Source organism: Pelobates fuscus, chromosome 8, assembly GCF_036172605.1.
Source record: "Pelobates fuscus isolate aPelFus1 chromosome 8, aPelFus1.pri, whole genome shotgun sequence".
Classification (NCBI taxonomy): Eukaryota; Metazoa; Chordata; class Amphibia; order Anura; family Pelobatidae; genus Pelobates; species Pelobates fuscus.
The window spans coordinates 77,148,934-77,437,291 of record NC_086324.1 but is presented as its reverse complement, the minus strand read 5'-3'; the positions used below and the strand labels follow the sequence as shown (position 1 = coordinate 77,437,291).

Genomic DNA, 288,358 nt, shown 5'->3' with positions numbered 1-288,358 from the left:
ATTTCTGACAGTTATTTTATTCAAGCCTCGGTAATCGATACAAGGTCTCAGCGTGCCATCCTTCTTCTTAATGAAAAAGAACCCAGCCCCGGCCGGAGAAGAAGACCTCCTGATGAATCCCTTTTCTAAATTCTCCCGAATATACTCCTCTAGAACCGAGTTTTCCTGAACAGACAAAGGATATACATGGCCCCTCGGAGGCATAGTGCCGGGTAGCAGCTTAATCTTACAGTCAAATGACCTGTGTGGAGGCAAAGAATCGGCATTCTTCTTGTCAAACACTGCCCTTAAGTCTAGGTAAAGGTCTGGTATTTGTCTTTCTGTGGACTGAGTAGGATTCTCCGGTATGTTAATATTAGCTAATGGAGAAACCTTGCACAAACACCGATCCTGGCAGCCCTGGCCCCACGAGAGTATCTCTCCTAACTCCCAATCGATAATAGGGTTATGTTTTTTCAACCATGGGTACCCCAGAACTATGGGAACGGAAGGAGACGAAATGAGCAGAAGAGATAAATTCTCCACGTGTAAGATACCAACATTTAAATCAATGGGTACGGTCTCACGAAAGATAACAGGGTCTAGTAGTGGTCTACCATCTATGGCCTCAACGGCCAAAGGTGTCTCCCTTAGCTGGGATGGAAAATTGTTTTTACTAGCAAAGGCTTGGTCGATAAAATTCTCAGCAGCACCGGAATCTATCAATGCCATAGCCCTTACTACTTCCTTCCCCCAGGTTAAGGAAACTGGTAGCAGAAGCCTGTGATCCTTATAATTAGGAGTAGAGGACAAAATAGAAACACCCAAGGCCTGTCCTCTAGAGGGACTTAGGTGCGAGCGTTTCCCGGGCGGTTAGAACAGTTCGAGAGTAAATGACCCTTGGCTCCACAATACATACACAAACCCTCTCTTCTCCTGTGCTGTCTTTCCTCCTCAGAGAGGCGGGTATACCCTATCTGCATAGGTTCAGTAAGCAAAGATATCGTGGAGTCAGGACTTGGAAAAGCAGGAGCTAACCTAAAAGAAGGTCTCTGGTTCCTCTCTCGAGTGTTCTGTCTCTCTCTTAGACGTTCATCTATACGAGAGATGAACGAAATTAAATCCTCTAAATTCACAGGGAGTTCTCTGGTAGCAACCTCATCAAGGATTACATCAGATAGGCCATTCAAAAATACATCCATATACGCCTGCTCATTCCACTTGATTTCTGCCGCCAGAGACCTGAACTCTAGTGCATAATCCACCAGTGTTCGGTTCTCCTGTCTCAGGCGCAACAGTAATCTGGCTGCATTAACCTTTCTACCTGGAGGGTCAAATGTTCTTCTAAAAGCAGCTACAAATGCGTTATAGTTATAAACTAATGGGTTATCGTTCTCCCATAGTGGGTTGGCCCATCTCAGAGCTTTCTCAATGAGTAGGGTGATAATAAATCCTACTTTTGCCCTATCTGTAGGATAAGAGCGAGGTTGCAATTCAAAGTGGATACTAATTTGGTTTAAAAAACCACGACACTTCTCAGGAGCCCCACCATAGCGTACTGGGGGGGTAATGCGAGAAGAAGCACCCACTGTGGTTACCTCTAGACCTGAACAGACAGGAGACACAGGGGTATTACGTATCTCCTCTGGTGGGTTATTGGCACAAGCTAATAGAGCCTGTAGCGCAAGCGCCATCTGATCCATTCTGTGATCCATGGCTTCAAACCTAGGATCAGGAGCAGCCAGCTGACTGTTTGTACTTGCAGGATCCATTGGCCCTGTCGTAATGTCAGGATCGGGACAGGGATCCAACACGCAGAGTACAAACAGTAGCCAGATACGTATACCGGACCTTAGAATGGCCGGACTAACGTAAGTAGTACAGTATAGAATGGTCAAAGACAAGCCGTGGTCGAGGGTAACAGAAGACAGGTAAGCGAGAGACAAGCCGAATCAAGGGTAACAGAGAAAAGCAGAGTAAGGTAAACAAGCCGGGTCAAAACCAAAAGGGATAATAGAATACGCAAGCACTGAGTGACTAGAACAAGCTAGAACCACAACAGGGCAATGAGCTAATGAAAGAAGCTCTGTTAAATACCCTGTTCAGAGCAGTAACCACGCCTCCAAGGCGTCCTGATTGGTCCTGCAGCCATTGACTGACAGGTTGTTCCGGGGGAGTGTCCTGATGACTACTTCCTGCCTAGATGCTGTAAAAGGCAGTCACTCCCTCGCGGCCGGCCTAGCATGACCGGATAGACCGCGGGGAAGGGAGCCATCAGACCGTCTTGATGGAGGAACAGCTAAGTCTCTACCTCTTTCGGACTGTAGACTGGTGCACCTGCCCAGGATCAGAGCCGGTGCAAGGATTTTTGCCGCCCTAGACAAAATATAAATTTGCCGCCCCCCCCCCATGTGACATCACAATGCCCCACCCATATGATCTGCCATATGAACTAACGCCAGTGCTGCACACAGTGTGTGTTTACATTAAAAAGCCTGCAGGGACCAGCTATAGACACCAGAACCACTTCATTAAGCTATAGTGTCCCTTTAATGTGAGGTAAATTATAGATTAGTGTCACTAATAATATACTAGATTGCCTACTTACAATTAGATGAGGATGATGATGGGCTGCAGTTTGGCTCCACTGGTCTGGTGTAGAACAGGACCTCTGGAGGCTGTTTGCAACTGTGGTCACAAAATTCAACGTTCTGGGAGAATTGGAAGCAGCTCCATTTTTTGGGGGCCTCTTACACAGCTCAAGGTCTGAGCCGCAGTGCCTGACGGTGAGTATGCCCATAAGGCCCACTCATAAGTCCACTTATATGTTCCACCCACTTATGTGTTATCTAATATGTGTGCTTATGGTATGTAGTGTATAGGGATACCAGTTTGTGCAGGTGATGCAGTGTGTTTGTGTGTAGTGGAAGCAGTGTGTATTTGTGTATAAGGGATGTATTATGTGTTTATGGTTGTGTGTGAGGGATGCATTGTGGGAATCTGTGTTTGTATGCATAAGGGATGCAAGGTGTGTGTCTGTATGTGTGTGCATTGAGTGTAAGAGATGCATTGTGTTTCTGTGTGTATGTAAGAAAAACAGTGTGTGTGTTTGCATGTGTGTGTAAGGGTTTGCATTGTATGTTTCTGTGTATGTGTGCAAATTATGCATTGTCTTTGTGTGTAAGGGTTGCATTGTGTGTGTGTGTGTAATGGATGCATTGTGTGTTTCTCTGTGTGTAAGGGAAGCATGTTCAGTTTATGTGTATGTATAGAGATGCATTGTGTGTTTCTGTGTATGTATAGGGATGCATTGTGTGTTTCTGTGTATGTATAGGGGTGCATTGTGTGTTTCTGTGTATGTATAGGGATGCATTGTGTGTGTGTGTGTGTGTGCGCGTAGTGTTAAAGAGCTCCATGTCTTGCCCCCTGTCCTATAGAGCTATCCCTTCTGTCCCTTAGAGCTCTCCCCTGCCCCTTAGTGGTCTCTCCTCTCCCCCACCCTCCCCTAGCGGTCTCTTCTCACACTCACCCACCCTCCCTGTGCTCTTCTCATCCCCCCTCCACCCTCCCTGTGTTCTTATCACTCCTCCCTCTGTGTGTTCTCACCCCCCCTGTGTTCTTCTTACCCCCCTCCTCCCTGTGTTCTTCTTACTCCCCCCCTTGTTCTTCTTACCCCCTTCTTCTTATTACTCCCCCCTTCTTCTTACCCCCCTTCTGCTTCTTAACCCTCCTACTTCTTATTACCCCCTATTCTTCTTCTTACCCCCTCCTTCTTCATCTTACCCCTTCCTTCTTCTTCTTACCCCATTCTTCTTCTTACCCCCTTCTTCTTCTTACCCCCTTCTTCTTACCCCCCTTCTTCTTACCCCCCTTCTTCTTACCCCCTTCTTCTTCTTACTCCCCCCTCTTCTACTTACTCCCTCCTCTTCTTCTTACTCCCCCTTCTTCTTCTTACCCCCTCTTCTTCTTACCCCTTCTTCTAATTACTCCCCACTCTTGTTCTTACTCCCCCTCTTTTTACTCCCCCCTTCTTCTTACTCTCCCCCCTCCCCTCTTCTTACTCTCCCCCTAACCTCTTCTTACTCTCCCCCCTCCCCTCTTCTTACTCTCCCCCCCCTTTCTTACTCCCCCCCTCCCCTCTTCTTACTCTCCCCCTCCCCTCTTCTTACTCTCCCCCCTCCCCTCTTTTTACTCTCCCCCCTCCCCTCTTTTTACTCTCCCCCTCCCTTCTTCTTACTCTCCCCCCTCCCCTCTTCTTACTCTCACCCCCTCCCCTCTTTTTACTCTCCCCCCTCTCCTCTTTTTACTCTCCCCCCTCCCCTCTTTTTACTCTCCCCCTCCCCTCTTTTTACCATCCCCCCTTCCCCTCTTTTTACTCTCCCCCCCTTCCCCTCTTCTTACTCTCTCCCCCCCCTTCTTCTTACCCCCTCCCCTGTAGGTGGCCGAGCTGCACTCCAGTCCGCGGTCCTCGCCGGAGTGATAGGAAGGTGCTCAGTGTGCACCTTCCTGTCAGTCCGGCCGGGTACAGGAAACAGAAACTCCTGTTCCGCGTGGAACAGGAGTTTCTGTTTCCTGTACCCGGCTGGACTGACAGGAAGTGCACACTCAGTGTGCACCTTCCCATCACTCCGGACGGGACCGCGGACCGGAGTGCAGCTCGGCCACCTACAGGGGAGGGGAGGGAGGGAAAAGCAGCTGCAGCCGTCTGAGCGCTCTTTACAGAGCGCTCGGCGGCTGCAGCATTTAAAGGGCCGGCCCGCCGCGGCCGGTCCTAAAATAATTTCGGGTGGCCTGGGGGGCAATTGCCTCCCTGCCCCCCGGCCCAGCCCGCCCCTGGACAGAGGCATCCTGCCTGGTTTTAAGTGAGGACCTTGGGAAACGTTTAGGCAGGTGGGAGTCAGTACGGTTTAAGTCCTGTTTACGGCCGGTCTATTTGGTTTAATGGCTATGGACGTATGGGTTTGTGTTTGGGGCTATGCCTTGTCGCTAATTACTTTCATTTCAGATTTGGTGACATGGTTGGTGGGTCACTCTTACATCTAAGGGGCGCAGAAGGGAGACGCGGTTCGGGTCAAGCGCAACTAGGCTTTCCTTTGGAATTGGTGGAGCTGGAGTGGTTTTGGTTTTCGGGGGTTTTGGTGGCAAGGCATTAGTGGAAAAAAATTTCCGGAAGGTAACAAGGGGTACTGTCCAGGACATTCAGGTAATCCGCGAGGGTGGGAAGGATATCGGCATGGTCCCGGAAAAGGAATTGATCAGGTGGAGGCAGAGGGTGGTGGCGCGGTCCGAGATGGTTCCTCGGTTACATTTTAGACATACTAGGTACCCGGCCGTGGTGGCTCGGTGTCAAGGACGAATTAATAAAAAATTGATATCGGTATTTATCGGATGTGGGGGCGCTGTAACTGTGAGACACAACGAATTGGGAGGCAAGCTCCCTGGGTACTCCAGGGGGGATGGGGTACGTTTTCAGATGTAAGGTGTGATCTGTTTAAATTGGGCCTTCAGGAAGGCATTCAACAGGTCTTATTCCGGTGTGGTGGGGGTTGCTCAGGAGCTTTAGGTGTCCAGTCCTGAGCTGTGGCGGGGAATGGCCTGGTTAAATCTGAGGGTAGATGGAGGAGAAAGTGGGCATCCTGAGGTTTAGTGTGGATTGGGCAGTGTTGCACGTGGTTGGTAGGTTCGAGCCCGTCGGTGGCTCCGAACCTGGGGGTGAGGTGGTATCTTGGTACACCCTACACTGGAACTGGTGGGTAGCGGTGTCTTGGTAAACCCCTACAATGGATATGGTAGGTAGCGTTGTCTCGGTACACCCCTACAATTTAACCTGGTGGATATGTGGTCATATTGGGTGGCCAGTTTCTGTATTAACATGTTATTTAGATTATCTATTGTTATTATTGTGGGGTCATTGCTAGGGGTATGTTATGTAAATGGGGGGATGTTAACTTTAAAAAGATTTGTTGGCAATGACCCCATTTGTTATTCCTTAATTATTTTATTAATAATTTAATAAAGCTGTGGACTAATTATTTCCAACAGTATAACCTGTGTTCGTGTTTTAATGGGGGTTTGGGTAAGGTTAGAGCATATGCCGGCAAATCCTACTGTGCGCCTGTCAAGTGGCTGTTCAGGTCAGCTTTTGAACTTCGTTGGTGAGGTTGTTCACCAGGTTTTTTGTGTCTTGCATCTTGCTGTTTTTCTCTCTTCAACTTCATCAAGTTGTTTGTGGATGGCTCCCATATTGACCTGAGCTTCTTGGAGGTCAGACTTACATACTTTTCTTAGGTCCAGCAGCAGCCATTTTATGTCCCCTTTTGTTGATGGGGAAGAGTCTTCTTCTGATTCAGAATCATGGTTTATTAGAGGCAATTGACTCTTCATCCTCATTAGATTCCTCTGAGGTCTGAGCCTCAATTTGCAACTCGGGCACCATCTTGGATGTCCCATGCTCCACAGGCCTTTCAATGAGTGATTGATATCGGGTATGCTGTAGCTTTCTGGGCATCGGGACTTTTAATTTTTTTGCCCCATACTGTCGTCTGGGGGGGTAAGATATAAGAATATGCATTGTCCATGTTTTAATCGCAGCAATTGCAGATTAGTCGCGGGCCTGAGCTGGAACTCCGCTGGACGCATATGATCTCTTTTGGCCACACCTCCCAAATTGTTGTTTTCTTATTGTACATAGATAAATCACTAAAATACTGTATTCTTGAGATGTTAACAAAGCACCATTAAAGCAAAATGAGTTCTGTATTATTTGTGCTGTCACGCAAGTACCTTATTATGCTTTCTTTTATTTTTTTTACTTATTTTTTTTTTTAATATAAGCATCTTACAACAATAAAGGTAAGAATGAAATAACCTTGTTTTCCATACATTTTTTTGTTTATTTGTTTTCCAATGTTGCTGTGATGATGCTTTTATTATACAGCAGTCTTCCAGGGGCTGATTTGGAGTAATGAGAAGTTATTTTTTTTGGGGGGGGGAAAGAACCTCCAAGGTTGTGCATTTGATTGAAGGCAATAATTGCACAGTGGATCATATGTCTCCCTTTCAAAATGTTATTAGTGAATTAGTTCACTATTAACCTTGAAAGTTTTGTTTTATAAGCATAAATGTGTCAGATTGATAGCTTTAAAAGACGATTTTAAAGAGTTTTCTCCCTCTTTTTAATAAACAATAAAGTGGTCAGTTTACATTTATGTTGTAAATCCAATACAGCTGCTGATTGTGATATATCTATATATTGAATAGATAGATCGATCTGTTTCCCTCACCCTCACTTTGACTGGCAAAGACATAATCAACGCATATTTAAAAAAAAAATGAAAATGAATGTGACAAAATTATCTTGCTTATTTAGAACATTATTTTGTCTTTAGATTGCTGTTTGGGAAGACCTAACATAATATAGAATAAAAAAAAATGCAAGATTTTGCAGGTTGTATGGTATCTGTTAATTTGAAATAGTTCAGGCACATAAAAGATACAGCACAAGACATTTCATGTTGATACTTAAAAAATTTAAAATTAAATGACTAACTTTAGTCCATGTAATTATATTTGTATGCTTTGCAGGAATGTTTACAACTTGGCTGAGTGCAATGCATTTTCAAATAAATATTTGTATTATTTTTCATAGTTTATTTAAATTCTTTCTGAATGATATCTGTGCATGTGTATACAGGAGTACTAAATCGTTTAACAAAGAAATAAAAAAATAAATTAAAAGTGAATGCAACAGAGAACCTTCTTTGTCAAAATTCTAAATATGGCTATCATTGTAAATTGAGTAAAGAAATATCAAGCATTGCTAAAATACAAACTGTGATCTATCTGAAGATTTAATAAAAGCGTCAGGGTTATTATGCAGATAAAAGGTTAGTCTTGCTCAGCAGAATGAGATAGAATTATTTGGTTACCAAGGGTTACCTTGACCTTTAACAAGAGCTATTGTGTATCTGTCAATTAATAGTATATTGAGGTGGCTATTAACTATAACCACATTGTGCTATATTGCTGAAGGCTGTTGCTTTATTTGAAAGACCGGATACCATATACCTGTCAAATGTTATATTTTGTTATAATTAAAAAATATATATTCCCTTAGTAAATCTTTTTGTGCTAAAAGCAATTGCTTGGCCATATTTCAGACTGGATACAATAATTATAAGATGAAGGTTTACGTGTTCCTTGAAAGGGAGTGGGTGGGTAGGCGGAGATGGGATTCTTAATCAAGCTTTGTAAATGTCCTGTGACATATATTAAATTTGCTAGGGAAGAGAATTATTAACCACTAAAATCCTGGTCTGCTGAAACAGTGCGATTACACAATTATTTTATCTTGGCTTGTGGTAACAAAATTGTAAGAAATAGCCTTTTTTGTAAAATGTTACATTGCTTATTCTACGATAAGATTAAGTAACTGACATGATTAATTTATAATGTCTGAGTGTGTCTTTGTCCTGATGTATGTGCTGGGTTGTTGTATTTTTGTTAGTTTTTTTTTATATTTGTGTGTGTTTTTTGGTTTGGGTTCATATATGAATTTGTGTCTCTCTGTGTTTGTGTGTATGTGCACGTCAATGTATGCACCTTTTCATGTATGTGTGTTTTTGCATGTATGAGTGTCTACATGTGTATGAGTGTCTACATGTGAGTGAGTATCTTTTGATGTATTTGTACTAGTAATTGATAGGTGTGTGTATGTGGCTACCTATGTATTTTTTTTATAAAATGTGTGTGTGAGTTTCTGTTGTGTGTGTTGCTTGTGAGTGACTTGTACAACTAATTAGATATGTTTTGTGTTATTGGTAATTAGATAAGTGTTAGTGGCAAATTATGTATGTGTAGATATGGCTTATACATTGCTTGTGCTAGTTTGGGTATCTATATGGCAAATAAGTGTATGGTGATGTGATTTCAGGAGGTGGGGGTAAAAAAATGTATTCTTGGATCCTGGCAATAAGTCTTGCGCCAATACTGACTATATGGATGAAGCGAAAGATGAAATTATTCAGGAATGTTCATTTGTGGCCCGGTTAAGATTTTAATTAAAGAATGTAATTATTACTATGTGCGCAGGTAGAAAATAAAACTAAAGAACTGAGGCAAATGGTTAATATCTCAATTGTTTTAGATAAGATTAACATGGCAGACAAGTTACCGTAAAACAGACTCATTAAAGAAACAAGTGACACTTAAAGGGAAACTATAGTGCCAGGAAAACAAAGTTATTTTCCTAGCACTATAGCTCCCTATAGTGCCCCCCTCCCCACATGGTGCAAAAAGGGTTAAACTCTTCTGTTACTTACCTGGAACGAATTCGGGCTCCATCTCCACTACTCCCCCGCCTATGTCAGCTAGCTGGGGAGACCTAACGCGCTGAGCAGCAATGGCCACGCTCGCATTAGTATTTCTCCCATAGGAAAACATGTATAATGCTTTCCTATGGAGTTGATGCTGGATGTCCTGGTGCATAGCGTATAGTAGTTAAAGTCCTCACGAGGAAGTGCCTCTAGTGGCTGTGTGACTTACACTAAAGGCATACAAACAAATGTAAATATTTCTGTTTCTCTATGGCAATGCTTTCATTGTCAACCTTCAAGGATAACATCTAGGGTCGAAGACCCCTGAATTATTATGCAATGGTTTTGGTGCTGCAGATGTCCCTTTAATTTGGAAAGCTGGAACCATTTGTTTCTTTGAAGTGGTAGTCCACTTCAGCGATAGCAATATCAAACAAAAATGAAATGTTTGTGAGGCACATTGCACCATGATTCTGCATTTTTGATTTGTAATAAAAATTGGATGCGATACATGGTAAAACAGAAATACAATAGGAAAGAAATTAAAAAAAAAAAACATTTTCCCTACTAACCTACAAAATAGCTTTGTCATGTATTCCAGATGATCCATAAACTTACAAAAGAAAAAGCCCTATAATAAATGCTGCCTCACCAATATTTCACCAGATAAGTATGAAATCTGAACACAGGTTGCAAATGATATAAATACATTTTACATCCATAAATTTAGCTCACATAAATCCAAGATGAGTGTGCAGATTTTGTTGTATTGCACGTGTACATGAAAAGCATTCTTAAGGGGAGAATGAATAGAGTAAAGGAATAGGTGGTCCCTTCTAGAATCCTAAAGTTCCAGAGCTTCCTCAAGCTAAAATCCCATGCTTATGCTATATATAAGCAATATTCTTTTAACAATATGATAATCCTGTTAATATGTTGTATCTGTTTCCAACCAGGCCTGGATTATTACATGGTAACATTTGTATTTTTGTTCTGCACGTTTAAAGGTCCTTTGTTTAACTGACTTAATTTGGCCTCTACAGCAAGGCAGCCAAGGACCTCATGCACTACAGAACCTGTTTCCAGGTAACAAGAATTTCTCCATAGTGCAGGAAATTCTGCGTCTTAATCTGAAGGGGCTTTGAGTTGTCTGCAGCCATGTCTATATGGCAACCCTAGGTTCATGTTTCGTGTATGTATCTGACCTTGATTGCAAACACAAAAACACAAAACAGAGGCACAAAGACATACAACCTAGTTTATAACATACAAAGAGGAGGAAAATACTTTAAAAACAAAAGAAACAAAAAAACAAAGCAGGACTCCTATGAAGCTAGATCCAAACAAACAACAGAATCCCCAACGAACAAACACACAAAGGATAACCCAGACAAGAAACAAGAAAGAAGAGACAAAGCAAAAAGAGAAACAGAGAGAAATGCTGGAAAACCAAACAATTGCCTTCATCAAAGCTCTTACGTTTCTTATGTTAACCCCCACATAGAATGCCACTGCTAGCAGAATATCCGAAGGCAGCTCCAGCTTCTTAAAGGCAGATGTGTATTTAATTTGTGCATTTATGAGTCATTTAGTCATTCCCTAACGAGTGAGAATGCATTTCCATCCTCCGCTCCCTGCTGTTTTGTGTTCTATAAATACCGCACTAGTTAAAATAAATGGAGCAGGTAGGAGCCGAGAATGGCTTGTTTGGCTTTTTGGCGCACACTCTATTTATTTTTATTGTAATAATCCTCATGTGACTTTATTTTATGAACTATTCTGTTATCCCTACACTGCAGAGTCGGGGAAGTAAAACATGGAAGACTCTTAACCAGTTATTGTCAGTGAACTGGCGAAATATTTTGATAGAATGGAGTTGGCCAGTCTGCTCTTCTAACTGGGTAAAATTTAAAATTTTGCACAAATAAATTATTTTATCCATAACTTTTATAAAACCTCACTTGAACCCTTTACATTTTTCTTTTCACAGGTTCAGACTAACCCCTTAAAGACCAATGACAATCTATGTTGGAACAGCAATCTTCCCTTTAAGGATTCTATTCAAAAATGGGAATATCTCCTTTATTTAATAACTATGTGACTTTATAGAGCTACCAAGGTTGAATAAGCATGACATTCTATACTGGAATAAAATCTTCAGTGTGTAGCCTTTAGTACATATGAGTAAGGGGTATTCCCAGCTAAAATTATACAGATCCGTTTTTGAATTCTGTTTGACTCTTACACAGTAGAAAAGGTTGCGGTAGACTTTGAAAACACCACATAATATGACTTAACTTTTTCATTGCCAAATTCTTTTCATTTAATAAAATAAAAAATAAATAGAATGACTTCCACTTGAAGTATGTGATGCAATCAAAGGACATAGGGAGGGCATTATGATGTTTTGAAATTTAATTTGAATTAACTTTCCTTTCCCAACAATTTATATTCTAGTGCATATCATGCAGTTTTATTCCACACAATACTACAGTATTCTGATGATTTACCGAATGTACAGTTGTACCGTACATTCAGTAAATCATCAGAACTCAAATGCACGGCCTATCTTCTTCTAGATGTTTTCCTGATACTCAAAAGCTCCTTGCAGCAAAAGTACTTTTCAACAAAGGGTTAACTTAGAGTTTTCTAGGGCGATGCCATGTGTGTAGTGATATTTTACGGTTGTTTCTTTAGGGACATTTGACTTGTGATGAGTTAAGGTTAATTTGTGTGCATTATTAGGTGGCATTTAACGGATGCTAGATTCAGCAACGAGCATTTAATGCATGCTTTTTTCACTATAGATAAATACACTGCTCAAAAAAATAAAGGGAACACAAAAATAACACATCATATATCTGAATGAATTAAATATTCTTCTGAAATACTTTGTTCTTTACATAGTTGAATGTGCTGACAACAAAATCACATAAAAATAAAAAAATGGAAATCAAATTTTTCTCATCTCGGTACCTAATGGCAGTCAGGCTACCTCTGGCGAGCACATGGAGGGCTGTGCGGCCCCCGCAAAGAAATGCCACCCCACACCATTACTGACCCACTGCCAAACTGGTCATGCTGGAGGATGTTGCAGGCAGCAGAACGTTCTCCACGGCGTCTCCAGACTCTGTCACGTATGTCACATGTGCTCAGTGTGAACCTGCTTTCATCTGTGAAGAGCACAGGGCGCCAGTGGCGAATTTGCCATTCTTGGTGTTCTCTGGCAAATGCCAAACGTCCTGCACGGTGTTGGGCAGTAAGCACAACCCCCACCTGTGGACGTCGGGCCAGGTAATTTTGCAGGGCTCTGGCAGTGCTCCGCCTGTTCCTCCTTGCACAAAGGGGTATGTAGCGGTCCTGCTGCTGGGTTGTTGCCCTCCTACGGCCTCCTCCACGTCTCCTGATGTATTGGCCTTTCACAGCAAACCTTCTTGCCACAGCTTGCATTGATGGGCCCTCCTGGATGAGCTGCACTACCTGAGCCACTTGTGTGGGTTGTAGACTCTGTCTCATGCTACCACTAGAGTGAAAGCACCGCCAGCATTCAAAAGTGACCAAAACATCAGCCAGGAAGCATAGGAACTGAGAAGTGGTCTGTGGTCACCACCTGCAGAACCACTCCTTTATTGGGGGTGTCTTGCTAATTGCCTATAATTTCCACTTGTTGTCTATCTCATTTGCACAACAGCATGTGAAATTGATTGTCACTCAGTGTTGCTTCCTAAGTGGACAGTTTGATTTCACAGAAGTGTGATTGACTTGGAGTTACATTGTGTTGTTTAAGTGTTCATTTTATTTTTTTGAGCAGTGTACATCTTGGCAACCAATTGATGTTTATACTGTGAGTTGGGGAGACTTAACAGGTGTTGGAGAATCGGAATATTGCAGGTGGTTTAATTGGTGGAAATTGGTTTCCCCAAAGGGTTTGTTCGCTAAATGCAAAATATAGTCAAATAAGTTATGAATTGCTAAACTGAGACTATCCAGTCCTACAAGCCAGGGATGGGTTAAACCAGAGCCTAGATTTTTCGATTAAGTGCGAATAGTCATTCAGGAGGCTGAACAGATCTTTATTGCTCATTATGGCACACAATTCTCAGATAAATACAGTGCACCATCATATCTCCTACTCAGAAACAAGGGGAAGCTTCTCGTGCATTAAATGTCTCTCATCTAAACTGTACGTGATCGTTATATCTTACTCTTCATTTAAGTCTCTTAGATTCACTATTCTTTTTTTAATTTTATATAGCTTTAATATTTTTTTAATAGCATTTTTTTTATTTGCATCTATATTCTTGGTCCAAAGAGGTATACATACAAGAAAAATAAGTTAAAGATTCCCTCTTTTCTTTCATTTTGTCGATCTGCCTGATGATCTATATCTATCTTTTAAATAAATAGCAATATTATCATGTATTGCATTTAGTTGTTTATTTACAAATCTCATGACTGAACCTGCAAATACTCAAAGATCAATATCTGAACAGTAACAACATATTAGCAAAACACATCATCGTATGTCATTGCTATCAGCGCCCCTAATATAATTTATAAAGTACCAGCTGAAAATGGACACATTGTTAGGATCTTTTTTTTTTTTTTTTAATTCTTTATTTTTGTTGTGCATATTTTTGGTAACATCCAGCATAATACTCTGCTGCGCCCCAACAGCTGCAGCGAAGTTTGATCAACATAAAACATTTGCTTGGTTGAAACATACATAACATTGCTTATCTTGCACTTTTTATTTGTTTAACCCCTTAAGGACCAAACTTCTGGAATAAAAGGGAATCATGACATGTCACACATGTTATGTTTCCTTAAGGGGTTAAGCGTGTGTGAGTTAGTGTCTCATAGATGGGTTGTAGAAGTACTTAGTAGTGTGCGTGTAATTTGTGCTTGGTTGGTTGTTAATTTGGATTTATATTAGAGATGTGTCAGGTCAGGCTGTTCAGTGTGATGTCGTCCTATTGTCCTATGTAGGGGGATAAACTAGCCCGCCCGCCATAGGTGGTACCCCTTACCGTGGGAGGGGGGGGGGGGGAGAGCTGGCCGGTGTGGAGCCATTCACCTGCTCTGTGGCGCCTGGTTCCCATGTGTTGTAAGTGAAGGGGTGGTAGGTTCTCTGTGGGTGGTTGTCGTGTGTGTGGTGCGTTAACATTCTGTTGATAACTAATTATAAACGGTTTATAAATAGTTCTGGTATAGCTCTTAGCGGCTTAGGGTCAAAATATCAAAATATTTCGCCAGTTCACTGACAATAACTGGTTAAGAGTCTTCCATGTTTTACTTCTGCGATTGTGCAGTGTAGGGATAACAGAATAGTTCATAAAATAAAGTCACATGAGGATTATTACAATAAAAATAAATAGAGTGTGCGCCAAAAAGCCAAACAAGCCATTCTCGGCTCCTACCTGCTCCATTTATTTTAACTAGTGCGGTTTTTCTTAGGGTTTCAAGTCCCCGGATCAGTAGCCGATTTGGCGGCAGGAACAAATGGTGCGGCTCGGGAGGGGTTCCAACTCTGGATGTTCGCCCATCTGTCTTCATGTGTGTCGAGGGGTGGTAGGCCCAGCGCTGTGAGGAGGGTCGGGGCCTCTGTCATCGATGATAGTTTATGTATTGTCCCTTTGTGGTTCACCACTAGTAGCCTGGGGGACATCCACCTATACTTGATGCCGGCTGATCTTAGCTGGCTTGTGAGGTGCTGCAGAGATCTCCGCCATTGTAAGGTGGACCTCGTGAGGTCCTGATAGAAGGTGAGGCTGGCGCCTTCAAAGATAAGCGGTGTCTTGCCTTGCAATGCTGACCAGATGGAGATTTTGTCGTGGGAGTGTGAGCATCGTACTATGGCGTCCTGTACCGCCGTCGCTGGGGCTCTGCTGGATTTAGGCAGGCGGTAGGTCCCCTCCAGGGTGACTCTTTTGGCCTGTGCTGCCGGCAGAATGGTGGCCACCAAGCGTCTCACATAGTGGGGGAGTTCTTCTGGGGTCACCGTGTCCGGTATTCCCCTTATCTTTAGATGGCTTCTCCTTGACCTGTCGTCCAGTGTGGCTAGGTGTATGGAGAGCGAGTGTTGCGAGGTTTCTAGGTGTTGGATGGCTTCGTGTACGGTTTTCATACCTTGTTTTAGGTCAGCAATGTCTCCCTCTGTTGTTTTCACTCTATCATTAACTCTCTGTACATCTGCCTTCATAGCTGTCACATCAGCCGCCAGCAAGTTTTTGATTTCCCCCACCAGGTTTTGGAAGTCCTGCTGGGTGACTGGGGCTGATCCATCTCCTGCAGCCTGTGTGGTATCCCCAGTGTGAGGCTGGACGGGCTGTGAAGGGCTCTCTGGAGATTGCGCGGCTTTGCTGTTCCCATACGGTGCCATTTTAGGTGGAGGTTGCCTCTGGATCATGTGTTCTATGTTCTGCGCCTCTGTTCTGTGCAGTTGATTTGTGGGGTCTGTGTCCCATCTCAGCGGAAGTTGCGGTCTGCTGTGCCGGCCACTCTCCGGACCCACCTGGCGGTGTGAAGGCGCCAAATAGAGCCGCCAGGTCCAGGCTTTGGTTGGTGGGGCGTCTTGGCCGCCTGAAAAAACAGCATGTGGTGTGACCGGATCTCGCCCTCGCAGCTGACAGGTAGGGCACCCATGTGTGTTGGTGATTTGGGGTGATTTTAGGGGTTTTTCGCCGATGTATGTCGGAGCTGCTGTGACTTGCGTCCGCTCCCGTTAAGGGCGCAGGCTCCGCCCACCGTTAGGATCTATTTTGATGTAGAACTTGCTATGTTTTCGTTTAAAATCCTGGGCAAATCAGCTAATCAATGCTACCAGTTATAAGGTAAGATTAACATGCTGCATTATCTGCAAGAGCAATTTGTCATCAATTTGTCACGAAAAGTACATCTAAAAGTCCAATTGATGATATTTGTCCAGTATGTCATTGTTATGAAGAACGAGAGCCCCTTACTATGCAATATATCTATGAACTTTTAAAGGTATTCAGTCACTTTTTCTTGCAGTCTGTCATCTTTCGGTGTTTTAAACCACATTCACATTGTTTGCCTCATGCTTCTATTTTCTCTGTCTTGAAATATTCAGTTCAGTACCTGGGCCTGGGGAATAGATGACATACTTTCTACATGTACATGCTAACATTGCACTCCTTGTGCAGTTATAAGCACTCTCTGCCTGACTGACATATAGCAAGAATTATGCACTTAATCCATCAGGATGGCAGATTATGCTAGATAGGATCAATTAACATGAATATAATGGATATCAGCCACTAGAAGCATATGATTAACCCTACAAATGATAGGAAAACCAACTTGTGCAGTTCTTTAAGACTAACAATGTTAAAAATGCTATCATTTACTAGCCTTAATCTTTTTAGCTCCATAATCCTATATTGTACATGTCTATAATGTTCTTATCTGTTTAATCCTTTTCCCTACCTACCTAATCTTCTTATCTATATTGAATCTAGCCTGTATCTGCTATTTATTGATTTCAACATAAAGCATCTATGAGCCTTGCTACAGTTTCCAAGTACATAATGTATTCTCCTGCAATATGTATCTCTGGTGTCTGCCCGCGGATACATTAATTACTGGTTTGCGATGGTTACTAATGAGCTGGATGGAGTGTTACAGAGGGTGTTGGGTTAATGAGAGAGGTAGTTGTTCACAGTTATTCAACAGTGAATTTGAGGAGAGTCATTGAATGCAGTTGTATAAGAAAATATGCTTGATTTGAAAGAATGACACTGCTGTGGTCTAATGGTGTTTTTTTTAACAAAATCATTAAATAATGCAAGTAGCTTTATTGGTTTTGGAAAAAATGAATCACATCATTGGCTGTGACAATTTTCAATGGATCCACATATAAAGGTTACATTTAAATTTGTTGGATAATCTTTTGATTTAGCAGATGACATCAGATGTGCTGGAATAAGGAGCTAATTCTGAGGAGAAGACCTCATTGTTCTTATGAACCTTGGGCTTTTATGCTACTGCCAGGTCATAACCCTCTCAGCATTACATATGAATTATTAGTTTACTTAACTGGGAGGGCACCAGGACACTCATGACTGTAGTGATTATGGTGTTTGTATTTATTTATTTTTAAATGTATTTGCTCACCCCATGTTGATTAAACAGAATATCCACAGCTTACTAAAATGGAAATAATGAACCAAGCTTTCAGATTTGTTTCGCCACAAGAGTAGGTTCTGGGATTCTTAGCCTTGAATGTGTACCTCATGGGAATCTTTTGACAGGACAAGTAGGTTAGTGGCATTGGTAGCAAACAGGTACTGTTATCACTATTTGCCTGGTAAGAGGTTGGTAATGCGGGCATATGACTGTATTTTATTATAAAAGATCAAGAGGTTTATTGTAAACATATGGTTTACTGAAAATATTTAAACATGTCATATCTACCAGACCTTCAGGCATTCAATACCATACTGAGCAGTTCAAATGGTTCTCTTCAGTTGGGGACCTTATTCATTATATATCCTACTGATCAAACTGAATGATTATCTTAGCCTATATTTCTACATCACACACATTATACACTATGTAGCAAAGCATATTGTTTACTTTCCTTGGGATGTTCAATACCGTACTAGGCCTATTTAAAAGGTAAGGAGTTGTAATAGTACGCAGAATAGTGATGTCAGAATTTGCTGTAATTGAGGGGATCTGGGTACAAAATAATAAGCTAAAAGACTGAGTGAATTATAAATGCCTCTACAACGGAAAATTTACATAATTGTCCCTTGAGTGTGGAATGTCTTTTTACATTAAAGGACCACTATAGTGCCAGGAAAACAAACTCGTTTTCCTGGCACTATAGTGCCCTGAGGGTGCCCCCACCCTCATGGCCCCCCTCCCGCCGGGCTGAAGTTGGAGGAAGGGTTTAAACACTTACCTTTCTCCAGCGCCGGGCTCCCTCAGCACTAGGGACTCTCCTCCTCCTTTGGACGTCATCGACTGAATGCGCATGCGCGGCAAGAGTACCGCGCGCGCATTCAGTCAGTCCATAGGAAAGCATTTCTCAATGCTAAGTTTGGGAGCAGGGTAAATGTTAGGGATATAACTAGTTATTATTTAATTCTGAGATCTGGTTTTGGGTCTTTTTACATACTCCCAATATTTTTGGATAATTTGTTGTTTGTTTTTTGATATATATTCTGTGTTCTTCCCCTTTTTTATATCAATTTTCATGGTGGTTTAACTATAATGTATGAAATTATATTATTTTTTATTTTTATTTTTATTTTTATTTTTCAATCAGACACTTATATACATAGTTATTATGAAATAGATAGTTTTTATATACTTAGGTATTATGAAATAAAAAGTTTTTCTTTCAACATGTTATTGTTGTTAATGAAAAAAAATCTTTCATGGATCCAGTCCAGGGTTTACCCTTCACTTAGGTCAATTCGGTTATGCCCGGGCTATTTAACCCCTTAAGGACAAAAGTTTTGGACTGTAATATAATAGCATTCAGTTTCTTTCACTAATGTGCGTTTCAGGGCCTGCCCAGTGCCACCTCTCACTCACTGGTGGCACAATAGCTTGCATTTAACCTCCCTGGCGGTATGATTATGTCAGGAATTTTGTACCAAAAGCGGTACCATTTTTTTGCATTTGAATTACCCGCCCAGTTCCGCCCCCATGTCAGGCATCTCAATCAAATTTTAATTAATCAAATCACATAATTACGTTAAAAGATTATTTAAATATACATGTAGAATTTTAATATATATGCATTTATAGGTATTTAAATTCTACGTGTATACTAATGTAATCTTTTATGTAATTATATGTATTTATCTATATATATATATTTGCGCTTATTTGTATTTTATATATATATATAGATATATATAGAATGTCATTCTAAGTGTATTTTGTTACCGATATATATATTAATAACAAAATACAGTTAGAATGAAATTACATATGCATATATAATTTATATAAAATTTTGTTTCAATATTTTATTTATTTATTTTATTATTTTATTTATATATTATTTTAATTATACGTATTTATATATAATATATATATATGTACATCTATTATATATATAATATATATACATATTATATATATATATATATATATAAAAATATATTTAATTTATTTTTACACTTGTCTTTTTTTATTTTTTTTATACTTCCCACCAGCAGGGGGACTGTCTGATATTTCAAACAGTCCCCCTGCTGGCAGATCCACAGCCAGCTATAGAGGGCCATGTGATCGCTCTTTGAAAGCGATCACATGGCCCCCGGGGGCCTGATTTGCCGTGGGAGGGCTGCCTGGGCTGTGAGGCAGTCCTCCCGAAGCGGATCGCGGCGGAGGTAAGTAAATCTTATCTACCCCGAGCGTGACTCGGGGTTACCGCTTCTGGCAGCGAAAATTAACCCCGAGTCACGCTCGGGAATACCGCTAGGGAGGTTAAAAAAAACAACTGTAATATAAAAGCAGTCAGTTTCCTTCACTAGTGTGCGTTTCAGGGCCTGCCCAGTGCCACCACTCACTCACTGGTGTCACAATAGCTTGCATTTAAAAAAAAAACAAAAAACTTTTTTGACTGTAATATAATAGCAGTCAGTTCCCTTCACTAGTGTGCGTTTCAAGGCCTGCCAGGTCACAGTGTCACACCAGTGCAACTCATATCTGGTGTAACAGTAGTGTACATTTTAAAAATCAATACATTTTTGACTGTAATAGATTGAATAGCAGTTAGTTGTCTGCAAGCGTGTGTGTCAGGCCTACAGCGTCTACTCTGCCAACTTCTGCCACTGCACAGTGCCACTCATATCTGTTGTCATAGTAGCTTGCACACATAGTACCACTAATCGAAAAGAAAATGACAGGCAGAGGCAGGCCACTCCGCAGGGGCCATCATGGTCGTGGTGCTGTGATTCCCTTTGGCCCTAGAATAATACCCAGTGTTCAGAGGCCACGTACCCTGAACTGGAAAAGTTCTGAGGACATAGTTGACTGGCTAACACAGGACACCCAATCTTCTATAGCTTCCGCTCGGAACCTTGACGCACCATCCTCCTCCAGCTTAGCTTCGGACACCTCAAGTTACCACTCTCCCGCCTGCCGCCACCACCAACACTAGCACCACAGCCGCTTCACTTGGTATGTCGGAGGAGTTATTTACACATCAGTTGGAAGAAATGAGTGATGCGCAAGCATTATTGCCAGAGGATGTAGATAACAGGGATATGTCTCAGTCAGGCAGCATTACACACATGGACGTACGGTGTGATGATGATGATGTTGTACCTGCTGCTGCTTCCTTTTCTGAGTTGTCAGATACAAGTGAAGCGGTTGATGAGGACGATGCGTCCGTGGATGTCACGTGGGTGCCCGCTAGAACAGAAGAAGAACAGGGGGAAAGTTCAGATGGGGAGACAGAGAGGAGGAGGAGGAGACGAGTTGGAAGCAGGGGGAGGTAGTCGCAAGGAGTCAGACAGCATGCATCGGCACCCGGGGTCAGCCAGACAGCACGCCAATCAACGCATGCTGTTGACACCACCAGAATGCCATCATTGCAGAGCTCAGCAGTGTGGCATTTGTTTTGTGTGTCTGCCTCTGACAACAGCGATGCCATTTGCAACCTGTGCCAAAAGAAACTGAGTCGTGGGAAGTCCAACACCCACCTAGGTACAACTACTTTGCGAAGGCACATGATCGCACATCACAAATGCCTATGGGATCAACACATGATCCCGCCACTCCGTCTTTCGCCTTGACCAGTTCCTGCTCATCTGCCCACAGTCAGGTGTCTGTCAAGGACATGTTTGAGCGTAAGAAGCCAATGTCAGAAAGTCACCCCCTTGACCGGCGTCTGACAGCTGGCTTGTCTGAACTATTAGCCCGCCAGCTTTTACCATACAAGCTGGTGGAGTCTGAGGCGTTCAAAAAATTTGTAGCTATTGGGACACCGCTGTGTAAGGTACCCGGATGAAATTTATTTTCACAAAAGGCAATCCCCAACCTGTACTCGATTGTGCAAAAGGAAGTAATGGCATGTCTGGCACACAGTGTTGGGGTAAGGGTCCATCTGACCACTGATACCTGGTCTGCAAAGCATGGTCAGGGCAGGTATATCACCTACACTGCGCATTGGGTAAACCTGCTGACGGCTGCCAAGCATGAAATGCGTGGCTCTGCACAGGAGTTGGTGACACCGCCACGACTTGCAGGTAGGCCCGCTGCCACCTCCTCTACTCCTCCTACTCCATCCTCTTCCTTCCATAACCTCCTCGGCTGAGTCCTCTTCTGCTGCTGCGTCTTGCTCCACATCATCGGCACCCCCCCAGCTCCCCAGGTACTATTCCACATCCCGGATACAGCAGTGTCACGCCGTCTTGGGGTTGACTTGCCTGAAAGCAGAAAGTCACACCGGACCAGCACTCCTGTCCGCCCTGAATGCACAGGTGGATCAGTGGCTGACTCCGCACCAACTGGAGATCGGCAAAGTGGTTTGTGACAACGGAAGAAATTTGTTGGTGGCATTGAATTTGGGCAAGTTGACACATGTGCCGTGCATGGCACATGTGTGTAATCTGATCGTACAATGCTTTGTGCTTAAGTACCCAGGCTTACAGGACGTCCTGAAGCAGGCCAGGAAGGTGTGTGGCCATTTCAGGTGTTCCTACACGGCCATGGCGCACTTTTCAGATATCCAGCGCCGAAACAACATGCCAGTGAGGCGCTTGATTTGCGACAGCCCGACACGTTGGAATTCAACACTCCTAATGTTCGACCGCCTGCTCCAACAAGAAAAAGCTGTTAACGAGTATTTGTATGACCGGGGTGCGAGGACAGCCTCTGCGGAGCTGGGATTTTTTTTGCCACGTTACTGGACGCTCATGCGCAATGCCTGTAGGCTCATGCGTCCTTTTGAGGAGGTGACAAACCTAGTCAATCGCACCGAAGGCACCATCAGCGACATCATACCATTTGTTTTCTTCCTGGAGCGTACCCTGCGAAGAGTGCTGGATCAGGCCGTAGATGAGCGTGAAGAGGAAGAGTTGTGGTCACCATCACCACCAGAAACAGCCTTATCAGCATCGCTTGCTGGACCTGCGGCAACGCTGGAAGAGGATTGTGAGGAAGAGGAGTCAGAGGAGGAATGTGGCTTTGAGGAGGAGGAGGAAGACCAACCACAACAGGCATCCCAGGGTGCTCGTTGTCACCTATCTGGTACCCGTGGTGTTGTACGTGGCTGGGGGGAAGAACATACCTTCAGTGAGATCACTGAGGACGAGGAACGGGACATGAGTAGCTCGGCATCCGACCTTGTGCAAATGGGGTCTTTCATGCTGTCGTGCCTGTTGAGGGATCCTTGTATAAAAAGGCTGAAGGAGAATGACCTGTACTGGGTGTCCACGCTACTAGACCCCCGGTATAAGCAGAAAGTGCCTGAAATCTTACCGAATTACTGCAAGTCGGAAAGGATGCAGCAGTTTCAAAATCAATTAAAAAGTATGCTTTACACAGCGTATAAGGGTGATGTCACAGCACAACAGGAATCTAACAGGGGAAGAGGTGAAAGTAATCCTCCTCCTCCCACAACCACGCCCGGCAAGGACAGGATGCTTTACAGACATGTTGTTGATGGAGGACATGCGGAGCTTTTTAAGTCCTACGCATCGCCACAGCCCTTCGGGGTCCACCCTCAGAGAACTATTCGACCGACAGGTTGCAGACTACCTCGCCTTAACTGCAGATATCGACACTCTGAGGAGCGATTAACCCCTTGACTACTGGGTGTGCAGGCTTGACCTGTGGCCTGAGCTATCCCAATTTGCGATAGAACTTCTGGCCTGCCCCGCTTCAAGTGTCCTGTCAGAAAGGACCTTCAGTGCAGCAGGAGGTATTGTCACTGAGAAGAGAAGTCGCCTAGGTCAAAAAAGTCTAGATTACCTCACCTTTATTAAGATGAATGAGGGATGGATCCTGAAGGGACTGACAGTGGGCGATACATTCGACTAAAAAAGGCCTGATGAGGGGGACGTAACAGGGTGTCGCGGCTGCCGGCCCACCGTGTGATATTTAAATCCCTAGCTCACCCCAGTACCTTGCCCTGTCGTGGTTTCCTGTTCCTGGTTTCCTGAGAGTGCTTTATCATTGTGAATCTGATTTCCTGGTATCCTTATCTTGGCTTTTCCCTGGTTATCCTGACTTGGCTTGTGTAAACGGTATTGTGTATTTTCTGGCTTCCTTGTCCTCGGCTTTCCCTGTGACCATTCTCTGTCTCTAGCGTATTAGTCCGGCCATTCTAAGGTCCGGTTTACGCTCTGTCCTTTTATTTTCCTTTTTTTGCCTATGTATATGTTTATGGACTGTTTGCGGTTGTTTGCGGTGCGTTAAACGGGGAGTTTGGTCTGTCACTGTGAAGTGGGCGTAACCCTTACACTACCTGATCGATACAACATCATACCTGATGTTTTAAAGCACATTATTGCAAACAATTTAGGAATGTTAGGTGATTTATGCCCTTTATGGATTAAAACCAGACTCTGCATCAACTATGTAATTTTTCATGGGAGTTTTGCCATGGATCCCCCTCCGGCATGCCACAGTCCAGGTGTTAGTCCCCTTGAAACGACTTTTCCATCACTATTGTGGCCAGAAAGAGTCCCTGTGGGTTTTAAAATTCACCTGCCCATTGAAGTCTATGGCGGTTCGCCGGGTTCGCCCGTTCGCGAACATTTGCAGAAGTTCGCGTTCGCCGTTCGCGAACCGAAAATTTAATGTTCGCGACATCACTATAGCCTATGCATTTATATATATATAATATTACCCGTCCTAAACAAAAACCTCCAGTGGTCTCTGTGTCCTCTCGTGGTTCTCATCCTGTCTCTCCCAATGTCCATTCAGTGTCTCCTTTTCTAAAACCACTTTCTCCCCTCATCCTGTCTTTCTCAGTCCCCTTTTGTTTTCTCTTTATAATTTTCTTGGAAAACTTATTCATTATTTTGGATTCTACTACCACCTGTATGCTGATGTCACACAGATATATTTCTCCTCCCATAATCTCTCCCCCGCTGTCCTTGAACAAGTCATCAATTGCCTCTCTGCCGTCTCTGATTGGCAGTCCTCCCACTTTCTAAAACTCAGTATCTCTAAAACTGAGCTTCTTATCTTTCCTCCTCAATACCAATCCTCCTCTTTCACTCTCCCTGCAAATTGATGGTACTTACATCAGCTTGTCCTTGCAAGCTCACTGTCTTAATGTTAGCTTTGCTTCTGACATCACTTTTATGCCTCATGTCCAGTCTGTTGCTTAATCCTGCTAATTCTACCTTTGCCCACATATGCCCCTTACTATAGCAAGATTCTTCTAAAAAGCTTGTCCATACACTTGTAATTTCTTGCACTGATTACTGTAATTCTCTTAGAATTGGTCTCCCCAGAATCATGAAAACTTATTTAGTGCTTAAGTATAGCTATATAGACAGATACTAATGGTGTCTGTCTGTCTTGAGAATTAGCATGCACGCCTCAAGTGAGAATTTGTAATTTGTAAAATGCATATTTTGCATTGAGCTGCTGAACTGGATGCCAATCCTGAAGGCCATTCACCTGACAGCTCTCAGCCAATGATTGCATTTCATAGAAATATGCCCAGAATTCACATTAGAGTTCCATGCCGGAGTCTGATGACACTGCGGAACGCTGCACATACAGACTCCATGCACCATGACCACTTGAAATCACTGACGTAGTCATTGTGCTTGGAGTTACACTTCAAAGTAAATCATATTCAAGGAATACTCCACAAATATAAAGCATTTCAGCAGGCTGAAGAGCTCTATGTACACGGAGTATCCCATTTAAAAGACAATTCATAAAAGTGCTGATTTCTCAGAAATCAGCACTTTTATAATTACATTAAGAAACACCTCCCCGGCTGTGTCCTGAATTTTTGCTACTTCCTTCTGTCTAACTGCCATGTGATAGCGCTGTGATCACGCAGTCTCTTTGTCAGTCTCAGCCAATCCTATGGAAAAGCACTGTGATTGGATCAGGCTACCACTTCTGGTGATGTCAGCAGACTGCTTGTTTTTTGAGGCAAACAGCATGCAGAGTTACAGCTCCAGACTTGAATACAAGTAAGATGTTGCTATATTTAGGGAGGCATGAGGGGACCAGGGTGGCTAGATGGTGGGTTTAACCCTATAGGGTCAGGAATACATGTTTGTGTTCCTGACCTTATAGGGCTCCTTTAAGTTACAATATAAAAGCATGTAAAAAACAAACAAACAAACAAAAAAAAAACATTTTTTAAAATAGTTACTCTGGATTGTTCTAACTTTTCTAACATCTTTTTCTTTTCCGTCCCTCCATTCCAGGTGCCCTTTTGGAAGTGACCATAAGAAAGCATAAATTGAGGAGAGTCTCTGGAACCAGTTTAGGCAGTAAGCTTTGCATTGAGCATGTCAATCTCGCATGTTAAAATAAGCATAGTGTCCACCAATATTGGGGTACTTTGGCGTAGTGGTGGGCTTAACACAATATGGCCATATGGTGTAACTAAATCCCCATATTTTTTTGCTAAGATTGATGATTTTAAGAAGCTTGAAAGATTTGAAACATGTATTTATTTGTGCACTGTTTCCTTAATTTGTATTTTGTATATATTTTGATATTTACAGTAGTGCCACTACTAAAAAATACATGCTGAATGTGCTCCACACAAGTGCATTTTTTCCAACATACATAGCTCATATTAGTTATTGAATCTTGTGTCCTCACTTACTAAGAACTATGTCACATTGTCAAAAAATTGTAGCCCGTTGTAAATCTTGAGTTTTTAATATGTATATATTGGCAGAACTTTAAAGCCTGGTATTTGAGTCCCTCACTGGCTCTTTATATTGGGATTCACTTCAGATAGAAGGTGTATAAATACACTGTAAACATTATTTTTCTTTATACCATTTCTGTTAAGGAATGCAAGGCATACTACAAATTCAGCATTTGACATTTTACTACATGACAAAAAATAATAAGATGCTTTTTCAAATGAGCACAACAAGAATAAACATTCATATTGATTTGGTCATGATTCGTAGGACAAGTGCTTCCCTAAATACTGCTTTAGTAGCCATTTGAAGAAAAGTAGGAAGATTACTCATGAAACAATAAACTGTGTTGTCAGTGAAGCTCAGAACAGTATTTCTTCATCTCCATGTCTGATTGGAATTAAGTGTTAAATTAAAATAATTGCAAAAAAACAAGCAAAGCAAAAAACGTGTAAAAATAGTAACTTATAGAAAATGTTTAAGGCACAAATGGATTTAGGGCAGGTATCCCAGGTATCACAGAAATGTTATGCTTTGTGCTTTGTCTGTGCCTGGAATAAATTGGATAATATTAAAAAATATATATTTTAGGTGGAACACACGTCTGTCTGATGATTCTATAACGAAAAACTGGTCACGTGATGTTGTGTTACTTGCCACTAGTAACGGGTGAAGCACGTGGTGACTATATAAACAAAGCTTTAAAGGCCACCCAAGGACCAGCTGGAAGAAGGATGGGAACATCCTATTAAGAGTCCCTCTGCACTACCCATAAGAGCCCTATGTTAATTTGGCTCTAGGCTTGTGAATACTCGATATCCACAATATCTCTACGTTATCTATATTGACTATATTGCACTGTTATTTTATAATGTTATTTTGTTTTTCCTTTATAGAATCATCAGACGTGTGTTTCACCTATTGTATGTATTTTTTTTTTTATTCTTTAAAGTGGTATAAGGGGTCACCACTCAGGTGGTTTGTAGCTGATATTGCTACCACACAGACTCATTCACTGTATATTTCACCTTTCACTATTGGATAACATTTAACCCTAAACCTTTAATACAAATTTAAGAGAAATGAAGCATTACATAATAAAAAATGTTAACACATGTTTTAAATGTTGTAGTCATGGGTGTAATTTGCAGAAAATTGACAATTTTGCGTTAAATTTTTTCAGAATAATCATTAAAATAATGAATAATTTTTGAAAATACATTTATTTTGTAGAATAGATAATGTGTATTGTATTCTGGAAATAAGAGCGTCTTGCTTTACATATTTAAATGTATTAACATGTATTTATTACTTCTACATCCCCATTGCCTAAGGCAAACACAATGAGATACATAATAATGAATATGACACACAGCTGTAGTTCTCCGAACCTGTCTCTTTGTAGAGTGAAGGTATGACATATATGAATAATGAGGGCTCAGAGAGGTAGTGATTTTAAGACAGGATGTAACCATGATGCTCTCTCTCATGTGTAGTACAGATAGGTCTATGAAAATGAATAATACAGCTTAACTGTGCATTGAATACATATTTCACGCACGTGGTGTACAATCTGTGGTGTCAGTCCCTTCCTGTTCTCCTATGGCACAGGGCAAAATAATTGCTTTTTGGAGTGATTCATTTTCTCTTCTTGTCATTCAGTTGTTGGCATAGAAGTCCATGCTGACAGTATAGAGAAATTTATGGTGGGGGAGGGACCTAAATCTAAAATAAAAAAATAAATTTCTATGCATAGGCATGTGTACGAGGTGTGTTGAAGGTGCCCAGGCACACCCTGATCCACACACCAAGCAGACCAGTACTGTACCTCATTTATTTGTACTAACATGGTGTTGATTCATTTTTATTGGTGCCATTTGTATTATTTAATGTTGCAGATGGCCCATAGTGATACAGCCCCCCACAACACATTGCTGCTGCTTACCATTGGTGGTGTAGTGCAGCATTATAGATAGAATACCTGTTTGTCTGCTTTCCGAAATCTTTATTTACTGAGCAGATCTAGGAAGTGGGCGGAGGGGACAACATATCCCCTCGACTTTTCACTATAGCCCTTTAAACCCTACCACTACGACCCCTAAATCCCCCACTGAGCCCCTATCATCCCACCGCAACTCTAACTCCACCCTCCCAACCACTATGGGCTAGTGGGGAGTAGGGGCTGATGTGTGGGGTAGGAGCAGACCCAACCCCCAATGAAACCACTATCCCCCTGCCCACAGCTTCTAATCCCCCACTATAGCCCCTATCTACACGCTAGGGGGTAGTGGGAGTTGCAAGCTGAAGTTTGGGGTAAAGGGCTGTAGTGGGGGGGATAGAGGCTGTAGTTAGGGCACCCATGGCACACTGCACAGAGCTCAACATCACAAAATCTTTTATTTCAGTGTTTTGCTCTTCCTCTTCCTCTACAACTCACACTCAGTGGTGTATTTTGGTTTTGTGCTACCCTAGGCATGACTAAACTCTGGCTGCTCCCCACCCCTTCCTTTCAAGGCCACACCTCTTCTTGTTTAAGACCAACATGCACTTCAACTGACAGACACACGCCCTCACTGACATAGACTCATTGACAGATACACAGTCATTGGCGCACACACACTGTTTAACACACACACTTTCAATGGCAGACTCACACTCTCAGATACACATACACTGACACACTGTCAGGAACCAGGAACCAGACAGAGACAGAAGTAGATGCAAACACACCTTTATTAATAAATAACTAATAAATAACAAAAGCAAAGTCCAGGAATCAAGCAGGGGTCAGTCACCAGAGCGGGTAGTCAGGCAAGCCAGGATCAGGAGCACGGAGAGCAGCGGAGTCAGGAACAAGGCCGGAGTCAGGAACCAGGAGCAAACAGGAAACACAGGAACAAGGAGACTTCTGGGAAACAGGAAACCACGCAAGGGCAAGGAGGTTCTGGGCTTAGCTGCTTAAATAGGCAGAACTGATTAGCAGCAGGGTTGATTACTACTCACAGGTGAGTAACCGTGGCAACAAGCAGAAGCAGCTCATAGTAATTGCAGCTGAAAACTCAATCACTGAAACAGAAAGGGTTGCTGTTTAAAACAGCAAAGAAACCCTGACACACACTCACTGACAGACACACATCCTCACTGATTTGACACACTCTGACAGACACACACACATTCACTGACATACACACACAAATTCATTGCCAGACACTGACAGACACACACACTCACTGACAAACACACACATTCACAGACAGACACAGACTTGCAGACAGGCACACTCACTGACAGACACACGCACACACTGACAAACACACACACATTCACTGACACATTTTCTCATTTACTCACAAATTATTATAGGCAGGCTGCTGGGAGGGTTGTTAGAGTTGCTGGGTGGGTGGGTGGGTGGGTGGGCGGGTGGACTGTCAGTGGAAGCAGCAAGGAAACTGTAAACTTGTTGCTCTGCTCCCTTGCGTGCTGCTTAGTGTTGCTAGGGCTGAAGTGACATCATATTCAGGCTCCTGTCATCACTGTAGGGCTCCCTTGCCGCCCAGTTAGAATACACATGGCCGTCTGCCTTGGGAGGTCTGCCAGTCATCCAGCTCCAAGGCTAACATGACCTCTACTGAGCATTTCGGAAAGTGCCTCCCAAGGCAAATGCCTTGTCAGCTTCACAGAAAATACAGTGCTGCTTTCACTCTCACCCCCATCCTCTCATCACTACCACCTTCCTCCACCTGCTATCTCTCCAACCTATGCCTTCTTCTCTGCAACCTCCTATCACACCCAACCATTCCTTCCATTCCCACTCCCATCATTCCCACACCTAACATTATTTCCCTATTGTATCTCTACCATCCCAGCTTTCCCAGTCAATCACAGCAAACTCATCTGCCCATACACACATTGCCCTTACAGCTATCCACATGCAGCAACACACATCACACACAGCAATAGTATTCACTTAAAGCTACCAACACACATCACACACAGCAATACTATTTACTCACACAAATCCACTCATCACTCTCACCTACCCACACATCACTCATTGCCACACACATTACCACCCAAACATATTATATCACATATTACTCTCATATACTCACACACAGCCACACATGACACACTAAACAACACTTACAGCCATCCCATACCTACACAAAACAAAGTAACCTCTCACACACATCTTTCTATAAATATTCTCGGGTGCACACCCTAATGAACTGTGCTGCACACGCCTATCTTTCAATGCAATATAGTATACACATGAACTTTAGTCATGTATTTCCAAGAAAATCTCCAGGAACAAATACATTGGCAAAAATCTAATCTGCCTACGCACAAATAAGAAAAGAGAAGGTTAAGTAATATATGCTTGGAAATAGCTGTGTTAAATATAACTGAGTGTAACAGTAATGATTGGAAAGATTTTTAGTGTTGTCATATAGATGAGTAAGATGCAGTAAGTAAAAGCAGTCCATATCTACATTTATAGACCAAAAAGAATCACTTCGTCCAGGACAGCTCTCCACTTAAATGGTTACTCCAGTGATTAGAAGTGGTCAAGGAGTCTGTATGTGCACCTATTCACTATAAAATGTTGCACATATAGCGTTTAACCCCTCTACTGCCAGACATGTAACTCCACCTTTGGTAGCGTCACTGGGGTGCCACTAGCCAGCCTTAAACCCTTGTTAATGCTGTTACATGCCTCGCAACCTCCCCGATTTTGACTGGACAGTCACGATTTTTGGGTCCTGTCCCGTCTTGGTTGCCTGCTGTCTTAGTTTTGTGTATACCAGGGCAGTGGTGTACCTACCATTGTCGCAGGGGTCGCAGCTGCGACCGGGCCCGTCACTCCAGGGGGCCCAGCCACAGGTGGGATCCCTGCAACCGTGGGCCAGTCGGGAGGTACAGTCACTTCACTTGTAAGGAGCCCAGGCCACCTGAGGGTCCCGCGAGCCCGAGCCCCTTACAAGCTCACAAACCCGGTCAGAGAGATCTTTTGGTCTCCCTCCCTGGGTCTTTGCAGATTTTGCACAGCGGGAAGGGGAGGAGGCTCATTGCCTTCAAATCCGCGCTGAGTCCCATTTTTCTGAGCATTGCCGCGGTAACCACAGCAACACTCGATTCCACGTGGTGCTGGGACTCGCGGGAAGAGCCTTCACCCGGCAGAGGTGAAGGCAGAGAGCCTCTGCAGCACCACCGGACCACCAGGGAATATGCTGCCCCCTCCCTGGATACTGGTAGGAAATAAGGAGGGTGAGATATACTAAATCAATTTAAAAAAAATTACATTAACAAAATACATTTGAATAAAGATGCTCCCTTTTTAAGCCCCCACAGCCCCTATCCTGCACAGCAAACACTCTCACACATAATGCATCCCTATACACACACACAAAGTGCATATTCCTACACACACACACACAGTTCATATTTCTACACACACACACAGTGCATCCCTACACACACACACTATGCATCCCTACACGCGCACACACACACACACACACTGCATCCCTACACAAACACACAATATGCATCCCAACACACACACACACACACAATGCATCCCTACACACACACACATTGCATCGCTACATACACACACAATATGCATCCCTACACACACACACATATGCACACACAATGCTTCCCTTACACACACAGAAACAGACACTACTTAATTTAAAGTAGTGGGGAGAGAATGACACACATGGACTGGCTGGGACGGGGGGAATGACACACATACGGGGCTGGGGTGGAGCGAAAGACACACATGGGGGGCTGGGGCAGTGTCAGGATCGGGACAGGGATCCAACACGCAGAGTACAAACAGTAGCCAGATACGTATACCGGACCTTAGAATGGCCGGACTAACGTAAGTAGTACAGTATAGAATGGTCAAAGACAAGCCGAGGTCGAGGGTAACAGAAGACAGCTAAGCGAGAGACAAGCCGAATCAAGGGTAACAGAGATAAGCAGAGTAAGGTAAACAAGCCGGGTCAAAACCAAAAGGGATAATAGAAAACACAAGCACTGAGTGACTAGAACAAGCTAGAACCACGACAGGGCAATGAGCTAATGAAAGAAGCTCTGTTAAATACCCTGTTCAGAGCAGTAACCACGCCTCCAAGGCGTCCTGATTGGTCCTGCAGCCATTGACTGACAGGTTGTTCCGGGGGAGTGTCCTGATGACTACTTCCTGCCTAGATGCTGTAAAAGGCAGTCACTCCCTCGCGGCCGGCCTAGCATGACCGGATAGACCGCGGGGAAGGGAGCCATCAGACCGTCTGGATGGAGGAACAGCTAAGTCTCTACCTCTTTCGAAGGTAGAGACCACAGGTACCCTGACACTACCCCCCCTCTCAGATACGCCCACCGGGCGGAATGAACCGGGACGAGATGGGAAGCGAGAGTGATACGCCCTGCGGAGACGGGGAGCATGAACATCCTCCTGAGGTACCCAACTCCTCTCCTCAGGACCCTATCCCTTCCAATCAACCAGATATTGTACTCTCCCCCGGGAGATTCGAGAATCAATAATAGAGTTAACCTCATACTCCTCCTGACCCTCCACCTGAACGGGGCGAGGAGGGGCTATTGTGGAGGAAAATCTGTTACATATGAGTGGTTTCAGCAATGAAACGTGAAACGAGTTCGGGATGCGTAAGGTATTAGGAAGAGCTAAACGATACGCAACTGGATTGATACGGGTCAGCACCCTGTAGGGTCCAATATAACGAGGAGCGAACTTCATGGAGGGCACTTTTAAACGGATGTTCCTCGTGCTCAACCATACCCTATCACCTGGAACAAAGACCGGAGCCGCCCTTCTACGTTTATCAGCGTGTTTCTTGACCAACATAGAGTTGTGCACAAGGATTTGTCGAGTTTGATCCCACAACTTCCTCAAATTGGCAACATGAACATCAACCGACGGCACCCCCTGGGAAGGGGAATCCGAAGGAAGAATAGACGGATGAAAACCATAATTCATGAAGAAGGGGCTTGAATGAGTAGAATCGCAAACGAGATTGTTGTGTGCAAACTCCGCCCAAGGAATCAAACCGACCCAATCATCCTGGTGTTCAGAAACAAAGCATCGTAAATATTGTTCAATTTTCTGGTTGGTACGTTCAGCAGCTCCGTTAGACTGAGGATGATAGGCAGAAGAAAAGTTTAATTTAATACCAAGTTGAGAGCAGAAGGACCTCCAAAAGCGGGAAACAAATTGGGAGCCTCTGTCCGATACAATTTCAGAGGGTATCCCATGTAGGCGAAAAATCTCCTTAGCGAATATCTCTGCCAATTCGGGAGAAGACGGGAGTTTAGGCAGGGGAATGAAGTGTGCCATCTTAGTAAACCTGTCAACCACGGTGAGGATAACAGTCTGTCTTTTAGAGATGGGTAGATCGACAATAAAGTCCATGGCCAAACAGGACCATGGTTTTTCTGGAACCTCCAAGGGTTGCAGGAATCCACATGGAAGCGTATGGGGTTGTTTGGTTTTAGTACAAACTTCACATGCAGCGATGAACTCCTCAATATCCCTCCGTAAAGCAGGCCACCAGAAGTCCTTAGAGATCAACGCGTAAGTTTTGCGAATACCAGGATGTCCCGCCATCTTGCTATTATGTAAACACTGTAAAAGTTCCAGTTGAAGAGCAGGAGGAACGAAATGACGGCCCGCAGGAGTCTGTTTAGGTGCTAGATGTTGCAACTTAATGATCTCGGCCAGTAATGGAGAATGAATCCTGAGATTCGTATTAGCAATGATATTGCATTTCGGAGCTATAGAAGAAAGAACTGGTTCAGGTACAGTAGAAGGTTCATATTGGCGAGATAATGCATCGGCTTTAGAGTTTTTAGAACCAGGTCTGTAAGTCAGTACATAATTGAAGTGAGTCAGGAATAAGGACCAACGAGCTTGTCTAGAGGATAAGCGCTTAGCCTCCCCAATATAGGACAAGTTTTTGTGGTCCGTCAAAATCGTAATAGGGTGTAGGGTCCCCTCCAACAAATGTCTCCACTCCTTTAAGGCTTTAATGACTGCTAACAGTTCCCTTTCCCCGATGTCATATCTGCTCTCAGGCCCAGAAAATTTCTTAGAGAAGAAACCACAAGGGTGTAACGGTTTATCCACCCCTAACCTTTGAGACAGAACAGCCCCAACTGCTGTCTCAGAGGCATCGACCTCGAGCAAGAAAGGCAGAGTCGTATCAGGATGGACTAGAATGGGAGCCGAGGCAAAAAGTTCCTTGAGAGTCTTGAAAGCACCCAGAGCTTCCTTAGACCAGAACTTAGTATCAGCCCCTTGTTTGGTCATATTGGTAATAGGCGCAATGATAGAGGAGTATCCTTTAATGAAGCGCCTATAGTAGTTGGAAAAACCAATAAACCTTTGGATAGCCTTGAGTCCTTTGGGCAAGGGCCAGTCTAAAATAGATTGAAGTTTTACAGGATCCATTTTAAAACCCTCCCCAGAAATCACGTATCCAAGAAAGTCTACCTGAGACTGATCAAAACTGCACTTCAATTTGCAATATAGACCATGTTGCAGCAGCTTGTGTAATACCTTTCTGACCTGTCTATGGTGAGTCTCAATCTCCTTAGAGTGTATTAGTATGTCGTCCAGGTAAACAATAACACAATCATGCTGAAACTCCCTAAGTACCTCATTAATCAAATTTTGAAATACTGCAGGAGCATTGCATAGTCCAAATGGCATAACAGTGTATTCGTAATGGCCATACCGGGTATTGAATGCAGTCATCCACTCGTGACCTTGCTGGATTCTCACCAAATTGTAAGCCCCTCTGAGATCTAACTTGGTGAAGATTTTGGAGCCCTTAAGACGATCAAATAACTCGGTAATCAGTGGGATAGGATAGGCATTTCTGACAGTTATTTTATTCAAGCCTCGGTAATCGATACCGGTAATCGATATCGAAGGTCTCAGCGTGCCATCCTTCTTCTTAATGAAAAAGAACCCAGCCCCGGCCGGAGAAGAAGACCTCCTGATGAATCCCTTTTCTAAATTCTCCCGAATATACTCCTCTAGAACCGAGTTTTCCTGAACAGACAAAGGATATACATGGCCCCTCGGAGGCATAGTGCCGGGTAGCAGCTTAATCTTACAGTCAAATGACCTGTGTGGAGGCAAAGAATCGGCATTCTTCTTGTCAAACACTGCCCTTAAGTCTAGGTAAAGGTCTGGTATTTGTCTTTCTGTGGACTGAGTAGGATTCTCCGGTATGTTAATATTAGCTAATGGAGAAACCTTGCACAAACACCGATCCTGGCAGCCCTGGCCCCACGAGAGTATCTCTCCTAACTCCCAATCGATAATAGGGTTATGTTTTTTCAACCATGGGTACCCCAGAACTATGGGAACGGAAGGAGACGAAATGAGCAGAAGAGATAAATTCTCCACGTGTAGGATACCCACATTTAAATTAATGGGTATGGTCTCACGAAAGATAACAGGGTCTAGTAGTGGTCTACCATCTATGGCCTCAACGGCCAAGGGTGTCTCCCTTAGCTGGGATGGGAAATTGTTCTTACTAGCAAAGGCTTGGTCGATAAAATTCTCAGCAGCACCGGAATCTATCAATGCCATAGCCCTTACTACTTCCTTCCCCCAAGTTAAGGAAACTGGTAGCAGAAGCCTGTGATCTTTATAATCAGGAGTAGAGGACAAAATAGAAACACCCAAGGCCTGTCCTCTAGAGAGACTTAGGTGCGAGCGTTTCCCGGGCGGTTAGAACAGTTCGAGAGTAAATGACCCTTGGCTCCACAATACATACACAAACCCTCTCTTCTCCTGTACTGTCTTTCCTCCTCAGAGAGGCGGGTATACCCTATCTGCATAGGTTCAGTAAGCAAAGATATCGTGGAGTCAGGACTTGGAACAGCGGGAGCTAACCTAAAAGAAGGTCTCTGGTTCCTCTCTCGAGTGTTCTGTCTCTCTCTTAGACGTTCATCTATACGAGAGATGAACGAAATTAAATCCTCTAAATTCTCAGGGAGTTCTCTGGTAGCAACCTCATCAAGGATTACATCAGATAGGCCATTCAAAAATACATCCATATACGCCTGCTCATTCCACTTGATTTCTGCCGCCAGAGACCTGAACTCTAGTGCATAATCCACCAGTGTTTGGTTCTCCTGTCTCAGGCGCAACAGTAATCTGGCTGCATTAACCTTTCTACCTGGAGGGTCAAATGTTCTTCTAAAAGCAGCTACAAATGCGTTATAGTTATAAACTAATGGATTATCGTTCTCCCATAGTGGGTTGGCCCATCTCAGAGCTTTCTCAATGAGTAGGGTGATAATAAATCCTACTTTTGCCCTATCTGTAGGATAAGAGCGAGGTTGCAATTCAAAGTGGATACTAATTTGGTTTAAAAAACCACGACACTTCTCAGGAGCCCCACCATAGCGTACTGGGGGGGTAATGTGAGAAGAAGCACCCACTGTGGCTACCTCTAGACCTGAACCGACAGGAGAAACAGGGGTATTACGTATCTCCTCTGGTGGGTTATTGGCACAAGCTAATAGAGCCTGTAGCGCAAGCGCCATCTGATCCATTCTGTGATCCATGGCTTCAAACCTAGGATCAGGAGCAGCCAGCTGACTGTTTGTACTTGCAGGATCCATTGGCCCTGTCGTAATGTCAGGATCGGGACAGGGATCCAACACGCAGAGTACAAACAGTAGCCAGATACGTATACCGGACCTTAGAATGGCCGGACTAACGTAAGTAGTACAGTATAGAATGGTCAAAGACAAGCCGAGGTCGAGGGTAACAGAAGACAGGTAAGCGAGAGACAAGCCGAATCAAGGGTAACAGAGATAAGCAGAGTAAGGTAAACAAGCCGGGTCAAAACCAAAAGGGATAATAGAAAACACAAGCACTGAGTGACTAGAACAAGCTAGAACCACGACAGGGCAATGAACTAATGAAAGAAGCTCTGTTAAATACCCTGTTCAGAGCAGTAACCACGCCTCCAAGGCGTCCTGATTGGTCCTGCAGCCATTGACTGACAGGTTGTTCCGGGGGAGTGTCCTGATGACTACTTCCTGCCTAGATGCTGTAAAAGGCAGTCACTCCCTCGCGGCCGGCCTAGCATGACCGGATAGACCGCGGGGAAGGGAGCCATCAGACCGTCTGGATGGAGGAACAGCTAAGTCTCTACCTCTTTCGAAGGTAGAGACCACAGGTACCCTGACAGGCAGAGGGAATGACACACATGGAGGGGCTGGGACGGAGGCAATGATACACTTGGGGGGGTTGGAGGTTATGAGATGCATGGAGAGGCTGGGGGGGATGAGATGCATAGAGGGGCTGGGGGGGTGAGACGCATAGAAGGGCTGGAGAGATGAGATGCATGGATCCCCTTGCATAGCATTTAACCAGAACTTATGGCATCTTAAAAGGTTTGTGGCACGTCAAACACCCTGTAACAATAATCAATGTTTGTTAATACATGATCATTATTTCAGAAATCGGAGACATAGTTTTCAAAGTGCTGGGGTATTTTTCTCTTATAGAGTAAGTGTACTCTGATCATTCATTGTCTATTCTCTCCTTACTCCTTATGATTACTCCTTTACAGATCTGGGTCTACTCAGAGTACTCTACTTTAGCATTATTAGTTTTTGGTAGAGATGGCATATTTGTCTCTTCGTGGCAATCCTCTTCATCATTCAATAGATTAGTTTGAGTTGGTGATAAAATATCCAACAATCTCTTTCACATTTTGAATCTAACTTCTTTTTATCATACGTATATGCAAAATATTCGGATCTAAAAATCATCATTTTAGAACGGGTAGCAGAGCTATTAACTAAAGTGAGAATTCAAAGGGAATTTTAAATTTAAGGCAAGAGTACCTGAATGGAAAGCATAGGTGACTATGTGCTATATCAACACTGGGTGGCAGAGCTGGAAGACAAAATTCCACCCAGGGCCGGACTGGGGATACGAAGCAGCCCTGGAAAAAAATCTATGCCAGCCCCATAAGTCATTGTGCTATGTAGGGTGTATATATGTGTGTGTATATATATATATATATATATATATATATATATATATAGAGAGAGAGAGAGAGAGAGAGAGAGAGAGAGGAAAAAGAGTCCTTGCACACAAGCTAAATATTAACAAAAGGTGCTTTGCCGGGTGCCAGCCAAGGTTCAATTATCCAGGAAAAAACAATACATGTAGCTGCACTCACGGTTGGAGATTAAAATCTTCAATGCTTTATTTCTTTCATTAAAAAATAGATCGACGTTTCAGTCCAGCTTGTGGACTTTCCGCAGGATCAAGACACGTGTCTTGATCCGGAGGAAAGTCCACAAGCTGGACTGAAACGTCGATCTATTTTTTAATGAAAGAAATAAAGCATTGAAGATTTTAATCTCCAACCGTGAGTGCAGCTACATGTATTGTTTTTTCATATATATATATATATATATATGTGCAATTGAAATATTTGGCTGCACTCTCGGATTTCCTTAAAACGTAACTTTTATTGAAATATTTAAGAGAAGATCAACGTTTCATCCCCTCTTGTGGACTTTCATCAGGATCATGATGAAAGTCCACAAGAGGGACTGAAACGTTGATCTTCTCTTAAATATTTCAATAAAAGTTACGTTTTAAGGAAATCTGAGAGTGCAGCCAACTGTTTCAATTGCCTGGATACTGGAGCCCTGGTAATGCACCCGGTCACGCAACTTTGAAGCCTGAGTGCAAGGTACAACAGCTTTTATATATATTGATACATTTCTTCTTCTAATTCCAAATATTAGTTCTTTCAGGGTAATTAAATTATACAGTAAAGCATACGCACATGCAGACACAGACAATCTTACTGATGCACACAAATAGGCTCATTGACAGACAATCTAAATGACACACACAGACAAGGTTACTGGCACACACACAAATTTAGTACAGACAAACTCTGAAAAACACACAAAAGCTTACTACAGACAAACTCACTGATGCGCACACACTCTCCCTACAGACAAGCCCATTGACACACACATGCTCCCTACAGAAGAGCTCACTAACACACAGATTCACTACAGACAAGCTCACTGACACACACAAACTCACTAGCAGGCGCGCACACACAGAGGCTCCCTTACTAGCAGATGCGCGCGCACACACACACACACACACAGATGCTCACTCGCTCACTCACTAACAGATGCGCACACACACAAAAGCAGACAGTCACTGACACCGAGGCAAACATCTACACATACAGAGACAGGCAGACAGTCACTGACACCGAGGCAAACATCCACACATACAGAGACAGGCAGACAGTCACTGACACTGAGGCAAACATCCACACATACAGAGACAGGTAGACCGTCACACGCACGCAGACAGTCACACACAGACAGTCACACACACACACAGGCAGACAGTCCCACACACACAGGCAGTCCCACACAGACAGTCACACACACACGCAGACAGTCACACACACACGCAGACAGTCACACACACGCAGGCAGTCACACACACAGGCAGACAGTCACACACACACGCAGACAGTCACACACACGCAGGCAGTCACACACACAGGCAGACAGTCACACACACACAGGCAGACAGTCGCACACACACAGGCAGACAATTGCACACACACAGGCAGACAGTCGCACACACACAGGCAGACAATCACACACAGACAGTCACATACACGCAGACAGTCAGACACACGCAGACAGTCAGACACACGCAGATACACACACAGGCAGTCTCACACAGACAGTCACACATACAGTCACACACACAGACAGTCAGACACACGCAGACACACACACAGGCAGTCTCACACAGACAGTCACACATACAGTCACACACACAGACAGTCAGACACACGCAGACAGTCAGACACAGACAGTCACACACACACAGGCAGACAATCACACACAGACAGTCACATACACGCAGACAGTTAGACACACGCAGACAGTCAGACACACGCAGACACACACACACAGACAGTCTCACACAGGCAGTCTCACACACACTCACACACACAGGCAGCCAGTCACACACACACACACACAGTCACACACAGTCACACACACAGTCACACACACACACACTCACACACACACACACACACACACACACAGTCACACACACAGACACACACACACACAGTCACACACAGTCACACACACACAGACAGTCACACACAGACACACTGACCTGCTTCTTACCTCCACATCCCTTGGAGCTCCTTAAGGCTGGTTGTTGGGGAAGCAGGGACTCCTTCCTGCTTCCCATGCTGCAGTCAGCCAGGCCCCGCCGCACAGTAAGCTCCGCCCCTGCCGCACGCTAAGCCCCGCCCCGACGCGTGCTAGCTCCGCCCCAGCCGCAATTTTTTTTTTTTTAAATGATCCCGGCCGGCCATGTGTGAGGTGTGCCGGCCGCCTTGCTCCCCCTGCTCCCATGGGGTCCTCTGCGTCCGCACAGCTCACACATAGCCGGCCGGGATCACAGGAACCTGAGCAGGATGATTAGGGCTATTAGTCCAGCCCCAGGTGCCGCGGCCCACCAGGAAATTTCCCGGTATCCCGGTGGGCCAGTCCGGCCCTGGATCCACCTCTATTTACAGAGCGCCTTGGTGCTGTGCACCCACCCAGGTTTGGCTCTGGTTAGCTCATTGTGTGTCAGGGTACCTGTTGTCTCTACCTCAGAGGAGGTGAGATACTTAGACGTTCATCCTCTCAGAGGGGTTGACTCACTCGTTCCTCGCAGTTCTCTCGGCCGTTTACACGCCGGCCGCGAGGGACCCGCTTCCTTTTATGACGCGGCGCTCAGTAGCTGACGTCATGACGACAATCCGTTCCGACCTGTCAATCAAGTCCCGACCACGAATCAGGACTCGTCGGGGGCGTGATTACCTATCTAGAACCAGGGTATAAAGTAGGGCTTTATGCATTTGTTCATTGCCCTGTCGTGGTTTTAGCTTGTCTAGTCACTCAGTGCTCTTGTTATCTATTTGTCTCTTTGGTTTTGACCCGGCTTGTTTGTTCTACCCTGCTTACCTCTATTACCCTTTGACTCGGCTTGTCTCTCGCTTATCTGCTCTCTCGTTCCCTCGACCTCGGCTTGTCTCTAGACCATTCTTTGCTTACTCCTTACGTTAGTCCGGCCATTCTAAGGTCCGGTATACGTACATACCTCCTGTTTGTACTTTGCGTGTTGGATCCCTGTCCCGATCCTGACATTACGACAGGGACAATGGATCCTGCAGGTACAAACACTCAGGTTGGTTCTTCCAACTCTAGATTTGAGGCCATGGATCATAGAATGGATCAGATGGCTCTAGCGCTGCAGGCTTTATTATCTCGTTGTAATAATCAACCAGAAGAGATGCGTACTACATCCATCTCCCCTGTAAGTTCAGGTCTAGAGGTAGCCACGGTAGGTGCTTCTTCCCGTATTACTCCTCCTGTACGTTATGGTGGCTCTCCGGATAAGTGTCGTGGTTTTTTAAACCAGATAGGTATTCATTTCGAATTACAACCCCGCTCCTACCCTACAGATAGGGCGAAGGTTGGATTCATTATCACACTACTCATTGATAAGGCTCTGAGATGGGCCAATCCATTGTGGGAGAATGATAACCCGTTAGTCTATAATTATAATGCCTTTGTCGCTGCTTTTAGAAGAACTTTTGACCCTCCAGGTAGAAAGGTCAATGCAGCTAGATTATTGTTGCGCCTTAGACAAGATAACCAAACCCTTGTGGATTATGCACTAGAGTTCAGGTCCTTGGCGGCAGAAGTTAAGTGGAATGAACAGGCTTATATAGACGTATTTTTAAACGGATTATCAGATGAAATTCTAGACGAGGTTGCTACAAGAGAGCTTCCTGAAAATTTGGAGGATTTAATTTCTTTAATTTCTCGTATTGATGAACGTTTAAGAGAGAGGCAGAACACTCGAGATAGAACCCGTAGACCTTCCTTTAAACTAGCTCCCTCATTTCAAAGTCCTGTATCCACAACCTCAGCTTTTCCAGAACCTATGCAGATAGGCAATACTCGCCTCTCAGAAGAAGAGAGACAGTACAGGAGAAGGGAGGGGTTGTGTATGTATTGTGGAGTAAGAGGGCACCTACGCCTAAATTGTCCTAATCGCCCGGGAAACGCTCGCACCTAAGTTTCTCTAGAGGACAGGCCTTGGGTGTTTCTATTTTGTCTTTTATACATAATTATAAAGATCACAGGCTTCTGCTACCTGTTTCTTTAGCTTGGGAGAAGGGAGTACTAAAAACTATGGCGTTGGTAGATTCCGGAGCTGCTGAGAGCTTTATTGACCAAGTTTTTGTTACTAAACACTCTATTCCATCCCAGCTAAGGGATACACCCTTGGCCGTTGAGGCCATAGATGGTAGACCATTATCTGAACCTGTTATTTTTCGGGAGACCATACCTGTTAACTTAACTGTTGGTATCCTACACGATGAAGGTATATCTCTTATGCTTATTTCGTCCCCTTCTGTTCCTATAGTCCTGGGGTATCCGTGGTTAAAGAAACATAACCCTATTATTGATTGGGAACTAGGGGAGATAGTCTCATGGGGTCAGGGTTGCCAGAGCAGGTGCTTACAGAAAGTCTCACCGGTTTGCGTAGTTAACACACCGGCTAATTCTACCCAGTCTACAGACGTACAAATACCGCCTCTGTACCTGGATTTAAAGGCAGTCTTTGACAAAAAGAATGCTGACACTTTACCTCCACACAGGCCCTTTGACTGCAAGATCAGACTCCTGCCTGGGACCATGCCTCCGAGGGGTACGGTATACCCTTTATCCACTAAGGAGAACTTAGTCTTAGAGGAGTATATTCGTGAGAACCTAGACAAAGGATTCATTAGGAGATCCTCCTCTCCTGCCGGGGCCGGTTTTTTTTTTGTGAATAAGAAGGATGGTACGTTAAGGCCTTGCATTGATTATCGAGGCTTGAATAAAATAACGATTAGAAATGCCTACCCGATTCCTTTGATTACTGAGCTCTTTGATCGTCTAAAAGGCTCCAAGATTTTCACCAAGTTAGATCTCAGAGGGGCGTATAACTTGGTGAGAATTCAGCAGGGAGACGAGTGGAAAACAGCGTTCAATACCCGATATGGGCACTATGAGTACACGGTAATGCCTTTTGGGCTCTGTAATGCACCAGCAGTATTTCAGGACCTGATCAATGAAGTTCTTAGGGAATTTCAACAGGATTGCGTTATTGTATATTTGGATGATATACTAATACACTCTAGAGAAATTGAGACCCACCACAGACAAGTCAGAAGGGTGTTGCGCAAACTTCTACAACATGGGTTGTACTGCAAATTAGAGAAATGTAGTTTTGACCAATCTCAGATAAACTTTCTTGGTTACGTGATTTCTGGGGACGGGTTTAAAATGGATCCGGATAAACTCCAGTCTATTTTAGATTGGCCATTACCCAGGGGTCTCAAAGCCATTCAGAGGTTTATTGGATTCTCCAATTATTATAGGCGTTTCATTAAAGGATACTCTTCTATTATTGCTCCTATTACCAATATGACCAGACAGGGGGCTGACACTAAGACTTGGTCTACTGAAGCTCTCGTTGCTTTCAAGACACTCAAGGAACTTTTTGCTTCTGCACCAATTTTAGTTCACCCTGATACGACTTTGCCTTTTCTACTCGAGGTAGACGCCTCAGAGACAGGTCTAGGCGCTATCTTGTCTCAAAGGTTAGGTGTGGATAAACCGTTACATCCATGTGGTTTTTTTTCCAAGAAATTATCTGGGCCTGAAAGCAGATATGACATTGGTGACAGGGAACTACTAGCGGTCATCATGGCTTTAAAGGAGTGGAGACATTTATTGGAAGGGACCTTGCATCCTGTTACTATTTTGACGGATCACAAGAACTTGTCCTATATTGGGGAGGCCAAGCGCTTGTCTGCCAGGCAAGCTCGTTGGTCCTTGTTCCTCACTCATTTCAATTACGTGCTCACTTATAGACCTGGTTCTAAGAACTCTAAAGCCGATGCTTTGTCTCGCCAACATGAACCTTCTACTATATCTGAGGCGGTTTTGTCTTCTATAGTTCCCAAGTGCAATATTATCGCCAACACGAGTCTCAGGATTCATTCTCCGTTGCTTGCCGAGATCATGAAGTTACAGCATCTGGCTCCTAGACAGGGTCCTGGGGCAAGGTATTTCGTTCCTCCTGAACTTCAACTGGAACTGTTACAGTGCTTTCACAACAGTAAGGTGGCTGGGCATCCTGGCATTCGCAAGACGTGTGCCTTGATTTCCAAAGACTTCTGGTGGCCTTCACTACGTAAGGATATTAGGGATTTCGTCGGAGCATGTGAGGTCTGTATGAAGACTAAACAACCTAATACGCTTCCATGTGGGCTTTTGCATCCCTTGGAAATTCCCGAGAGACCGTGGTCCTGTCTGGCTATGGACTTCATTGTCGATTTGCCTGTTTCTAAAAAACAGACTGTTATCCTCACGGTGGTTGACAGGTTTACTAAGATGGCTCATTTCGTGCCCTTACCTAAACTGCCATCTTCTCCCGAATTGGCTGAGATATTCGCGAGAGAGATTTTTCGTTTACATGGGATACCCTCCGAAATTGTTTCTGATAGAGGTTCCCAATTTGTTTCCCGTTTTTGGAAATCCTTCTGTTCTCAACTGGGCATCAAATTGAATTTCTCTTCTGCCTATCATCCCCAGTCTAACGGAGCTGCTGAACGCACCAACCAAAAGATTGAACAATATTTGCGTTGTTTTGTTTCCGAACACCAGGACGATTGGGTCGGTCTGATTCCTTGGGCGGAGTTTGCACACAACAATCTCGTTTGTGATTCTACTCGTTCTAGCCCCTTTTTCATGAATTATGGCTTTCATCCTTCCATTCTTCCCTCGGTTTCTCCTTCCCAAGGGGTACCGTCGGTTGATGTTCATGTTGCCAATTTGAGGAAGTTGTGGGATCAAACTCGACAAATTCTCCTGCATAATTCCGCGTTGTTCAAGAAACACGCTGATAAGCGTAGAAGGGCGGCTCCGGTTTTTGTTCCAGGTGATAGGGTATGGCTGAGTACCAGAAACATTCGCTTGAAGGTTCCTTCTATGAAATTCGCCCCTCGTTACATTGGCCCTTACAGGGTTCTGACTCGAATTAACCCAGTTGCGTATCGTCTGGCCCTTCCATCTGCCTTACGCATTCCTAACTCCTTTCATGTTTCCTTGTTGAAGCCTCTAGTATGTAACAAGTTTTCCTCCACTGTATCCTCTCCTCGCGCTGTTCAGGTTGAGGGTCAGGAGGAGTATGAGATCAACTCCATCCTCGATTCTCGAATCTCTCGGGGGAGGTTACAATATCTTGTTGACTGGAAGGGATATGGTCCTGAGGAGAGGACTTGGGTACCTCAGGAGGATGTGCATGCTCCTCGCCTCCGCAGGGCTTTTCACTCTCGTTTTCCATCTCGCCCCGGTTCCTTCCGCCCGGTGGGCGTTTCTGAGAGGGGGGGTACTGTCAGGGTACCTGTTGTCTCTACCTCAGAGGAGGTGAGATACTTAGACGTTCATCCTCTCAGAGGGGTTGACTCACTCGTTCCTCGCAGTTCTCTCGGCCGTTTACACGCCGGCCGCGAGGGACCCGCTTCCTTTTATGACGCGGCGCTCAGTAGCCGACGTCATGACGACAATCCGTTCCAACCTGTCAATCAAGTCCCGACCACGAATCAGGACTCGTCGGGGGCGTGATTACCTATCTAGAACCAGGGTATAAAGTAGGGCTTTATGCATTTGTTCATTGCCCTGTCGTGGTTTTAGCTTGTCTAGTCACTCAGTGCTCTTGTTATCTATTTGTCTCTTTGGTTTTGACCCGGCTTGTTTGTTCTACCCTGCTTACCTCTATTACCCTTTGACTCGGCTTGTCTCTCGCTTATCTGCTCTCTCATTCCCTCGACCTCGGCTTGTCTCTAGACCATTCTTTGCTTACTCCTTACGTTAGTCCGGCCATTCTAAGGTCCGGTATACGTACATACCTCCTGTTTGTACTTTGCGTGTTGGATCCCTGTCCCGATCCTGACATTGTGCAAGCAAACTATTTGGGGCTTTCCCTTACCTGCACAATAATCTCTCAATATTCAAAGTGCCTTTCTTCCATCATTGACTGTCTCCCTCATAATTAAATACAAATAGAGTAAGGAGCACAGCCTTAAATGTTTATATGAAAAAAAAAAATCTTTATTGAATGGGTACACACTATTAGAATGTCTCTTTAAATATAAAACAAAAAAATAAAAAGTCATAAAGCAACTACCAGAGAAAATTTCAGGATATCTAAAAACGCCATATGCGTAACATAGAAATGACAAGAATATACGTAACATAGACAAGTAAATAAGATACTAATATCTTGTCGAAACATTGGGGGCTTTTTGATTGACTCTGTCCCTGCTTCTCACTAGGTCTGGTATGCTTTTTGTATTTTTTCTGTATGTTGTATTTTTGGGGGTTTGGATTGTATTAGTATCTTATTTACTTATGTAAGTGAGCACCCAATACTTACTTATAGAGCTCCATTTAGGGGCTACTTTATAGTAAACAGTTGAGTGTGCCTACCTTGCTTTATTTTTTTTACTCCCTCATAATTAAAGACAGACCTTTATCATCCTCATTCTTACGCTTATCTTCACCCTCATTATCAATATCATCAGGTTCACTCAGGATAGTTTCTTAGAGCGTCATCAAAGACAGATGTTCCAACAACTTTGCCTCCCATAACTAGTAGTTCTTCTCATCTTGTTCAAAGCAAATCCTGATCTGCCGGTTTCCAGCATCCCTTCCGAGCCCATAGCCTGTTGCCTTCTCCATACTGAGGCTAGGATAACTGGGCAAGTGCACACAATGAAGGAGGAAGAACCACACACCAAATAAGCTCTTCACAGGGAGGAGGCGGTGCAACAACTTTATTGTACCATGGATATGAACACTATTGAGAGCACCTGAGGAGTATGTCTCAACACTATTGATAAGTAGGTGGGCGTTACAGCAGTTTTCTTTGTACTCGTGATATATTAAACCAACGGTTGTCACACTTTGGCTGTTTTAATTCAGCTATTCGCAAACAACATATTTGGTTATTTCAACCGAACGTGCACTGCTATTTGGCTGCAATTTGGATGACTTTTAAAATTAGCTAAATCATCACGTAATATAGGTGATTCGACTATATAGAAACAACTGAATTGCAGCTGAAATGCAACCTAATTGGTTTAATTTGGTTGCAATTCCACTGATACAGAACAGAGGAAGTTTTCTAATCATAAATCATTCTAATGCTACCCAAACACTCCCCTCCCCCCACTTCCCCATAACATTGTAAGAATAGGCCAACCCTAACCCAACCCCTCCCCCCCGCAACCCAAACCTGTCTCTTACATTAGTGAAATAGTATTTTTTTTGTGGCAGCACAACTAATGAGATTAATGCGATGGCTGAGATTTTCTAATAGAGCTCTAGTCCTGCTGAGGTTGGGCAGATCTCAATAAAAGGAGATTACTATGTGAATCTATCTTTTTAATGTAAATCAGAATGATGCATAGATTAATAAAGGTAGGTTTTGAAAGACAGCCACACACAGCCACACACAGGGGTTCTGACACAAATAGATTTGATAATTGAAATACAGATGCTGTGTGCATCCAATGCTTCTCTAGGAAACGCATTGGATTGGCAGATTGCTGCAATGGCCTTAATGCTTCTCTTTGAAATAAAGGTCAGTTTATGTAAATACCAAAGAAAAAAAGTTACCTGCGCTCTTCCCAAATCCCCATGCATATTTAAACAAATGGACGTTTAGTTTCTCCAATGGCCATGAGAGTTTAGACCATCTGCCACGTCAAGGCAAAACTCTCAGGTGGGTCCTACACTAACCTTTTACCTTGCTTCCTTGAGCTTCTAGCAAGCTGCAGTCATGGTAATAATGTTCCCTGATGACAGTGGCCTCTTTCAGCAGGATAATGCACCCTGCCACACTGCAAAAAAATGTTCAAGAATGGTTTGAGAAACATGACAAAAAGTTTAAGGTGTTGTCTTGACCTGCAAATTCCACAGATCTTAATCCAATCCAATTAAGCATCTGTGGGATGCGCTGGAATTCTGATCCATGTAGACCCTGACTCACAACTTGCAGGACTTAAAGGATCTGCTGCTAATGTCTTGGTACCAGATACAATAGGACACATTCAGGGGTCCATGCATTGACGCATCAGAGCTGTTTTGGCAGCACAAGGGCTCCTACACAGTATCAGGTGGTTTTAATGTTGTTGTTGATCAATATATATATTTGCCTTTATTTGCTCTAATATTTGTCAATGATATGACTGTCACGGTTCTCGCCGCGACATCCAGTCTGCCAGATGAGGTCAACCCAGGAGTGCCCAGCAGGGGATTTGAACCCTGGACTTTGGCTTCATGAATCTTGCTCTTTTACCACTGTGCTATCCAGCCATTCATAGTATTGCCGTAATAGGTGTCCTTGCCTTGTTCTAGCACTGGGAGCTGAACTTACCCGTGGCTACTCTAGCACACCTGTATGCCATATTAATTGGCTGGATATAAAAGCCTGTCACACCCTGGGAGGGGTGTCAGTTCATTGACTCTGGTTCCCTTGTTTGGTTACTGTTTCTCCGTACCTGCGTTCCAGTGTTTCCTGTCTAATTCCGGCATCTGACCTTGGCTTTCCTCCTGGACTACTCTGATCTCTGTCTTCCCTGATTTTGGCTTCCCTTGACTACACTTCTGCTAATCCCTACTGTACAGCGTCTTGGAGCACTTTTCCAGGAAAGCCCCCGTGCACAGACTCACAGGCCAGGTGGCGTCTTACCTGGTCACCCTGGTCTGTGTCTACTTTGCAAGGGTGAGCGTATAACTCTGTGAGCTGGATTCCCGATCAGGTAAGACTCATTACAATGACAGAGTCATATTAGCAATACTTAATTGGATTTTCTACTTGTCAGATTGAAAGCAGTTAAAGAAAATCCTGAATGTTACACATTTAAGTCCATATAATAAGCTTGCCAGTTTTATTCCTTTTTATCTCATTAGTAGATTCAGTTTTTCAATCTGTGGGTGGCTCCGTAAAACTGTCTAGAAACAGATGTACTTACATATTTACATATCTCTAAAGCTGTTTATTTGCTTTTTTAATGACTATTAATTTCTTTCTAGTCCATTTGCTTATCTTTGGTTATGTTTTGTTTTTGTAGAATATAATATATATAAATTCAGAACGTGTTAATGTTGTTGCAGCCTTATGCTACAATTATCTTACTCAAATCAATTTGTGGACATAGAAACATCTCAAGTATGTCCCTGAGAAATGGGATGCATTGGAGGTAAATTTTAAATGTCATAGCAAGGGGTCTGAATACATATGTTAATGTGATATTTCAAGTTTTTCTTTTTAATAAATTTGCAACGTTTTCAAAAATCTGTTTTTTGTTTTGTCAATATGCAGTACTGAATGATTAAAGGGACTCTTCTGTGACAGGAAAACATATCCATTTTCCTGGCACTGTAGGACCCTGCAGTGCCCCTCTCCCTCCCACACCCCATCCCATTTTGTTGAAGGGGTTAAAACCCCTTCAGTGACTTACCTGAATCCAGCGCCGATGTCCCTCGGCGCTGGGTCAGGCTCCGCCCATGCTCCTCCCCCGCCGACGTCAGCCAGTGGGGGAGACCTAACGCACAAGTGCTGTAATGGACGCGTGCGCAATAGACCTCCTCATAGAAAAGCATTATTCAATGCTTTCCTATGGGGATTCCGGCGATGCTGGAGGTCGTCCAGCGTGAGTACGTCCAGCATCGTTTAAAACACTTTTTGTATTTAGAACACGGAAGTCCCTCTAGTGGCTGCCTCTAGTCTACTGGCCAACAGCATCCTGAGCTTGGCATAAATACGTCTAATGATGCGCTTGCTCCATGCTTTCTAAGGACTGTCCGGTAGCACTCGTATGTCAACTTGTCTCCTTACCTTCTTACAGACAGAAGCTCCTGGTATACAGTCTGAGACAGAGAAAAGGTGGATGTAGTGAGTGTAGAAGAAAGGGAGCATGCCACAGTGTTAGAGAGACCAAAGTCAGCATTACCTTAACTAATTTAATTTTAGCTAGTCCACACAAGTTTTGTTTCCATATATCCCTCTTAAGTTTCCATACTTAAGCAAGAGTATGTGCATAACTAATTATGAATGTGTGACATCACATGATGTAAATCACAAGGAGTGATAGAGAAAATTCTGTGAAATCACCAAAAAACTACTTAGTTTGATTCTGCTGTATAGATGAATTGCTCCCAGTGTCTCCTTGTCACCTAGTGTCCCCTAGTGTCTGTGTCCCCATGTCTCCCAGTGTCCCCATGTCTCCCAGTGTCCCCATGTCTCCCAGGGACACTGGGAGACATGGGGACACTGGGAGACATGGGGACACTGGGAGACATGGGGACACTGGGGGACACTGGGAGACATGGGGACACTGGGAGACATGGGGACACTGGGAGACATGGGGACACTGGGAGACATGGGGAGACATGGGGACACTGAGACACTAGGGACACTGGGAGACATGAGGACACTGAGACACCAGGGACACTGGCTGGTAAACATGGGGACACTGAGACACTTGGAGATATTGTGTCCCTAGTGTCTGTGTCCCCATTTCTACCAGTGTCCCCAAGTGTCTGTGTCCCCATGTGTGCCTGTTTCCCCGTGGGTCTGTGTCCCCGTGTCCCCTAGTGTTTCAGTGTCCCCATGTGTGTGTGTCCATGTCTCAGTGTCCCTGTGTCTCCAAGTGTTCCCAAGTGTCTCAGTGTCTCCAGAGATCTCCATGTGTCCCCATGTCTCTTAGTGTCCCCTAGTGTCTCCGTGTCCCCATGTCTCCCTACAGCCTTTACCCTATCCCTTACTTCTCTGAGCTGCAGGCTGGGAGCTGGTGTCTGGACTCTCTGTGCTGTTTCCCCGCGGATCAGTGAGTAGAGTGATGCAGGCATATGCTGTAACCTCCTATCCCTGCCTCTCTCCACACACACAGCGACCCCTACTGGCCGGTAATGGTATCGCAGAGTAATCTCTGTTTATATGAGAAACATACCGGCATTTTTATTTCCGGTATTACTGCAATATCCGCACCGGAAAGGCAGCCTCAAATAAATACCAGCCAGGTGAACAACCCTAAGAGTAGTGTGTAAAAAAAACAAGTTTTACACCACTGTAATATGTTCTTATAATTTATGAGCGGTTAAGATTTCAATATTGTGTGTATTCACAAGAGGTTTTCACACAGAAAACCCCACATTCACAGCTATTGTGTAAAATATATATATATATTTTTATTTATTCAAAGGCTCTTATGACATCAACACTCGCATTTGTGAAACCTTAAATAGTGTTTTTTGAGACATTTACTGTTTTATGTAAGTAGCTATTACAGCTTAAATTAAATAATGATAATTAGACTAGTGCATTCGGTTATGATTTTGTCCAATCAGCTATCCGTCTGAATTGTTTTATCTTTAAAGGACATGCAGACCTAAAACAGCAGACAACTAGTGTGACGGCTGAACGTGTTGGATGGCTTTGGGATTCAAGGTTCCGTTCCTGGTGCCAAAAAAAGGTAGTTGGAATACAGAGGAAGATGATTTATTATTATTATTTTTTTTTTGTAAGAAAGGGGAAAAAAGCAGCTTTGTTTGCCAAGATGGTCAAAAGGTCTGCCCGGTGATGAGTGCTGCTTTCCTGTTCAATCAAGAGGTGGAAAAAAAAGGATGATTGGTACTGCCACTAAATGATTTTATACACAAACCAAGTGGGAAGTGACCAATAGAGGGGGAAAAAAATGCAATAAAGAAATCAATGCTTCCAAGCAGGATTCTTCAAGAAGACAATTTAACTTCAGCTATGGAGGGAGACAAGCCAGCAGATGTAAATTATTAACTTTGTTTTGGCTGTTTGGGAGTGTCTTGGGTTATTTATCTGCGTGTGAGACTAGCAAGGTTTAGGCTGCTCTGTCTACCTAGCTACTGCCAGTTTCACTTACAACAAAATTTTGAGTGAGATAAAGCCTGGGTCATTGGTCGTAGTGTGAGACTGGTTAGGTTACTTCTCTGTCTAGATACTGCCAGTGACACAGTGCCACTTAAACAAACTAGATTTTTAGATAGATTCATCTTGTTTGAAGATAGTTTAGTGGATCACTGTGTGAGATGAGTGGTTTGGTTACTGCAGTGCCTAGCCACTGCCACTTACACCAAGTTGAATTCACTGATTTTGAGTTTAACAGGCAACTTTTTTGTTTGTACAAAATAAAACTTATTTTTTTGGGGGGGGATGTGGGGCAATATGTAGTGTACTCTGTAATATAAAAAGATATGCAAAGAGGAACTGTACTGACAATTTCAGGAGCAGAGGAGACTGCTCACTTATTTGACACCATTGATGGAATGTCACAGAAGTCCGGATGTTGTATTTCACAAAAAAGCGCCAGGAGCAAAAGTAATAAGACTAATACAGTAAAAACCGAATAGTTAAAATAACTTTCATTGTGACAAGGATAAAAAGAAACAAAAAGATCCACGACATGTTTTTCCATATACAAGGGCTTTCTAAGTGGAAAAACAAGATACCTGGCCAAGTGCAGTTTTATAGGGGAAGCACAGTTGAAAATTGTGGTAAAATGACTTCATGGTCACTTTATTGCATAACCAGTTTGGTACAACCTAAAATGTACTATCAACAAGTAATAGCTGACTAGAACATGGGGAATGTATTTATACTTAATGGAGAAGGTGCATTGATATAGATTGAGGCAGATTTAATAGCAAGATATGTAAAAAATAGTCACGTCAAGTGATGTGCCTCAAAATGGTGCATCACATGGCAAATACCTGGGTGCTAGAAAATGGGCAAAGAGCAAGTACAAAATAAAGGAAGAGGTATATCTGGTCTCAATGCTGAAAAAGACCAATACTAATAAACCAGAGAATGTTCCAAGAAAGCTGGGAGTCCATTGGCGTCTCAGACCACTTAGCGGTAACATCGGTAGATGTGGGGGCCATCTTTGAAAAGGGTAAAATGAGAGCAGCCAGCAATTGGATTCCAATAACTTAAAACAAATGGGTCGTTGTAAGTACCAAAGTGCTTGGATAGGGGATGATTTGGGTAACTTTTGTTAATATGTTGACAATGTTCAGCAATGACACCTTTTAGTAATTCCTCCATATTGAAATCCTCATGGGCATTCTAACAGGTATATGACATTTTTTTACATTACATGCTTTTTTATGAGTTTTCTTAGTCTTATTGGAAGTGACGTTTGAAGTTTTTTTTAGCACTAGAATCAGTAGATTTACATACAAGAAGCATATTTCATTAGTTAAAATACTTTTGCTATTACATTTTTTAAGAAACATTTTGTAAGGTATGTTTTGAGGTTTGGAGCTCTTCTAAATGTTATCTTTGGTTTACTCTGCCTGATATATTTAAAAACAAATGCCCTGTTTTAGTATGTGCCATTGTTTATTTATGATTGTCTTTTTATTTTATTTTCATTGTTCTTTTTTACTTGTTTCTTAATATTTTTTTTTATCTAAAAACATGCATTTTAAAACAATAGACTGTTTATTAACATCTACCATTATTGAATAATTCCTCTTGAGATGTAAAAGTTAGATTTTTTGGACCATAGTGCCAACTAGATTGGTCTATGACTGAGTTTGTGTGGATTTTTTTTTTTTTAAGTGCTAGTGTTGATTTTTTGATCCTGTTTAAAAATCTGTAGGTCTAGGAAGTTTATTTCATTTTTACTATACTCGTAGGTTACAATAATGCCATTATCATTAGTATTCAGATGTGAAAGAAAGTATTCAAGTGACTCAACTGGGTCATTCCAGATAATGAATAAGTTGTCTATATATATGTCTATCTATATCTATATCTATATCTATATCTATATCTATATCTATATCTATATCAGACTCGGTTCTTGTTCCAAACATGTTCACCCCAAATGGTATTGGGAAAATCTGCCATAAAAAGGTTGGCATAGCTTGGTGCGACCCTAATCCCTATAGTCGTTCCTTACTTTTGCAAAGAAAAAAAGTATAAGAACCAAAAACAGTAATTTGTTAAATAACACCAATGCCTTCAATTATATAATTAATTTGTATTTCTGGGATATTTGCTTCTTGTATTAATATTTTCTTTATAGCTTCACAATCCTTATGGTGGGGAATAATAGTGTAAAGCGATTGGATGTTGAAGGTAACTAAAATATAATCAGGGTCCCATGTGAGACTTTCCAAATGCTGGAGCAAGGACAATCTTTTTTTTTTTTTTATTTGTAGCAAAGGCTGTAACATGATGTCCAAGTATTCTGAGTATTCTTCTAATGGACCATATCTAAAATTAGATGGGTAAAATTTAAGGCCAGTGCTTACTACGGAAACATTTGTTGCATCAGGGTTCGGGTTGTTAGGGCTTGTGACTTTCTTAGGGCTAATAGAGCTAGAGTCCTTGCTTGCAAAGAATCTCTTTAATCCGGCTTTTCCAACAAACGTATTGATGTCTAGAAAGATTTGGAAAGGTTTCGAAAGGGTCAGTAGAGGCATACTCTAAGCCCTTGTTAAGGACTGCTATTTGGGTTAAGGTGAGTATCTTTTGAGATAAATAAAAAACAGTGAGACCGGAGAAGACAGGAAGCAGGATATTATTTTCTCTAGCAGCTAATGTGCACTCACCTCCTGCATCTACTTTACCTTGTCAAGGTTCATCTTCATCTGCTTTTGAATCACCTCATCCACCGGAGACAGTTGTGACATCAGCTGGCACAAGTAGCTTAACCAGTGTCATTTATACCATCACCACTACCAGTACCAGCAACCAAATGCTAGTGTTGTGTCTGCTTCCACTGCCCCTGATGCAAATCCATCCCTATCTTAAGCAATTGCAATGTGAAGGGTTGAGCCTAATATATTGCACAAAGCAAAGTTTGGGATCACTTTGAAGGCCTCTAACAAGGCTAACTTGCAAAATGCAAACTGTGCCCCAAGGAAGTGAGTAGGGATGAGTGAAGGGTCATCTAACTAGTACTGATATTAAGTAGCATCTGCAAAGATACTACAAGTTTGTATTAGTGAGGGAAGAAGCAGAAAGAGAAGGTATAAGGGCAGCAGGTCCATTGGTACTGTATCCAGGGCCAGATTAACATGGAATACAGCTACAGGCCCAAGGAAAAGGTCCATTGATTTAATAAAAAAAAAAAAAAAAAACTTTTAATATATATATATATTTTTTTACACATTACTGTTCGGGTTGCCACCTATTTATTTGAGGCTGCCTGGCCGGTGCTGATATTTCAGTAATGCCGGCAGTACAAATGCCAGTATTTTTCTCAGTATAAACAGATTACTCTGCAATAGTAGATCTCCCTGACAGCCACTAGAGGCGCTTCCGCAATTTACATTAGTAGATCACACTTATTTGATGCTGGACGTCCTCACGGAACTCCTGTGTCAAAAAAGATTCCCATTGGAAACCATTGAGTAATACTCTCCTATGGGGCGGTTTTGAATGCGCGCGCGCCTCTGGCCGCACATGAGCATTCGGCTCCACTCGGGAGCTGACGTCGATTGGGGGAGGAGAGGTCACCAGTGCTGAAGGAGCCCAGCGCTGAATTAAGGTAAGCAAATAAATGGTTAACAAACCATTTATTCGCCACGGAACGGGGCCCTAGTCATATTTGTATTCCTAACGCTATAGTGTTCCTTTAAATTTATCCTGTTTTAGCTCTCCTTTTTTTTTTTTTTTCAAATGTCTGTCATTGTAGTGGTTTAGCCATGTCTGTTTGAGTCTTGCAGTGTGGCTACACCTGCTATTTCTGCAGTCTGTGTGTATGGGTCAGTCTGAGTGTATGTGTGTGTGTGTGTGTATGGGTCAATTTGTCTATGTGGGGTGAATCAGTCTGTGTGTGTATGGGTCAGTCTGTGTGGGGGTCAGTCTGTGTTTGTATAGCTGTCAGTCTGTGTGTGGGGGTGGAGGGGTTTAGTCTTTGTGTGCAGGGTCAGTTTGTGTGTATAGATCAGTCTGTGTGGGGTGGGTTAGTCTGTGTGTGTGTATGGGTGTGTGTGGGGGTGGAGAAGGTCAGTCTCTGTGTGGGGGGAGTCAGCTTGTGTGTATGGGTCACTCTGTGTGGGGTGGGTCAATCTGTGTGTGTGTGGGGGTGGAGAAGGTCAGTCTCTGTGTGGGGGGAGTCAGCTTGTGTGTATGGGTCACTCTGTGGGGGGTGGGTCAATCTGTGTGTGTGTGGGGGGAGTCAGTTTGTGTGTGTGTGAATGGGTCAGTCAGTGTGTGTGTGGTTGCGTCAGTCTTTGTATGTATGGGTCAGTCTGTGGGGGGGAGCAGTCTGTGTTTGTGTATGGGTCTGTCTGTGTTTGTGTATGGGTCTGTCTGTGTTTGTGTATGGGTCTGTCTGTGTTTGTGTATGGGTCTGTCTGGGTTTGTGTATGGGTCTGTCTGGGTTTGTGTATGGGTCTGTCTGGGTTTGTGTATGGGTCTGTCTGGGTTTGTGTATGGGTCTGTCTGGGTTTGTGTATGGGTCTGTCTGGGTTTGTGTATGGGTCTGTCTGGGTTTGTGTATGGGTCTGTCTCTGTAAGTGCTTGAGCTCCAAAAGAGATACCTCTCATCTCGATTTTTTTTTTTTTTTTTTTTTTTTTTTTTTGAGCCAATACCGATAATCTGTGAACTTTCAGGCCAATAATTGATCACATACCGATATTCGGTACATTTAGCATTTTAAAAAAATAAACTATTTCTACACAAACCTACTGTTAACGGAACATGTTTATTATTTCTTTCTTTTTTTTTTGCTAATTTTTTTATTAAGGTAAATGCACAAAATGCCAGGCGCCAGGGTGAAATGTCTATTTGCCATGGCAATGGAATTTGTCGAACCATGTGTATGTATGTATATTTATATATAAATCCAAATAAGTTATGGTGGGGAAGAATTGTGATTGAAAACCCTTTCCACCTGAAGTCTGTGGATAGTTTATACAATATAAAAAAAAAATCTGCACACCAGTCAAGCTGTAAGACTTGCTTTTCCCACAGAAATCACAAATCTGCAGTGATGTAACTACCGCAAAGGATTCTGGGTGGGCATATGCAAATTAGTTTAACAAGGAATCATATTTTTGCCTCATTCCATTTTAAACATGGATTCCCTTTAGTCTGTGTTTGCTGTATACAACAGCTTTGAAACACAATTTAGGAAAAGATGCAAAGCCAGTGAACCATTCATGGACAGTTGTTTCATTATCAATGCAAATCATCAGCATGAGGTTGGTTACTGGCTTGCTTATAGAGGTTTGGTAGTGCTTGGGAAGAAAAATCCAAATAGCAAGTCTTATGGCTTGACTGTGTAAGAAATTAGCACCCTCTTACAAGGATATTCTTTTAGGGAATGAGTGACATAAGGCACAAACACAAATGTATAATAAAATGTATTGTTAATATTGACTTAGGATACTGTGACAGATTTTAGAAGGATATACGCATTACACGTTATAACCATATCCAGTACATAATCAAAAGATACATAGTAAAAGGGCAATACATAGACATTTAAATTAAGATCTTCCCCTTGCGCCTTCATCTTTGGTAGTCTGGGACAGTCTCTCTCAGTTCACTATGGCACCTGTGCTTGCTGCGCTGTCCTCTCCAAAAGAGACAAAAAGAGAAGGAGAGGAGCCCAACCTCCTTGACTGTTGTCCTTTTAAAGACTGATTCTTGCAGTCATTTACTACAAGTCCCAGAATCCATTTTCCCTCTCAAAAGTGGTTTATCCCTCCCTTTTCCTGAGAGTTCCATCTTTACACAAGTCCTTTTCTTTGATCTCTTCCCCCAGCTATACTATAACGTTCTGTAAGAAGTGACCAGTAGTTAGAGTTGGTTTCTGGGTAGATTGGACAGGATGGCTTGGGAAAACACAAACTTCATGGTTACACCTAGATGTTAATTACTCTGATTGTCTGATCTCCTAATAACATGCATGGAAAACTGGTTGGAAGGAGAACTGCTTGAGGGATGTAAGCTATTGTTGCTTTAGCTGGGTGGTGTAAAATGCAACTGAAAGCATTGATCATTATCACACTGTTATCAAGTAGATGACTCCAAGTTGTGAAACCAGTCACATACAAAGAAAATGTTATACAATATTGCAGTTTTGCATATCAATTTCTTACAACTGGTGTGCAGATTTGTGTTTAACATTGTATTAACTATCCACAGACTTCGGGTGGAAGGGGTTTTCAATCACAATTTCCCCCCCACCATAACATATTTGGATATTGCTTCCTATGCACTACCAAGCCCGAAGGTACCTCCCAAATGGTAACCTCTTTTGTCCCTGAAATATATATACACAACAGAGATACATAGTGTAATATGTCCAAATCAATATCAGAATGACACTTTTACTGGTAGCACTCACATTGTGATGGAATTAGTGTCACCTTAAAGGTGCCTCACTTGATGGTGTTGGGGGGCTAGTATCTCCGTTCTCTCTCTGAATGTCTCTTTGCTGGAACCAGGATGCAACAGGAACCACAATCAGGAATCCAAGGAAGGGTAAGTAATGTAAATATACTCCCAATGAGAACATGCATACATTTAATTATGCATTTTTCCATTGGGCGTATATTTAAAAATAGCTTGCAAAAACTGCAGATCTCTTGTCTGTAGTCTTTGCAAGCCCTCCCCTTCTAACCCCACCTAAACTTTCTGTCTGAAAATCTTTGCAATGCAGTGGCTCTGGGCAATTGCTGCCTCTTGGATTTAGCTCCATTGAGCTAAACAAACCAAGAAGTAACAGGACCAGATGCCTGATTAACAGCCAGGGGGTGTAACCAGGTTCATTTATAAAAGTGTCAATTTCTAGAGAAAGCTGAACTTTTGTGAAATGAACAAAAAACAACACACTCCACGTTTAAATCACTTCTGCAAGCTGAAGTACTTTAAGGGTCTAGACTCTAGAATGTCTCTTTAAGGTGTGCTGAATAGTGATAAACCACTCAGATTGCTTATGAAATTCATCATGAAGGGTTTAAAGTTAATGTGACACCACATTCTACGTAAAAAAAAAAATCAAAAAAAATCTGAGTTTGTAAACTAGTTTGGGCAGGGCCTTCTTCACCTACAATTCCCGTATGTCAAACATATTATGTTAGAATTAAATATTTGTCTGGTTTACATATTGTATAGGTCTGCTGAATATGTTGGTGCTATATAAATAATTGTCATTATCATTGTAAACATAAAATGTTTTTTTGTTTTTTTTGTCGCTGTATAAGAAGCATTATTTGTAAGATCCTTCTATTTACTGACCCTGAGTACACATCTGCATGGTAATTATATTTGCCTCTCCTCTGAAATAAATAAACACAGCTAGGAAAGCTGCAATTTTGAAATATTTTTTTAACCCTTTCAGAACTGTTTCAGTTCTGGGCATTAACACGGATTAAGTGGGGATACTATGATATACTAAGAATTGCAGCCATTGACTGAGATCGAAACAGTAATAAATGAACTTGTCTCTGACTGGACAACATCTATACCTGCAAATTTTAAAGGAACACTATGAGGTCAGAAACACAAACATATTAAATATAATAAAATATTACCTTTATTCCAGTGCTGGTGCTGGCTCTTACACTGATCTGTCTCCTTGGCTGACATAATCAGAAGTGATGATTTAAGCACATCACAATGCTTTCCCATAGGCTAAGATGGTCAGTTCTGCTGATCTCAGCCAAAAGGTGAATCAATGCATATCTAGGAGTAAAGTTCAGTATCTCCATGCAGAGGGTGATGACACTGAATCGGTGTGCAGCACTGTCCCAGGAAGCACCTCTAGTAGCCATATGAGGAGTGGCCACTAGAGGTGTTTCTAGGCTGTAATGTAAACACTGCCTTTTCTCTGAAACTACAGTGTTTACTGCAAAAAGCCTGCAGGAACTGAACCATAAACTGTAGTTGTTCTGTTGACTATATTGTCCTTTGATTTGATATCATGTAGTCCTTTGAGTTGATATCATGTAGTTAGAAGTCTAGTTCGCATACAGTTGCTTATTAAATTCAGGAAAACCACAACTGTCACTGTCTACAAGTAAAGTGATGATAAAATGTATGTTTACTCATGAAATCAACATATTTCTAAGACTGCTAATTCTCAATGCCAGGATGATCTAGAATGATGGACTAGCAGTTCATAAAAGGGAAATTACATCATACTGTAATCCAGTTTAGACAAGGCAAAGTCAGACAAACATTGCAAAAGAATATAAGAAATAGAAACACAGTTTAATTTCTCTTATTATCTGTATGCTTTCTCTATACTTACTGCCAGGTTCAAAGGACAGATTGTGTAACAATGATTGACATGAAGCTAAGATGGCTGCCACCAGCAAGATAAAGAGGTGTGGATTTTGACAAATAATTTTAATAATAAAAAAATCCTGGAACGTGACAGGTCTCATTTAACCTTTTTGACAGATGCCCAAATCATATATATATTGCTGTTGTTTAATGAACCAAGACTTGTTTGGCTGTAAAACTTACATTGTTACCAAGTCTATAACAGTAATTTTACCACACGACAGGAGGCTTCATATTTTGCATTAACTTTCTTTACTAACTCCATAGCAGCAAAGAAAAAAACAGGTGAAATAAAGAACCAATCAGAACACAGTCAGAGTGTATATGAGGGAAAGCATAACTGCATCACTTCCTCTTTCTTTGCTGCTCCATCACAAGTCAGGTCAGAGTACTTGTTTACTGTTTCTGTTTAAACTGAACCTATTGTATGTGTTTACTATATTTCCTTTCTGGTGAGGGACGGGGAGGGCAGGTCCTTTATCTACACCTATTTAGTGAGCCTGTGTTTCTTTCCTTTTCTTATTGGGATTCTGTTCCATTTATTCCATGTCTCTCTCTTCCCTGAGGTGGCCTCCCCCTCCCCATGGCTAAGTTTGCCAATTTCCTCTGTTTTCCTGCACCTTTCGCATTGATTTTAATGTGTTCGGGTAGGGAACTCTATTTTGTGTGTATAGACGAGAACTGGCTATTCCCAGGTTTTTTCCCGTTCACGCCTATTATTCTGCATAGGCGTTCGGTAGTTTGTGCACGAACTGTCCATTTGCAGCTGCCCGTTCGCAAGGTTTCCACTTGCATACTAACAGCTAGTTTAGCGCCAATTTAGCCAAGAGACCTGTGGTGGCCATCTTGTTGGTTAGAAGTGGAGATTGCTCCCATCACTACTAGGCTCTCACTGATTTTCCATTTGTTTGGCTGTCAATCTGTGATGTGCATGCTGTCAGGGACCCTGTCAGGTTGGTGTTATACCTCTAGGGAGTGGGACTGTAAGTCAGGTTTACCCTAGCATTCTGGCAAGGGGTGAGCCCCCATTTGGGTAATACCCAGAGTGCTGCTGAACGGAATCTGTATTTGCAGTTTGACCATCTCATGCTGGCATTTATGACATGTGGAGGTCGAGACCCTCGCAGAGGGTTCGAAAGGGGCTTCTGGGGTGCACAGCCTAAACTCCTGGACACAATGGGGCCTCTGGCTCATGTTATGTACCTGGCGGATAACGCATATGCCCGTGCAGACTCTTTCGATGCGGATATGGTGCGCGAGTGGGCACATGACTTCAGAGAGTGGACGCAAAGAGGGTTTTGTTTTATAGTCAATACTAATGTGGCCACTAAGAGGCACTGTGCAGCACTCTACCGCATCAACCCCAAACTGGCGGATCTAAGGGCGAAAGAACTAGGCCCACAGGCACAGGGAAAATTATTTGGTAAGGCCTTTTTTGAAGGAACTCACCTCTCTAAGTAAGGCCCATACCTTCATGCGCAGGGTCTGTAGTGGCAACCACAACAGGGGTGTTTTTTCCAAGGCTGGTCGGCAAAGGAGCCGTGCAACCAGCCGATTTGGGCCATCGGACCCCATACAGGACACCCACAACCATTCTACCCAGACGTGGGTGCACGGCAACAATACCCCTACTAAAGAGCGGAGCAGACAGAGGTCGTGGAGGACACAGACATGCCCGTGCAAGTTACCCCACACGTTAGAGACCATCTTTTACATATGCCTACTTTAACTGTTTCTGCAGGCCGTATTTCTCTTTTTTTCCAGAATTGGGAAAAAAATGTCCAAAGATACATGGGTGTTGCAGACCATCAAAGGTTATCACATCGAACTGCAGATGTACCCTACACAAAACCATCCCCCTCGTCCCCTATGCCTCTAAGCCATGGACGCTCATCTCATAGAATTGGAGCTCCGCGAATTACGATGAAAGGCAACATGTTCCTCGTTCGCAAGAAAACAGGCGAATTCAGACCAGTGATCAACCTAAGGGATCTAAACATACATGTTATATACCATTACTTCAAGATGGATGGAATCCATCTCCTCAGGGACCTCCTGCAAGAAGAGGACTGGTTTACGTATCTGGACTTCAAAGACACATACCTGTCAATCCCAATCCATGAAGACAGTCGTCCTTTCCTTCGGTTCCTATGGCATGGCATCCCGTGGCAGTTCACTTGCCTCCCTTTCGGTCTCAGCTCTGCACCGTGGTGTTTCACGAAGATGCTAAAACCAGTAGTGGCCCATCTCAGACCACGAGGGATCCGATGCATTATATACTCGGGCAACATCTTCCTGTTCTGCAGGACGAAACAATCTCCTATTACAACATACTAGATATACGGTTCACTTGTTGGAATCTCTGGGATTCATAGTCAACAGGGCCAAGTCTGCACTGATTCACACTCAGACTATTCAATGCCTGGGCTTTGAAGTAGACTCTCGTTCCTGCACGCTTCACCTGCCGTCTTCAAAGTGATGACTATTCAAGGAGATCACTACTCCATCCTGCTCAGACAACTCGCCCGGATCGTTGGCCTGCTATCCTCCTCAATCCAGGCCATATTCACAAACCTGCTGCACAATCGGGCCATGCAATGGCTGAAAGCCCGCTTCCTCAGACAAGACCCCACATACAACCAACCGCTTCCGCTGACAAGCGAAGTTCGTCAGGAACTCGAATGGTGGCTCAATTGCATGCAGGCATGGAATGGTCGAGCCATCTTTGGCAGCCAACTGGACTTCATACTGGAGTCAGGCGCCAGATAGGGATGGGGAGTTACCGATGGGGGCGCATCCATGAGAGGCGCATGGACAACCCAGGAGCTCAAGATGCACATCAACTGTTTGGAATTATTGGCAAGATCTTTCGCCATCCGCAGCCTGGCAAAAGGGCAATCCAACTGCTGTATTCTCCTCCAGATGGACAACGTCTCTGCCGTATGTTACATCAACCACCTGTGAGGTACTCGCTCCCGGACACTGACGGACCTAACAAAGGAAATCTTCGATTACTGCCCCTCGCGCAACATCACGATCAAGGCAGAACACTTACCGGGGGAATCGAACCTTACAGCGGACTGGTACTCCCGCTATTGGTGAGATGCCAGCAACTGGTAGGTAAACCCTCAGATATTTCCAATCCTGCACAACCAGAGGGGTCCACTCCTGTTGGACCTGTTTGCCTCACGCAGCAAACATCAGCTACCAGAGTTTTACAGCTCTTTACGAGTCTCAGATGTGCGTGCTTTCTACGTGGACGCCTTTTCAGTCACTCCGGAGGGAGTCACATTCCGTATTTCTCGACAGACTAAATTGGATTCATCGTCAGTCTTCTATCCTTTGCCTCGGACCCCCAAGTCTGCGTAGTATTAGCATTGCTGGCATATGTGAAGGCAACTGAGAAGTTGCGCACAGCATTATCCCGACAACTGCTGGTTTCATATGTCAGTCCTCACGGTCCGGTTTCAGTCACCACTTTGTCCAGATGGAATAGATGGCTACTTACGTTGGCCAGGATAGACCTGTCGTTCAGTGCCCACTCTGTTTGCGGAGCAGCGGCATAGTCTGCTTTTATGACGGGCGCATCACTTTCAGACATCTTACAGGTGGCAAACTTTTCTAGTGAACCCACGTTCAGGACATTCTATTTCCAACCGTCATCTGACGCCGCGTTTTCTCTTCTTACGAAGCATTAAAATTGCTAAATATGAAGCCTCCTGTCATGTGATAAAATTGAAGATTATACTACTGTAGTGTATTAATAATCTTAATTTTAGTAATAACAGGTGAGTATTTCCCCCCCCCTTTTGTATGTTGTTCGTCCCATCCTGATATAAGGTAAGTTACGGTCACAAGATATTGGGGGTTTGTAGTACCTTTATTTCACCTGTTTTTTCTTTGCTGCTATGGAGTTAGTAAAGAAAGTTAATGCAAAATACTCGCCTCCTGTCATTACTAATATTGATTATTAATACACTACGCTAGTATAATCTTCAATTTTATATACACATTGGAATCTTGGAACTCAATCACTCCCTTACCTGAACAATGTGGTAGTCAAACATAAAATTTGAGAAAAAAAATCACAAGGCATAAGCCTTGTTGGTACCAGGTTAGAACCTCGGTAATATGACACATCGGCCTCCTAGCGCTAGACAAAGCGAACAGAGCTCCATTCTGTCAGCGAACAGAACTAACAGGTAAAGTGAAGTTACATTTTCATTTCATTTACATTGTGTTTTTCTGTATGATTTTAATGGTTATATGTTATCTTCATGGCTAAGAGACACACAACACAAATAAATGTACACAAGTCTCACTGGCATCTTCTGAATCTGCATTTTTTTCTATTTTTTACTAAATCTCGAACATGGAACTTTTAATGCTTTAAAACAGCTCAATTGTAGGGAGTGTTTTAAAAATATATATATAAACTGTAGTTACCATATACATTCATACTTGCATTGCTGTAACTGGTGGGTGTTTTATTCACAATATCCTACTACCACTTTAAGGAATACTGTTATCATACTTGATTTTTTTTTTATTATCTGTAACCCTAGTAGTCATACACTCCTAGGCACTACTTAGTATAACAAAGACTGCTAGAGTCATATTCTTTGCCTCTTCATTCTGTAAGCCTCTTAGCCAAGATTATACTTTATCCCGTCACGTATCATAGTAGGTTTGTAATCTTAGGCTTCTTCACACAGATCCCACCTTTTCTAACTGCGGATCAAAACTTGCCACTGCTGATCAAATTCCATTAACCTTTTTTATTAATACATACGTATAAATGAGTTCACAGAGTAAGGAATACACAGCAGGAATACAAAGCAAACAAGAATACATTAAATATTTTAAAACCTATGGTTTCCTTATATACACATCTCTAGGTTTATTGTGTATTTAATCATTCATTCACTAAATGGTGGTTTCCTTCACAGATCAATTAAATTACCAATAAAGGGAAAAAAAAGAGGAGTAACCCCCCCGATATTTATGTATGATACATTTAATATGTAATGTTAGATTAGAGATTGTAGCCGTATAGTCCAGTGATGCAGTTGTAAAATATTAGATGAAATTAGTATGTTGTAATACCTTTTTTCATTGGACAGCATTTTGGAATGACAAGCTTTCAGGAGAACCTATCAATCTCCAGTCTAAAGCATAGTATAGCAAAAGTGATACACAAAATTCAAAGCTGAGTGGTGATATTGGGGTTAAAGGGACATAACTCCAGATAAGACACAGATCTGAAAATAGACACCATCATTGCAGAGGGTTGTAAAAAAAAAAAATTCTAAGGATCAGAGAATGAGAGAGCGAGAAAAAACAAACAGTGCAGGAGATGGCACTAGAATGGGGAGAGTTAAAAAAAAAATGACACAGATTAAGAATTATGTACTCACATTTAAAAATTCAGAATATGCATGAAGGCATACATACAACCTACACATACATATATACACAGATGCATACAATATACAGGCATACATATGCACACACATATACAGATCCATGTGTACATACATGCATATAAATACGTAGGTTGCACACATGCCCCCATGTACACTCTGGACCCCGGGATGCGAACTTACTCACCCTCAATCTACATTTCTTCAACTCTCCTCCCTACAGCACCATCTTCTGCACTACTTATCCGCTTATTTTTCTTTCTTTCTCCGCCCAAAATACCCAAAGGGTCTTTCGAATCCCAAAGCGCCATCAGGCCTGCGATCCTGACGAATGGAAAAGGGTTCTTGGCAATGTGGTTACGACACCCTTTAAGGTGTCTTCAAACAGTAGCTCTACCACAGTTTGTCAATATGAAGCCTGGCTAGTTCTACAGGATGGTGTGTGGTAGAGAGATGGCATTTTGTTTGGTATTGATACACACTGTATCCTGCGGGTGCATAATTCATTGTTGCACTACAGAATCTTGCTATTTAATGTAATTTGTGTAGTGCATAAATGAATTGGCCACTTGGCAGAGGTGTAAGGGCCACTTTGATTGTAGAGGACAGAATAGGTTAATGTAAATTATATAGAATTGTGATAGAGGTCAGATGGGTTACAACATTAATTGCCCTTTTTGATGTACCCAGGCTTCTGCAAGGTTTGAAATGCACAGGTGAGTTGCCTCTGATTCTCCTTCAATATAAACTACTCTTTAATTTGCCATGTCTAGATTCCCTCTTAGATAGGGGTCCTTTGATATGTTAATGGCCATTAGCCTTCAAGAAAACCCTTGTGTCCCAGTATCATATCCAAAAGAAACATTAATACTTACCCACAGATTAATAATTAAGACTAATTTTTATTATATTTACAATGGGACAAGCACAATCTTCTAATCAAACCTAAACATGTTTAAAACATATTCGGTCATAAGTAAGAAGAGTAACAGCAAAGTAGTCCAGGCACTCAAGGTCTTCATACATCAGCAGATTTATTGGAACAACATGACCGGTACAGCAATGTTTCGATCCTTTCAGGGTCTACAGGTAATGAGAGTGCAGATCCCTCCTTTTGTTTTCTATATCTATGGAATAGAAAAATGGTAACACATTCATAGATTCATTCAATTATTATTTATGTGGGAAGCACAGAAGAGGAGAAAAAAAACAAAAGTTCACTTATTGTTTCTATAGGTTCGCCTTATCTCCACCTCTGGGCCAGGCTTGATTAATCCAGAGGGTATGTATCCAGTGACATGTAAATGTCTATTGTACTTGCTTGGGACCAAAATCTAATTTTGAGTTAGTCACCATTTTTCCTTGCCAGAGACCCCCAGGGCAGAAGTTTTACTTTAAAAACCTAAGTGAGTAAGTAATTAGAACTTCTGTTAATTTATCCTTATTTTTTTTTATCTGTTGGAGTAACTAATTTGATTGTCATCTATTTTTTTTGTATGCACTGTGACTATTTTTGTTTTTTTATAAATATTCCTTTATTAAGTTCTGCCTTTGTCTGGCAAAGAATCACGTTACCCGAAGATACAAATTAATTTGAGTTTTGCAATTGCATAGATATTGCGCTAAATTGTATTTTGTGGTTTTTTTCTGATTTACCTGGGGGACCAAGGCACCCCATTTGTAAATTGTCTTGGTGATGGCAGCGTTAAAATAGTAATATATATATTATTAAAAGTAACTGTGGGTGGTGTTTAGGGGGATTTCTATCAATATTTCCGGTCTAGTGTAGACAAATAGTGAACTTTAACTCTGTCACTACCAGCACTAAGTCGCACACACTCTTGGAGTAAAATGCGTTTGTGACAATCAGCACCATAGGTAAGTATTCGAGCCTGAGGGAGGGCAAAATCATTAGAGCATGCTCTGTCGCCCTATTGTCCTTAAAGCCCTTCTATTCAGTCGTGTATCCTGGTTTTGTGCTGCCCTAGGCAGGACAAAACTCAGGCGCCCCTCCCCCCCCCATCCCCACCCAACCCTTCCACGCGCCACCCCCACCCAACCCTTCCACCCTGCCCCGCATTCTAAATACACACACACACACATTCACTGGCAGAAACACATACTTACTAACAGACACTCATTCACTAACAGGCAAACACACTCACACTCACACACACTAACAGACAGGCGCACACACTAACAGACAGGCGCACACACTAACAGACAGACACACACACTGACAGACAGACACACACACTGACAGACAGACACACACACTGACAGACAGACACACACACTTACAGACAGACACACACACTTACAGACAGACACACACTAACATACAGACACTAAGAGACGCACACTAACACTAACATACAGACACTAAGAGACGCACACTAACACTAACATACAGACACTAAGAGACGCACACTAACACTAAGAGACGCACACTAACACTAAGAGACGCACACTAACACTAAGAGACGCACACTAACACTAAGAGACGCACACTAACACTAAGAGACGCACACTAACACTAAGAGACGCACACTAACACTAAGAGACGCACACTAACACTAAGAGACGCACACTAACACTAAGAGACGCACACTAACACTAAGAGACGCACACTAACACTAAGAGACGCACACTAACACTAAGAGACGCACACTAACACTAAGAGACGCACACTAACTCACATTAACACTCACTTTTTTTATTTTATTTATTTAACAACCACCCCAGCCTCCTTACCTTTAAGACTGCTGGGGGGGGGGTGTGTTCTCCCTCTTGCTGGGGCTGTCGGTCGGGCTGCTGGGCTGGCTGTTAGGCACGGGCGGCACTGGCGAGGGAGCACTTTCCCCTGAGCTCTCTGCTCAGCTCCCTCGCGCGCCGCCCGCAGAGTGAGGCTGGGAGGCGGGGCCAGAATATGACGTCATATTCCGGCTCCCAGCCTCACTCTGCGGGCGGCGCGCGAGCAGGGCCGGTGCAAGGATTTTTGCCGCCCTAGGCAAAAAAGAATTTGCCGCCCCCCCCTCTCCCCCCCCCCCATATGTCCGGCCCACCATGTGACATCACAATGCCCCGCCCATATGCTCTGCCATATGGGCCAACGCCAGTCTTCACAAAGTGTCTTTTATCTGAAAAGACAGTGTGTTTACATTAAAAAGCCTACAGGCACAGGTTATAGACACCAGAACCACTACATTATGCTGTAGTGCTTCTGGTGACTATAGTATCCATTTAATGTGAGGTAAATTAGAAATTAGTGCCACTAATAATATATTGGATTGCCTACTTACCACCAGATGAGGACAAGAGGCTGATGATGGGCTCAGTCTGGCTCCACAGGTCTGGTGTAGAAGAGGCTCTCTGGAGACTGTTTTTAACAGTGCTCACAACAATTAACGAACAGGAAACAGCTCCATTTTTTAGGGCCCCTTACACAGCTCAAGGTCTGGGCCCCCAGAGCTTGACCGTGAGTATGCCTACAATGCCCACCCATAATTCCACCTACATGGCCCATCAATGAGTTGGGGATGTTTTATGTGTGCAATTTGTGTAAGGGATGTAGTGTGTTTATAGGGGATGCAGTGTGTGTTTGCGTATAAGGAATGCATTGTATGTTTCTGTTTGTGTGTGTGTGTGTGTGTGTGTAAGGGGTGCAAAGTTTGTTTCTGTGTATGTAATGTAGTTTCTGTGTCTAAGAGAATGAGTGTTTGTGTGAACGTAAGGGATGCATTGTGTGTTTCGGGTGTGTCTGTGTGTGAGTAGGAATGCATTGTATGTTTCTGTGTGTGTGTGTGTGTATGTGTATGTGGGGGGGATGCATTGTGTATGTGTGTAGTGTAAAAGAGAGGGTTTGTGGGGTAGGATAGGGACTGAGAGGGGAGCAGCTCTTTATTTATTTATTTTTAAAATTCATAGTGCTCTCCCCTCCGGTCAATTATTGATTTCCCCTTCCCTTCTGTCCCTCCATGTTCTCCCCTTCTGTCCCTTAGTGCTCTCCCTTGGCCCCCTGTCCCTCTGCAGTTCCCCCTTGGTGGTCTTCTCACTCCCACCTCCCCCTCCCCTAGTGGTCCTTACCCCCCCTCATGGTCCTTACCCCCCCCCTTAGTGGTCCTTATACCCCCTCTCTCCCCCCTAGTGGTCCTTATCCCCCCTCCCACCCCTAGTGGTCCTTATCCCCCCTCCCCTAGTGGTCCTTATCCCCCCATCCCCTAGTGGTCCTTATCCCCCCCCCTCCCCTAGTGGTCCTTACCCTCCCTCGTGGTCCTTACCCCCCCCTAGTGGTCCTTATCCCCCTCCTCCCCTAGTGGTCCTTATCTCCCCTCCTCCCCTAGTGGTCCTTATACCCCCTCTCTCCCCCTAGTGGTCCTTATACCCCCCCTCTCTCCCACCCCTAGTGGTCCTTATCCCCCTCCCTCCCTCCCACCCCTAGTGGTCCTTTCCCCCACCCTCCAACCCCTAGTGGTCCTTTCCCCCCCCTCCAACCCCTAGTGGTCCTTTTCCCCCCCTCCCTCCCACCCCTAGTGGTCCTTCCCCCCCTCCAACCCCTAGTGGTCCTTTCCCCCCCTCCCTCCAACCCCTAGTGGTCTTTCCCCCCCCTCCCTCCCACCCCTAGTGGTCCTTTTCCCCCCCTCCCTCCCACCCCTAGCGTCCTTTCCCCCCCTCCCTCCCACCCCTAGTGGTCCTTTCCCCTCCCACCCCTAGTGGTCCTTTCCCCCCCCCCCCCCCCCTCCTTTCCTCCCTCCCACCCCTAGTGGTCCTTACCCTCCCCTCCTGCCTTTGTAGCGTGGCCGGGCGGCGCGGAACGCGGGACAGGAACCTTTGTTTCCTGTACCCGGCCGCCGGCGGACTGAAGGGAAGCGCTCACTGAGTGAGCACTTCCTGTCAGTCCGCCGGCGGCCGGGTACAGGAAACAAAGGTTCCTGTCCCGCGTTCCGCTCCGCCCGGCCACGCTACATGGAGAGACCGGCAGGAGGGAGCGCTCTGTGCTTCCCTCCTGCCGGTCACTCAAACCCGGCCGCCCTCCATGCTGCAGTGCTGCGCCGCCGGAGGCTTGCAAGAGCGCTCAGGCGGCGCAGCATGAGGAGCGACACCGGGTGCAGGGATCCGGCGCCCCCTGGTAAGTTGCGCCCTAGGCGGCTGCCTAGGTCGCCTTACAGGTGGCGCCGGCCCTGCGCGCGAGGGAGCTGAGCAGAGAGCTCAGGGGAAAGTGCTCCCTCGTCAGTGCCGCCCGCGCCTAGCAGCCAGCCCATCCCGCATGTTTGTTAGCCACAAGGCTAACAAGACATTTGCCCTGGGCGCTTGGGGGCGGCTTTTTTTGCCGCCCCCTGGAAAATGCCGCCCAAGGCAAATGCCTTGTTTGCCTCGCGGCTAATACGTCCATGCTTCTATTGCAGGATGGCATAGCATGTCTTAACATTGAGAAGGGGTTAATTGACACTCCTCTCCTTTATGCCTCTATGGTTAGTTTTTTTTTATTTGATCTGTGGACCAAATAGCAGAAAAATGCTACAAAATATGTACGTCATATTTTTATTGGCCCATTTTCACCCCCATTTGATTGAAGTGTTTAACCAAATATTTTTCAGTTGACGAAATTCTACCATCTAGCATTTTTATTTTTTTTTTCAAACAAAGTGATTCGGCCATAACAACTGTTTCCAAGGTGCACAAGTCTAATAGCTACATATTAGAATACGTGGACACTTTAAAGGCCATATCAATGACTATGAAACCATATCATAATGCAATAAAATTAAAAAGCCGGACACATACACAACATAACTTAATTCTTAGTAAAAGTAAAATAATTTAAATGAGCAATTTACATAAAATAAACCAAAAAAGTTACGTATAAAGGTATCTGGCATAGCAAAAAAAAAAAAAAAAAAATCACATAATCAAGGCTAGTATTTGTTACTAGCAAGGTTGGGTTGCTATAGGTACAACTTATACAGATTGTGCAAGTGGCTAATCTGCGAGCAGTCAGTATCTTTGCAAGCAGACCTTACTGGCAGTCAGATGGTCAAAAACCGGTATGTGAATAGTAGCCACTACTAACAACTGGACGTTTTTAAAGCACCATGCAAAGCAGCACCATAACCACTATAGTGCCCTGGCACCCTAGCCCCCCTCAATGCAAGTAACCAAACCATTTTAGAATGGGTGATGCCCACTGCATCCTCTAAATCTGACACTGCCAGAAAGCGAAACTTAAAGCCCGGCAGTGAGCATAGCTCCCAGCTGAGAGAGATCCGCTAAGGAAAGCTCCTAAATTGTAGTGAAAGCAACAAGCATCGCCTTTCATTCCACAAGTAAGAAGTCAAACAATTTAAAAGGATTCGACCACTTACAAAGACCACCAGTGAACTCTTCGTACCATAACCACAAGAGTGTGCTGTAGTGGTTATGGTTTTTGGAGAGTTCTTTTAATAGTATTAGTTTATAGCAGTTATTTTTCCAACAGGATTTGAAACAGCCCTCATTTCCCTGTGAAACCTCAGTATCACTGAAATGTCAAATATATATGTCTATTGATATACTGTGGGTCAGGCATAAAAAGCAATTGGTATCACGTAAATGAGATGCTATTCTTTCTGTCTCAGCATGAATACTTTAGAATATATATCAGTAATTCATAAAAATATATACTTTGTTTTATTCATATGGAAAACCAAACATTTCTTTTACTGGTTATTCAATGTCAGCTGTAAACCTGGGTATAGGTTCCTCGTCTGTCCAGGACCAGGGGAGAGTGGCCCTATTTTTACACCTTTATCATTATCTTGGGGGATTTTTCTGACCATCCCCACATGGGTTTTAATCCTTTGGGCACTCATCACTTTGCACCCACCACTTGCAGATGTCTATGTGTATATAGACATGATCTTTTAAATGTCCATATTTATTTTTTTCTGACTCCTTTATCTGTCTTAGTTAGATTATCAGGGAGAGAGGTCTACTGCTATTCGTTTACTAACTACTCTGCCTTATTACTGGTTATTGGTACGCTTATTTATCTATTGCTTACCATTCTTTTGATATCCTATCTCATATTTTGTACTATATAGAGGCTCTAAGCAATACTTGCCAGCAGCGCACTGGTTAAATTTCACTAACTCTCCTATGCACACAAAGTTAATTTAACCATCTCAACCCTGGTTTCCTTTATAACTATTTTAGTGGGGTAACTGATCGATTGTATATATGCTTTATACTAATAGGCCTGCACAATAAAGCCTTCTGACTCTAAGCATCATACAGCATTCATTCAAAAGTTTTTCACTGCTCTGTACTCTGCTCTATGTCTTTATATATATATATTGAGTATTTACTATATTTGATAGGATACTTACCTAATTTCCAGATTGGCACTTACACACATTGTGTGGATTAAGTGCGTGTTTGCATATGAGCCCCGCATCCCTAATTGCTTTGAGGTAGCTTGTGGTCTGCAGTTCAGATGGATGCGGATTACTGTATGCGCTGTCTCACATTTCTGGACCAAAAGGACTTTCACTGTGATCTGCTCCCAGTGGAGATACAGACCTCAAGCTCTGCCACCAGACCAACAGGTTGCAAGACAGAGCCTCCAGTAGACCACCACGAACCATAATCCCAGTCCCCAATGGACAACCAGGAAGACACAATATCTGTTCTTACTGGACCGCCAGTGACCATAATCACAGGGCCCACTGGACCACCAGGAAAAAAAAAAGACTTTTTTTTCTTCTTAAAAACAGGTCAGGCAGGAAATAACATACAACCTCCCACATACAACATACACATCAATACACATTACTCAAGCTACCTAGACATATCCACATTCCACACAGCCTCCCGCATCACACAGCCTGCCACACATAAAAGTCACAGCTACCTACAGCAATCACAACTAAACACATAGCCAAATCACACACAGTTGAAGCACACACATCACACACAGACAGAAACACACAGCCACAACATACACATCAAATAGTCTTCACTATAGTACTGATAGCCACCCACACAAACACAATGCACACAGTCACCCACTCACTAAACACACAATTTCTTGAGCTTTAGTTTGAATAATTAGAAATGATACTTGTGACTGAGTTTAGTAGTTTAATAACTATTCACCTGTGCCCTTCTTGGCTTAAATGATTTAACTAATTAAAGGGACACTGTATGCAATTTAACTACTTCAAACTTACTTCCTGACTCTCATACCATAACATAATGTGAAGTAATGCATGCGCGCACACTGCCGACACGTTAGGCCACAGAGAATAATTGAATGCAATGATTCTCTATGGGCAAATTGTAGGTGCATCATGGCAGGCTCTACTAATGCGCCTACGTTCCCCAATGCACGCTACCCAAGAAATGGGTCATGGCAACACCAAGGGAGACTGTAGAAAAGTTAACAATTAATTTATTGTTTATTTATTTTCTTCATTATTATTTTTGTGCAGATTGGGGATGACACAATGTTAATGGGCACCAGGACTGTGGCATTTATTTAACTACTAAATAACAAACAGAACCATTCGGTATAATGGTTGTTTGTCTACAAGTCCAGAGATCAAGAAAGAAAAAAATATAAAAAGCAAAAAATAAATATCATAATAACACATACATATTTCCAGTTATGTTTAGCAGCATTATACCTGGCTTGGATCAAAGCATGGAGGCAATGCTCAATAGTACGCGCTTAGTTTCTTTTTCGTTTTGTATTGTGTTAATAAACATATGTATACATATGCAAAATTAACCACTCTATCAAATACTTACATGAAGTACATTCAGGTCCCATTGGAGTTTTTATCCTTTTATAATGTACAGGGTCATTAAACTTTTTAATATACACAACCTGGATCATTCATTGGAGGCAGATGTCATTAAATTAATCACACAATAATAATAATAAGTAATCATACAATAAAATAACAAGGGATTTTTTTGCATGATAAGGGGGCATATCCAGTGAGGCAGATGTAAAATAACACATTTGTATCTTGTAATACCTTTTTTATTGGACTAACAGAATTTTGGAATGGTAAGTTTTTGGGAAAATCTACCTTTCTCAAGTCTAAAGCATTTCTGAGCAAGCACTGACACATATAATTTGAGTTGTGATACTGGGGTTGACGTGACACAGGTCTGATAAAAATAGACACCATTCTCACAGAGGGTCGTAAATATTTTGGATAGAATATTTTGTGTGAGAAAAACAAACAGTGTAGGAGATTATATAGGAGGTGGAGAGTTAAAAAATAATAATATACTGATTACAAATGCATGCTCTGCAATAATCCAGAATATGCATGAAGGCATAGATATACCCTATGCATACACATACATGCATACAATATACATACATATATATATATATATATATATATATATATATATATATATATATACACACATGCATGCACATTTCTACACACAACCGTATAAAAATACCCATACATATACCTGAAACAACTACAGGTTTATTGTTTGTACAGGGAAGGGACCGGAAAAAAGTCATGACATTGTTTCATAGGTCCAAAACAGCGGGACAGCGGGACCCCCCCCCCCCCCCCCTCCGAGGGTCACCCGGTCATTCTGATGGTGTTCTTTAAAATGGCTCACCTTGTTCCGCCTAAGAAGCTTCCTTCTGCTGCGCAATTGGCAGAGGTCTTCGCAAAAGAGGTATTCCGGCTTCATGGCATACCCATCGATATTGTCTCTGACAGGGGCCCTTAGTGCATCTCATGATTCTGGAGAGGTTTCTGTACTGAAATGGGTATATCCTTGTCCTTTTCCTCATCCTATCACCAACAATCAAACGGGGCTGCTGACCAATCACTGGAACTCTATTTACGCTGTTTCGCGAACGATCATCAGGATAACTGGTCCCGTTTCCTCCTGTGGGCTGAATGCCAGAAACACTGCCACCCATGCCTCCACTGGCTTGAGCCCTTTCCAGGTGGCTTATGGTGTACAACCTAGCATCCTTCCCGGTGTATTCTCTGACAAGGTTATACTCACTTTGGACGAACACCTAGCCACACTTCGGGAGATGTGGGATCATATCAACCTTGCTATAACATGTGCTGCGGCATCCCAGAAAAAGTTTGCTGATCGCCGAGTTACAGGGTATGGCTGTCCACAAAAAACATACGCTTCCGTCTCCCCTCCAGGAAGTTGGCACCGAAATATATTGGGCCTTATAAGGTCTTGTGCAGGGTTAATCCTGTCTCTTACACTCTGGACGTGCCTCTGTCCCTGCGCATCCCCAATACATTTCACACATCCCTTCTGAAGCCCCTCCTGTGTAACTGGTATTCGAGGCCTGTTAGGCGCCTCAGCCCTTTCCGTGCCGACTCTAGCGAGGAGTATGAGGTGCAATCCCTTCTCGACTCCCACTTTTTCAGGGGCACCTTGCAGTACCTGGTTCACTGGAAGGGATACGGCCCGGAGGAGCGTTCATGGGTATCCACCTGTGATTTGAATGCCCCTTGTCTTGTTATGGCCTTCCATGCTCATTTTCGCTTGAAGCCTTTGTTGAGGGGGGTTATGTCTGATCCCCTGCCCCCGCGCCACGCGTGGCAAACTTGCTTACCTTATCTGGTCCCTGTCTCCAGACTGGCAGTGGGTCTGACGCTGCGCACTCCAGAGCAGCATCCTTATATGTGTGCTGCACCCGGTCATGTAATCTGGCCCACAGTGATGAACTCAGAGATCACAAGGGAGGGTAGAAACTCCTCCCACGTGTTGTGGTTAACACTAATTGGAGGTTAGCCAATCAGACACACCCTATGTGTATATAAGCTAACCCTTCCCTTGCCTCAGTGCCCTGTTGTGGTCTTTGGTTTACCATTGAGCGTTGCACTTATTTGGATTTCCTGGTTACTGATATTTGGCTTTGACTCGCTTCCCTTGACCTCGACTTGTGTTTTGACTATCCCTTTTTGCATAACCCGACCATTCTAAGGATTGGTGTTGCAATTCTCTCTTCTCTGTAATGTCTGAGTGTAAGGGTTCCCTAGTGAACGTTACACACACACTTTACACTTATAAAGCCAGTAGACAGGGGCTGGGTAAGGGGACAGGGGTGTAGTAGGGGGCTAGGGGCTGTAGTGGGGTGTATGAGCTGTAATTGGGGGGGTTAGGAAAATGTAGTGGGGGGATTAGGGGCTGAAGTAGGTTGATAGCTACAATTTGGGAAAGGGGGTGTGGTGTTGGTGATATGGGTTGCAATTGGGGGAGAGGAGCTGTAGTGGGGATGTTAGTGGTTGGGGGTCATGGGGGCTGAGGAAGGGGGACAGGAGCTCAGAGGGGAGGACAGGAGCTTAGAGGGGGGACAGGAGCTTAGAGGGGGCAGGAGCTGGGTGGGACAGGAGCTGAGAGGCAGGGGGGCAGGAGCTGGGGGTGGACAGGAGCTGAGAGGGCAGGGGCAGGAGTTGAGAGACAGGAGCTTGTGGGGCAGAAGCTGAGAGGGGGGGCAGGAGCTGGGAGGGGGGCAGGAGCTGAGAGGAGGGGACAGGGGCTGAGGAAGGGGAACATGGGCTGATTGCCCCCTCCCAGCCCTCACCTGGGCATAAGTCCTTGAGCCACCTCACCAACCACCTACGCATTGCGGGGATACCCTAACACTGGGAAATGCCAAGTAGCTTCACAGTGACCCACGACGGAACTGTACACAAGATCTCTGCAAGGGCAGAAGTGCCTGCACTCATGACCAAACTGGGACTCTCAAATGCATCCACTGATGCACCCCAGCAGACCACCCCCTGGAATCCGGCCACCTCAGTGCCCTTTGTCCCACGGGCCGCAGCATCCACAGACCTGGTCACATAACTAGACTCACAGTTGCACAAGCCTCGGACAGTTCGGAGGGCTCTTGCACTGTTTATATATGCTCAAGTTATGTTTTGTTTTTTACTTTCTATTACCTGTTGTATCTTGTTCATTCGTACCTTTGGGTAAAAATTCAAATCTCACATATGGCCTGTGTACCGCTCGAAAATACAGTGTCAATTTTGGGGCTCCCTCTACTGGCCCATTTGTGTTTAATCCTGTGAAAAGGCTCGCACACAGCGTATCTAAAATTGACCCTTAGCAAAACACCTAAATCCCTACATAGAGGTTAAAAAAAAATTCCCCTCACGGATCTCACATATACCGCGATAAATATAACTCAACTCCCGGATGCAATCATATCTCCAAGTATCGCTGCACCTAAGGGATTTATCCTAAAATAAATTACGAGTTACCCTGAAGGACCTTCAGTAATCCCGGCCATAACACTGCGGACATATATAATTTTTTCCTCCCGACTCTCCCTTTTGCTAAAATTGGGTCTATGTCACAGGAATTGGTTTTGAGAAAACATGAGATTCCATTTTCACTTTTTTATTTTTCTTGTTATACTAATTTTCTGTATACTATGGCGTGGATGTGTGGATTATATTTTACTACTGTCTAATACCATGACCAAGCAAGCAAACCACACATGCTGTGTTAGTCTTGTAGTTAACTCAAAATATAAAAAGAGGCTAGGCCGCCTTTATCTCACAGGTATGACCTGTTTTACACTGTTACATTGGAATGATTTTCATGTATCTTAAATATCTATGTTCGTAGACACTTTCATACCTCCACAATAAAAAGAAAATTACTAAAAAAAATTTGGAGGGCCATGGGGGTTGGTGCAGGTTAGCCGAACTTGCCTAGGGTGCAGAATAGCCTGCCATCAATCCTGATTCTATGTGCTGTTTTTGCTCAGAAATGCTTTAGACTTGAGAGGTTCTCCCAAAAGCATGTCATTCCAAAATTCTGCTACTCAAATAAAAAAGGTATTGCAAGATCCTAAATGCATTTGTTATTTTACACACACATACATATATAAATTGTATTTTTTTTTATCTTTTTTTTTAATAGGTTTGTACAATGAGCTGAAAATGCTATAGATGAACATACACCAACACATTTTATTTTTTGTGTAATATATGATATATGCTTAATATATATTATAGTAAACATATATTATATATGCTGTGTAAAACGTAATGTATTTTATCAAAATTGCTGTAGGATTGCTACTGTACTTAACAAAAGAGTCATGCAGAATATATCTCTTCACTTCCCATTGTTGGAATGAAACAGTACAGTAAACCAGCGCCATCTCATGGTTAGAAAATAACAGTTCATGTGACTGGACGATATTTATTGCGATGCTTACATTACTTTATTCAGCATGCATTAGCTAATGCATCTGTCAGCGTGTATCTTGCAAATCTAGAATTATTGTTTAAAACCTTTGTGGCCCATGATTACTAAGCAGTATTATTATGCAAAGGATTTGAAAGTACTTTAAGGCACACACACACAAAAAATAACCGCTCATTGCTAGAGGAACCGACAAGGCAACTGATGTACATAAATACATAAATCAATACTACAGTCTTATGAAACATATACATTGTATTGTGCTGCAACTCCTAGCAATATCAGACAGCCGCTGTGTAGATTGGTCATGCTTTCAAGCCCATAAACGATATGATGCCTTCCTATGACTTTACGTTATCGTTCGATACATAAAACAATATTTCTAATAGCCGCTGATTCTTCTTCTTCCAGTCCTGCAAGTAGCAAGTTATTTTAAGACTATTAATTTCATAATTAACACACTATTTTAGATTACCAACAGAGATCGTTTAGTTAGTTGTAAGCCGCCTATTTTTTTCATTGCTGAAACCTGTTATAGCTATGTTACCATTTTTGGAAGAATTGCTTCACATCCATTAATGAACATTATTTCAATTAGTATAAATCTAGCAGCATTATAAAATGTGCTGGTAGCAAAGCTGCAGAAGGTAAAAACTGCTTTGATTGTATGCTGCAAATCCTGCAAGGGGGCGCTGTGTTTTCCTGCCAATTGCGATTGATTTTAATGACAAAGTAGCAGCAGTATGACAGCGTGTGTTAGGTGCAGCAGATGTGAAGGTTCTTGGACTGGTTTTTAAACACCAAAGTTATAGCTTGACTATGGCACTAAAAAAAACAATGTATGGTGTTCACACTTAAACCTGCAGGATCTATTTTCTCTAGCAAGGTTCTGGTGTTAAATTGTTGTTGCGATCACCTTCGCCATATGAATTCTTAATTAACAAATACCCATATTAGGATTCAGGCTGAATTCTTTCAGCCACCTAGTGATGTGAGTAAGGGCATTGCTAGGTGAAAAAAAAAACAAAAAAAAAAAACAAGGGTTTTAGCCAAAGGGCAAATTTTATGGCCCTTTCCACCCAATTTCTACTTTTTATTTGTCTGTTGTTCTATACCAGGCATAGGCAACCTTCGGCTCTGCAGATGTTTTGGACTACACCTCCCATGATGCTTTGCCAGCATTATGTGTGTAAGAGCATTATGGGGGATGTAGTCCACAACATCTGGAGAGCCGAAGGTTGCCTATCCCTGTTCTATACCCTTCAAATCTCTTAAATCAGTAATTTTATATAGCACTCCTTGTGCGTGATAAAAAGACCAGATCAGTACAAAATAATTCCGCCTGGAATCTATTTAAACCTGGTGCTGTATATTATTCAAGATATCGGCCGGTGTTTTCTTACACAAGGGCCCGTTCTGTGAAAAAATAAAGGAAATTTTAAACATGAAGGCATGGTCTGAACACCAGTGCTTTTTTTTAGTGTACAGTCATTGCAGTCACTTGTACAAGCTGTTGTTAAGGCCATCCGTCACTGAAGATATGGCAGGTTGTGGAGAGACCTTTATAATAAGAAATAATATCTTCTCGCTTTGAAGACCAATGTATGCACTCACTACGAGCACATGAAGGATCCCATTATTATAGGCAACTGTAACCCAAAAGTCAGTGTCAAGGCGGTTGAAAAAAAATCTCTTTACAGAAACTGTGAAATTTTATTTTGCATTATTCCAGCCTGAGACATAATTCAAGGTACGATATGATAGAAGAAATTACATTCTTCCAGATTCTGACACTTCATTAAGTCTGTTCTAATATGTGCAGACTTAGGTCAGTATATTTAAAGGGCAAGGCACAGCCTCTTTGAAATTCAGTATCATGGGTTGTCCTTCTTTGTATAGAGAGACAGCTAAAACATTTTGCAACATAGCATCTCCAAGACATTGTATTATGAGCACATTAGGGAATCTGTATTAACACCTGGCTTAACGATGAATATGGCTTTTATAAAAATTTAGCAGCAGTTGATGTTTTTTTTTATTATTTATTTTGAAAGTAGTGCAGCATAGGTACAATGAAAAATATATGAGAAACATAAGTATCACATATTTAGAAAAATGGCAGCAGAACAACACATCATGGGACATTACATCAGAATAACCATTTAAATAAAACAATACAAAAAAATAACATAAAGAAACTCATGTTAGACTCAGATGGTCCAAAAGGGGTTCGCTTTAGTAATATACCTAATACGAGTAATCAAGACAGGATTTGGAAAAGAAGAAATCGAGGCAAACATAAAAAAAAAAAGAATTGAAACAGGGACAGTCTGCTGAAGGAAGCAGAAGATGAACCAACAGAGCCAGGTTGACTACATTAAATGGAAAATTGTAGACATGGCAGGAGACTCCAATACCCTGGACGTGCTGGATCCTGGGACAAAGGGTACAATGTTAAGCAACAGCTTAGTAATGGGGCATAGGGATTGACATTAGATAACTGGCTCGCTGGAAAAGTCCCTAAAGAAGGTGAGTTATGACCTTCAAAAAAACCCTAGTAATACCCCTGACGGCTCTCGTTAATACCGTCCTGTCTGAGTCTTTCAGAATTGTAACAGTAATGTCCCTGTAAGCATCCTGAGAGTCCTGACACCCTAGTTAGTTTCCATTAACCCGCCAATAAAAGCTGATTAGCTTGTTTACATGGCAAAAGCATGGGAAGAAGGCGGTGTAGGTAGTGTGACAATTTCATCACTTGGAATGATCTCAGGTACTCCCCTAATTTGGCCTTTGGGCTCAAGCCCTGTCCTCCATGATCGACATACGTACCTGTAGGACAGCATAATTATTCTGCAGTTTGTGCCACTCTAGAGATTGCAATATCTTCCTTGATAGTGGCAATGCAGCTGGTTAGAGTGGCTACTTTCTCCCATACTACTGACATATCCATCTGTACCACGGCCTAGATGATTTTCAGTAGAATTTTAATGTCAGCTTTGGTAGGTGGCGCATTATCCTCCTGTGTAGGATAGTTAGGTACACTGACTCGCATATGTGTTAAGCCTTCAGGGTGTTCCTCCAGAATGGGGTCCACTGAGCAGGCCACATCCAACACCATCTTAGGTAGAGTATGTTTGGTGAAGCAATGTAACTATATCGCAGGAACCAGAGCTGGGATTCTCCCCATCTTCTGCAGTCACTAATTGCCGAAGTCATTGATAAGTTGAAACAGTAATGAACATTTTTGTAAAAAGCATAGTACATGGAGCTCTCCCAAAACACATCTGACTCCGTCAGGTGTAAGCTCCAACTCCCATAGTTGATAGTTATCACCTATTTTTTATCTGCTTTGTACATATAGGGGTTGATTCACAAAAAGCATTGAGAAGTTAATTGAAAAATACAAAATAGTTGAGTTTGTTAAATTTGCTAAGTCACATAAAGACACAGCATGGCTGTTTTAGCTAACATATTCAAATTCACTTCACAATTTGGTGGTTAGTGAATAAACCCCATCGAGTTTTATGCCACCATATAACCATTCCGATATCTTCAAGCATACTATCATGCAATGAGTAAAATATTAGATTAAGGGTTACATGTTTAGCATTCATTTCATTCCTTTGAATGCTCTGTACATGCTGCATTACATATCAGGAACCTGTCACCGATTTTCAAATCACATAGAAAATTACAGTCATACAATGTATCTAATGGTACGAGGGACAGAAACACAATAGGGGATTACTGAACGAGGAGACTTCTAGCACAATAGCCAATTCTGCGTGAAATAAAAGGCCATTCACTACCTTGGAAACACATATTCAATGCTTTATCTTTCCCAAAGAGGTGGTTGAATTCACTTTAATAAGAAATTAGATTTTGTCATAGGAAAAATAATTGCATTAAAACCGCATTAATGACCAACAAAATTAGACAGTGTTGTCCCTGCTCACTGATCTACAAGAAGAACTTTGGCTCCTCTTCCTAAATGAACATCTGTGTTTGTTTTTAAATGCAACGTATTCAGTAATGTTGTCAAAGTACCAAGCAACAATGACAGTCTCTGCAGCAAGAAACAAAACCAGGAGGATAAACAGAAACAGGTCCTAAAAAAGGTGGTGCATTAGTCGTGGGATCCATGCTATTATATTGGAAGCCTTAAATAATAATATTTACATCTGTAATGTTAAGAAGGTGTTAAATTTCTGTGATAACGTGCAAAGTGCTTTTAACCATGTTACATTACAAAGTGCTTTCATCGTGTATGTTGCTGTCGTAAGTGGAACTGCAGCTTTAATAAGGGATCATCGGATTAATTAAAGCATGGCTTTCTCCATATGTGCATTTTCTTTTGTTTGGAAAAGAACAGCTAGGAATCTAACCATGCGCGCCATTCATTTGTTTAATTCTGTCACTATTGTTTTTAAAAACCTGTCTTCAAATCGTCACCATAATGGGCTTCGTTCAGACACGCTCCAGGGAGCCTGCTGATGCGCTGACATCAGCTCCCCAAGCATCGTGGGTAACCGCCGTATTAAAATGGAGCCAAACACACAAGATTGTGGGCAGCTGGCTCTCGCCCAGTCTACCCCAGCATACAGCAGATTGAGGAGGGAAAGAGGGGACAACTTCATCAGGTAAACATCTGGCATTTGTGTCCCCTTTAACCACTTAGTTGCCGGATTGTATAGGGACACTGTGCATTTTCTCCTATTTATATGAGGTGAGGTCCCTTCTATCACTCGAAAGGCATTGTGCCTCTTCTACACTGCAGTAAAAAAACAAGTAGTATCCTGCTCTGAATTGGTCAGAGTTTGTTTGCAGTTTTAATTTTATATACGAGCCCTCCTAACTTGCTAGAATGTGCCTAACAGTTCTAATGATAAATAAATAGAAAATTTACCCAGCAGAAAGGTAAAAGCTAATGCAGTAGTGGAATATTAAAAAAAATAATTAAAAAAAATGCATGAATATAAAGGACCAGTATATTTTTACTGCAAAATTTGCTGCAGCCAAAAAAAAAATAAAATAAAAATGAAGTGGATGAGATTGGGTTAATTGGTAAGTTTCATATTTTCAGACAGTTTTTTTTAACTAAACAGTGAGTTAGACAGTTCACTGAAAATTTTTGAGCAAATTTTACAAATACAAATAAAAATCTCCATTTCAATCAAATGGAAGGCTATTTTTTTTTTATTTTTTTTTTTTAAATGTTGCTGGTTTACATTTTATAGACCATCAGACGATATGTGCCATTTTGTTGTGAACATTTTAGAATAGAAAATGTTGACATTTTGTGCAAATGTACAGCTCAATTTATTAGGGCATATAAAAACCAGTGTTATCAAGAAAAAGATTTATACTTGTATTTCTTTTAAAACCATGTGACTTACTATTCTGGCTCAAAGTATAAAAAAAAAAGGGTAAATGTCCAGATCCAGCATACATTTTTTTTACTGGTGTAAAGCATTCAAAGTGACGACAATATTAAATATACCAGACCAATGTTATGTTCTTCAAAGGATTTTTGTCAACCTACTATCGGTACTTTACCTACATTACACATGTATTATCAACTGGTCAGTTTGGCAGCCAGTAATGGTAGCGGCAGTTCTTAGAGAATAATAAGAGCTTTTAATAACTGGCTTTATAGTAGTGTCTCCCTGTAACTTCCTGTAACTGCTTATGAAATTGGCAGACATTACACAACCACTGCTTGCTAAATGTAGCGACATGCTTTGGCCTATGGTAAATGTAGAATTCCTGGTGTAAATGTATCCAATGTCAATGCGATCCTGGGCTGTGTTAGGGGCCCCAAAATGTCTGATGGTGGCCCTGCAGTGTGATGACTAACATGGTGTAATAATAATTTTGTAATATTAACATGGTGCAAGCACTAAGCTTGCCTGGTTGAAAGTGTTGGAGAGTGGGTATTAGTAAGTATGATTTTAGGCGCATTTGAAAAGCAGAAGAGATGGCTGTACTCTCCATGCACTTAGTGGAGAGGGAGTCGAACACTGAAATAAACAAACAGCAGCTATCAGCAGTCCATTTGATCATTTGGTCATTTATCGACCAATATTCGGATTCAGCTGGAATTTACAAATAAAAAAATGTCATTCATTTTTTAAATTCTCTGAATTTGAATTCACGTGTCTAATAAATACCATTCCCCATCACTGTTTCTATGTTTTCTGTTGGAGGTTTTCCAATTATTCTGAGTTTCTACATCAGCATATAAAATATGGAAAAAATGGGATACAGCTGTAAACCTTAAAAACAAAATAAAACTTGTGGAATAAAATTGAATCATGACATGTCACACATGTCATGTGTCCTTAAGGGGTTAAACAGTATATGACACGCTAGTATAATGCACTCACAGAGTGTCAAAATAATAGTCGCCTGTAGGTAATGTCTACTGGATATATTATGCAGTGACTAACCATTGTATTCCTTTCCCGGACTGGCCATCATGTGGTGGAAGAACACAATAATAAATGGCGCATAAAAATGAACAATTAACATTTTAATCAGAATAAATATCGTTTGCCGGTATCTGCACCGGCCTCACTCATGGACACCCAAAAGATGGCTGCTTGCATATGCCTCGGCGTTAAGGTAGCTGCGCATGTGCGAAAAAAATGGCTGCTCGCATGTTCAGCGACATCTAAGTAGTCGCGCATGAGCAAAGTGAATGGCTGCTCGCATGTACATGCGTGAAACAAATGATCGTGCATGCGCGAAAATTTGAAACAATTGCTGAAATCACTCGATCATATTAACCCCTTAAGGACACATGACGTGTCTGACACGTCATGATTCCCTTTTATTCCAGAAGTTTGGTCCTTAAGGGGTTAAATCCAAATGGCCAGAAAGTTACAACGTACTGACAGCCCGAAATGTGTTATAAATTGAAATTATTGCAGAAAATATTAGTACCCCAGCAATAATAAATTAAAAAATATATAAATGTTACAAAGAAAGTATAAGTTTATATTCATTGGGTTTCACGTTGACACATCTTTTTCACTATATCCTCCTTTCTACTATGATGTTGAACTATGTCAATTCCAAAACATAAACATTGCTTAAAATCAAAGAGAGTACAGTTTGTACAGTATCTAGGTACACTGTGTTTTACATCTTTCTTCGTAATGGCCCGTTGATGTTCCAAGATGCATTCTCTAAGGGTTCTGATTGTATGTCTGCGCCCCACAGGGGCATTTTAATTAATAAACCACATTTTTAGAGGAACAATTTATAAAGTGCTTAATTTTGTAGGTCTGTTTGGATGCAGCGCTACTAAATTGCTTAATTGAATTGGTGGTTTATAAGTCTTAATGGTATGGACTACATCTAAGCTCTTCCTTGGAAAAGTCCAGAGGACGAAACCGGTCGGACACATACAGAGCCTCCATAACTCTCTGTTTGGGACATCCTTATCCAGAACTCACTCCTTTATTACCCCTTGGGATCTAGAACCTTGGTGCATTCATGAGCTGACTCAGAACATCTTGGAGTCCCTTTGTGGCAGGTCTTTTGACCTATTGATGTGCCTTTCTGGCCACTGTTAGTGGTGGACCACTTGTGAGTGCATAAATCACCTTATTTTTATCGTTGTATTTAACAGTCTTACACTATGTTTTGTTTTATGTCTATGTTTTTAAGTGATTAAAAGCTGGAATATAATTTCCTAACTGGAGTACTACCAGTATATTTCGGCAGACCGATAACCAGTGTATGTATATTATTTCATTGGTGATCCTCACACATGTAATTGTAGCACACCACACAATTCTGTTCGCATTTTGTGGTTATCATTGTTACACGGCATTCTGTAAGCTCGTGATTTTATTTTTACTAAGACCCTGATGAAGTACCAATATTAGAATGAAACACGTAGGCAGGGCCGGTGCAAGGATTTTTAGCTACACAGGCGAAGATGAATTTTGCCGCCCCCCACACACACGAATAAGATGTCTCTTTAGCGGTGTCTCATATCCAGCCTTTTGAAATCCCCATGTGGTGTATTGTACCCCCCTTTAGTGTGTCTTACACCCCCTTGTATGTCTCTTACAACCCCCATGTGTATCTCCTTCCCCCCCCCCCAGCCCCTTTGTGTGTCTTTCGTTCCCACAGCCCTTTTCTGTGGGTCTCTCCCCTCAGCCTGTTTTTTGTGTGTCCCTCTTCCCCTCAGGCTCCTTTGTGTAACTTTTCCCTCCCAAGCCATATAGACATAGATATATAGCTACACACACATACAGGCACATAGTCACAGAAATATGCAGGCACACAATCAAACAAACACAGACATACAGTCATACAGACACACACACACAGAGAGACATGCAGACACTGGCATATAGATAAATAAAGACACATTTATACAAACACAGACATACAGAAAAAAGAAGATGCAGGCATACAGAGACATACAGAACAAGGCATACAGATACATACAGGCATGCAGGGACATATATACACAGACAGTCACACAAAGATATACAGAACAAGGCATACAGAGACATATGGATATGGTCATACAGAGACATACAGACACAGGCATACAGTGACATTCAGAAACACACGGACACAGTCATATAGAGACATACATACACTTTCATACACAGACAGACAGTCATACAGAGACATGTAGACAGGTATACAGAGCAGGGGCAGATCCAGAACCTAATCTTGGGGGGTGGGGGTGGGGGGGGGGTGGTAGTGAGTTTTAGTGGGGTTTTAGTGGGGGCTTAGGAAATGTAGTGGGGAATTGGGGCTGTAGTAGGGGGTTAGTAGGGGGTTAGGGACTGAAGTAGGTTGATGGCTGCAAGTGGGAACAGGGGCTGTAGTGTGGGGGATATGGGCAGCAATTGGGGGAGAGGGGCTGTAGTGGGGGTAAGGACTGTAGTAAGGGAATAGGGGCTGTACTGGAGTTATGGGGTGTAAAAGGGAAAGAAGGGATGTGAAGTAAGGGAGTTAGAGGCAGGGGTAGTATGGTGGGGAAGTTTGGAGGGGCAGGGGCTGTAGAGGTGGCAGGGGTAGTATGGTGGGGGCAGGGGCTATAGAGGTGGCAGGGGAGTATGGTGGGGCAGGGGGAGTATGGTGGGGCAGGGGCAGTAAGGTGGGGGCAGGGGGAGTATGGTGGGGGCAGGGGGAGTATGGTGGGGGCAGGGGGAGTATGGTGGGGGCAGGGCTGTAACGGGGGCAGTACGGTGGGGGCAGGGGCTATAAAGGGGGCAGGGGTTGTATGGTGGGGGCAGGGGCCGTATGGTGGGGGCAGGAATAGTATAGTGGGGGCAGGGGGAGTATAGTGGGGGCAGGGGGAGTATAGTGGGGGCAGGGGCTGTAGAAAGGGGCTGAAAAAAAAAGTTTTGATAAAAAAAAAAAAAAAAATGCTTAAAGTTCTTCCCCACCCCCTTCCCCTCCCAGAAGCTTACCTTGGGCCAGGGAGGGAGAACCTTACAACTGGTGATCGGCTGGGAGGCTGGAGCTGCAGTCAGGACCGCTGGGGAGTCTGGGAGCAGTAGAAGTCCCGCCCCCTTCTGACATCATCAGAGGAGGACGGCTGACTTCACTGCCCTGCTCCTGCTGTGTGCTGGCTGCAGGGAGAGAGGTGAGATTACAAATCCGAGTCTCCAGCCAGAGGCAGGAGATTCGGATTTTTGCGCCCCCCTCCTCTGGCGCCCTAAGGCTGTGCCGCCTTATGGACGCGCCGGCCCTGCACGTAGGACTAGTTTTTGTTTTATACTTTTAATCTTTGGCAATAAATTGGAGTTAAACGGGGTGTTGGTGACAACTAGGAGACTCCCTATACTTCTTGTGCTTTTGTATCTTTAACAATGATAACCATCTGAAATTCCTTCCCCCAAAATACAAATTATATAGGCATACTATCTGACAGTTCATCGGTGGTTCGGAGGGTGGTGCTTGAATCCAGTGCTTGATTCACCGCTACGGAATCTTTATCAGCTGTTTTCAATCCGTCAATTTTTGCATTGCAGTTCCGGGTTCATGACGTAATCCTTTAAAGTGCGTGCGTTCCGGCGACGTCAAAAACGTATGCTTTCCATTTCAAGTAAAACGTACATGTCCATTGTATTCCATCGGTTCCACTCGTATCTGTCATGCGCTCATAAATATATTCACATTTAAAGAGAAATAGTGATAAACAGAATCAAACATTTAATTTTAAATCTATATTGCTGTAATTAATGTTATTTATTCACATATTAATTATATATAAAGTGCTAATGAGTTTGATAAAGTGCATTAAATATAAAGTGTACATATACTTTTTTTTAAATCTAGAATATTTCATTTCCATGATACTGCATATATACAAATGTGGTTCTAATTTGAAATAATATAATTTTAAACAAAAAAAACACAAGTTTAAATTCCATATATAAAAAATATTCTTAACTTCATGTCTATTTGTAGACATTATTATGCCCTCTATCTAGAAAATATATATAAATAATTCAAAAGATAAATCAAATAATAAAAAATCAAGACAAATAGAAATGACAATGAAGAATTACATAAAATATATTAAATAATAAAAATAAAAATGAATAATGACAAATAAAATTTATAAAAATGAAAAAAAAAATAAAAAATGAAATTAAAAATAAACATCAGCATAACTGATTAAATACAGTTACTAGTAAATGCTATTTTCTCGTAACGTTTACCTGTCAAGAAAATAAATTAACATTGGCCTCTAATAAATCAAGGAGTTAGAATTTCTTATGAAAAAATTTACATTTCAAATACATCCACAGGCTCAGACATAGTTTGATAAAAATGGGATGTGATCATTACCTTATACAGGAACAGGCTAAGCAGGCCAAGCAAATAGGAAAATCGACGACGTTATGTATACGCAGTTAAAAAGAAAAGTCATGCCATTTAACCCCTTAAGGACACATGACGTGTGTGACATGTCATGATTCCCTTTTATTCCATAAGTTTGGTCCTTAAGGGGTTAAAAAGAAATACACTTAGTTCACATGATGACTTTTAAAAATAAATGTTGCAATCCAAGAGCTTCTAAAGGACTGTCCATCTCTAAGATGATTGCATTCCAACATTCCAAAATTTGGTAACAGCTGTGTAAGCTTGAGTGAGTCATGAAATTGGGGACAATATACCCTTTCCCTCTGATATTTTTTCTATCCTCTGTTGTTTAAAAGGTTTGCTTGAAAGATGATAGATGAGATCAGGTCACTGCACTATAAATAAATAGTTCAACCTTAGCAACAGAACAAAACTGCCACAACCATTTTCCGAAACCGTCAGAAAATATTGAAACTCAGGAGGGTTTATGACTCCATGCTGTTAGGTCAATGCCTTGTTATGTTTCATATCTATTGTGAAGACAACCCATGACTATACTCTTTAAGATGCCTAAACATAAAGGTTTAACTCGTTCACTGTCAGAACAACAAATGAACAGTCGATTCTTGAATTTCATATTTTGGAAACAGGAACAATAAGTAAGTGAAAAGATCTGGGTGACTTTGTCAAGGGCCAAATAGTGATTTGGTTAGTAACTACCAAAGGTGATGCAACTGGTGAACATGAGCATGGGCACCCAAGGCTCATTGATGCACATGAGGAGCAAATACTGTCCCGGCTGCTTCGATAACACAGAAGAGCTATTAGCTCAAATTGCTAAACAAAACATAATGCTGGCCATTACAGAAAGATGTCAGAACACACAGTGCATCACCTTCAAAGGGGATGTGAGCATCAGAACTGGACCATGGAGCAATGGAAGAAGGCTGTCTGGTCTGATGAATCATGTTTTCTTTTAGATCAGGTAGATGGCCAGGTGGATGTGCATCATTTATCTGGGGAAGAGATGGCACCAGGATGTGCTATGGGAAAAAGGAAGGAGGCAGTGCTCCGGACATGCTGTAAAATTATGGGTCCTGGTATTCATGTTGATGTTACTTTGACATGCACCACCTACCTAGAGATTGTTGCAGACAATGTACATCCCTCTATGGCAATGGTGGTCCCCGATTGGAGTTGCCTTTTTCAGGAGGATAGTGCACCCTGCAACACTGGAAACATTGTTCATAAATGATTTGAGAAACATTACAAGGAGGTCAATGTGCTGCCTTGGCTTTCAAATTCCCCAGATCTCAATATGATTGAGCATATGTAGGATGTGCTGGAATAACAAATCTGATCTATGCAGGCCCCACGATGCAGCTTGCAGAATATAAAGGATTGCTGCGAATGTCATGGTGCCATATACCACAGGACACATTCAGAGGTCTTTTGGAGTCCATGTCTTGATGCATCAGAGCTGTTTTGACTGCAGGGAAAGAGGCTACACAACATTAGGGAGGTGGTTTAAATATTGCGGCTGATCAATGCATCTGTGAATACAATTACAGAACATTATTTAATTCCCATTAATCATCTTTTTTCTATTTTTGGTACCATGGGTAGAACTCCAAATCACAAATCAAACAAAACTGTTCATACGTTGTCCGTTTTGGTTGATTTGTGATACAGCCTTTTTCTTTGTTCTTTTTGGCAAAACCTAATATATTTGTTTTTTTTTAAATATTCTAAATTCTGTGTACATTTAGGGATCACTTTACCTTATTAGTTTCTCATCCAGATGGATTTCAATGGTGTGTCTGAGTGCTGATTAGCTTCTAGTACTTAAAGGACCACTATAGGCACCTAGACCACTTCAGCTTAATGAAGTGGTCTGGGTGCCAGGTCCAGCTAGGTTTAACCCTTTTTTCTATAAACATAGCAGTTTCAGAGAAACTGCTATGTTTATAATAGGGTTAATCCAGCCTCTAGTGGCTGTCTCATTGACAGCCGATAGAGGCGCTTCCGCGTTTCTCACTGTGATTTTCACAGTGAGAAGACACCAGCGTCCATAGGAAAGCATTGTGAATGCTTTCCTATGGACTGGCTGAATGCGTGCGCGGCTCCTGCCGCGCATGCGCATTCAGCCGATCAGGAGGAGAGTCCCCCTCCCGGCGCTGGAGAAAGAGGTAAGTTTAACCCCTTCCTCCCCCTAGAGCCCGATGGGAGGGGGTCCCTGAGGGTGGGGGCACCCTCAGGGCACTATAGTGCCAGGAAAACGAGTATGTTTTCCTGGCACTATAGTGGACCTTTAAGTTCTGCAAATTCTCCTAATTCTTTGTTTATGCAAATTGAGTGTTTAATCTTTAATCATCAATTAATGGGAAACTATAATCACAACCTTAGCTTATTGAAGCAGTTTTGGTGTATTGATCATGCTGCTCACTGCTCAGTTGTCTGCCACTTAGGAGTTAAATCACTTTGTTTATGCAACCCTTGTCACACCTCCATACATGTGACTTGAACAGCCTACCTAAATACTTCCTGTAAAGTGTGATTTAATGTTTAAAATTCTTTATATGCATAGTCTATTTAATTTATAATTTCTTATCTACTACTCTGTTTATATCCTACTAGACCCTTTAGAATCCTCCTGTGTGTGAATAATGTTCAATTTACAGAGCAGGAGATAAACACTTCTAAAGTAAGTTAACATCTGATTGAAAATTAAACCATTTTTTTCATGCAGGCTGTTTGAGTTACAGACAGGGGATGAGTGACTGGGGCTGCATAAACAGAAACAAAAGTGATTTAAGGGATACTTGGCAGTGAATTGAGTAATGTGCAGAGGTATGATCTATAAACCAAAACTGCTTCATGAAGATAACGTTGTTTTTGTGACTAAAGTGCCCTTTTAAGTTGTATAGTGCAGGCTGATAAAAGCAGCATAGGTAGCTCTCAGGTATTCAAATCCAAGTGTACACAGTAAGTTAACCTGAAAAAAACAACATAGCGAAATAATTAGAAGAATCATTTTATTAAAAGCTCATACACCTAGAGCCTATCAATGTTATCTAAATATGTATGGAATTGATGTTGCTAGCATGCACATGTAGTGGTTATGGTGTATGTTAAACTTTTAAAGGGGAAATGTAATTTATCTGAATTTACACCATTGAATAAAACGTTAAAAATTACTTAAGATTTATGTTAATTTCTTTTTCATGACATGCTCCATTTCTTTTACATTTATATTTAAGATTTAGCAAATTACATCCCAATCCTGTTCAGACAAGGCAAAACCAGGTAAAAACAATGCAAATAAAGAGGAGAATCTAAACTTTGTTGCAATTCTCCTCTACTCAGCATGCTTTCTCTATGCTGACTACCAGGTGTGACGGACAGAGCTTATTACAACTAATGACAGAGAGCAGAATAAAGAGATTGGAATTTCTATATTTCGTATTATATTTCATACTGCTCAAGAACATATTTGTTAAATATAAGGGCACTTAAACATAATACAAATCCTGGAAAGTGACAGTCCCAATTTAAGCAAAAAAAGACATGAGTGATTTACTTTAACAACCTATACTTATAAAAATTGTTGTGTGTGTGATTTTTGTTTGTTAATAATATGTATTCATTTTCAGAATCATAGAAAACCACAGGTGGAATATAGCACAACACAAATTCACATCAATGTTATATGTGAGAATCAAATAGTTTGCTATACAATGATAGGTAAATTAAGGAGTAAAAAATAAAATCAGCAAAAAGGTTAGAGAGATGCAGTAAGAGGCCTAGGACTTCCCCTCCGTTGAATATAATCATATGTCTGAGAGTGGTTATTAAAAAATTATCAAACTTAGCAAAGGTTTTGCTCATGAGTCAAACAGAACCTGCATACATCACTGCTCAAATCTCTGTGAGATTAATAATTTTATTTAGGCAACCCTGTCCACACCTTCCCTGGCTGCGACTCACACATTCTCCCTATACACAAATTTAGCTTCCGTTATTTTCCTGCTCTGTTAATTGTCTGCTAGATCTTTCAGGAGCCTCCTTTGTGTGGTTTAAGGGACCCCTATAGTGGCCAGAAAAGCTACAGCTTAGTGTAGTTGGTATAGCATGTCCCTGTTGGCTTTTTCATGTAAACACTGCCTTTTCAGAGAAAAGGCAGTGTTTACAATACTGCATAGAAACACCTTTGTGTGACGGCCACTAAAGGTGCTTCCTGGGTTAGCACTGCACTGTGTAGCATTGACGTTCACCTTCTCCACAGTCTGAATGGAGGCGCTGAACTTTCCTCCTAGAGATGCATTGCTTCAATGCAGGTACAGAGGCTCATGGGATAAAGATCCTCTGGTCACCAGAGGTGGGAAACCCTGAGGATGGGTGGCGGGAACAGGGGACAAAGGGACTTGGCTTCCAGTTCCGTTATACGGCCCCAAGGCGGAAGAGGACCCGGGGAGGGGACGTTGTCTTCATGTGTGTTCCACCCCTTGCATGGGGAAAAGTATAAAGCTGCATGTGGCCAATAAAGATGTTGTTGTACCCCTGGAACTCTGTGTCATCCAGTTACTGGGAAAAATGGGTCTCGTCCTTCATTACCCAGGGCCCGCTACAGTATCCTCATAAAATATAAAAGACAAAATAAAAGTATATAGTGTAGTATGTTGAGCTAATAAGCAGGGGTAGGTATGTAGATAGGTGTACACTCGCATATTATGGAGCCCAAGTATTGGTTCCAGACGTAATGGGTGAAGTTGTATGATCCCCACTCTAGGATATAGGTGATGTGAATATTCCTCCATTACATATAAAAGATAAATAAAAATCCACAATAGTGCGTAGCATAAAATAGAGTGTAAAGCACAGTAAAAGTAATAAAAACCTACTCACATGCAAAATGAGGTTTACTCAATCCAATTGGCTTGGGTGGTATTATCCCCAACAAAAATATATAGCTCAGGATTCAGCAGCAGAAGATCAGGTCCAATAAAAAAAAAGTACTTTTATGTTTAAACAACAATAACATCAAAGATAAAATAATTATATAATAGTACACTTAACGCATTTCTCCTTGGACAGGCTTCATTAAAAGTGGCTTTATGTTATCTTGTGCCATTACAGAAATAACAGAAACTATTTGCATATCAGACTGATCACATCCAAAACAGCAGTACAAATACAAAATGCAGGCCAGGTCCTTCTCTGCACGAGAGATACAACAATCCCAGATGATTGTATTCGGCCTCGTAAATGAGGTACAACCAATACCCCTCAGTGAACAACGGGTTCACATCTGGATCACTCTTTGCCAGGATTATAGTTAATCCAGCATGCAGAATTGTATCACACCATTGAACTAAGGATATAACGTCTTACCGGACATTCGAATAGCCGGACTTAACGTACCAGAGAATAGTCAGAATACTTGCCGAGGTCAGGGACAAAAAAGTAAAATTCTAGAATAACACGATCAGGAACACACTCTCGGATAACCAGCTAGTGGAAACCACGACAGGGCAATGGTAACTTGGGCTTAAATAGCCTTCCTTTAGCTCCGATTGGCTGTACCTCGCCTTTGACCCACACGTCAGTGTCAAGCTTGCCAAGGACGGAGATGGGTCTATTTAACTGCGTGAGTCCTCAGCGGCTGGTGTCCATTTTTATGCCGCGATGTTCAGGAACTATACTTAGTGGTTGCCGTGTAGTAACTCTAACAGGGATGTAAATATTATCAATATTATACTTAGCGGTTGCCATGTAGTAACTCTATCAGGGATGTAAATATTATTTTGTAAATTTTTTATATATGGAAATGAGGGTCTGGCGGCCGCCTGGCACCCCAACCGGATGCCTCCGCCCATCACTGCTTCCTAGTACCTTTGAGTACTTCCAGCACTCCACTGGACACCATCAGAACTGTAGCCCCTTAGCCGCCGTAGCTTGGCTGGGGTCTCGCTGTCCCTTCCCACCCTGGGCCAACACCGGGATACAGCTCCCAGTGGGACCACTCCTCCAAGAGAGTATAGCAGTGTAGCTCTTAAAAGAGCTAGTGATTATAGCAATCCAAAGAACAATCCCAAGAGCAGGGATTATAGCGGGTATAACTTTCCCCTACATGCACGAGATGAGGCTCTGTGTTGAAGGTAAACTGGAACTCATTTATTGGCAGCCACAACTGGCCTTATATGCAGGTCCCCATGAAAGGGACACTTCCTCTGGACCTGAGAGAGACTACAGTAAAAACATACACACAATTACATTGGCTTTCAGGTCCAGGACACTCCCATACAAAATAGGACAAGCCCTCCCCTGTGTCTGTGAGGTAATTGAATCAGGAACTGTACTAATCCAATTATCTCCAGGCACAGAAACATATTTTTACAAAATCCCCAAAATATATTACCAATTTAAAAACGGGTTAATTGATTGCATGAAATGTCCTAGCTTACAACTCCAGTACCTCTTTGAAGCTTGGACTCCAGTAGAGCTATTCTGTAGGGTATGGGAAGTCACACAGACGTGTCCCTGGAAGTCTGAGCTCATCTCTGCTTGCCTCTCAGTTAGGAAGTCTTTTGGTATGGCAATGAACAAGCCTTCTAGAAGTAGGAAACCCTTGATTCAACCCTATATCCAAAAGAGACATTTGCCTAACCCCATTTATCCCCCATGTACTAGAGTTGCAGATCACAAAACCTAAACTATGAAATATACATCTCACACATATAGGAACCCAAAAAATAAACCAGGGAAATCACACAAACCAAGTCTTTTCACATGCTTTTTAGCAGGGGCCACATTCCTGAGGCTAGCAAGTAGGCTTCTCCAGGAACTCATGGCGAGGGCAAGTTCACCACAGAGGAATATGTGACATTACTCCCCACTCGAAGACCGCCCACCGGGCGGGCAGGAACAGGCTTGAGGGGGAATTTGGCATGGAAAGAACGATCTTGCGGCCCGCATGCATGCCCGAAGCATGCTTCGTACTCCTCCTGTCCAGGAAACAATCAAATGAGGGGGAGGGTTGTTTCTGGACAGAAGGAGGGTTGTTTCTGGACAGGAGGAGTACGAAGTATGTGTAGGGATACATGAAACTTATTGGATATACGCAGAGATGCGGAGAGAGACAGATAATAGACACATGATTAATCCTGCTAATTATTCTAAAGGGGACAATAAAACTGGATGCAAAATTCATGCTAGGAATCTTGAGTTTAATATTCCGTGTGGAGAGCCATACCTTGTCACCCACCTGGTAAACAGGGTTGGCACCACGCCTCTTATCAGCTTGCATTTTGAAACTAGCAGCAGCTGTTTCTAATGCCGTGTGGACCTTAGTCCAAGTCTCACGTATACATGTGAGATGGTCAACCAGAGCGGGAATAGCAGTGTCAGAGAAAATAGCAAGGAGGACAGTGGGATGATGACCATTGTTAACAAAAATGGACCATATCCATTTGCATTATTTCTGGTGAATTTGGCCCATGGAAGCAAGTCAGACCAGTTTTCCTGAGTGCCATTAATAAAACATCTCAAATATTGTTCCAACAATTGGTTGGCTCTCTCAGCTGCACCATTGATTTAAGGATGCTATAAAGACAAAAATGATAATTCTATACCCAACTGTTTGTTAAATGCTCTCCAAAATCGTGACAGAAATTGGGAACCCCTGTCTGACACAATATTAGAAATAGCACAAATAGTACATGCCTCCACATATTTCTTTACTTTCCTTTCTGAGAGAAGGCCACCAAAATGATCTGGAGACAGTGGACACAGTTTTATTAATACCTGTATGTCCAGCTGTAACATTATCGTGAAACACTCTTAGTACATCCTTTCTCTCCTGTAACGGAATAAACAACCTATCATAAGGTTTATCACTAGGTGCCTGAGCCTGAGTTGCCATTATAGCACAAAGAAGAGGAGAAGACAAGGAAAGAACCGTAATTGCAATGATATATTCTGGTGGTTTGATGGGAGAGATCTCTTGTTCTTGATCTGTCTCTAGGTCAAAATACCTAGATAAAGCGTCAGCCTTAATATTCTTAGGACCTGGTCTGATAAAGTTAAAGCGTGATAAGAACAATTACCATCTAGCTTGTCTAGAAGACAACCTTTTGGCATCACCAATGTATGCCAAGTTTTTGTGATCAGTTATGATCAGAAGTGGATCCTGGGAACCTTCCAAAATATGTCGCCATTCTTTCAGAGATAGGATAATGGCTAACATTTCTCTGTTACCAATATGATAGTTACGTTCCGCTGGTGACAACTTTCTAGAAAAGAACCCACAAGGATGCAAAGCGGTATCTTGACTCTCCTTCTGAGAAAGGATAGCTCCTACCCCTGTCTCAGAGGTACCCACCTCTAGTAAAAAGGGTTTGCTAGTGTCAGGGTGTACCAATATGTCAGCAGAAGCGAATAATTTCTTAAGTAGCTCAAAAGCTTCTTTAGACCATATATTACAGTTAACCCCCTTATGCGTCATATTGGTGATGGGGGCTATCACAGTAGAGAAACCTTTGCTAAATCTCCTATAATAATTTGCAAACCCAATAAACCTTTGAATGGCTTTTGACCCATTGGGTAATGGCCAGTGTAAAACGGCTTCTAGTTTGCGTTGGTCCATCTGAAAACCAGAGGCCTAAATATTATAGCCCAGGAACTGTACTTCCGTCTGGTCAAATAAGCATTTGTCAAGTTTGCAATATAGCCCGTTCTCGAGCAAAGTTTGCACCACTTGATGCCCATGATGAATCTGGAGATCGGGGGAATAAATGAGTAAAAACTGTGACCCCAGACTGTGAAAATACTTTGTCCGTGTCCTTTTAATATATGGTTGGTAATTGGGGCTTACCGCACAAATTACCGAAGAGGCGGACCACACACAAATGGAGTGTGCAGCCAATTTACCTCCCAGGCTAGTGGTTAACCACAAGTTATTTGTCGAATGCTGGGTGGCCTCCGTTCGTATAGTCGAACACATGGCGGCGGCCATCTTGCTTAGTCAAACGCGGTCAGTGGTGTTTTGCCGTCGAACTCATGGAACTGAAAATGGCTACACGATGGCACGAACACTGCGGAACCTTACCTTCTTTTCCACTTCGATGGAAATCAAAGTGCGTTCGACTATTCGAACGCCACGTTAAACTGGGTTATGTCATGCCTTAATTACGGTATTCCCTTACTTCCTGGTTCCACGGAGCCTAGCCACACCTCTTTATGACACGGTCTGCCTATTTAATCTGACCGCACCAGCTGATCGACGCTGGATTATTAAACTACGTTCCGTACCTACCAACCGGTACAACTTCGCTGTGAAAGCCTCTGCTACCAGACCGGACTGAAAGACTCTGCAAAGTTCCCTTCACCTCTCCTCATCCACGACTAAAGCTTAAACACTCTTCATCCGCCTCTGAGGAGATCTCGGGAACCAGTGTTCTATGTGCCGGAAGCTAAGTAAAACCAATGTGATAAGCGTTGCATCTAAAAGCTGTTATTACCTGTCTCCAAAGTCCTTCGGTAAAACCAACCCCGTTACAGCTAACTTCAACTCATACTGCATATCAGTTATCTGCATCAGTCTTGCTTCAGTTAAAGTTATGGAACAGCTATTGTAACTACTTATCACCTAAACCGTTAATTCTACTAAGAGACTTTATTTGATTCAGTATCTGCAATTTACTATCGTTTGCTCCTTAAAGCTACAGTGCCTATAATTGTGGACTTCAGTTATCGTTTACTCCTTAAAGCTACAGTGCCTATAATTGTTGACTTCAGTTATCGTTTACTCCTTAAAGCTACAGTGCCTATAATTGTGGACTTCAGTTATCGTTTACTCCTTAAAGCTACAGTGCCTATAATTGTGGACTTCAGTTATCGTTTACTCCTTAAAGCTACAGTGCCTATAATTGTGGACTTCAGTTATCGTTTATTCCTTAGAGCTACATTGCCTATAATTGTGGACTTCAGTTATCGTTTATTCCTTAAGGCTACAGTGTCTGTAATTGTGGACTTCAGTTATCGTTTTCTAATTAAAGCTACAGTACCTGTGAATTGGACTAACGTCCCACTATCTTTTACCTTTTATAATAAAAACTTCAAACTATACGAAATCTACAGTTGTGTTCCTTCATATCAAATGTTTAGACGTGACAGAATAATCCAGCCTCTGTAATGGATCCAGTAGATTTCGATTCCACGATAACTTCGCTAAATCAAAGAGTTGATACATTAACGCAAGGTGTGCAAGACCTGCAAGTCACTAACGAAAGAATTCTCACTTATGTTAGAGATTTACAAACTCGTACTCCTCATACTACTCTGCTCTCGGCTAGCGATCCTGCTGTATGTAACCCTGAAAAATTCTACGGTGATCGTTCCAAATATAAGGAGTTTTTTTATTCCTGCAAACTATTGATTGCTTTAAAACCTAGATCTTATCCCACAGAAAGATCTAAGGTTTTTTCAGTTATTTCCTTTCTAAGAGGTGAACCTATGTTCTGGGCCCATACCTTTTTGGACAATGATGACCCCATCTTAGGCTCACTGGATGAATTTTTTGAAGCCATGTCTCTTCTCTATGAAGATCCTAACAAACAAGCTACAGCTGATTTAACAATCAGAACTCTACAGCAAAGAAATAGACCCGTTGAAGATTATATTGCTGAATTCAAAAGATGGGCTGTTGAAATGCAATGGAATGACATCACATTGCGCAACCAGTTTCGAATTGGTTTATCTGAAGCTGTAAAAGATGAACTCTCTAGAACAGAACTCCCTACTACTTTGAACGCTCTAATTCACTTATCAATTAGCATTGATAGAAGATTAAGAGAAAGAAAGGCCGAAAAAGCCTTCTTACATTCTAAAGACCGCAAACCTTTCACTCCCTCAAAAGCTCCTGAAAAGACTTCCTTGCCAAGTGAACCTATGGAAATAGGGGTAATAAGAAGTCCTCTCACTCCTGAAGAAAAGAACCTCTTCATCCTGTCGCCTTCTTCTCACGAACATTATCTCCTGCCGAAAAGTATTATCCTGCAAAGGAAAAAGAATTACTAAGTATCAAAGTGGCTTTAGAAACCTGGAGACACCTTCTTGAAGGTGCTCAGAACTCTTTAATCATATATACTAACCATAAAAATCTCGAATATCTTCCCTCCAATAAAACACTGTCTGTTCGACAAGTAAAATGGAATCTTTTTTCTTCTCGATTCAACTTCCAAATCGTCTTTAGACCTGGGTCTAGAACCAAAAAGGCTTATGCCCTTTCCAGGGTTCATAAGGACACTGAAAATTGAACCTCCTTTGCCTCCATTTATTGAATTCTTATCTTCTCGTATTGACGACATTAAGGATCTCAGTGAAAATGCTCTTGAACTTCCAAAATCAATTAAATTATCCAAGAAAAACAATCTCTACTATTTTAAAGACCGGATTTACGTTCCTCCCTCCTTCAGAATCAAAGTACTCGAAACTATTCACTGATTCTCCTCTGGCAGGTCATCCAGGTATGGAAAAGACCCTTAAATTGTCTAAAAGATACTATTGGTGGCCTCGTCAAGATCAAACCATTGAATCTTATGTAAAATCTTGTTCTACATGTCAAAAATCGAAACATGTCCATCATCAACCATCAGTTTCTTCATCTAATCTCTTCGAATCGAATCGAATCTCTCAAATGTCCTCTTTATTCGAGAAATTGCATGAAAATCTAGAATTGGCCTCCTCCAATCAAAAGAAGTTTTTTGATTCAAAAGACAACCTTCACCCTCATATAAAAACGGTGATCTTGTCTGGCTTTCCTCAAAGAACATCTCTACAAACCATCCATCAAAGAAGCTAAGTTCTCCTTTTCTTGGTCCTTTTCCAATTACAGCGGTTATCAACCGTAATGTTGTTAAATTGAAACTTCCACCTACATTGAAGCTACATCCTGTTTTTCATGTATCCTTGCAGAAGCCTCATCATCCTGACCCTTTCCACAGAAATGCCTCTACTTCTCCTAATCCCATATTGGTCCAGGGTGAAGAAGAATACGAAATTCAAAGTGTACTTGATTCAAGGATCCATCGTGGCTCCTTCCAATACCTCATCAGATGGAAAGGATATGGAATTGATGAAGATACATGGGAAAACTCCTCTGTCGTTCATGCTGACAAATTAATTTCCAAATTCCACAAAAGTTACCCTGCTAAGCCAAGTCAATAGCACCCAGAGGTTGCTCATTAAGGAGGGGATACTGTCATGCCTTAATTACGGTATTCCCTTACTTCCTGGTTCCACGGAGCCTAGCCACACCTCTTTATGACACGGTCTCCCTATTTAATCTGACCGCACCAGCTGATCGACGCTGGATTATTAAACTACGTTCCGTACCTACCAACCGGTACAACTTCGCTGTGAAAGCCTCTGCTACCAGACCGGACTGAAAGACTCTGCAAAGTTCCCTTCACCTCTCCTCATCCACGACTAAAGCTTAAACACTCTTCATCCGCCTCTGAGGAGATCTCGGGAACCAGTGTTCTATGTGCCGGAAGCTAAGTAAAACCAATGTGATAAGCGTTGCATCTAAAAGCTGTTATTACCTGTCTCCAAAGTCCTTTGGTAAAACCAACCCCGTTACAGCTAACTTCAACTCATACTGCATATCAGTTATCTGCATCAGTCTTGCTTCAGTTAAAGTTATGGAACAGCTATTGTAACTACTTATCACCTAAACCGTTAATTCTACTAAGAGACTTTATTTGATTCAGTATCTGCAATTTACTATCGTTTGCTCCTTAAAGCTACAGTGCCTATAATTGTGGACTTCAGTTATCGTTTACTCCTTAAAGCTACAGTGCCTATAATTGTTGACTTCAGTTATCGTTTACTCCTTAAAGCTACAGTGCCTATAATTGTGGACTTCAGTTATCGTTTACTCCTTAAAGCTACAGTGCCTATAATTGTGGACTTCAGTTATCGTTTACTCCTTAAAGCTACAGTGCCTATAATTGTGGACTTCAGTTATCGTTTATTCCTTAGAGCTACATTGCCTATAATTGTGGACTTCAGTTATCGTTTATTCCTTAAGGCTACAGTGTCTGTAATTGTGGACTTCAGTTATCGTTTTCTAATTAAAGCTACAGTACCTGTGAATTGGACTAACGTCCTACTATCTTTTACCTTTTATAATAAAAACTTCAAACTATACGAAATCTACAGTTGTGTTCCTTCATATCAAATGTTTAGACGTGACAGGTTATTTGCGCGAACGGCGCCAGTTCGTGCATTCGAATGGGACTTAGTCTCTTTTTCTTTGTGAAATACCGACCACACAGCCCAAATCTATCTACTCTTTTGTGCAGGAAAGCCATGCTTGCAGTTGGTCAAATAGGACTTCCATCTATCTTCTGAACCACTGGACCAAATTGTATGATTTTTATATGTTTGTATACTGATTATGCTGGTTCAGAATATGTAACTTGTATGTATAGTTTTGAAGTTATGAATATTGGGTAAAACTGTATATTTTCCTGCCTGTGATATTTACGTTAGCCCATTGTGTTCAGTAATTATATCACAGGCAGAGGGGGGGGTTTTGCTGTAATGAATGGGAGTGTTTAACTGTGTGTCTGTTTATGACTGGTTGTTACGTTTATGTTTTCAGTATCCAACAAGGTCCACGTGGGCGGTAACCTTGTTGGAAATGTGTATAAAAGAAGCAATAAAGCCTCAGTGCATTCTGTTCCTGTTTGACCCTCAACACGTAGTCTTGTCTTGTGATTGGAGGGGAACTGCTATAATCACACTGGGGATTGCTATACCTTGTATACTCCCCTGAGCTTTAATCACTTAGCTCTTTTAAGAGCTGTTCCTGATATGCTCTCCTGGAGGAGAGGTCTTTCCCACACGGTCCTGGAGGATCAAGGCTGATCCAGGGTGGAAGGAAGACGGCGAGACTCCAGTTAAGCTATGGCAGTTGTGGAGTCTACGGTGGTTGTGGTGTCCGGTGCGGTGCTTGTGGTCCTCGGCGCAAGCTAGGAAGCGTCCATTAACGGAAGGTACAAAAAAGAAACCTGCACCTGCAGGAGAAGATTTAGGTATGTGGACTTTTTGTAGAGACACTTTAATGTATTCCTCCATATTTCTACTCTCCTGTGGTGATAAGGTGTATACTCCCCCTTTAGGGGATATAGTGCCGGGTAATAAATCTATGGAGCAATCATAGGATTTGTGAGGGGGTAGCATATCGGTGTGACTTTTATCAAACACTTCTTTAACCTCCCTATAATGCACAGGAATTTCGGTAGACTGAGGCATAGGAGTAGGTAGATTAACGATACCCACTCTCTTAGTAATAGGTAACATACATTTCTCTCTACATTCTTTACCCCATTACAGTATTTCCCCTTTAGCCCAATCAATACGGGGATTATGCTTAGCAAGCCATAGGAATCCAAGTATAATGGCAGAAGAAGGAGAAGCAATTATCAGAAATGTGATAACACTCCTATCATGACAGTGATAGGCATTGTTTTGTGGGTGATTAAAGGCTTAGAGAGTGGTCTCCCATCAATTGCTTTGACGGCCAGGGGTGATGAACTCTCCTTGATGGGTAGGAGGTGTTTACTGGCAAATTGCATATAGATACAGTTTTCTGCAGCGCCCAAGTCAATCAGGGCATTACACGTAAAGATTATCTTATTGCATTGAGCAGCAACACTAAGGAGAAATGTACCTTGGGTAGTACCAGGGGACATATACATCACACCTAAGGCAGGTCCCCTAATGGTTCTTAAGTGTGCAAGTTTTCCGGACATATGGGACAAGCATTTCTTATGTGTCCTTTCTTGCCACAGTATAAGCAGAGGCACTCTTTTCTCCTAAGCTGTTTCTCTGCCACTGACAGTCTCATAATCCCTAATTGCACAGGTTCAGGTTCAGACTGCACAGAAGGGGCAGGGACAACAGGATTGGAGAAGCAAGGTGCCAGTGACATATTCATACGTCTGGTTCTATTTCTAGTTGTCTCACTGTTCCTAAGTCGGTTATCGATATGCATCATATAGGTGATGTATTCATTTAACCTCCCCGGTAGTTCTTTGGCTGCACTCTCATCAAGGATAGCATTGGATAATCCATCTAAAAATGCAGTTATTAATCCATTATTAGTCCAGTCTACCTCAGACGCTAGAGTGCGTAATTCTATGGCATAATCTGAGACAGAACGGTTCCCTTGTTTGATACGCATTAGGGCAATGGAAGCGTTGTTCTCCCTTCCCAACGGTTCAAACATTAATTTGAATTCCGCAAGGAATTCCTGGTAATTATGGGCAACAGTCCTATCCTGTCCTAATGTGTTTTACACCCACCTCCTATAGAATGTAAGCTCAATCGAGCAGGGTCCTCTTCAACCTATTGTTCCTGTAAGTTTATTTGTAATTGTCCTATTTATAGTTAAATCCCTTCTCATAATATTGTAAAGCGCTACGGAATCTGTTGGCGCTATATAAATTGCTATAATAATAATAATAATAATAATATCACTTTCCCATAATGGATTGTCCCAAGCTAAGGCTTTACCTTTCAGTTGGTTCATTAAGTACCCAATTTTAGCTCTATCCGCGGGGAAGGACCCAGATGAGTCTTCAAAATAGTGCTCAATCTGATTAAGGAATCCCTGACATTCTTGAGTATTACCTTCAAAATACATTGGTGGTGATAAGGAGATAGTAGGTGCCTTATACACTATAGGTGTAGGTAAAGTAGTTGGAGGTGTACCTGCCGGAGGAATTTCAGGCTGCAAATGAGCCATACGTATAAGGAGCGTATTGAAAGCCTGGGCAGAATGATCCATACAGTGATCATTTTCCTCTAGCTTTCTCTTTCAAACTTTCACAAATCTGCAGGATCTATGGCCATGTCGTAATGTCAGGATTATAGTTGATCCAGCACACAGAATTGTATTACACCGTTGAACTAAGGATAATGTCTTACCGGATCTTAGAATAGCAGGACTTAACGTACCAGAGAATAGTCATAATCCTTTGCCGAGGTCAGGAACACAGAACGAGACAACGATGAGGAAAGCCAAAAGTCAAGGATACCAGAACTCAGGGAAGTCGAAATAAAGCCAAACACAGGAACACACTCTCGGATAACCAGCTAGTGGAAACCACGACAGGGCAATAACTATCAGGTAACTTGGGCTTAAATAGCCATCCTTCGGCTCCGATTGGCTGTACCTCGCCTTTGACCCGAGAACGTGAGTGTGCGTCGTCTGTGTGATGTCACATCACATCGGTGTCAGTCTTGCTGAGGACGGAGGTGGGTATATTTAACTGCGTGAGTCTGCAGTGGACGGCGTCCTTTGAACTGTACCAAGCGGCTGCCGTATAGTAACTATCAATATTGGGATGTAAATATTATTTTTCACATTTTTTTATATATGGAAATGAGGGTACGTGACATTCTTTAACCTTAGGAAGAGCAAAAAAAAACAAAAAAAAACCAAACAGGGTGCAAGAGAATGCTAAGAATGGACCACAACTCAAATATCGTGCCCTTCGGTGGGTCCCCGCTATGTTCTCAAGCTTTCTAAGTTCTCAATGTTTTAGCTCATCTTGTGCCATTGCAGAGAGAAAAGCTCAATTTCAGACTGATCCCACCCAACTGGATGATACAAATTCAGCTTGAGAACTGAGCGGGGGCCCTCCTATTTGAACTGTTGCCTGTTCTCAGTATCCTCTTGCACCTTGTTTTTTTCTTTCCATAAAAATGGTGTTATCTAAAAAGCGGTCTAAGGTACTAAAAGTGTGGTAGTCATCTATTAAATCTCTGGAACCAGCAAGCATATTCCACTGGTGTGGGTGCCCGTTTTCCATGTTGACACTACATTTTCTATACAGAAACTGCCATTGTATGTTGAAGGAATTATTTTACTTCTTACAAGTGTCACCTATCTGAAAGCGGGAAATAAGTTGATAGATGAATTATGAGATCACATTGTTTTATTTAGATGCTTAGAGGAGTAGGATTTGTGCTTCATGTGTCAGATAAGGCATCTCTGCTCTCCATCCATTGGCTTTGGACAAAATGAAAGTCCAGATGGCCAAAAATTTTATATTTGTAAATGTACACTGTTTAGAGTTTGTTGAGATAAAATCGGAGGTGTTACTTATAATATAAGGATGAACTTTTGTAGGATTTAACATTGTGATGTTTGTCTTTTTCTTTTGATATATATGGCTTGCAACTACTGTCCCTCTTTGATGATTTTGTGTGTGGCAAATCATAGTCAAATGGGATTTAAGGGTTTACCAGAATGTGCAATATCACAATATTTAGTAATAGTGGCCAGTTTTTCATTTTAGTGGTCACATATAGGAACAACTGCAACAATTGAGAAATAATGTTAATTATAAATTGTTTGCTCATCTGGCTAATTACTTTGGAAAAATTGTTACTTTTCTACCATTCTGAATCAAAATTTCTCAATTTAGAAACATGCCTGCAATGTGGACTGGTGTTCTACTTTGGAGGATGAGGAAAGTTTAATGACTGAAACATTGTTGCTTACTGTGTAGCATTCTGCACCAATAAATCTGCACATCATATATAGCAGGGGTAGTCAACCTTTTAATACCTACTGCCCACGTTTGTGGATGGTAAAATCTCCTCACCACCCACCAGTGCCTCAATAACTCACTTTATAGCGCAAGTGCAAATGTGTTGTTTGTGTGAGAGGGGTGCTGTGTGTGTGTCAGGTGCACATATGCAGTGGGTGTGTGTGTATGTGTGTGTGAGGGGTGCAGTGTGTGTGTGTGAGGAGTGCAGTGTGTGTGAAGGATGCATAGGGTCTATGCTGTGTGTAGGTGAATGAGATGTGAAAATCTATCTTTTTTTTCTCATTTATCATTTTTATTGAATACTTTTGAGTAATTAATGCAACACATATCATGGTAAACGGTTTACATTACATCTGCACAAGCATCATTTATAAATAACATCGGCTTTTCCTCTGCAGCTAAACAGAATAGCAGAGCGTTAACAGGCGACATCGAATGTGATGCATATATCTTTGAAACACTTTTTTGTTAAGTTTTCTAACTGGGTGGGGAGTAGGGTACAGAAAAGAAAAGGGGATGGGGGGGGAGGGGATTCCCTGGATTCACTCCGCAGTCTAGCAGCAATAACATCTCATCAACCTAACGTCTTGGTCCCTTAAGTTTTTAGTTCCAGTTTTGTGTCTCAGTTGCTTTCGTCATTAAGTAGCTACCCAACATGCCCATTCCTGGTCAGATTTTTCCAGGCAACCTCTCCTCTTGCTGGACATTCTCTCATATGCACTAATAACCTCCATTTTAGCAATGATAGTTTCTATCTGAGGAACCTGCTTGCTCTTCCAGTTGCCTGCTAGGGCTACTTTGGCCACCGTCAAGATATTTAAAATCACTTTTTGTGAGGATGTATGTCTAGATTGAGTATAACGTGCAGTAGGTAATTGTCTGGTTGCAGAGGAATGCTTGTGCCAGTCCTACTTGAGATCAAGGTTTGAACTTGCTTCCAAAAGTCGTTAAGCAGGGGGCACGCCCAAAATATATGGAGCATGGTGCCCGTATCTGACTCACATCTCCAGCATAGGTTCGCGACCCCGGAGTACATAGTCGCTAACCTCTGTGGCACCAGATACCACCTCATAGTTATCTTATTGTAGGCCTCCCATAGCAAGAGACTGCTCGATGCCTGTTTAGTGTGCTTCATTGCAAATTGCCATTCCTCTTGAGAGATTTGGCGACCTATGTCCATTTCCCATTTTGTCATGTACTGCAGTTTATCTGGTGTATTACGTGCGATGATTGCATTATAACATATGGAGAGCGGTTTCGCTAATTTATTCAAAGATAGTTGGTTCGGTTGGAGTATTGGTGATTTGTTCCCAACAACTGTAAGCCTGCTACGAGTTAGTAATATATTTTTAATTCTTAGGTATAGAAACAGATCTCTAGAATCTAATCCTAACTCCCTTTGCAAGTCAGCGAATTGTTTTACCTCGTCACCAGACATTAAGTCCCCCACTAGTCTCGCTCCTTTGCTCAGCCAGTTACCCACTTGTAAACCCGGAGAGTAGGCTGCTAATGCTATGATTGGCGCTTTCCTAAAGAGTTGTGTCGGATCTAGCACCAGCGGGCTCCAGGCTTTCCACGCTTTAAGCATGTTGATCGAGCACCGTATGATCGGGCCCGTAGATGTTAGAGGTATGGAGCATGTCCACAGATAATGGGCAGTGTCATGCGTTTCAAGGCATGCATTCTCTAATGACAACCAAAGTGGATTACGTGTGGGGTCGTGATTCCTGAGGAGTCTTATTCCCTGTGCCAAGAAGGATGCTTTGTAATATGCATTAATGTCAGGCATACCCAGCCCACCTTTACCATGAGGAAGTCCCAGGCATCCTTTAGCTACCCTTGGAGGTTTTCTCTTCCAGATGTGTGCATTTACTGTGCTTTGGAAAAGTTTAAGCAGTGAATTTGGGAGGGATATGGGCAAGGTTCTGAAAAGATACAGGATGTGTGGCAGTGTCATCATTTTGACTAGATTGATACGGCCTAGCCAGGAGGTATCTAAGCCTTCCCATTTTTCAAGGGTATGTTTAATCTTATTTATCATAGGGTACTGGTTCTCTTTGGTCACTGTCTGGAGGGATTTGGCCAGCTTGACGCCTAAGTATTGTAAAGATCTTGTGCGCCAGTCAAAGGGGTGTTGCGGTTTCAACTTTCCCAACACATTTTTTGGTAAATTTATCGGCAAGGCTTGTTTTGGTGATATTATTTTTGTAGTATGAGATTTGTCCATAACCTACCAGCGTTCTCATAAGAGAAGGCAAGGAGGACTCTGGATTTGTAATAAATAATAGTATGTCATCGGCAAACAAAGCTAACTTTTTGGTGCCCCCCAGTGTGACCAACCCTTGTATGGTAGGGTCCTGTTTTACCGTCCTTATGAACGGTTCTAAACAGAGAATAAAGATGAGAGGGGATAGGGGGCAGCCCTGTCTAGTGCCATTTCGTATGGCAAGTCTTTCAGAAATAAATCCTGTGCTAAACACTTTTGCCGAAGGATTTTGGTATAGTGCCATTATGCTCGACCTGAAGGCTGGAGGGAATCCCATTTTGGCTAGAGTAAGCAGCATATACCCCCAGTGCAGTCGGTCGAAAGCCTTCTCGGCATCGAGCGCTAATAAGAGGCCTGCTTGGTGTGAGGTGTTTGCCCAGTCTATCAGGTTCAAGAAATGCCTGGTGTTGTCCCCTACCTGCCGGCCCTGGACAAACCCCGCTTGCTCCTCCGATACGAGGTCTGGGAGGATTGGTTTGAGTCTGGAAGCAATGAGTTTGGCATACAATTTAGTGTCTGCGTTCAGGAGTGAAATTGGGCGTAGATTTGCACAGTGTGTAGGGGGTTTGTTGGGTTTGGGCAGTGTCACTATATGTGCTTCCAGCATTTCTGAGGGCATGTTTCCTGCCTCTTTTATGTGATTAAATAGCTTGGTGAGAGGTGTGATTAGTTGCTTGGCCAACTTGATATAGTAATTGTTTGACATACCGTCCGGTCCTGGGGCTTTGTGTTTGGGTAGAGATCTTATTGCAGTCTCCACTTCGTCCTCTGTGAAGGGTCTCTCCAGTTGGGTGCATTGTGTCTGTGTCAAACTAACTAGGGGAGCTTTGTTCAGGAAACGGACTATTTCGTCTTCTGACGGTTGATGTGTGTCGGGGTCTCTTTCTAATTGATACAGTGATGCATAGTATTTCGCTAGTTCGTTTACTATGTCCTGAGGGTTATATAACTTATCTCCTGTAGCGGAGGTTATGTACGGGATTTTAGATTGCAATTTAGTTTGCTTCACTTTGCTGGCCAACAGTTTTCCAGCCCTGTTGCCCATGACGTAGTGTGATTGCTTCAGTGACCTCAGGTGTCTTTCCGTGGTGGCGAGGTTGAGGTTATTTAGTGTTGCGCGAAGTGACATCAGTTGTGTATGTGTTGCTAATGTGGGTTTTGTTTTATGGATGGCTTATACTTTGGCCAAGTCTTGTTCAGCGTTGTGCAGCGCCGTGTTGTGTAACCTTTTTGTTCTAGCCCCTAATTGGATCAATTCACCCCTCATGACCGCTTTATGAGCCAGCCATTGTGTAGGTACGGATGACGAGCACTGAGCATGGTCTGTGAAATACTCCTCTACCCGTGCCTGTATTCTCTGGAGGTGTGTTGGGATGTCCAGTAGGCTGTCATTTAGACGCCAAGTGCCCCGACCCCTAGCGGGATACGGGATTCACAAGGTCACCACATGCGGGGCATGGTCGGACCACGTGATCGGTCCTATTTGCGCTTTAGTGGCAAAGGGCAGCGTTTTAGTGTCTAGCAAACACAGATCAATTCTCGTGTAAGTCCTATGAACCGTTGAATAAAATGTATAGTCCCTCCCACTCGGGTTAAGCCCCCCTCCAGGTGTTATAGAAGTAATGCGCATGCAGCAGGTTCCTAAAGTGTAGGCCTAGGGAAAGTGAGTGCTGTTGTGGTTGCTTGTCACCTTCTCTTTTAATGTCTACACTGGGGTCCGGGGCGCAGTTAAAGTCCCCGCATATGATTGCTTTTAGTCGCGGACATAGCGTGGTAACCTTGGGGGTAGGACTTGATATTAAATTTTGGGGGTTTCTTAATACAAAAGTGCGTCTCTTGTAGGCTTATTATCGCTGCTTTGGATTTGGTCATTTCTTGCACCGCTAACCTCCTTTTATGGGGGCTGTTGAGGCCTTTAACATTTAATGTGAGTACAGTTAGGGAATCAGCCATGATCTTGATAGAATGTTAAGCTGTACCGGGACCTTGAAGTGTCATTCGCGTCTTGCGACACGTGGTGTGAGATCATTCCAGGGCATGGAGAAGGGAGGGAAAAAAAGAGTAAACAGGAATGTGGAAGAGGATAAAAAATAACCAAAGTATATACATAGCGCTCTTGAAAATATCAGCGCTCTACGTGGGTGAGGTGTGAGCGGGCAAACATTACCCCTCGCACGTCTCATCCTGGGGTCGTACCTAAGATTTTAGGGCGAGTGTATAACAGCCTTACTTCTTGTAGTTTTGTATTTACCCTTTAACATTGTCTAAAATAACAGGTGAATACCCGCTGAACAGCGGCAATTAGTTCCCAGTCGTCTGTCCCGCCACCCTCTGGACATTGCGCTGACGTGAGGTAACTTAGCACAGTAACACTGATGTATGACTACCGTGTACCCCCCTCGTGCTGCATCTATTGTGGGAGCTATGTGGCTCCTGTCCCCTTGCGTCTGCCCCGAATCTCAGTCCACTTGGGTAGTGCGAGTTTGGGCTAACCCCACGCCCTTAAATCCCGCAGCCCTGGCACTAGGGTGTAGCATATAAGATACAGTCACTAACATGGTACAGATATATATACATACTCACAAACCAGTTACTTTAGCATGTCAGGTATCAGAGGGTTAGCCATGGGTCAGAGTGTCTCTTAATGTTCAATAATTGCCATGGGACAACGGCATGTCTGTGTCGGAGCAGGTCTCGCAGTTTCAGTCCTTCCTACGCGGTGAGCCCGCCATCTGCCATTCCGCTTGCGGTCGTGTCGGGGATGCAGCAGTTGAAGCGTCTTGTGGTGGTAGCCCCATTCCTTTAGTAAGCGCATTCCCACCTCCGGCTCGTTGACGGTGTGTGTCTTGGCATTCCTCCAAATAAGTAGCTTCGTCGGGTAGCCCCACCTGTATTGAATGTCGTTGTTCCGTAGTGTCTTTGTAACATTAATGAACTCCCTCCGCCTGCTCATAGTCATAACCGACAGGTCTGCATATAATTGAACACCTGCATATGGGTCAGGCATCGCGGACGTTTTCCTCGCCGCTTGTAAAAGAAAGTCTTTGGTTTTGTAGTAGTGAAAACGTGCTACTACATCGCGCGGCGTATCTTGTCGTAGATTTTGCGGCTTCGGTAGCCTGTGGGCACGATCCATCAGCCAGTCTTGATCAGCTATTTCTGGTACTAGGGACTTGCACAGAGACAACAGGTAGTGAGGTAGTTGTTGTCTTGTGACACCTTCTGAGATTCCGCGAAAGCGCACATTATTTCTGCGCGAGCGGTCTTCCATGTCTGCCATTTTCCATTTCAGGAACTGCTGTTCTTCTACCAGTGATTGCACAGTGTCTGCTAGTGTGTCTTGTGCTGCGCAGATGTCATCAGTGCGTGTTTCCAGGTTGTTAGTCCTTTCTCCCAGATCTGCTATTTCCTTTTTTATATCATTTGTGGCTTTCCTCAAGTCAGATTGTAGGCTAAGCCTGAAGTCTTGCAGCATTGCATACAACCTCTTCTCCGTGACTGGGGCGTCGGTGTAACGCTGCTCCTCATACTCCATGTGAGGGTTTGAGGCCTGTGATGCCTCCAGCTCCTCGCCGCCGCCATCTTGCGCCGGCCGCGACCGGTCTTTTTTCGCCGAGCGGATCGAATCCGTCAGCTTTGTCTGCTTTGCTGGGGACATGAGAGGTAGGAGAGGTATGACTTGATCGTTTCTCGCCGTGTACCGGGGGTAAAAGCTGCTGTAAATTCACGCTGTGGCTGTTTCGGACCGGGAGCTCTCACTCCATGCGTCCGTCCACCTCGGCAGTCGGCCACGCCCCCCCTGAAAATCTATCCTAATGTCTACCCCTCCCTTCTTCTTACCTTTTACCAAGGAGGGGGACATAATTCTGCAAGACATGGTGGTCCAGTGGTGGCATGTTCCCTTTAGCCTGCAGCTCCTCTGGCTGCAGGATGACTCTCCTGTGCTGTATCTGAGCATTGCCATGGTAACGAGTGGCAATGCTCCAACCAGCCTGCTCGCGGGAAGAACACAGAGCCTCCCAGGCCCTTCTCTTCCTCTGCTGGAACCAAGTGCCAACGGGCCGGTGATCTTTGATCTCCTCACTGCCCAAGAGGGGCTTACAGCAAGGCTGGCTCTGAAAGGGCCTGAAGGGGAAATGATAGGATCTCCCCTGCCAGCCTTGGTCCACTGCCATCGAGGCCCACCAGGCATTTTCTGCAGAACCCACCACTGCTTACCTGAATTCCCAAACCGCCCATGACTATATATATAGTCATTGGAAAAATAAAGTGCATTCCCTTTTGAATTCCTTGGTTTTACATATTAATATGTGCATAATGACATTTGTTTCTTACCTAAAATTAGGTAAATACAACCTTAGATGAACAACAACACATGAAATATTATACTGTGTCATGACTTATTTAGTAAAAATAAAGCCAAAATGGAGACATGTGAAAAACTAAGTATACCTTATGATTCAATAGTTTATAGAACAACCTTTAGCAGCAATAGTTCTCTGTATCACTTTATCAGTCTCTCAGATCGTAGTGGAGGAATTTTGTCCCACTCTTCTTTACAATGTTTCTTCAGTTTATTCAGGTTTGTTGACATTTATGCATAGCTCTCTTAAGGACCCACCACAGCATTTATATCGGGTGAGGTATGTACTTTGACTGGGCCATTGCAACACCTTGATACTTTCCTTCATCAGCCATTCTGTTGTAGATTTGCTGGTGTGCTTGGCAATTTTGTTCTGTTGCATGGCCCAATTTTGGTCAAGATTTAGCTATCAGACAGCTGTCCTAACAATTGTTTTGAATACTTTTGTATACAGTGACTGCAAGATTCCCAGGTCCTGTGACTGTAAAATAAGCCCAAATAATCACCCCTCCATCACCGTTCTTGACGTTTTTGCTGATATGCTGTGTTTAGTTTTCGCCAAAATGTGGTGCTGTGCATTACGGCCAAACATCTCCACTTTGGTCTCGTCTCTCCAAAGGACAATGTTCTAGAAGTCTTGTAGTTTGAGCGATGCAACTTAGCTGTGCTGCCATGTTCTTTTTAGAGAGGAGAATTTCTACGTGCAGCCCTTCCAAACAAACTATACTTGTTCAGTCTTTCTCTTATTGTACTGTCGTGAACTTTAACATTTAACATGCTAACTGAGGCCTGTAAAGCCTGAGATGTAACTTTTGGGTTTTATTCAATTTCTCTGAGCATTGCACAGTCTGACCGTGGGGTGAATCTGCTATGACGTCCTTTCCTGCGAAAATTGGCATCTCTCTTCATTGTTTTTGAATAATATTTCTCACTGTAGAATAATGGACTTTAAATTGTTTAAAAATGGCCTTATACCCTTACCATGTCTTAAAATCAGGTAAATACAACCACAGAAGAACAACAATCAGGGACGTATTTTCCGTGAGGCAAACAAGGCATTTGCCTTGGGTGGCAATTTCCAGGGGGCGGCAAAAAACGCCGCCCCCAAATGCCCAGGCACATGTCTTGTTTGCCTTGTTTAATGGGAGCCCAAGAGCTGGCCAGCTGGCTACCTTTGGGCTCCCCCAGGGCAGGTGGGAAATTGTTTCCCGAGCGGGCGGGCAGTACTTATTGGCTCCCAGCAGCACCCTATTTATGCATTTTTAATGCAGGCATTAAATACAGAGTTTTACCTCACAAGCGTATGTTATGCATGCTGTGCAAATAAAAGCTAAATCTAAACTAATCATTTTAGTTTGCAGAGCAGGAAGTTGCTTAAGTGCGTTCCTCCAAAAAACAGCTATTATTTTCAAGCTACCAGCAATTAAAGTTCCCTACACTTGTGTGTTCACATGGGAACTGGTAACAAGTTCCTAGTTTGCAAGTAGCTACAATATATATATATATATATATATATATATATATATATATATATATATATATATATATATATTTAATTTTTTAATAAAAAGACTTAAAAACCCCCACAAATTAAACCCTTTAGTGTGCAATGTAGTTCACTCAAAATATGCAAACCCCCCAATCAAACCATTACAGTAAATTTCATTCAGGGAGCCTAGATTGTGTTGGTGCTTGGAGAATCCCTCTCCCTCCCACCCCCCATCCCAAGTTGCTGAAGGGGTTAAAACCCCATTCAGTGACTCACCTGTATCCAGTGCCGATGTCCCTCTAATTGCACTAATTAAGTTTTATCACATTTTATATGCAGATCCCATATTTGATGTATAGCTAATTGTCCATAGGAATCTCCCAGCAGATTCCTTCCATGTGACAGGAGAGATTTAAAAGCCCAGCCAGCAGCAGATGGCAGTATGGCTTCAGTGTTCACCAATCTAGATCTCAATATCTCAGGCTAGTTATGGGTACAGGCTCAACAACCAATCCCCAGCATTGTGAACATACTGCCTGAGTATTCTGTAGGAAAGTGTTTGATAACCCTGTAGGCTCTCACCAGCAGGTGATACCTGGGCACAGTTGGAAATAGGATCATACACCAGCCTTTACAACATCTGCAAAACCTGTGGGTGTCCCTTGAAAGCATGTGCCAGATGAATACATTTTAGTTGTTGGAGCAGCTAGGTTTAACATTAAATGAATGCACGGAAAACACGTTAAATAAAATGGATAAATGTGAGGGGTAGTGATGTCGCGAACACGAAATTTTCGGTTCGCGAACGGTGAACGGGAACTTCCGCAAACGTTTGCGAACCGGCGAACCGGGCGAACCGCCATTGACTTCAATGGGCAGGCGAATTTTAAAACCCACAGGGACTCTTTCTGGCCACAAAAGTGATGGAAAAGTTGTTTCAAGGGGACTAACACCTGGACTGTGGCATGCCGGAGGGGGATCCATGGCAAAACTCCCATGGAAAATTACACAGCTGATGCAGAGTCTGGTTTTAATCCATAAAGGGCATAAATCACCTAACCTTCCTACATCACAATGGATATGGATTGACACCTGACATATGACATATTGATACCTTGACATATGGATTGACACTTGTCCTCAGAGACCCTGATACACACTGACACAGAGCAGAATAGAGACTGTTCCCCCTACATAGGGTCACTTGGCAGATATGGATTGACACCTGTCCTCAGGGACCCTGATACACACTGACACAGAGCAGAATAGAGACTGTTCCCCCTACATAGGGTCACTTGGCAGATATGGATTGACACCTGTCCTCAGGGACCCTGATACACACTGACACAGAGCAGAATAGGGACTGCTCCCCCTACATAGGGTCACTTGGTAGATATGGATTGACACCTATCCTAAGGATCCCTGATACACACTGACACAGAGCAGAATAGAGACTGTTCCCCCTACATAGGGTCACTTGGCAGATATGGATTGACACCTGTCCTCAGAGATCATGAAACACACTGACACAGATCAGAATAGAGACTGTTCCCCCTACATAGGGTCACTTGGCAGGTATGGATTGACACCTGTCCTCAGGGACCCTGATACACACTGACACAGAGCAGAATAGAGACTGTTCCCCCTACATAGGGTCACTTGGCAGATATGGATTGACACCTGTCCTCAGGGACCCTGATACACACTGACACAGAGCAGAATAGAGACTGTTCCCCCTACATAGGGTCACTTGGCAGATATGTATTGACACCTGTCCTCAGAGACCCTGATACACACTGACACAGAGCAGAATAGGGACTGTTCCTCCTACATAGGGTCACTTGGCAGATATGGATTGACACCTATCCTAAGGATCCCTGATACAAACTGACACAGAGCAGAATAGAGACTGTTCCCCCTACATAGGGTCACTTGGCAGATATGGATTGACACCTGTCCTCAGAGATCATGAAACACACTGACACAGATCAGAATAGAGACTGTTCCCCCTACATAGGGTCACTTGGCAGGTATGGATTGACACCTGTCCTCAAAGACCATGATACACACTGACACAGAGCAGAATAGAGACTGTTCCCCCTACATAGGGTCACTTGGCAGATATGGATTAACACCTGTCCTCAGAGCCCCTGATACACACTGACACAGAGCAGAATAGGGACTGTTCCCCCTACATAGGGTCACTTGGCAGATATGGATTGACACCTGTCCTCAGAGACCTAATTGTGTAATAATGGTAATACCATTACCTATTATATATTATTGGCAGGGGCAAGGAAATTCCCTCTAAATAGATGGGTATAGGCAGAGAGTATGGAGACCGGAGTGATAAAGTGTCAATAAGGTGATATAAAGTTAAATGTATCACAAACACACAGCCACCCTTTCTCTTAGCTAGTTTCCAGAAATGCTGGATAGGTAGAAGGGCTATAAAGACCCAGAGAGGTCTAAGAAGAATCCTCTAAACTAGCCCTAATCTCCTTAAACACCTTCAAGGGTGTTCTAAACTAAAGCTCAATCTAAACGTTTAGATGACTGCCTGATTTCGCATCACAGATGCTGGCTAGGAATAACACTGTGCAAGACAAAGAGTGGGTCTAAGTGCCCATAGTGCAGTAAAGTGTCCCTAGTGAAGTGAAAAAGAGAATAATGAGCTGGCGCCCTATCAGGGGACGTGTATATGGCATCGATTTTAGGAACCGGGAGATGGAAAAAGATGCTTGGTCGGTTCTCCTACTTCAAATTTGGGGCACTGTGCGAGCAATCTAATGTGCCACCAGATAGGAGTGGTGTGTTAAGTAGTACTATTCCTATCAGTTTAATCCCTGTTATGTGCCTTTTTTTTTGGTTTGGTTTTTGAAGCCACAGTGCAGCACCAGAGGGCCGAAAAATTAGGCATGTACACATGCCTGAAAAATTAGGTATTGTTGCAGCCGCTGCTACAGCAGCGGTCATAAAAATTGATGTTTGTTTCCCAGGCAGAAAGTGCCCTAAACATTGCGGCTTGAACCCTAGTTGGTGGCGGATAAGTCACACAAGTCAACCGGCATTCAGAGCTAAAATACAGCAGCGTGTGGACCATTTTTAGCCCAAGGCAGCTCATCTCATCAGGCCTTTTTTAGTTGAATGTATCGCCCACTGTCAGTCCCTTCAGGATCCATCCCTCATTCATCTTAATAAAGGTGAGGTAATCTAGACTTTTTTGACCTAGGCGACTTCTCTTCTCAGTGACATTACCTCCTGCTGCACTGAAGGTCCTTTCTGACAGGACACTTGAAGCGGGGCAGGCCAGAAGTTCTATCGCAAATTGGGATAGCTCAGGCCACAGGTCAAGCCTGCACACCCAGTAGTCAAGGGGTTAATCGCTCCTCAGAGTGTCGATATCTGCAGTTAAGGCGAGGTAGTCTGCTACCTGTCGGTCGAGTCGTTCTCTGAGGGTGGATCCCGATGGGCTGTGGCGATGCGTAGGACTTAAAAAGCTCCGCATGTCCTCCATCAACAACACGTCTTTAAAGCGTCCTGTCCTTGCCGGCGTGGTCGTGGGAGGAGGAGGATGACTTTCACCTCTTCCCCTGTTAGATTCCCGTTGTGCTGTGACATCACCCTTATACGCTGTGTAAAGCATACTTTTTAATTTATTTTGCAAATGCTGCATCCTTTCTGACTTGTTGTAATTCGGTAACATTTCCGCCACTTTCTGCTTATACCGGGGGTCTAGTAGCGTGGACACCCAGTACAGGTCGTTCTCCTTCAGCCTTTTTACAAGGGTCCCTCAACAGGCACGACAGCATGAAAGACCCCATTTGCACAAGGTTGGATGCCGAGCTACTAATTTCCCGTTCCTCCTCCTCAGTGATTTCATACAACGTACAACACCACGGGTACCAGATAGGTGACAACGAGCACCCTGGGATGCCTGTTGTGGTTGGTCTTCCTCCTCCTCCTCAAAGCCACATTCCTCCTCTGACTCCTCTTCCTTACAATCCTTTTCCAGCGTTGCCGCAGGTCCAGCAAGCGATGCTGATAAGGCTGTTTCTGGTGGTGATGGTGACCACAACTCTTCCTCTTCACGCTCATCTACGGCCTGATCCAGCACTCTTCACAGGGCACGCTCCAGGAAGAAAACAAATGGTATGATGTCGCTGATGGTGCCTTCGGTGCAACTGACTAGGTTTGTCACCTCCTCAAAAGGACGCATGAGCCTACAGGCATTGCGCATGAGCGTCCAGTAACGTGGCAAAAAAATTCCCAGCTCCCCAGAGGCTGTCCTAGCACCCCGGTCATACAAATATTCATTAACAGAAAAACAATACAAATTAATACTTATCTCAAAGAGATACAATGCGGCAGCCTCCCAGGTCACTACCCAGAAAAGATGACCTTACACAGCAGAAATATGGGATAACAAAGAAGTTTGGGATACGGCTGCAAATCTACAACAAACAAAACACATACATAGTGTGATACAGTATAAAAAAACAAATCGCATAAATGTAATGCACTCACAGGATTTTGTAGAAAATTAAGCCTTAGGGTGCCTCCCCGGATAGCAATGGGGGGCCAAATTATCCCTTCCGTAGTTCACCGATGGATACACAATGCAGGACTCCAGAAATGGTGAAAAAGTAGCAGCTTTATTGATAAGGTGGGAAAAATACCACCAAACAATTAATAAAATAAAGTATAAAATAAGATATAAAATATCAAGAGGTCCTACGCGTTTCGTTCACTATATGTGAACTTCCTCAGGGACCATAAAGTAAAATAGTCAGCACAGAATAATGACAAGCGTAAAAAGCAGCCTAATTCCCCATCCCCACAGTCCCAAATATATAGGGCTACTCCCTGTGTCCAAATTGGAATACATGGGCGTCTTCTTGTTTCTTCCACTTCATTGGTCCGGTGGGAACTTCTCCTCAGCTGTTCAAAGGTAATTTCCCCATATTCAATCACGAAAAAAACGGCGTTCGGATCCATGAAACCGGAACCGGAAGTGACGTCCATCACAGACTTCCGTGTTCCACCTTGCGTGTCACCACTAAAGGTGATACAGCATCAGGGCAGTGCCCTCTGTGGGGATGGGGAATTAGGCTGCTTTTTATGCTTGTCATTATTCTGTGCTGACTATTTTACTTTATGGTCCCTGAGGAAGTTCACATATAGTGAACGAAACGCGTAGGACCTCTTGATATTTTATATCTTATTTTATACTTTATTTTATTAATTGTTTGGTGGTATTGTTTGGTTTGTTTTTTTATACTGTATCACACTATGTATGTGTTTTGTTTGTTTTAGATTTGCAGCCGTATCCCAAATATTCATTAACGGCTTTTTCTTGTTGGAGCAGGCGGTCGAACATTAGGAGTGTTGAATTCCAACGTGTCGGGCTGTCGCAAATCAAGCGCCTCACTGACATGTTGTTTCACCGCTGGATATCTGCAAAGTGCGCCATGGCCGTGTAGGAACGCCTGAAATGGCCACACACCTTCCTGGCCTGCTTCAGGACGTCCTGTAAGCCTGTGTACTTATGCACAAAGCGTTGTACGATCAGATTACACACGTGCCATGCACGGCACATGTGTCAACTTGCCCAACTTCAATGCCGCCAACAAATTTGTTCCGTTGTCACAAACCACTTTGCCGATATCCAGTTGCTGCGGAGTAAGCCACTTTTCCACCTGTGCATTCAGGGCGGACAGGAGTGCTTGTCCGGTGTGACTCTCTGCTTTCAAGCAAGTCAAACCCAAGACGGCGTGACACTGCCGTATCTGGGATGTGGAATAGTACCTGGGGAGCTGGGGGGGTGCCGTTGATGTGGAGCAAGACGCAGCAGCAGAAGAGGACTCAGCCGAGGAGGTTATGGAAGAGGATGGAGTAGGAGGAGTAGAGGAGGTGGCAGCAGGCCTGCCTGCAAGTCGTGGCGGTGTCACCAACTCCTCTGCAGAGCCACGCATTCCATGCTTGGCAGCCGTCAGCAGGTTTACCCAATGCGCAGTAGTGTAGGTGATATACCTGCCCTGACCATGCTTTGCAGACCAGGTATTAGTGGTCAGATGGACCCTTGCCCCAACACTGTGTGCCAGACATGCCATTACTTCCTTTTGCACAATCGAGTACAGGTTGGGGATTGCCTTTTGTGCAAAGAAATTTCATCCGGGTACCTTCCACTGTGGTATCCCAATAGCCACAAATTTTTTGAACGCCTCAGACTCCACCAGCTTGTATGGTAAAAGCTGGCGGGCTAAAAGTTCAGACATGCCAGCTGTCAGACGCTGGGCAAGGGGGTGACTTTCTGACATTGCCTTCTTACGCTCAAACATGTCCTTGACAGACACCTGACTGTGGGCCGATGAGCGGGAACTGCTCAAGGCGAGAGATGGAGTGGCGGATGGTTGAGAGGGGGCAAGGAGGACAGCAGTGGTTGACGTGGCTGAAGATGCTGGACCAGGAGGAGGATGGCGGCTTTGAGTTTGTGTGCTGCTTGTACTCATGTGTTGATCCCATAGGCGTTTGTGATGTGCGATCATGTGCCTACGCAAAGCAGTTGTACCTAGGTGGGTGTTGTACTTCCCACGACTCAGTTTCTTTTGGCACAGGTTGCAAATGGCATCGCTGTTGTCAGAGGCAGACACACAAAATAAATGCCACACTGCTGAGCTCTGCAATGACAGCATTCTGGTGGTGGACACAGCACGCGTTGATTGGCGTGCTGTTGGGATGACCCCGGGTGCCGATGCATGCTGTCTGACTGTGCCACTAGCTCCTTGCGACGACCTCCCCCTGCTTCCAACTCGTCTCCTCCTCCTCCTCCTCCTCTCTGTCTCCCCATCTGAACTTTCGCCCTGTTCTTCTTCTTGCCGAGCGAGCACCCACGTCACATCCACGGACGCATAGTCATCATCAACCGCTTCACTTGTATCTGACAACTCAGCAAAGGAAGCAGCAGCGGGTACAACATCATCATCATCACACCGTACGTCCATGTATGTAATGCTGCCTGCCTGAGACATATCCCTGTTATCTACATCCTCTGGCAATAATGGTTGTGCATCACTCATTTCTTCAAACGGATGTGTAAACAACGCCTCTGACATACCAAGTGAAGCGGCTGTGGTGCTAGTGTTGGTGGTGGCGGCAGGCGGGTGAGTGGTATCTTGAGAGGTGCCCGAAGCTAAGCTGGAGGAGGATGGTGCGTCAAGGTTCCGAGCGGAAGCTGTAGAAGATTGGGTGTCCTGTGTTAGCCAGTCAACTATGTCCTCAGAACTTTTCAAGTTCAGGGTACGTGACCTCGGAAAAATGGGCATTATTCTAGTGCAAAAGGAAATCACAGCACCACAACCACGATGGACCCTGCGGGGTGACCTGCCTCTGCCTGTCATTTTTTTTTGGATTAGTGGTACTATGCGTGCAAGCTACTGTGAGACCAGATATGAGTGGCACTGTGAAGTGGCAGAGGTTGGCAGAGTACACGCTGTTGGCCTGACACACAGACGCTTGCAGACAACTAACTGCTATTCAATCTATAACAGTGAAAAAAGTTTTTGGGTTTTAAATGCACGCTATTGTGACACCAGAAATTAGTGGCAATGTGCACTGGCAGAGGTTGGCAGAGTACATGCTGTTGGCCTGACACACAGACGCTTGCAGACAACTAACTGCTATTCAATCTATAACAGTGAAAAAAGTTTTTGGGTTTTAAATGCACGCTATTGTGACACCAGATATTAGTGGCAATGTGCACTGGCAGAGGTTGGCAGAGTACACGCTGTAGGCCTGACACACCCTCTTCAAGACAAGTAAGTGCTATTCAATCTATAACAATGAAAAAAGTTTTTTGGTTTTAAATGCACGCTATTGTGACACCAGATATGAGTGGCAATGTGCACTGGCAGAGGTTGGCAGAGTACACGCTGTAGGCCTGACACACCCTCTTCAAGACAAGTAAGTGCTATTCAATCTATAACAATGAAAAAAGTTTTTTGGTTTTAAATGCACGCTATTGTGACACCAGATATGAGTGGCAATGTGCACTGGCAGAGGTTGGCAGAGTACACGCTGTTGGCCTGACACACAGACGCTTGCAGACAACTAACTGCTATTCAATCTATAACAGTGAAAAAAGTTTTTTGGTTTTAAATGCACGCTATTGTGACACCAGATATTAGTGGCAATGTGCACTGGCAGAGGTTGGCAGAGTACACGCTGTAGGCCTGACACACCCTCTTGAAGACAAGTAAATGCTATTCAATCTATAACAGTGAAAAAAGTTTTTTGGTTTTAAATGCACGCTATTGTGACACCAGAAATGAGTGGCAATGTGCACTTGCAGAGGTTGGCAGAGTACACACTGTAGGCCTGACACACCCGCTTGAAGAGAAGTAACTGGTATTCAATCTATAACAGTGAAAAAAGTTTTTTGATTTTAAATGCATGCTATTGTGACACAAGATATGAGTGGCAATGTGCACTGGCAGAGGTTGGCAGAGTACACGCTGTTGGCCTGACACACAGACGCTTGCAGACAACTAACTGCTATTCAATCTATAACAGTGAAAAAAGTTTTTTCTTTTTAAATGCACGCTATTGTGACACCAGATATGAGTGGCAATGTGCACTGGCAGAGGTTGGCAGAGTACACGCTGTTGGCCTGACACACAGACGCTTGCAGACAACTAACTGCTATTCAATCTATAACAGTGAAAAAAAGTTTGTGGGTTTTTAAATGCACGCTATTGTGCCACCAGATATGAGTGGCACTGTGCACATTGGCAGAGTACACGCTGTTGGCCTGACACACAGACGCTTGCAGACAACTGCTAATTAATCTATAACAGTGAAAAAATAAATGCAAGCTATTGTGACACCAGATATGAGTGGTAAAGTACACTGGCAGAGGTTGGCAGAGTACACGCTGAAAGCCTGACACCCAGACGCTTGCAGACAACTAACTGCTATTAGCTTACAGTGAAAAACTTTTTTTTATTTTTAAAGGCACGCTATTGTGACACCAGATATGAGTGGCAAAGTGCACTTGCAGAGGTTGGCAGAGTACACGCTGAAGGCCTGACACCCACTTGAAGTACACTGACTGCTATTAGCTTACAGTGAAAAACTTTTTTGCTTTGTAACCCCTTAGTGACCAGGCCATTTTTCAATTGTATTACCGTTAAGGACCAGGGCTCTTTTTACATTTCTGCAGTGGTTGTGTTTAGATGTAATTTGCCTCTTACACATTTACTGTACCCATACATATTATATACCATTTTTCTCGCTATTAAATGTTCATTCTAAAGATACCATCATTTTCATCATATCATATAATGTACTAGAATAAAAAAAGTAAAATATGATAAAAAAACAAACAAAAAAAAACACAGCTGGCCATCATGCACCCATGTCCCAGTTGGAACATGTCTGAAGCCGACCAATGTAATTCACCTCAGTCAAACTGTATGTTTTTGAAAAGTACACACCCTAGGGCATTTCACATGGTGGCATTTGAACACTTTACATGCACTAATTCTACCACCAGTCTCTGTCAAACGTTTTTGTGGTGTTATTTTTCACTCACACATTCTACTTTGTGCATAGATTCTAAGCTCCTGTTAGGTGTTACTGCCAAAGGACACCACAATATGTACTTGGCATCATCTCCCGAGTACAGCGATAACACTCATGCATACGTTTGTCGGGTTCACTGGGGGGGTGCAAAGCAAAATGTCTGATATGCGTTTTTCAAATTTTATATATCTTGTTTGCCTATCTTGTTTTGAGGGCCTTATCAGATATCCCAATGTATTTTCTTGCCATGAGCGTGCATATATTTGAAAAGTTTACACCCCACAGTAGTTGAAGAACGTGTGTGGAGGTAACTGTTCAATCCTCAATTTTACACACGCACACCGCTATTTGACTGTGATTTAGGAGAGCCCGCTGTTGGTTATTGCAAGAACACACCCCGGGTTGTTTTCTGCGAGGCCTCCTAAGGACACCCACGCCCCCCCCCCCCATGCATAGGTCTGCCAGGATTTGGGGAAGGTACGGTAACAACTGAATGACTTGCCATTTGAGTTGAAATTGAGCGTATGTCTTCTGATAGGCCTATCTTTAGCTTGGGGCTTAACACATACCCCAGTTTTATATATCGCCACAAAAGGGTACATACTTGAAACGTAGACACCCCGAGGTATTGCATGTATGTGGAGTGCTTTGATGCAACTTTTTTTTAGCCAGAAAAAAGATAAAACAAGTTGAAGAACGTGTGTGGAGGTAACTGTTCAATCCTCAATTTTACACACGCACACCGCTATTTGACTGTGATTTAGGAGAGCCCGCTGTTGGTTATTGCAAGAACACACCCCGGGTTGTTTTCTGCGAGGCCTCCTAAGGACACCCATGCCCCCCCCCATGCATAGGTCTGCCAGGATTTGGGGAAGGTACGGTAACAACTGAATGACTTGCCATTTGAGTTGAAATTGAGAGTATGTCTTCTGATAGGCCTATCTTTAGCTTGGGGCTTAACACATACCCCAGTTTTATATATCGCCACAAAAGGGTACATACTTGAAACGTAGACACCCCGAGGTATTGCATGTATGTGGAGTGCTTTGATGCAACTTTTTTTTAGCCAGAAAAAAGATAAAACAAGTTGAAGAACGTGTGTGGAGGTAACTGTTCAATCCTCAATTTTACACACGCACACCGCTATTTGACTGTGATTTAGGAGAGCCCGCTGTTGGTTATTGCAAGAACACACCCCGGGTTGTTTTCTGCGAGGCCTCCTAAGGACACCCATGCCCCCCCCCATGCATAGGTCTGCCAGGATTTGGGGAAGGTACGGTAACAACTGAATGACTTGCCATTTGAGTTGAAATTGAGAGTATGTCTTCTGATAGGCCTATCTTTAGCTTGGGGCTTAACACATACCCCAGTTTTATATATCGCCACAAAAGGGTACATACTTGAAACGTAGACACCCCGAGGTATTGCATGTATGTGGAGTGCTTTGATGCAACTTTTTTTTAGCCAGAAAAAAGATAAAACAAGTTGAAGAACGTGTGTGGAGGTAACTGTTCAATCCTCAATTTTACACACGCACACCGCTATTTGACTGTGATTTAGGAGAGCCCTCTGTTGGTTATTGCAAGAACACACCCCGGGTTGTTTTCTGCGAGGCCTCCTAAGGACACCCATGCCCCCCCCATGCATAGGTCTGCCAGGATTTGGGGAAGGTACGGTAACAACTGAATGACTTGCCATTTGAGTTGAAATTGAGAGTATGTCTTCTGATAGGCCTATCTTTAGCTTGGGGCTTAACACATACCCCAGTTTTATATATCGCCACAAAAGGGTACATACTTGAAACGTAGACACCCCGAGGTATTGCATGTATGTGGAGTGCTTTGATGCAACTTTTTTTTAGCCAGAAAAAAGATAAAACAAGTTGAAGAACGTGTGTGGAGGTAACTGTTCAATCCTCAATTTTACACACGCACACCGCTATTTGACTGTGATTTAGGAGAGCCTCTGTTGGTTATTGCAAGAACACACCCCGGGTTGTTTTCTGCGAGGCCTCCTAAGGACACCCATGCCCCCCCCATGCATAGGTCTGCCAGGATTTGGGGAAGGTACGGTAACAACTGAATGACTTGCCATTTGAGTTGAAATTGAGAGTATGTCTTCTGATAGGCCTATCTTTAGCTTGGGGCTTAACACATACCCCAGTTTTATATATCGCCACAAAAGGGTACATACTTGAAACGTAGACACCCCGAGGTATTGCATGTATGTGGAGTGCTTTGATGCAACTTTTTTTTAGCCAGAAAAAAGATAAAACAAGTTGAAGAACGTGTGTGGAGGTAACTGTTCAATCCTCAATTTTACACACGCACACCGCTATGTGACTGTGATTTAGGAGAGCCCGCTGTTGTTTATTGCAAGAACACACCCCGGGTTGTTTTCTGCGAGGCCTCCTAAGGACACCCATGCCCCCCCATGCATAGGTCTGCCAGGATTTGGGGAAGGTACGGTAACAATTGAATGACTTGCCATTTGAGTTGAAATTGAGAGTATGTCTTCTGATAGGCCTATCTTTAGCTTGGGGCTTAACACATACCCCAGTTTTATATATCGCCACAAAAGGGTACATACTTGAAACGTAGACACGCACACCGCTTTTTGACTGTGGAACACACCCCGGGTTTATCACGATTCCGGGAACCTAACACGCTAACAGACACACACACACACAGAAAAGGTGCCGTACCGGACCTTAGAGTGGCCGGGCTAAGCACACACAGAATAGTCAGGGGAACCAGAAAACAGAATAACGAGAAACAAGCCGAGGTCAAAGGGTAGGAGAAAGTCACAAAGTCAGCTTAACAAGCCAGAGAGTACGTAACCACAAATCACAAGTTCAGAATCAATACTATACAGCAAAGACCACAACAGGGCAGGGAGGAACAGGAAAGGTGAGTATAAATACCCTAGGTTAAATTCTGATTGGATAACTTCCAATCAGAATTAACAATCACATGTGGGAGATATCTAAGCCTCCCACTGTGATTGTGGTACTGTTGCTTTAACGCCGGGTCACTCACGTGACCCCGGCGTTTGCATAAATCAACGACCTTTCAGCGTGCAGCGTTATACATGCTGCCGCTGGGAGGCGTGACGGATGCGAGCGGCGGAGAGGAGACGCCGCTCGCCGACAGGTAGGAGGAGGGGAGACCGCGGGCGGCGATGGACTGAGGGTGAGTGCTGCGAGTTGCGAGCAGCCTCCCCTACTAGCCGCCCGCGGACCCCTTACAGGGTTGTTTTCTGCGAGGCCTCCTAAGGACACCCATGCCCCCCATGCACGGGGTAAATGTAACAACCCCCCCCAAAGAAAAAGACACCAAAAAAAAATAACTGAACGGCAAAAAATAAATTAAAAATGGGCCAGCGTGTGGTATCGTTTGAAACAGTCTCCAATGCAGAGTCCAGGCTGCCCAGGGCAATCAGGACAGTAATATACACTGTCTTTTCTCTGCCCCCTCTTAGAACAGACCCTGCATCTTTTTTGGGGACTCTGTTTTGCCGCAGTAGGGGGGATTTTAAAAATAAAATGTGTAGCCCCAACTCTGCTCTCTCCCATCACCGCCCGGGGAGCAGGTGCATCACGGTACAAAATCCCCGAAATGATCTGGAGCTGAAACTGTAAAAATCTCAGTTGCGTCCCGGGGTTTGCTTTTTTGAACAACAAGAAAGTGTTGTGGGTTGCAATCTGCATTAGGTAGATTGCAACCTTTTTGTACCAGGCCCTTGTCTTTCGTATAACTAGGTAGGGCTGCAGCAGCTGATCTGCCAGATCAACCCCACCCATATGACGGTTATAGGCCTTGATGCACACTGGCTTCCTCGTTCTCTCAGCTCTGCCACGTACAGGGACCTCCACAGTCCCCTCAGTGTGGATGGTGGTAAGAAGGTACACATCCTTCTTGTCTCTGTACTTAACTGCCAACAGCTCCTCTTGGCGCAGAGCTGAGGTCTCCCCCCTCCGTAGCCGGGTGCGTGCAAGTTGTCCTGGGAAACCTGTGCTGTTCTTTTTAATTGTGCCGCAAGCTACTGTATCAAAACAGTACAGTAGCTTGAACAAAGGGACACTTGTATAAAAATTGTCAGTATACAAGTGGTACCCTTTGTTCATCAGGGGGAATATCAGGTCCCAGACAATCTTGCCACTGGTTCCCATATGTTCTGGGCAACCTGGAGGGTCAAGGTGGCTATCCTTTCCCTCGTACACCCGGAAGGCCTGAGTATACCCAGTCTCGCTATCACAGAGCTTATACATCTTTACACCATACCTAGAGCGCTTGGAAGGAACATACTGCTTGAATCCCAGCCTTCCCTTATACTTCATCAGGGATTCATCCACGCATATATTCCTTCCAGGTGTATAAGCCTCTGCAAACCTGGCAGCAAAGTGGGTAATCAGGGGGCGGATTTTATACAGCCTGTCAAACTGGGGATGCTCCCTAGGGGGACACAGGCTGTTGTCGCTGAAGTGCATGAAATGCAGAATCATTTCATACCTCTTCCTCGACATACATTGGGAGTAAATGGGGGTAGAGCAGATGGGGCTACTGCTCCAGTAGGAGCGGATGGAGGGCTTCTTTATGATGCCCATCAGCATAGTCAATGCCCAGAATCTTTTAAATTCTGGCACATCGATGGGGGCCCATTGCTGCTTTGCCAAAAAAGAGTCCGGTTTTTTAGCTCGGAATTGATGGGCATATAAATTAGTTTGGGCGACAATGTTCCCCAATACATCATCGCCCAGAAACACCTCCATAAACTGCTGAGGGCTAAATCCTGTGACATCCAAATTAATGCCAGGATTTGCAGTAAAGGATGGGATGTCTGGCCTCTGGTTATGAGGCACTACCCACTCCTCAGCAGTTCTGCCAGCTGGAGCAGCACGTCTCCTTCTGGCAGGGGGACTAGCAGGCACAGATACAACATCACCAGATACATCACTAGCAGTAGACACTGTATCGAGTGATGATGTATCTGAGCACCTGGCAGGGTCAAAATCAGGGTCAGAGTCTGACATAGACGCGTCAGACTCTAGCGCAAGGGTGGCATATGACTGCTCAGCGCGGGTTGTCTTCCGTGACCCGTGTGCCATGATCACAATTGCTTTACTTAGTGACCTGTCAAAAAAAAAAAAAAAAAATAACCCCTGAAAAAATGAACAGACAGCAAAATAAGTGATGCTGTGCAAGAGCCTGTGATCTGTATAGTGATCACTGGCAGGGCAGGGGTTAATCGTTCTGAAAAGAGCTTTTGGGTCTCAAAAAAGATCACAAAAAAATGAACCCCTAAAAAAAGGCACAAACAGCAGAAAAGATCTGCTGTGCAAGAGCCAGTGATTATAGTGATCACTGGCAAGACAGGGGTTAATGGCTCTGAAAAGAGCCTTTGGGTCTCAAGATTTTACAAATCCCTACCTATAAATACCTAAATCTCTCTAGCTAAACCACAGATCTCTCTCTCTCTCTCTCACACTAAAACACAAGTGAAGAGAGGGAGGCAGATCCACACTAATCAGAGAAATGGGGAACACACTTGGGATGAAATTGCTAATGGGGCAAGCTGTGATTGTATGACTCCAGCCTGCCCCTTATGATGCGGCATGCTAGGGACGCCCCCAGAAGCCCCATGATTCACTGCCTTTCGAAAAAAAAAGGGGGGGGGAGTTAATATTGATCATTTTCTTTATTTTATATTTATTTTTTTATATATATTATTTTATATGCACGGAGTGCCAGGACCCCTCAAGGCACTCATCACATGCAGTACATCACTGCTATACTATCAGAGCTTCCAGAGCTCAAAATAGGTGCAGACGTACCAGGTACGTCCAAGGTCATTATGGACTGTTTTCTGCCAGACGTACCTGATACGTCCGCGGTCGGGAAGGGGTTAAAGGCACGCTATAGTGACACCAGATATGAGTGGCAATGCACGCTATTGTGACACCAGATATGAGTGGCAATGTGCACTGGCAGAGGTTGGCAGAGTACACGCTGAAGGCCTGACACACAGACGCTTGCAGACAACTAACTGCTATTCAATCTATTACAGTGAAAAAAAAAATTTGTTTTTAAATGCAAGCTTAAGCTATTGTGACACCAGATATGAGTGGTGGCACTGGGAAAGTGGGCACAGTATCCACTGTGAGCCTGACACAGAAGCTGACAGACAACTAACTGCTATTCAATCTATTACAGTAAAAAAAAAATTGTTTTTAAATGCAAGCTTAAGCTATTGTGACAGCAGATATGAGTGGTGGCACTGGGCAAGTGGGCACAGTATCCACTGTGAGCCTGACACAGAAGCTGGCAGACAACTAATTGCTATTCAATTTATTACAGTGAAAAACTTTTTTTGTTTTTAAATGCAAGCTTAAGCTATTGTGACACCAGATATGAGTGGTAGCACTGGGCAAGTGGGCACAGTATCCACTGTGAGCCTGACACAGAAGCTGGCAGACAACTAACTGCTATTCAATCTATTACAGTGAAAAAAATGTTTTTGTTTTTAAATGCAAGCTTAAGCTATTGTGACACCAGATATGAGTGGTGGCACTGGGCAAGTGGGCACAGTATCCACTGTGAGCCTGACACAGAAGCTGGCAGGCAGGTAACTGCAATTACATTACACAGGAAAAAAAAAAAAGCAGACTGATGTTCTAGCCCTAAAAATGGCTTTTGGGGTGCTGTCCTTACAGCAGAGATCAGATGAGTCCTTCAGGACTGTAGTGGACACTGAATACCCTAGCCTAGCTATCAATTTCCCTATCAAATGAGCAGCAGCTATCAACAGCAGCAGCAGCTCCCTCCTCTATCTAAGAATGCAGCTTCAGAATTAATCTAAATGGATGCTGTACAGTAGGTGGGAGGGTCTGGAAGGGAGGGTCTGCTGCTAATTTGCTGGAATGTGTCTGCTGACCGTGAGGCACAGGGTCAAAGTTTACTCAATGAATAGGGGGCGGATCGAACCGCGCATGTGTTCGCCCGCCGTGGCGACCGCGAACATGCTATGTTCGCCAGGAACTATTCGCTGGCGAACAGTTCGGTACATCACTACTCCCAATGCTTTCCTATGGGAAATAAACAGCATACATTCACCATTTCAGTCCCATTACTAAACCTTTTTTAATATATCAAGGTAGTTGGACTGAAACAGTGGTTATATGCAAATGCACGTCTTCCTAAAATAAATTTGCTCTTTTGTTTACTTTGAAGCCCTGCGAGCATGAGGATGTCAGCAACAGTTGTATACTGTACTTTTTTATACTGTACTGTGCTTTTCTAAATAAACCTACATTTCTATGAAACCTGTTTGTTTTTGTTTTTTTGCGGACCACATAAACTTAAACCCTGTTTATTTGGCCTATGTTAGAAACATATAGAATGTGAAACATAGACACATAGAATGTGATGGCAGATAAGAACCATTTGGCCCATCTAGTCTGCCCAATTTTCTAAATACTTTTATTAGTCCATGGCCTTATCTTATGGCCTTACCTCTATCCCACGCATGTTTAAACTCCTTCACTGTGATAACCTCTACCACTGCAGCTGGAAGGCTGTTCCATACATCCACTACCCTCTCAGTAAAGTAATACTTCCTGATATTATGTTTAAACCTTTAACCCTCTAATTAAAGACTGTCGTCTTGTTAGCCTTTGACATGCTTGGTCTTTGGCCTGTGTTAGCCTTTTAGTTTGACATGCGTGCTCTACAATAACACTAATCTAACACTAACTGCAACACTACACCTACCCTAACCATAACTTTACCCTAAACTTAACAGTAACACTAACCCAGAGAGATTCCTTCTACTGACATCAGCAGAGGGACTTTTCAGTTTAGACAGTACAGTACAGACAGGACCAGTGCAATGGTGTTTGACTGCACAATTTGCTAACCCACCCATTGCTTCCCAAAAATGTGTTCCTTAATCCCCCTCTTAAATTTCTTACCCCCTATTGTGTTTCTTATCCTCTCTCTTGAATGTCTTTCCCCTTTTAGTCATCCCCCTTTTGATTTACACTCCCTTTTAGTATATCTTATCCCCCCATTTTTCACTTTGTGTGCCTCTTGCTTCCCTCCAGCCCCTTTGTGTTTCTCTTTCTACCCAAGCCTCTTTGTGTACATTGTAATCCCCTTCTCTAGCCTTTCTGTGTGTCTCTCCTCTCATCCAGCCCCTTTGTGTCTCACTCTTCCCTTCCTCATCCCCTCTGGGTGCCTCTTCCCCAACCCCTTTTGTGTATTTCTCTCTTCCCTGCCTCATCCCCTCTATGTATCTTTATCCCCCAGCCCCTCTGTTTGTCTCATCCACCAGCACCATGTCTCTGCCCCTCTGTGTATCTCCGCAGCCCCTCTGGGTGTATCTTTCTGGGTGGGTCTCTTTTACCCCTTCCCAGCCCTTCTTTGTCTTTATGTCCCCCCAACCCATCTGGGTGTCTCTTTCTTTCCCAAGCACTTTTTGTGTGTCTCTTTCTCCCCTTTCCAGACCAGCCTTTCTGTGTGTTTCTCCCCCCTAGCAGCTTGCCTATTTCTCCCCCAGCTACTCTATGTCTCTCTGTGCCCGCCATGCCCCTCTGGGTGTCTCCCCCCAGCCCATATTTGTCTCTTTTGCCCCTTCCTTAGCACTTGTCTGTTTATATTGCCTTTTCCCCAGCCCTTCTGTGTCTCTTTGTGTCCCCCCAGCCCCTCTGAATGTCTCTTCCCCAAGCCCCTGTCTCTTTCTTTTGCCTCTTCCCCTGTGTCTCTTGCCCCTTCCCCAGCCCCTCTGTGTCTCTTTATGTCCCCCAAGCCCCTCTGGGTATCTCCCCCTAAGTCCCTTGTCTGTCTCTTTTGCCCCTTCCCCTTTCTATTTTGCCCCTCCCCCAGCCCCTCTGTGTCTCTTTGTCCCCCCATCCTCTCTGTGTGTCTCTTGCTCATCACAGCTCCTTTTGGGTGTGGAGCGTAGCACCCTGTACCCCGGCTGGGTACCTCCCCTAAGGATCACTGTAAAGAAAATAGACTTTTACTTAACATTTTTCTTCTTTATTAGTTTTCCCCCATTCACTGAATGGATATTGAATATTGGTTCAGTAGTTTGAAACTACCGAACACCGACCACCCTCCTGGCTCATTAAGTTCAAAAGGACCGACTATTAAGTGCTCCATGGGCGGCCGCTGTTCGTATAGCCGAACGCCACGTGGGATAGAAAACGGCGGCCATCTTGTTCGCACGAGGGGAGTCAGCGGGACTTGGTGGTCGAGTGTCTGGAACTAAAATCGGACACGCGACCTCACGAACCACCGCTGAAACTACGGAACACCGGCTTCTCTACCTTACCGAACAACCAGAAGACCGCCATTCGGTAGTTTTGTTCGTACAGACAAGGGGAGCAATCGCTCCTATGAGCCAGGAGGATCCATTCGGTACTTTGTTTTTTACCTTTTTCTCAATTGACTGACCGCACACGCTGAATTCATGGAACTGTTTTGGGCAGGAGCCTCGTGTGTGGTCGGTACAACAGGACTTCCATACTTTTTAAGAACCCCTGAACCGATCTGGGTGAAATTTGGATATGTTTGTCCCCCAGATCGGGGCTATCAGGGGATATGTAATTTGTGGGGATACCTTGTGGGGAAAGGGGAGTTCTAACTTTTGGGGAAATTGTGTGCCCTCTGCCTGGAGATAATTGATTTATTCCTTAACTTATCTCAATATCTCCCAGGCAGAGGGAAGGCGTGTATTACTGCAAAACTGTATGATGATTGTTTAATGTCTTTGTTTGCTGTGGGAGGTCCTCTTGCAGGAGGATTTCTCGTAAAAGCCAGTGTGTTTTCAATAAAGATCATTACTGTTACACCGTTCATGAAGTCTAGGCTCATGTTTGGGGAATATTCTATTTGCTGGGGAGAATTGTCTTGGAAGCTGCATTCATCTATACTATTCCTCTACTCCCTGCTGCAACTATAATCACTTATGCTGAGCTGTTGGGAAAGGAATAGAAGACCGCAGTACCATAACCACTGCAGGTCTTAACAATCACATCCTAGCTGGAACCGGGGAAACCTCAGCACTTCTGCCCCACTCGCCTTGACTTGACTGGGGTCCTTCTGGAGCCTCTCTGTCCTGAAAAATGCAGTGTTTACAATACAGCCTAGTGATAACTTCACTGGCCACTCCTCAGATGGCTGTTAGAGATCCTTCCTGGGTCATGGCTGCCTAAAATGCATCCAAACATTCAGTGTCTCTTCCCTCTGCATGCAGACATTGAACTTTCCTCTTAGAAATTCATTGATTCAATTCACCTCTATGAGGAGATGCTGATTGGCCAGGGCTGTGTTTGAATTGTGCTTGCTCTGCCCCAGATCTGCCTCTTTGTCAGTATCACGTCAATGTACCCCATCTTTGGCAGGTCCTACTCTCACAGTCTAATGTCTGCTCTTATGAGATTAACCCACTTACTTGGGAAGAAAATCCATCTGAGGCTCTCTGCAGTACAAGGCTAAACAGGGACCGGAGATGAGGCACCTGTAACAGGGAGGGGTGCAAAACCAAGGAGTTGGCTAGACTCCCAAATATATATATATATATATATATATATAAAACATGGGGGATGGTTGCACTCACCTGAACATGCTTAAATGGGGTGCTGCTGGGGGCCATATTATACAATAAACAATACACAAGATCCAGCGCACTCTCCTATCTACTAAACAGCAACTTCAATGTTGACAGATTTGATTAGTTTTTAAAAGTTTTTTTAAAAACACCTAATCTAGGCAAAAAAAATATATGGGGATTTAGTTACATTATATGATCATACATTGCATAAGCCTGCCACAAGGTCAATGTACCCCATCTTTGGCAGGTCCTACTCTCACAGTCTAATGTCTGCTCTTATGAAATTAACCCACTTACTTGGGAAAGAAAAATCCATCTGATGCTCTCTGCAGTACAAGGCTAAACAGGGACCGGAGATGAGGCACCTGTAACAGGGAGGGGTGCAAAACCAAGGAGTTGGCTAGACTCCCAAATATATATATATATATATATATATATATATATGAAACATGGGGGATGGTTGCACTCACCTGAACATGCTTAAATGGGGTGCTGCCTAGATTAGGTGTTTTGAAAAAAAACTGTTAAAAACTAATAAAATCTGTCAACATTGAAGTTGCTGTTTAGTAGATAGGAGAGTGCGCTGGATCTTGTGTATTGTTTATTGTGTAATATGGCCCCCAGCAGCACCCCATTTAAGCATGTTCAGGAGTGCAACCATCCCCCATGTTTAATATATATATATATATATATATATTTGGGAGTGTAGCCAACTCCTTGGTTTTGCAACCCTCCGTGTCACAGGTGCCTCATCTCAGGTCCCTATTTAACCTTGTACTGCAGAGAGCATCAGATGGAATTTTTCCCCAAGTAAGTGGGTTAATCTCATAAGAGCAGATATTAGACTGTGAGAGTAGGACCTGCCAAAGATGGGGTACATTGACATTGTGGCAGGCTTATGCAATGTATGATCATGTAATGTAACTAAATCCCCATTATTTTTTTTGCCTAGATTAGGTGTTTTTTAAAAAAAACTTTTAAAAACTAATCAAATCTTTCTACATTGAAGTTGATGTTTAGTAGATAGGAGAGTGCGCTGGATCTTGTGTATTGTTTATTGTATAATATGGCCCCCAGCAGCACCCCATTTAAGCATGTTCAGGTGAGTGCAACCATCCCCCATGTTTCAGATATGGATTGACACCTGTCCTCAGAGACCTAATTGTGTAATAATGGTAATACTATTACCTATTATATAATATTGACTGGGGCAAGGAAATTCCCTCTAAATAGATGGGTATAGGCAGAGAGTATGGAGACCGGAGTGATCAGGGCCGTCTATAATATGAATAGGACCCTGGGCAAAGAATTTTGTTGGGCCCCCTCGGCCCTGCGACCCTCTCAATCCACCAACCCCCCAATTACGCCCAACCCCCAATCACTGACATATTGACACATACACACACAGACAGACATATTAAAACATTCACAGATACATACTGACACACACATACACTGACACACAAATATATACTGGCCGACATATTGACACACATTCAGACATACTGACACACACACAGACGCACATACATACACACACAGACACATACACTGACAGATATACTGCAACACATACAGACACATACACTGACAGACGTATTGACACACACACACACAGACATGCTGACACACACAGGCATACTGACATACACACAGACACACTGACATACACACAGACATACTGACACACAGACACATACACTGACAGATGTACTGACACACACACACAGACACATACACTGACAGAAATACTGACACACATACACTGACAGAAGTATTGACACACACACAGACATGCTGACACACACAGGCATACTGATATACACACAGACACACTGAAACACAGACAGACGTACTGACACACACACACACACACACACAGACATGCTGACACACACAGGCATACTGACATACACACAGACACACTGACATACACACAGACATACTGACACACAGACACATACACTGACAGATGTACTGACACACACACAGACACATACACTGACAGAAATACTGACACACATACACTGACAGAAGTATTGACACACACACAGACATGCTGACACACACAGGCATACTGATATACACACAGACACACTGAAACACAGACAGACATACTGACACACACATACTGACACACACAGACAGAAATACTGACACACACAGACAGAAATACTGACATACACACACACAGACAGAAATACTGACACAGACATACACACACAAACATACTAACATACATTTAGCCACCCTCCAACCACCCTTACCTTTTCTGGAGGGTGGTTTCCCTGGAGTCCAGTGGCAGGCTGAGGTAGTTGGGAGTTCCACTCTGAAACTCCCCTCCTCCCTGCCTTTCTCCTCCTGTGCGGCTCTAATCTCCGGTGGGAGGAAGTGACGCGCGGCACTCACTTCCTCCCATCCGGCTGCCGAACAGGAAGGGGCCCGGTCGCGCTGTTTAAGCGTAACAGCGCCCGACTGGGCCCCTGCTGGCACATGCCCCCCGGGTGGCCCTTTGTGCATGGGCCACCCGGGGGCCCTCTTTAGCATGCGGGATGGTGCGGCTCTGTGCAGCCGCACTGCCGGGTCCAAGGGTGGCTGCGCAAATCGCGGGGCCCACGGAGCAGCTGCTCTGGGGCCCCCCAGGAGCAACTGGGCCCGGGGCAGCTGCCCCGTTTGCCCCGCGCTAAAGACGGCCCTGGGAGTGATAAAGTGTCAATAAGGTGATATAAAGTTAAATGTATCACAGACACACAGCCACCCTTTCTCTTAGCTAGTTTCCAGAAATGCTGGATATGTAGAAGGGCTATAAAGACTCAGAGAGGTCTAAGAAGAATCCTATAAATTAGCCCTAATCTCCTTAAACACCTTCAAGGGTGTTCTAAGCTAAAGCTCAATCTAAACGTTTAGATGACTGCCTGATTTCCCATCACAGATGCTGGCTAGGAATAATACTGTGCAAGACAAAGAGTGGGTCTAAGTGCCCATAGTGCAGTAAAGTGTCCCTAGTGAAGTGAAAAAGAGAATAACGAGCTGGCGCCCTATCAGGGGACGTGTATATGGCATCGATTTTAGGAACCGGGAGATGGAAAAAGATGCTTGGTCGGTCCTCCTACTTCAAATTTGGGGCACTGCGCGTGCAATCTAATGTGCCACCAGATAGGAGTGGTGTGTTAAGTAGTACTATTCCTATCAGTTTAATCCCTGTTATGTGCCTTTTTTTTGGTTTAGTTTTTGAAGCAAAGTGCAGCACCAGAGGGCCGAAAAATTAGGCATGTACACATGCCTGAAAAATTAGGTATTGTTGCAGCCACTGCTGTAGCAGCGGCCATAAAAATTGATGTTTGTTTCCCAGGCAGAAAGTGCCCTAAAACATTGCGGCTTGAACCCTAGTTGGTGGCGGATAAGTCACGCAAGTCAACCGGCATTCAGAGCTAAAATACAGCAGCGTGTGGACCATTTTTAGCCCAAGGCAGCTCATCTCATCAGGCCCACTGTCAGTCCCTTCGGGATCCATCCCTCATTCATCTTAATAAAGGTGAGGTAATCTAGACTTTTTTGACCTAGGCGACTTCTCTTCTCAGTAACAATACCTCCTGCTGCACTGAAGGTCCTTTCTGACAGGACACTTGAAGCGGGGCAGGCCAGAAGTTCTATCGCAAATTGGGATAGCTCAGGCCACAGGTCAAGCCTGCACACCCAGTAGTAAAGGCGTTCATCGCTCCTCAGAGTGTCGATATCTGCAGTTAAGGCGAGGTAGTCTGCTACCTGTCGGTCGAGTCGTTCTCTGAGGGTGGATCCCGAAGGGCTGTGGCGATGCGTAGGACTTAAAAAGCTCTGCATGTCCTCCATCAACAACACGTCTTTAAAGCGTCCTGTCCTTGCCGGCGTGGTCGTGGGAGGAGGAGGATGACTTTCACCTCTTCCCCGGTTAGATTCCCGTTGTGCTGTGACATCACCCTTATACGCTGTGTAAAGCATACTTTTTCATTTATTTTGCAAATGCTGCATCCTTTCCGACTTGTTGTTATTCGGTAACATTTCCGCCACTTTCTGCTTATACCGGGGGTACAATAGCATGGACACCCAGTACAGGTAGTTCTCCTTCAGCCATTTTATACGAGGGTCCCTCAACAGGCACGACAGCATGAAAGACCCCATTTGCACAAGGTTGGATGCCGAGCTACTCATTTTCCTTTCCTCCTCCTCAGTGATCTCAATGAACGTATGTTCTTCCCCCCAGCCACGTACAACACCACGGGTACCAGATAGGTGACAACGAGCACCCTGGGATGCCTGTTGTGGTTGGTCTTCCTCCTCCTCCTCAAAGCCACATTCCTCCTCTGACTCCTCTTCCTCACAATCCTCTTCCAGCGTTGCCGCAGGTCCAGCAAGCGATGCTGATAAGGCTGTTTCTGGTGGTGATGGTGACCACTACTCTTCCTCTTCCTCTTCACGCTCATCTACGGCCTGATCCAGCACTCTTCTCAGGGCACGCTCCAGGAAGAAAACAAATGGTATGATGTTGCTGATGGTGCCTTCAGTGCGACTGACTAGGTTTGTCACCTCCTCAAAAGGACGCATGAGCCTACAGGCATTGCGCGTGAGCGTCCAGTAACGTGGCAAAAAAAAATCCCAGCTCCCCATAGGCTGTCCTAGCACCCCGGTAATACAAATATTCATTAACAGCTTTTTCTTGTTGGAGCAGGCGGTCGAACATTAGGAGTGTTGAATTCCAACGTGTCGGGCTGTCGCAAATCAAGCGCCTCACTGGCATGTTGTTTCGCCGCTGGATATCTGCAAAGTGCGCCATGGCCGTGTAGGAATGCCTGAAATGGCCACACACCTTCCTGGCCTGCTTCAGGACGTCCTGTAAGCCTGTGTACTTATGCACAAAGCGTTGTACGATCAGATTACACAAATGTGCCATGCACGGCACATGTGTCAACTTGCCCAACTTCAATGCCGCCAACAAATTTGTTCCGTTGTCACAAACCACTTTGCCGATATCCAGTTGCTGTGGAGTCAGCCACTTTTCCACCTGTGCGTTCAGGGCGGACAGGAGTGCTTGTCCGGTGTGACTCTCTGCTTTCAAGCAAGTCAAACCCAAGATGGCGTGACACTGCCGTATCCGGGATGTGGAATAGTACCTGGGGAGCTGGGGGGGTGCCGTTGATGTGGTGCAAGACGCAGCAGCAGAAGACGACTCAGCCGAGGAGGTTATGGAAGAGGATGGAGTAGGAGGAGTAGAGGAGGTGGCAGCGGGCCTGCCTGCAAGTCGTGGCGGTGTCACCAACTCCTCTGCAGAGCCATGCATTCCATGCTTGGCAGCCGTCAGCAGGTTTACCCAATGCGCAGTGTAGGTGATATACCTGCCCTGACCCTGCTTTGCAGACCAGGTATCAGTGGTCAGATGGACCCTTGCCCCAACACTGTGTGCCAGACATGCCATTACTTCCTTTTGCACAATCGAGTACAGGTTGGGAATTGCCTTTTGTGCAAAGAAATTTTGTCCGGGTACCTTCCACTGCGGTATCCAAATAGCCACAAATTTTTTGAACGCCTCAGACTCCACCTGCTTGTATGGTAAAAGCTGGTGGGCTAATAGTTCAGACAAGCCAGCTGTCAGACGCTGGGCAAGGGGGTGACTTTCTGACATTGGCTTCTTACGCTCAAACATGTCCTTGACAGACACATGACTGTGGGCAGATGAGCGGGAACTGCTCAAGGCGAGAGACAGAGTGGCGGATGGTTGAGAGGGGGCAAGGAGGACAGCAGTGGTTGACGTGGCTGAAGATGCTGGACCAGGAGGAGGATGGCGGCTTTGAGTTTGTGTGCTGCTTGTACTCATGTGTTGATCCCATAGGCGTTTGTGATGTGAGATCATGTGCCTACGCAAATCAGTTGGGTGTACCTAGGTGGGTGTTGGACTTCCCATGACTCAGTTTCTTTTGGCACAGGTTGCAAATGGCATCGCTGTTGTCAGAGGCAGACACACACAAAAAAAAATGCCACACTGCTGAGCTCTGCAATGACGGCATTCTGGTGGTGGACACAGCATGCGTTGATTGGCGTGCTGTTGGGCTGACCCCGAGTGCCGATGCATGCTGTCTGACTGTGCCACTAGCTCCTTGCGACGACCTCCCCCTGCTTCCAACTTGTCTCCTCCTCCTCCTCTCTGTCTCCCCATTTGAACTTTCGCCCTGTTCTTCTTCTTGCCGAGCGAGCACCCACGTGACATCCATGGACGCATCGTCATCATCAACCGCTTCACTTGTATCTGACAACTCAGCAAAGGAAGCAGCAGCGGGTACAACATCATCATCATCACACCGTACGTCCATGCGTGTAATGCTGCCTGCCTGAGACATATCCCTGTTATCTACATCCTCTGGCAATAATGGTTGCGCATCACTCATTTCTTCAAACGGATGTGTAAATAACTCCTCTGACATACCAAGTGAAGCGGCTGTGGTGCTAGTGTTGGTGGTGGCGGCAGGCGGGTGAGTGGTATCTTGAGAGGTGCCCGAAGCTAAGCTGGAGGATGGTGCGTCAAGGTTCCGAGCGGAAACTGTAGAAGATTGGGTGTCCTGTGTTAGCCAGTCAACTATGTCCTCAGAACTTTTCAAGTTCAGGGTATGTGGCCTCGGAAAACTGGGCATTATTCTAGGGCCAAAGGGAATCACAGCACCACGACCACGATGGCCCCTGCGGAGTGGCCTGCCTCTGCCTGTCATTTTTTTTTTGGATTAGTGGTACTATGCGTGCAAGCTACTGTGAGACCAGATATGAGTGGCACTGTGCAGTGGCAGAGGTTGGCAGATTACAGTAAAAAAAAAATTTGTGGGTTTTTAAATGCACACTATTGTGAACCCAGATATGAGTGGCACTGTGCACACTGGCAGAGTACACGCTGTTGGCCTGACACACTGTCACGTTCTGTTCCTGGCTGCGGATCATTCTGGTAATGGCTTCTGGTATCCAGTACTCTTTTTGCTATTCTTGTTTAGTATTTCTTGGTTTTTGGTTTTCTATTCTATGTCTGGTTTTCTTTATGCTGGGTTTCTGGGTTCATTCCTGTAATCCACCCTTGGATTAAATTAAATGTTTGTTTTATTTGCCACACCCGTTTGTTTTCCATTATTCATTTAGGTTTCAGAGTTACTGCAGGCAGCTGCTCAAGGCTTCTGCCCTTTCTTGCAGGTAAGTGCTATATATGTGTTCTGTGGTTATTTTAGTATTCATTAGGCAGTTTAGGACCTGCCAGTTATGGGGTACATTGGCGTTGTTGGCAGGCTTATGCAATGTATGATCATATAATGTGACTGAATCCCCATGATTTACATATATAGTGCTTAGTTACGTCTCCTCTTGTTTTGCCTATTATATCTTGTCTTGTTTTATTTTGTAATCCATGTACAGTCTTGTCCTGCCCCTGTTTAGTTAGTGTTTCCTTATGTCTTGTGTACATGTTCTGGGTTCTGCTTTCTGTCCTGCTCCAGTTCTGGGTTCTGTTAGTTATGTCTTGTTTTAGTTTGTGCCCAGTCCATGTTCAGTCCTGTCCAGTCATGCCCATGTTTAGTTAATGTTCCCTTATGTATTGTGTACATGTTCTGGGTTTAGCTTCCTATCGTTCTGGGTTCTGCTAGTTATGTCTTGTTTTCATGTTTGGTGCCTGTTCTAGCCTTGTCTTGTTTCTAGTACTGGATACATTCTTGCTGCAGAGCCTCCCTATTCAGCTCCTGGGAGGTCTGCTTATTTTCTAGCTCCTAGTTCCTGAGATCCGCAGAAGCTGAATCAGGGTTCTGGTTGTGGCTGCACAAACGCTGGTGCTCAACACCAGGGGGCGTGTGGTTACCCTGCACCAGACCCTGCTAATCCACCTCCACACTGTGACTCCTACTCTGAACATCAGGCATACTGGGTCTTGGTCCTCGCTCCACCGCCTGGACAGACCCAGGGGTCCCGGTTTCCGTACCGCCACCCTGACACACACAGACGCTTGCAGACAACTAACTGCTATTAGCTTACAGTGAAAAACTTTTTTCTTTTTAAAGGCACGCTATTGTGATACTAGATATGAGTGGCAAAGTGCACTTGCAGAGGTTGGCAGAGTACACGCTGAAGGCCTGACACCTAGACGCTTGCAGACAACTAACTGCTATTCAATCTATTATAGTGAAAACAAAAAATTTGTTTTTAAATGCAAGCTTAAGCTATTGTGACACCAGATATGAGTGGTGGCACTGGGCAAGTGGGCACAGTATCCACTGTGAGCCTGACACAGAAGCTGGCAGGCAGGCAACTGCAAGTACATTACACAGAAAAAAAAAGACTGATGTTCTAGCCCTAAAAAGGGCTTTTTGGGGTGCTGTCCTTACAGCAGAGATCAGATGAGTCCTTCAGGACTGTAGTGGACACTGAATACCCTAGCCTAGCTATCAATTTCCCTATCTAATCAGCAGCAGCTACAGAATGAATCTAAAATGGATGCTGTACAGGAGGGGGGAGGGTCTGCTGCTAATTTGCTTGAATGTGTCTGTAGCGGAGTAGAGGTATTATCCAAGGTATCTCCGCTGGTAGACAGGAAAGGCAATCCAAACAGGTACAAGACAGGTAGCGTAGTTACAATCCCTTCCCTCCAAGAACTAGACGACACATAGCTTGGAGGTCAACTGAGGCTTTAATCACACACTTCCAGTATTTATGGGATTTCCCATGCAAGGGGTCTCCCTACAGACAATTCAGGGGTTATACAGTAGGGGACTACATGGAAAACTGAACAATCTGGATATTTCCCCCAGCAGCCTCTGCTGCACACGAGGGATACTCCCACGAGGGATACTCCCCTCGGTGCAGCAGAACATACAATTTACAATAAAATGCATAACTCTTATAATATTCGTATGATTCAAACGAATGGGCATTCGGCAGATAGCTGGGGTCTGAGCGCACATTTCGTGAAAGTACCGCTCAGATCCCAGCATAAATAACCGAACGCCGCACAAAATCAACATTACATTCAAACTACCGATTAACTGTAGGGAACCACTTTACCGAAGGACCGGGTCTCCCGAACGGCTTGGTATTCGTGCCGCCGAGTAGCCGATTTTAGTTCCAGGCGCTCGACGACAAAATACCGCTGGGCTAACAAAGGATCCAAGATGGCAGACCGCCGCGTGGTCGGTAGCCAAACGACGGCCACCCTGAATCCTCTTAATTTACCGATTGCAACAATGTTGCAATCCTTAATGAGAGCCGCACAACCTCCTGAGTGTGGTCTCCCTTCTCAGTTTGTTCGTTTCACGAACAGAGATGTAATTCACTGTTCGTGGAACGATTACACGAATGCCTACGGGTTTATATATCGCCAGCATACGAACGCCATAGACCTGAAACACCTATTACACACGCATACCCTTGGTTCTTAAAGTGGTACATACATATTCAAGAAAATACAGTTTTAAAGTGGCTGCTGCTGCCACAGTGTCTGCTGACCGTGAGGCACAGGGTCAAAGTTTACTCAATGATGACAAATAGGGGGCGGATCGAACCGCGCATGTGTTCGCCCACCGTGGCGAACGCGAACATGCTATGTTCGCCAGGAACTATTCGCCAGCGATCAGTTCTGTACATCACTATTTGGCAGTCCAGGGCCCCACAATTACTCTCTGCACCTATATATAGCGATGATCGCTATATATAGGTGCAGCCGCGGGCCCCCGGCTCCCTATACTTGCAGAGGGGGCCCAGTGGACTGCAGCTGTACTTTACAGCATTTCCCTCGCTCTAACTCCAGCGAGACGTGTGGCCGTTAGAGCGTTGCCATGGGTTACCATGGCAACGCTCCACTCGGCGCGCACACCACATCTCGCAGGAGTGAGAGCGAGGCCCACTCTGCAAGTATAGGGAGCCGGGGGGCCCCACAATGCCACCGGACCACCAGGGATCATGGAATCTTCCCCCCCTCCCTGAACCAGGTAAGAAACAGGGAGGGGGGAATAACAGTTATTACATTTACATGCATACACTACTAAACACACACACTGCATTCACTACACTAACACACAGGCTGCATCCACTGCACTGACACACAGGCTGCATCCACTGCCCTGACACACAGGCTGCATCCACTGCCCTGACACACAGGCTGCATCCACTGCCCTGACACACAGGCTGCATCCACTGCCCTGACACACAGGCTGCATCCACTGCCCTGACACACACACACACACACACACACACACTCTGCATTCATTGCAGTGACACACACACACACACACACACACTCTGCATTCATTGCAGTGACACACACACACACACACACACACTCTGCATTCATTGCAGTGACACAAAAAATTTAAATCTCTTCAGTTTGGAAAAACGGCGCCTTAGAGGGGATATGATAACATTATACAAATATATTCGGGGCCAGTACAAACCATTATCTCGAAATCTATTCATAAACAGGGCTATACATAGGACACGAGGTCACACATTTAGGCTTGAAGAAAGGAGATTTCATCTAAGGCAAAGAAAGGGTTTTTTTACAGTAAGAGCAATAAGGATATGGAATTCATTGTCGGAAGAGGTGGTTTTGTCAGAGTCTATACAGATGTTTAAATTGCAATTGGATAAATACTTGCAAAAACATAACATACAGGGATACAATTTCTAATTAGTTGGCTAATAGCTGCTTGATCCAAGGAGACATCTGACTGCTATTTTGGGGTCAAGAAGGAATTTTTTCCTAGTTTGTTGCAAAATTGGCAGCGCTTCAGACTGAGTTTTTTTGCCTTCTTTTGGATCAACAGCAAAAGCATATGTGAGGAAGGCTGAACTTGATGGACGCAAGTCTCTTTTCAGCTATGTAACACGCACACACTGCATTCTATACAGTAACGCACACTGCATTCATTGCGGAGGGGGGGGTCTGGCCAGCCAGCCGGGGGGGGGGGGTGTAACTGTGTGTGTGTTATGGTCTACCTGTAACTGTATGTGTCTGCTTGTAACTCTGTGTGTGTGTGTCTGCCTGTAAATGTGTATGTGTGTGACTGTCTGCCTGTAACTGTGTGTGACTATGTGACTGTAAAAGTGTGTGTGAGACTATCTGCCTGTAACTGTGTGTGTGTGTGACTGTCTGTAAATGTGTGTGACTTTCTTCCTGTAACTGTGTGTGTGTTTGTGACTGTCTGTAAATGTGTCTGTGTGTGTGTATGTGTGACTGCCTCTGACTGTCTGACTGTGAATGTATGTGGCTGCGTGTAACTGTGTGTGACTAACTTTTTGTAACCGGTTTATGACTGTATGCGTGCAACTTAAAGACTGTAACTATGTGTGACTGTGTGTTTGTGTGTGTGTGTGTGGCTCTGTGCCTGGGACTATATGCATGTGGCTATATTTGACAGTTAATATGTATAACTGTGTGCATCTGACTGTATGGGACTGTGTGCATGTGTCACTGCAAAGTACACACATGGACCTATATGAATTTTTAAAAATATAAATTAAATAGCCCTATACAAACACTACATCTCTATACATACACGATACATGGATGGGCGGGTGTGACCTGGGAGAGGCGCTGTGAACATATTTTGCATAGGGAGCCTAAAGGCGTAAGGCTGGCCCTGGACACAAACCATGTTTTTATCTCTTATTTTCATTTGCAATATATGCCCTGGCTTTGTCTTTTCTGAACTGAATTGTGATGTGATTTGCTAGATATTGATATATTTTTAAAAGAAAATGAAAACATCTAATGAAAAAGGTTGACAAATATTATTTATTCAATTCCATAAATTCTAGAGAATAGACAATGCACTTCATATGGCAATGCAAGACGAGCACAAATGGTATGTTATGTATCCTTCTGTATGTCTGTGGCAAACAGGGTTAAAATGCACTGTAACCAATGTGAATTATTCCCTGTATGCTTTGTGGAGGTACAGAAAGAAACCGATTTCATAACTTACTGGTACCATCTCCTCTCTCTATTACATTTTTGAGGTGTCTGGTAATAAGTTAAAATATATATTAAATAGAATATCTTCTATTAACCTATTTTGCCACCATGCCCAGGAGATTCCTGGTCCATTTATGACCTTTGACAAGAGGGGGCATTATTCTCAGTTGTCTTTGGTCTTTGATACAACTATCTATAAGGAATAGGGTGAATAGTCCTTGATTAGGTATCCAGACCTGTCCTGCTACATAGTCCACCTCCCTTCTCTTCCAGGGTCCACCACCACTATTCCGCCATGAGATAAGCAGGTATTCACAATCTACCCACTCCACATGCCTACCTTTTTGCTGCTTCTCCGAGGCATGTATCAACCCCTTTACCTACTTCTTAGGAGGTATCGTTCCTTCTGTCTGTTGTGACACCATCTTTATAAAAACACTTTTTGTTCATAGGCACAGATCTTTGCCAACAGGTCTTCAGACGCCAGATCTTTAAACGTTTAAAAGGTTGGCCTGAACCTTTTACTGATCAAACCTGCAAATCTGAGATCCTAGTTTAAATCTTTCATATGAGAGGTTTTCCCAGAGCTATCAAAGAAATGCAGTAAAATAAAATCCAAAATGCTAAATTTGGACTAAAAGAGAACTAAACGTTGACTAAAACCGATTTTAGACTTGTGGCCTATATTCTGCTATTCACTTAATAATTCACTCTAACTCACTGTTTAGTTATTACATAAATATATTTATAAAAAAGAATTGAAAGTTTAATCGCTTAATATGGAATTTTCATAACCCGCCGATTCCCCATTAATAGAATTGTAGCTATTTAGCTTAAGTTGCTAAAATTAAACGATAAAACCCAATTTGGCAAATAACGAATTCTATGTTTGTTAGCAAGTCTGTAATTTCTAAAATACTCAGTATGTTCACATTCTGATTGGTTAAATACATAAGAATTACAATTCCAAGTATGAATATTATAGAATTATAAGTCACTAAAGTTAATTTAGCTGCAATTATGGTATTTCAGCTTATTTGGTACTTTTCAAGGAATTATACCCAAATACCAGACATAAAAGACTTGTGTCAGCATGTTCATGTGTTATTGCATTTAACAGATTACAGCCCCCAAAAATAATAGAGAATTTAAAGGAACACTCCATGCACCATAACTACTACAGTGTGTTGTACTGGTTATGCTCCCAAGAGTGCTGTTAAAGCTCCATGCAGGAGCTCCTGGAGAAAGTAACTGGAGAAAGTAACTAGCACCCACTTTTTTTCACTTCTAATGTTTGGTCTTTTTAACATTTCCCTGCCCGGCCCTTAAAGTTTCCCCCACTATTCTACTTTTAGCGTCCTGCGTAGATAGTAGCTGCAGTTGTTTTGTGTTCCCTGCCAATTGTCTAGTTTGATATTTACAAGGTGACCAGTGACCACACCTCCCCTTTATGGTTGAAAGCTTTTGCAACATTCATAATACACATCTTTCTCTGGGCAGCTTTGAGTGTGTACTGACCTACATTAAGTGGAGGCCCCTTAATGCATTATATTTACTAATATAATTACTTTGTGTGCAACGCTCACAAGCAAGACAGAGGAGCCATTCACACTTTGCACTGGAGCCAAAAGGAACTGAAGAACTATTGTTAGTGCAAAGCTCATCTCTCATTCTAACAAATGGTCATTCCTATTAAGGATTTAAACAATGCTACTTAAATAAAATAACTACATGACAGTGACATCGCTGCGTGCCAAAAACCAAGCAGGGATTAATCTGTTATTCCCTGAGTGAGTGAAGTTTTCAGTGAACACTAGTTCATCACTCATGAGCAACTGTGGGTTAAGACCTCAGCTGTGAAGTCACGGTGCACTGTACATGTTAGAGAAAGAAATTACACTGCTAAAACACAACAGCATCAAGCAAGTAGCGTTCATTGTGTTTCTGGCTTGTGTGTTTGCACAGCTTCAAGATGTATCTTCTCGTGTGGAATGCTGCCATCCTTGGAATTCTCAGCCCACAGGTGCTCTGCGTAAAGGAACAATATGATGGGTAAGAATATATTCAATTCTGTATTTATCTTTTTCATGCAGAAAACTAACCTAAATAAATAAATAAATGTTTTCTAGGCTCTAGTTACAACTGTGTAATAATCTGCCTATATATGTGTATATGGAGATAGAGAGGATACATATGTGTGCAAAATATTGTCATCAAGAAGTTTTGGAGATATCATAAATCATTGCAACACAGATACACACACACACACACACACACACACACACGTTAATGGTGATTTTCTTCCAGGCTGTAAACCACTATTTGTGCTTGACCATCACTGCCATCAATAACTCTGTCACTCTCTATACAGGTCATGTGTTGGAAAGGGGAGACATAATGTCTCTCTCTGTCTCTTTCCCAAGCCGGAATTCTGGCAGCAACCGGGATTTTGACTCTCATCAATCTTTTGCAGTTAAGACAAATAATTTCCTGTGCCAGATTAGGTTCCAGATTTTAGCACTGAGGTCTACAGTTAAAATTATAGGCAGATAATGTAATCTAATTTATTCTATATTGCAAGCCATATATTAAACGACAGGCAGATCAAGTGATAAAAAACAATATATTTTCAAACCCTTAATTCATGTCAATTATGTCATCTTGTTTAGCCTCATTGTAAATAAGCATCAACATCGGCAGTCAGGTTGAGTGCTGTCTGGCTGCCTGAGATAGGAGAAGGAGTAGAGTTCTACACTTTCATGTCTCCACCTTGTTCTGTAAATCTCTCTGATATCAGCTGGAAAACTTTCCTTTCATCCCTAGCATTCTGACATTGATGTTGGCACCGACTAGTAGAGAGGGGCTACCAACTTTGCTCCATGTGATGACTGCAATCATTGATGTAAAAACTCAATAAAGATAGGCAAGGAGGAGGGGGGAGGCAACCTTTCATTACAAACATAGCTCCTCTTTTGTTAAAGTATTTTAAAAGGACCCTCCACTCCCCAAATAGAAATCCTGGACTGGTAGGGGGTACTTAAGGACTGGGTTGGGAACCCCATGTCTAGGGTCTTTTAGACTATGCTGCTGTCTCTCTGCAAAATGATACACTGTCGTTGGGGAAGTTATTGCTAGAGTGGGCTTTAAAGGGACACTCCAGGCACCCAGATCACTTCAGCTAATTGAAGTAGCCTGGGTGCTGTGACCCTTTTGCACTTAGTGCTGCAATGTAAAACACTGCGGTTCCAGAGAACTGCAGTGTTTACATTGCAGCTCTCAATCAGCCACTAGAGGGCTTCTGGAATCCAAACCGACCTTTGGTTGGTTATCTGATGCTGGACGTCCTCACAGACCTCAAGCGTCAGATTTTCCCCATAGGAAACATTGAGGCGAAGCCTGATCCAGCACCAAGGGACATCGGCGCTGGATTCAGGTAAGTAGCTGCAGGGGATTTAACCTCATCAGTGACATGGGATGGGGGGCGGGAGGGGGCCAGGGCCGCCATCAGGGGGTGACAACCATGTTGCTATCTATGTGTGCAGCCGCGGGCCCCTGGCTTCCCTGTTACCGCAGAGGGGGCACAGGCAGCACACAGCCTCTTCTCTTCTCCTCTCTGCTAATAACTCTCGCGAGACCCGGTTGCCATGGCAACGCTCCGCCGGTCTCGCGAGAGTTATTGGAGGAGAGAAGAGGCTGTGTGCTGCCTGGGCCCCCTCTGCGGTAACAGGGAGCTGGGGGCCCCCCCACCGGACCACCAGGGATGGCATCTCCCCCCTCCCTGGACAAAGGTAAGCAGGGAGGGGGGAGACACTATTTTTTTTTTTTATTATTATGTTAAAATGCCCCTTCCTCCCCCTCCCCCCAGATTGCACATTTATACACTGACACAACACACACACACTACATACACTGACACCACACACACACACTACATACACTGACACAACACACACACACTACATACACTGACACAACACACACACACACTACATACACTGACACAACACACACACACACTATATACACTGACACAACACACACACACACTATATACACTGACACAACACACACACACACTACATACACTGACACAACACACACACACTACATACACTGACACAACACACACACACACTACATACACTGACACAACACACACACACACACTACATACACTGACACAACACACACACACACTACATACACTGACACAACACACACACACACTACATACACTGACACAACACACACACACTGACACAACACACACACACACACACTACATACACTGACACAACACACACACACTACATACACTGACACAACAAACACACACACACACACTACATACACTGACACAACACACACACACACACACACACTACATACACTGACACAACACACACACACTACATACACTGACACAACACACACACACACACTACATACACTGACACAACACACACACACTACATACACTGACACAACACACACACACTACATACACTGACACAACACACACACACACACACTACATACACTGACACAACACACACACTACATACACTGACACAACACACACACACTACATACACTGACACAACACACACACACACTACATACACTGACACAACACACACACACACACACACTACATACACTGACACAACACACACACACACACACACTACATACACTGACACAACACACACACACTACATACACTGACACAACACACACACACACACACTATATACACTGACACAACACACACACACACACTATATACACTGACACAACACACACACACTACATACACTGACACAACACACACACACTACATACACTGACACAACACACACACACACTACATACACTGACACAACACACACACACACACTACATACACTGACACAACACACACACACACACACTACATACACTGACACAACACACACACACTACATACACTGACACAACACACACACACACTACATACACTGACACAACACACACACACTGACACAACACACACACACACACTACATACACTGACACAACACACACACACTACATACACTGACACAACAAACACAACACACACACACTACATACACTGACACAACACACACACACACACACACTACATACACTGACACAACACACACACACTACATACACTGACACAACACACACACACACTACATACACTGACACAACACACACACACACACACACTACATACACTGACACAACACACACACTACATACACTGACACAACACACACACACACTACATACACTGACACAACACACACACACTACATACACTGACACAACACACACACACACTACATACACTGACACAACACACACACACTACATACACTGACACAACACACACACACACTACATACACTGACACAACACACACACACATACACTGACACAACACACACACACACACACTACATACACTGACACAACACACACACACACACACACTACATACACTGACACAACACACACACACTACATACACTGACACAACACACACACACACTACATACACTGACACAACACACACACACACATACACTGACACAACACACACACACACACTACATACACTGACACAACACACACACACACACTACATACACTGACACAACACACACTACATACACTGACACAACACACACACACACTACATACACTGACACAACACACACACACACTACATACACTGACACAACACACACACACACACTACATACACTGACACAACACACACACACACTACATACACTGACACAACACACACACACACACTACATACACTGACACAACACACACACACTACATACACTGACACAACACACACACACACACTACATACACTGACACAACACACACACACTACATACACTGACACAACACACACACACTACATACACTGACACAACACACACACACTACATACACTGACACAACACACACACTACATACACTGACACAACACACACACTACATACACTGACACAACACACACACTACATACACTGACACAACACACACACTACATACACTGACACAACACACATACTGCATTCACTAATACAACATGCACTCTGCATACACTACACACTAACACACTCACCACATCCACTATACTGACACACACTCTGCATTCGCTACACTAACACACACTCTGCATTCGCTACACTAACACACACTCTGCATTCGCTACACTAACACACACTCTGCATTCGCTACACTAACACACACTCTGCATTCGCTACACTAACACACACTCTGCATTCGCTACACTAACACACACTCTGCATTCCCTACACACTAACACACACTCTGCATTCCCTACACACTAACACACACTCTGCATTCCCTACACACTAACACACACTCTGCATTCCCTACACACTAACACACACTCTGCATTCCCTACACACTAACACACACTCTGCATTCCCTACACACTAACACACACTCTGCATTCCCTACACACTAACACACACTCTGCATTCCCTACACACTAACACACACTCTGCATTCCCTACACATTAACACACTCTCTGCATTCCCTACACATTAACACACTCTCTGCATTCACTACACATTAAAACACTCTCTGCATTCACTACACATTAAAACACTCTCTGCATTCCCTACACATTAACACACTCTCTGCATTCCCTACACATTAACACACACACTACAAATTTACACACACACTACATTCATTACACTGACACACTACATTCATTACGCCCTAACACACACTCTGCATTTATTACGCCCTAACACACTCTCTGCATTTATTACGCAGTAACACACTCTGCATTTACTATACTAACACACACTCTGCATTCACTACACAAACATTCTGTATTCACAGTACACACACTACATCCACCACAAATTGAAACACTCTGCATTCACTACACACAGACACTGCGTCTAATACACACACTACATCCACTACAGACACTGCATCCACTAAACACATTTCATCTAGTACATACAAACACTACATCCACTACATCACTGTACACACACTACATCCACTACTCAAACACACTCTGCGTTCACTATACACACTGCATCCGCTACACAAACACACACTCTGCATTCACTGCACAAACAGTATCTAATACACACAAACACTACATCCATTACACACATTCTAATTCACTTCCACTATACACACCACATTCAGTCCAGCATCATTGTCAGCGGACTAGGTAGGGCGTGGGCGGGCCCGGGAGGGAGGGCAGGAGATAACTATTTTATATGTTTAACTTTTCTCTAGTTTCTTTAACAGTTAAACAAAGGTTATTAACAGCTAAAGGGGTAGGGGGGATGTTACCCCACTTATCCCCCCTCTTACTCCTTCCTTCACCCTTGTATGATCTCAAATAGACCTATGTGTTTGTAGAGGAAAGAAAATTACCTGTAAATGCTCGCAATATGTGTGATTTTTTTTTTTTGTTTGTGTTCTCTGATGTGATAATGTGTATTTCTTATGTGGGAAAGCTGCACTTTGAGCTTTTGTTAATATATAAGTTCATAAGCTACATATTCAGTCTATTTTATTTATTTATTTCCACTTCACCATTCTATTAATAATTTAACACTGAAATTCCGATCTGCATTCTGCATCCAAAACCTTTAAATTAATATCTGGAGCTAGTAAAACATTTAAAATGAAGACTATTAGCTGTTTCAGCAGATAAGAAACAGCACTAAATATGGACTTGGGAATGGAATCCTCAAGACTTCCTTCAAGAATGTAACAGCACTTTTTTGGTCTTTTGCTTAAGGATTTTGTAAGTGAACAGAGAAAATGCTATTCGTTCAGGATGAGTTCCAGATCCTCGAGTCTCATGCAATACACAAAACATGATTCTTAAAAAAAAAAAAGAACAAGAACTGTTGGCTGTGCTAGTGTATGATTGAACTATTGTCTATAGGGGAATTTCCTTCAAATTAAAGGGAAACTGAAGTCGTAGTTGTTCTGCTGAGTATAATCAGTACCTGCAGGCATTTTAAAGTAAACAATGCATTTTCAGCTAAAAGGCTGTGTTTACATTGCTCCTTATGGACATCTCCAGTGCCCCCCACCCCTCCTCCCTTTTGATGTCCACTAGAGCTGCTTTCTGGGTTAGTGTTGCACAATGTGCAGCACTGAGGTTCAGTGTCTCCACGCACTGCATGAAAGCGCTGAACTTTTCCCATAGAGATGCATTGATTCAATGCATCTCTATGAGGAGATGCTGACTAACTAGGGCGGCATTTGGACCCACGATGTGCTGCATAAAATACCCATTTTATATGTGTTTTAAGGTGAGCAATGGGGGGGGAGGGGGGGGGCCTTAACGTGTTTTTTAACACTATATGGTCAGAAATACATGTTTGTGTTCCTGACCATATAGTGTTCCTTTAATGACTTTGCTATTAAATATAGGTAGATGTGCATTTTTCTCAGTTCAATATATATTGTTTCTTTGACAGGGAAGCAGAAAGATTTTTTTCTTGGTCTCTTTAATTGATGTAGATAAATTGCATGAAATACTAGCTTTAACCACTCTCTATCAGTGTCCCCTTAAGGTAATTATTGTACTCAATGTAGTTGGACAGTAAATTTGAAATTTAATAGCTTCTGGATACTGAGTAATAAAGATTTCTGTACACCACATTGGTTTAACAGTGATTTGGAACATCTGAATCGTCCTTTACCCCAGAGCTCACTGCCTTTTATTATTTGACACACCATAAAAATATTTTGTATGGATAATATGGAAGCAAATGTTGTCATTATGACAACCAACACAGAGGGGTAAGGCTTCGAATGCTGAGAAATCTCCACATTTCAAAAAACGACTAAAAACTATTTTTTAAAAAACGAGCGATTCCACATTTTGCGTTCTAGCACCATAACTGCAACACTAAGCAGTGTTTTGTGGTTATGGTGCTTGGGATGTCCATATAAAGATCAGTTTCCTGATGCCAATCAATAATTAGCAATAAACAAGGAGCATATTCCTGTATATTATGTGCATGGAAACTCTATGATCTATATGTGGCGCTTCAAATCAAAGAGGGTTAACGATAGTGACCTCTACTGGACAAGAATGAGCCAGGAGGAGCACTTTAAAAAGTGTTTTTAAGATATGCATCCACTAGAAGCTAATACATATATGGGCTACATTATGTGTAATCTTTTATGTTTAATAATAGTATAATAAAATTGATCATTGTTCCTTTAGTGAACGTGCAACTTGATTTGAGCTCACAATTCATTAGTAGCATAATGCACTACTCACATGAAATTTATAACTACTGAACTAGGTTGTTATAGAGGCCCCAGCAAGTCATGCACACCACAGAGTATAAGCCTCCGACCTTGGAAACCAGACCAAGAAACAAAATAGCAAACTCAAAAGCTGATTTACCTTCTAGAAGGCACTGCACAAATAATATATTAAATGATATTGTCTTATATTACATTATATTATATCATGTCTATTTATGCCTCCTAAACCTCAGATTATTTTCTTGAAATATATGAACATACCATCCTGATAACAGCCTTTTGACCGGCTAAGAGACTATTTTACTTTTCCAATGCTTTTTGGATACTTTATGCTTCTTTTTGAATAAGCATTTATATTGCTGTAAAATGTGTTTTTCCTTATCAATGCTCTGTAGCGGGTGTAAATCCATAACATTTATACATTTATATTTATAGATGTGTTCTTGTGTTTTTAATGTGTACTAATGAAGTTTAGTTTTTTAGTACTTGAAACAGATACACTGTTGTAGTGTTTTTCTAGAGTGGGCCTCTACTTATTTATTGTAGACTATAGTCATGTCAGCACAGTTTTTTTTTTTTTATTGTAAGAACTATTGCACTTGCAAAAAAAAAAAGTTTAATATTTGGTATGTCTGGAGATGTTGAACCCTGGTACAGAAGCTTTTTACTGATCAGCAGAGCATGTGTTTGTGTAGTGCAGGACTTGGCAAATATGCTTAGAATCTAGAACCAGATAAAAAAGATGGGAGACAGTGTTTTTTGTTTTTTGTTTTTAAGCTAACAAAGCGTTATTTGCAACTACAAAAATACAGTTCTTGAAGGGACATTCCAGGCATCAAAACAGCATCTACATTCAGCATCTCCATGCTCTGCATGAAAACGTTGAATGCTCCCCATAGAAATGGATTGATTTGAATGCATCTCTATGAGAAGATGCTGATTGGCCCAATGCATTCCTACGGGAGAGCATTGGATTAGCTGAGATCATCAAGATTGATTATCTCAGCCATGGAGGTGGGAGACAGGCACAGCATGGGAAACACAGTGAGTAAAAACAGCTTTCTTTGTGATTGGAGGGGGCTTACAAATACCCAGGTGCCATAGTTACCTGGGATTTGTTGTGCCCTGGTGTAGTGGATTTAGTGTGTGTGTAGTGAATACTGTTATTTTGTCATGGTTGCAGTGTACCTATTGTATGCAGTGTGTAGTGAATGCAGTGCCTGTGTAGTGGTTGTAGTTTGTGTATTGTATGCAGTGTGTGTTTTGAATATAGTGTTTGTGTAGTAGTTGCAGTGTGTGTAGGGTATGCGGTGTGTGTGTGTGTGTGTGTGTGTGTGTGTGTGTGTGTACTGCATGTAGTGTGTGTGTTTGTGGTGTTGAATAAGTAAAATGTGAGGGGTGAGCTGTGTTTTTTTAAAAAAAGTATAACTATGTTCATTCACAGGTAAGATGCATGGGGGGGGGGGGTTATCCTGGATTCCCTGGTGGTCAAGTGGAATACTGGAGCTGGAGAAATTTCATCTTCCACTCCAGCAGCAGCAGGTTCTCTCCTCTCATGAAAAAAAACTCAAGACTGTCTGATGTTGTTGCGTGGGGAAGAGAAGACCTCTGTGCTCCCCCTTCATATGACCTATTCAGCAGGGACCCGTGACTGCATATATATGTATACTGTATATGAATGTAGTTGGCCCAGGCACTGCACAGCAGATTTCTTAAAGATACAAGGGTGGCATAAGCAACAATTACCTGACTAAATATCACTCTGTTTTGTCTAGTAGTAGATTTAAAATGCGATGACATCAACCACCATCTCTGGTGGTCTTTAGAAGCCATAGTATCAGTGCAATGACTTACCTTGCTTCTACTGAGCAAAAGCACATACACACTTGGCTTTTAAGGCTGGTGACTATTAATGTCATCACAATCTAAATGTAATGCTAGGCATAGCAAGTCGACCTTATTGCTGACTGCTGGTCACTTGATTGACCGGTCTCACAGGGTTAGTCACTAAAGTGAACATTTTTCGGAATTCAAAGTGAATCTCAAATTTAAGGCTAATGTAGCTGAGCTGGAAGCATAGGTTACTTCGAGAATGTATCCAGCTTGGCTATAATGGCCTTATATTTTACATTAATGTTGAATTCCCTGCAATTCACACTTTAGTGAATAACTATGTTAGAGACAGACTGCCGGAGTAACAGTACTTTTAAATAACCGTTTACTTTTCAATAATATTTAGTGCAGTGATATTTATATAGTATTTTTACCCGAGCTTGTACACAGAGTTAAGATCTAATCTTATTATTATTATTAAGAGGAATACATAGGTGATCTTCTCCATATACTTAATTATTGTACTTTCTGTATAAAATACAAAACACTCTGACGTGCTAGAGCATATTATGTAAAGGGCATTGCAAGACAGCATACAATCAATACAGCGAGTTTATAAAGTCTGTGTAATCTAAAACTGAGTTGGACAAGAGATACACAAGGTTCAGAGAAGTTTGTATATAAATACCACAGGTGAGGACAGAGCTGTGTCAGCTAAATTGTAGATAGAGTATCATGAATACATGAGAAGTGGGGTTAGCAGTCTTTAGAGAGCTGAGGTTTGAGAGAACATTTTAAAATGTTGAGGGATAGATCTCGAGTTAACATGGTATTGATTTCCATATGTATGGGACAACTCAATGCAAAGTCATCAGAGTAGACAATAGAGGATATGGTGAGAGAAGTGGAGAGGCTTATCTAAACATAGTGTTTAAAATGGTTGATTCAAAAGCTGTAGAATCTTAACAGCGAAAATATAAAAAGAATGCAATGTTGTATAGAGCTTTGTAAATCAAGGTAAAGTTGTTTTAATTTTGAATTGTAAGACGTCCCAACTATAATGTTTATTGGGTTTCAACTGGTTTCCCATATTTTACTTTCAAGGCACACTATAGTCACCAAAGCAACTTTAGCTTATGGAAGTAATTTTGGTGTATAGGTCATGCCCCTGCAGTCTTATCGCTCAATTCTCTGCCATGTAGAAGTTAAATCACTTTGTTTTTGCAATCCTAGTCATACCTCCTTGCAAGCAGCGTCAACAGATTTCCTAAACACTTCCTGTAAAGAGTCATCTAATGTTTACACTTCCTTTATAGAAAATTCTGTTTAATTTAGAATTTCTTATCTCCTGCTCTGTTAATAACTTGCAAGACCCTACAGGAGCCTCCTGTATGCACATAAAGTTCAATTTACAGAACAGGAGATAACAACTTCTAAAGTAAGTTATATCTGAGTAAAAATAAAACCATTTTGTTTACATGCAGGTTGTGTTAGTCACAGCCAGGGGAGTTGTGGCTAGGGCTGCATAAACAGAAACTAAAGCAATTTAAAACTTAACTTCAGAGGCATGATCTAAACACTAAACTGCTTCATTGAGCTAAAGTTGTTTTATGACAATAGTATCCCTTTATTATAAAAATATTATTAAAATTCATTCATTATATTCAGAAAAAAACAAACTGTGAGCGTGAGAATATGTTGTATATTGTCAAATATAATATATAAAATAATGTATTTTGGGGGGTTTCTGTCATTTAAAATTACTTACAGGGCTATTCACAAAAATGAGAATTATCTGGAACTGAAAGTGAATTTCAAATTTGAATTATAGGATTCAAGGAGAGGCGAAAGGCTTTACACAGACTGTTTATATTATTTTTTATACACTTACTTTAAAAGACAAAATTAATGTTTTGTTTGTTTTGTAATAATTATGTATCACTTTGATGGACAAATGCATAATAATCTTTTATATCCTTACATCAATACACCAACTATTTCTTTAAAGGGACCCTCCAGGCAGCCCTTTTTACACACCTCGTTCCAGCGCCGGGAGCCTTGTGAAGTCGCGCCCCCTATTTCGTCAAAGTGACTAAATAGGCGGGCGCGAGCAGGGAGCGTCATTGCTATGCCGCCCTATGAAGTCCTGAGCGCACTACCGCGCATGCGCGCGATGTGCATGGCCGCGAGCTGAGCTGACTGCCCGCCCCCTCTCCTCTGCTGACCAGGCAGGAGAGAGAAGGCGCGCACACAGTGCCTTCTCTTTCCTGCACACGTCAGACGTATTTTAATACGTCTGACGTGTACATGGCCTTTTTAGGGCCATACATGATAGGAAGTCTCTCTGGTGGCCGTGTGAGTGACAGCCACTGGAGGTATTCCTATCAATCAATGTAAACACTGAAAATACAGTGTTTACATTAGATTGCCTGCAGGGAGCTATAGATCTCACCTGAACAACTACATTAAGCTGTAGTTGTTCAGGTGACTATAGTGTCCCTTTAAAGTTCTAAAACTTAAAATTGACTATATGTACATAATGTAATTGAATTGTATTTATATTTTTGTCCTTGAACAAAAGACAATTTTTTTTAATGAAAAATCATGTGCTGTGCAGCTTTCTCTATTGTTTATTCTCCTTGTTTCATTGTTCTAGAAGACTTAATAAAAACTATTTACAACAATAATATATTGATCTGTGCTGTAACTGTGATATTAATATTTTCAGCATTAACTCTCAAATCAAATTTACTCCCTATGAGGTTCACATGACTTTATCCCTCTTCTACCAAAAAGACACATGTTTCAAAATGTAAGGGGTTAAATCTACAATGCTCTCAAAAGCATCCACCCAAATTTTACTGAGCATGTCTGCAAATGCTATAAAGTCTCCAATTTGTAGATAACACTTAAATCATATTCCCTCTGGGATATGCCTCAGATTTAGAGCTAAACTTTAGTACAGTATTAAGCATATTAATTGTTCCCTTAGAGGGTTAAGAACGCTTCTTGTTTTTTTATATTGATCTGAGCAGAGATTACTGTGTCTGAGAATTTGAGATGAGAGAGAAAGATGAAAAGGAACTATAGTGAAATTCTCAAGGTCGTTACAGTTATTAAATGAGCAAGCCATGAATGTATTCATAAAGGATTCATTACCACCAGCATCTGAGGATGAGCCCCTATACATGTCTCATGCCATATTGAAAGCCTATAATCCATATGAAAACAATGCTTTACACGAGTTTTATCATAGTTTTATTCAAATTATACATGTAAAACATTCGTTTCTGTATGTGATTGTTTCGTGTTGAAGTTCTGCCAGTATTTTATTGGCATACAATGTTTCTTTTTTATCTTGCACCTGTTGGTGATCCTCTAGCTAGTCCAGTGATTATCAACCAGTGTGCTGTTGCGGCAGGCCGACTCAAAGTGTGCCACAAACAAATTGACCTCACGGCTGGAAATGGTTAAATGCAGTTTTTAAAGAGAAACTGTGACGTCGTAAAGTTTTGCACAAGGTTAAGATAAAGTTTTTTTTTATAGATTGTGCTGAAATTATTTAAACATTCTTCACAATGTATTTTATTTTACACAAGTTGCATATTTAAATGCGTTATTTCACTCAATCACGTACATATAGCACACGAATTGTACAGAAGCACAGAGGAGGCGGAGGCAAGTGTATTTCTACTTATCTCTGATGCGTTGTTCACGTCAGTAAATGCTGAAATAGCATTTACTAGGATGAGGGAGTGAGAAACTGTATGTTTGAAAAGTGTGTATTTTTTAAAGATTCAGTCTTAAAAATTTTAGGTCCATCTGTCACTACAGCACAATGTAGTGTTTATGGTGCCAGGAGTTCCCCAGTGCCCCTCTGCATTTTAAGTAGTCAAACTGTTTTAGAATGGTTTAACTTATTAACTTGGGTCTGTAGACACTTGTTCCTTGCTTCCTCTTCTTCAGATAGAGAGCTGGAAACTCTTCACCTGAGCTATACTTGACAGTACAGGGCTTAGCTCATTGGCTGATGCCCTCTGCCAATTAATTAACCCTATACTACTACATCAAGACGAGAGGTTGGGGGGAGGAGCGATGATGTGAACTCTACACGGGAGCGCACGTCCTTGCACGCGGAGATGCTGGCGCCCTAACGAGACGAGCCGAAGGACGACCGGTTAACTGAGAGCAAGAGAGAGCTGAAGCCGTGAAGCCGGAAACAGCTGTAGAGCTGCCCATGCGAGTGTCCACTCTACACCTTTATAGCCACACTGGGATACAGGTATGCTGGAGGAGCCTAGCCTGAATGCGAACAAGGGATGCACCGATAGATATTGAGTGCGGACAGGAGTAGCGAGCGTCGAAGTGCTGGGTCCCTCTGAATATGCCCTGCGAAGAAATGTAAGTGCTGTTTGGCGGGGAAAGGAGCAGAGGGTACGGGAGTACCGAGGAAGCAATGATTCCAAAGGGAATACTTGAGAATATCCCATAACGCAGTATTAAGGCACCAATACCCATAATATATATAAGAGCAGGGCACTACTCTGGTGGCAGTTGATTCTATGGCATAAAAATTAGTAAGACAGGAAGAACGAATAAGGCTTGCGAAAAACAGATGAGAAAAAGAAGAAAAACTAAAGAGGCATTAATAAAATTAATAAAATCAAATAAGAAAAAGCGAAATCTGCCTAAGTGCCCAAATTGTCGATTTGATACAATTAAGCACTGGGTCGCAAGCAGATTTCAGCAACCTCGGGCTGGAGGCGCAACTGGCTAAAATAATATGAAGGTTTAAAAAAGAAGGGTATTTGAAAAATAAAATTTTATTTTTTTATTTTTTTTGTCTCTTTAAGTACAACACATACGAAATAATGGCTTTAGCAAAAAAAAGCTTATCAAAGTGAAAGTTATAATAACTGCAAGGTTTAAAGGACCAAGTGAACTGGACTAAAGGCTTTAAATAAGCTGTCTAATGATATAAAGGTCCGAGCGAACCTGGATTAACCCCTTAAGGACCAAACTTCTGGAATAAAAGGGAATCATGACATGTCAGACATGTCGTGTCAAAGGAGCAAGAAAAAACTTTTTTTTTTTTTCTCAAGATGGCTACAAGGAAAGGGCAAGATAATAAACAGCTTACGAAGAGGGATAGAGAAAAGAAACAAGAAAGCAAGACAGACAGAAGGCTTTCCTCTTCTGTTCCCCTGCATACACAGAAACAGGAAACAGACCATCAAAACGCTTCAGACTCCTTATCTCAATCATTTAAAGAGTCTATCTCCAAAGAGTATACCCACAAATTTAAGCCCAAAAGAATATAGCTCTGACGAATTACACATGTACCTTGAGACCTGTTTTGAACGACAACTAGAGAAAATTAAAAATGAGATCCATGAAGGCCTTATGGAATTTAAATTGGAGCTATCACAGATGGAAAAAAAACTTAAGCAGAATGAGGAAAAATTAGAATCGCTGGAATACCAGCAAGTTTCATCAGAAGACGCCATGAGGAAGGCAAATCAAAAAATAGAAGAACTGGAACTTAAAATTGAAGATCTGGAAGATCGCTCTCGACGCAACAATCTTAGACTCAGGGGAATCCCAGAATCTATTAATAGTGATGTGGCGAAACCAGCTTCGCCACTGTGAACTGGAGAGGCCTGGTTGCTAGCCTCCTGCCCGCTGACTATGGCCCCTGGACATGCTGCACTTTAAAAACTATATTTGGGCATGTAATAATTTATATTGCTGCTACTGGCCCTTTAAAATCATCTATGAACAGATTGGGACTTTTGGGACTACTGTCCCTTTAAGACTGTGAAGCATATTCTAGTGTACTGCCTGTAATATTGTATATGTATTCATGTGTTAAGTTTAACCTGGGTGATATGTATGCAGCATTCACCTGATTGTTCGGTAGAATCACTCCATTCATTATATTGAGTGAAACTACCGAACAACCAGACCACCCAGGAATAAGTGTGCCTCCAATTACAGTTTGCAACAATGTTGCAAACGGGTAATTGGCAATCAGTGTAATGTATTCTTTGTCCTCTGGGTGGCCGCCATTCGGGAAACAAACACGTGGCGGCGGCCATCTTAAACTACCGAACAGCGGTGTTTTGCCGTCGAGTGTCTGGAACTAAAATCGGACACTTGACTAGGCAAACACCGCTGAGACCTCCATACTTCCAGAAATTCGTATGGAAACTACCGAATGACCCGCCGTTCGGTAGAAAGAACCCCACAAACAAGGGAATTCATTCAAACCCTCTCCAGGCTCTATAACACAGGCAATTCGTCTGTTTCATTCACTTGTTTGTGACCGACCGCAGGGCCAAAATGCATGGAACTGTTTTCGGATACTTTACCCATGCGGTCGGTCAATACTTTAAAGTCCCATAACTCCCGAACCGTTTATCCGAATGGGCTGATTCTTGCATATGTTGTCCCCCTGAATAAGGGCTATCAGGGGATACCTGTTTTGGAGGTGTAGCCTATGTATTTGGGGTACATCCAGGAATTGGGGGAAAAGGTGTACGGTATAATTGTGTTAAGTGTTAATCTAAGGGGAGGAAATGTGTGGGAGGTACATCCATGTGATTGGTTAATTTCATCCTCCCCCTGGGAGTGTCCTGTATGTACTTGTTTGTAATAAAAGCCAGACTGGGTGTCCCAGTCTTGAGTTCTTGCTTAACCCTCAAAGCGATGTGTCGTCTCGGTCTTTGGGGGAATGGGATTGTATGCTGACTGCCAAGAGTGTAAGCCGATGTCTGCTTTTCTTGTTCAGCTGTTCCAGTGTTCGTGTGGTTCCAGTCGGGAGAATGGTGTTTGCAGTAGCTGCCTGTGCATCTGGAAAGGGGATTATCGCCTAAACTGGGTTTTATCCTCTTGTAAGTGAAACGGTCCGTTACAATTGGTGGCAGCGGTGGGATCGTTCCTACAACCAGAGGGACAGCTACAGACAACACCATTTCTGGATTACAAATTGAGGGCAACGCTAGTATCCGTACAGCGACCCTAGCTACAAAGGAAATAAGAAAATGGAAGGAGACAGAGTCGCAGCTGCTGCAGCACCGCCAAGGGAGAAGGAGGAATCCGAGTTTATCAGGGAATACAGGAGCAGGATGGCTCTATTCTCACCAGCCCGAGCGGTGCAGATGGCATCCCGGGTCTACGACGATGTACAGGCGTACCTCATGCTGCTAAGGACGCAGAGGATCCAACAAGATTGGTCCTGTGAGGAACCACAACAGGCAGGTGGAGATGGGACCGAGGTCTCTCCACCGGGCCCAACGGGATGGTGGGCAGCAGGCCCAGATCCCCAGCGACAGAGTAAGTCCCAGGGAGATGAAGGTGTCGTCCTTCCTCCCCAGCGGCAGGCTGAGTTACAGGGGGCAGAGGTTGTTGTTCCTGCCCCCCAGCAGCAAAGTGATGTGCCAGGAAGGCAGTGTGAAGTGAAGGGAGAGGAGAGCAGCGTCCTCCCTCCCCAGCGGCAGTGTGTACCCCAGGGAGATGAAGGTGTCGTCCTTCCTCCCCAGCGGCAGGCTGAGTTACAGGGGGCAGAGGTTGTTGTTCCTGCCCCCCAGCAGCAAAGTGATGTGCCAGGAAGGCAGTGTGAAGTAAAGGGAGAGGAGAGCAGTGTCCTCCCTCCCCAGCGGCAGTTTGCCATCCAGAGAGAGGAGCTTGTTACACCCTCTCTCCCACGGCAACCTAACCCACCGAGGGGAGATGTTAAGCCCCACAACTGTGCAGATGGGACCGTAGTCTCTGCACTTACAGCACAAGGGATAGGGACGGTCGGTCCTGTTCCCCAGCCTCAGTGTGATGGATCCAAAGGGGAGACAGTCAGTCTCCCCCTCCGGCAGTCGAGCTGTGCACCTAAAGGGGAGACAGCCAGTCTCCAGCAACCAGGCGCCCACCAGACTACTCCCGTGGTAGTGCTGGCAACAGGACAGAGTACCGCTGGTCTCTGCCCCCTCAGCAACCCACCAAGGCAGCCTACCCGTCTCCCACCCAGCAGTGGTGAAACCCCAGAACTTGGACAAAATTCTTCCTCACCCAGATGTAGTAACCGGTTAGTGGGGGCGGGCTGCTCTGTTATTTCTGTTTCGTGGGTGGGTTGCTGGACTAACCAGGGCACTGACCGGCAGAAAGTCAGGTACCCTGTTAGTCTAATTGGCAAAGGGGAGAAATGTGGCGAAACCAGCTTCGCCACTGTGAACTGGAGAGGCCTGGTTGCTAGCCTCCTGCCCGCTGACTATGGCCCCTGGACATGCTGCACTTTAAAAACTATATTTGGGCATGTAATAATTTATATTGCTGCTACTGGCCCTTTAAAATCATCTATGAACAGATTGGGACTTTTGGGACTACTGTCCCTTTAAGACTGTGAAGCATATTCTAGTGTACTGCCTGTAATATTGTATATGTATTCATGTGTTAAGTTTAACCTGGGTGATATGTATGCAGCATTCACCTGATTGTTCGGTAGAATCACTCCATTCATTATATTGAGTGAAACTACCGAACAACCAGACCACCCAGGAATAAGTGTGCCTCCAATTACAGTTTGCAACAATGTTGCAAACGGGTAATTGGCAATCAGTGTAATGTATTCTTTGTCCTCTGGGTGGCCGCCATTCGGGAAACAAACACGTGGCGGCGGCCATCTTAAACTACCGAACAGCGGTGTTTTGCCGTCGAGTGTCTGGAACTAAAATCGGACACTTGACTAGGCAAACACCGCTGAGACCTCCATACTTCCAGAAATTCGTATGGAAACTACCGAATGACCCGCCGTTCGGTAGAAAGAACCCCACAAACAAGGGAATTCATTCAAACCCTCTCCAGGCTCTATAACACAGGCAATTCGTCTGTTTCATTCACTTGTTTGTGACCGACCGCAGGGCCAAAATGCATGGAACTGTTTTCGGATACTTTACCCATGCGGTCGGTCAATACTTTAAAGTCCCATAACTCCCGAACCGTTTATCCGAATGGGCTGATTCTTGCATATGTTGTCCCCCTGAATAAGGGCTATCAGGGGATACCTGTTTTGGAGGTGTAGCCTATGTATTTGGGGTACATCCAGGAATTGGGGGAAAAGGTGTACGGTATAATTGTGTTAAGTGTTAATCTAAGGGGAGGAAATGTGTGGGAGGTACATCCATGTGATTGGTTAATTTCATCCTCCCCCTGGGAGTGTCCTGTATGTACTTGTTTGTAATAAAAGCCAGACTGGGTGTCCCAGTCTTGAGTTCTTGCTTAACCCTCAAAGCGATGTGTCGTCTCGGTCTTTGGGGGAATGGGATTGTATGCTGACTGCCAAGAGTGTAAGCCGATGTCTGCTTTTCTTGTTCAGCTGTTCCAGTGTTCGTGTGGTTCCAGTCGGGAGAATGGTGTTTGCAGTAGCTGCCTGTGCATCTGGAAAGGGGATTATCGCCTAAACTGGGTTTTATCCTCTTGTAAGTGAAACGGTCCGTTACAAGTGATAAATTGCAAGATTAAATAATGGAGATTTTTTCACAATTGGGCATACAAATAACAAATTCATCACATTTTTTAGAAAGATGTCAGAGTTATGAAACCAGATTTTGTGGCCCAAAGTGAACCTAGAGATGTGATGATCTGCTGTTCGTCATATAAAATGAAAGAACAAGTCTTAAAAGCTTCCAGACTTATTAGGCTGAAGGATCCACACAGCAACATTATGATTTTTTCGGACATTTCTTACGATACCAGGGCTAAAAGAAAACCGTTTGCAATCTACACAAAGATTTTACGACAGAAGAATATTCGATATTCATGGCGTTATCCTTGTAAAATCATTTTCTCATGATGCAAGGTCATACTCTTTTTCGGATGTTACAGCAATCTCGAAATGGTTTAGAGAGCAGAATTTTGAATTTAATAATTCAGTAGATGGAGACAAAGGATGGAGGAGAGAAGCTGTATAATATAAAGAAGAAAACATTTTATTTATTTATTTATTTTTTCATTCTCTCATTCTCTCCCTTTCTACACCCGGCCCAAGCGGCAGATAAAGGAAATGAAGAGAGAGAGTATCAATGAAAAAGGACACTACTCACAGAAATACAAATGTTTATGATGAAGGACATAAGACTGAGATCACATGCCAGGGATTCCTCCCAACTCTGATCACTTGACACTTCAAATAGGCATTGGGAACTAGGGACAAAAATGTATATAGAGGGATCAATTGTAACACAGATATAAGGAAATTAATTCTACTCAAACAATCTGAAATTCGGATTGGAAATTATTTAATTTAGGATATTTGACGTTTACAAAGGTGGTTCACTTAGATAATATTGGTAATTAAAGGGGAGATTGCTGTTTTCTGAGTTCACAGTAATAAGAGGATGTAAGCTAACGATTGAAGGAATGACAATATGATAGTTTTTGTATATTAGGTAATATTATTATTGAAGGAATTAGTAATACACAATCACTAGGATCACAGTTTTCTCACTGAATTCAGTTTAGGAAGAGGTTGAGAGGGATCTCTGAGGATATAAATGACCTCAAATCGACAGTCCGTATATAAACACTGGTTTTAAGATGAGGTATTAAATAGCTAAGTTTAATATTCAGACTTTTTGGCATCAACAACTTCAACTATAGTTATAGTATGATAATCTTAAGGTTTAATTTCTACAATGGGTGTTAGATGATAAAATATAGATAGGAGAATTTAAGGCTACAAATGCTATATAGAAAATTGAGTGTGAACAAACAGTTGTAATCGAGGATAGAAAAATATAGATTGACATAGTATCTTATTTATGGAATGGGTTGCTTAAACAATAGGGATTATTTGAAATTTATAATGATTTATGGTATTGTTTTTTTTTGTTAAGACTTTATTAAATATAAAGTGGCGATGGAAATAGGATAGAAATCATACTAAAAGCAATGGTTTTTTTGTATGTTATAAGTTGACGAAGTCCGAGATGAAAGATAAAATTCAATTATACAAGCTAGTAATCAAGGAAAAAAAAAAAGATATCCACCCTGTTGGGGTCTTAGGCTTAAGAGGGCAGTATGAAAGAAACAAAGATAACAGAAAGGGGAAGGAGAAAGTTAAAGATAAAGGAGTAGAGAGGGAAAGGGAAATGAAAGGGAAAAGAAAAGGGGAAAAAAGTAGGACAAGAACCATATGTTTAATGTTGTTTCAATCAATGCGCAAGGCCTGAATTCTCCACAGAAAAGGAAACTGCTATTTGATCATACTAGAAGGGAAAATGCGCAAGTTGTAGGTATTCAAGAGACCCATTGGCACAGAGCTGATGAGGGAAAATGTAGTTTTAAAGACTTCCCTAGTTCAGTATGCTCCTCTTATAAAGACAAAAAAAAAAGAGAGGAGTAGCTATTTTTTTTTCATCGACTATAAATGTCTCTATAAAATACACGAAAACTGATACGATGGGCAGATGGATTATTCTTATATGTACAATAGAAGATCAACTTTATACAATTGCTAATATCTACGCCCCGAATACCTCTCAGATTCAGTTTCTATATAAATTTTTTGCGCAATTAGATGCAATCAAACAAGGTCGCACCATAGTTATGGGCGATTTTAATTTGGTAACGGACCCTAATTTAGATAGAAGGTCCGAAAAGTCCAAAACTCCCTCGAGGAACGTTGTTAATCAGGCTAAAAAATTTCGCAATATAATACAAAATGAAGCCCTTCTTGACTGCTGGAGGATTTTTCACCCCACAGAGAAAGATTTTACATGTTTTTAGTAAGACTCATTGTTCATATTCAAGAATAGATTTTATATTTGGAGACCGAAATTTGATAGAAAATGTGAAATCTACGAATAGAATTACGGTCACATGGTCTGATCATAATATGGTGAAAATACAACTAAAGAATAAATTCATAAAGCACAGATCAGATTGGAAATTAAATGATAAGTTATTAATTTCTAAAACTAATAGGGAACAGATTGCAAAGGCGATAGACATGTATTGGTTGGACAATGATAATAATGAAGTGTCCTCTGTTACAAAATGGTGCGCATTTAAAAGTGTTATAAGGGGACACTTTATAAGCTTAGAAGCCCAGGCTAAGAAAAATCGGCAGGAATCCCTGTTAAGTCTATATATTGAATTAAGCGAATGTTATAAAAAAAAACATTGCGGCACCTGTAAGAACTATATCGAATCAAATCAGGACTATAGAAAATAAAATAAATGAAATTTTTAATAGAGGAGAAACAAAATAGAGAGAGTGTGTCAGACTGCCAAGATAAAGTGGGGGGTAACCCCTGCTGAATAAAGTTTCAAAAAGGAAGAAAGAGTACAAATATGCCTGGAGAGTGCACACCCAGTGGTAATGGTGCACCTGCAGGCTGCTCGTACCCCAAAAATAGCAGTCCTTATAGTAAAAATTAACTTTTAATAATCAATTTAAAATCGAAATAAATTATGTATCAAAAATAGAACTAAATAGGGACAGAAATCCCATATAGAATTAGCCAGGAAATGGATAAACTAGGATAGATTAGAGACAATAACCACATAAAATAGTGGTAAACTAGTAGAGCACAGAGGGGAAAGGGTTAAAGAGGAAAATCTGTACTCCAAAATGAACCCCACACGTTCCCTTAACTTTCTACTAAGTTCTGAGTCTTTGCTGTATCGAGCTAATAAACTAGTCACTGTAAATGCTGCAGAAATTCTAATCCTAGAATACACTTCCTGCTCTAAGAGATTGCTGTCCTAATAAAAACAAAGTACGGTCTTTCGAGGAGGGAGAGTAAATGTATGCTATTATTTCAAATTCGGAGCGTCCTCCCTTGCTGTCAAAGCCCCCCTCCCCTCTGGACAGCAATCTCTTAGAGCAGGAAGTGTATTCTAGGATTAGAAAGACACAAAAATATTAACCAGATGTGTTCAGATTATGAAAAGTATAAAAGGACCTGTTCAGCCCCTAGCTAAAATCAAATGGGAAAGAGATTTATCAATAGAAATCGATATAAAGGAATGGAATAGGGCTCTTCAAACAGTGTACTCTACGGTACACTGCTTAAATATCAGGGAAGCTCATTATACGCTTCTAAATCGATGGTATATGACACCAAATAAGATCCAGAAATTTTCAAAGGAAGAGATCTCTGGATGCTGGAGATGTGGTAATGAGGGGGCGAATGAACTACACATATGGTGGGAGTGTGCTCCAATTAGGGAAGCGTGGGATCAATTTTTGGGTCATATAAATAACCTTTTGGATATCACGCATATCTGGACTCCAGATATTTTGCTCTTACATTTAAACCTCCCGCATTTAACTAAAGATAAGAAATGTTTGCTGATACACGCTCTGATGGCTTTTAAGATGTCCATAGCAAAAAATTGGAAAAAGACATCAATCGATTTCATGGTCGCATATTAAGGCAATCATTATAACCCAATGTAAAATGGAAAGGGGTATAGCCTCCAATTTAAGTATTAATATTCGTCAATATGAGATATGGGATAAATGGATAAAGGTCCTCGAAAATCCAACAGAGGAAAGACTACTTAACAATAAATAGAAATTTTTAGAAAAGGGGGAATCTAATATGAACTAGGAGCGGTATAATTTACAATATGAATGATAAAGTAAGAAATGTCAACCTTACTGTTTGTTTGTTTGTTTGTTTGTCTATTTATTTGTTTATTATTTGTATGAGAGTAGAGTTGGAAGTGAAGGACATTAATGCCTCGTTTCCACTGAGCGGATCGGTTCGGGTCGGTACAGTTTGGAAGGTTTAGAATGGACCGGCCCATTCTGGTGAGTGTTTCCACTGCAAGTCAGACCTTCAGGGCCATGCGAGGTTTAGAAAAAATGCTCTTCCTGTCCACCAATCAATGGATTGTATAGTAGGTCCGCCCTAACCGAACCGTTCCATTTCCTATGGCCCTACATCTGAAGCAGGACCCTGAATGGATCGGTACGGTTCGCTTGTATGGACTACTTTCATAATGGAAACACCCAAAATAGCGAACCGTACCGAACCGAACCGAACCGATCCGCTCAGTGGAAACGAGGCATTAGTTTCCGGCACTTTCTCCTCTATTGAAGATTGTATGCTTGAAGTATATTTTGTGGAGAGCAGTTAAATTGCTCAATATTGATGTTGATAAACACGATGTGCAATATAATATATATGCTTCTTTGCAATTGTATATGTATACATTTTGCTGTATGTTTTACATGTTTGTACAATATATTTTAAAAAATACCAGGGCTTAGCTCCGGAGAGCTGAGACAAGCTCCTAAGAGCTTCTGGCTCTACATCAGAAGTAGTGGAGTTGTTGAACCACTGCTCTAGAATATAGCAGAATAATAGTGTAAAATAGTAACAGTGTAACAACTAGCACTTTTTTGCTGCTAATAATTTGCCTCCTTTCCACCACCTTGCCACCAACAAATGATCACCTCAGTGTTGAAACTGTAAATGTCAATCTTATATCTTTCCCATAATTCTCTGCCTCAAGTATCCATGAGCTTAGTCTTCTCTATTTGTCCTTATCAATCAAATGGTTCTCTCATCTGGTGTCCTACTTAGTCTTCAAATATAACCACACAATTCTTACTGCAAAGTACATTTTCCACACCCCAGCCATTATTTATTTCCCTCTTGCAATAATGAAAAGCAGATTTAATTAACACATAACCTCCTTAAAATGTAGTCTATTGTATCTTGACACTTAAATGTTCTTAATTTTAGGGACCAGGTCCTACAGATTATTCCGCAGAACGTGACACAGGTCCAGTGTTTAAAGGACACCTTTCAATCATCAATGGTAAGTTATTCAAAATAAAAAGGTCAAATATCAGCACGAGTTTGTTACCATTTTAGCTTTTCCTTATCATGAGATATATATCTATAATCTAGAAGCCATCAATGCCAATATCCTAAGTGTTTTACTATATACCATTAATATCAACAGCCATTAACATAATTAATTATGATTAATTAATCCATCCAGTAACTAAAATCTTGCAAGTTTAGTTAAAACAATTCTTTATCTAATAAATATTTCCTAGGTCTGTTATCTGAACAGTCACTTGATTAATATTAATCTGGGTAACTCTTGATATTCTATCTTTGTTTTATTATATCAATTTGTCTCCCAGTCTGCAGTTTGAGATGCAAATTTTGATCGTGAGCTATCACAAAACCAAGTCTGGATTCTGATCAGCTTTCACCCAGAAAAATATTGACTGTTAACTATATAATTTTATAATTAATATAATTGACTTATATTTACTGATAGATGTTCTGGATTTCTCTGGAGAAGATTGATTCAGAGTTAGTGAATTATAGTTAAAAGTTTGGTATTGGAAGTTTTTCCAAGAATGTTTAAAGATTTCTTCAAGATTGTCAGATGTCAAGGGATCTCTCCCTATGTCATTTGGATAAGTCATTCTTTATCTGTTAACCTTCTGACCTAGTCCAATAGAAATCTTCGGGCAAGTCTTATGTTAATGTCTGATGTCATATTGACATATATTTCTATATGTTTCAAACAGCAGGTTGATCTGTTGGCTTACATCAGGAATATTACCAGCTATTAGCATATGTAAGATTAACTCTAGTTCATGATTAACAAATAGTAATGTGTATTTCAAGATTCTTTAGTCAGCGTTTTTACTCAATTGGGACTTTGGTTCCTCAAACTAATTTGACCTTGCTTACTTAAGCATTATTGCATGTCAATATATTAAATTGTCTTACTTACTCTATATATAGGTAAATGTGTGTGTGTTGTGTGTGTGTGTGTATATATATATATATATATATTTATTTTATTTTTTTTCTATATATGTATATGTTGCTAACTAAGAATTTATGACATTATATTACTATTTTGTATATAACTAAACTTAATTATTTACCTTATAGCAATATGTATGAGTGTGGGCTGAGTTAATAAATACTTTTTTTTTAAAATTAAATACTTGTCCTCGCTCTTATCTTTTGTTTACAGAGGTGTATTTGCATTGTCTGGCATCTTTAAGCTGACAAGGCAAACCATTGAGAAAACCATCTTGTTTTTCTTCATTTTAGGCATCTCATAGCATATCTAAATTGTGTTTTGCCATTATGCAAGTAGTTTTATCCCACAATATATATGTATTTCCTTTCCTAGACAATACCTCCTAAGTACTAAGTACTTTGATGGAATTTGCATTGGTAGAAGAAAAATTGGATTGTATCACAATCTATTGAAGATTATGACTACATATGGAAGAGCATTGCAATTATGATATGAGTGTGCAAACTGATGACTGTTATGTCTGTCACAGCATTGGGGTTCTTTTTATCTCAACATAATTAATATTCATTAATATATAAATAAGCTTTATGAAAAAACTGTTCTAAAAATCTTTACATCATTGTAGACCAATGTATCATATCCAAGTGGTCTATTTTGTGTGCCACTAAAATTGCAATGTGTGATACCAGGTACTCGGGTGTTAACCAGATCTAGCACCAAACATAAGACAGAGCACACCTCAGGACCTTCACTACCTCTTATAAGTTGGCAGAAATCATATGGTTGCAAATTTGAATCAATCTACACTACAGCCTTAATTGCAGCCTTTGTGACGTTGCATAACAGGAATTCAGGTGGTCACAAGGGGTGGTGACAGTGCCATTTTAGTTTGTAGCAAATTTGAAAAGTACGTAAAATAGTCTGCCATCAATTTTCTGTTGATTCGCTTTCTAATTTTATAAAAAATTCTTTTTTTTCTACGCCTTTATTTGCAATCCCTTATTCCTTCTCATGGTTCACTTAAGTATAAAAACACCCTTAATAGCAATTTGGTCTATTATTAAGTACCATAGTGATGAAGTACATTATACTGGGATGCTCCCTTTACTTTTCTCAATATAATGTTATAAATGCAGGGCTGGTGCAAGGATTTCTGCCACCCTAGGCAAAGATCTATTTTGCCACCTCTTCATGTCACTCACTCACTGACAGACACGCACTGACAGACACACATGCACTGCCAGACACACACACGCACTGCCAGACACACGCACGCACTGCCAGACACACGCACGCACTGCCAGACACACGCACGCACTGCCAGACACACACACGCACTGACAGACACACACGCACTGACAGACACACACGCACTGACAGACACACACGCACTGACAGACACACATGCACTGCCAGACACATGCACGCACTGCCAGAGACACACGCACGCACTGCCAGAGACACACGCACGCACTGCCAGAGACACACGCACGCACTGCCAGAGACACACGCACGCACTGCCAGAGACACACGCACGCACTGCCAGAGACACACGCACGCACTGCCAGAGACACACGCACGCACTGCCAGAGACACACGCACGCACTGCCAGAGACACACGCACGCACTGCCAGAGACACACGCACGCACTGCCAGAGACGCACGCACGCACTGCCAGAGACGCACGCACGCACTGCCAGAGACGCACGCACGCACTGCCAGAGACGCACGCACGCACTGCCAGAGACGCACGCACGCACTGCCAGAGACGCACGCACGCACTGCCAGAGACGCACGCACGCACTGCCAGAGACACACGCACGCACTGCCAGAGACACACGCACGCACTGCCAGAGACACACGCACGCACTGCCAGAGACACACGCACGCACTGCCAGAGACACACGCACGCACTGACAGAGACACACACGCACTGATAGGGTGCCTTGAGGAGCGGCCTGGCTCAATTGGCTCAATTGCCGCTCTCCCAGCGCTGCGGCCCCAGACAGGGGGGAGCCCACCAGGAAACATCCGGGGTGGGTGCCCCCAGCAGGCCGGCGCCCTAGGCGAATGCCTAGTTTGCCTAACGGTGGAGCCGACCCTGTATAAATGTAATAAAAGTATCACTTTTTTTAGCCAAAAAATAACTTTCAATGCATTTGTTTAGAGTGTTCCTCTGTTACTACTTTTTCACTGTGAAGACATTTAACCAATGTTAGAGGTAAGCACGCACACATTGTAAGAATGCTTCTTTCTGTGGACCATAAGACTGGTGTTTGGCACCCTGCTTGCAGTTTGTTAAACTTCTCCATGTGGTTGTTTATGTTTGCTTCTCCTTTACAATACTATAAACTTCCCCAATACTTTCATGTCTTCACAAGTCATTGAGAGAGATTTATCAGTGTTCTGTTCTAAAAAGTGGACTAAAGTGGTACCCAGTGTGAGGCAATCAACATGGGAAGCAGTGGAACCAGCATGCACACTCCATTGGCATCTCCTCTCACTTTACTTTTTGCATCACTTTTTAGACCAGACACTTTGATAAATCCCACCTATTTTGTTTCATCTTTCTTTTACCTCCTTATGTCCTTTTACTTGACAACCATCCCCCTGCTTCCTTCCTTTTATGTTACCACCTCTTTATTTATTTTTCATAATTTAACTTTTCATAATTTCTTTCCTTTTTATACATTCTTTTTGGAATCATAGCTGCATTAGGTACTAAATTGTTTTAGGGATTTATCACTTATTGTCAGACAAAGGCCATTATATGGGGTGGATGATGTTTTATCCTGTATCCTTGTGGCTCTAATGTAGAGGAGCTACTCATGAGGGAACATTTATTACATTTTGTTTTCACCATAAGGTCGGAATCCTGCTTTCGCTCTCGGACCACATAGGTCATTAAATACTCCTAACCTTTTGCCTTTGGTATGCCATGCAAATGCGGGGATATCAGAATGCTACTATATATCTGATATCTCGATTTACCGCTACCCCATTCCCAAAGGCTGTTATTTATGTATGCCATAATCATATTGACCTTGAACTGCCCATTGACTGATTTCTGAGCATGTGATAGTCATTTTCTTTCTGCAGCAGAAAACATTCCTTCATGTGCATAGTTAAATCCATTGAAGTTTTGTATCTCTAGTTTGATTTATTTATCTATTTACACACGGATACACTGTAATTAATGTTGCAGCAATCTATCTAGATAGGAAGTTTGGATGTAGAATTCCAATGTGTGTTTAGATCCTCTTTTAAATTCTGATCAGAGTTTCTTTCTAGGCAGTCACTCACTGCAAACTGTATTGCATTGCTACTTTATATTATGTGTAATTCATCATTTTTCTCTACTAGTTTGATCTTTGGAAGCCTCTACAGCCAGAAGATATCAATGTCAGAACTATAGTGCATGTCAGGATCCCATCCAGTGCTCTGCAGTCCGTGAAAGAGGACCTGCTTCACTGTTCACTATCTTTTAAGTAAGTGAACTGATGTGTGTTTAGCAGTTTTAATCTTATAGACTGTGGCTTAGTTTAAATTGAATATCAGTCATGCAGAATGACACATCGAAGTGGTGGGAATGCATATCAACTACAGAAGAAGTTTAGTTCGGTAACTCCATCATTGTAAGCAGGATTTACTTTTAATATCTACAGAAACAGCCTGTTCACTTACTGGCCAATTATATAGGTGGATAGAATGGATATTGCAAAGGTGTTTATAGCCCTCCAGAGGTGAAATGGTTACAGTGGAAGAGAAGACATGAAAATGTCAACTTGTTTTTTTTTTCGCCATCACAAAATGTTTTAATAGAAAGTGCTTTGTAAAGCCAGGAATCATCTTAATCCTGTCTGTGGGATGTTCTTAATGACAAAATCCAACCATGCAGACAACAATGGAAATGTTATAAAGTAAGCTTTTAATTGATTTTAATTCATTTATGCGAATTAGCAACACATGTGCAAACTCTACAAGGAGAATGTTCTTTATATAAGATGTAATACTCATTTTACTGTAGAATAATATTTTTCTAACATTCCGTTACAGTATAGCATATTGCATGATGCCTTACGTCATTCTTGCATTATGTCAGATGCTGGACACTGCTCTCTTGTGTCCTATAATGCTTCTCTCAATGTTTAAAATGTATTTTCCAATGCATCTATTCTGCATTCTATTCTGCTTCCGCAAGCAGAAGTCTGTGCATAACCATTATGATCCCAGCCAAGGAGAATTTGCCAATACATTTTTAAATCCACAGCATGAACAGATCAGTGCTCTGTTATGTACCCTTCTTGAAATATAGTATGTTCTCTTCCTAATGATCTTTTGGTATTGACTCAGCTTAGTTCTCAACATGTATTGTTCTTTCACCTCTGGCTTGTTTCATCTTCTTTTTCTATATCTCTGAAAATTACTAATTCCAGATTATGCTAACCTGTTTCCACAGGTGTGCTATTTTGTCTCTCTGTTGCCACCACATTAAGCCTGACCTTTTGAAGAAATTTATATATAGTGATGTCGCGAACATAAAATTTTCTGTTCACGAACGGCAAACGCGAACTTCCGCAAATGTTCGCGAACGGGCGAACCGGGCGAACCGCCATAGACTTCAATAGGCAGGCGAATTTTAAAACCCACAGGGACTCTTTCTGGCCACAATAGTGATGGAAAAGTTGTTTCAAGGGGACTAACACCTGGACTGTGGCATGCCGGAGGGGGATCCATGGCAAAACTCCCATGGAAAATTACATAATTGATGCAGAGTCTGGTTTTAATCCATAAAGGGCATAAATCACCTAACATTCCTAAATTGTTTGGAATAACGTGCTTTAAAACATCAGGTATGATGTTGTATCGATCAGGTAGTGTAAGGGTTACGCCCGCTTCACAGTGACAGACCAAACTCCCCGTTTAACGCACCGCAAACAACCGCAAACTCCCCATTTGCACAAGGTTGGATACCAAGCTTAGGTTACCCATGCCTGGAACGCAACGCACGCCATTTTTGATGATGCGTGCGTTCCAGGCAGAAGACATGTGACCGTTGAACCACAGGTCGCGTCACGTCACTTCCGGATATGACGCGTGCGGTCCACGATGGCACGCATGACGGCCGGAACTTGCCGACTGTCCCCTATCTTGCCACATCACTTCCGGTATGCATTACGGAACCGGAAGAGACACTCACCAGGTAGCATTCTACAATCAACTCGCCCCTATTTATGCAGGACACTGAGGAATCACCCCACACTTTTGATAAAGCCTCTGGAGAGGCGAAACGCGTCAAGTGGGACCCCTTTTTCCCTTTTGGACTATTGGACTTATACTTATACTTTTATATGCTTGATATTTTATAACAATAAAATAGTATATTTTATATTGCATTGAGCCACTTATCCTTTATTATTTTACCTGCATTTCAATATCCTGCTGACTACCTGGTTCCATCATATCCTTAGGTGGGGATAGTACCACCCATGCTGTAATCACTAGAGCAGGTCTTGCTCTACAAATTGTAAGTACAATACCTTTATTCAACTATCCCGGATTTACAGTACTTACTACACTATCAGAGTGTCTCTCCCTCTTGTTTTTTATATATTCTCATCTGGAGGATCAAAATCATCTGTACCAGCTTGTATCCTTAGACGGGGATTATACCGTCCACGCTGAACAAAGTAGAGCTCTTTTATAGCTCTACCCTATGTGAGTGATTTTCCTAAAGTTACCCAGCACCAATATTTGCACTGTTACAAACTGTATTGCACTATTATTTTCCTTTGTTTTTATTTTGAGGTATTTTACCAACCTTCCCCTCAGAGGTGTATGTACGTATTACCCTTGGGCGCAGTATACGCCATATTTTGTATGTTTTTTGTTAGCCATGTCCCGTTCCTTGTCCTCACTGATGTCATTGAAGGTCTCTTACTTCACCCAGCCACGTACAACACCAAGGGTCCCCCAAAGGTGACAACAAGCCCCCTGTATTTTTTTTTTTTTTTAAATGTACACTACTTTTACACCAGATCTGAGTTGCACTGGTGTGACATTGGCAGGCCCTGAAACGCACACGTGTGAAGGAAACTGACTGCTATAATATTACAGTAAAAAAATTTTTTTTTTTTTAAATGCAAGCTATTGTGACACCAGATATGAGTGGTGGCACTGGGCAAGTGGGCACAGCATATGCTGTGAGCCTGACACACACGCTGGCAGGCAGGCAACTGCAATTAGATTACACAGAAAAAAAAAAGCAGACTGATGTTCTAGCCCTAAAAAGAACTTTTTGGGGTGCTGTCCTTACAGCAGATATCAGATGAGTCCTTCAGGACTGTAGTGGACACTGAATACACTAGCCTAGCTATCGATTTCCCTATTAAATCAGCAGCAGCTACACTGTCCCTCCTCTCACTAAGAATGCAGTTTCCTGGGGGTGGGCCCTAGCTGTCATGGAGGAAAGACGCACTTCGTGTGAGCTCCCTCAATATCTCACTTTAAGCAGCTATCAACAAGCTATCAATTTCTATGCTATCTAAGCTATCAATTTCACCCCAGAAGGGGATGACCCAGCAATGTTGCTCCTACCTGACCGACCCAACATGCTTAATAGCGGTCAGCAACTCGACAGAGTCTTACTTACCTCCGCGTGGCAAGTGTGGCCTTGTGCTCACCGGGCGGGAGAGGCGGCCGATCACCCGATCCTGGGATGCCCAGGAGCAGCTACTTCCCGGCAGGAGCTCCGTTACCCCCACCCCCCCTCGGACCTGTGGGGGTTATCCCAGTCCACCCCTGAGAGGCTGTCTGGAGCTAATGGACGCACAGAGCACAGCTGCCCAGGCTGACATACTCATCTGCGACTCTCCCAATATGGCGGCAGCCGCGTGTCCTCCTGGTACCAGCAAAGCATGGCAGGATATTGAGTCTAAGCTAGACAGACTCTTTAATCAATTTTGGAAGCAAATAACAAGCAGGAAGCCCCAACAAGCTCCACAACAGCCCCAACAAGCTCCACCACAGCTAAGCGAAGCAGTCCCCATTAAAATCCACCAACGCAAAAGGCGTCGAAGACGGGACCGGAGGCACAAACAGAAATGCAGAGCCTGCCCCACGTCAAGCACTCGCCTCCACCTTAAGCCACCACAATTCCGCACCGGACTTGAAGCACCACCGGGACAGATCCGACCACCCGACAAAACAAGCTTCCACCACCTCAAGCTGCGAACCCGGCACTCAGCCAGAGACTTTTGTTGTTCCAGGTATCAGGGACTCCCAGGGTCTGCACCTGGCGCCCAGAAGGGATCGGATGAGCACAAGCAGTAAACAGCAGCCTGCCAAGCATGTCCCACTATAGCGGGTCCTCCACACCATGCCTTTGATCACATGAACTGCTCTCTGCACATTAACTAATCGTAAAGTAGCAAGCGTTTAAACATGTCATTATTTCACCTCCTAAAGAGTTTATAGTCGTAGTTCCTTACATGCCTTTACCTTAACCGTTCATGTATTATGTTATTCACTAGTCTCATCTCATGGGGCGACTCACACTTGATTTATAACTAGTGGTGGAGCTGCTGATATAAATACACAGTTGATAACGTGCAAGCTACACCCTAAACATGACAGCCATCTTTCACAACAATGTACTGCTATATACTCATATCCTCAGTGCAACTAGCCGTGATATACGCATGTTCAGCCTAGCATGCTCAAATATAACACACTTCTGTCTAAAAAAAAAAAAAAACAATGCAGCTTCCGAATGAATCTAAAATGGATGCTGTCCAGGAGGTGGGAGGGTCTGGGAGGGAGGGTCTGCTGCTGATTGGCTGGAATGTGTCTGCTGACTGTGAGGTACAGGGTCAAAGTTTACTCAATGATGACGAAAAGGGGGCGGACCGAACATCACATATATTCGCCATCCGTGGCGAACGCGAACAAGCTATGTTCGCCAGGAACTATTCGCCAGCTAACTATTCGGAACATCTCTAGTCAGGATAGATGCCTCTGGAATGGGAGGTACGGGTTGAGATGGTGCGCATACCAGTGTCTCAGGGGCCAAATAAGCATTTCTGGACAAAAGTGTCTGATGGGCCTGGGCAATCTGGTCCATACGGTGATCCTGTTCTTAAAATCCTGCCTCATAGGAGGCCATTTGCTGTCCTAAACCTGCAGGGCCCATGGTCCTATCATAATGTCATGATGTAATCAGTGGTGTATCCTGGTTTTGTGCTGCCCTAGGCAGAACAAAACTCAGGCACCCCCTTCCCCCCCGTCCCGCCTTCTAAATATACACACACACATTCACTGACAGATACGCATACACTAACAGACACACACCCACACACTAACAGACACACACCCACACACTAACAGACACACACCCACACACTAACAGACACACACCCACACACTAACAGACACACACCCACACACTAACAGACACACACCCACACACAAACACACACACTAACACACACACTAACAGACACACACATACACACACTAACAGACACACACACTAACAGACACACACACTAACAGACACACACACACACTAACAGACACACACACACACACACACACTCACATTAACACTTTTTTTTTACTTTAACCCCCCCAGCCTCCTTACCTTTGGTAATGCTGGGGGGGTCATCTTTCTCCCTGGTGGTCCAGTGGCTGCTGCGCGGTCGGGGGGTGCTGGCGGGCGGCTGGCGAGGGAGCACTTCCTCTGAGCACTCTGCTCAGCTCCCTTGCGCGCTGCTGTGAGGAGGAGCCGGAATATGACGTCATATTCCGGCTCCCAGCTTCACTCTTTGGCGCGCGAGGGAGCTGAGCAGATTGCTTAGAGGAAGTGCTCCCTCGCCAGCCGCCCGCCAGCGCCCCCCGACCGCCCAGCAGCCCGCCGGCATGTCTGTTAGCCGCAAAGCTAACACAGGGGCGGTGCAAGGATTTTTGCCGCCCTAGGCAAAAAAAATTTTGCCGCCCCCCATATGTCCAGCCCACCATGTGACATCACAATGCCCCGCCCATATGCTCTGCCATATGGGCCAACGCCAGTCTTCAAAAAGTGTCTTTTATCTGAAAAGACAGTGTGTTTACATTAAAAAGCCTACAGGCACAGGCTATAGACACCAGAACCACTACATTATGCTGTAGTGCTTCTGGTGACTGTAGTATCCATTTAATGTGAGGTAAATTAGAGATTAGTGCCACTAATAATATATTGGATTGCCTACTTACCACCAGATGAGGACAAGAGGCTGATGATGGGCTCAGTCTGGCTCCACAGGTCTGGTGTAGAAGAGGCTCACTGGAGACTGTTTTTAACATTGCTCACAACAATTAACGAACAGGAAGCAGCTCCATTTTTTTAGGGCCCCTTACACAGCTCAAGGTCTGGGCCCCCAGGGGGCATACGCCTACAATGCCCACCCATAAATCCACCTACATGGCCCATCCATGAGTTGGGGATGTTTTATGTGTGCAATTTGTGTAAGGGATGTAGTGTGTTTATAGGGGATGTAGTGTGTGTTTGCGTGTAAGGAATGCATTGTATGTTTCTGGGTGTGTGTATGTAAGGGGTGCAAGGTTTGTTTCTGTGTATGTAATTGAATGCAGTGTGTGTCTGTAAGGGGTGCATTAATTATGTAAGAGAACGTAAGGGATGAATTGTGTGTTTCGGGTGTGTCTGTGTGTGAGTAGGAATGCATTGTATTTTTCTGTGTGTGTGTGGGGGGGATGCATTGTGTATGTGTGTAGTGTAAAAGAGAGGGTTTGTGGGGTAGGATAGGGACTGAGATGGGAACAGCTTTCTTTAAAAAAAAAAAAAAATCATAGTGCTCTCCCCTCAATTATTGATTTCCCCTTCCCTTCTGTCCCTCCGTGTTCTCCCCTTCTGTCACTTAGTGCTCTCCCTTGGCCCCCTGTCCCTCTGCAGTCCCCCTTGGTGGTCTTCTCACTCCCCCCTCCCCCTTTAGTGGTCCTCCCTCTCCCAAACCCCTTAGTGGTCCTCCCTCTCCCAAACCCCTTAGTAGACCTTCCCCTACTCCCCCCACCCCCTTAGTGGTAATCACCCTCCTCCCCTCTCCTTAGTAGTCCTCCCTCCTTACCCCCCTTTGGTGGTCCTTACCCCCCTTAGTGGTCCTTATCCCCCCCAACCTCCCATAGTGGTCCTTATCCCCCCCAACCTCCCATAGTGGTCCTTATCCCCCCCAACCTCCCATAGTGGTCCTTATCCCCCCCAACCTCCCATAGTGGTCCTTATCCCCCCTCCCCTAGTGGTCCTTATCCACCCTCCCCTAGTGGTCCTTATCCCCCCCTCCCCTAGTGGTCCTTATCCCCCCTCCCCTAGTGGTCCTTATACCCCCCCCATCCCATAGTGGTCCTTATACCCCCCCCATCCCATAGTGGTCCTTATACCCCCCCCCATCCCTCCCTTAGTGGTCCTTAACCCCCCCCCTTAGTGGTCCTTATACCCCCCCCTCCCCTAGTGGTCCTTATACCCCCCCTCCCCTAGTGGTCCTTATACCCCCCCCTCCCCTAGTGGTCCTTATACCCCCCCTCCCTTAGTGGTCCTTATACCCCCCCCCTTAGTGGTCCTTATACCCCCCCTCCCTTAGTGGTCCTTATACCCCCCTTAGTGGTCCTTATACCCCCCCCCCCTTTAGTGGTCCTTATTCCCCCCCTTCCCTTAGTGGTCCTTATTCCCCCCCCTTCCCTTAGTGGTCCTTATACCCCCCCCTTCCCTTAGTGGTCCTTAAACCCCCCTCCCCCTTAGTGGTCCTTAAACCCCCCTCCCCCTTAGTGGTCCTTAAACCCCCCCTCCCTTAGTGGTCCTTAACCCCCCCCTCCCTTAGTGGTCCTTAACCCCCCCCTCCCTTAGTGGTCCTTAACCCCCCCTCCCTTAGTGGTCCTTAAACCCCCCCTCCCCCTTAGTGGTCCTTAAACCCCCCCTCCCCCTTAGTGGTCCTTAAACCCCCCCTCCCCCTCAGTGGTCCTTAACCCCCCCCCCTCCCTTAGTGGTCCTTAAAACCCCCCCCCCTTAGTGGTCCTTACCCTCCCCTCCTGCCCATGTAGCGTGGCCGGGCGGCGCGGAACGCGGGACAGGAACCTTTGTTTCCTGTACCCGGCCGCCGGCAGAATGACAGGAAATGCTCACTGAGTGAGCATTTCCTGTCATTCCGCCGGCGGCGGGTACAGGAAACAAAGGTTCCTGTCCCGCGTTCCGCGCCGCCCGGCCACTCTACATGGAGAGACCGGCAGGAGGGAGCGCTCTGCGCTTCCCTCCTGCCGGTAATAAACCCGGCCGCCCTCCATGCAGCAGTGCTGCGCCGCCTGGGGCTTGCTAAAGCGCTCAGGCGGCACAGCATGAGGAGGCGCAGCGGGGACAGGGATCCGGCGCCCCCTGGTAAGTTGCGCCCTAGGCGGCTGCCTAGGTCGCCTTACAGGTGGCGCCGGCCCTGAGCTAACAAGACATTTGCCTTGGGCATTTGGAGGCGGCTTTTTTTGCCGCCCCCTGGAAAATGCCGCCCAAGGAAAATGTCTTGTTTGCCTCGCGGCTAAAACGTCCCTGGATGTAATACCCCAACACGCAGAGTTTAGGATAGCAAGGGACAAGACTAGGATATAACTTATTACCTGGACTTAGAATGGCCAGACTAAACGTCAGACAGAGATAAAGCGTAATCAGTAACGAGACAAGGTCATGGTAACAGAGAGACTACGAAAACGAGAACAAGCCAGAGTCAGGTAGATGGTAATCAGTCACACGGGCAAACAAGACAGGAAAGGGTTAAAGATAAATTCAGAGTCAAGAACAAAGCCATGGTCAATACCAAAATAAACAAAATAGATCAAGGAACGCACTAAAGGGTACTGACGCAGAAACCCTGATAGGACAAAGTGGATAGGGCTAGGGAAGTTTAAATATCCTTTAACATTTGATTGGCCCACATCATGCCTACGCCCCCAAAATGTTCGTGTGTGGGGGTGCTGGAATGACGTGGGCCAATGGGAGCCTGAATCAACTTTTGGCTCACACTGCCGCTTTAAGAGCGAGCTCGTGACTCGAGCCGTGCTCCTAGTGCCAGGCGGGCCACGTGACCGATCACTGCGGTCAGTGCAAGCGGCTAAGTCAGAAGAGGAGATCAAGCCGCATGCGGCTCGTGTGGAGGCAGGAGTGATCCAGCCACGCGCGGCTCAAGCTTAGGAGCCAGGTCGGTCCCAGGATAAGGTAAATACAGCCACAACCACTTATCCCAATCACACATCTTTGCTAACGTCCTATCCCATTAAAAGCATATTACCGCGTATTTAATAAAACAGACCCCCTACTTCATCCAGGTTACCGATCGATGGTTTGATATTCTGAGCCCTCTCTGATTTACTGTACACGACTATTCGATATTCCCACAAATTTTATATAGCATTTTATGTTTGTTTGAGACCACCTTAAAAATATTGGATATCGCTAAAAATCATGATCACTATATACTTTCTCTACAAACTTCTAAAACGAACCAAACTACTCATCAATCCGCTATACCACTTTATCCCACCTAGAACTAGTGCCCAGTTAAAATATTTGACTCTTACTTACCCACACTCAGTCATGCCACACACATTTCACCACTACTCTCACTGAATCCCTCTGATTACGGCTAAATTCATCTTCTACATCAGAACACTACTCCTAAGATTGGGTTGCATCCATGTCTCGGATCTTTCATTTAGAATAGGGGCAGCTTTGGTCTCCTTCAAAACTGACACTCCAGTGCATATTATTAAAAGATTGGGCAGATGGAAATCCTCAGTCTACAACGGATATATTCCTCATGCCGAGAAAGAAATGAGGAAAGCTTTTAAAAGTTTGGCTTTGTAAATTTGATGCAATAAGTGTGTTTTTCTTTAATACATTTTCACCCTCTTTGCATGAACCCGATTTACAAATATTACTAATATGTTTCTGAACATATATATTATATTATTCACTAACTCACTCACTCACTCTCTGGGCCGGCCTAAGACATCATGCTGCCTAGGTCCAACGATAAATGACTATGGGGGATAATGTATAATAAGCACAGGTTACTGGCTATGGGGGGGATAATGTATAATAAACACAGGTTACTGGCTATGGGAGGATAATGTATAATAAACACAGATTACTGGCTATGGGGGATATTTTATAATTAACACAGGTTACTGGCTATGGGGGATAATGTATAATAAACACAGGTTACTGGCTAGGGGGGATAATGTATAATAAACACAGGTTACTGGCTATGGGAGGATAATGTATAATAAACACAGATTACTGGCTATGGGGAGGATAATGTATAATAAACACAGGTTACTGGCTATGGAGGATAATGTATAATAAACACAAAAAAAATATATAATAATACAAAAAAAAAATGCAGCTTCAGAATGAATCTAAATTGTTTGCTGTCTAGGAGGTGGGATGGTCTGGGAGGGAGGGTCTGCTGCTGATTGGCTGGAATGTGTCTGCTGACTGTGAGGTACAGGGTCAAAGTTTACTCAATGATGACGAATAGGGGGCGGACTGAACATCGCGTATGTTCGCCGTCCGTGGCGAACGCGAACAAGCCATGTTCACCAGGAACTATTTGCCAGTGAACCGTTCGGTACATCACTATTTATATACTTTTATCCTGATCTTCTTTCGGATGACTGTGTAGTGCATTATAGTGCCTTCAAGCAATGTGTGGCCTAAACCACTGTATTTCCTTAGAATACATGCAGAAGTTGTTTCTGACCAAACTTTTGGACAACAGAAGTCTGCAGCCTCTAAAAATCCTAGCTTTAAGTAAACCCTCAAGACCATGAGACACTTAAATCATATGTGTTCTTGTTCTTGCTGTTTAGGGTTGTTGAGTAATGATTTGTGTCAGGGACGAAACTAGAAACAGCTTGGCCCTGGTTGCCTTGTGTGTGGGGTTGCCTGGTTCTATTGCGTGGTGGTTGGTCAAGTGTGACTGTGTGTTGAGTTGGCAGAGTGAGATTGTGTGTGGAATGTGACTGTTTTTATTATCAACTCCCCGCAGGAGGGGTGAGTTTAATCCCTGGTTTTCCAGTGGGTGCTGCCAGGATTTTTGGGGATGCTGCTGGCAGGATCCTTGGAGTTCCACTTCGGCAGGTGTAGACCAAAGTACATGCTCCATCTGGTCGGCGTTCATTCAGTGAGTCAGTGGCAATATATTAAATCAATATTTTTCAAATGGGGATGGCCTAACAAGGTTGGACCCTGCTATTTCCACCTCTGATTTGTGTGCCAGCATTGCAGAAAAATACAGCAATGGGAGAATTTCAAGATTACATCAGGTAAGCTATCTCCCTTTTGCTGGAAGCATGCTGTAACAAAACCATATTGCACTCTACCAAGCAACTTATCTGCAAGGTAAATAACTACATATTTATTAGCTGTTAATGAGCCGTTCATAAAGTCAATACAGTCACAATCTCAATGTTCCAACACTTTAAATACCACTTTTACCATTATTGGATTGTTGATACTTTTCATTAAGCACTCATCCACAATCTTCCAAAATTTGTTATCAATACTTTAACTGGACCACTGGTGAATTGGCCAATCAAACACATCAAAAGACTTGAAAGAGACTTAAACATAATTTCCTGACAAATAATAGACATGTGCAATTCGTTTCGGTCCTCACCCTAAAAATAATGAGGGGGGACCATTTAACTAAGTACCTTTAAAAATAAAAATACACTTACCATTCGATGTTTTCTTTCTTCTAAAATCTACTTTTTTCAGCCCCAAAAAAGGCCAAATAAAAATCCATAATAACCGACGCAATAAAAAATAAAAAAATTAAAAACCGAGCGCAAAAAAAAACAATCCATCTTCACCCGGCGAGGGCTCCGCGCAGACTGAGCTCTGCAGGGCGGGGGAAGGCTTATAAAGCCTTGCCCCGCCCTGCAATTAGGCTCAGAGCACTCTGATTGGTGGGTTTAAGCCATCCAATCAGAATGCTCTGACAGGTAAATGAAGAGACTGACAGGTAAGTCTCTACATTTACCTGTCACAGCACTCTGATTGGTTGATTTGAAATCCACCAATCAGAGTGCTCTGTGTCATTTTACACAGCGTGGGAAAGTAATGTGGAATTTTCCCACGCTGTGTAATTTGACTCATAACACTCTGATTGGTGGATTAAGTAACCAATCATAGGGTTATGAGTCAAATTACACAGCGTGGGAAAATTCCAAAGAACTTTCCCACGCTGTGTAAAATGACACAGAGCACTCTGATTGGTGGATTTCAAAGTGCTGTGACTTACCTGTCAGTCTCTTAATTTACCTGTCAGAGCACTCTGATTGGATGGCTTAAACCCACCAATCAGAGTGCCCTGAGCCTAATTGCAGGGTGGGGCAAGGCTTTATAAGCCTTCCCCCGTCCTGTAGAGCTCAGTCTGCGCGGAGCCCTCGCAAGGGTGAAGATGGATTAATTTTTTTTGCGCTTTTTTTTTTTTTTTTTTAAATTGCGTCGGTTATTATGGATATTTATTTGCCCTTTTTGGGGGCTGAAAAAAGTAGATTTTAGAAGAAAGAAAACATCGAATGGTAAGTTTATTTTTGTTTTTAAAGGTACTTAGTTAAATGGTACCCCCTCATTATTTTTAGTGTGAGGGGGGTAGGTAGGAGGTTTTTTTTGGGGGGGGGAAGGGGGTGACTAGGGGTTTGGGGACCCCTAGTCACCTGGGGGGGTGGGGGTTTAAATTTTCATTTAGGGCCCCCACCCACCGCTCAGGGGTGGGGCCAGGGGGAAGGACCTTAGGTCCCCCCCCTTATTCTTGTTTAGGGCCCCCACCCACTGCTCAGGGGTGTGGGCCAGGGGGGAGGACAATAGGTCCCCCCCATTTGTATTTAGTGCCCCCACCTGCCGCTCAGGGGTGGGGGCCAGGGGGGAGGACATTAGGTCACTCCCCCATTTGTATTTAGGGCCCCCACCCGCCGCTCAGGGGTAGGGGCCAGGGGGGAGGACAATAGGTCCCCCCAGCTTATTTTTGTTTAGGGCCCCCACCCACCGCTCAGGGGTGGGGGCCAGGGGGTGGACAATAGGTCCCCCCCTTATTCTAGTTTAGGGCCCCCACCCGTCGCTCAGGGGTGGGAGCCAGGGGGAGGACATTAGATGTCCCCCCCCTTATTCTTGTTAAGGGCCCCCACCCACCGCTCAGGGGTAGGGGGCAAGTGGGAGGACATTAGGTCCCCCATTTGTATTTAGGGCCCCCCACCCGCCGCTCAGGGGTGGGGGCCAGGGGGGAGGACATTAGGTCCCCTCCCCATTTGTATTTAGGGCCCCCACCCGTCGCTCAGGGGTGGGGGCCAGGGGGGAGGACATTAGGTCCCCCCCCTTATTCTTGTTAAGGGCCCCCACCGCCGCTCAGGGGTGGGGGCCGGTGAGGAGGACAATAGGTCCTCCCCGCTTTTTTTACTTTAGGTCCCCCACCTGCTCAGGGAGGGGGGGCCCTTTTTTATTTTTGTATTTTTTTTTTTTAACAGTGAGCAGCCACAGGCTGCTCACTGTTTAATAGACATGCCCCTACTCGCGGTATTGCGAGTAGGGGCACAATTTACTAATACTAAGTAATTTTTACTTAGTATTAGTAAATTTGTCTGAAAGACCTATTTAGTGAGTACAAATAAGCCTTGCAACAAATCTATAGTTTAGTAAAATCAATAACATAACTACACAAGAGCATGACCATCAACTCACCATTTTCATTTTGTTCTGTATCTCTCCCAGTGCCTCTATACTGCGGATCAGTGGAAGCTGGTCCATAAGGTTAGATAGGGTAATGCCCCCACAATTTATATATGTCAATTGGTGTAGTAAATACTTATGATACTGTAAACGTGATAAATACTGTCTTTATCAGAATTAGAGAGAGAAAATGAGGCAAGATCACCCCGTAATCAACCGGGCTGATCCCCCTCAAAAACCACCCCAATAGGAGCGTTTAAGAACTTAACCAAAATAATGAATAAACTTTATTGAAAAATACTAGATAAAATAAAAAATAAAGAAACTAGGAACTCATAAATAAATAAATAGGTTCCTGATTACTGCAAGGATATGACTGTAGCAGCATGTATCAATTCCCTAAGAATGTAACAATCCAGCTCATAACAGAGTTGTTAATAATGGAGACACATGTTGCAATGTATACTGAACCTTGCAGATAATCACTGAAAACCAACAAAAACAGTATATTGTGCTGCAAAAATATAACAGAAATCGAAAAGACAGGGAAGAGCATATAGTGGGAAAAAATTGTGGGAGAAAGAGTAACTTCCAACAACCCTAGCGATGCCTATCTAGGTAGACTATTATATGAGAAACATCAGACTATGGAGCAGCTTAGGCACGCATTAAGTAGTTAAATTGTGAGGTCATATCAGAGCTTACAACACAAGGTAACATAGTCCGTTTAGGCTCGCAGAGCGTTGTAGCCAAGCGTCCCGCCCGGAGAGGCGCACCGCAGCTCTTGCGGTTCTGTTGATAAGGACTGTGGTGCGTGTGCCGTGGCAGCCTCCGCTCCAGCCCACAGACTCGGGTATGCTGTGCAGCCGGGTCTTCCCTTTTACGGGCGCAGCGCGATGGAAAGGCGCCGCCAGCGGCGGGCTATTCTCCGGCGTTGTGGATGATGCTGAGGAGATATACTCCTCTTGGCCTTTGGCCTAGGAAGGCGGGAAGCTTGGGCGGCGTGTGCTCCACACTGGGATCTGCCTGGACGGGGCTCGTTCTGCCCTTCCTCCACGGCTCCCTTCTCCTCCCTCACAGTCCTTGATGATTGTGGTGCCAAAAGCTGTTCCAGTTGCTCCCAGAAGCACTGGAATGCCTTGTCTATGCATCTTAGGGAACGCTCAATTATGTCCTTGCCGGGGTCTGCATATGAAGTCGCCATTTGCGTTGTGGCCTGATTGCTAGGCCCGCCTCCTGCTGAGCCCAGACCATCGTGGGCAGTGAGAGTATGAGCAAAAACTTGTTGTTCGCTGGTGGGGCCCAGGGGGGAACGGGTGTCCTTGCCGGCACATTGCTCTATTTGCCACAACGGGAGAGCGGCCGTCTCTCCCACGCCTGCCATATCTGCAGGCCACAACTGTCGCTTGATTGATTCCTGCTCGGAGGTCCGCAAATTTGGTGTCAGCATGTAGGGCTTGTTATCCCTGTTCACGCGGCAGCTGGTAAAAGGTTGGTGGTCGCTTATTGTGGTTTGTAATCTGTAATTACCGCCGCCCGGAGCAGGAGCTGTGTTAACATGCAGCTGCTTCGTTCCGAGGTCAGGCCCCGCCCCCGTGTCTCCATTATTAACAACTCTGTTATGAGCTGGATTGTTACATTTTTAGGGAATTGATACACGCTGCTACAGTCATATCCTTGCAGTAATCAGGAACCTATTTATTTATTTATGAGTTCCTAGTTTCTTTATTTTTTATTTTATCTAGTATTTTTCAATAAAGTTTATTCATTATTTTGGTTAAGTTCTTAAACGCTCCTATTGGGGTGGTTTTTGAGGGGGATCAGCCCGGTTGATTACGGGGTGATCTTGCCTCATTTTCTCTCTCTAATTGTGCTATATGCAGGGTTATGCCCTTTTTGCCACCCCTATAACCCCTTTTTTCGTACTTCCCACTGGGTTTTTCTCTTAGGAAGTACTTGTTTCTAGTTTATCAGAATTAGTTTTGCCATTTCTCTTCTTCCTTTATTGATCAATGGAGATGATGCTAAAGAGGCCAAGCAACTAATCTAAGGCTGTGACTGGGTAACAGCATCAGAAGGTGTAGTCAGACTTTTTTAATGTAGATGTTGTTTTCCAAATATGTGTATGTATTAATTTATGGTGTTGAACAAACCATGAACTCTCATTAGGTCAGGAGGTGAGTACGTTAGGTTAAATTGGCAGAATGCAAAGAAGGCAAAATCAAATTCCAGGGGTAGAGTCTAGCACCTCAACATCTTGAGTGAGGGGGTGACAGGGGGCCGAGTGAGGGGGTGGCAGGGGACTGAGTGAGGGGGTGGCAGGGGGCTAAGTGAGGGGTGACAGGGGGCTGAGTGAGGGGGTAACAAGGCGGCTGAGTGAGGGGGTGACAGGGAGCTGAGTAAGGGGTAACAGGGGGCACAGTGAGGGGGTGACAGGTGACTGAGTGAGGGGTAATAGGGGCCTAAGTGAGGGATGACAGGGGACTGAGTAAGGTGGTGACAGGGGCCTAAGTGAGGGGTGACAGGGGACTGAGTGAGGGGTGACATGGACCTTACATGTCAGTCTGCCTTATGGTGATTTAGGCAGCGCGAGGCCTTAGGTGGCTGCCTAATTTACCTAACTAGAGAGCCGCCTCTGCTTACTTCTCATCAACCCTTCACTTGTAAGAGTCTGGCCACTGATCTTCTGGTGGAGTGTGACATAACAAACACACAGCCTAATTCTGTTTAGGTGATAAGACCCCAAAACCTAGACTCAGATGATCTTGTTACTGTCCTTATTGGCAGAGGGCCCTGTCTGACCAGATTTGCAGTAATCGTCCAGATGCATTCAGTGTCAGTGCCAGATGCAATTAGTGCTTTCGCAAACCCTATACCAGGTGTCAGCAACCTATGGCACTCAAAATGCCTTTTTTTATGGCACTCAAGGCTGCCAGAGCCAAACTGGCTCTGGCCTATAAGGAGTCCCAGATATCTGCCTGTGCAAACCGAGCAGTGATTGCAGGTGGTAAGGGAAAATCCTCAACTTACACTTTGCAGCACTTAGAGGAAGTGATCCTAAAGTAGAGCAGCCGGCAGCAGCTATTACAATCCCTGCTCTTGACCTGTATCTGGCCAGTCTGGTCCCCACTGGAACCCAGGGAAGCAACTTGATGACATCATCTTACGGCTCCCAGCCTCACTCTGCGGCGCGCGAGGGAGCTGAGCACACAGCTCAGGGGAAGTGCTCCCTCGCCAGCCGCCAGTGCCGCCCTGCAACCAGCCCAGCAACCTGACCGGCAGCCCCACTAGACCCCAGGGAGATAGAGACCCCCCCCCCAGCATTCCCAAAGGTAAAGAGGCTGGGGGGGGGGGTAAAAAGAAAAAGAAATGTGTTAATGTGAGTGAGTGTGTGTGTATCTGTCTGTTAGTGAGTGTGTGTGTGTATGTATATGTATATGTCTGTCTGTTAGTGAGTGTGAGTGTGTCTGTTAGTGTGTATGAGTGTCAGTCTGTTAGTGTGAGTGTGTCAGTCTGTTAGTGTGAGTGTGTGTCAGTCTGTTAGTGTGAGTGTGTGTCAGTCTGTTAGTGTGAGTGTGTGTCAGTCTGTTAGTGTGTGAGTGTGTGTGAGTCTGTTAGTGTGAGTGTGTGTATGTCAGTGAGTGTGTCTGTTAGAGTGTGAGTGTGTGTGAATGTGTGTGTCTGTCAGTCTGTTAGTGTGTGAGTGTGTCAGTCTGTTAGTGTGTGAGTGTGTGTCAGTCTGTTAGTGTGTGTGTGTATATATGTCTGTCTGTTAGTATGTGTGTGTATATGTCTGTCTGTTAGAGAGTGTGAGTGTGTATGTTGGTGTGTGTCAGTCTGTTAGTGTGTCTGTGTGTGTGCATGTGTGTGTGTGTATGTCTGTTAGTGTGTGAGTGTGTGTATGTCTGTCTGTTAGTGAGTGTCTGTTAGTGTGTGTGTGTGTGTGTGTATGTCTGTTAGTGTGTGAGTGTGTGTATGTCTGTCTGTTAGTGAGTGTCTGTTAGTGTGTGTGTATGTCTGTTAGTGTGTGTGTATGTCTGTTAGTGAATGTGTGTGTGTCTGTTAGTGAATGTGTGTGTGTCTGTTAGTGAATGTGTGTGTGTCTGTTAGTGAATGTGTGTGTGTGTCTGTTAGTGAATGTGTGTGTGTGTCTGTTAGTGAATGTGTGTGTGTTTCTGTTAGTGAGTGTGTGTGTTTCTGTTAGTGAGTGTGTGTGTTTCTGTTAGCTAATGTATGCGTATCTGTCAGTGAATGTGTGTGTGTGTGTGTGTGTGTATTTAGAAGGCTGGGCGGGGGGAAGGGTTGGGTGGGGGTGGCAGGGGGATGAGGGGGGCGCCTGAGTTTTGTCCTGCCTAGGGCAGCACAAAACCAGGATACACCACTGCCCTTAACCCTGCAACTGTAAATATTGCAGTTTTCATAAACTGCAATATTTACATTGCAGGGTTAACTCCTCCTCTAGTGGCTGTCTACTAGACAGCCACTAGAGGGCACTTCCTGGTCTATAGCACAGGTTTTCTGTGCTATAGCGTCGCTGGACGTCCTCACGCCTGTAGATTCCATCTGCCCCTTTCTTACGCAAGATGCTACCTAGGAGCTTATCCAAGCTCTAGTAATTTCCTGCATGGATTATTGTAACCTATGGAATAGCCTGCCTACCGCCATCAGACTCTCCCCTAGTCTTCATTCATTTAAGAAGTGCCTTAAAACCCATCTCTTTAGGAAAGTTTATGGCCTCCCAGAGTAACCTCTACCTCACATACCTGTCTCTTGCTCTCTCCTAAAGGGCAGCACTTTACCCTTTCCTCCAGCTCTGCTTCACTCCCACCTTATTTTTTTTTTTTTAATTCTTTATTTTTGCGTGCATATGGTTAACAACGTTGCAGACTGAGCCACAACAGCTCTCGTTCACAATTTTCAATAGATTTTTACAACATGGCAGTTACGTCAATGCACATTTTTAGAAAATATGATGAGTACTTTTCAACGTTAAATACCGTAGGACTTTCACATGTTTGGAGTCGCTAGTTAGAGATATAGGATGCAGTAATATTTAAACAATGACAAGGTTAAACATCATGATATTCTAAAGATACGTGTATCAGGACATTGCTTATAAACGGACCGGTGGTGTGCCTGCTCAGCCCCAGTAGCCGGGTAGTCCTGTCTAATAACATGATGGTGCGCGTGAGGAAGGCACCTATAGTTTTTCCTGGAAAGCGTTGTGCCTAAAGGCTAGTAGGGAACATGTGGGATTGTGTTCCTTGTGCGGGTACGCTGACCTACGGGAGTGTACATATGCGGGTATTGTGGTTGCGTGTAGTGTTCCCTGGGGGGTTAGTAATAACATAAACTATTAAAAACGTAACTTCTAATGGAGTTACCATCGCGTTGCGTTCAATGTAGTAAGTAAGATGCTGTGTAGTAAAGTAAGATGCTGTGTCAAGCTAGTCAGACCATGAGTGAGTAGCCACTGGGGTCTGTAGTGTACTGCGCCTGCTCTCTCTTCAGTATGCCCAATTTTGAGGTATTGTAGACATTAGATAAGCTGGGCTGGATATGAGTTATCCATGTGGCAGTGTTGGTTTGCCTAAGATCAAGGTAAGGTATGGAGACCCCCGCTATGAAGTAGAGAGAATAAAATATAACAAAAAGTAACGTAAGCACTTAGTTGCCTGTGCGATGAGCGGCAGTAAGAAACAGTATTCGCCAGTAGTTTGCAGAACATTGCAAGTCTTGGCGGTCCGTGCCTCACAAGTTTTCCAAGTAGTTAACATAAAATTAACAGATTAATATAAACATAAACTAGAGTCTAGAAAATATGCAGACTGCTGGGTCTAACGTGCTTGGAACATTAAGTTTGCTGGCGCTGAAAAAATCATAAACCTTCACGGGGCATATTTGGGCCAAGTGTATCATAACAGTTCGGCGGGATGTTGCCATTGGTGCCCTGGGGTGAATGAGTTTAAGTATCAGAGGGAGGCGTAAGCCGATCACATCGACAAGCTCATTATATATACTTGGATAGTGCGATGCCGCACCATCACCACCTGTAACTCTGCGAACATAAACTTAGTGGGGAGGTTTAAACCATTAGGTTAGTCGGCTGTATAATAAGGTAATGTGTGACAGTCTCTGTAAATGAAGTCCCGAATGGTGGGGTAAAGTCCCAAAAACTCACGTAGATCTTCAAGTTGTGGCAGAGATGGTGGAGGTACCGGCTTGTCTTCTGGGTACAAATTCAACGCTGCTGGCATTTTCCCAGCTTGGGGGGTTCGGACGTCTCCCCTTGGGTGCTGGCTGGGGTGGCATGGTCTGCGGAAGGCCGAGCATCCCCAGGATCGTCGGTGCCTCCTGCATGCAGTGCAGCTTGTGCGTGTCGTCTCCCTTCGTTACCAACAGGGTGTGAGCTGGGCCCCAGCGGTAAGTAATATGTTGTTCCCTTAGGAGCGATGTGAGCTGTTGCAGGGATCTCCTCCAGGCCAACGTTGCCCCCGAAAGGTCATGCCCTCGAAGGGGTAGGTCGGTTGGGCCCTGGCCGCTGTCAGGACTGCGGTTCTATCTCTCTGGGCTTGAAACTGCAGGATGACATCCCGGGTGGCCGATTCTGGAGCCTTAGCTGGTTTTGGGATGCGGAACATTTCATCCAGCATCACCGCTTTGGCATGCTTTGGAGGGAGCATTGCCGTGAGGAGCCGTCTCACAAAATGGGGCAGTTCAGAGTCCGTTATAGTGTCTGCTATGCCTCTGATCTTGAGATGCTTCAGACGACGCTTATCTTCCATCTCGGCTAACCGCAGGTCACGCTGCCTAGATAGGTTCCTCAGCTCTCCAACCTCCTGCCGTAATTCCTTGAGTTGTGTTTCCTGGGTTTGCGCGGTGAGCTCCACAGCCCCGAGTCATCCATTGAGGCCTGTCAGGGTGTCCCGAATCGAGGCCACATCCGCCTATATTTTTTTATGGTGGTCTGCCATTAAGGCTCTGATGGCCTCCATGCTCACCGGCGTAAGGGCTGTGGCAGGAGTTGGAGGTTGTTGTCGGGTCGGTTGCGACTTGAGGGCGGCCTGTGTAAGCTCTCCTTCCGCATCATCTGAGGATTCGCTATAGAAGTCCGAGCAACCCCCATGGAGGGACGCCATGTTGGTGGTAGAGGCTTCTTGGGCCCTCCGCCACAGCTCACCAATATGTGTGCCCGGGTTGTTTTTTTCAGGCTTCAATTTCTTTGTTTTACGCCCCATCTCATGAAGAGGAGTAACTGAGGCTATTCGGGTCGTGTTTGGTCCGATTGTAAGGGTTTTTAGTAGGTTTTTCCCGTCGTTTGGCCCGGAGCTCAGCAGACCTGCGACCATCCGCTATCGTGGTTAGGCCACTCCCCCGCTCCCACCTTATTTGATTGCTATTTCTTGTACTAATGTGTTTTATACTCCACCTACTATAGTCTGTAAGCTCGTCTGAGCAGGGTCCTCTTCAAACTATCGTTCCTGTAAGTTTTCTTGTAATTGTCCTATTTATCGTTAAATCCCCCATCTCATAATATTGTAAGCGCTACGGAATCTGTTGGCACTATATAAATGGCAATAATAATAATAAAGCTTCTATGTTTAAAACTGTTGCATGTTAATGATATATTTTTTTAAATGTATATTTCATGTATTCTGGGCACAGAAAAGGGCAGAAGAAGGTTATGGCACAAATGTATCTTTGCTACGGCTAACGATATTGTGTTTTTATTTGGACGGTGTAAGGAAACCAAGTTTAACCAAACCGAGTTCGGTAGTTTCCTCCCGGACGGTCAGAGCCTAAAGTAGCGAGAGTCCGGTTCGGTAGTTACAGGAACGAAATCCATACAGAATATAACAGCTGCATAAGATAATTCCCTTGTTACAGCATACGAATTCCAAATAACAGTCAGAGTCCAGGTTCAGGATACAAGCAGAACTAACGTTTATTCACACACATGGCTTTTTATGCAGGTCCCCATGCAAGGGGACATCCCACAGGGAGGAGTAACATTTATCCAATCCCGAACAGTAAAAATATAAAACACACCCAATACAAACAGGCAGTTCCCTCCCCTAGTCCTGGAGATAATCAGGTCTGATATAGTAACAACCTAATTATCTCCAGGCTGAAAATTCACTATTTTCCCCAATTTCTGGAACACCCCTTTATACCTGGGGTATCCCCACAAATACTATATCCCCTGATAGCCCCGATCCGGGTGACCAACATATCCAAATTTCACCCGGATCGGTTCAGGGGTTCGCAAAAAGTATGGAAGTCCTTTGTGACCGGTCCACTGGGGGCGGACTGCCCAAAATAGTTCCAGAGGTTCGTGTGGTTTTGCCGGTCACTTCAGAAAAAGGGAAGAAATGCATAAAAGTACCGAATGAATTCCCCTGGCTCCTAGCAGCGATTGTTCCCCTCATTCGTGTGCATATTTGTACCGAATAGCGCTCTCCTAGCTAATCGGTATCACTAGTTCCAGCGTTCGCATGATGGAGACCGGTGATTGGGAAGTCGAGTGTCCGATTTTAGTTCCAGACACTCGACGACCAAGTCCCGCTGCCTTTGTTTGGCGAAAAAAAGATGGCCGCGGTTTTCTCTGCCACGTGGCGTTCGACAGTACGAACGCTGACCGCACACATAGAGGGTGAAAGTGATGCCGGCTTTGAAGTTAAGTGAGCCAGGGGTGGTCTCTGTTCGGCAGTTCCATCTGCCGAATGAAAAGTACACAAAAAAGCAAGAACTATGCAACAAAATATCGAATAATATAGTCATTTCTTCACAGACGGGTGTAAAAGGACTTGGGCCTTGAGAGGTTTGGAAGTTATTCATGCTTTTAGGAATAAATGACCATAGCCAGATGTTATTATTCATTGCATTGGATTGATTTAAATAGGTTCACTTAAATCTCTCTGAAACCACAAACAGGCTATCAGGTGATCTATGTGATACTGGTAATTGCTTCCCAATCCTTAACTATATAGATAAGACAAATGTGTATGTAGAGAAACAGTACGTACAACAGAGGACTCCAGACACCAGTGAAATGCGCAAAAAAAGGCATACAAAAATGTTTACCAGGAAAGGTGGGAAAACTGTTCCAGTTGTTTAGGGATACTCTAATATATGGGGAAAATGAAAGAATCGACCATAGCATACATTGATTTATTCGAAAAGAAAAGAAGAATAAAAACTCACAAAACAATAAACACAAATACAAAGAAATGTACAAAGAAGCTTTGCCACTCAGAGCTTAATCCCACCACTCGTAATGGAGGAAACACTGTCTATACTGTCCAAGATCCAAAGGTTTCAGTCTAAGTAAATGTATCCTCTTCAACAATTAGTCACTCGACGGGGGTCCCCAGGATCGTCAGACCGGCACGCCATGGGAGAAAAGGTTAGTAAAATCACATTTTACTGCGATCAGAGTGGGGTCAGTCACCTAAACAGCCACTCCAGGACAATAGTGTCAGGAATACAGGTTTGTATTCCAGACACTATAGTGTTCCTTTAACTTTATATTTTTTTATTGCATTAATAATCTTTATCATACAGTTTTTATATGGAATAATTTTAAGGTCAGATCTCCCTCACTGCTTACTTACAGCCACCAACGGCAATTGTTGAATATGTGATATGAAAATAATGTGTGAAAAATTCAGAGCCGTAATCATATTTAATATAGACATGCAATTATTGGAAATCTTTATAGCCTTAGTTAAAGTATGAATTATGATGACAGTGCTACGGTATTTACCATCTAACACTAATTTAAAAATAAGTGCTTAATAAATTAAGAAATGATCTATTTGTATGTTTTGTGTTCGTTATTTTTTCCTTGTGAAATTTTGGTAGATATTGATGCCTTTCACTTTGTAATGTGCTGTCTGTGCTGGTGTTTATTTGTATAGATTAAGATATTTTAAAACATCAACCCAGACTTTTACTGGTTTGTATTTCTAAGAGAGGTTAATTCTTTGAGAAAATATGTTCTTAAAAAGATCGTTTTCTTACAACGTTATTTTAAAATATGGAAGGACTAGCTCCTGCCCCATTTTGCAGCTGCCATCTTAACTTAAATTCTATACATATTTTAAGGGAAAGTACATCAAAGATTATTTTGATTTCAGCTGAATAGTGAATCATTCCAAAGAGACCATTTTGTGCTCTTAATAATACAAGCAGATGCACAGCTCTTGCCAAGTAAGGCTGTCAGGAATTACAAGGATAAAATGGAGGCTCAGAGGGCAGCTTAATTACATGGTTTTCTTCAACATGCATTCTCAAACATGTCCTAAATTTTGAACCAGATTTCTCATCAGTCCATATTTTTCCTGAACATGCAGACAGTGTTGGTAGTTACATTTCTATAGTGATCTAGCACATGAAAGGAGATTTTGTCATTTACTTTAAAAACCAACATGATGCTATCCTTGTCCCCAGTGAAAGTGTAAAGGTCTTTTATAAAACCCATTAACGTGCTTCATGAGGTGATTATTTATGGTAATTATAAACAGACTAATTACACTGAACAAAATTATAAACACAACACTTTTGTTTTTGCCCCCATTTTTCATGAGATGAACTCAAAAATCAAAGACTTTTTTTTTTATGTACACAAGTCATATTTCTCTCAAATATTGTTCACAAATCTGTCTAAATATGTGTTAGTGAGCACTTCTCCTTTGCCGACATAATCCATCCACCTCACAGGTGTGGCACTTTAAGATGCTGATTAGACAGCATGATTATTGCAAAGGTGTGCCTTAGGCTGGCCACAATAAAAGGCCACTCTAAATTGTTTTATTACACAGCACAATGCCACAGATGTCGCAAGTTTTGAGGGAGTGTGCAATTGACATGCTGACTGCAGGAATGTCCATCAGAGCTGTTGCCCGTGAATTGAATGTTCATTTCTCTACCATAAGCTGTCTCCAAAGGTGTTTCAGAGAATATGGCAGTACAACCAACCAGCCTCACAACTGCAGACCACATGAAACCACACCACCTCATGACCTTCACATCCAGCATCTTCACCTCCAAGATCATCTAAGACCAGCCACCCAGACTGCTTCTGCAACAATCGGTTTGCATAACCAAAGAATTTCTGCACAAACTGTCGTCGTCCTCATCGGGGTCTCAACCTGACTGCAGTTCGTCATCGTAACTGACTTGAGTGGGCAAATGCTCACATTCAATGGCATCTGGCACTTTGGAGAGGTGTTCACGGATGAATCCTGGTTTTCACTGTACAGGGCAGATGTCAGACAGGGTGTATGGCGTTGTGTGGGTGAGCAGTTTGCTGATGTCAACATTGTGGATCGAGTGGCCCATGGTAGCAGTGGGGTTATGGTATGGGAAGGTCTATGTTATGGACAAAGAACACAGGTGCATTTTACTGATGGCATTTTGAATGCACAGAGATACCGGGATGAGATCCTGAGGTCCATTGTTGTGCCATTCATCCACAACCATCACCTCAGGTTGCAGAATGATTGTGCACGGTCCCATGTTGCAAGGATCTGTAGACAATTCCTGGAAGCTGAAAACATATCAGTTCTTACATGGCCAGCATACTCAACGGACATGTCACCCACTGAGCATGTTTGGGATGCTCTGGATCGGTGTATACGACAGCGTGTTCCAGGTCCTGCCAATATTCAGCAACTTCGCACAGCCATTGAAGAGGAGTGGACCAACATTCCACAGGCCACAATCAACAACCTGATCAACTTTATGCGAAGGAGATGTGTTGCACGGCATGAGGCAAATGGTGGTCACACTAGATCCTGACTGGTATTCGGACCCCCCCGACTCCCCAATACAGTAAAACTGCACATTTTAGAATGGCTGTTTGTCGAGGCCAGCCTAAGGCACACCTGTGCAATAATCATGAGGTCTAATCAGCATCTTGATATGCCACACCTGTGAGGTGGATGGATTATCTCGGCAAAGGAGAAGTGCTCACTAACACAGGTTAAGACAGATTTGTGAACAATATTTGAGTGAAATAGGGTTTTTGTGTACATAGAAAAAAACTTGGATCTTTGAGTTCAGCTCATGAAAAATGGGGACAAAAACAAAAGTGTTGCGTTTATAATTTTATTCAGTGCAATCGCTCTTCCTATATGAAGTCTAAGCATAGTATTATGTAAATGTATTAAAATTTATGCCAATGCCAGAGAAAAGACCTGACCATGCTGAAAGCTTGCACTCTACACAGGTCCAGATTTGTGCCTCAGTCCTTCACATATACATTGATTTGAGGACTGGTGTATGTCATTGGATGGATGAATATGACTGGTTTGGGTATGTGACAGGGTGGGTGGGAGGACCATTAGTGATATCTTTTGGGGCAAAGTGTTTGAATGTAGGGTGAGTGGGTAAGACTGGAAGGTGGGGCTAGGGCACTGGGTGGGTTGGGGAAAATGACTGATTCAGAGTGGGCGAGTTGCTAGATGACAATGTGTGAATGAGTGGAAGTAGGTATGTTGTGTGTAAATTACTGGTAAATGAACGGGATATGTGACAGGGAGGTTAGGTGCAAGTTATTTGGAAATGAGGTAGGGATATGTTACTAAGTGAATAGGTATAAGTCGCAGGTAGTATACACTGATCAGCCACAACAATAAAACTACTGACAGGTGAAGTGAATAGCATTGATTATATTGTTACAATTGCGCCTGTCATGGGACCATGGGAGCAGCAATTGAACAGACAGTTCTTGAATTTAATTTGTTGGAAGCAGGAAAAATGGTCAAGTGAAAAGATATTAATGACTTTGACAAGGGACAAATAGTGATGACTAGAAGGCTGCATGCAGTGATTAGTACCTACTAAAAGTGGTGCAAGGAAGACAACTGGTGAATCAGTGTCAGGGTCATGGGCACCCAAGGTTCATTATGTATGTGGGGAGCAAAGGTTAGCCCATCTGGTTCAATCACATAAAAGCGCTACTGCAGCTGAAATTGCTGAAAAAAGTCATGCTGAGCATGATAAAAAAAAAAGATATCAGAACACACAATGCATCACAATTTGCTGCATGTGGGGCTACGTAGCAGAGCGGTCTAGATCTGAGTAACTATGCTTATCCCTGTTCACTGCCGAAAGCACCTTTAACGTGGACATTTTATATGAAGTGGCTGGCCGGGTGTCCAGATCTTAATCCGATTGAGCATCTGTGGGATGTGCTGGAACAACAGATCCAAACGATGTAGGTCCCATATCGCAACATGCAGGACTTAATGTCTGCTAATGTGCCAGATACCACAGGATACGTTCAGAGGTCTTGTGAAGTTCATGTCTCGAAGCACGAGAGCTGTTTTGGCCGGACAAGGGGGGGGATATACATGATAGAAACATAGAATGTGACGGCAGATAAGAACCATTCGGCCCATCTAGTCTTCCCAATTTTTACGTCTAAGATGCATTATCACTTCTTCTCAATTAATTGGTTTTGTTGTGGAGACCTTGACCATTTCCTCAGGCAATGGTAATTCTAAAGGTGTTTAGGGTGTTTTGAGAGTTTTCCAGTAGAGAAACATTGAATGCAATGTGGAGATTTGTGATTGCCATACATGCACTCAATGTCCCTAAAGCTTCTTTATGAGAGGTACTGGATTGGACAAAAGTAATCAGAATTGATTCATTCACTAGTTAAAGAGTGGTTTGATACAGAAGACTGTCCTTGTATTGACTTACAGGTAATTTTAATTGTTTATATGTTACTTTTATTTTAACAAAGGCTATGAATCTAAATTAAAAAAAGTGAGTACACATTTTTGTCAATATTTTATATCTTTTCATGTGACAACACTTGTTACGGTACATCCCGAACCCTGCAGACAGCAAGGCGTGGCCGCCCATCTAAGAGACCTAGCTGGGTTTGAACTCACAGCTCCAGCATCACCAGTCAGGTTCTCTTCCATGAAATCCACAAGGGGGCTTTGTTTTTTCTTTGCATTCTTCTGCTTTCTGACCCCTTGCCTGGAGTAAACAGTGCTGATCCACCTGCAGCCCTTTTCCGATTAGGGTCAGCTGCACCTAATTAGTAGGCTGTAAAAGCCAGCCCTGCCAGAGACCTAGGATCTGGTCATTTTGCCTGTTTGGTGTTTCCTGCCGGATACACTACTGACTGATTTCCTGGACTCTGACCTCTGCCTGCTTTACCGACTACGTTACTCCGCTGCCAGCCCTGATTTCTGCTTCTCGTCTGACCCTGCCTTTGGATTACCCCTTTATCTGTACTGCGTTTTTGGATTTTGTCTCCTCCTTGTGCCATCTCCTGCAACTGGGCTCCAACTTCTGGTAAACTGTTCCATAAGTTCTCCGGGGGACTGTTACATAATGACCAGATCGACTACCATGGAGCCCGCGGAGATGTTGAATGTCCTGAGTAACCTCACACAGCAAGTGACCCTCCTGTCCCAAACCGTAAGTGAATTGCAGCGTGACTTTGCTGAGTTAAAGGGGAACACACACCATGCTGCTGAACCTGATATTGCATTACCTGACAAGTTCACTGGGAAAAGGACTGAACTGCGATCACTTATCACAGCCTGCGAACTGCTCTTCACTTTAAAACCACGCACATACCCAAATGATTATGTGAAGGTTCGCACTACTATTTCCCTGCTGTCGGGTAGACCCCAAACCTGGGCACATCAACTCCTGCACTCAAACAGTCCAATACTGAACTCATGGGAGTCCTTTGCTGCAGCAATGCGTACATTATACAATGACACCCTGAGACCCTCTGCTGCACGCACTGCCCTCTGTTCCCTCCGGCAAGGGAGCAGACCAGTGGAGGATTATACTACAGATTTCCAGGAGCTAGCTGCTGACACCGGTTATGAGACTGGTCTACTAGAACAATACAGATTGGGTCTGTCTGCGGCATTAAAAGATGAACTAGCCAGAGTTGGGGTACCCACTTCATTGGAAGATCTGTTCCTTCTGTTCACCCGGTTCAGAGAAAGAAAGCAGGAGCAATTTGAAACCAGCTGTTTGCCCCATCAACGTTCCAAACCTGCTGGTGAGACCTATACCCCTATCCCCACCATGGACATAGAGGAACCCATGCAAATTGGAACACTGAATACCATGCTCACGGTAAATGAAAAAGCCAGAAGGAGAGGCCACTACATCAGCTAGGGAGGCCACTACATCAGCTAGGGAGGCCACTACATCAGCTACTGCCCGATACGTCGTCCTCACCCTAAACATAGCCATGTGGGGGCTCTGTGTCACCATCCAGCAAGTCCTCCATAGTAGCCTATGAAACACCTTTGTTACTGTGGTACAACTCTGCATGCGATCATACCGAGCAGACTACCTAACCAGACCAATGGCACCATCATGGTCCAAGCTAACCCTGTTCCAGAGCCTCAAAAGGAGGCTGTTGTGGCTACTTTCCAATCCTCAGCCTCTGCCCCCTAATGTTTCCTGCTCCAACACAGAGACTCTGTCCCCAGACTGGGTAATTTCCTCCAATGGAAACGTGGTCCGCAAAGAAGATCTAGAGGTCTTTGAACAGGCTCTTAAAGCCAGAGCTGCATCCCCTTCTCGCCTCCTTGCCTTCACTGCCTCCTCGAAGAATCACAACCTGCAAAATGTTCCAACACTCTCAGATCCTAACTATTCGGACCTGGATTCCCTGTCTGAGCCTGAATTGGATCCTCTAGCTGAAGCACTATCTATTCACCCCTAGAGGTCACTCCTTGTGGGGGGGGGGGGGGGCTCTGTCACGGCACAGCCCTAGCCCTGCAAGGGGTGGCTGCCCCTTTAAGAGACCTGGCTGGGTTTGAACTCACAGCTCCAGCATCCCACTCAGGTTCTCTACCATGATATCCACCAGGGGGCTTTGGTTTTTGTTTGCATTCTTCTGCTTTGACCCCTTGCCTGGATTAAGCAGTGCTGATCCACCCGCAGCCCTTTTCCAATTCGGGTCAGCTGCACCTAATTATATGTATTTGTGTAGTGTGTTAGTGTACAAATGTAGTTGTGTATTTTGCAAAGTATCAGTTTGTGCATGCTGGGATGTATATATGTGAAAAGTTAGTGTGCGGGTTTGCAGGTGTGTGTTTGTGGATTGCGTTTCCAATCTCTATCAGCCCCTTCTATCACTCTCCATCGGCATCTATTCAGTTATCTTCTCTTTCCCTTTCCTCACTTATGTCTGCCACCCAATTTTCCTCCCTTCTCCACTTGTTCTGTCTATATACTCCCTTCCCATCCATCCTCCCATTTGTGCAACATTTCTAATAACCTTCGGAAAGCATACATCTTGCTGCCCATCAGCGTGCAGCCCAACATTTCAAATGGACATGTTCATTTTATGGATGTGAGTGGAGGGTGGCTAGGAGCAGGGATGTTCTGAGAATTTTTAGGTAACTTACTAATAGAAACAAATACTACTAAAATGTCATGAACAATGTATCTTATTTACACAAACTGATTTCTAAACACATTTATTGGAGTTTAAAGACACATTACTGAGAATATTATTGTTGTGGAGCTCTGCTATACACTCAGACACACCAACAATATGGAGCTCCTAGAAAAGAGGGACATTAGGATAGAATAGAGACAGAGGAATTTGGGTCTGACTTGAGGGGTATGCAGCAGTGTAGCTTTTCTAGCAGTGATGGCAGGCAGCTGACGGTACAGATGCTGAAATCATCTCCATTCGCTCTCCTGTAATTCCTTCATCTGTCTCCAAGAAAGACAACCCTTCTTCTTTGGGGGCCAGACGAGAAGGAGAAAGAGATATTCCCACTTTAGTACCGATAATTAGGATGTGATCACTGAGTGCCACCCCTCTCCTGCTTCCCACACCCAAGCCATGGCCTCAACAGCCTTATGAGAATTCCAGCAGTGCACTCTACAACCACATTTAGATAAAGGTGTCAGACTTAATTTGTAAATTTCTTTTATTAGAATATTGCATGCAAAAAACAAGAGATTCCAACATTTATTGTTATTTTTTTTTTAGTTCGTTATATATATTGCCTTATTTCACTTGATGGCTTATTCATTAACTTTGAATAAGTCTTTGTTAAACCGCTCATAAAAGATTAATGAAGCTACTTATACAAGACTGTGCCAGGTATTATGCAGTATTCTATACATACTGCTCCATTAATGAACAATAGGTTTTTCAAACTGTTATCTGTAACATTCCAAACAATGGCAATGTTATAAAATGTACACGCAAAAGAGAAAGAGCCCATGAAATCAAATAGTTCCACTTGAAGCAGGACCCATGATAAATGAGATGGATAAGACTTATCTGAAGGAATAAGACGCCCTCATTTAAATGGAGAGCTGAGAGGCAGGTTTGGACCTATTATTTTAATGCCGCAATATTTCGCCGCGCACATTATATGAAGTATCAGGGGACAGCTTATGTTAGTTGAAGCATTTTCCATTTAACAAGCACTGCTCATTTTAATAATAATACATTTTCATTCTCCCATTCCTGGGTGGCATTTATGATCAGAATCGATGCCCCAAATTAAGAAAAAAAATTGAAGTTAACCTGTTTCCTACCGTAACAACTGATAAATATATTGAACAGCGATACAATGATGTATCTCCCTTATCCACAGAAACAGTTAAATTCTAAGTTACGGAAAGCTTTTACCAAACCTGTACTTATCAGCAAGATATAAACATTTATTTCATTAGTCTCAATTTACTTGTCAGATCTTTAACTGCATTAACTGATGCAAAAGCAATCCAGCCTTTCATATTAGAAGAGGTGATAAAGCAATGCAGAACTAACAAGCATTGGGGGAATTGACTTGTATATAAACGTTTGCTGTAGATACTTACGTATGTATAGCATGAGAGCAGGGGATGGCTTATATTGCCAACCAAGGACTCGTTATGTCTATATGAAATCTCATTTCTATGTCCGTTATTCCTCTTTATGAACCATGTTTTGGAAAAATGCTTAGGCTTTTAGTGCCTTTGGCCTACTTATATCTTTATATGAGCTTTTCACGTAGGAAATTTTCCTGTAGTTACAAATAACGGTAGAAAAAAACGAACAGATATTTTTTATGAAATGTTCGTTTTTGTAAAATGTGTTATTTAAGTCCGTCTTGAGTAAAGGAAACTTACTACTCTTTTTTCTTTTATCCTTTTATTTTAATAGAAAGTGTAAAACAATAATGTGATTTGTGAAGAGCTGAGAAATTGAGAAGTATGGCTATAGTTTTAATTTTCCCTCTTGGATAGAATCATTTAAGTGTTGAAAGTGGCTATGTCCCCTTAAACTTCGCTTTCTCCTATTGTTTCCTTTCATGTTTCGGAATGTATTCATTTTTTTTTTCTTAATTTCTTATCTATTTCTCTTTAAAACATAAGACAACTATGCAGGACAAATCTTGACAGAGGTAATCATGACCAACTGATCAGTTAAAAAAAGTCTATGCAGAAAACCCTGCATTTGCAAGTATATTTGCTTTCCTCTTTGCAAGCATGAACCCAAGATGGTGTCAAAAAGCCAACATCTCCAGTCTCGTGCTCTGACAATAGTGATATCACCTTAATATCAATGGCATCTTCAACGCCAGCAACTGACTCTTTGGTGCAAAAAATACTAATTGACCCGAAGACTCCTGTAAGAAGGATTTCTCCAACTTTGCCCAAGATATAAAAGCTGACATACAAGTACGTGGTGAGCACTCATTTGGAATACAAGGCCAAGGAAATCATAGATGTGCACAATTCCTTGGCAAAAACTTAAATGCCCTCTGAACTGAATGTACAGCGACTCATTGATAAATTACTACAATCGGGATCACCACCCAATTTGTGGAGTAATAGAACAAATACTCACAGCACTTAAATTAGACCTGATCACTAACAATCATTTGCAGCTGCTATTACCATCTTCAATGCCCAAAGCAACAAAGAAGCTAACTATACACATATTGTTGGCAGCATGCCACCTAATAGCCCTCCATTGGAAGCAATATATGTATTTGTCTTTCCCTGTCCAAGCTACTAGAAAAAAAATAATTGTAAATTTGAATATTAAAAAAATGGTTTGATACAGTTTGGAAGATCTGGCTTGAATATTTCTAAACATTACAAAGTATGACCCATGGATCCTTGTAGGGCTTGCTGCTGCTAATGTCCTGGTGCCAGATACCAAAGCCACAGTACACATTCAGAGGTCTTGTGGAGTCTATGCCTCAACACATCAGAGCTGTTTTAACAGCACGTGGGAACCTACATGATATTAGGCAGGTGATTTTAATGTTATGGCTGATTAGTGTATTTAAGAAATAATATATAAATATAGTTTGTTTTTTATTTACTGCTTTATAAATACGTAGAAGTCACTTGTTGTTTGTCTCTGTTTTGTTTCTAACTTTATCACACGTTCAGTCATACTCCATCTCATTATATTCCCTCTCATTATTTTCACTGTGCATATTATTATTATTTTTTTTTATTTAATTGTATTTCCATTTACTTTTGTAAAGTCACAACCTATGTTAAAGGCACCCAAACCACTTAAAAAAAATAACCCACAAAAAAGAGGTGTGCTTGTGAATAATACTTATCAAATTTGTAACCAGACCTTAAAGGTGAAATTACATACATGTAAAATAAAACAATAATAGTGCAAACCATCTAAAATATATGAAATTGAAAAATATATGTGTACTACACCTCTTACAAAATATATAGAAATATATCTTCCATCACTTGAATGAATATTATTTAAAAATAAACTTATATGCAGTAAACAAATCAATGTGCATTTAAAATTGTGTTAGACACATTAGGGATGTAAGCAGAAGTGTGTATCAAATTAATGAGACAATGTATATAAAAACATTTATAGAGAATGTATCCTTTATTGCAATTAATCTCTCTCCAACTCCTATGGTGCAAACCATTTACTAGACAAAGAGTCCTAACGTGGCTCAAGTCGTAGCGACCAGTACATGAAGCAGCATGTAAGTTTGAAAGAGAGTCCACCACTGTAAGCAGCTTATGGTAGATGGAGAGTGAAGATTTTGTGATATCAAAACAGTAAACCCAATTACTGTTTTATTCTGCTGGTTTAGCAAATAAAAACAAATAAATAAAAACAAAGGATTAGTGGTGAAAATATCAATGGTAGAATGTTGGAAATAAAATTCCGACCTTGTGGATACTTAGTATAAACCCTGTCCATTGCAGGTACATCACGCAATCATGATTTGTGTTATATATCCACCTCCAGGCCTATAGATGGCTTGTTATATGATATATTTTAGATTTTAAGTTGAAAGGTGAATTTTTTTTTAAATATAGAGCTGACTTGGCCTTACCCTTTCCCCAAATTACTAGTGTCTATTGTTATCATAGGGGGTGAGTAATGACCTGTACACGGAATAGAGTTTAGCCAGTAAAGTGTTGTAAAAGGTAATAATAAGAAGCTACAATATATGTTTAAAGAAATGTAATAACACTAAGAAATGTATTTTTAAATGTAATGATCTCATTATTATACCTTCTCCAATTGCAGCATTTCAGTCTATGTAGTTTATGAGTTGAACTGAATAAAACCGTGATACATTATCCTTTTAGCTAGTACCCAAATTAAGTTCATCATTAGTATTGTGGTCAATTATTTAGTTGAAGAATTAGCTTGAACCATTCTGACATTATGATATAATATATAAGAATATGCATTCTGCACCTTTGCACTTAGAAAGGCAGTGACACTACAGAAAATAATTGCTGCTCGATGGCAGCTGCCTGGAGTCTGGTAATTATAATATGCCAGTTTTAATCAACTGGGTCACCATTAATTATCATTGATTGCAAATTATTGGGTCCAACCCAGTAAAAAGTACTTGTGTAAAACTCTTAAATCAGGAAATACAACATGCTCTGGAGCTTATGGGTGGAGGTTTACCACTCCCTAGACACGTTGATTCATGTTTTGCCTAAAACTATTAATTTATATGCATATTCAGATAACAACTGCTTTTCTTCTAATTTGTTCTTATAGAATCCTGATAGACAATGTATTGCACTTGATTGGTAGGAACACGGAAAACAAGAAAGTAAGACTTAAGAGGTCCCTGGAAAACTACAATTACACCAAATATCATTCAATGGAAGAGGTAAAAGGAAATAACAGTCATATTAATCCAGAAATATAATTTAATCATTTGAAAATAATATTGGGACATCATATACACATAATAAAAATTATGTTTTAACATCTAAAGAAGCCGCAGGAGTGTCTTCCATTTTGTAAGATATTTTTATTTATTATCTGCTGGATTTTTATTGTGTATGGATTCATCGCAATATTTTTGGTACCTAGCTATTTGTCAGCTCCATGTGGATGAGATCTAAAAAGTCGAGAGTGCAGTTCATGCTTGCTATGTGGTCACCAGAAGTTTTGGATCAAGCCCATGCTTTAAAATACATAGAGTATAAGGTGGAGTATCTTCTTATTTGAATAGTTGACAATAATAAGTATTCAAATAAGGAGCCTATGGATATGGCTCAACTTTCCAGCTCTGTGAGATATCAAGGTTTCCACAGGAAACAGGAGGTTACAGTATAAAGAAGGGAGTGGGAACCTTGATATCCCACAGAGGTGGAAAGTTGAGCCATATCCATAGGCTCCTTATTTGAATATTTATTATTAGTGATGTACCGAACTGTCCGCCGGCGAACAGTTCCCGGCGAACTTAGCGTGTTCGCGTTTGCCGCGGCGGGCGGACACATGCGCAGTTCGATCCGCCCCCTATTCGTCATCATTGGGCAAACTTTGACCATGTGCCTCTCGGTCAGCAGACACATCCCAGCCAATCAGCAGCACTCCCTCCCTTCCACACCCTCCAACCTCCCTCCCAGCATCCATTTTCGATTTCATTCTGAAGCTGCATGCTTAGTGAGAGGAGGGAAAGTTTAGCTGCTGCTGATTAGATAGGGAAATTGATAGCTAGGCTAGGGTATTCAGTGTCCACTACAATCCTGAAGGACTCATCTGATCTCTGCTGTAAGGACAGCACCCCAAAAAGCCCTTTTTAGGGCTATAACATCAGGCTGCTTTTTTTTTTTTTTTTTCCTGTGTAATGTAATTGCAGGTGCCTGCCTGCCAGCTTCTGTGTGAGGTTCACATTGGATACTGTGCCTACTTGCCCAGTGCCACCACTCATATCTGTTTTAACAATAGGTTAAGCTTTACATTTAAAATAAATATTTTTTTTTTCACTGTAATAGAAGAGCAGTTGCCTGCCTGCCAGCTTCTGTGTGAGGTTCACATTGGATACTGTGCCCACTTGCCCAATGCCACCACTCATATCTGTTTTAACAATTGGTTAAGCTTTAGATTTAAAATAAATAATTTGTTTTCACTGTAATAGAAGAGCAGTTGCCTGCCTGCCAGCTTCTGTGTGAGGTTCACATTGGATACTGTGCCCACTTGCCCAGTGCCACCACTCATATCTGTTTTAACAATTGGTTAAGCTTTAGATTTAAAATAAATAATTTGTTTTCACTGTAATAGAAGAGCAGTTGCCTGCCTGCCAGCTTCTGTGTCAGGTTGGATGCCTTGCCCATTTGCACAGTCAGTGCCACCACTCATATCTGTTTTAACAATAGCTTAAGCTTTAGAATTTAAAGAAATCATTTTTTTTCACTGTAATAGAAGAGCAGTTGCCTGCCTGCCAGCTTCTGTGTCAGGTTGGATGCCTTGCCCATTTGCACAGTCAGTGCCACCACTCATATCTGTTTTAACAATAGCTTAAGCATTAGATTTTAAAGAAATCATTTTTTTTCACTGTAATAGAAGATCAGTTAGTTGTCTGCAAGCGTCTGGGTGTCAGGCCTACTTCAGCGTGTGCTCTGCAGACCTGTGCCAGCATGCTTTGACAGTTGCCAATCATATCTGGTGTCTCTTTAGCGTGCTTTTACAAAGAAAAAAGGTTTCCAGTGTAAGCTAATAGCAGCCAGTCAGTGTCCTTCAAGCGGCTCTGTCAGGCCTTCCTTCAGCGTATGCCCTGCACAACCCTGCCAGCGTACTTTCACAGTTGCCACTCATATCTGGTGTCTCTATAGCGTACTTTTACAACCAAAATTTTGTTTCCACTGTAATAGAAGAGCAGTTGCCTGCCTGCCAGCTTCTGCGTGAGGTTCACATTGGATACTGTGCCTACTTGCCCAGTGCCACCACTCATATCTGTTTTAACAATTGGTTAAGCTTTAGATTTAAAATAAATAATTTGTTTTCACTGTAATAGAAGAGCAGTTGCCTGCCTGCCAGCTTCTGTGTCAGGTTGGATGCCTTGCCCATTTGCACAGTCAGTGCCACCACTCATATCTGTTTTAACAATTGGTTAAGCTTTAGATTTAAAATAAATAATTTGTTTTCACTGTAATAGAAGAGCAGTTGCCTGCCTGCCAGCTTCTTTGTGAGGTTCACATTGGATACTGTGCCTACTTGCCCAGTGCCACCACTCATATCTGTTTTAACAATAGCTTAAGCTTTAGATTTTAAAGAAATATTTTTTTTTTCACTGTAATAGAAGATCAGTTAGTTGTCTGCAAGCGTCTGGGTGTCAGGCCTACTTCAGCGTGTGCTCTGCAGACCTGTGCCAGCGTGCTTTGACAGTTGCCAATCATATTTGGTGTCTCTTTAGCGTGCTTTTACAAAGAAAAAAGGTTTCCAGTGTAAGCTAATAGCAACCAGTCAGTGTCCTTCAAGCGGCTCTGTCAGGCCTTCCTTCAGCGTATGCCCTGCACAACCCTGCCAGCGTACTTTGACAGTTGCCACTCATATCTGGTGTCTATATAGCGTGCTTTTACAACCCAAATTTTGTTTCCACTGTAATAGAAGAGCAGTTGCCTGCCTGCCAGCTTCTGTGTGAGGTTCACAGTGGATACTGTGCCCTCTTGCCCAGTGCCACCACTCATATCTGTTTTTACAATAGCTTAAGCTTTAGATTTAAAAGAAATAATTTTTTTTCACTGTAATAGAAGAGCAGTTAGTTGTCTGCAAGCGTCTGGGTGTCAGGCCTACTTCAGCGTGTGCTCTGTAGACCTGTTCCAGCGTGCTTTGACAGTTGCCAATCATATTTGGTGTCTCTTTAGCGTGCTTTTAAAACCAAAATTTATTTTTCACTGTTATAGATTGAATAGCAGTTACTTGTCTTCAAGGGGGTGTGTCAGTCCTTCCTTCAGCGTGTGCTCTGCAGAACTGTTCCAGTGCACATTGCCAATCATATCTGGTGTCTCTATAGCGTGCTTTTAAAACCAAAATTTATTTTTCACTGTTATAGATTGAATAGCAGTTACTTGTCTTCAAGCGGTGATGCGCAACCATTATTGCTAGAGGATGTAGATAACAGGGATATGTCTCAGGCAGGCAGCATTAAACACATGGAGGTACGGTGTGATGATGATGATGTTGTACCCGCTGCTGCTTCCTTTTCTGAGTTGTCAGATACAAGCGAAGCGGTTGATGATGACGATGCGTCCATGGATGTCACGTGGGTGCCCGCTCGGCAAGAAGAAGAACAGGGCGAAAGTTCAGATGGGGAGACAGAGAGGAGGAGGAGACGAGTTGGAAGCAGGGGGGGGGTCATCGCAAGGAGCTAGTGGCACAGTCAGACAGCATGCATTGGCACCCGGGGTCAGCCCGACAGCACGCCAATCAACGCATGCTGTGTCCACCACCAGAATTCCGTCATTGCAGAGCTCAGCAGTGTGGCATTTTTTTTGTGTGTCTGCCTCGGACAACAGCGATGCCATTTGCAACCTGTGCCAAAGGAAACTGAGTCGTGGGAGGTCCAACACCCACCTAGGTACAACTGCTTTGCGTAGGCACATGATCTCACATCACAAACGCCTATGGGATCAACACATGAGTACAAGCAGCACGCCTACTCTAAGTCGCCATCCTCCTCCTGGTCTAGCATCTTCAGCCACGTCAACCACTGCTGTCCTTCTTGCCCCCTCTCAACCATCCGCCACTCCGTCTCCCGCCTTGAGCAGTTCCCGCTCATCTGCCCACAGTCATGTGTCTGTCAAGGACATGTTTGAGCGTAAGAAGCCAATGTCACCAAGTCACCCCCTTGCCCAGCGTCTGACAGCTGGCTTGTCCGAACTATTAGCCCGCCAGCTTTTACCATACAATCTGGTTGAGTCTGAGGCGTTCAAAAAATTTGTAGCTATTGGGACACCGCAGTGGAAGGTACCCGGCCGGAATTTCTTTTCACAAAAGGCAATCCCCAACTTGTACTCGATTGTGCAAAAGGAAGTCATGGCATGTCTGGCACACAGTGTTGGGGCAAGGGTCCATCTGACCACTGATACCTGGTCTGCAAAGCATGGTCAGGGCAGGTATATCACCTACACTGCGCATTGGGTAAACCTGCTGACGGCTGACAAGCAAGGAATGCGTGGCATTGCAGAGGAGTTGGTGACACCGCCACGAATTGCAGGCAGTCCTGCTGCCACCTCCCCTACTCCTCCTACTCCATCCTCTTCCATAACCTCCTCGGCTGAGTCCTCTTGTGCTGCTGCGTCTTGCTCCACATCAACGGCACCCCCCCAGCTCCCCAGGTACTATTCCACATCCCGGATACGGCAGTGTCACGCCGTCTTGGGTTTGACTTGCTTGAAAGCAGAGAGTCACACCGGACAAGCACTCCTGTCCGCCCTGAACGCACAGGTGGAAAAGTGGCTGACTCCGCAGCAACTGGATATAGGCAAAGTGGTGTGTGACAACGGAAAAAATTTGATAGCGGCATTGAAGTTGGGCAAGTTGACACATGTGCCGTGCATGGCACATGTGTGTAATCTGATCGTACAACGCTTTGTGCATAAGTACACAGGCTTACAGGACGTCCTGAAGCAGGCCAGGAAGGTGTGTGGCCATTTCAGGCGTTCCTACACGGCCATGGCTCACTTTGCCGATATCCAGCGGCGAAACAACATGCCAGTGAGGCGCTTGATTTGCGACAGCCCTACACGTTGGAATTCAACACTCCTAATGTTCGACCGCCTGCTCCAACAAGAAAAAGCTGTTAATGAATATGTGTATGACCGGGGTGCTAGGACAGCCTCTGGGGAGCTTGGAATTTTTTTGCCACGTTACTGGACGCTCATGCACAATGCCTGTAGGCTCATGCGTCTTTTTTTTTTTTTTTTTCAACGTATATTAAAATTTTTAGTATACAAATGTAAAAACATATCCCATGCTTTACCCATTTTACAGTACAACTGTACACATGCAACAGAAAAGAAATCACTGAAATTCAACAACACAAAGCTTACATGGGCTTTGAGGTGTTTGCCAAAATGCATGTATTTGTAGCCCAGATATAACAGTGGCTATAATTAACCTATGTAAACTTGTCACATCTGGCACACTTATACATTACTAAACACAGAATAGTAGTGAACTAAAAAACAAATTAAAAAATTTTGGTATTTGAAGAATATATTCAAATCATTCGTTTTCTGCCTACATTTTGTCATTCAGTTTTCAATTCAGTACAAATAGATGTTCAGTGAATAAACAGCTTAATATGGGGTTGTTGCTTGCTAAAAACAGACAGTGATGCTTTCTTCAGAAAACAATTATTGAACATTTGAAACTCCCATAGAAAGTATGGCTTTCAACTTACTGAGACAAATTAAAATTTCAGCTTTGATGTTCAGCACATTACATGTATTTTTTTCAATATTTCGCTAAAACATAACAGTTAAAAAAAAAAAAAAAAAACGTAAATATAACAAAACTACAACATTTATGCAAAAGGTTGAGGTCCTGCAGTAAAATGTTGATCAGATAAGAAGTTAGGTGGTGGGGCGTGGCCTAGCCGAGCATGCGACAGGACGCGTAGTACCTGAGCTCCGCTCTCCCTGGCCCTTAATAGCAATAATACCGGCACATACCTCATAAAATATGGTACGGAACAAGAAGCCCCAAACCCAGGGGGACACCCCGCACCGCCCGACCGGCACACTGGACGAGTATGTGCGCACCCCGAGCACACCAAGCAGTCACCGTCTGCCTGACAATATGGCGCCCGGCTCCCCGAGCAGTGAAAGCGCGGGAGATCCTACACTAGACGGCACACAGGAGGACACGCTGGCGCAAATCAAACAGGAGCTGTCCAGGATTTCGGCCCAGATGCTCACCAAGGCAGATTCAGGAGGGCTCCTGCGGGAGCTTCGAGCAGCAATCAAGGAGGAGGTCGCGGCCCTGAGGACGGACCTCACTGCGGTGGAGGTGAGAGTGGAGGCGCTGGAGACAGAGGCCCAGGCGAGCCGCACACAGCATGAAGCGGCTGAGCTCGCAACCACAAGACAAGGCAACATGCTCCTCTCCCTCCGGCGCCAAGTCGAAGACCTTGAAAACCGCAGCCGCAGACAGAACATCCGGATTCGGGGCCTACCCGAACCGGACGCAGCACCACTTCCTGTGACACTACAGGCCCTCTTCCGGCAGATACTCGGCCAGGAATGCCCGGCGGAGATCAAGATGGACCGGGCACATAGGGCCCTGGGGCCGCAGAGACCGGATGGCAGGCCGCGGGACGTCCTGTGCTGCCTCCATGAATACAGCCTCAAGGAGCGCCTGATGACAGCTGCCCGAGGAATGGCTGACATACCCTTTAGGGGAGCGAATGTGGCCCTCTACCAGGACCTATCTGGCTTCACCTTGGACGCCAGAAGGGCCCTCCGGCCCTTAACGACGACCCTACGGGAGAAAGGAGTGGCTTACCGATGGGGCTTCCCCTTCAGCCTCCAGATCAAACAGGGGAATGCCTGGATCCAGGTGCGCTGGCCGGAAGATGTGCCTCGAGCTACACGAGCCCTACGCCTGCCGCCCATCCGCATTAGAAACTGGCTCCTGGAGACACCGCTCGCGCAGCAGCAAGTAGTGACGGACGAAGATCACCCGCCCTCGCCCTCGAGGAGAAGGGAGCGGGCCCCGCGGATGCTGGGAGGCCCGCGAGGCGTGGAGGAGTAAGGAGGGGAGCGCCCGCGGCCTGGCAACGGCTGGGCCGCCAGGTACTGGGGGGGAGCCGGGATCAGAGTCTGCACCTGCCCATAGAGGGAGTAGGGTAGCTAGGTGGGGAGGGAGGCAAAGTCACCCTACAAGTAAAGCGGGCGGAGGCTTGCACATACCTGCGGAAATATCCTGGAGGCGAAGCACCCCTTCTCCCCCTGATGACCGAGACTGGGACTGGCCCCTCCACACCTCACCTGGACTTGCTGCCCCGGAAAAGCTTAGGCCACGGGAGTCGTAGGGCACACATTGGGCTTTGGGAGGGCAGTGGTCCGGGGACTGCATCTTGGAGGTGGGGGAGGACATGGGCGGATTGCTGCACAGAGGCCCGTTGGCTTGGGGGGGGGGGGGGGCATGGAGCTGAAATGGACATGCTGTGAACTGCTCTCACACAGAGGGGGGGGGGGGACATGGAGCTGAACTGGATACCATTTGGGACATGCTGTGAACTGCTCCCACACAGAGGGAGGGGGGAGGGGGGGGAGAGGGCACGGAGCTGAACTGGATACCATTTGAGACATGCTGTGAACTGCCCCCACACAGAGGGGGGGGAGGGGGGAGGGGGTAGGAGTTCCCGCAGCCCCATTTTGCACCCATAGGAGACGAAAGGGAAGAGGGTACACACCCCTCAGGGGAGGGGGGAGGGGAGGGGGTAGGAGTTCCCGCAGCCCCATTTTGCACCCATAGGAGACGAGAGGGAAGAGGGTACATACCCCTCCACGGGGGTGAGAGGAGCGAAAGCCTCTACGCTGCGGCGCTCACTCGCCTCCCAACGAAGGGTCACTTACTCACCACAGGGGGGAGATGATAAGGGAAAGCCACACAACAGGGAGATAAGGAAACCTGCCCAAACTGGGGGGGGGGGCGCCCCGGGGACACTGAGGAGGGCAGTGAGCAAGGCATTGACCTAGCTTAGACACGACAAACCGGAAAGGGAGACCGCCACAGACGAGTGGGCAATAGAGGTAGCCATTGAGGGCGGTCGACCGGTGTACGCAGGCAACGACAGCAGCAACACATGGCGGCCAACCGCACTTTCCACCCGACTGGGACCACCTGGGGAGAGGGAGACGGGCCTGGCAAGGCATAGAGGTATCACCTCCTAGAGGAGGAGGACTGAAGCGGGCCCACACAGGCTAAGGGGGAGCTCGAGCTGACACATCTCAGCCCCACACACAACCCTGCGCCTGCGGACGCGCACGCACCCACAGACACTCTGTACACAACACTAGGGGGGAGCGACAGGGGGGGACATATTTATGAGGGATAGTCCACCCCTTATTGACTCACCACCCTAGACCGCTGAGTCTGACATTGTATATAGTTTTCTTTTTGTTTATCTTCTTTGTTACTCTATACGCGGATAACAGACTTCCCCGACGAACCAATACCTACGACCACACTTCCCCCCCCTCTCTTAATACATACATACATATTCCTCCCCTCCTCCTTTTCCTTTTTTCCCCCTCTCGCCCCCCCTTGCCCTGTCCTCCACCTCTGACTCCGACCTACCCGTCCCGGCCTGGCAGCACCAGCTCTCATGACCTCTCGGGGCAACAGGGGATTCGCCCCGGCGCCCTTGCGCGTCTGGTCCAACAACGTCCGAGGCCTGAACTCGCCGGAACGGAGATCGCACTTACTAAGGGCCCTATGGTCCAACAGAATCTCAGTGGCCTTCCTACAGGAGACTCACTTCCGCGGGCAGACGGGTCCGGCTCTCCGAGACCGGAGGTTCCCCACAGGCTACTTTGCCAACCATAATGACGCCAAGAAGGCCGGAGTGGCCATACTCTTTGCCACTCATGTCCCCTTCGTCTGTGCGGAAATAAAGTCTGACCCACTGGGTCGCTACATTTTCCTCAAGGGCTCCATCGCAGACAGGCGCTACACCTTTGCCTCCATATATGCGCCCAATACTCGACAACATAGTTTTCTCACTAGAACCCTAAAATTGTTAGAACACTTTAGGGAGGGGCTCCTAATCTTGGCAGGGGACCTCAACATCCCGATGGACCCCCGGATGGACACCTCCCGGGGATGCAGCTCGCTGCCAGACACATGCATCAAAACGGCACAATCGGCACTCAGAACAGCGGGCCTGGCAGACTGCTGGAGAATCCTGCACCCGGAGGCCAAGGATTTCACATATTTCTCCCAGGTGCACCGCTGCTACAGCCGCCTAGATTACATTCTTATTGCGCAAGAATACCTGAACCTGCTACAGAAATGTGAAATCCTACTGGACGCCTGGTCGGACCATTCGCCGGTTCTGGCTCAGCTGTCCTCACCCCTGCATAAACCCACAAGACGGCAGTGGAAACTAAATGAACAACTACTTAGCGACCCGGTCGCAATAGCAGAAACTACGACGGTGCTTCGCCAATACTTCAACGAAAATGACCCGGCAGACACCTCCCCAATGACCCGCTGGGAGGCACATAAGTGCGTCATTAGAGGCCACTTCATCAAGGTCTGTACAGCTCGGAAGAAAGCACACAGCAGACAGCTACAAGAGCTATATACGAAAGTCGCTGGCTTGGAGCAAGAACATAAATCCACCCCGACGGATGAGGTATACCACGCCCTGCAGGAGACCCGTCGAAACCTACAACACCTGCTCACAAAAAACCTTGCCCACTCGATCAAGAAAGCCCACCGCCATTTTTACGAACACTCTAACAAATGTGGCCGAATGCTGGCCAGAATGCTGAGGCAACAGCGCCGCATGACCCAAATTACCAAGCTGCGGACAAGGAGCGGCACCATCACGCAAGTACCAGACAAGATAGTCGAGGAATTCCGGGACTTCTACGCCGGTCTCTACGATATCCAGAAAGACGAGATGGGTGTGGGTCGGGACAGGACGTTGAGACTGACGAGGGAATATCTGGAGCACAACGTACCTCGGACCCTCACGCAAGAACAAAGGGATGACCTTGACGCCCCCATCACGAGTGGGGAACTGGCAGCTGCCCTGAAGAACACACACCTTAACAAAGCACCGGGCCCGGATGGCCTACCCGCCAGATACCTCAAGGTCTTCGGGGACACTCTCCTGCCAGAATTACTGACGGGTTTGAATTCTCTTCTCGAGGGCACACGTCTTCCGAGAGACACCCTACTGGCAACGATTGCAGTCCTCCCGAAGGAGGGAAAGGATCCGGCGGCCTGCGCAAGCTATAGACCCATTTCCCTGCTGAACGCAGACCTCAAGCTGTTTGCAAAGATCCTGGCAACACGTGTAGGCCACATAGTACCATCCCTGGTCCATCCGGACCAGACCGGATTCATCCCCGGTCGAGAAGCCAAAGATAACACCATTAGAGCATTAAACATCATGCACATGCAACGGAACTCGTCGGTCGGGAGCCTACTCCTCTCCACCGACGCTGAAAAGGCTTTCGACCGGGTGAACTGGCAATACCTTCTAGATACGCTAAGGGCAATGGGATTCGGGCCGAATATATTGCAGTGGATCTCTGCGTTATACACGGACCCGACAGCACAACTGCGCATCAACGGGGTCCTGTCCACAACGATCAACATACGTAACGGGACGCGCCAGGGGTGCCCGCTCTCCCCCCTCCTGTTTGCCCTCTCTCTGGAACCATTTCTCGAGGCGGTCAGACGGGACGGGGGTATTGCCGGAGTCACTCAGGGGGACAGAGTACATAAAGTGGCGGCTTACGCCGACGACCTCCTTTTCTTCGTGAGCAACCCATTGATCACATTGCCAAACCTACTGGCGGCTTTTGAGAGGTTCGGGCGAATCTCTAACTTCAAACTGAATGCGGACAAGTCGGAGGCCCTCCCCTTGTCCATAGCCCCCGAACTGGTCGAACAGCTGACAGGGGAGTTCCCCTTTAAATGGTGCCAGCGGCGAATAAAATACCTCGGGATCTGGTTAACCAGAGACCTGTCAAATCTCTACCAAGAGAACTTTCTTCCGATTCTTCAGACGCTTCGCGCAGACTTGCTCAGATGGGGCCGCCTCTGCGTGTCGTGGTTTGGGAGGATAAATACAGTAAAGATGAACCTACTGCCACGCCTGCTGTATCTTTTCCAAGCCATCCCGATTGCGATTCCACGGACCTATTTCAACACCCTAGGATCAGCGATACTGCGTTTCGTCTGGGCGAAGGGGCCACCGAGGGTAAGAAAGACACAGCTCATACTCCCGAGACACTGCGGGGGGACGGCCCTGCCATCGCTTCAAGGATACTATCAAGCGACACACCTCTTGCGAATCATAGATTGGCACGTACCGGACTCAGAGAAACAATGGGTCCACATGGAGCGGCTACAAACCGGGGGGCGTATCCCACCGATAGTGTGGATACTGAACCCGACAGGCGACAGTACACTGCGGAACCACCCATTCATAGGAGCGACGCTGAGGACATGGACAACCATACGATTCAAGCTGCAGCTCACCACGAATCCGGCACCATTGACGCCTGTGATACACAACCCGGACCTGGCGGGAGGCCTGTCACAGGGGGACATTGAGGGATTGGGGGAAAGGACGACACAATACCTTCGGGCCTGGCGTGCCAGTAAAGCACTGAAGCCGCTAGAGGACATGCTGGGACAGGGTAGGGCGACAGGGGTCCAGCGATTTAGGTACCACCAGATACGCCGGTATTATGCCACACTTCAGGGGAAACATCTGGTTCACCGAGACCTGACTCACTTTGAAAAGCTGTGTTCAGGGGGCATACACCCGACGCGTGGTGTTTCTACCCTGTACGCTATGCTTCTGGGCGCAGATGCGGGACCCCCGGCGCACTTCCACTCGAAGTGGGAACAAGCTACTGGGGTCCACCTAACGGAACAACAATGGGAGCAAATACACGTCCTGTCCCACCAAGGAATACTTAGTTCTAAAATGCAAGAACTTAATTACAAACTCCTGACGGGCTGGTACCGGACACCCGCACGACTGCATGCCATTGGACTTGCACCCGACAACAAGTGCTGGCGATGCGAAACTGCCGAGGGGACGACACTACACCTATGGTGGTCCTGCCCTCGGATAGCCCCCTTCTGGCAACAGATCCATGACAAAATGGTGGAAATCTTAGATGAAGACATCCCCATGGAGCCTCTCCCCATGCTCTTAAACCACACTCAGATGCCCCTGGGGCGATATAAGAAAACCCTTATCAGACATTTCCTCAACGCTGCTAAAAGCCTCATCCCAGCCAGGTGGAAATCGCCGGTGATCCCAACCGTTACACAGTGGATGGACAAGGTTGAAGAGCTCTATACCATGGAAACGCTTACTGCTGAACTCCGAGGATCACAAGAGCGCTGCACTCGACTGTGGTCACCGTGGATCACCTACAGCTCCGATCGGAGGAGGGGACGGCCGAGGGCGACCCGTTCGGAGCCAGACGGGGGGGCTGAGTAGCGAGGGCGGGGACTGGTCCGCTGCTGCGCTGGGCATCTTCTTCTTCTTCTTCTTCTTCTTCTTCTTCTTCTTCTTTCCCCTTCACAAACCGATAACACAACCCAAAAAGATGACCCTAAGGCGACGGACAGGAGAAGAAAGGGGATCCGGCTCATTCCTGACAGAGACGTAGACAACGGAGGGGAGGACGGCGCATCTTAGAAGGGAGCCCGGCAAAACGAAGAGGTTGCCGGGAATGAGGAACACCCTGCCCCGGGGGGACCCTAAAGCCCTCAGCCACACGGGACCATAGAGTAGCCTAGGATAGTGGGCAAGAAGGAGCCCGCATGGTCGGGGAAAGGCCACCACCCCCTCTAGAGGGAGGGGGATACCGGGTTCTGACGCGAGGAATATACACCACGCGCTCCCCCCAAACGATGCAGAGCCGCCCCGGGTGAAAGCTCAAAGGGAACACCCATAGAAACGGAGAGACCGCCACCCCTCGGATGGGGTGGGGGAGGGGGGCTGACCCCAACGCGGAAACTTAGACACCACAGCAAACCCCAACAACCGAAACATAGGCCCACGCAAACCGTAGAACAACTACCACTTACAAACACAAAAGGCACACTGCAAAGCCTTCGACAGGCCCATTATAAGAGCCAAACCGACCTGGGGTAGAACACTGACCAACACAGGTAGACCCAACATAAAGGATCAATACGAACGCTAGGCCTACGAAACGGAGCAAAGTAGACGGATCGAGACGGAGGGGGGGGGGGGACACGGCGGGCGGGGAGGGGAAACGAGAGATGAAACCCCAAATTTACTAAAGGCATAAAGGTTTACTGAAATCGTAAAAATTGTTACATCTTGTTAATCGCTACTGTCTGAACTGTACTGTTACTATACCATCCTAAAATAAAGAATGTCAAAAAAAAAAAAAAAAAAAAAGTTAGGTGGTATTATTTGTGAAAGCGGGTAAGAGAAGAGATTGGCTGGGTCAATGGACAATGGATTTACTGCATGAGTAGGGGGCAACATACCATGCCAGCCAGGGTAGGCTGCTTCTGGATACAATGGAAAAGATGGATATGGGAGACCTGCTGGAACAGTATTTGGCACATGGAGAGGTGGCATAATATTAGCACCCTGACTCTCTCCTATAATTACAGAGAATTCTCCTGGGAACTGAAGGCCATTGCTCAAATTTTGGAGCATATTCATGATCTCAGGCATGCCAACTTCCTCTCCTGTATCCTCAGAATTCTGATTCCACTGCTCAAAATTTGGGAAACCTGGAGGAGGGAGCCCTTGCTCGGCCATTTGTCTCTCCTCTCGTTCAACATCTGCTAATATGTCAGAGAAAATATCATCTGGGATATCCAAACCTTCTTTATGTTTCTTGGAAGATTTTTTGGGATAAGCTGTCCAGGAAGGATGGCTTGGAAGAAGCAAGATCAGAAGCAGAATAGGATGGTTGTCTTCCAAACCTGGACCTCCCAAAGGACGCAATCTTTGAGGGATGGGTTGGCCTGCAGGTAGAGGCACTAGGAACGCCTCCATGCCATGACTTCTGATGATTGCATATCTCAGCTTCCGATTAAGATAAGAATACAGCCGAGCATATGAAACTGCATCACTTGACGTTCTTTGATTCAGTCGGATCACACACATGTCCTTGGTGCACTCTCTGGCCAGATACGATCCACATATTCCCAAACAGACTCTTGCAAAATGCATCCTTCGGATGTTACCACTTTTGGTAAATCCTGGCAAAGATGACTGCTATAACCAGACTCTGGCGTGGCTGTAACTTTAAACTGCTTTATAGAGAACATGTGAAGGAATCCCTTCCACACACTTGAGTCTGCTGGATCTGTGAGTCTAGTATCTGGATCATACAATTTCTTGTTCTTCTTTTCAATGCATGAAGAATGTTGATTGCCATTAGTTATATGGTGTTTCCATATTTTCTCTGGTTTCTTGGTAATTACCCATTGGCTTAAGTCAGCATCACCTGGGGGGTTTATCAGCCCTTTGCATATAAGGCAGTCCTGATCTAAAAGGTGGCTCTTGTGTTGGGATGTTGTGTCCCTTTTCTCTGAGATGCAATCCTGCTGAGAATCCTGAGGCTGCCACACAGAATCAGACAGATCCTCTAGGGTCAAGTTCTGATCGGGCACGGTATCAATTTCAATTAACCCCTTGTGTGTCAGCTTTGTCATCTGAATCTGGTATGGCTGTCTTTCCTCTTTCTCGATTAGTTCCAGTGCATGTTTTCTCTTTTGAATTCTCCAGTTGGCCAGCTCCTGTGCAGCCATTTACGTTGCACTCATTAGAACCAAACACTGTGGGGTGATTTCACCAAGGACCACACGACGGAACAGGATCTGATTTTTAGGGTCCTTCAAATTGAAAAGGAGGATCCGGTATTTATTCTTATATCTGCTGTCAGTACACAGGAAAAGTTTAAATATTTCTTGTTCTACGTTCTCTGCAACTCCACGCACTGACTCATCCAATACGTGAAGATCTGGGGTTTCTCTGACTCTCCTCAGTAGTGTATCAAACAGAGTCTGCACTGTGGTAACACGGACATCTTCAGGACATAACTCAACTATTTGCAGATAGGCAGTCTGCAGCTTCTCTTTTTTACCTGTTCTCTTCTTTCTCTTATGCGTATTCTTGTCTATATGCAGGTGGTCTCTTGCCTTTCTTTTAACCAATTCGTTCCTTCCATATGGTTTCAAAAGATCTCTGGCATCATTACTTTCAACGCAAATAACGTCATCATAGTTAGTCTCCTCATTATTCACCGGGAAGAGAGTGTTTGCACTGACTACCCACAGCATGCTCTTGCCATTGCCTACTCCACCTTCAACGACAGGGTGCAAGTCCCAAGGAGAAGGATCATTCACTTTATTATCTGTCTTTATTTCACAAGTAGTGCCTGGAACATCCTCATGGGTCACTAGATGTAAATCTGGACTAATGTCAACCCCAGGGTCTGGAAAATCATCAATTTGAAATTTTTCGAATAATCCCAGTGGGCTGCCACATTCTTCCTCCTCTGATGGTATTAAAGTTTGCAGAGATTCACTATGGGGTGGTGTCAAGCATTTTGGAGAACAATTAAGCATCTCCATCCCAATACGTTTCAGATGTCCTATCAGCTCTTCCACCCTATGCGATACTATGGGCAGGCTACCCGCGACGTCATTACTCACGGCCCTATTTCACGTGGACACTCTGTGTCAGTGTGTATCATGGTCTCTGTGGACAGGGAACAGTCTCTATTCTGCTCTGTGTCAGTGTGTATCAGGGGTTTTGAGGACAGGTGTCAATCCATATCTGCCAAGTGACCCTATGTAGGGGGAACAGTCCCTATTCTGCTCTGTGTCAGTGTGTATCAGGGGTTTTGAGGACAGGTGTCAATCCATATCTGCCAAGTGACCCTGTGTGGGGGGAACAGTCCCTATTCTGCTCTGTGTCAGTGTGTATCAGGGGTTTTGAGGACAGGTGTCAATCCATATCTGCCAAGGGACCCTATGTAGGGGGAACAGTCCCTATCCTGCTCTGTGTCAGTGTGTATCATGGTCTCTGTGGACAGGGAACAGTCTCTATTCTGATCTGTGTCAGTGTATATCAGGGGTTTTGAGGACAGGTGTCAATCCATATCTGCCAAGTGACCCTATGTAGGGGGAACAGTCCCTATTCTGCTCTGTGTCCGTGTGTATCAGGGGTTTTGAGGACAGGTGTCAATCCATATCTGCCAAGTGACCCTATGTAGGAGGAACAGTCCCTATTCTGCTCTGTGTCAGTGTGTATCAGGGGCTTTGAGGACAGGTGTCAATCCATACCTGCCAAGTGACCCTATGTAGGGGGGACAGTCTCTATTCTGCTCTGTGTCAGTGTGTATCATGGTCTCTGTGGACGGGGAACAGTCTCTATTCTGCTCTGTGTCAGTGTGTATCATGGTCTCTGTGGACGGTGAACAGTCTCTATTCTGCTCTGTGTCAGTGTGTATCATGGTCTCTGTGGACAGGGAACAGTCTCTATTCTGCTCTGTGTCAGTGTGTATCAGGGGTTTTGAGGACAGGTGTCAATCCATATCTGCCAAGTGACCCTATGTAGGGGGAACAGTCCCTATTCTGCTCTGTGTCAGTGTGTATCATGGTCTCTGTGGACAGGGAACAGTCTCTATTCTGCTCTGTGTCAGTGTGTATCAGGGGTTTTGAGGACAGGTGTCAATCCATATCTGCCAAGTGACCCTATGTAGGGGGAACAGTCCCTATTCTGCTCTGTGTCAGTGTGTATCAGGGGTTTTGAGGACCGGTGTCAATCCATATCTGCCAAGTGACCCTATGTAGGAGGAACAGTCCCTATTCTGCTCTGTGTAAGTGTGTATCAGGGGTTTTGAGGACAGGTGTCAATCCATATCTGCCAAGTGACCCTATGTAGGGGGAACAGTCCCTATTCTGCTCTGTGTAAGTGTGTATCATGGTCTCTGTGGACGGTGAACAGTCTCTATTCTGCTCTGTGTCAGTGTGTATCATGGTCTCTGTGGACAGGGAACAGTCTCTATTCTGCTCTGTGTCAGTGTGTATCAGGGGTTTTGAGGACAGGTGTCAATCCATATCTGCCAAGTGAACCTATGTAGGGGGAACAGTCTCTATTCTGCTATGTGTCAGTGTGTATCAGGGATTTGACTATCTTTATTCAGATTGAAAAATTACAATTCCAGGAAAAATTTAACAAACATTTACAAGAACATGTTATGCACATCATAGAAACAACGTAAACCTCTTTAAAGCCACAAACTTAAGACAAAAAATACGTACACACAATGTGTAAGGGTTTGAAAGAATATCCTGAATCCTTACATGTTTACTTTATCGTTTGTTTGATTTTTGTGAACCATATATAAACTACAAGCAGCGTGAAAACTATAAAAACTCAAGTGGCCATGCTGATCAAATTAAATAGTATGCTTTACACAGAGTATAAGGGTGATGTCACAGCACAACGGGAATGTAACAGGGGAAGAGGTGAAAGTCATCCTCCCCCTCCCACGACCCCGCCATATCTGCCAAGTGACCCTATGTAGGGGTAACAGTCTCTATTCTGCTCTGTGTCAGTGTGTATCATGGTCTCTGAGGACGGGGAACAGTCTCTATTCTGCTCTGTGTCAGTGTGTATCAGGGCAGGGCTTTGAGGACAGGTGTCAATGTTAGGTGATTTCTGCCCTTTATGGATTAAAAGCAGACTCTGCATCAACTGTGCAATTTTCCATGGGAGTTTTGCCATGGATCCCCCTCCGGCATGCCACAGTCCAGGTGTTAGTCCCCTTGAAACAACTTTTCCATCACTTTTGTGGCCAGAAAGAGTCCAAGTTGGTTTTAAAATTCGCCTGCCCATTGAAGTCAATGGCGGTTCGTGCGGTTCGCCGGTTCGCGAACATTTGCGGAAGTTCGCGTTCGCCGTTCGTGAACCGAAAATTTCGGGTTCGCGACAACACTATTTATTATTGTCAACTATTCAAATAAGAAGATACTCCACCTTATACTGTATGTATTTTTAAGTTTGTTGTGAGGGTAAAGGGATACTCACTAATGTGTTTGACTATTTATTACTTTTTGTGTGTCTCACTGGGATACTGTTATCATTTATTGCAAGCCAATGCTTTGTTTTAAGTAATAATGAAAAAAAGCTGGTATTTACATAAATACAGTATGAAGTCTGGGATACTTTGCAATACATGTTGTGGAAAAAGGTGAGATAAAGTTCCTCAAGGTGAGATAAAGGTCCTCCAGGTAGTCATAATATATGTAATTCCACTTAAACCTTTTTGAAGGTAGTCAATATGTCAACTTTCCAGACAACCAAATTAATCCCGGGAACAGAGAGCGGACACAAGCCAAAAGAGCTCCAAATTGTAGAACTGTAATATTTAAATGGATTAACTTGCCAATGGTTTAAATAAACTTGCCGATTACTGCAAATGCCTTATGTGCAAATTATTGCCACGGCTTAAATGGTAACTACTTCAGCATACTTCACTTTGGAAACGTTTACGTATTTCACCCAACTTGGACTTTTTCAAGACAAACGTCACTGCCTTCCATATATAAGTGTAATTGGACCTACATATATTATGATTTACCTGGAGGACAATCAAAGAACTCTATCAGACCTTAGTTCACCGTTACTATTCTTGCCGATTTAATTAAATGCCAAGGACTGAGAGTCTTCTTAGTTCTCCATTCTATTTAAAGCTGGTTACAATTGTGCAAGCTTAAAACATTGTATTTGTGTAACATTTTGTTTACTACATTCAGGAAGCTCCATTAAAGGAACACTATAGTCACCTAAATTACTTTAGCTAAATAAAGCAGTTTTAGAGTATAGACCATTCCCCTGCAATTTCACTGTTCAATTCACTGTCATTTAGGAGTTAAATCACTTTGTTTCTGTTTATGCAGCCCTAGCCACACCTCCCCTGGCTATGATTGACAGAGCCTGCATGAAAAAAAAACTGGTTTCACTTTCAAACAGATGTAATTTACCTTAAATAATTGTATCTCAATCTCTAAATTGAACTTTAATCACATACAGGAGGCTCTTGCATGGTCTAGCAAGCTATTAACATAGCAGGGGATAAGAAAATCTTAATTAAACAGAACTTGCAATAAAGAAAGCCTAAATAGGGCTCTCTTTACAGGAAGTGTTTATGGAAGGCTGTGCAAGTCACATGCAGGGAGGTGTGACTAGGGTTCATAAACAAAGGGATTTAACTCCTAAATTGCAGAGGATTGAGCAGTGAGGCTGCAGGAGCATGTTCTATACACCAAAACTGCTTCATTAAGCTAAAGTTGTTCAGGTGACTATAGTGTCCTTTTAAGGTTTACTAGAGTGCACAGGAGGATGATTATAATTGCCTATTTTTCAAGTTTTTTTTTAAATGTTTTATTGTTGACAATAAATATATAATACATTTTTATATTTAATCTGAGTTCATTAATCTGCCAGTACAGAGTATGAATCCATATATGTTCAATGATACAATGGGCAGATCATGTAATAAATATGTATGCATGTTTCTATTTATATTCTCTTCAGTACCAGTACCCCCCCAAAAATGTAAAATAAAATCTGCCTCCCTTTTAAACCCATATTTTAAGAGTATCTGTCACTTCTCTGGAATGTATACCATTGAATAAGATATTGAAAATCACCTACAACTTGTGTTAACCTTTTTTTCCCACAAGATATTCTATTTTCTCCTATATTTATAGCAACATCTACAGTAGTTCAGACAGGGCAATGCCGGGACGGACATTGTATATGAATGAGAAACAGAAACCTTGTTTAATTCCTCCTCTTCTTTGCCTGCCAAATGCAAAGGACAGAGCTTATAATAATGATTGACAGAGCTAAAACTGAGGTTTCCTTTTTCCAGAATAAAGAGATGTGGATTTCTTAAATGTGTTTTTTATTTTCCACACAAGCTCATTTTAAAAATCCTGGGAAATGGCAATTCACCTTTAAAACACTAGTTTCATAAAGTTGTTTCGTACTTGCGCAGAGTTCAAAAAATGTTTGCATAAGCACTTAAAATAATAAATGTACCCAACAGATATACATTTCTGGGCATATCGTCTTATGCTCATTCCAGTCCATGTTCCAGTTGTGTGAAGATCTAAGCACACTCTATGCACTGGTGAAGGAACAGCTACAGTTCTGCCTAGTCAAAACTATACCCCCTGATAAAACATTTATTACATCAAGTTTAGTTGTGTGCATAATCATTTGTCTTGCTTTATCAAAGAAAGAAATCCTATATCCTCCTGAGACCAAGTCCATTAACTTGTGTCCTCTGTACTGGACATTTCGTTCACATACATCTCCTTTTATTCTTTTGAGCATCTCTATCAATCCCTGCTGTAAAGAGGACATCCTGGGCTTTCCAGTGATATGTCACGTGATAGACTGGGATGCTGGGAACTTGCTCTTCATTTTCATTAAAAAGGGATGGCATATTGGAAGACAATTTTTTCCTCAGTTGCCAGGAGGTTAAATCAGAATAACACATTATTATATTTTAATATAATAATAACAAAGTATTTAACCAGGAAAGGTACATTCAGATTGCTCTAAACATAGTACATCCAGGGGATGCCCACGGCTTAAATGGTAACTTCTACGGTTCTTACATGAACAAAAGTGCCTTCAGCATACTTAACTTTGGAAATGTCTATGTATTTCACCCAACTTGGACTTTTTCAAGACAAATGTCACTGCCTCCCATATACACGTGTAATTGGATCTACATATATTATGATTTACCTGGAGGACAATCGAGGAACTTTATCTGACTTTAGTTCACCATTACTATTCTTGCTTATTTGATTAAATGCCAAGGACTAAGAGTCTTCGGACTGAGAGTCTTCTTAGTTCTCCATTCTATTTAAAGCTGGTTACAATTGATCAAGCTTATAACATTATATTTGTGTAACATTTTGTTTGTCCAATTTAATGGTACTCATTCTATCTACCTTGGAAGGATGAAGGGCTGAGTCAAACCTGCTGGGTCAACCCTGCTGCCAAGGGTTAAACAGATTCTACTGATGATGCATTAGCCCACTGAGCTATCCCACCGGCTTCAACATATATATCATAAGTGATATAGAAGGAGCCCAATATATAGTCAAAGTTCAGAACATGTGCCCTCAACGATATTAATGAGATCATTATTTATGAGTTCACTTTGATGACAAGCATTGTCAAAACATCCACTTTCTGACAGCAATATGTGTTTAATATATATACGTTTTGATCTTTGGAATCACCTAAATGTCCATTGTCCATTGTCCATTGGATAAATCTTGAATAGCCAATGTTGCCTCCATGGACGATGCCCTGGCAACAGCAAGACCGATGTTACTGATATAATTATTATTTCTTTATTACAGATTTATTACTGGATTAACCAGATGTCAGAGCGAAACAGAGATTTGGTAACACAGCATTTTCTGGGTACAACATATGAAGCGAGACCCATGCAATATCTCAAGGTAAAAAGATGGTTTCTATGTTTCACAAATGGATTCACTGATCCTTTTCAAAATAAAATGTAAAGCATTGATTTTCATGGAAACTGTGCCAAGTTACTGTATAATATGCTTTACAGATCAGCCAGCCTTCTAATCAAGACAAAAAAATTGTCTGGATGGACTGCGGGATACATGCCAGAGAATGGATAGCCCCTGCATTCTGCCAATGGTTTGTCAAAGAGGTCAGCGATCCAATCTACAAAGTGTGTATGTTAAACCACTAGCTCCAAATGGATGCTGCATATAGTAATTTGCCCCACTGATAATCGCTTAAAGGGACACTATAGTCACCTGAACAACTTCAGCTTAATGAGGTTGTTCAGGTGAGAACTATAGCTCCCTGCAGCCTTTCTCATGTAAACACTGTATTTTCTGAGAAAATACAGTGTTTACATTGAAAGCTAGGAACACCTCCAGTAGCAGTCACTCAGAGTGAACCAGAGGGACTTCGGAGTTGATGGAAGCATAATATGCCTCCATCCACTCAGATCTGCTGTCAGCAGAGCACAGGGCAGCACTGTGCACAGCATCCTGTGATTCAGTATCTCCTCCCTTTGCATGCAGACACTGATACAGACAGATGGTGGTGTTAACACTTTAGGGTCAGGAATACATGTTTGTGTTCCTGACCCTACAGTGATCCTTTAACTCAAATGCCCTCCACATTTTCACAAACATACTTGGGAAGGAAATATGAAGAGCATAAATACCAGTTTGTGCACGCGCATAAATTAATTTAAAGTGAATCACTTGATACAAAAATGTAAAAAAGTTTGGCCATACGGCAGTCTGACTCATCTGAAAAAAAGTCTGGAAAATCAATCAGATGAAGAAATAGGGTACAAAATTGGCCATAATATAAATATTATGTATATAGTTGTAGTGTACTGATCGGTGCATTTTCCCACCATTTTTTTCTCAGTTCAAGTTAGAAAAAGTAACCAATAGAATGAAAATGAGAACTCAGTAAAAAAAAAATATAAAAAAAAATCTATGTTTACATATTTATTAAATATATAGTATACATAGATTTTTTTTTTTTTTTTTTTACTTCTCCTCTTTTTTTCCCCTGCTATTGGTCACTTCTAACTTGATATGTGAACAAGATCAACATTTAGTGGCTGCCCACTAACCATCAATTATCTATTTTGTTGGTGTCACGGGCCAAATTCCTAAGCACGCATCAAAACAAACCTGCTCAGCCATTGCAAGATATGTTTTGTGATTTACCTACATTCTGGCTCAGACTTCAGGAATATGTACAATCACCCGATTGACCCAAATTTGGGTGAATTACAGTTTGTAATGGAAGGAATCTTTGAGTTTAATGCCTGTTTGAAGCATACATTTTCATTTAGGAGCAGCTAGGATTGTATATTCCATATAACAATTTATATGACAGTGTCAGGTTGTTTAAGACACAATGGCATTTCTGGACCAAAATGATCCTCTGTTGGGCCAATAATCACAAGGTAACCGCAGAGTGAATGTTTAGTCAATTAATTTCAAATGTAATGTCAACTTTTATGGTACTGCTGAGTTTATCAGATTAAACCATTTCAGTCAGTGATTTATAGGCCAACTTAAAGTGTGTCGTGTAAGTTGTGCATCAGTTGTCAATGTTTCAACTTTTTTATAGAATATGCAATGTGTAGACTGATGGATTTATGTAAAAGTGAAACACTGCAGGTTGGAATGAAAAGCTCAGACTTGTGGGACAAACCTATTTTATTAATTTTGTAACTAAAGAAAATCAATAAAATAAAACCTATAATAAAATTGGTGGATACCCACACAGTCCCTTTAAATGCTAATATTTGCATGACCAGCCTGTTATGAACTCCTAATTTTTATATTTTGTACGATTTAAATTTCTATGTGAATGTAATTTTTTATTTTACACGTTAGCGGTTGGTGTAAATTTTAGTATAAGCATTCACATTACAATTAGTATTTATATTCTCCTGCATTAGATTGTACAGAACCACGAAAATGATCCCAAAATTAGAAAAATTCTTCAGAACATTGACCTGTATGTCTTACCTGTTTTCAACATTGATGGTTATATCTACAGCTGGACACACGTAAGTCAGATGATATATTGACCTCAGGAAAAGTATTTAGTTTTGCTTTCTTTGCAGAAGATATGTCATAGTCTGCTTTTTAGGCCTTTGGGAAATACAAAGAAACGTGTTTCTGGAAAAAATAAAATAGTTTGGTGATAACATTTAATAATGCGACCATGTTAGTTTAAATTTTTCTTGAGATATTCTCAATAGGAATAGTTGCCTAAAGACGACTTTACTTCAAACCACAAAGCATACAGTACATTTTTATTAAATTGGTGTTGTTTTCTGCTATTTTTTAAACGGTGCCAGCCTTGAATGATTTACAGACACTCACAGGGTTATTCATCAGGAATTCAAATTGAAGTTGGCATCTCACTTTGGGTATAATCACCTAAAATTGGAATCCCAACAATTCACACCTTAGTAAATAAGCTAGTAAAATTATGCAACCAATTAGAAATATGTTAGGACCATTCTTATAGGCATATTAAAAAATAATAACGTGGCTGAAACTGGGAGTCTTCAGAATATGAACTAATATGAACTAATTAAAAGCTCATTATAAAGAGCAAAACACCAATTATGGTAACTAACTTTTTCACGTTATGGTCCTCACAAATGGTTACTTTTCATAATTAAAACATATGATAATTCTATGCAGATATGCAGCTTGATTCAGTAGAAGTTTATAGAAATTGTAAAAACATATATATATATATATATATTATTTATTTTTTTCTTACTAAACTGTGCAATAGTTGTTATGAATTACATGCTTAAACATCAGAAACAGTTACTGACTTGTAAATCCATCTCAAGTGATCCAGCATAGGTTGTGTGACGGTAGTCACCATCACTGGATATGGAAGACAGACACTATATGTAGATTCCCAAATTCCTCGGTGACTGGGTCTGAAGTGCTCCAGGATACAAGGAAGCAGACTTGGTGGAGGTACTCGGTCGGCGTACTGGAGCTCCGTCACAGGTTGCTTGACCATTTAAAATGTTTCCATTTTTAAAATGTTTTATTATTCATTACCTCTATGTATTGGTATTACAAAACCACTAGTTGTATTTATTTTTATTTTACAAGGGTAAATCACAGAGGCCGTCTTTTTGTTATGGCGCACAACAAAGTTTGGTTATGCAGACTTTTGCATGGGACAAATCACTGGCAGATAGTGACTCACATTACAAAATTACACTACCAGTGGTTGGAAAATGCGTAGCTGAAAGAAAGCAGTGAGGCACTAATCATAGCAGCATAGAAACAGGCACCATGCACCAGATCAATGGAAACGGAGACCTTCCACACCAGACAGGACCCAAGGTGCAGACTGTGCAAAGGGGCCTCTGAAATAATCCAGCAGATAGCATATGTAATTAAAAAGTATTTTTTTATTTTATTTGTAATATTCTTTATTCACTTCTTTTCAGAAATTGTTTCCACTTTTTGACAAAAATTGTTACAACACATAAAAAACATACACAGCCATAGATACAAGAGCATACCTGTTAATCCACAAAATAAAGAAACAAGCAGATCTCCGGCCCTAAAAACATATAAGATAGATTTGATTGGCTGCCAGCCGGGTGCGAAGATTATCACAGCTTAATTTGTTAATTCATTGGGAGGGACTACAAGATTGTTTGTGCTAATTCAAGGATGTTATTCGATATAATATTTGTTTTACCTGCAAAACCATTGTTACGTCACCCAGGGCATAAAAGGGGTTAAAAGCCGTTTAGAAGATCTTCCCCTTCCAGAGATACAGGCACAGCTACTGCAGAACACCAAACTCCCAAACTGGATACAATGGAATGCTCCAAACTCCCGAACTGCATATAAAATAGCACTCCAAACTCCCGAACCGGAACCTCACGAATAACTGCTAGCAGACGAACAGGAAAAGCACCCAAGCGGTTTACACTCCTGGCAATCAGTCTCTAACAGCATACAGTAAATCCCCCCAAAGACGAGACAGAGCTCCGTGTTGAGGGTCAAGCAGTGGTCTGGTTTAATGTGGGCTACCTGCCCAGTATTTATGCAGGTCTCCCACCTGGTGGACACTCACCTAGGGGACCAGATGGAAGACTGTAACACAGACAGACCTGTATCACATTCAGACACACAGAAGTAAAACATCCCCACAATGCATCCTAATTTCCATCCCTCTATCCTGGAGATAATTGGGAAGTAATCAAATTATCTCCCAGGACAGAGGCAACACTCCATTATACACGTGGGGACACAAAGACAGTAAAATACTTTAAAATATACAAAGTTACATTTAATACATAAAATACAGACATGTCACATATCCCCAGATAGCTGGGATCTGAGCGCACATAACTACCGAATAGCGCTCAGATCCTATTCACACAGTTCAATTGCCATGGAGTCAAAGTCTTTAATTACATGAACAGGCTCCATGGCTGTGCTATCTGGGTTAAAGCATTCACATAAAACAAAGTCCCGAATGATCAGGTGTTCGGTTAAATAGCCACGAATAGAAGCAGGGAATGCTGGAGGCTCAGCGGTGCCTGCACGTAAAAGTGTCCGCTTTTAGTGCACTGATTCCGGGCTGAGCACCGCTGGCCGTCTGGGGAGCTCCATAACACCGCCACCTAGCGGCCGCTAAGTGTAACCGCCGCCACCCAGTAACAACCAAAGAAAAACATGTTACTTGCGCTCTATCCTTTATCCCTATGTATTTTTAAAACAAATGGAGGTCTTTTAGTTACCTCCAATGGCCATGAGAGGATTGAGCCCACCTGCCACATCAAGGCAGACCCCCCTAGGTGGGTCCTAACTCTAACCATTCACCTTGCTTCCTTGAGCCTCTGGCAAAAATCTCTAATGAGACAGAAAGGGGTATTTTTTATATACACCCCTATACATTATTAACCCTTAATAGGTTAACAGCAGCTACTGGGTGGTCAATTGACTGCACACGCCAGCTTCTTGGCGGCCAATTAACAGCGCCTGCCGGCTCCCTACGGCTCTGGGGAGGCTAATAGAAGGCTGTTTGTGCGGTAGACTAAATCTACCGAACGGCTGTGCAGAAAGGCATGAATAAACCTTTTTTTTTTTTTTTTTAATTCTTTATTTTATTTGTGCATAGGTTGTACAAACAGGATGGCAATGCCACAACAGCTATTGCTAGCCTCATAAACATCGGTATTACATTACATATATATGGCATGTAAGGTCATAGCACATTTTTATGGTAAAGGAAAGTTGCTGACATCTTAGTAACTGCAGATTATGTGGAACAGAACAGGATACGCAACGCACTGGTCAGGCAGTTAATTATACATTTACAGTGTACAGGGCATTTTAACATTCTGCACATTTTTGTTAAGCATGGTAAATTACGGGCTAAGCAAAGCATTTCTAGGTTACACGTTCGACAGGATGATTCAACTAGGCGGGTCAGAGTCCTCGGCCTGTTGATAAAGTTGTAAAGGTAAGAAAACATATGTAGTAAGATAGGCTAGCCTAGTGTGTCTGGTGTACTGGTTTGCGTGAGGTATGTTGAGCCTGAGACATTATACAGGTGTTGGGTCCAACGTGAGTAGGTGCTAATAGTGGTGATCAAGATTATAAAATAAAATATAAGGCTAAGAATTAAGCAGGCTACAATGCTTAATAAGTACCAGGAGCCCAAGACCCCCAAAGCCCCTCAAGCACACAAACATCTTACATGTATCAGTTGCCAGAATAGTGAGGAAATTAGTGCAAGAACGAGATTAACAAATTTAGAGTGAACACAAGGAATATGATCCAGCATGAGCGATGCACATGATAGGATGGTGTCTTAGGAAAGTCTCATAAGAAAAGTTGCTTACATCTTAGTATCTGCATATTATGTGTAACAGATCAGAATACGCAAAGCACTGATCAGGCAGTCAATTGTACACTTACAAGTTACAAGGCATTGTAGTATTCTGCACATTTTTTGTTAAGCAAGGTAGATTACAAGTTAAGCAAAGCATGTCTAGGTCACACATTTGACAGGATGATGCGACTAAGCGGATCAGAATCCTAGGCACGTTGATAGAGTTATGAAGGTGTGAAAACATATTTAGTAAGATAGGCTTGTCTAGTGTGTACTGGTTTGCGTGAGGTATGCTGATTTTTGGTATTACAACGCCTGCTTAGCGGGTAGCATCTAGAGCGTTACTATACAAGCTTGGTAACGAGTATGCTTGTTGTCGATTATAAAATAAATATGTGAGTGGCAGGCAACAGGCCTCATGGGGACATGGCCTCATGTGGTGAACACAAAATGGTACAATAAGGAGGTTGTTATCGTGAGAAAACTAAATAAAGTATTGAAGGGAGAAGCATAGGAAAAAAAAAAACATATGCAGACAGTGAGGGATACTCAAGTGTCAAGTCCAGCTCGGTTGTGGAGGCTGTTGTAGGGTCTGGGTAGCGTCCCGAGCGGCAGAGGCTCTATTTAGGTGCCTCTGTACCTGACAGGAGTATGGATGCTCTGTCAGCCTATACCCCGCTTGGGAGAGGACTCCGTGAGATCTTGAGAGTCCTGCTGGGATCGAGCAAGGTGGGGCAGTGTGGATGCCATTGGTGTTCTCAGCCGCCTGTCGCCATGAATATCTGTGCTGGTGTTGACGGTGGGTGGTCTCTTTGTTTGGGTCACTGTGGCTCTCTTTGGCTGTGGCTGTGTTCGGTGCTGTGAGGCCGGTCCGCTGGCTGGAGGTTGCGTCGTGGTTCTCAGCCATGTGCCGGGTCTAGTGGGGGCCCTTGGGCCCATTCGAGCTGGCCTTGCCATGTGGCTCGGTCGTGGGTGTTTGCGTGCGTGCTGGAGAAGCCTCCGTCTGCGGCACCATCTTTGGGATGTCGTCGGGTGCTTGTCAGCGCGGCCGTGGCAGGGGCCCTTTAGGTTGCTGTCAGGTGAGGTTGCTAGATTGTGTGTTGTCGCCTGTTGCTCCCGGATTGCTATCTTCCTCCAAAACCTGGCGAACAGCTCATCTATTTTGGCTTCGAGGTCAATTTTCTTTGTGCTTCGATCACACGTGGCATCGGCCATCTTGCCTGGCTGCGCCGTGTCTTGCTGCTCGCTGGGTTCCACCCCTGGAGTCCGGGCAGAGAGGTTGCCCCTCAGGGCTGGACCGGGATGACCCCCGCCGGTCCAGGGGGGGGAGCAGGGCATTGGTGGGTCTGTGTCTCTACCGCTTGGGCGAGGAGAGCGGCCGTCTCTCCCCGGTCCCGCCATCAGTAGGCCGCAGCTCTCCACCTTGGGTTCCCGGTCACCAATTCGTTTATAACAGATATCGGGCTGATCCCCGGGTCACCCCTGTTGTAGGGAGTGTACCCCGGTTTGCTTGGTTTCTCGATTTTAGCAGGTATCTGTGTGGTATCGATAAGCAAGGCAGGAGTCCAGTTTGCACACGTCTGCTCAGTTCGCTGGCTTGGCCCCGCCCCCCTGAATAAACCTTTTTGCACAGTACAATTAACTGTTTAACTACCGGTCCATAATCCAAAGGCAGCAGGCGGGCAACCAGGCTCCTCCAATGCAATGTGGTGAGATTGGTCTCGTCACAACCATTTTCTGCCATTTTCCATCTTAAGCTGCCGTAAAAATTGATTAGAGAAGGCTGATTTTAAAAAGCCATGATTCTACTTCTAGCCTCTTGCAAATAAGATTTTAAATGCTGCACATGTATTAATTATTAGATAGGCTTCTTGAGCATTCAGACAAGTTCAAATTTAGTAAGGCAATTTCTGGAGAAGTTTTGATACTTATTCTTAATGCTTTCTTAATATACCCAAAAGCCCATAACCAAACAGATCATACTTTTCCACATTCCCCAAAAATATGCATGTATGAGCCTATTTCTTCCTCACACCTCCAGCATACAAAAGTTCTGTTTGAAAACATTCTGGCTACCCTTGTTGGAACATAATACCATCTATTAATGCACTTGAAGTGCATTTCTATCAGTGATAGATCAATTATATTTTTAGTAAAATTAGAATATGCTAAATTCAATTACTTCTCATCGATACTCCGAGACAATTCTCTTTTACATATGGTGATATTCCTGTTTTTCTGTTTTTTTTTTAATTATTTAATAGTTTGATAAATTGTACACATTTTGCAAACTTTTTTTTATTATTTCTTTCTTTTTTATTATTTCTTTCTGCATAAATATGTTCTCCAACAGCATTGCCACCTCATTATTTTCTGTCAAAACGTGTTCCTTCACGAAGTTTTTAACTCTGATATGATTAAACACTTCCTGTGGGGGCAGAGAATAATTATGTTGTAGGTCTTCAAATTTCTCTTTGGTACTATTCTCTACAATTTGATACACCCATTCTATACCTACTTTTCTTCATTTTTTTTAAAGTTACATTTTCCACATTGTTTTCTATTTCTTAATCATTAAGACATTTCGGGACTTTGTTAATTAGGTTAGCTCTTTTTTTTTTTTTTTTTTTTTTTTTTAAACTGTGCCATAGTGGTAATAAATGATTATGAATCATACAACTATGTTTACCTATCTGTATATTTTTCTTTTTTTACAAGGTTTCATAATAGTGTGGATAGATCCTTACACTTTACATTTTTTATGCCAGATGGACAGCCGACGGCCTATATGGGGAGATATTCTTTGTGTGGGCTGAATGGGGACGATTTCTTTGGATCCGTATGTGGCGAGAGCAGACTACTATCATAATCAGGGTAGATCAGATTCACACAATGACACTATCCAAACCAATTTGAAAGAAAGTCTTTTTTTCTGTTTATCAACACCCCCAAACAAGATTGAAACAACAAAGACATACAAAGAACCATTACCAAAATCAATCACACACTCAACAAAATAGAACAGAAAAAAGGCATTATCAATCCCCACACAGAAATTATAGTTAACCACACTATTTTTCTAAAAAATTATATATCACCACAAAATTACTCAAAGGAAAACCAACACTATGACCATCCACACAAGGAAGAAACACATATGACATTACTCCAAGACCACGAAGATAAATATACTCTTACAAAGATTACGAACAAACTCATCACATCAAATCACCCATAAATTTTAACCACCAAAATAGATATAAATTATTATCTATAGATTCTGAATTTGAAAATGAGGATAATTTTTTTAAAGATCAGACCAGACCACACAACAACCCACTTGCTCAAACCCCATACCCAACAAGAGCAAAAAGAGGAGTCTAAGTTTAGAGGAAGAAGAGTTGCAAGAAGAGTACAAAAAAAGAGAAACATTAGAGAGACACCAACCCATTTAAAAGAAAGAGATCACAGTATTTTTAATCTATACAAAAAAATTTAACCTCTACCCAAATTTCAGTTTTAAGCAAAGGTCTTAAATTTGCCCCCACAAAACCTATTAATCCATTCCAAGCCTTTAAGATATTGACAAATTTGTTAGGAAGGCCACTCTAGACATTTTACATACTGACAGGGACACTTCTACTGACAACCCTTGTACAACCCTTAGCCATCCTTCAATAATAAGAACTAATTTGAAAAAAAAAAAAAATTCTACTCAAGTTTCAAGTCTGGTCCCATAGAGGTATTTGAAAAACTGGTATTAAATTACTTAAACAAAATGAAAAAATATAAACATCAACACCTCTCCACGAATCCTATAAGCGGGGATTGTACTGCTGCATGCCATACATACTAGAGCTAATTCAAGCTCTACTACACGTGAGTAGGACTACAATAGACCCTATTGTCCAAATATTTACCTTCTGGTATTGCACCATTATTTTCTCCTCTCTCCACAAATGGATCCAAAGGAGTTGTCCCCATTCACCCCACACAGAAAATATCTCCCCATATACTATCATATTTACAATAGTCTGTTTTGGCTGAACCTTTTCTTGTCTTGTCTTTTATACTATCCTTGTTAGTAGGGCTTGGAGGAAGTTCTATTTTTAGGTTTGCCGCCTCTTATACTCTTCACATATAGTGTTGGTTTATTTTAGCACTGTTCCCTTTGTTTTTGCATCATCAGTCTGCATTTTTTGTCTCTAGATAATACCAATCTTAATTTTTAAAAGCTGAATTATACACCTTTTTTATATGGTATAAAATGCTGGCCTCATGATATTGTTGGATAATAGGAAAGCTTAAACCACCCATTTTAGTGTCTTTTGACAGTATTTTGATGCTGATATGTAGTATTTTGATGCTGATACGTAGTATTTTCCCTTTCCCCACAAAATTCCTGAAACTTTATTGAATTAGCTCTAGCCATGGGGATGGAAAGCCTAATGGTAACACCCTGAATAAATAGGTAATGTTTATAATGTTGATTTTTCTGTACCACAATAACTCTTTGCTAATCCATTCTTTTAACATTATATGCATGGATTTAATATTATCAAGAAAGTTACTTTCAACTATTTTATTATGTCTGTTGGAATAATAACACCCAAGTATGTAAAAGTTATTTTTGAAAAATCAATATTATAGCTGTTGCTAATCTCTTGTTCTTTTTTATTTAGATTAAAAGGTTGGGCATTTTTTGTTCAAATTTAATTTATAGCCAGATATGTAACTGAATGTATTTATTTCTTCCAGCAGATGTTTTTAATGATGTATCTGGATAAGTCAGAAAGATGAAAATATCATCCACATATAGACAGATTTGATTTGATATATATATATTTTTTTAGTTCTTTATTTTTTCATCTTGACAAGGGTAGCAATATGACGTTCGCAACATGGCTTGTGTAAAAGCCCATCAATTCGCAACACATATAAACACTGTCATATATATGAAAAACTTATGCATTACATCTTGTATGCTAGGGGTTGGCTTTTCCTGCTACTTGTCAAGGGTTTTTCGTTTATTAATAAAAACAGTGTGTGATTGTCTTGTCCCAGCTGTTGCATTTTTTGTTTTTTGTAGATCACAGTAGGGGTGAAATCATGTTGAAAACATTACAAAACAATACGCATCAGATTAGTGATACTTAACATACAGGTAACTTTGCCTCTGTGATAACAACAGCATTTCGTTTCTATAACGGGTACGACATTTTGTTGCTAGTTGTTATAAAGAGCTATCATTTTTGTTGTTGAATAAGTTGGAGAAAAACCAGCGGTGAGCAATTCAACAAACTTTCTGTGCTGAGTCGCTTGTGGTGGCTATCATAGTGTATGGTGTGTGGGTTGGGACTGTTTTACTTGATGTGGACCCTGTTTAGTGACAGAGAGCTGTTGTGTGAGTCCTTGTGATGGGCTCTGCATTCATGTCCCGTCCCTTGGAAGGAATGTAGAAAAAGTATAGAACAGTGGTGAGAGAAGGTTAACTAGAGGGAGGAGAGGTAGGAAGAAGATGATGAAGGGAGAGAGTGAAGAGAGAAGGGAGGGGGGGAGTGTGCTGGTGTGGTACGGGGAGCGGCACGGCCGTGCTACGCCTTTGTGTTCACCACCCTGTGGGGGGCCTCCCGTCATTTTCCAGTTCCCCTGTGGGGTGGGATGGGGTGCATCAGGCGTACTCACTGTTAACCCAGGGTTCCCACATGTTTTCAAATTTGGTCGGGGATCCCCGTACTCTAGCTGTAAGGTTGTCCATTAGGTGAACTTCCTTAATATTGGATATGACCCGTTTAATTGGCGGCATGTCTACCTTTAGCCATGACTGAGCTAACGCTCTCCTAGCTGCTAACAACAGTTTTTGGATTAACCTCTGTTCCCTGTTCGTCCAGTCGTCTATTTGTCTGTTTAGTAAATATGTCCAAGGGCTAAGCTCCGGAGCCCTCTGGAATATTTTCTGGATTATGTTGTATATTTTCTTCCAATAAATTTGTACCTTTGGGCATTCCCACCACATGTGGAGGTAAGTGCCCCTGTGGCCACACCCCCTCCAGCAGTCGTCGGATGGTGTTTGTTTCATGTGGAATAGTTTGACCGGGGTGGTGTACCATCTGAGCATTGTTTTGAGGGTTGATTTGATTTTTAACTGGGTAACCTTTTATTTCTTTATTATCTCAAATTTTTGTGGCAAATGGTTCTATCGACATGATGCATAAGATAGGGGATAGTGGGCAGCCTTGTCTGGTTCTGTTTTTTTAATTCAAACCACTCTGAACAAAGAGTGGGTTGAATTATCCACTAACTTAGCTGTTGGAACAGTGTATAATGATTTCATTGTGGCTAGTATCCAGTTGTTCAGGCCATAACACTATAGTAGTGTGGCAAACATGTACTCCCATCCGACCCTGTCAAATGCTTTCTCTGCATCTAATAACAGGGTAAGGAGGGAAGTAAATGTTCTTTTGGCCAAATCCAGAATATCGATTGTCCTTCTAATATTATTACAGGATGACCTTCCTGAGACATAGCCAATCTGGTCATGATGTATTATGTCCAAAAAAACAGTGGTCGGCTAGTATTGAGGAGAATAGCTTTGTATCTACCTTTATTAAGGAGATTGGACGGTAACTAGTCAAATCTGCTGGTTTCTTCTCTTGTTTTAGAATGGGTAGAATATTTGCTTTTAACATCTCTTGAGGGAAGGAACCTATGGTCACAATCTCATTAAATGTATTGACTAAATAGTCCGCAATTTTGTTTTTGTATAATTTGAAGAACAAATTACTGAAACCATCTGGACCTGGTGTTTTATTTTGTGCTAATTTTCCCATTGCTCTTTCTACTTCTGCTATTTCTATTATTAGGTTTATTTTGTTCATCTTTTCGTTTTGAATTAGAAGTTAAATTGTGTTTTTCAAATATGTATTAATGTCCTGTTTTGAAGCTTTCTTAGGAAGATTATAAAGTTGTTTTTAGAATTCAGCGAACGCTTTTGCTATTTCTTTTGGTGTCATATAAACTTGATCTTTGACTTTTATTAAAGAGATTCTTTCTTTTAATATTTTTTTTTAGTTTGTGTGTTAGCATTTTGTCCCCCCTATTGCCTCTATGATAGAATTTCATTTTAAGCCTGTTCAAGTTTTCAATTGTTGTTTTTAGTTCAAATTGTTTGATTCTATTTAGAGGTTTTTTTGAGTTAAAAGTGTAAATTATTTTTGATTTCTTGAGAAAGTTTATAGAAAGTTTATAGAATTTTATATAAAGCTCTGATAAGGAAGCACCTCTCACTCACTTTCAAGAGTTCTCTTGAAAGAAAAGTTTAATTGTATTGCGGATATAATCTTGATTTAATTGATTCTTAAGAATAGAATCATCTAGACGCCATGCGGTTCTTATGATCTGACCACACGTTATCTTTTATATATCCTTTAGGTACTGTTGACTATTGACATATCTGTGCCTCCTCTTTTCTTGTTTTCAAGTAAAGATGCCGAGTAAACATGCCTGAATTTGCTTTCCCACCATTTTTGCTCCTCATTTGCTTTCCAGTGGGTTTCTTGGCTAGTATTTCTATAGCCTCCTTTTTCATCATTTGTAGCACCATTTGTCTTTTAAAATTAGAGTGAAGTCCCTGTACATTAACTGTCAGGAATTTGACCATGTTGTTGGTTTACGAAAAGAAAAACCTGACCCCATTCTTCGTCCCTTGCTGGCATTCACAAAACTAAACATATATACAAACATATAGACAAAATGCAAACATGTGGATGCCATCCTGAACCTCAAGATAGGCATTCCACAACCTTTACCCTCTCAATAGAGGGCTATAAGTGTGACCTTATTCTCTCGGACAGCCGAGGAAAAAAGGGTAGACTTCTAAGTTCTAAGAACCTACGACCGGGGGATAAGCTCCTAGTTGGGGTGAACAGTTACAAATTCTAATATCTTAAAATATAGTGGGAAATGCGTCTCCTAGACGATATGAGATGGATACCTACCATCCTCGAGGCGGGATGTAAAATTTTCCTAATTTTCATATGGCAACTTGTTCAAAGCAACTCTGTAACTGTACAATTTGTCTGAATTTGTTTGACATTGTCTAAAAATCAATAAAAAATATTGAACAAAAAAAAATATAAAGTGGGAAGCAAAGAGAGAGAACTGAGGAGAAGGAAAATAAATAAATAAATAAATAAAATAAAAATGTTTTCCTTTGCCTCCACTTTATATTATGGTATTATATTAAAAGACTTACTGCCCTATTGCCCTGTTATCATATTGTTTCTCCTTTCCTTTCTCTCTTTCTCTTCTCCCTTTTTCTCCCTGGGTGAAGTTTCTACTCAAAAATCAAATAACTCTTTAGTGAATGTGTCTCCAGTAACTTATTTATTCTGTTCAAAATAGTAACTATTTATTTTACCAATGCATGTTTTTTCCTTTTGTGTGTTCTACAATAAGATAAATGCTATCTATATTTGGAAGGTAATCTACAATTTATTATAAAAATTGTTATCAGTACAAAAACCTGATCAAGTGCTGTATGCATAACTTTCCATCTTGTTATCCCATTTTTTCCTCTTTTTTTTCCCTTCCCCCTTTCTCCTACCCCTTCTTAATTTTTTTATATATCTTATCACCCCCCACTTCCCAGTATTCCTGTGCTACAGTTTTCTTAAGTGAGTGACTTATGTTTGTCTTGTACGTGTTTTGCAATAAAATATGAAGGAGATGTTGAGCCTTCTGTGTAACCATTTGCTCTGTTATATCCATTACAGTGTCTGTGTATTAATTAGTACTTTTATAGCAGCACCTCAGAGAGAGAAAAAATAAGAAAAATAAAATAAAAAGGGAAATGTACTTATATATAATACTTAATTAGATTCTAATGCTTCTGTTATTTGAAATGATAATTTTTTGCCTTCCTAGAATAGGTTGATGGAGGTTGGGAAACCCCAGATATATCTAGTACTGTTTTGTCTTAATTTTTGCAGAGTATCCGTAAAAGATTTGTAGCGTATTCTTGTCTGATTTGAAAGGTCTGGGAAGATTAAAACATCTTTACGTTTTTCATTCTTCAGATTTTTTTCCTCTTGTTGACTTTAGAATGTTCTCTTTAAATAAGTAGGACTGAAAGCTGGTGATGACATCTCTTGGCGAGTTGCTCTTCAGCGAATTTGGTTTTGGTAAGCAGTGTATTTGTTTAATTGTTGAATTAAGGTCTTTATCATCGACTCCTGTCTCTTTAAAATATTGGGTTAGGGATTCCCTTAGTTGTTGTGGGCTAATTTATTCTGGGAGGTTTCTGAAGCGTAGATTATTTTTCCTTGTGTGGCCTTCAAGCACTTCTAGTTTTAGATCTTCAAAATTTGTCATTTTCTCTGCTAGAACACCAATTTATTTTTTGATGTCCGATTTTAATTCTTGTGAAGCATTTTTTTTTAAGAATTCTTGTAGGGTATTATGCATTTCCTGGTTGGCCTTTTGATATTCATTGAGTCATCAATTTCTTTAGAGTCCACCTCTTGTGGGACTTTAGTAGCTTGAGGGGAAAAGAAATCATAGCAGATACTCGTTTTTTATTTTCTCTTCATTTTTTTCTTTCTTTGGAGCGGTATTATTAGTTGTTTTAGATGCCATTTTGTGGCGTCGTTTTTTTTCCCCCTCCCTTTCTTTTATCCTATCTGATTAGTTCAGCCTCAAATTTACCAGATTTTAGTTTTGGAATGCACCGTTTGATAAATTTTCCGATCTCTTCTGGCTAGCAGCAACAACATTTTTTTTTGAGGAGCTTAGCTCTGTTGGTCTTTCTTTTAGGTTTTGATTTATTTTAAGCTTATGTTTATGAGAGAAAGTGTACTCCTGATGAAAGTTCCTGAATGGAACTGAAACGTTGACTGTTGACACTTTTTAGTAAAATAAGTTCCTAAGAACGCTACCTGGGAGTGCTGATTTTTTTCATATATATATATCCTACTGTAATGCTTAAGATGACTGAAAGTTCCACGTTTAGGGTCAATTTATAATGGGAAGTTTGTGAGGTGAGTCTCAGTTCTACATGTTTTAGGGGGATCCTAGGTAACTATGGTGAGTGTGCAGAACCTTTCAGGTTTGAGATTTCTCTTATTTTTTTTATAGGAGCAATAAAGTGCTTTTTTTCACTTAGCATTCTACTGTACAAAGTATTGTTGAGTTTGAAATAGCACTGGTTACAGAGCTAGTTCTAGTAGAAATCTAGGGAAATACATACTTGTATTCGTCCGTGTTGAGAAATTTGTATTTTATGTTCTGCTTATATCTGTCACATGTTCATCCTCACCTTGTGGTGTCCGTAATGGCAAATGCCTTTCTAGCATTAATGGAGGTGCTACTCAGCAGTCCTTTGCTGGTGGATCTGACTCCTGCGGCATGTTGAAGGACGCCGGCTGCTGTAGATCAATTGCAATTTGAAACCCCACGTCCGCCCACGGTATTGACGACGTCGGCGTGCGTGTGACATCACACAAAGGACGCGCACGAACATTCTAGAGTCAAAGGCCGGTTATGGCCAATCGGATCTGAAGGAGGCTTATTTAAACTCATTTTTCCTTTTCCTCATTGCCCTGTCGTGGTTTCCCTTGGTAGGTTTTCCGAGAGTGTGTTCCTGAGCGTTTATTTTTGGTTATTGACCATGGCTTTGTTTGACTTCCCTGTATTCTGGTATCCTTGACTTTTGGCTTTCCCTCATCGTTGTCTCATTCTCACCTTGGTACCTAGGTATACCCTAAACACATTTAGGACTGAAACTAGAACCATTCCCATCATAAATAGACTCTCTAAATGTGGAATTGTAAGTGATCTTGAGCATTACATAAGGGCAAGAATATGTAAAATGTGTGTTTATAGATTGTTGTGTACCATGACACAAAGATGGCTGCCGTGAGTAATCAGTTAAAATAAAAATAACTGGTGGTTTTGCAATATCAACATATAGAGGTAATCATTAAAAAAAACAAATTTTAAAAATGTAAAATGATCAAGTAACCAATTTATTGGACCACTTCAGATAAACTGACCCTGTCACAAAAACCTCTTGGAAATTTGTCAAACAGCCCCAGTTTTATCTCTGATCCATTATGAGATTAAAAAACAATACATATTCCTTTTTTTTTAGTTTTAATAAAATGTAAGTGAAAAGTGATTAAAATTTCTTTGTCTAGGAGAGGCTCTGGAGAAAATCCCGCTCTCGTCATGAAAATGGCACCTGTTATGGGGTGGATCTTAACCGAAACTTTGATATAAATTGGTGCGGTAGGTGACCTCTATTCTATATGTGTGGTGATTAATAGGGAAACGATGTGTGTGTTATGGAGAAATTGGAGCATGTTTAGTTTTCAATTTGCTTATTTGATAATAAAAGTTATGACATAAATGTCATAAATATAATGATGCGTGCACTATTTTTGTAAGTTCAAAGTAATCAATGATGATGATTTCATTAATATAGGGGTCTTCAGGATCACCAAGTAACCATGGGAGGCCTGGTGGTATATCCCTAAAACCATTCCCATACCACTTGCAGTGTCTAGGTACAATAAAAGGGTTCTCTGCTTCTGATCTCATCTCCTGGCCAGAATTTGGGGGAAGCGGAATAGTTTATCTATGTCCGTATTGTCTAATTTACCAAGAGAGAGCCCTGTGTCCTTCTTGTTACCACACTTGTCACAGATTGGACATGCATACATCTATTATTAGTAGAGGACCAGGTGGTTTTGAGTTACCAGAAGAATGCCCATTATCTATTACTGTAACACAGCCAACTCCTCAGAAACAGTGGACATGGGGAATCCATCTGTCATTAAGTGCTTACTAAAAGCACTACAGAAAGTCACAATCTCCACTCAGACCTCTTCTTATATCCCTACAGTATACAGGTCACTTTCTGCAACAGATAAATCAGCCGCATCCCTATTGATGGCAAAATTGACTAATATGGAATTAGGAACTTCTGCATTAGCAATCTTAGGGGAGAGTGGACTGTATGTGCCTGGAGGACCAGTAAAACTGGTTTAAAATAATCCATTACTTATTGTGGGATGGCACCATGGTACTTTTTTTTACCATAGCCACAATAAACAAATGTAGTGGTTATGGTTCCCAGACTGATCCTTTAATTTAACAGGGATATTAGAATTAATCATCATTATATTATATAGTCATTTGAATGTCATGTGAGTTTTGTGAAGTGATTTATCTTTGCGGAAAGTTATTTTAACTTAGGGATGATTATTCAACCAATTCTGAAAAGGAGCTACTTCCATTAAGAACTTCCATGCAGGACTTAGTTCACTACGTGAGAGTGTCAGCTTATTGTTCTCAGCCAATGAACTAAGGGGTATGTTCACTAGACCATGACTGCTGATGAATCGTATAACAAATCTTTGGTTAAAGATAGCTTTCTATAACAATCCAGCTATATCCCAAATTAATTTTTGGTCTATCACATTCAACTTTTTAATGAATGTTTAGCAGTCAAATAGGTAGGAAAGCTTACAGAATACTGTTGCAATGTTGTTCTTATGATTCCACCTTGAACTAAGAAGTCCACAAATAAGGGCATTGGTCTCAGTAATTACACAGATGTCCCATTGCACTCCAATACAAAACTTAACTAAGAATCATATGGATAAAATCCAGTCAACAATCTAGTAAGCTTAGATTTTTGTCTGGTAACTATCTCAGTGGATTGCTCTGTGTTCTATGACCTTGTTTGCTTGTGCAACTTAGTATGAAAATTCCACAACATGATGTTATATGCTTACAGATGTTGAGAATGTAGAGAGTTTTTTTTTTTTATCAGAGTGTCCTGATTACTTATTGATTAAAAAGTAAAGATTATAATTTCTTTGTACCGATAGACAATAAAAATGCATTACAACACAAACACTTTATTCATATGCATTTCCAGCTCGTGGATCTTCCACAAACTGCAGTATCGATTCTTTCTGTGGAACTGCTCCTGCATCTGAGCCAGAAACCAAGGCAGTGGTGGATTTCATCGAGAAAAAGAAGGCTGACATTATTTCCTACCTAACGATCCACTCATATGGTCAACTCATCCTGACTTCTTACGGATACACCACAGAACTTCCAAGGAATTATAATGAAATGGTGGGGATATTGGGCGGGCCCTTACTAGTTTAGCTTTCTATCTAAGACTTATGACTATGGACATTTGGATTATGTTATGAGACATTTACTGTGCCACCACTTGATCAATGTTGTGCTGAATGTATGTAAGATATATGTATATGAGTCTATATATATATATAAAAAAAAAAAACAGATCATATTTTACTCCTTATACAAATCTTTTAAGTGACCGGTGCTTGTCAGCCACAATCCATAAACAAGTATATAGATAGCACTCACAGGGCTTATTAAAAAATATATAAAATATAACTTTGATTTAGCTCAAAAAAATGAAAAAAATCAATGTTTCAGTTTTACAATTAAAACTTTCATCAGGACAGAGCTTGCACTGTCTGTAACATATATAGAAAATATATACCCCCCGTAAATTAAACACCCAAGTACTCACTACCTTACTCTGCACAAGTTATTCCAGGGACGACCATTGCCGCCATGCTTTTAAACTCTAACCCAGCGTAAGAAGTGTGGGAACTTAATTCCCTATGCAAATATGGTAAGAGACCAAGTTCAAATAGGTCCCCTCTAGAGCCCTTACACATAGCTATTCATGTTTACATATACAATAACAGATACTGAATACATAATATGCCAGATCATGTGACTCTTCATTTCTTATACCACCATACTGGACTGTATTTAAACTATACATTTATCCTCCGATTAGATCAAAGTAGCACAGATGGCAGCCACCGAGTTAAAGAAGAAACATGGCATGGATTACACTGTGGGGACTTTCGCAGAGCTCCTATGTAAGAGTCATGGAATTATCTTATGACATTCTGATATTGAGCATTTATTCGACTTCCATAAATGTTGCTGTATGTCTATGATTATATGTTGTTGGTATGTTATATGGCACAATATTGCATATCATGGCACTGAGTTGGTGCAGATGAGCACATTCCTAATGCCACTCTCTAGGTAATTATATTAGCCAGTTGAAGACTGTGGCAGCCAGACTGCAAATATCTTATAAACACTTAATTAAAATCACATTTTTTGATAGCTTCCCGAAAAGGGGAGGTATGGTTCTGTCATGGCCTTTTATTGTCCACCCATTATCCCTTCCAGCCATATGTACTATAAAGAAACACTTCAAATACCAGTACAATGCATTGTTGTTGTTATGCCAAGAGTGCCCAGGGTAAGCACTTAAAGGGACACTGTAGTCACCTGAACAACTTTAGCTTAATGAAGCAGTTTTGGTGTATAGAACATGCCCCTGCAGCCTCACTGCTCAATCCTCCGCCATCTAGGAGTTAAATCCCTTTGTTTATGAACCCAAGTCACACCTCCCTGCATGTGACTAGCACAGCCTTCCATAAACACTTCCTGTAAAGAGAGCCCTATTAAGGCTTTCTTTATTGCAAGTTTTGTTTAATTAAGATTTTCTTATCCCCTGCTATGTTAATAGCTTGCTAGGCCCTGCAAGAGCCTCCTGTATCTGATTAAAGTTCAATTTAGAGATTGAGATACAATTATTTAAGGTAAATTACATCTGTTTGAAAGTGAAACCAGTTTTTTTTTTCATGCAGGCTCTGTCAATCATAGCCAGGGGAGGTGTGGCCAGGGCTGCATAAACAGAAACAAAGTGATTTAACTCCTAAATGACAGTTAATTGAGCAGTGAAATTGCAGGGGAATTATCTATACACTAAAACTGCTTTATTTAGCTAAAGTAATTTAGGTGACTATAGTGTTCCTTTAAACCAAACAGTACAGGGCTTAGCTGATTGGCTGAAAACATTGCTCAGCTGACACTCTCAGCCCATGACCAAGCTCTGCATGGCATGCTTTAGCTCAATGGAGACCGGTGGCCCGATGCAATCAATTTGACTACTTATCTCAGGAAGACACAATACTATAGTGCTTTCATTGTTCCTTTAACCCTTAAGGACAAAACTTCTGGAATAAAAGGGAATCATGACATGTCACACATGTCATGTGTCCTTAAGGGGTTAAATGATACTCCCAAATGATTATGGATAGAGATTATCGAACAATAGCCTCTGAAAACAAATAAAGGGTGCTATCCTAAAGAGACAATCCCCTAAATCAGGGGTGCCTAAAATGTAGATCCCCAGAAGTTGGAGAACTACAACTCCCATGGTGCTTTGCACGCCTTTAAACTGCTTTACAATGACAAAGCATTATGGAAGCTAAACGATAGACATCAATTTAACCCCTTAAGGACACATAACGTGTGACTTTTCATGGTTCCCTTTTATTCCAGAAGTTTGGTCCTTAAGGGGTTAAAGTAACACAAAAACTTTTTTGCCTTAAAAGTCATAATATACCGTATATACTCGAGTATAAGCCGAGTTTTTCAGCACATTTTTTGTGCTGAAAAACCCCAACTCAGCATATACTCGAGTCAGAGTCTGTATTATGGCAATTTGCATTGCCATAATACAGACTGGGGGGAGAGGGGTGCTGGCAGAGCTGTACTTACCTTTCCTGCAGCTCCTGTCAGCTCTCTCCTCCTCCGCGCCGTCCATTCAGCACCTCGGTCAGCTCCCAGTGTAAGTCTTGCGAGAGCCGCGGCTCTCGCGAGACTTACACTGGGAGCTGACAGAGGGAGCTGCACAGACCGCGCGGAGGAGGAGAGAGCTGACAGGAGCTGCAGGAAAGGTAAGTACAGCTCTGCCAGCACCCCTCTCCCCCCACTGAACTACCAATGACACTGGACCACCAGGGAAGGAGCCTCCCTCCCTGGCCAGCTAGCAAGCAGGGAGGGGGGACGAAAAAAAAAAAAAGATAAAAAAAAAAAAAAATAATAATAATAATAATTAAATAATAATAAAAAAATAAATAATAATATAAAAAAAATAATAATTAATAATATATCAAATGCCCACCCCCACCAACACATACACAAACACACACTGCATTCATACACACACTGCATTCATACACACACTGCACTCACACACACACTGCACTCACACACACACTGCACTCACACACACACTGCACTCACACACACACTGCACTCACACACACTGCACTCACACACACACACACACTGCACTCGCACACACACACACACTGCACACACACACACACACTGCACTCTCACACACACACACACACACACTGCACACACACACACACACTGCACTCACACACACACTGCACTCACACTCACACACACACACACTGCACTCACACTCACACACACACACTGCACTCACACACACACACACTGCACTCACACACACACACACTGCACTCACACACACACACACACTGCACTCACACACACACACACACTGCACTCACACACACACACTGCACTCACACACACTGCATTCATTATATACACACACTGGAAATAAATATTCAATTAATATATACTCATACACACACACACACTGCACTCACACTGCACTCATACACACACACACACACACTGCACTCATACACGCACACTGCACTCATACGCGCACTGCACTCACGCACTGCACTCATACGCGCACTGCACTCATACGCACACTGCACTCATACGCACACTGCACTCATACGCACACTGCACTCATACACACTGAAAATAAATATTCAATTAATATATACGCACAGAAAGCAATAAAGTGGAAACCACCTTCACAAAAATAATAAGATACAACCTGAGGAATATATCCAAAATTGGAATATTCTATATAAGCATGTAATAAAATCTGGAATGATAAAAAGTGTATATCATAGCGTAACACAGTAAGATAATGATAATAAATTGTGGAGTAAGTAATGCACTCACAAACAAAAGTGTAAATCAGGCCTCTCACCCCCCTGGGGTATATGTAGTATGGGACTTGATAGTAGATCCAGATATCAGAATGTCTTCAGAGAAATGGGAAAAAAAGGACCATGCATAGTGAAGTATGTATAAAAATATCAAAAGAGAATTTATTGGTTACACTTACAGACATAAAGTGGTAGTAAGCATGTCTCCACTCTCAGTGGAACTGGAAGGCAGAGTAGAAAATACCAGACACAGATCCAATCGGAGTAGCAGAGTACAGGAACAATAAAAGGACTATAAAACAAATAAAATCAAGAAACAGTCCGAAAAAGTTCAATATCCAACGCGTTTCGTCCGTGGTAAATGGAGGACTTCTTCAGGGATATGAGTAGATTCGAATGTGTGGGAACTTTTATATCCAATTCAATCTTCCTTAATGCCGTTCACCGGCAGCGTGTGTTCCACACTGGAACGCAGAATTGTACTTCCTGTGACGTCCATCCGTCTGAATTGCGCATGCGTGATCGGGGAAAGAGTTCTAAACGTGTTTAAAGAACCGGCACCTAAATGCGCATGCGTGGAAATCTGAGTGATAGAGAAAAATGCATATACACCAGGCGAAATGTCGCCAAAGAGATTAATGGAGAATAAGGACCAACGAAAAACGGCAAATAATCGCCGCGAGATACAATTGTAGAAAAACAATAAAAATATATACTAGTGGTATACATGAATATGGATAAGCAAAAGGACAGACATATGGGGCATAGAAATCCCAATACCCAAAATGAATGTCACAATGCTAATCACCACATTGGTGTATAGATCAGATACAATACTCCTAAAATAACATAGTACAAAACATAAAATAACCCAGTCACGATGAATTACCATACAAATAACAATATGCTTGAAATAATTATATGGATATATGAAACAGGGTTGACCAGCCAGTGTTAACAATAACCACAATCCCAGGGTACATTAATATTAATACCTGTAGAGGAGGAGACAAACTCCAAGAATTAATACGCCAGGAAGCGTTTTGGATTTACACCCTTAAAACACTACATTATGGTCTAAACGCTGAAATAGACTTGTCAGGCTTAATTTAATCTGATATAGTTATTATTGATAAAGTATTCTAGGTATTCCTTTTTTCTCTCATCTTATGTTTCATGTTTCTTGTTTTTTAGTATTATTATTTATTTTTAATTTGTATTTATGGCCTTTTTAGGTCATTATTAATGTACCCTGGGATTGTGGTTATTGTTAACACTGGCTGGTCAACCCTGTTTCATATATCCATATAATTATTTCAAGCATATTGTTATTTGTATGGTAATTCATCGTGACTGGGTTATTTTATGTTTTGTACTATGTTATTTTAGGAGTATTGTATCTGATCTATACACCAATGTGGTGATTAGCATTGTGACATTCATTTTGGGTATTGGGATTTCTATGCCCCATATGTCTGTCCTTTTGCTTATCCATATTCATGTATACCACTAGTATATATTTTTATTGTTTTTCTACAATTGTATCTCGCGGCGATTATTTGCCGTTTTTCGTTGGTCCTTATTCTCCATTAATCTCTTTGGCGACATTTCGCCTGGTGTATATGCATTTTTCTCTATCACTCAGATTTCCACGCATGCGCATTTAGGTGCCGGTTCTTTAAACACGTTTAGAACTCTTTCCCCGATCACGCATGCGCAATTCAGACGGATGGACGTCACAGGAAGTACAATTCTGCGTTCCAGTGTGGAACACACGCTGCCGGTGAACGGCATTAAGGAAGATTGAATTGGATATAAAAGTTCCCACACATTCGAATCTACTCATATCCCTGAAGAAGTCCTCCATTTACCACGGACGAAACGCATTGGATATTGAACTTTTTCGGACTGTTTCTTGATTTTATTTGTTTTATAGTCCTTTTATTGTTCCTGTACTCTGCTACTCCGATTGGATCTGTGTCTGGTATTTTCTACTCTGCCTTCCAGTTCCACTGAGAGTGGAGACATGCTTACTACCACTTTATGTCTGTAAGTGTAACCAATAAATTCTCTTTTGATATTTTTATACATACTTCACTATGCATGGTCCTTTTTTTCCCATTTCTCTGAAGACATTCTGATATCTGGATCTACTATCAAGTCCCATACTACATATACCCCAGGGGGGTGAGAGGCCTGATTTACACTTTTGTTTGTGAGTGCATTACTTACTCCACAATTTATTATCATTATCTTACTGTGTTACGCTATGATATACACTTTTTATCATTCCAGATTTTATTACATGCTTATATAGAATATTCCAATTTTGGATATATTCCTCAGGTTGTATCTTATTATTTTTGTGAAGGTGGTTTCCACTTTATTGCTTTCTGTTTTCTACTTTTGGTGTTAGTGAGGTTCACCTGGAACCACTTTCAATTTAGCAGTTCTATTGCTTATGGTTAGTGGGTATACTACTGTCTTGTCACTTTAATATATACGCACACACTGCACTCATACACACACACACTGCACTCATACACACACACTGCACTCACACACACACACTGCACTCACACACACACACTGCACTCATCCACGCACTGCACTCATCCACGCACTGCACTCATCCGCACACTGCACTCATCCGCACACTGCATTCATACGCACACACTGCATTCATACGCACACACTGCATTCATTATATACACACACTGTAAATAAATATTCAATTAATATAATTTTTTGAGGATCTAATTTTATCTAGAAATTTACCAGTAGCTGCTGCATTTCCCACCCTAGTCTTATACTCGAGTCAATACGTTTTCCCAGTTTTTTGGGGTAAAATTAGGGGCCTCGGCTTATATTCGGGTCGGCTTATACTCGAGTATATACGGTAATTGTCTTGAAGTAACTTTATACAAAAGTGTTTTACTGACTGAATTTGTTCATGTTCTTTCATTTAATGATATAACCCTAAAGAAAAGAAAAAAGAAACATTAAAAAAAAAATGGAACCATATCGTGTTCAGCTAGTAGGATAGATATAATTTGTATCTATATATATATTATTTTTTATTTTTTTTAAACCAAGAACATCTAAAGAAGGCATGCTATGAGATGCTAAAATTCTAGTCAGCATGGCCTAGAGCTCTCTATTAATTCAGCTGAACATAAGATGCTACAGACAGAGTACAGCTGTTCTTCCTACCTGCAGCTCCAGTACAGTATACACAAAGTGTGAAACTTTATTGGAATAAATGTGTTTTATATAGGTTGGTGCAGAAATGAACACAGCACAAGAACATTTTTTTCTAACACGATTCTGTCCAGTGCTTAACTGTGCCAGAATTAATGTTATTTTCATTATTATTATTATTATTATTATTAATTGTTACACATCTTATTACTTACGGTAGTTTTTTTGTCTTTATTGTATTGAACGCTTATTCATAATTGTAAATTCTTTCTACAGATAAAGCTTCTGGAACCTCACAAGATTGGGTACATGATCTTGGGATAGATTTCTCATTTACTCTGGAGTTAAGAGACAATGGAACTCTCCAGTTTATTTTGCCAGAGGACCAGATCCGTCCAACTTGTGAAGAGACAATGGCGGCAGTGATGACAATTATAGAATATGTCAACGACACATACTTTCCGAATAAGGCATCAGCTATTTCTACTTCTCTCTGGCTGAGTCTTCTCACATATGTTTTTCTTGAAATCCTGTGACCTTCTGTTCATTACATTTATTTTAAAAAGGGAAGTGCCTTTTAGGGACTGACAAATGTTTTTTTTTAGCATTTGCACAAATACACTCAAATGTATGTTGCATTCATAGGAACGATGTGCAAAAAACTGATTCATAAACATTTTAAAATAATTTGGGCAAATATTGGGTTTTGTTTGGGCATGTAAGATGGAATTTATTTTCAAATTTGTCAGTTTCATGTGACCAACAGTTAGTGGTGGAACAACCGGTGCATACTTAGGGGGCTCATGGGGTGGCCCATTCACTTAGGGCCACCCGATGGCAAAAGTGTTTTCAGGGACCTTGTTAGTGCTGTGGCCCTTTAAAAGTGCGACCGGGCCCATATAGTATTGACAGCGCTGGGAGGAAGTGGCAGCCGGTAATTTCCTCCCAGCTAGTGCAAAGTCACAAGGGAGGGAAACAGAGAGGAGGGGAGCAGAGTGGGATTCTCTGAGTCAGATCTTCTGACTCCCAACTAGCCAGCCGACTGGACCCGAGGGAAGTCACCCATCCTGCTCCCAAAAGGTAGGAAACAGGAGGGTGGCTTAAAATGTGTACATTTTGCCTGTATGTGTGTCTGCATATGAATATATCTGTGTGTCTGTATGCGTATCTATATGTGTGTCAGCATATCTATCTGTATACCTGTGTGTCTGTATCTGTGTCTTGTATCTATCTGTGTATCTGTATGTGTGCATGTATATATGAGTGTCTGTGTGCATACATTTCTGTATGTGTGTCTGTGCATGTGTGTCAGAGTATCTATTTGCATGTGTATCTGTGTTTCTGTTTGTCAGTGTATCTATCGATTTTGTCAGTGTATCTATCGTGTGTCTGTGTGTCAGTGTACCTATCTGCATGTGTATCTGTTTTTGTTTATGTCAGTGTGTGTCAATGTGTGCATCAATATCTGTATGTGTGTTTGTGTTTCTGTGTATCAGTGTATCTATCTGTGTGTGTCAATGTGTGCCCCTGTGTATATGTATGTGTTAATGTACCTATATGAGTGTGTCAGTATTTGTATGAATGCCATATTGTGTGTCTGCATGTACGTCAGTGTGTATCTGAATGTGTGTCAGTGTGTATCTGTATGTATCTGTATGTGTGTCAGTGTATTTGCTTGTCTGTACCTGTGTATCTGTATTTGTGTCAGTGTATCTGTGTGTGTGTGTGTGTGTGTGTGTGTCAGTGTATATGTGCATACATCACAGCATTCAAACTGCAACACTACACACAAATTCAAACGTCAACACTGGATACAGACACAGCCCTACATTCAAAGTCAAATACTACACACTAGTAAACCACTGCTTTCAAATGGTAACAGTACATAAAAACACACACTACTCACAAATACACCAATACATTCACACACACATACTCCATATAAAAACATGCTGCCCAGTGCTAAAAATACAACCTTGCAACGATGATCAAATGGTAGATCCTTTTTTTCATCTTTACGATAGAGGGGCCCCAAAAGAATGTTTGAGTCAGGGCCCTCTCTACTTTAGTTCCACCACTACCAAAAGGTATGTACATTTGTGTGAAATGGAACAAAGCATTTGTCCATCCCTTCAGTGTCATATTAGTGAGACCAGAATCCATGCAGGTGAATTATTCTCAGGTGCTTTTAGAAATTACACAGAACCACTTGGGTGTGTTAATAGTATAATCTTCCAGGTATAAAAACAGTCCACTGGCATTGTGATTCTGTTTGCTGGGAACAGGGTATCTTTAAACAGCTCTTTCACTTTCATGAATAATGAATGTAAATATGAAATGTAATTACCACAGTAAAATGATGTTGAAAGCAAACCGCTTCCTATCTATTGTGTATACGGCGTGACTGTCACTCTTATACAATTCCTTTATTAACAACAAATTACATTATTAGTAATTGTTAAAATGCTTGTTGTTCAAGACATGCTTTTAAAAATAAGAGATATTGAGTATGAATAATAATATTTACATTTTAAAAAATTGGAGAAAGGAACACTTACAATGAGAGGGACTACCAGACAACTTACAGCTGAACCAGTACTTAAAGGGTTACTAAAAAAAAACAAAAAAACTGTGTTATAATAAATGCTGCCCCCTGCCCCCCCCCCCAAAAAAAAAACACATCAACTTACATCTGAACGAGTACTTAAAGGGTTACTAAAAAAAACAAAAAAACTGTTATAATAAATGCCGCCCTCTGCCCCCCCAAAAACACATCAAAATAGAATAACTGGTAAAGGAAAATTCATGTTAGATTCCGCAAGAAGGCCAATTTTTCTCTACAACCCAATGCTTATCCAGTGAAATAACTCTCCCCTACTGTGGGGGTGGGGACGTCCTGGAGAATGGGCTGAGAAAAGAACTTAGGAGGGCAGAATGAGAGCTAATGATGCTGCTGGATGTAGCATTCCAACTCTAGCAGCTATGTAATATAATATATCACTATAATATATATGTTCAAACTGAAACTGTACACTACACCATAACCACTTCAGTCCAGTTCCTGCTGTCCCAGGTTGTCCTGCACCTGGGAAAGTCCATATATAAAGTAGTATAGACATCTGGCTATTCCATTGCATGTCTGCCCAAACACCCAACTAAGACTGTGCATGCAGTCATTTGCTGTTGCGCAGGACTGCCTTTCCATCTGGAATAAAAGTGGCTTTGGATGACACGCCCTTTTTATCACTAGAGGCAGCACCCACGGAATCTTGCCCTGTCCAAGGCCGGCACGTCCATAAGGCGGCACAGGTGGGTGCCTTAAAAACAATCCGTTTTCCTGGCACTGGAGGGTCCTTCTCCCTCCCACCCACCAATCCCCGGTTACTGAAGGGGTGAAAACACCTTCAGTCACTTACCTGAGGCAGCGGCGATGTCCCTCGTCGCTGTCTACTCCTCCGCGACGCTCCTCCTCTGCATTGCGTCGGCCGGTGGGCGAGACTGATCCCGCCCACCGGCCGAGGAGACCTAATGCGCATTAGCTCTCCCCATAGGAAAGCATTGAAAAATAATTTCAATGCTTTCCTATGGGGAAATGAGCGACGCTGGAGGTCCTCACACAGCGTGAGGACGTCCAGCAACGCTCTAGCACAGGTTTCCTGTGACAGCCACTAGAGGTGGAGTTAACCCTGCAAGGTAATTATTGCAGTTGCAATAATTACACTTGCAGGGCTAGGAGTAGTGGGAGTTGGCACCCAGACCACTCCAATGGGCAGAAGTGGTCTGGGTGCCTGGAGTGTCCCTTTAAGGTGCACTGGCTCTGGGGGTGCAAGATTTGAGTGACCGGAAGGAGGGAAGCGCTTCCTCCTACCAGTCACTCAGTGTAGCCAGTGCTGTATTTAGCACAAGCGACCCCCAAATGACCACTTGGGCATTCCCGGTGTTCCCCCCCCTCTCATGGGGGGTCCTAGGGCTGGCCTGCAGGCTACCTTTTGGACCCCCCGGTGTGCGGCTGTATTGGCATCCGAAGCGGCGAAGGAGCTGTTATCTCCCAGCTCTGCTGCCTCGCGTGCATTTGCTGATGTTGCGGAAGCCGGACTATGACGTCATTGCGGCACCCGGCATCAGTAGACGTCCCGCGAGGTGCAAGGGAGCAGAGCAGGGAGATCACAGCTCCCTCGCCGCCTCTGATTCTAACACAGCCGCCCACCTCACAGCAGCCCCACTGGACCCCCAACGACAGACCCACGCCAGCTCTCCAGGTAGGGAGGCTGGTTGGAATATTTTTAATTATAATAATATTAGTGAGTGAATGTGTGTGTGTATGTATGTGACTGTGAGTGTGTGTGTCTGTGAGTGAGTGTATGAGTGTGTCTGTGAGTGTGTGTGTGTATGTCTGTTACTGTGTGTTTGTGAGTGTCTGTCAATCAGTGAGAGTCTGTTTGTCATTGCGTCTGTGTGTGACTATCAGTGTGAGTCTGTCAGTGTTTGTGTGTCTGTCAGTGTGTGTGTGTGTGTCTGTCAATGAATGTGTGTGTGTCAGCAGGGCCTGTGCAAGGTTTTCTGCCGCCCTAGGCAAAGATCCATTTTGCCGTCTCCGCATGTCATTAACTCACTGACAGACACACAGACACACTGTCAGGGTACCTGTGGTCTCTACCTCCAAAAGAGGTAGAGACTTAGCTGTTCCACCATCCAGACGGTCTGATGACTCCCTTCCCCGCGGTCTATCCGGTCATGCAAGGCCGGCCGCGAGGGAGTGACTGCCTTTTACACCATCTAGGCAGGAAGTCATCATCAGGACACTCCCCCGGATCGACCTGTCAGTCAATTGCTGCAGGACCAATCAGGACGTCTCGGAGGTGTGGTTACTGCTCTGAACAGGGTATTTAACAGAGCTTCCTTCATTAGCTCATTGCCCTGTCGTGGTTCTAGCTTGTTCTAGTCACTCAGTGCTTGTGTATTCTATTATCCCTTTTGGTTTTGACCCGGCTTGTTTACCTTACTCTGCTTATCTCTGTTACCCTTGATTCGGCTTGTCTCTCGCTTACCTGTCTTCTGTTACCCTCGACCTCGGCTTGTCTTTGACCATTCTATACGGTACTACTTACGTTAGTCCGGCCATTCTAAGGTCCGGTATACGTATCTGGCTACTGTTTGTACTCTGCGTGTTGGATCCCTGTCCCGATCCTGACATTACAACAGGGCCAATGGATCCTGCAAGTACAAACAGTCAGATGGCTTCTCCTGATCCTAGGTTTGAAGCCATGGATCACAGAATGGATCAGATGGCGCTTGCGCTACAGGCTCTATTATCTCAGGCCAATAACCCACCAGAGGAGATACGTAATACCCCTGTTTCTCCTGTCAGTTTAGGTCTAGAGGTAGCCACAGTGGGTGCTTCTTCTCGCATTACCCCCCCAGTACGCTATGGTGGGGCTCCTGAGAAGTGTCGTGGTTTTTTAAACCAAATTAGTATCCACTTTGAATTGCAACCCCGCTCTTATCCTACAGATAGGGCAAAGGTAGGATTTATTATCACCCTACTTATTGAGAAAGCTCTGAGATGGGCCAACCCACTATGGGAGAACGATAACCCATTAGTGTATAACTATAACGCATTTGTAGCTGCTTTTAGAAGAACATTTGATCCTCCAGGTAGAAAGGTTAATGCAGCCAGATTACTGTTGCGCCTGAGACAGGAGAACCGAACACTGGTGGATTATGCACTAGAGTTCAGGTCTCTGGCGTCAGAAGTCAAGTGGAATGAGCAGGCGTATATGGATGTATTTTTGAATGGCCTATCTGAAGTAATCCTTGATGAGGTTGCTACCAGAGAACTCCCTGAGAATTTAGAAGATTTAATTTCGTTCATCTCTCGTATAGATGAACGTTTAAGAGAGAGACAGAACACTCGAGAGAGGAACCGGAGACCTTCTTTTAGGTTAGCCCCCGCTTTTCCAAGTCCTGACTCCACGGTATCTTTGCTTCCTGAACCTATGCAGATAGGTTATACCCGCCTCTCTGAGGAGGAAAGACAGTACAGGAGAAGAGAGGGTTTGTGTATGTATTGTGGAGCCAAGGGTCATTTACTCTCGAACTGTCCTAACCGTCCGGGAAACGCTCGCACCTAAGTCTCTCTAGAGGACAAGCCTTGGGTGTTTCTATTTTGTCCTCTACTCCTAATTATAAAGATCACAGGCTTCTGCTACCAGTTTCCTTAACTTGGGAGAAGGAAGTAGTAAGGGCTATGGCATTGATAGATTCCGGTGCTGCTGAGAATTTTATCGACCAAGCCTTTGCTATTAAGAACAATTTCCCATCCCAGCTAAGGGAGACACCCTTGGCCGTTGAGGCCATAGATGGTAGACCACTACTAGACCCTGTTATCTTTCGTGAAACCATACCCATTAGTTTAAATGTTGGTATCCTACACGTGGAGAATTTATCTCTTTTGCTCATTTCATCCCCTTCTGTTCCCATAGTTCTGGGGTACCCATGGTTGAAGAAACATAACCCTATTATCGATTGGGAGTTAGGGGAGATACTCTCGTGGGGCCAGGGTTGCCAGGATAGGTGTTTATGCAAGGTTTCTCCATTAGCTAATGTTAACATACCTGAGACTCCTATTCAGTCCACAGAAAGACAGATACCAGACCTTTACCTAGACTTAAAGGCAGTATTTGACAAGAAGAATGCCGATTCTTTGCCGCCACACAGGCCATTTGATTGTAAAATTAAGCTTCTACCTGGGACTATGCCTCCGAGGGGCCATGTATATCCTTTGTCTGTTCAGGAAAGCTTGGTTCTAGAGGAGTATATTCGGGAGAATTTAGAAAAGGGATTCATTAGGAGGTCTTCTTCCCCGGCCGGGGCTGGGTTCTTTTTCGTTAAGAAAAAGGATGGCACGCTGAGACCTTGTATCGATTACCGAGGCTTGAATAAAATAACTGTCAGAAATGCCTATCCTATTCCACTTATTACCGAGTTATTTGATCGTCTTAAGGGCTCCAAAATCTTCACCAAGTTAGATCTCAGAGGGGCATATAATTTGGTGAGAGTCCAGCAGGGACACGAGTGGATGACGGCGTTCAATACTCGGTACGGTCACTATGAATACACAGTTATGCCGTTTGGACTTTGCAATGCTCCTGCAGTATTTCAGGATCTGATTAATGAGGTACTTAGGGAGTTTCAACATGATTGTGTCATTGTCTACCTAGACGACATACTGATACACTCTAGGGAGATTGAAACTCACCATAGACAGGTCAGAGCGGTATTACAGAAACTTCTGCAACATGGTCTATACTGTAAATTGGAAAAATGCAGCTTTGATCAGTCTCAGATAGATTTTCTTGGTTACGTGATTTCTGGGGAAGGTTTTAAGATGGACCCTGACAAACTCCAGTCTATTTTAGATTGCCCATTACCTAAGGGACTCAAGGCTATTCAGAGGTTTATTGGTTTCTCCAATTATTATAGGCGCTTCATTAAGGGTTACTCGTCTATTATTGCGCCCATTACCAATATGACCAAACAGGGGGCAGAAACTAAGACGTGGTCTCCTGAAGCTCTCGCCGCTTTCAAGAGGCTCAAAGAACTTTTTGCTTCTGCTCCAATATTAGTCCATCCTGATACGACTTTGCCGTTTCTACTCGAGGTCGATGCCTCTGAGACAGGAGTAGGTGCGGTTCTGTCACAAAGATTAGCGGTAGATAAACCATTACACCCGTGTGGTTTTTTTTCCAGGAAACTTTCTGGGGCTGAGAGCAGATATGACATCGGAGACAGGGAACTGTTAGCAGTCATTAAAGCCTTAAAGGAGTGGAGACATTTGTTGGAGGGGACCCTACACCCTATTACGATTTTGACAGACCACAAAAACTTGTCATATATTGGGGAGGCTAAGCGCTTATCCTCTAGACAAGCTCGTTGGTCCTTATTCCTGACTCACTTCAATTATGTACTGACTTACAGACCTGGTTCTAAAAACTCTAAAGCCGATGCATTATCTCGCCAATACGAACCTTCTACTGTACCTGAACCAGTTCTTTCTTCTATAGTTCCGAAGTGCAATATCATTGCTAATACGAATCTCAGGATTCATTCTCCATTACTGGCCGAGATCATTAAGTTGCAACATCTCGCACCTAAACAGACCCCTGCGGGTCGTCATTTCGTTCCTCCTGCTTTTCAACTGGAACTTTTACAGTGTTTACATAATAGCAAGATGGCGGGACATCCTGGTATTCGCAAAACTTACGCCTTGATCTCTAAGGACTTCTGGTGGTCTACTTTACGGAGGGATGTTGAGGAGTTCATCGCTGCATGTGAAGTTTGTACTAAAACCAAACAACCCCATACGCTTCCATGTGGACTCCTGCAACCCTTGGAGGTTCCAGAGAAACCATGGTCCTGTTTGGCCATGGACTTTATTGTCGATCTACCTATCTCTAAAAGACAGACTGTTATCCTCACCGTGGTTGACAGGTTTACTAGGATGGCACACTTCATTCCCCTGCCTAAACTTCCGTCTTCTCCCGAATTGGCAGAGATATTCGCCAAGGAGATTTTTCGCCTACATGGGATACCCTCTCAAATTGTATCGGACAGAGGCTCCCAATTTGTTTCCCGCTTTTGGAGGTCCTTCTGCTCTCAACTTGGTATTAAATTAAACTTTTCTTCTGCCTATCATCCTCAGTCTAACGGAGCTGCTGAACGTACCAACCAGAAAAAGTCATTTCACTTTTGAGAAAGCTTCGGCGAAACGCGTCAAGTGAGGAAGAATTTTGGACTTTTATACAGGACTGGTTTTATAGTGTATTATTCACTTTTTACTTATTGTATTAAAGTATATATAATTTTTAAACTATCCAGTCATTTTTTTTGTCCTCCTTCCTATTTAATACTGCTTTGCTGCTATACCTGGGTCCACTATATCCCGAGGTGGGGATTATTCCACCTGAAATTCTCCAAACTAGAGCAGGTCGTTGCTCTAGTATATGTAAGTAGGATCATCTACTCTTACTACAATATTTTATATTTACGTACTAGACCATGTGGCGTATTTTACTCTTGTTTTTCATATAACGAATACTTACACCTATAAACTCACCAACGATCTGGAACCTCAAGAAATCCATAGACGGGGATTATTCCGTCCAAGCTCTTAACACCGAGCTGATATAGCTCCTCAAAGTGTGAGTGTGAATATAACCCATTTGTTCTTGTGGAATTATATCGTTCATACATACTGTACCATTATTTGTATCTTTGTTTCTCCTTTTTTTTAAGTTACTCCGCTGGCCAGTATTTCTACTAAACGTATGTACAATTTCTGATCTCTAGCGCTGTTCACCTTTCTATTTTATCTGTCCATTTATCACAAGGTAGAGGGAACACCTTGTTGGTGAACTGCTGCTCACCCTTGAGAAGAGAGCGCTTATTACCCTTTTGCACACGGTATACGTATCTGGCTACTGTTTGTACTCTGCGTGTTGGATCCCTGTCCCGATCCTGACACACACACACTCACTCGCTGACAGACACACACTCACTGACACACACTCACTCACTGACACACACGCACACTTACTGACAAACATGCACTCACTCCCTGACAGACACACACACACGCACACAGGCAGACACTGATAGACATACACTCACTGACAGACACACAAACACACACTCACTGAAAGAGATACACAAACACTCACTGACAGACATAAACTTACTTATTGGCAGACAGACACACACACAAACACACACAGACACTCATTGACATACATACACTCACTCAGTGACAGACACACACACAGACACTTAATGACAGGCAGACACTCTCTTAATGACAGACACACAAACACACAGACACTCACTGACATACATACTTACTCACTGACAAACACACACACAGTCAAACACTTACCTCCCTGGGATCCAGAGTGGGGCAGCCTTTCACTCCTTCAGCGCGCCGTTTAGTATGCCGGGGCCGGAATGACGTCATATTACGCATCCTGGCATTACAGAGGGCGCACGTCCCGTCCCCTCTCCTCCACCGCATTTGATGGCAGAGCAGGCACCTGTCATCAAGGTAAGAAGGTGCCTGCTCTGCCATACTGTGACAGGGATCCTCACGGCGCCCCCACCTTCGGGTGCCTTGAGGATTGGCCCAACACTAGGGGCGGCTCAAAAGCCACTCTCCCAGCGCTGCAGCCCAAGACAGGGGAGTCCACCAGGAAACATCCCGGTGGGCGCCCCCAGTAGGCCCGCGCCCTAGGCGAATGCCTAGTTCGCCTAATGGTGGCGCCGGCCCTGTGTGTCAGATCAGTGAGTCTGTTTCTGTCAGTGACGTCTGTGTGTTTGTCATTGAGTGTGTGTGTGTGACTGTCAGTGCGTATCTGCCACTAAGTGTAGCGTGGCCGAGCGAAGCGGACGCCGGTACAGGAGCTTCTGTTTCCTGTACCCGGCCGGACTGACTCTCAGTGCTCACTGAGAGAGTAGGAGGCACACCAGAAAGGGGAAGGGACCACTAAAGGGACAGGGAGGGAAAGAAAGAGAAACACTAAGGGACAGGGAAGGAGGGGGAGGGAAGAGGAACACTAAGGGACAACTAAGGAACGGAGTGGCGAGAGGGGCGACAGATGGGCTGGGGTGAAAGAGACACACGCAAAGGAACTGGGAAGAGTAAAAGACATATGGGGCTGGGAGAGAAGAAGTCACACAAAGGGGCTGGGAGGAGTAAGACACACAAAATGTGGGAGGATGTAAGAGTCATACAAAAAGGGGAGATAAGAGATGCACAAGGGGAGTTGTAAAAGATACCCAAGGGAGGTGTAAGGAAAAAATAGGAGATAATATACACTAGAGTGGGTAAGACATTTAAAAGAGGGGATAAGAAAAACAAAAGGGAGGTCAAAAGGCACACAAAATGCATCTTCGCCTATGTACCCAAAACTCCTTTCACGAGCCCTGGCCCTGTCTTCATACCTACTAGTGTTGGCAGGTATGAATTTATGGAATAAGGCTCTTAAGCGTATGTTCACATAGGTCTTACACGTATTTTTAAAATATATAAAAAATAAGTATTTACACGCACAGCCACTGTACATATAATGCTCAAATAACTTATTGCATGGCAGGAATCAGGATTTTTTTTTGTAAGCAATAGGCCTCTAAATTTTATTCTCAAATCCTTTGAATGTGCACCAACAATTTAGGACTTATTTCTAATGTTGTAATTAAGTGTCAGCCTCCATCTGATGCTATTGCACAGCAAGTATGTTTATGCGGCCAAAAAATACTAATTAGTTTGAAACCTCCAGGCCCTTTCTTTTTTTTTTTTTTTTTTAATTAGTTCTTTATTGTCATATAACATCAAGTACAGATTATACAGTTGGAAAAAAATAGTTTGCAGTGTATATTGTACAGTGGGTATAACATGTGATTTTCATATAATGTTGTTCTAATGTAACCTGTATTGTATTGAGTTCCTCTCACTCCACTCTAACAATAATCTCAACTGTCATAGGCGTCTCTACTAGCATTTCTTCTGTCCAACTCGCCCTCCTTATGGTAGCATAACTTGAACTATATATATATATATATATATATTTATTTTTGTGAACTTCTTTCATACACTTTTTTCTGCCATTGTGGGTAATAGATCAAACATAGAGGAAGATGAGTTATTGACATCATTTTGTATCTAGGTTCACCTGGGGGAGTATTCAGATGTCAGCTGCTCGTCCCCAAGTGGGGGGTAGGAGGATAGTGGGGGGGAGGGGAGGAATTCCTTGCTCCTTGTTAGTGTAGCCTGTGGAGTTCCGTTTAGTTTGTGGGGTCTTATCCTGGGGGTACCATATGAAAGGTGTGAGGGGAGAGGGCAAAGGATATGGTGTAGGCATTGATGAAGGAGATGGGGACATGGTACGTCTCCTGGCTACTCAGGCTGTAACTGTGTCTAAATAGTGGAAAAGGGCAGGTGTGGTGTAGTGCACCTCCTTAAGGAATTTACTGTTCGTTTAAGTTTAATTTGCCTCCTGGTGATTTTTCAAGAATCTGCACAACGGTTCCCAGGTGTCTGCATAAACTTGGTATTTTTTGGAAAGGGAGAAGTATATCTTCTCCATGTTTCTTATGCCCTCAACTTTTTGTATCCATTCTCTGATGGATGGGGAGTTAACATTTTTCCAATTGATTGGAATGAGTTGGTTTGCTGCAGTGAGCAGGTATTTGATTAGTGCGGTGTGAACCTTTGGTGAGGGTGAGAGCAGTATGTGGAATACAAAGGTTTCAGATATGAATGGTAAGTTCACCCCCAAAATGTTCTGAATAAGTGTAGAGATTCTGGACCAGAATTTTTGGATTTCGGGGCATTACCACCAGACATGTGAGAAGTCTCCCTCAGGTTAATGGCATCTTCAACATAGGTTGGTGTGTTGTTGAACATACATTTAAGTTTGGTAGGGTATAGTGCCACCGTACTATCCTTTTGTAATTACTTTCTTGTGTTTCTAGATTGGTTAAGGATTTTTCCTCCCATACCTCTAATTTTGCGGTTCTGAGAAAGATTCGGAGAGAGAGTGGAGACCACAGCTATTCTCCCCTTTTGGCCAAGAAGACCTTGGTTCCCTATGGAGAATCAGATGAGTCTGGAACATCCCAGAAATCTGCTAGCCCGACCAGATTTTCGGATTCAAGGTCCTCTGTTTCACCCAGAACCTCAGGCTTTGGGTTTGATGGCATGGAGATTGAGCGTGATTCGCTTATAGGTAAAGGCATTACTAGTTCTGTTATCAAAACCAGTCTCGAAAAGACTATACTGTACCATTGGTATCTATTCTTATCTTTTGCATATGATGATCTGGGCTTTGACTAGGCCATTCCAAACCACTCAAGTGCTGCTTTAGCAGTGTGTTTGGGGTCATTGTCCTGCTGGGAGGTGAACCTCCGTCGTGTGGTACAGATTTTGCTCAAGAATATCCCTGTATTTAGCACCATCCCTCTTTCACTAAACTCTGACCAGTTTATCAGTCCTGACTGTTGAAAAACATCCCCACAGCATGATGCTGCCACCGCCATGTTTCACTGTGGGGATAGTGTTCTTTGGGTGATGTGATGTGTTGGGTTTGCGCCATACATAGCGTTTTCTTTGATGGCTGAAAAGTTAAATTTTAGCCTTATCAGACCAGAGCACCTTCCTCCATACATTTTGGGAGTCTCCCACATGCCTTTTCACAAACGCAAAATGTGCCATTTTTTGTTTTTTGCTGAAAGTAATGGCTTTCTTCTGGCCACTCTGCCATAAAGCCCAACTATGGAGAGTACGGCTTATTGTCGTACTATGTACAGATACTCCAGTCTCTGCTGGGGAACTCTTGGCCAGGTATATGTATTCATTCTTACCGTAATTTTCTTTTCCTGGCTATTATTCATGGCAGCCTATACTGCCCACCCATTAATATGTCTCTATGTGTTACTGTAGTGCTTGTTACTGACTGAAGACCTTAGGACTGGAGCCTCCTTTTAAGTCGTTGGTGTTTTTTCTTGTCCTATCGGCTGTAAGGGGCGGAGCTAATCCATATACGTCTGAACTGCCATGAATAATAACTAGGAAAAGAATATTACGGTAAGTATGAATACATTTTCCATAATAATACTATACATTCTTAAAAATATCTTATTATTTTTATAAACATTATTATTTATCACCCCTCCTACTGTTTTATTTTCCAACTGCTTCCTTATAGTACCCCCTTCATTTCCATCATACATCTTAATGTTGTTTTATATATTTTACTCACTCTACGCAAGGAGGCTAAATCTGGAACCATTTTTAAATAATTACTATGATATTTTTAAAAATTACAATGCCCTATTAGTAATTTACCTTTATATTTAAATCTTTCATATGATTAATCAATTACACTTTCTGGATTTAGACCATTTGTGTATATCCAGTCAGGTTCCAGATGTTTACCAACACTAAAAATGGCGGCCGTCGTGTAAAGCATGCAATACACGATGACCCCCGCCGGAATATATAATATTCCATATATTAATTATCCTTATTACCACATATTTATATGATTATATACATCTACTACAAGCATTAACACTATTGTTTTGTGATCAAGATCTCTATCTCTCTGTAAGTGCCCGTTTTTACTGTATATATATTGGACTTTAACCATGATCCAAAATGGCGCTGAGATAATTTCCTGCATACGTCATTATGGACATGCGCACAACCAGGACCGGAAACTGGAAACACCTATTACACACACCGGAATTGAATAGTACAATTAGGAGACTAAAACAACATCGGACCCGACCAGCAGACATTCACTTTTGAGATAGCTACAAGCTAAACGCGTCAAGTATAGACTGAGGACAATACCATAAGGACTGTTTTTTATATATAGTTCACCTTTTTAATATATAGTGTTTTATATAGTTTCTATATTATATTTTCTGTATTTACAAATAAAGATCTATTTTACAATCCAGTCATATATTGTACCTCATACTCTCACAATCCAACTGCTGTTCCAGGTCCACGTATATCCCTAGGGGGGGATTGTTCCACCTAAAGCTCCTCACACTAGACTAGAGCAAGTCATTGCTCTAGTTGATGTAAGTAGGTCTAATTTTTCTAATTCACCATTCATTTAATATACTGTACCACTGGTATCTATTGTTATCTTTTGCATATGATGAACCTCATCCTTTCGAGAACTACACAGTGTTGATAACTACAAAAAATTCCATACACGGGGATTATTCCATCTAGGCCCCATATATAGAGCTTGTAAAGCTCTGAAAAGTGTGAGTGTTACTATATTTACACTATTGTATTTGCATATTGCACTATTATTTTATTTCTTTCTTTAAGACACGCAACTGTGAAATCTACCTCCATCCTTTGTATGTATGTATTTATATTCTTGGCGCTGTTCACCTATCTATTCTATAGACCCCTAAACTGGGGTACTTCTAAGTCATCACTATAACAACCACAACTGGACAGAATAGCAGGCCTATCCTGAGCATACACACTTTACCTGTGATTGGCTTAAGCAGGAGAGATTTTCAGAGATTGTGGTGGTCGTTGAAGTAGGAAAGTTTTTTGTGTGGTAGATTGGATTAGCAATTCAGATCAACTGACAAATATTAGCTGTTGGTACACACATACATCTACACACACTAGCTAGTCAATTTGCGTTATGTGAATTGTTTAGTGAAGATTTTGTTTTGATCTGAGTCTGGCTGCTTTTTTTTTTTTCATTGATTGTCGATACGCATTGGGAATTGTTTTACTGTTGAAGTGCAAATACATATAAATTAGATGTATTTTTTTCCTGTGGGATATTTTGTATAGTTTGCAGTCATTAACTTGACTTTTATTCCTTTTTACACTTAGCTGAAGCAGGTTTTAATTTAAGCGAGATAGCGGAAGCCAGTAAACTGTAGCATCTAGCAAGGAAATGATTAGTTAAGTAGCACTTAAAATCTCCTGTTATTTTCAATGGGAGATGTTAAAATTCTTGTCAGCTAGGAATTACCAGTTGCTATTGGTACGATTTTCTAGTGTGAAACAGCTGCTAGTTGCTAATATTAGCAGCAGCCATTTTAACGATTAGTGTTTTGTGGGTAAAATGTAACAACAGCACTATAAATGATCCCTAAAAATACACTCTAATGGAGAGGGAACAGAACATACACAATTCTCTTAATATGGGGGGTGCAAGGAGAGTGCCATACAGATGTTATCATGGGTGTCCACATAGGAATGCATTTTCAGACATTTTAAAAAGAGCTATTAACGCAAGACACTGATGATCAGACTTGGAAAATAGACCACAAAATGTTTACAGCTAGAGAATTTCATCGAAGGCAGACAGACACAAATTAACAAAATGATGTTTAGCAATTCCTCTCCTCGCTCTGCACACCCTCGGGCTTAGATCTAGATAGGCATGAATCTGATGAATTAATTTGTCCCTATTACTGATTGAAGTATTAATGTTGCTCAGTCTGTCTAGGTCACGCTGCTGGGAAATCTGAATATTCATTTACACATGTTTCAATAGGAAAATGCCTTTTGGACTTGATTACCTCCATTCCTCCTTCACACTCTGAGGTGTGGAAAACTAAAAGCACTTTTTTTTATAAACATAATGGATAGCACAGAAAAGCACACAAACTTTTTAAATCCTTCCAAAAGAGGTTACGGATAAAGTATTACTGAGTCCTATGAAATGAAATATAGCTGTACGTATAGTATATTCAACCCCGTAAACACCAGATATTATTTTTGGTTACAATGTAGAATTAATAATTTTAAATGAGGCATTAATATACCATAACAAAACAACTTACCCATTCATACTACTGGTTAAAATGGGAATCACAACAAATGACCAAATCCCCATGATTATCAAAGAAACCTTCCAGGCAGCTGTCACCTCAACTCTTCTTCCAACTTCAGCAATATACTCACTCCATTCTTCAAATTCTTAATTCTTGGAAAGTCGTTGAAACACACTCCTGCTAAATACAGTCCCTGCCTCATACTCATTTATATTGCAACAATATGGAGCTTCTACGAAAGAGGGACAGATGGATTTGGGCCCAAAACAGGGACAATCCCTTCAAGATGGGGACACCTGAGAGGTATGCTTTCATGAAAGCTTTACTAAGAGATGTCCCTGAAAATCTTACCTAATGCATATTTCACTCCCAGACCACTATTCCTCATTGGTAAATTGGTAAATTAACACCTGATTCATGTGTTATATGTGACCAACTGTGCAGACTTATTTCATTATTTCTGGTCATCACCCCAATTCAAATTGTCGGGACCCAGTTGAGGGCTTGTAATTCCTTCCATATTACCAGTCCAATCATGCATACCTGAATATGTACTTTGTAGTGTCTTACCATTACCTTTCCACTCTAATAAAGAACTACTCAAAATCATGGCGACAACAACATGGTGAAAACAATTCTCTACATTTGGTTACTGCCCACTTCCTGTTCATTTAAAGACAAACTAGCCTTTGCTTGGAAAATTTACCAATTGAACACATTACAAAATAAAGACATTTTTCTTAAAATTATTTTAAATCCCGGAAACCCTGTGTATTTATACTTATTCTTGACTAAATATCCCAACAACAACAAATACATTCATTTACAGTAAACCCCTGGTAGCTGCATAAAGTTCTTATCACCCACACACACGCATTTTGTAGAACTATTGCATTTCTCCCTCTCTTGTGGTATGGTATGGTAATTCTCTCTATTTTCTTCTCTTTCTGTGGACCAGAGGCACTTGGTGAAGTTTTAAGATGGTGGGGTGCCAGACTCCTCCCCCAGGATTGTCCTCCTCCTTATACAGTACAGAGATACTCATACAGTACAGAGAGCTGAGCATAATACAGATATGCTCATACAATAAAATAAACTGGGCACAATATAAATAGTTCTATAAAATAAAAAGCAAAAAGATATTTCTATAAAATACTTAGAGATGAGTACAATACAGAGATAACCATACCACAAACAGATATGAGAAAATAGAGATATAATACACAGAGCTGGGCATCACAAAGATACCTATGCAATACACAGAGCTGGGTAGACTACATAGATACCCGTACAACAGGTAGAGCTGAGTAAAATACAGAGAAATAACATACAGAGCTAGACACAATAAGGATATAATATAACAATCCCACACAGACAAGGTCACAGAGCTGCAATATAAAGATCCCCACACAGTGCATGTCTCTGTAAAATTATTTAGGTCTCTCTCTGTCTTCCTAGTCCTCTCTTAGCTCTCCCTTATATAATCTCATCTTCAGTAGTGCTCCTGCTAGGATAAGAAGAAAAGAAAGAGATAGCGAGCTAAAGAAGGATACCCTGAAAATCTAGGGTACCCCTAAGACGTAAATGAACTGAAAAGAACAGTAAGTGTAACCTTTGGGGTACCTTTAAGTCAGTCAAAATGACTATAATCGTAAGGGACTAGAAAACAATGGTCTAGTAGGTTAACATTATGCTAACAATATGGGAAACCTAGAATAAAAAATGAAAAACAAAATAACTTTATTTAAATAGATGTTACTCAGTGTCCCTTAAAGGGAAACTCCAGTGCCAGGAAAACAATCAATTTTCCTGGCACTGCAGGTCCCCTCTCCCTCCCACCTCCCATTCAGGTCACTTAACTGAGACCCTGCCGATGTCCCTCGTGGTGGTTTCGGGTCGGTGTCGCTCCTCCCAGTAATTGCGTCAGCTGGTGGGCGAGACTGATCCCGCCCGCTGGCTGAGGAAACCTAATGCGCATGCGCGGCAATGTTCAATGTTTTCCTGGGGAATGGAGCGACGCTGGAGGTCCTCACACAGCATGAGGACGTCCAGCGACGCTCTAGCAAAGAAAATCTTTGCTATGATTCAGGAAGTGCCCTCTAGTGGCTGTCTAGTAGACAGCCACTAGAGGTGGAGTTAACCCTGCAATGTAATTATTGCAGTTTATAAAAAACTGCAATAATTACAGTTGCAGGGTTAAGAGTAGTGGGAGTTGGCACCCAGACCACTCCAATGGGCAGAAGTGGTCTGGGTGCCTGGAGTGACCCTTTTATAAAAACAAACAAACAGAAATAAATGTGCTCAAGAAAAAGTGCAGATGGTGTACAAGTGTAGGCGTTATATACTATAACAATCCGCTCTTATAAGATTTTGGATAGGGGGCGGGGCCTGACAGCCAAGATGGCTGGACGTGTTTGTTAATAGCTCCTGCTCATCTGAACTTAATCCAAAAGCATCCAGCTCGAAACGACTAAAACTCAGAGAGGAGCAGATAGTGGACTGATGACACAGCGAGTGGGCATCCGTGGGTGCCCTTATTTAAGCCCCAACAATATGGAACTCCACCGTCCGAACATGCGGCCTAGCGGGAACGGCGGCCAGGTACCTGGGGGAGTCGGCCGATCCCCTGGTGCTGCACCGGCTGTGACCGATGGCAAGTCTGATGCCCTGCAACCCCCCCCCCTGGACCGGTGGGGGTTATCCCGGTCCCCCCATACTCACCCCAGAGACTCACCTGGCAAGCTGGCAATCCGCACGACACCCCAGACAGTGAGGCCCAAGATCAAGATGGCGGAAGAGCTCTCCTCGTGGAGGCTGGACCTGCATGGGCCGAAGTCGGACCACCCGGACCCACCGAGCCACACGCAACAACGCATAGATAAGGCGTTTCAACGATTCTGGCGACGGCTGGAGGAGTTGTTAACGGTGCCACAGGCCCGTCCTCAAGTGAGTACACGCAAGGCCGCGACCCGCAAGGGCCCTGAGCCTCCTCGGAGCAACTCAGCTCCGCAACCCACCATGAATCGCGCCCCTGACCGGACAAGTCAGAGCCCCACAGTGACCAAGAAAAAGCGCCTACACGGCAAGGAACTCACGACGCCCCACTTACCTGCACACCTGAGTGGGAGAAGGGGAGACAGGCCAGAAGCTCGACCCACTGCCGCCCAGCAAGGGGCCTCAGCATATGGGAAGAAGGTGATACCTAACCACTCTCAAGCGAGGGGCCACCCGAAAACGCTGCAACCATCAACAACTACTTACCCAGCAACCACGTTGAAGTCGCAGGGGCAGGGAAAGTCTGACCACACCGCACTCCTTCCTGGGCCGAAGGCCCCCCGGAGAACACCTCCACGGCACCAGCCACACCGCCGGAAGCCCGACCGTCGCAGGCGATGGCGAAACATCCGAGCTCTCCAAGGCGCCCAACAAAGGGAAGACCCGGCCTCCACTACGAGATCCCGTGTCTGTGGCCCGCAGGTGCCGGCCTTCATACCGGCCTGGGGCTGGGGTGCTCACTCCTCATCTCTACAACCTGCCAAACCCCTGCCGACTCGATCAGCACGAGATGCCAGCCTCCCCAGCAGGGGCATCGGCTGACAGATGGCCCGCCGGCCCGCAGCCCCACTTCACGCCGCCCACAACCGAAAACATCTTGGGGCACAGCATGTACTGTCCGTGCAGGTACCATGTAGCAACCTCTAATGGCTACAAACACCGGGACATTGCTTTCCAGACGACGGCAACCAGTCTTATTGGACTTAAACCTGCACAGCTAGTGCTGCAAGGCTATACTGTTTCTTTTGTTTATACTGTTTATTCCTTCCTGACACCAGCTGAAATTCACATAATCTTGCTAGCTAAGTTTTCTCTGTCCTTCTACAGAACTTAATTTTACATAACTTAAGCCGGCATTGAGTCTCCTATGCCTGCACTAGTATAATCAGGCTGTATCCTTCATACACACAGCCGTACTTGGTAAGCTTGTGTCACTACGATACTACTAATATTGGTGCAATGACGCCGTCAGTAATCACCCTGCCTGCTCTAAAAACGTTGTTAAGCCTATTCATGCATAAAACGAAGCTCTGTCTATCCGCACTATCTGGCAGGCACTGCAAGTGCAAGTGAATAGCTATGTATTGCTACTCAGATTGAAATGTATGATAAAAGTTAACCTAGCTATGTCTTACTAACTCACTCTAGCTAGTAAATTGAATACAGTTAGGTGATGAGCCTACAGCTAATTTGTGAATATCCTTAAAGCGGGCTCACCTCGTAACGAACGCGCCAGTATTACCACTAATCTCAGCCTTACCATTAATTTCAGCCTTCCTACGTGCTGTAATGCTTCAGACGGCAATAGCCATACATTGAGATATCTTGCCAATATCACACTTTGATGAATCTAAGCAATGGTTACTTGAGCGTCACTAGTTTAGCTGAACTCCGCTATGGATCAATCAATAATGTTTAATAGCTTGCCCTCCTCTTGTTACATAAATGCACATACTTATTCATGTTTTATGTTTAGTTAAGATAAATGTACGTTAAGCGACTCTCAAAATATTATAAAAATGAGGCATTGAAAATAAAAAAAAAAAAAAAAAAAAAAAAAAAAAAAGATTTTGGATACAATTAGAGAATAGGATATAGAATAATCTCAGTAATTGCAAAGCATATTGCACTCCGTGGCTGAAAGGCAAATTCAATAAAACAGAGATAATGTCTCTTAACGTCTGCACTGAGTAATTAGTGTGAATGTATACAAGAGACCACCATCTATCTAGTTGATGATAGCATCGGTATAGTATCGAACCTGATGCACAAAGCTCAATCGCTAAGATGGGTGGTCTATAATATATACATGCAGCTACACACATCAAACAGATTATCAGCTCCCACATATGTTGCTGTGAACTCCCTTAGGAGGTATATATAATTATGGAGAGAGGGAAAGAGAACAGGATGAAACATCTCAGACCAAATGCATCACATTACTTTGGCGCAGTGATTCCCACTTATTCGTTTCTGAACCAAGGTGGTTACCTTAGTTCAGAATCCAGTGAGTGGGGATCACTGCGCTATACAGAGCAATGGGAAGCTGGGGTAGATATCGGAGGGGACAGACTGGCATGATATCTGTGAAGTTTGTATGGAAACATCTATACATGTGATGCTCCAAGAGTCCTACAAAACACTGTTTAGCTGGTATACGACTCCAGTAAAGCAATTACCAGATTAAACTGAATCCCACTATCACATGCTGGCACATGTGCGGAGGGAAGGGTACATACATCCACATGTGGTGGACATGCCTCATAGTAGCGGACTTCTGGTACAAAGTCACAGATCTAAGTTCTTAGACCCTGCAGAGGAGAATGGACCTGGAAACATAGACCTGCCTGCTGTATAAACCCACAGACTGCCTGACCAAACACATGGGGGGGCTCGGTGGATCGGGAGATGGGGGCTGTCTACTGGCGACACGAAACAATTTTTCACTATAAACCCAATTTCTTTTTTCTATGTCCTGTGACCTATCTCAAATCACACGGTTGCTCCAGATCACCTGGATGCGGCACCTCTTTCACGGGGGTTTCTGGTCAATACAGTGGTATGGACTCCCATCCACATTTGATTCACTGCATACGATATTCTCAGATCCTGTGCTTTGTGCTCCAGGAGATCTACTAGTTTTCCTCTTTTGATCTTACTCTCGCTACCTTCTCATACTACACTATACTATATCTTTTTTTGTTAAAATATGTTGAAAACTGGCAGTGTGCAGAGGATGGCACCGCTGCAGCTTGTCATTCCTGAACACTTATTATGTGTGTATGACATACCAAGGTTAAAATATGTCACCAAGTGCCAATGTACAATAGAAATACCATGTACATCTGTCATATTACTATGTCTTTACTGGTTGATGTACAAAATACTGCACTCCATTGTGTCAGCAATGTACCTGCTTGATTGTCATTCCTTAAATAAAAAAAAAGTTGACCAAATGTATTTGCATATTATTAGTCAAATAATGACTTCTGTCTTTTAAAGTACACTTTTTGCAGTCAATATTCCACGTTATATTGTATTCTCCTGTTGCTCAATAAAATGTTATACAAAAAACTCTCTATATGTATAACAAAATATGCCTTTGATATTGTAACATTTGCTCCTGCAGTTCACCAATTTATTGTCTGCCACACCAGAGTAGCAATGTTCTAGTCTATAACATTGGGGCAATTAAAGGGACACTATAGTCACCAGAACAACTACAGCTTATTGCATTTGTTCTGGTGAGTAGAATCATTCCCTTCAGGCTTTTTGCTGTAAACACTGTCTTTTCAGAGGAGATGCTGATAGGCAGGGCCGGACTGGCCCACCGGGATACCGGGAAATTTCCCGGTGGGCCGCGGCACCTGGGGGGCTGGAGAGGGAGCCCTGCTCCCTGTATTTTAATAATATCGTGGCCGCCGGCCGCATGTCGGTGCCGCCGGGTGGCCGGTCTGGCGGCACAGTCTGAGGTGATTACTCACCTTGCAGCCGGCGGCCCCATCTCCTGTGCTGACAGCTATGCTGCTGTCAGTATCAGTGAGTGTGCCGGGCGGCCGCCTAAGCGATCCGGCGGCACACTCACTGATACTGACAGCAGCATAGCTGTCAGCACAGGAGGACTGAGGGAGGGGGCGGAGCTAACTACCAAGCTCCCTCACGGTTCCCATGATTCCTAGCATCTACACATCATAGAGTAGGGATTACTCTATGATGTGTAGATGCTGGGAATTATGGGAACCGGGAGGGAGCATGGTAGTTAGCTCCGCCCCCTCCCTCAGTCCTCCTGTTGCAGCAGGTACAGAGAAGAATAGGGGAAGGGGAAGCGGACAAAAAGAGGGGAAGGGGGGACAAATAGAGGGGAAGGGGGGACAAATAGAGGGGAAGGGGGGACAAAAAGAGGGGAAGGGGGGACAAATAGAGGGGAAGGGGGGACAAATAGAGGGGAAGGGGGGACAAATAGAGGGGAAGGGGGGATAAATAGAGGGGTAATAGAAACACAGGGGAAGGGGTGACACAGAGACTGAGGGGTAATAGAGAGACAGGGAATGGTGGGGCAAAGAGAGGGGTAATAGAGAGACACCAGGGAAGGGGGGGGACAAAGAGACAGAGGGGTAATAGAGAGACAGGGGATGGGGGAACAAAGAGAGGGGGTAATAAAGAGACACCAGGGAAGGGGGGTTCAAAGAGACAGAGGGTTAATAGAGAGACAGGGAATGGGGGGGAACAAAGAGACAGAGGGGTAATAGAGAGACACCAGGGAAGGGGGGGACAAAGAGACAGATGGGTAATAGAGAGACAGGGGATGGGGGGATAAAGAGAGGGGTAATAGAGAGACACCAGGGAAGGGGGGGGGGCAAAGAGACAGAGGGGTAATTGAGAGACAGGGGATGGGGGGCAAAGAGATGGGGTAATAAAGAGACACCAGGGAAGGGACAGATGGGTAATAGAGAGACAGGGGATGGGGGGATAAAGAGAGGGGTAATAGAGAGACACCAGGGAAGGGGGGGGCAAAGAGAGAGGGGTAATTGAGAGACAGGGGATGGGGGGCAAAGAGATGGGGTAGTAAAGAGACACCAGGGAAGGGGGGGGGGGCAAAGAGACAGAGGGGTAATAGAGAGACAGGTAATGGGGTGGACAAAGAGCGGGGTAATAGAGAGACACCAGGGAAGGGGGGACAAAGAGACAGAGGGCTAATAGAGATACGGGATGGGGGGATAAAGAGAGGGGTAATAGAGAGACACCAGGGAAGGGGGGGAGACAAAGAGTCAGAGGGGTAATAGAGAGACATAGGGGTTGGGGGGACAAAGAGATGGGTAATAGAGAGACACAGGAGAAGGGGGGACACAGAGACAGGTGGGGTAATAGAGAGACACCAGGGAAGGGGGACAAAGAGACAGAGGGGTAATAGAGAGACACAGGGGATGGGGGTACAAAGAGAGAGGGGTAAGAGAGAGACACAGGGAGGAGATGGGGAAGAGAGACTCAGGGAGGAGAGGGGGAAGAGAGACAGGGAGGAGAGGGGAGAAAGAGACACAGAAGGTTTGTTGGCTGGGGCTAAGAACAACGCAAAAGGGGCTAGGGAAAGAGAAATACAGAGGCTGGAGAAGGGTAAAAAGAAACACACAGGGAATGGGATGAAGTAAAAGATGCACAAGGGTCGCTGTAAGTGAAAAAAAGGAGACAATTGGAGACAAGATACACTAAACGAGGTAAAAGTAATAGACGTAAATTGATGTGATCCTGATAGTAATCCACACACATATATATATATATATATATATATATTGATGTGTGTATTAATAACATATAATTATGCCTATAATATTTACACATATATTAATATACATTTATATATGCATAATACACACATAAATGTCATATATATATATATATATATATATATATATATACAGGGAGTGCAGAATTATTAGGCAAATGAGTATTTTGACCATATCATCCTCTTTATGCATGTTGTCTTACTCCAAGCTGTATAGGCTCGAAAGCCTACTACCAATTAAGCATATTAGGTGATGTGCATCTCTGTAATGAGAAGGGGTGTGGTCTAATGACATCAACACCCTATATCAGGTGTGCATAATTATTAGGCAACTTCCTTTACTTTGGCAAAATGGGTCAAAAGAAGGACTTGACAGGCTCAGAAAAGTCAAAAATAGTGAGATATCTTGCAGAGGGATGCAGCACTCTTAAAATTGCAAAGCTTCTGAAGCGTGATCATCGAACAATCAAGCGTTTCATTCAAAATAGTCAACAGGGTCGCAAGAAGCGTGTGGAAAAACCAAGGCGCAAAATAACTGCCCATGAACTGAGAAAAGTCAAGCGTGCAGCTGCCAAGATGCCACTTGCCACCAGTTTGGCCATATTTCAGAGCTGCAACATCACTGGAGTGCCCAAAAGCACAAGGTGTGCAATACTCAGAGACATGGCCAAGGTAAGAAAGGCTGAAAGACGACCACCACTGAACAAGACACACAAGCTGAAACGTCAAGACTGGGCCAAGAAATATCTCAAGACTGATTTTTCTAAGGTTTTATGGACTGATGAAATGAGAGTGAGTCTTGATGGGCCAGATGGATGGGCCCGTGGCTGGATTGGTAAAGGGCAGAGAGCTCCAGTCCAACTCAGAAGCCAGCAAGGTGGAGGTGGAGTACTGGTTTGGGCTGGTATCATCAAAGATGAGCTTGTGGGGCCTTTTCGGGTTGAGGATGGAGTCGAGCTCAACTCCCAGTCCTACTGCCAGTTTCTGGAAGACACCTTCTTCAAGCAGTGGTACAGGAAGAAGTCTGCATCCTTCAAGAAAAACATGATTTTCATGCAGGACAATGCTCCATCACACGCGTCCAAGTACTCCACAGCGTGGCTGGCAAGAAAGGGTATAAAAGAAGAAAATCTAATGACATGGCCTCCTTGTTCACCTGATCTGAACCCCATTGAGAACCTGTGGTCCATCATCAAATGTGAGATTTACAAGGAGGGAAAACAGTACACCTCTCTGAACAGTGTCTGGGAGGCTGTGGTTGCTTCTACACGCAATGTTGATGGTGAACAGATCAAAACACTGACAGAATCCATGGATGGCAGGCTTTTGAGTGTCCTTGCAAAGAAAGGTGGCTATATTGGTCACTGATTTGTTTTTGTTTTGTTTTTGAATGTCAGAAATGTATATTTGTGAATGTTGAGATGTTGGTTTCACTGGTAAAAATAAATAATTGAAATGGGTAAATATTTGTAATAGTCACCTGCACACACAGATATCCCCCTAAAATAGCTAAAACTAAAAACAAACTAAAAACTACTTCCAAAAATATTCAGCTTTGATATTAATGAGTTTTTTGGGTTCATTGAGAACATGGTTGTTGTTCAATAATAAAATTAACCCTCAAAAATACAACTTGCCTAATAATTCTGCACTCCCTGTGTGTATATATATATATATATATATATATATATATATATATATATGTATGTAATGAACACGTATTGGCCCAGTCTTGTTGCTAGTTGCATACTCATGCACCATAACATATTTAAAGTTTAGAGCGCACCCATAGAACTTCAAAATAAACAAGCTAACTTAATTTTTGTTTAGTTGTGCAATTGCAGACATTCAGCATTTCAGTATCATTACTAAAATGTCCTTAATAGGCCAAAGTAGTTGTACTGAAACATTGATTACATGCAAATGTACGTCTACTTAAAATAAAGGCACTCTTTTGTTTATTTTGAAGTCCTATATGCGTTCTTTCGTTGGAGTAAGAGTTTTCAATTTCAAGTTATTTTTTCACCCTCTATATCAGCACACTATGCTGGCGCGACGCATTATTGGGCTGGTATAGAATTTTTTTCCAGGGCTGCTTTTAGTTTCCAGTCCGGCCCTGCTGATAGGCCAGGGCTGTGTTTGAATAATGCTGGCTCTGCCCCTGATCTTCCTCTTTGTAAGTCTCAGCCAATCCTATGGGGAAGCACTGTGATTGGATCAGGCTACCACTAGTGTTAACACTATAGGGTCAGGAATACATGTTTGTGTTCCTGACCCTATAGTGATCCTTTAAGGTCTCTTATATGTGCTGGATTATGTTTCACAAGATTAGATTAGCACAAATGTGCGCTGGTAAGATTAACAGTATTTTTCAAACGTAATTATGGGGGAGCTATCTCAATATCTGTATAGATATATAATACAAATTAAAGGGATACGCTGTAATGATATGGTACCTGCACAGGTAGAGAAATACTTATTTTAAATAGTCATGTTTCTAGACTATCAACCTCCCAGACATATACAATGCAAGTGATTTGCACATACACCATGCATACGTCATTTACACAGACTACCTTAAAATCACAAAATATATATATAAGATTTTCAGACACATTATGCAAGCACGATTACAGCAATCATTATATGAACATCAGACCTGCCACAACTGCTACAGTACAATAATATATCCACAGTGGATAGCTTCCAACCACTTACATGATAATCCTAGGCTGTTCTCAGGCTTCTCATTTCTTTGACAACACTCTTCTTGCAAATGGAGACTATCTTCATAGGAGGCAGAGATGGTGCACAGGACTCTAGAAGTGCCTACCTGTTTAAAAGATTGAGCACATTTGGCAAAGACACCGAGATGAGTTATTTTGCCTTCACACTCTCTCTGTAAAGACACAGTTTGCCTGATGCCCTTGCCTCTCTTGACACCAACTTGCTGCTCATGCTGCCCTTGCAATGTTATCAGTTAATGAAGGAGGCATATTTTTTTTTCTTTCAACATTTGGCCCTTCAGTCTACGCCAGGTATAAACAACCTTCAGCACTCAAGATGTTGAGGACTGCATCTCCTGTAATTTTCTTACAGCCACAATGCTGGCAAACCATCAGAGGAGATGTAGTCCACACCGCCTGGAGTGCCTGGACTGTAAAATGAGGATCCACGACTTACCATGGAATGGAATGCAAGCAACAGCTTGGACGCTCACACAGTAGATAGC

At 43.1% G+C, this 288,358-nt stretch overlaps 1 protein-coding gene across 1 annotated transcript; it reads left to right on the top strand.

The window, feature by feature from the left end:
* Window positions 1–83,703: 83,703 nt before the first annotated feature.
* Window positions 83,704–262,008, top strand: LOC134571622 (carboxypeptidase O-like). Its single transcript, XM_063430089.1, has 12 exons — window positions 83,704–83,962; window positions 150,039–150,125; window positions 173,991–174,066; window positions 178,408–178,532; window positions 212,835–212,949; window positions 234,231–234,332; window positions 234,449–234,553; window positions 236,345–236,455; window positions 251,478–251,568; window positions 253,226–253,428; window positions 254,135–254,219; window positions 260,691–262,008. The coding sequence occupies exons 1-12, from the start codon at window positions 83,865–83,867 to the stop codon at window positions 260,948–260,950; spliced, it is 1,458 nt and encodes a 485-aa protein (XP_063286159.1). The 5' UTR covers window positions 83,704–83,864; the 3' UTR covers window positions 260,951–262,008.
* Window positions 262,009–288,358: the final 26,350 nt, after the last annotated feature.

Coding starts and splice junctions, on each gene's coding strand:
- LOC134571622 (XM_063430089.1), top strand. CDS start 83,865: ATGGAGCCAAACACACAAGATTGTGGGCAGCTGGCTCTCGCCCAGTCT. Junction 83,963..150,038: donor AGAGGGGACAACTTCATCAG/GTAAACATCTGG, acceptor GTGTTTGCACAG/CTTCAAGATGTATCTTCTCG. Junction 234,333..234,448: donor GACCCATGCAATATCTCAAG/GTAAAAAGATGG, acceptor TATGCTTTACAG/ATCAGCCAGCCTTCTAATCA.